The 277606-nt window shown below is 38.6% G+C and overlaps 2 protein-coding genes and 2 pseudogenes across 3 annotated transcripts; 3 read left to right on the top strand and 1 right to left on the bottom strand.

Moving 5' to 3' along the window:
* Nucleotides 1-90227: 90227 nt before the first annotated feature.
* SYN2 (synapsin II) lies at nucleotides 90228-275627 on the bottom strand. The gene is made up of 13 exons (XM_037050762.1): nucleotides 275143-275627; nucleotides 133803-133860; nucleotides 132280-132371; nucleotides 129832-129988; nucleotides 124937-125026; nucleotides 115039-115101; nucleotides 114488-114630; nucleotides 110945-111019; nucleotides 110368-110470; nucleotides 108903-109052; nucleotides 98215-98275; nucleotides 93964-94207; nucleotides 90228-91137 (listed from the first exon to the last, which is right to left on the bottom strand). The coding sequence occupies exons 1-13, from the start codon at nucleotides 275544-275546 to the stop codon at nucleotides 91002-91004; spliced, it is 1776 nt and encodes a 591-aa protein (XP_036906657.1). The 5' UTR covers nucleotides 275547-275627; the 3' UTR covers nucleotides 90228-91001.
* On the top strand, nucleotides 117410-124923 carry TIMP4 (TIMP metallopeptidase inhibitor 4). 2 transcript variants are annotated; one of them, XM_037050781.1, is made up of 5 exons: nucleotides 117410-117645; nucleotides 118709-118737; nucleotides 119237-119351; nucleotides 121687-121811; nucleotides 122457-124923. In XM_037050781.1, the coding sequence occupies exons 1-5, from the start codon at nucleotides 117507-117509 to the stop codon at nucleotides 122652-122654; spliced, it is 606 nt and encodes a 201-aa protein (XP_036906676.1). In that variant the 5' UTR covers nucleotides 117410-117506; the 3' UTR covers nucleotides 122655-124923. The 2 variants fall into 2 exon arrangements, with proteins under 2 accessions (XP_036906676.1, XP_036906668.1); XM_037050773.1 differs by having other exon boundaries at nucleotides 118709-118806.
* LOC118990905 (golgin subfamily A member 7-like) lies at nucleotides 196742-197863 on the top strand (annotated as a pseudogene).
* Nucleotides 245062-245428, top strand: LOC118990267 (small integral membrane protein 15-like; annotated as a pseudogene).
* Nucleotides 275628-277606: the final 1979 nt, after the last annotated feature.

Raw genomic sequence — 277606 nt, 5'->3', positions numbered from 1 at the left:
ATTCCGTTAAAATCTTAATTTGTTGGGGATGCCTAGTTCTTTTCCTTCTAGTGAAGAAGGTACTCGTACTCAGTTGTAGTTTGAAGTAAAGTTTTGTGAGGATCAATATCACTTAAGAGAAGATTCAAAGCTTAAATCAATAAATTCATGTCTTTCCAGTTGTCGCCTAAAATAAGAGGTTAAGAGCCACAACTCTACAGGGACTTCAGAGATCATTTTATGAACCATGGAAAGCCCTGTTTCTTTGCCTGCCATTTAGATAGTCAGGTTGACATTGTTCAACATTTGACACTCAGGCATAAGAAGTGCTGCATGTATCCTACTTCTTGATTATTCCAGAGTTGCAATCTGCTTTGTTTTTAAGAACAACTTTATTGAGATATAATTTACAAAATCTAAAATTTAAATATTATACATGTACAATTCAATGATTTTTAGTTTGTTGGCAGAATTGTGCCAGCATCACCATCATCTAATTTTAGAAAATTTTCATCAGTCCAAAAGAAACCTTCTACCCATTAGCAGTCATTCCTCCTAATGCTAGGCAACCACTAATCTATTTCTGTCTGTATAAGATTTGCCTATTTTAGACATTTAATATAAATGGAGTCACACACAGTCTTTTGTGACTGGTTTCTTTCACTTAGCATAATGTTTTTGAGGCTCACCCATGTTGTAGTATGTATCAGTATTTCATTTACTTTTACGATCAAGTAATATTCCATTGTATGAATATATCAGATTTTATTTATTCATCACTTGATGAATATTTGGGGGTTATTTCCATTTTTTGGCTGTTAAGAATAATGTTGCTATAAACATTCATGTACAAAGGTTTGTGTGGACATATTTTACATTTCTCTTAGGTATATACCTCAGAACAGAATTTCTGTGTCACATAGTAATTCTATATTTAATTCTTATGTTTAATTTTTAAAGAACTGCCAGCTTGTTTTCCAAACAACTGCACTATTTTTACATTCCCATCAGCCATTCATGAAGGTTCCAGTTTTTCCACATCCCTGTCATCTGTCTTTTTTATTTTAGTTAACTTAGTGGGTGTGAAGTAGTATCTCCTTGTGGTTTTGATTTACATTTTCCTAATGACTAGTTATACAAGCATCATTCCATGTGTTTATTGGCCATTTGTGTATCCTCCCCATGGAGTCATTTGAAGCTGAATAGTTTTTAAATTTTGGTGAAATCCAATTTATTTTTTAAAAGATGTTATTTATTTATTTCTATAGAGGAGAAGGGAGGGAGAGAAAGAATCAATGTGCACTTGCCTCTCTTGCGCCCCCTACTGGGGAACCTGGACTGCAACCCAGGCATGTGCCCCAGACTGGAAATTGAACAGGCAGGAGATTTGCAGGCCTACACTCAATCCATTGAGCTGCACCAGACAGGGCTATTTTTTTCTTTTGACATTGTATCAATACCGTATCGAAAACAATGAAATTTACCCCTAAATTTTCTAATAAGACTTTTATAGATTTAGCTCTTACATTTAGGTTTGTGATCCATTTTGAGTGAAATTCTTTTATTGTGTGAGGTAGGGGCTTATCTGCTTTCATCAGGTAGGTTCTAATTCAACAACAATGATTAAAGAGAATCCACTGCAGTGAACTCATAACTGGTGCAACATTTTAGAGTTGATTTGAATACTTTCTAAATTCCCTTCTAGATACAAAAATCTTGTAATTTTTAAAAAGTGATCTATAGTTAATGAAGCCTAAACATGTAAGAAGTTAAGCAACATAAATAGTATAAATCTGTATTTTCAACTTCTGGTCTTGATTCATTGGTAACTTATTAAACTCAATTTAGTGGGTCAAAACTAGTATGTTTTTATGTCAAATAAAACAGAACAGAACAGAAACTATCAGAAAGCACCTCTCAAATTAAGTATTGCCTCATAACTTTTGTGTTATTCATGTTTGTGCATTTGTGTTTACCAAGAGTTGGTATAAAATGTGTTTCTCACTGTGAGCCACATCCTAAAAAGTTGCAAAAACACTATATAAACTACAGTTGCAGAGTTCTTTCATTCATTGCACAAACATTTATTAAGTGCTTATTTTATGCCAGGCCCTCTGCTAAGCATTGGGGATAAAATGATAAACAGCACATGGTCTCCAACTTGCAACAGTGCACATATGCATTTGGATCCATTCGTAGTTTCTGGAGACAAAAGACTGTGCCTGGGTTCATTTTCCCCAACCAGAAGGACTCCTTCCAAATACTGATGTTTGGTCTCGTGGCACTTATTTTTTGCAATTAATATTTAATTGTTAATCTCATTTGAGATTTGCCAGTGTATTTGCTTTTCTTCCAACTAGGGGAACTTTGTTCCCAGGTTCATAATTGCAAATGTTGATTATATTGGGTAAGAAGTTTAGAACTAGTAATGGGAGTTGGTCATAACTAAATTGATCCCTGTTTTACTCCAACTATACTTATAGTATCCCCACATCTGGTATTTTTAAATTCTGGTACATTACTTTTTAAGGGAAAAATTTTAAATCATATCAAAAATTTTATTTTCTAAGCCTTCAACCAAACAGGGTTGGTATTAATAAGGATATGTAACTGTTTTGTAGATGAATTTAGAAAATGAATGTGCTGTGTTTCTAGTCATCCAATCGAGTCACTTATTTGCAGCAGCTGTGTACAATCATGGCTCTGGCATTTGCTCCTCCTCTTTATCTGAGATAGCATTTATTAGTCTATAGACACCATAAATTCTCAGGGGATTTATAAGATCTTAATTTAAAACTTTAAAAAGTGCAACCAGTTCAACATGCTGGACAGGTTAAACACATGTTGTGTTCCCACACATGATTTTTAAATCTAGGTATGAAATTTTACCTGCAACTTTAAATATTATTAAGGTCCTTTTCTCTCTTCCTCTCCCTATCCTGTTCCCTCTTATCTTACCCCTCACCAAATGACGCGCCTATTTGTTATAAAGTCTTAAGTACTAAAGTGAAGCTTGTAACTCATTTTTTCTGGCTTCAAATAACTTGATCTTTTCACTCTACCTCTCTGCTTAACTCAGCATTCTATTTCTGTTTTGAGTGGTTGCCTACAAATAAAAGGTTTTTTTCTGAAACATTTAAATAAAAATTAGTACTTATTATATACAAATCATTATATTATAATAATACAGTCACATATTGATTCAAAAAAAACATGGAAATATACCCAAATTAGTATTTCATTTTCTATTAATATGCCAACTTGAGCTTTCTTTTAGATAATTTGGAAAACTTGAGACATAACTTTAAGACTATTTCTTCAATAATGCACTTTTCTTTAATATTGAATGAAATAGCTTCCTGTTTTTGAAAATATTTTATCTTTTATAATCTGTGAACACCATAATGATATTTAATTTCAAGAAATTTCATTTGTTAGGTTCAGTAGTTTTGAGTTAGACTATTCAAGTTTTAAGGTTTTAATGGTTTGAAAACATCTTTTAAAGTTTCAAAAATACTTCTGACTTTCAGGGGATAAAAAAGAGAACATTTTCTCTCGCTTCAACAATATTTCTCTACTTTTTTCCCCTAAAAATTGACCAGTTTTGTGTATCAGACCTCTAAGTAACAAGCAGTAGGAAGTAGAGTGAGCAGAAGGTGGGAGGACGAGCACTCCTGGTCACCTCGGGGCAGTTTGCACAACAGGAAAACTGTCCTACTTTCTATTTGTCTTTTCCTTTCAAGAGTTTTGGTAGAATTAAGTACTAGTAGAATGGAAAGAGTGCTGACCTTTATCTCTGCTCATTGTGACCTTGAGCAGGAAACTCACTCTCTCTGAGGCTTAGCTTCCTCATCTACAAAATGAAAATATATTTTCATAATCTTATTGATGAGATAACATGGGGAAATGCCAAATCTTAGTAGGAACCCGATAAATGTTGTTTATTAAATGGGTGAAAGCATTGAGAATTTTTTTTTCTGATAGTCATTCACTAACAGAGCAAAGCCCAGTTTGGCTGCTAAGTGAAAAGGTTTTTTAAATATATGCATCATATTTAGCCATCAATCTACACGGCCACTCTACTATCTGTCTTGCATGTAAAAACATTCACTACTATAATGGATAGATTTTGAAATAGCTATGGACCACAGATTCCCATATGAGAATGGTTTTCTCAAGATGCCCATATAAGTTTATAGGTCCTAGGCTTTTCTGCATAAATCTGAACCACAAAAATTTTTGTGATTGAAAACATTAGACCAATATAGATGTAGATAAAATACTATGACACTCCTTCCCACCCACCCTACCTACATTTCCACCCACCCCACCTACATTTCCACCCACCCCCATCATACTCGTAACCCAGTTTCAGTTTATGGTCAATTTTGTTTCTTCTATACCCTCACCAATTTCCCTCTCTTCTGTATGATTCTTTTTTTCAATTCTTTTTTAAAAGATTTTATTTATTTATTTATCTTTAGAGGGAAGGAGAGAGGGAGAGAAACATCAATGCATGGTTGCCTTTTGTGTGTCTCCCTGCTGGGAGTTGGCCTGCAGGGAACTGGCCTGCAACCCAGGCATGTGCCCTGACTGGGAATTGAACCGCAATCCTCTGGTTCGCAGGCCTGTGCTCAATTCTTCTGTATGATTCTAAAGCAAATCCCCAAACACATTTCATCACAAAATGTTCAAACTGTTTTAAAATGTTGTTCTTAAGTCTTGTATTTAAAAGTTGGTTTGATTTCTTTTGGCAGAATTGGAATTTAACAGAAAAGTTTCTCAACTGAAATGTTTTCAACCCTTAAGATCTTTCATGGGTGAGCTGTAAAATATGTTCATGGCTGGGAGAACCATTGTCTGTAGTTACAGAGTTTCAGAGGATGTAAGGATATAAATATGTTCAGGCTGAGAAATGGGCAAGGAACTTGGACCTGTGGAAAGGTGGTTATGGTAGTCTCAGTTGCTAAAAACAACCCCCCCAAATACCACCAAAACCAAAACAACTCTTGTGTGAGTGTGCTGAGAACAGATTTCACTCTAAGCTTTGGGATAGATGGGAGCCTGAGTTGGCAGAGCCCTGGGGGCTGGTCACCCTCAGCCACCAGAAATTCTCTTCTTTTATTGTCTTTTACCCTCTGTTTGGGCTGGATAAATGACTATCATGTACAAAAGGTTGGGGAGCATCGAAAGACCCTAAACTTCCCTTCTGGAAAACCTCACTGGGAGTAATCTTTTCCCTCTGTGCTTCTGCTTCTTTCTCTTCACTTAGTGTAGTCTTCTGGTCTAACACTAGTTACAATTAGATATAGGCTGTTGATGAAGTGTCGCTCTTCCCTTACTAAGATTAAGTGCCTTGTCAGCAGAAGCCATGGTTTAACGATTTTTTTAAACCCAGGACATACTGCACTACCATGCCTGATACCAAATAAATGGGCAATCAATGTTTGTTGAATGATTGATTGCTGAGTGTTTGACTTGCAAAACCAAGCTACTATTAAGTAAATAATTCAAGTGTCACCTCATCATGAAGTCTTCCATCACTATCATTCTTTAGTCTCTTAACAGTTTTATTTTTCTTCATATCATGAATCACTACCTGAAATTACTTTTTAAACTTATTTATTGTTTGGCTCCCTATGCTAGAATGTAAACTCCATGAACGCAGTGATTTTTTAAAGACTTTATTTTAGAGCAGCTTTATGTTCATAGGAAAATTAAAAGGAAGGAACAGGGATTTCCCAATACCTCCTAAGACAGGGATTTTTAAAATCCACTCTTGTGTCCCTAGCTTGTGTTGTACCTAACATATGGCAAGTGACAGGCTCTGAGCAAGTTTTCATTATCAAAATAATAGGAACGTTAACATTTAGTCACCTTTTAAAGTTGTATTTTTAACATTCATGGCTACAAAATTGGTTAATATTTATTTATGTAAGCCCCAGGCTCAGATACTGAATTGAGTATTACTTGAGTAATCAGAGGCCTTTCTGTTTTTATGAACGTAATTTTATTGTGAACATTGGGACCCATGTGTCCACTTTGCTTTTGATGCATGGAACAACTATTATTGATACACAATTTTTGCTTTCAGCTGAGTCTGAGGACTGGGAAGTTTAAGCCTACAGCTCAAGAGCTCAGCTTCCTAATAGAGTGATTTTCAGATGTCCTGTTCCTACTATGATTTTTCAATAACATAATTTCCCTTATCCTCTCTTATAGGAGAGGTTTTGGGGCATCTAGGTGCCCATTTCTTAAATGCCTAAAGGATATGAACTAAGCTACTGACAGACTTCTTGCTGCTGTGGCCATCACAACAGCTTTTTTTTTTTTAATTCTTGTTCAAGTACAGTTGTCTCCATTTTCACCCTAACACACTCCCCTGCCCCACCCTTGAACCTACCCCCTTAGGCTTTCTCCATGCATCCTTTATATACGTTCTTTGATGGCCTTTCCCCTATTGTCTCTCCCCTCGCCTCTCTGGTAACTGTCAGTTTGTTCTTTATTTCAATGTCTCTGGTTGTATTTTGCTTGCTTGTTTGTTTTGTTGATTAGGTTCCACTTATAAGTGAGATCATATGATATTTCTCTTTCACTGCCTGGCTTATTTCACTTAGCATAATGCTTTCTAGCTCTTTCTGTGCCATTGAGAAGGGTAGGAACTCCTTTCTGCAGCGTGGAATTCCATTGTGTAGATGTACAATAGTTTTTAAAAAATTACTCTATTGTTGTTCAGTTACAGTTGTCTGCATTTTCTCTCCACCACTCCCTGCCACCCCAGTCAAATCCACCTCCTTCCCCTGCTTCCACCCTTCCCCTTGGTTTTCTCCATGTATCCTTTATAGTAGTTTCTGAAAACTCTTCTCCCCACTGTGCCCTCCCCACTTCCGTCTGGCTGTTGTTAGATTGTTCTTATTTTCAATGACTTTGGTTATATTTTGTTTGCTTTTTTCTTTTGTTGGTTATGTTACAGTTAAAGGTGAGATCATACATATTTATCCCTTACCGCCTGGCTTATTTCACTTAGCATAATGCTCTCCAGTTCCATCCATGCTGTTGCAAAGGGTAGGAGCTCCTTCTTTTCCTCTGCTGTGCAGAATTCCATTGTGTAAATGTACCATAGTTTTTTGATCCACTCATTTACTGAAGGACACTTAGTTTGCTTCTAGCTAGCACTTGGCTACTGTAAATTGTGCTGTTATGAACATTGGGGTGCATAGGTTCTTTTGAATTGGTATTTCAGTGCTCTTTTTTTAGGGTATAATCCCAGCAGTGGAATTGCTGGGTCAAAAGGCAGTTCCATCTAGAAGTGCCAAACAGTATGAGGTTAAATTCAATACTGTTTTCCACAGTGGCTGCACCAGTCTGCATTCCCACCAATAGTGCACTAGGGTTCCCTTTTCTCTGCATCTTTTCCAACACTTGTTTGTGGATTTGTTTATGATGGCCATACTGACTGGTGTGAAGTGATACCTCATTGTGGTTTTAATTTGCATCTCTGTGATGGCTAGTTATGCTGAACATTTTTTCATATGTCTTTGGGTATGTCCTCCTTAGAGAATTGTCTGTTGAAGTCTTTTGCCCATTTTTTAATTGGGTTGTTTGTCTTCCTGGAGTGGAATCCTGTGAGTTCTTTTTTTTTTAAATATAATTTTTTTATTTAATTGTTGTTCAAGTACAGGTTTCTGTCTTATATTCCCAACCCTGCCTGCCCCCCACCCCATGCTCTCCGCCTCCCTCCCCTGTGAGTTCTTTATGAATTTTGGAGATCAAGCCCTTGTCCAAGGTATCATTGGCAAATATTTTTTCCCATATAGTTGGTTCTCTTTTCATTTTAATGCTGTTTTCTTTAGCCATGCAGAAGCTTTTTATTTTGATGAGATCCCATTTGTTTATTCTTTCCTTTATGTCCCTTGCTCTAGAAGACGTATCAGTGAAGATGCTGCATGGAATGTCTGAGATTTTCCTGCCCATGTTTTCCTCTAGGACTTTTATGGTGTCATGACTTATATTTAAGTGTTTTATACACTTTGAATTTATTTTTCTGAAAGGTGTAAGTTGGTGATCGAGTTTCATTTTTTTTTTGCATGTAGCTATCCAGATCTCCCAACACCATTTATTGAAGAGGATATTTTTGCTCCACTTTATGCTTCTTTCCTCTTTGTCAAATATTAATTGACTATGTAGACTTGCATTTATTTCTGGGCTCTCTGTTCTGTTCCATTGGTCTATGTGTCTGTTTTTATGCCAGTACCAGGCTGTTTTGATTACAGTGGCCTTGGAATACAGTTTGATATCAAATATTGTGACCTCTCCTGCTTTGTTCATCTTTCTTAAAATTGCTACAGCTATTCAGGGTTGTTTATAGTTCTATATAAATTTCTGAAATTTTTGTTCTATATCTGTGAAATATGTCATTGGTACAACAGCCTTCTTTCCAGTCTTCAGCTTCTTAGCCCTGGAACTGACACCTAAAGGGGAATTTTTCATACATCTAGAACATGGAATTTGGAGTCTATTTCTGGAGTGACACTTTGTAATAAGGTGACTTTTTCCTTCTGTTTTGCATTTCTACTGCATTTTAAATATTTGAGTAACTGGTAGGTTGGTTATGAATTGCATTTATATGTTTAGAAACTTTTGTGCTGTAGTGGTAGGAAGTGGGAGAAGAAGGTGGTGAGATGTGTGTGCTTTATTGAAGAGTAATACTTTGTTTATTGACATCATAGCTTATTAGCATCTCTTCCTACCACCATAAAATGGATATTTTTCCTCCCCAAAGTATTTTTAAGATTTTAATCTCTCATAACTATTCATTTGTTCTCTCAGTAAAATTTCAGTAATTCAATTTCTAAATATCTTTACCCAGTATGCAGAATTAAAAAAATACTTTATTCCTCAAATCAATCAGTGTGACATATCACATCAATAAAACCAGAGCTAAAAATCATATGATAATCTCAATAGATGCTAAGAAGCCATTTGACAAAATTTAACACCCTTTTATGATAAAACCTCTCAACAAAGTGGGTATAGAAGGAACATAACTCAACATAATAAAGGCCATATATGACAAACCCACAGCTAACACCATACTCAATGGTGAAAAACTGAAAGCTTTTTCTTTATGACTGGGAATAAGACAAGGATCCTCACTCTCATCACTTTTGTTCAACATAGCATTGGAAGTCCTAGGTACAGCAATCAGAGAAGAAAAAGAAATAAAAGGAATCCATATTGGGAAGGAAGAACTAAGGCTGTCACTATTTGCAGATGACATGATACATATATAGAAAACCCTAATGACACCATCAAAAACTGTTAGAACTAATAAATGAGTTCAGTAAAATTGCAGGATACAAAATCAATATAGAGAAATCCGTTGCATTTCTATACTCTAATAACAAATGACCAGAAGGAAAAAAATAAGAAAACAATGCCATTTACAGTTACATCAATAAAGAATAAAACACCTAGGACAAAATTTCATCAAGATGGTGAAAGATTTGTACTCTGAAAAGTATAAAATATTGAAGAGGGAAATTGAAAAGAACACAAATAAATGGAAAGATATACCATATCTGTGAACTGCAAAGATTGTTAATATGTATGTACTACCCAAAGCATTATACAGATTCAACACAATCCCAATCAAAATATCAATGTCATTCTTCTCAGTACTAGAACAAATAATCCTAAAGTGTATTTGTAATCACAGAAGACCTTGAATAGCTAAAGCATCTTGAGGAAAAAAACAAAGTGGAAGGTATCAGGCTTCCTGATTTCAAACTATACTACAAAGCTACAATAATCAAAACAGTATATTACTGGCATAAAAATAGACACATAGATCAATGGAACAGAAGTGAGAGCCCAGAAGTTAATCCATGCTTATATGGTCAATTAATATACAACAAAGGAGGCAAGAATATAAAATGGGGAAATTACCATCTCTTCAATAAGTGGTGTTGGGAAAACTGGACAGATACACAGATACACAAATAAAACTGGACCATTTTCTTACACCATATACAAAAATAAACTCAAATAGTTTAAAGACTTAAATGTAAGACTTGAAACTATAAAACTCCTGGAAGAAAACCTAGGCAGTAAACTCTTTGACATTGGTCTTAGCAATATCTTCTTGGACATGTCTCTTTGGGCAAAGACAACAACAAAAAAGTGAAACTACATTAAACTAAAAATTTTCTGCACAGTGAAGGAAACCATCAACAAAATTAAAAGAGAACCTCCTAAATGAGAGAGTATATTTGCAAATGATATATATATATCTGAAAGAGAGTTATATCCAAAAATATAGATGACTCATACAGTTCAATAACAACAGCAACAATGACAACAACCCCTAACAACCTGTTTAACAAATAAAGCATCTGAACAGACATTTTCCCAAAGAAGATATCCAAACAGCCAACAGGTACATGAAAAGTTGCTCATCACTAATCATCAGGGGGACTGCAAATCAAAACCACAATGAGATACCACCTCACACTTGTCAGAATGGTGATTATAAAGAAGTCAACAAATAACAAAAGTTGGTGAGAATGTGAAGAAAAAGGTACACTTGTACACCAGTGGTGGACTTGTACGTTGGTGTAGCCATTATGAAAAACAGTATAGTGATACTTCAAGAAATTAAAAATGGAACTGCCATATGACCCAGCAATTCCACTTCTGAGTTTTAACCAAAGAAAACAAAAATACTAATTCAAAAATATATATGCACCATCGCATTCATTGCAGCATTATTCACAATTGCCAAAATATGGAAGCAACCTAGGTTCCCATATATATGTGTAATGGAATATTACTCTTCAATAAAAAAGAATAAAATATTGCCATTTGCAACAACATGAATGGACCAAGAGGATATTATACTAAGTAAAATAAATCAGACAAAGTCAAATATCATATAATTTCACTTATTTGTGGAATCTAGAGAAACAAACAAAACAAAACAGAAACAGACCTATAAATACAGAGGACAAAGTGATCATTGCAAGAGTGGAGGGAGGAATGAGTGAAAAATTAATTAATTTTTTAAAAATTAAAAAGAAGAGAGAAGCTTCTGGAAGATAGATAATGCAAAATCAAGAGCATGGCTCTCTAGAGTGATTACTGTTCAAACAGCCTCATAATTCTCATAAGCTTCTTGTAAAACGTCAAGCCACTTATATACCAGTGTTCATAGTGGCATTATTAATAGTAGCCAAAAAGTGAAAACCATCCACATGTTCACCAATGGATGAATGAATTAACAGGTATATCTATACAATGGAATATTATTCAGCACTAAAAAGGAATGAAATGCTGTTATACACTATGACATGTATAAACTTCAAAAACATTATGCCATGTGAAAGAAGTCAGTCACAAAGGGCCTCATGTATCATTCTATTTATATGAAATATAATAGAATAGGCAAATCCATAGTGACAGAAATAGATTAGTGGTTTCCAGGAGGTGGGGGAGGAGAAAATAAGGAAGTTTCTTTAGGGGGTCATGAACATGGTGATGGTTTCACAATTTTGTTAAATACGAAAGCCCACTGAATTATACATTTAAAAAGGTTAATTTTATGGCATATGACTTAAAACACATTTTTTTAAAATGCTAGTGTGAAAAAGGATTATTTATATATTCCCCTTAACTGAATAAATACTATTATGTTTTTGCTTTTCCCTTCTCCACCTACCTATCTTGTTTTGCCATCCTGTTATTCCAGAACTGCAGCAACTATAAATTGTTGTACAGGTGATAACTCTGCCCCAAGGGGCCAGTCAGGTGGACAAAGACCGTCTGAAATCCTAGCCAGGAACTCATTCTACCTGCAAGAACAGGTGTCTTTTCCTAATTTACACAAAAGTGCTTCACAGATTAGCAATGGCCTTAATCATTTTGATAGGCTTTTGGGGTGAGGAAGGTTGATAAATTCATGTACTTAGTCTACATCTTGGATTAAAAACCAAGCACTTTATTTTACTGTGATGTATAATGAATTTACTATCACAGATTATTTTTCAAATCCTTTGGTCCTATCTTTGAAAGTCGAATTGAAAATTATTGCATTAATCTTAAAAAGCACATTTCCAGTTTAAATATGTATTATACAGTACCTTTAAATTTTCCTCTTTTGTTTAAAAAGGATTCAGTATATTGTTCAACTTTACATTATGATCCTCCAATTCGGTTTTTATATTCAATATCACTAAAGTACAACTACCAAGGGGATTTCCTGATACTCACTTGTTCTAACAATGCACCTTTTCTGACAGCATTCTTGTATAGATTTCAAAAGAGCTCAAATAATAGTATTTTCTATACTAAATTTATTCAGTGAGTCAACACACATTTACTGAATTAATATTATATTTAAAATAACAATCTATTAAAAAAATAACAATCTATTCCAAACAGAAAGAACCCCTAAATCCTGATATTTTACATTGAAAGTGCATATATGCTTGATACATAGTAGGTACTCAACAGATATTTGCAAATGAACAAATGATTATGAGCAATTAAGAGAAACCTGTACTTGAACAAGAATTAAATAAAAATTATATTTAAAAAAAAGAGCAGTTTAGGTTTATTTGTGCTACCTAAATATTAGACACTGGCAAATAAGCACAGAATTTAACGTCCTTAAGTATACCCCTAGGGAATGAAAGGAAACTAACTGATGTAAAAAAAGTGATATAACTAGTGACTGTTTCTAAGACAAATCCCAGAATTCTGGCAAATTAACAATTGCGTGTTTTAGCGTGAAGTATTGGCGGTGTATTAATAATAATGCCCAATTCATATCAGCATTCCCAATCTTGGTTCCTTCTTTCCTTCCTCGTTTCTGGGGCACTTCTTATGCACATTAAAATTTGAGAATCACTGCTATAATGAAAAGGTCAGAAGTAGCAAACTGGAAATGTTTGTTAGAACTCAAAATATAAGGCCAGATTTTTAATATTCTTTTCTGCTACATGAATTAGAATCCAAGTCCCAGTCAAGACAGAGAAGAATCGCCTTCTCAAGTATTTAAGAACCATCATTTAGAATGCTATTCTTGCCCTGGCTGGTGTAGCTCAGCGGATTGAGCCCAGGCCTTTGAACCAAAGGATCGCAGTTTGAGTCCCAGTCAGGGCACATGCCTGGTTTGCAGGCCAGTTCCCAGCAGGGGACACACGAGAGGCAACCATACATTGATATTTCTCTCCCTCTCTCCTTCCCTTCCCCTCTAAAGATAAATAAAATGCTATTCTTACCAAAAAATCTATTCTTTCTCAAAAAAAGGAAAGTTCAATTCCAGTTACTCTCAGTAACAAATGTGAGGAATGGAAATGGTAAACTACTCAGTATTTAGGGAAAGCAGTTGGTATTCAGTGAACACCAAGTAATTTATTGACTTGGCGAGGATCACTTGAACTTTAGAATATGCTTAACTCTTACTTATCTAGGAATAGATTTAACATTTTCTAAACTGTTTGCAACATCATTGAGCTAAATTCTAGGCTATTTAGTATGCCTGAGACAGCAGTGGAATTAAGCTAAAAGCTGGATGAAGCACATCATATTTGCTACATACTGTGTTAGGCTGAAAGACAAAAACCCAGTTTTTAAGGATCTCACAGTCCTGTAGAGGAGGCAGGCAAGTTTTTTTAAAAAGCAGAACATAATGCAATAAGTGCTATGAAAGTGTCATCACACATGGGGGTACGTAAAATGGAGAGAAATCTAACCCAGGTCCGGGGGTGGTCAATGAGAAGGCTTCCCAAAGAGGTAGTATTGAGCTTAATTTTGAAGGATAAGTAGAATGTAGCCATATGAAATATTTAGGAGGTAAGATCCAAGGCCTTTAAAACAAACAAAGAAACCAACCCATTTGCACTACAGAGTATGAGTCTAAGATGATGCTCAGTTTTCGGGTATGAGTAGTTGATGGGTTCAGTTTGAGACAGTTGAGTGTTAGGTGTTTGTGGAAGGTAACCAAGTGAAGATGTCCACAGACAGTTGGCTATCTACTCCTATAGACAGGGTTCTTGGAAAGGGGTCTGTGATGGAAATACAATGCGGAGTTGTCATTGTTTTCCTAGCAACTGAACCCACTGGTATGAATGAGATTGCCAGGGAGAACAAGAAGGTAAGGAGGCTGAGGAGAAGTCTTTGGGGAAGGTGAGATTTTAAGAGGTAGGTAGAATCTGAGAAGAAACAGCTAGAGAAATAGAAAAATGAAAATGGCCTGGTATAATGAAGGCCAAAGAAAGAGAGCAGACAATTCTCTCAGATGATGTAGACAAGTCAAATAAGATTAGCCTGGTAAACATTGGTGAAAGAGGAAATGAAGGCAGAAGCCATGGCAGTCAGAAACATTTGTTTAGCACCTACTGTGAGCATTGTGCTATTTAATCTTCACTACAGCCCTCCGAGGTCAGGAAGTACAATAATATTATTGTTACTGTCATCCTCATTTTACAGACGAGTAAATTGAAACATAGAAAGACCTTGACTATAGTCATGCAACAAGTTTGCAACAGATCCAAGATAACTCAGCTCTACCTAACTCCAGAGTCCAGTCTCCTAGCCATTTCTGGTTACCAACTGTGGTGAGTAAGTGGAGCTAATAAATGCCAAGGGCTCTTAGAGATGTTTGCCAGTGAAGGAAAGAGTGTAGGTTGTACACACTGAGTCTAACTAAGGTGGGGGGCTTTGCTTTTATTTTTTAAGATAAGAGAGGTTTGCACACAATTTTAGGCTAAGGAGAAAGAGCCAGAGAAAAGAAAGCGGAACCTCAAGAACAAAAGGGCCAATGCATTTCTAGCTATACTTCTATTTCTGTGGCTGGATCCAAATAGATCTAGAAAGGAGTTGTCAGTTTAAAAAACGAAGCTATTCGGTACTGCGTAAGTATGTTTTATGAAAGAATTCACCTGCAATAAATGTCCATCCAGTCTTTTTCACTTAGGAATCTATTAATATAATTACTGAAGTAGGCTGACTTTCTTTTTTAACTACAATTTGCAGCTGTACTTGCCATATCAAACTAAGCCATATCTGTCTGGGTTTAAGGTGTATATTAACAGTCAGGGACAGGCTTCCTTAACACTTTTTCCTTCTTATTTCACATTGTAAAATTGAATTGAAAATTTCTTTCTTTCCTTCTATCAGTCGTTGTGTTCCAATGGGTGCCCAGAGTTCTTTCTTTCACAACAGAAAACATGGTGCCTATTGCACAGCTCTCAGCTGATCTCACAGGGGTACTAGAAGTGGTTACTTGCAGTTCTCCCAAGTCTTATTTCTTCTAGTAGTTACACTAGAAAAGGCAATATTATCCCATTTTTTTTGTATTCAAGTACTTACAATGAAAACCATAACCAGAGTTTTTTGTAGATATCTCTCCATAAGATAATAGTTTTGTAGCTCTGGTAGAATAATGGATTCTAAATTACAGTGTATCTACGTCATGATTTTAGACGTTCAACGGTCATATTTAGGACCTAATGTGCCAAAGCACCAATGCCAGGGCTGTGGGGAAAATGCTAAATACAATGTATATATATTCTTTAGGAGCTTCCAATTTTTTTTTAAAGAAGAGATTAGGTAGTTACAGAAATGACTAGAATTCAGAGTAGTAAAAAGGACCAACATAAATGATGATAGGATGTTAGGTCATTTTAATTTCTTCCATTGAAAAATAATTGCACCAGTAATGTATGAATTTACTTTTGTTGTAAGGAATGCAGAAACATCTAGAATAAATTCTAAAAGTTCCCCCTTACTGTCCTCCCACTTCCACTTCCACTTTTCTTCCCAGATTGAGGCATTAATTGTTAGTCTCTTTTCTGTTTATTGTCATCAAGTACATATATACTTTAGCATACAAACTTTTATAGTTTGTAGCATAAATTTGTAGCATAAATAGTTTTATAGTTTGTAGCATAAATAAGCTTTTTTAGCATAAATTATTTGAAATACATAGTTCTGTGAATTTTTCACTTCGTAAGGTCTTTTCATGTCAGAACACATAGATTTATTCTTTTAAAAGTCAGTATACTATTACTATAAAATAAAATTTTAAATATATTGTACAAAAGAGAGTGGAACAAAACGATTAGGTTCTAAAACTTTTCATTGGCAAAATACTAATGATTGTATTAAATTACTGGCATGCTTAATTACTTGTTGGCAAAGACTAAGCCTCATATAAATTTTCTCTTACCTTTTAATCTTTTTAAAACATAGATTTTATGTATTTTTGATCTCTGACATTAATAAATGTCACTTGCTTAAAATCAAGTGTTCTTAAAAGAAGTACTTAAGCAGAAAATACTGGAATACCACCTAACAAGCATATATAATTTGTGCTGGGATCACACAAAGAAGAAATATAACTAAAATTTTTAAAAATCTTAAACATCTACCTGGCTGGTGTAGCTCAGTGGATTGAGCGTGGGCCTGAGAACCACACGATCGTGGTTCGGTTCCCAGTCAGGGCACATGCCTGGGTTGCAGGCCAGTTCCCCGCAGGGGCCAGTTCCCAGCAGGGGATGCATGAGAAGCAACCACACATTGCTGTTTCTCTTCCTCTCTCCTTCCCTTCCCCTCTAAAGATAAATAAATAAAATATTTTTTAAAAAAATCTTAAACATCTAAATATAACAGGAATTCTTTTCTTTAAAGATTTTATTTATTTACCTTTAGAGGGGAAGGGAAGGAGAGAAACATCAGTGTATGGTTGCCTCTCCTGAGTTCCCTGCTAGGAACTGGCCTGCAACCCAGGCACATGCCCTGATTGGGAATCGAACCGCGATCCTGTGGTTTGCAGGCCCGCGCTCAATCCACTGAGCTACACCAGCCAGGGCTAAAGATAACTGGGATTCTTAATGAGAGTTCTCTTTAAAAATTTCAGTTCTTCTCTCATCATTGTTGAATTAATAACTAAACATTTTTAAAAACACAAATGACTACATTTTGTTTAAATATATTTGTAAATGCAGCGGTAAAAAAAATAAGTTTATGCTTTAACAGTGGTTATCTCTGGATGGTGCGATATATTCAAGATTATTCTTATTCTTTATCTTTTTGTGAACTCTCCAATTTTAAAAATAATGCATACATATTAGGTTTTTTTAATTAAAAGAATGAAGTAATAAGATGCATTAAAAATGTACCAAATGACCGTGTCTCTACATTTAAGAATAGGAACTGTATCTCTTTTATCACTGTATTTCCCCACATTACTTTTACTCAAGTAGTAGTTAATACACATTTTTAAAATTTATAAAAACAAAAAATAGCATTGGATAATTACTGTAATGCATAAAATGATAACCTTGGGTCAAATAAACTTTAAAATAGACTTGTAATGTGCAAATAAACACAAAATCCAAAGTAGCTAATTCTAGTAGTATTAGGCCAGAACACAAAACAAATTTTTGTTGACTAACAAGTTAAATCTCTTTTGTTAAACAATCATATCCTTTATTTGTAATGTAGTAAAATTCAGTTTTTAAAAAAAGCTTATTCTTGTCATTTCCAAAAAAAGAGAGGGGAAAGGAGAGAGGAAGCTGTGCTTACTGGGAAAGTTGCAACATTCAGTTCGTAAGTACTTTTTGCTTTAGATATTTTTTTCAACTACTTCTCTTACATAAGAGCCCTGTAATATCTCCATAGGGAGAAATAACACTGGGCCACATTATGTCTTTTAATTTTTCCTCCAGATAGTGTTTACAAATCAACATGTAGGAGTGACTCCATATTCAAAGTAATTAGCCAACTTTGGTGTCCATTTGCCATTGAGGACAATTGGTAATTTTAACAATCAATGAGAGTTTATTTTAGGAGAAAACTTACTTAAATTTGCAGGAAATAACCTTTTTGTTCCAAAACAGCTGTCATTGAACACCATTATATCTACAACAATTAAAATTATCTTTGGTGACTTTTAGCATTTGGCATTGCTCCATTATTGTTCAGTTAAATATTTTTCAAGTTTACTAGGACTTTTGCCCACTGTGTGCTTACGGCCCTTTATTGTCAATATGTATCTTAGAATTCACCTTTGTGACATTACTTTTTTGTATTGTGGGAGAGAATGTAATGTCTGAAGCAAATTGCCTGAGAAATCAAGTAATATTTACTAGGAAATTGCACTATATATCCACAAATTACTTACAAAAATACAACTACAATTTATTCCATTATATTTGGCAACAGATATCCCCTCCTTTCTTTTTCTAGATCCTTGCGAAAAAGAAAATCCAAGTTTAAAAAATTAGCTAATGTTTAGTGGGCAAAAAGAGAAAAGACTAACATGTGCTGTCATTTTGACAAATTTAATTGAAAATTGTGACAAAAATTTCTAGGTTTAAGTCACCCAGCCCATCAGTTCAGGGAATTGATTGCCAAACACAAAATCGAACAAGGAAAACATACTATTCTGCATGCCAGTGAAAGTCATACGCAAGTTTCTTCTGCACCCATCCAAAATGAATGCTGTCTTAGAAAGAAATAATGAAGCTGAGATCTGGTAATACATCACCCATTTTAAATCTTAAATAAGACTTCATGTTTGTTTGTTTAATTTTGAAAGGAAGTAAATGTTTGTCTTCAGAAATTATTAAATATTAAAATATAGCAGTTTAGGGACCCTAAATATAGCATATGATAAAAAGGTAATACTTTTATAATATCTCAGCCCTTGATTACTATTACGTGTGACTCTATTTTGGGGGAAAGAATTTATTTGCCATGATTTTATACAAACCAAAAAGGTACTGAAAAGTTTGTAAAAAATTATTACCATTTTTTAAACCTAGAATACTGAAACAATTGAACATTTTTCATACTCAAATACTTTTCTGAACACTTGCAAGCCCACAAATAACCTTTCAGACATTAAAAAAAAAGAGACTGGACCCCTGACTTTCGTGGCTCAGTGGATTGAGTGCCTGCCTGTGAACAGAAATGTGTAACTCATCAATGTTTCTCTTGTACATCAATATTTCTCTCCCTCCCTTCCCTTCTTTCTAGAAAGAAAAAAAAGACTAAATTTTTTTTACTGGAAGGAATTTAGAAGGACTATTAAGGTGAAATTTAAGTAATAATAGGCAAAAATAGGCAAAATAGGCAAACATTTTAAGCAATTTAAGCTTTGTGCTATGTATTTAGGGCATTGTCGATATGCGCAAATTGTCTTTAAGCTGACTCCCTTTGATGCACTTCTCTCTGTTGTCACAACAGATATTTTTATTTCTGAATCCCACCTACCCCCCTCAATTTTACATAATTAAATCCGAGACTATTTTTGAGGAGAAAGAGTAGTAAAATTGTTTTCCCATCTCAGGAAGTTGAAAATAGAGGACTTGCAATATCTTATTTAAAAAGCAGGTTCAGAACTTTCATAGAATTAAAAATTGACTAAAAACTTGAAGACAATGCTCCAAATCCTACAAAGGTCTTATCTCTGGGGCATGGAATGTTGGCGATACTTCTTTTGTTGATATTTTCTGAGTTTTTCAGAAAATTCATGTATTACTTTTATAATTAGCAAAATAGTAAAACATGGGGAAAGGTATCTCATCGATTGTGAAAACATGAGTAAAATATATAACATTGAAATTTTTCAAAGAATTAAACAAATTACTTTTGTAAAATAAGCCAGGCCTCCCAGTTCTTTCTCTCATTTGTGGACCATAACGTATATTTTGGATCAAAATAATGGAACATTCTAGACAATGTGAAATCTAGAAAGAAACGGCACTTGTATCTTGATGGAGCACCAAAAAAATATAGTTACTGATAGTCTTCCTAAATTAGGAAAAAGAACTAAAGTTCACTATTCCATTTACTACTACACACAAAAGTGAAAGTTTTACTCTTGGCACAAATATGATAGAATTCATAGGGTAGTAATGGTATTTTTCAGAGTTTTATTATATAATCAGTTTTAAGTAAAGGAGTAGATATTGTAGAATATAACAGTGCTTTAACTGAAAACTTAATGATTTTGAATTAAACTATAGCAATCTACTTTGCAAGTTTTGAGAATTATTTGATATTTTCCTAAAAACTATTACTCATACAAAGAACATTGTGAACTTGTTTACCTAAACTGATGTACTTTGTAGGATGAATTTAGCTTTAGCGGTGTGTTCTATGAGAAGAATAACATTTACATAATGGTATTTCTTAATAAAAGTGATCTTTTCAGTAGGAAAATGTTAAGCAATGTATGTGGGAAACTGCAGAATCTGGAGTTACAAGCAGATGAGGCAAGTGATGTTTGGTATAAAAAAAGAATTAAATCACAACTATAAATTTTTCTGGCAAAAGTAGAAATTAATATATGGAATAAAGTATTAGCACAACTTTTTGGAAGCAGTTATTAGTATGACTTCAAAATAATCAGAAGTGTAAAAGAATTCCAACAGAGGAGAGGCATGAAATAAAGAGGGAAGTTGAGAAAGAAGAATGAGTGTGTGACCAGACATGTGACTTTGCCATTATTTCTCTTATTTTGCAGAAAACCTCAGACTAAAGAGGAGAGAGGATTGAGGAAAAGACACACTAAAATCTAGCTCCCTAGACTAGATATTTTGCTCATATCTTATTCCTTTTCAAAAAATTGTATTCATTTTTGGGGGTGTATTTCATGGTAGAAAATCTCTCAAATATTCTGTCATTCAACAAAAATTGAAAAGCAATTAAAGTATGTGAAACTATTCTTGGGCATAGATAAGAAAGACCAAAGATAAATCTTCATCTTTGTATTTTAAATTTCAACAGAAGTATTGTAAGTTTCTTTAAAGTCTGATGCTTCAGCTGTATTCCTCTCCATTTTCCATTCTTTTTTTCTTCTGCCACATTTTTTTATTGTTACGTGGGGGAAGGGGAAAGGGTTTTCCATTCCTTTTTGCAGTAATCTTAGCAAATTCTTAAGGAACCTAAATTGCTAAAACCAGTTCCAGGCTAGGAAAATGATTTGTATTTCTTTCTTTATTGAGCCCTTTTTATTGATCTTTCAGTTTCTCCATTTATCACAATTTGAAGCTCTTCTTGAATTTGCTGTCTTCCACTTAAAGGTTTGGTAATACAATCTATTATTTTATGCTAGGTTCTAGAAATACAACACCAAACAATTCAGAAAAGTTTCTGACTCACTGTATACCAAATTCTTTCCAAAAAAGTTTGTAAAGTTTCTAATGAACTCTGCAGTGGTATCAGAAAGAATTTCTGCTTTCTAATTTGGAAAACAAGAACATTAGCTGTTATTTGTTTCTTAGTAATTTTCCACATGCCAGTCATCCTATCTTGGAACTCCTCAGTTTTAGACTAAACCCCTCTACTGCTGTATGACTTTTCCCATGTGACCCTTTAAATAAATTCTAAGATTTTTCCCATAATTAATTAATCTCAGAAATCAAAATGAAACATGTCACCAGAGTCTTATTTAAAGCCAAGAAATTTATTGGCTATTATCCAGCCTTCTTTCTAAATTAAACAACCCCAAACACTACTCTCACCACCCTTACTTCTTGACATTAGGCATTCTTCTCTCCAGATAACTGGGGCACATGTAGTAGAGTTTTGATATGTACACATTGTAACCAGGACCACATTTATATTTTATTTCAATGATATATAAGGATATTTTTCTCTAAAACTTCCAAATCCATGTACTTTAAAAAAGATACATGCAATAGAAATTAATTTCCACATCTTCAGTAGTAAAGTGCTATAATATCATTTTTCATTTTTTAAACAATCCAAAATACAGCACCTCAAAATCTTTTCTCAAAATGTGAAGTTTTAGGCCTGGTAACAATTTAATGTACAACTAATTCTTCATGGTGTGTGTGTGTGTGTGTGTGTGTGAGAAAGAGAGAGAGAGAGATTGATTGATTGATTTAATTCCCAAGCCAAGCTCGAGACTGTCCATTTTGCGGGGAAAAAAGTCTCTGTTTTGTTGAGGTAGATAAAAATTACGTAAAACTAAAAATGAAGTTGAGAACCTTTGTTCTTCCTTCCCTCCCTCCCTTCATACCTCCCAGGAAGACTTTTTCCTTCTCTCCTTTCTTCCTCCCTCCTTCTCTGTCTCATGTCTTCACTTCATTCCTTTCTTTATTTTTAATAGTCTCATCTTAAGCCAAAAGCAAAGGATTTTTTTGCAGCAGGGTAGGCAGAATACCATCACATCCAATCCTCAGTTAAATTGCATCTGGTCCTTAGGGATTCGCTGATTGGGCTGTTCTGACCATGGCATCTCCAAGCCCGGCTGTGCTCCTGACTATCACAGGAAGATGGGGGCCTCTGTATAGTGCTCTGCCATCCCTGATACACACCTCAGACCCTGTGATACTGAGTTCTTAGATTTCCTTCTCCCTCTCCCTTTTAGTCCCTCCTCTGTCTTTCAAATTTGTCTTTTTCTCTGTCTGTCTGCATACCTCCCTCTGTCTGTCTGCTGTCCTCCCTCTTTTCCTTTCACTTATTCACATTTTCTCCTTTTTTTTCTAGTAAAAACCTCTAAATTATCGTGTAAAACTTTTTCTTGAATTCAAGATGTATCTACACTGAAAATATATTTGTTTATCTGAATTTTGAATGTAACTGGGCATTCAGTATCTTGGGCAACAGCATGATTGACCTTTTATATGTATGTAATATTCATAAGCTGGGTGTTTTTAATTTGGGGACTAATTGTATTCCTTGCTGCTTCTGTATTTAGAGTTCCCTGTGCAGTTTCCCACTGAGATTTTATTGTTCCTGAGGATGGCTGTCAAATGAAGGTGAGTGACAGTGGAAAAACTATAATTAAAATTAGTTAATTTTGCTATTTACTTGTTCTGGCATGAGGTTCTTTGAAGGAAGCAAATTTCTCATTTATTTCCCTACTAATTCTGAATTTAAACTAATCTACTGGCATTATGTTTTTCTCCTTAGGTATATATTTTTTTTCACTTCCTTCCAATTCCATCAAAAACATAGATGGTTATGGAGGGAAATGTACCTAAATATTCCATTCCCTATCACCTCCCTATGAAAGAGGCACTTACTTAATAAATATTGTACAAGGCAGCATTTTGGAACTCTCTATACAGCAGTCTGCCTTACCATTGCACTGGGTATATTTTTTCTTAATCTCTCTCAGTTTAAAATAAAATATCTAAAAGAAAATGTAACTATAGTAGTAATAATAGCTAACATTTATTGAGCACTTACCACTTGTCAGGTACCGTTCAGACGTTTTACATAAAATAGCTTAAATCATTTAAATCTCACAAACCAGTGAGGTAGATACTATTTTTTCCCACTTTAGACAGGAGGAAACTGCTGTAAAGGGAAGTTAGGTAATACCCAATTTCTTCTGTTATTAACAGTTTACATTAATGTAGCTTTGTCACAATTAATGGACCAATACTGATATATATTATTAAAGTATATACTTCATATTTCCTTAATTTCTACCTAATGACCTTTTCTTGTTCCAGGAGCACATCCAAGATACCATATTACATTTAGTCATCATGTCTCTTTAGGCTCCTCTTGGCTGTAAGTTTCTCAAAGTTTCTTTGTTTTTGATGACCTTGATAGTTTTGAAGAGTACTAGCTGAGTATTTTTAGAGTTTCCCTCAATTGGTATCTAGCTTACATTTTTATCACATTTAGACTAGGGTTATGGGTTTGGGAAAGGAGGAGCACAGAAGGAAAGTGTTGTTCTCATTGTACCGTGTCAGCCTGATCACCTGTCTGAGGCAGTATTTCTCAGGTCTCTAAGACCCGCCTCTTTCTATACTGTACTTTGAGAAATTCACTCTTCCCAGCCCACACTTATGGAGTGGAGAGTTATAATTGAGCTATTATTTTATTAACAACTTTATTGAGATATAATTTATATACCATGTAGATCATCTATTTAAAGTGTACACTTGAATTGTTCTCAGTATATTCACAGAGTTGTGCAAACATCACCACAATTATTTTTTTAAGATTTTATTTATTTATCTTTAGAGGGGAAGGGAAAGAGAAAAGGAGAGAAACATCAATGTATGGTTGCTTCTCGTGAGTCCCCTGCTGGGAACTGGCCTGCAACCCAGGCATGTGCCCTGACTGGGAATGGAACCATGATCCTTTGGTTCGCAGGCCCGCGCTCAATCCACTGAGCTACAGCAGCCAGGGCTCACCACAACTATTTAAAAAATATTTTTTATCTCCTTAAAAAGAAATACCATACCCATTAACAGTTGTTCTCTGTTTTCCCTCATTTCCCCTTCCCTTAGTCATGGCAACCTAATTCACTTTCTGTCTCCATAGATTCACCTATTCTGAACCATGTACATGGAACCATGGTGTTTTCTGACTTCTTTCACTTAGCCATGATGTTTTTGAGGCACATCCATATTGTAGTACATACCGGTACTTCATTGCCCTTTATTGCTGAATAATATTCTATTTATTGACATATGGATACACCACATTTTGTTTACCCATCTATCAGGTGATGGACATTTGAATTGCTTTCCTTTTTTGGTTCCTATGAAGAATGTTGGTATGAACATCTGTACACAAGTTTTTGTGTGAACATATGTTTTCATTTCTCCTGGCTAAAAACCTAGGAGTAAAGTTGATGAGTATAAATAAGCTTTTTTTTTAATTTTAGGGAGAGGAGAAGGAAGGAAGAAAGAGAGGAAGAGAAACATCGATATAAGAGACAAACATCGATTGGTTGCCTCTTGTAGGCATGCCAACAGGGGAATGAACCTGCAACCTAGGCATGTGCTCTTACAGGCAATAAGATCAGCAACCTTTCACTTTACAGGATCACTCCCAACCAACTGAGCCACACTGGCCAGGACTAAATGAGTTATTTTTAAAATAAGAAATACATGGCTGACAAGGATGTAATCATCCCTGCTTTCAGTTATGCACATGGGATAGGAAAACCTAGGTAATTGCCCTGGAAAGTCTTTACTCAAGGCCCCACCTCAGATCTGTTGGCGGCTACCCAGATTGCAAGCATGTTGACTAAGATGAAAGAAAACAGCTTCATAAAAAAGCCTATGTACACATCCCATTCTATAAACCTATAGCAAATAACATAGATTACATGCAGTGGAAAAAAACTACAGATCCCATAGATCACTAGCTTCTGTTAAAACTGTATTATGAAAAAGCTCTTCCCATCATAGGTCTGGAGGTTTTTCATGGTGCGTGGAGCATAAGCTGTGTGCCTTACTCTAAATCCTCTTTTTGAAACAATCGAAGGCTGTCAGTATCACTACTGAGACTAAGTATTATTTCTCAGGAAAACAGGAACTAAGGAGGGAGCTGTAGCTACTACTTTCTAGTACAAAGGATGTATGTATCATTTTAAGGAAGCATTTGGTAGACGGAAAAAATACATGATTGCACAGCTTTAGGCAGACACTTCTACCCTGGAGAAAGGCGGAAGGGGGGAGGGACAGAAAAAACAATGAATCTAAAGTCTAGACTCCCACTCCTTCCCATCAACCATTCATGGTAGGAACTGGTTGAGGTAATCAGCAAGTTTTAAAGAATTAAAAGATATTTCATCATTTTTTATTATTGGTGGAAGTTAAACCCAAGTATGGACTTTCTAATGATATCATTTAAGTTTTTCCCTTAAAAATAAATATTCTATCAATGCTTCTATATAAATACCCAACCATATGCAATATTTCTTTGAAATATGGCCACCAAGATTAAGCTGGACACTTGTAGCCCTAATCCTTTAGCAGAGAATAAGAAAGGTGGAAATAAGCATCTGTTTTCAATGGATAATAAAACACCAGAAGACAGTGGTCCGCACAAACTCTTCTCTTCCCTTTGTTCCTCGTTCCCTCCCTAATGATCTAATATAGCATCACAGACAAACTGAAGTAAAATGACTGTTGGCTGATTTTAACTGATTTACTTCTGTATCTACTTGTAGAATGTTGCTGACTTCTGATAGAAAAGACACTTATTAAGCAATCTATGAGAATTCAAGTCATAGTTTGCTCACTGTATGTAATGTATGCATTAGAAAAGGGTGTTAAACAAAACAGTGTGTGACAGAAAATTGCTTCTTTAAAGAATGAAAGCATGGCCGTACACATAAAGTGAAGTCATTAAAAGTGTTAGTGGTGGTGTAAACTAGCACATAGTTTGAAATAAGGGATCTCTGGCTGCTATTCAAGTGACAAAGTCTGAGAAATAGCCAGAAGAAAAATTTAACTCAGGCAGAGGACACTCTTTTCCTGAGGGCATTTCTAACCAGACAAGATGTATCTTACTTCTTCCTGGAATGATGTAGATCAGAGCTGGTGTGAGGGGAATGTGCCTCTCAGGTGTGTGGAGATACTGATCATTTTAGCCCTAAGGGAAGCTGGGCAGGGCTTAGGGTCCACAGAGACTTAGGCTGGTCATCTCTGTGCATGTGTGATTTACCCCTATAAATGCCATTTTCTATGAGCTCCACGATATGAAAAAGGTTGAGAAGCTCATGCTTAGATGAGGTTTGCTAGAGGTTGACACAGATGATTCTTCAGTAAGAATTAATGACATAATAAATTCTCTATCATCCCTTCTCATGAAGATAAAGGATGATACAATAATTATGAGACATTTTTTATCTAGATTTAGAATTTGATTTTTTAGATCAAAATATGGCCATCTCTAATTAGGGAATTGGAATTGAAGTGTTCATCATTCCTCAGCATTAGAGGACTCAGCCTCAAGTAGCTCTAGTTACTAATTTAATGTGTTTTTTGGTATCTTGATTCTGACAACTGGTATTCCACCCGATTCCCCTCTGCGTGAATTCCTGCCTTGGAGTTTTGCCTAAGATCCCAGATGCCCTAGAACTTAGGCCTTGTCTTGTTCTTACAAGTCTTTCCTCCACAGGAAAGAAAATTTCTACTCCTGAAATCAAGCCCAGGAAATTCCAGGAAGGAAAAAAATTACACCTATAGATAAACAGGCATGTTCAGGAAGATTTTGAATAGTTCGGCATAACTAAAATGAGTGGAAAAACTTGAGAAGAATGACCAATAAAATAATGATAAGACATATCATGAAAGACCTGATATGTTGTGTTAATGTTGGGATCTGTATATGTGTCCCTAACCTCTTGGGGACATATTGTGAATTTGTTCATATTATGTATGGCATATGTAAATATAATATGTATTTTAAAATCTACCTTTTAATAACATATGTTCACTAACAGACATTTGGAAAAGTTAAAGAAAAAGATAGCTATCGCCTATCATCCCATTACTCAGATAGTATTGCTGATGATATTTTGATGTATTTCTCTCCGAATTTATTTTATGTGTAAAATATCATTATTTAACATAAGTAGAAGGGTCTGTTTCTTTCACTTAATATTACATCTTGCACTTTTCCCACACTACTAAAATTTTTCCAAAACACAATTTTAATAATTTAATATTATAATATTTCATCATAAGTGTTATAATTTAGGTATTCTTCTAGTACTTACATTAGGTTGTTTTCATTTTTTCTTTTTACAAGTAACAGAATTTATGTTCTCATACTACATTCTTATTTTCTTCTCTAATTATTTTCCTTGGGATGGTTTCCTGTGAGTAGAACATTTAGGTCAAAGGGCAGAAACCTCACCTTTTTTTTTTCAAATTGTATTCCATCAAGGTTGTACTATACTCAAGTTTTTAAAAATATGTCAAAGTATCTCATTATACTCTGCTCAATGCTTAGAATAAAATTACTTTTCATTTTTGTGAATTTGAAAAGCAAATAATGATATCTTTTAACTTAAATGTGTTTGGTAAGTAATGAGGTGAACATTGTTTTAAATGGCCTTTTGTTTTTTTCTCAAATGACTTATTAATACCATTTTTAATTTTCCTATTAAAATTTAAGTGTGAGACTATTAATATGAATGCCCAAGTGACCTTTTATGTATGGGCAGAAGTTAGGTACATATAAATAGACTATATTATAGTTGTTAAAAAAAGACAAAAATCACTCTATATAAACCTAATTTAAGATAACTTGGAAGTTAATAAATTTCTTCATATTTCTTCACACCTATTGATATTAAAGGTAAACTAGAAGTGAACAGATAACCTTTAAGATAATGCTGCTCACTAAACTAAATAGAATTGTCTACTCTAATATGTTGCTATTACAGTTACTCCTTCCTTCAAGAGTTAAAAACAATCAAATGTATTTTGTTTAAAAAACCCTACCTTTCTTCTTCTGGGCTTCAGGCTGCTTTGTGAGAATAAGTATATAGACATGGCAATGATGACCACAAGAGATTTTTTAAAGAAGACCAGGTGAAAACATTCAAATAAGAGCTTGAGGGCACAATTTGTCATAGGAAACTTCAGTATGCCTAGAATCTTCTGTACTAACCCAACACATTCACAGCAGAGAGAATATATACAATATGGACTTGGAAAGTCCTTTAACTGGCAGTGGAAATGTAAGATCACAAAATAATTTCATTTTCCCAAATTAAGTCAAATGTACAAAATAAAGTAAAAAGAGCAAATAACATACAACTGATGCTGAAATTATGCCAGATTCTCCATCCCTTTCCACAAATGTCAAAAAATATCATCAAATATAACACCAATTTTATCAAATTAGGAAATAGACTCTCAACTTTCTCAAGAGAGAAATGTAATGGGGATTATAAATAGACAGAAAAAAATTCTAGAAAACCTCATGGAGGTTTGGTGGTATAAAGATTGGGAATACCGATGACAAAAGGTAGAGAACTTATAACTTTCTCCAGCCTCAGATAATTAATTTATGAACCTAATTTAGAAAAATTCACAGAATTTGCCTCTTTTCCCTTTAGTCAGGTGAAGAGTAAAAGAGGGTCTTGTTTTGTTTTTAAGCAGCAAGTAAAGTCTCTGGATGGTACATGGGAGGGAGGAATGTTAGGACACACCAAATTAAGAGCTGAAACACCTAATGCTTTCACACTAAATACACCACCTTGATGACCTGAGACACGGAAACATTGACACTCAAGAGAACTTCATTGCCCCAACTATTGACCTGTGAACTAACACCTTGCACAGTCAAAACTCCCTAAACAACCTTTGGCTCCCCCCAAACTTAACTTCTAACAGCTTGCTGTTGACCAGAAACATAAATAGTCAATTAACATGTTTTATATGCTACATGTATATAATACGTATTGTGTGTTCTCACAATAAAGTAAGCTAGAGAAAAGAATATTACTAAGAAAAGCATAAGGAAAAAATATATTTTATGCATTCATGACATACTTTTTCCTTAATTTTTCAATATTTCTAGGTTACATGGTTTACCTGCCAGTTTTTTCGAATTGTTGCAAATCTCTAAAATTTTTTCCAACATATTCATTGAAAAAATTCATGTATAAGTAGACCCATACAGTTCAAACCTGTGTTGTTCAAGGGTCAGCTGTATTTGTCTGTTAAGACAGACCCTCTCCCAGCAACTCAACAAAATGACCTCTTTAAGCAGGGCTCCTTAAATAAAGTTGCCATAAACCTCATCACCAAGTCCCATTACTTCATCACTCCAAGTCCCAACCCTCTCAGGCCCCTTCCTGCTCTTGAAAGCAGGTAAAGGATAGAACAAAACCACTACTCATTAACGTGAGCTTTTAAACTCATGTTCTGAGTGGAGGCTTCACATATTACCTAGATAAGCAAGGTTGCAGTCAAAGAGAATTTGCCTATTTTAGGAGAAAAGAGACGAGGATAGAATTGCCGTGCCAAGGATGAGTAGGCAAAAAAAGCTGAAATGAGACCCAAGCAAAAATTTGTTGGTCTCCTTTCCAAAGCCTCTCCCCCCAAAATAAATGCAGTGAAGAATCCAAACCAGAAGATAACTTACCCTGAAAAGAGAAGAAATGTTTAGGTACTGTATTCTTCACACTCTTGAGGAAATTAAGGAGAGTTAAGATATTAATAGATAACAAAATGACAAAAGATGGTTAAAAGGAGCTGGAAACACCAAGGAAAGGTACTGAGGAAAAAATAATACAGTCCCAAAACAAAGAAATGTGTTCGAAATAAGAAGGCACAGAATGAACCTGCGGAAAACCAAGTCAAAGACAAAGACAGATGTCTCTAAAATGATTAGTTCAATTTGCATATCAAAAGATTTCAGGAAAAATAATAGAAAATAATTAACACCAAGAATAATATTGGTGAAGCTGCTGAAGATAAAGAAAAATTCCTATAGGCTTCTTGACAAAGTAGTCAAACCACTGACACAAGGAAAAGAAATTAGGCTGGCTTCAGACTTATTTTCAGGAAATCTATCTGAAATCAGTGAAGCAATATCTAAATGTTTTGAGTGATAAGGGATTTGGCTGAAAAATTCTATATACAGTGTCATCCAGCAACAGATTCGTGCAGGCAACATACAGGCAATAAATAGTCCGAGAAAGGCATGGATTCTAGAGACAATCCATTTCTGAAAAGTCTACTTAATGACAAAATTTAATTCACCAAAAGCTGAAATAAAAAAAAATACTATGTATGAGTCCCAGAGTATACCTATTTTCACCTTTACTAGAGAGTTCCAAACTGCTGTTCAGAGTGATCCTCTGGATCTACAATGTATCAAGTATAGACAGTGTATGCTCTTCTATCTGTTCGCCAGTACTCAGTATTGTAAGATTTTAAACTGTTTATGATCTGGAATGGGGGAGTTCCAGCCAAGATGGAGGCATAGGTAAAAGCTCTTCACTTCCTTGCACAACCAAAAGGAGGAAAACAACCAATCTAAAATCAATAAACAACCAGAAGTGCCAGAAAATCAAACTGCATGGAACTCTGATAACTGAGGAATTAAAGAAAAAATCAAACAGAACAACCAGACCGGTAAGGCAGCTTGAGGACTATAGGGGCAGGGCTGGCTGTGGCAAGGCAGCGGACTGTGCGGGAGGGGCTGACTTAAGGGGAAACTGAGATTCAGAGGTGGCTGTGCACTATGGCAGTTGCCTGCAGTTGGAGAAACTCCAAGTCTCACACAAGAGTGTGTTGAAAAGTGTGCTAGAGAGGAGCAGGCGAGCTGCATTGCTCCCTCTCTGGCCCCTCCCCCACAGGCAGCTCCACTGTACAAGTAGGAGGTTTGTGGTGCCCTAGTGAATACCTAAGGCCCTGCCCCTTACAACTTAATAGGGGACCCGAAAAAAAATAGGGCCAAAATGAAAGAACAGGGCAAAACCTCAGAAAGAGAGCTAAGTGATGAGGATATAGCCAACCTATCTGATGGAGAATTTAAAGCCCTGGTGATCAAAATGCTCACAGAACTGATTGAGTTTGGTCAAAAAATGAAAGAGCAAATAAAAGATACCCAAAATGAAATAAAGCAAAATATTCAGGGAACCAACAGTGGCAGGAAGGAAACCAGGACTCGAAGCAAGATTTGGAGCAAAAGTAAGAAATAAACATCCAACCAGAACAGAATGAAGAAATAAGAATCCAAAAAAATGAAGAGAGGCTGAGGAATCTCTGGGACAATGTGAAGCGTTCCAACACCCAAATTATAGGGGTGCCAGAGGGAGAAGAACAAGAGCAAGAAGTGGAAAATATACATGAACAAATAATGAAGGAAAACTTCCCCAATCTGGCAAAGGAAATAAACTTCCAGGAAGTCCAGGAAGCCCAGAGAGTCCCAAAGAATTTGGACCCAAAGAGGAACACACCAAGGCACATCATCATTAAGTAACCCACGATAAAGACAAAGAGAGAATCTTAAAAGCAGCAAGAGGAAAGGAAAGAGTTACCTACAAAGGAGTGCCCATAAGGCTATCAGCTAATTTCTCAAAAAGAAACTTACAGGCAAGAAGGGACTGGAAAGAAGTATTTGAAGTCGCAAAAGGCAAGGACCTACATTTAAGATTACTCTATCCAGCAAAGCTATCATTTAAACTGGGAGGGCAGATAAAGTGCTTCCTAGATAAGGTCAAGTTAAAGGAGGAGTTCATCATCACCAAGCCCTTGTTATATGAAATGTTAAAGGGACTTATCTAAGAAAAGGAAAGTCAAAAATTTGAACAGTAAAATGAGAACAAACTCACAACTATCGACAAATGAACCTAAAAAAATAAAGAAAAACAATGAAAACAAAAACTAAGCAAACAACCAGAACAGGAATAGATACATAGAAATGAAGATTACAAGGAGGGTCAGTGGGGAGGGAGAAGGGAGGAATGGCGGGGGGCGGGGGGAAGGTACAGGGAAGAAGACGCATAATTGGTAGGCATCAAATAATAGAGATAAAAAATGGTATAGGAAACAGAGAACTCAAGAACTTATATGTACAACCCATGGACATGAACTAAGGGAGGGGATGCTGGAGGGCTGGGGGTGCAGAATGAAGGGGGGATAGAGGGGGGTAAATTGGAGAAACTGTAATAGCATAATCAATAAAATATAATTTAAAAGATAAAATAAAATAGTTTCTGATCTGGTGTGCACAAAATGGCATCTGATTACTGTTTTATTTTGCATTTTTCTGATATGACACTCCAGATTGCTCTCCAAAGTGAATGAGCCAACTTTCACTCCCATTAGCAATATATTAGCATTTATTTTGTTCCACATCATTGCCCATGCTTGACATGTGGGAAGCAAAGATGGTCATCAGTTGGTCTAAAAACCCCCTGAAAATTTGATATAACCTCTTTTAACAATTTGTGTAAATACTTCTGGCTCCTCTTTATAAATATATGAACAAATGTTCATTTTAAGTAGAGTGGATGTTACAATACATATCTTGAACTCTTTTTTTATTCAACAATATATTGTAGAAAGTTCCATAATCCTCTTCCCCTCTACCCCTCACCAACAACAAAATCTGTGAAGGAATTGTGTATAAAAGAAGAAAAATATTATTTTCTTCCTTTATCATATAATTTAACTAAAACTCAAGTTTTAATAAAGTGTCAAGTTGAAAATCCTAAAAATAAATTGTTTTTTCTTCCCCTTTATTTAGTTACTAAGTGAACCATTCCATAGATCTTTCTTTTCCTACACTATGTCACTGCTTGAGAAAATAAACTTTGCCTGAAAAGTGAATACACACAGAGTGAATATTTATTTAAAAATCTTAATTCAGCCAAATTGCTTAATTTTAAGTTGGTTATGGAATAATAAAATATTGGTTTTTGATACCTAAATATTATTTTATTAGGTAAATCCCTCTGAGATAAATCAAACTGCACACTAGGCAGACTATACTTTATGGGCACTCTCCAGTTTTATTACTGCATAGAGTCAACCACAGTTTCCCTATTTCATCATTGTAACTTGGGTTTGTGCGTATCTATCAAAAACACATTTTCTCCTGCTGAGGCTGTTAATGATAACATAGAAAGAAAATCTAGGAAATGAGCACCCAATGTGATACCTGGCACATACTAGGTGTTGGAACATTAGTTGTTGAATATGTGAGAATTAAGTTCTTTTTTTCTGGTTGAATTTACTATTAAATCTGTCCCCATACCCCATGCTGTATTTGAATTGTCATTTTAAATGGTGACATATAGATCATTGGTATCATATTCATATGACGATCTTTCTTACTAGTATCATATTGGTATGATGCTAGTAATCATACCAATGATGATCTTTATTGGTATCATATTCATATGATGATCTTGCAAAGATATGTGGGTCAGTGCAGATGAGGTACAAATTTACATAATATACAAAAAACATGATGTAAGTAGCTTGTCATGATACCCTTCCCTGAGCAACTACATCATATTTCCCCCCCACAGTAATACTTTAGGATCCTCATTTCCCCTTTTGAAAAAAATTATATTTTATTATTTATGTTATTACAGTTGTCCCAATCCCCCCTTTATCCCCCTCTCCCTAGCCCCCAACTCACTCAGGCAATCCCCACACCATTGTCTCTGTCCACGGGTCATGTATATATGTTCCTTGGCTACTCTATTCCCTATGCTGAACTTTACATCCCCAAGACTATTCTATAACTACCAATTTGTACTTCTTAATCTCTTCACCTTTTCCCACCCATCTGGCAACCATCAAAACATTATCTTTCATTCTACTTCTGTCTATTCTACTTCTATTTTGTTTTTTAGATTCAATTGTTGATAGATATGTACTTATTGCCATTTTATTCATATTATTGATCTTCTTAAAGAAGACCTTTTAACATTTCATATATTAGTTTGGTGGTGATGAACTCCTTTACTTTTTCTTGTCTGGGAAACTCTTTATATGTCCTTTGATTCTGAATAATACTTTGCTGGGTAGAGTAATCTTGGTTGTAGGTACTTGCTTTTCATCATTTTGAATATTTCCTTTTTTAACTATTGTTCAAGTACAGTTTTCTGTCTTTTACTCCCATCCCAGCCCACCCCCACAGTGCTCCCCACCTCCCTCCCATTTCCACCCCCCTTAGTTGTTGTCCATGTGTCCTTTATACTAGTTCCTGTAAATCCTTCCCCCTTTTTCCCTGAAATTCTCTCCCCTCTCCCCTCTGGTCACTGTCCCTCTGTTCTCTATTTCAGTGTCTTTGGTTATATTTTGCTTGCTTGTTTGTTTTGTTGTTTAGCTTCCTATTAAAGGTGAGATCATATGGTATCTGTCTTTCAACACCTGACTTATTTCACTCAGCATAATGTTTTCCATTTCCATCCATGCCATTGCAAATGGTAGGAGCTCCTTCTTTCTTTCTGCTGCATAGAATTCCATTGTGTATATGTACCATAATTTTTTGATCCATTCATTTACTGACGGGCACCTAGGTTGCTTCCAGCTCTTGGCTATTGTAAATTGTGCTACTATGAATACTGGGATGCATAGGCTCTTTTGGATTGGTGTTTTAGGGTTCTTAGGATATAATCCCAGCAGTGGAATTGCTGGGTCAAAAGGCAGGTCTATTTTTAGTTTCCTGAGAAAATTCCATACTGTTTTCCACAGTGGTTGTACCGGTCTGCAATCCCACCAACAATGGATTAGGGTCCCCTCTTCTCCACAACCTCTCCAACACTTGTTGTTTGTTGCTTTGTTTATTATGGCCATTCTGACCAGTGTAAAGTGGCACCATTAAAGTCCTAGAGGAGAACACTGGCAAAAAAAATCTCAGATAATTCACACAGCAACTTTTTTAATGATATGTCCCCCAGAGCAAGGGACATAAAGGAAAGAATAAACAAATGGGATCTCATCAAAATTAAAAGCTTTCACACAGCTAAATAAAACAGTATTAAAACAAAAAGAGAACCAACTGTATGGGAAAATATATTTGCCAATGATACCTCAGACAAGGTTTTAATCTCCAAAATATACAAGGAATTTACACAACCGCACTCTAAGACAAGCAACCCAATTAAAAAGTGGGCAAAGGACTTGACCAGACTTTTCTCCAAGAAGGACATACAGAAGATCCAGAGACCCATGGAAAAATGCTCAATATCACTAGCTATCAGAGAGATGCAAATTAAAACCACAATGAGATATCATTTTGAATATTTCTTGCCAATCCTTTCTAGCCTGCAAAGTTTTCTGTGAGAAATCAGCTAGAATTCTAATGAGAGCCCCCTTGTAAGTAACTAACTGCTTTTTTCTTGCTGCTTTTAAGAGTATCTCTTTGTATTTAATCTTTGACATTTTAATTATGATGAGTCTTGATATGGGCCTCCTTGGATTCATCTTTTTGGGACTCTCTGTGCTTTCTAGACTTGTCTGTCTGTTTCCTTCACCAAGTTACAGAAGTTTTCTATCATTACTTTTTTAAATAGGCTTCCCATTTCTTGCTCTTTCTCTTCTCCTCCATGATGTGAATATTGGTATGTTTTATGTTGTCCCGGAGGCTTCTTACACTATCCTCATTTTTTTATTCTTTTTTCTTCTTGCTGTTCTTTTTTAAAAATTTATTTTATTGTTCAATAAATAATTGTTGTCTACATTCCCCCCCACGACTTCCCCAACCCCAGCCAAACCTATCTCTCTTCCTTGCTTTCACCCTCCCCCTTGGTTTTGTCCATGTGTCCTTTATAGTAGTTCCTGAAAACCCTTCCCCCCATTATTCCCTCCCACTTCCCCTCTGGTTACTGTCAGATTGTTCTTAATTTCAATGTCTCTGGTTATATTTTGCTTGCTTTTTTAAAATTATGTTTCAGTTAAAGGTAAGATCATATGGCATTTGTCCTTTGCTGCCTGGCTTATTTCACTTAGCATAATGCTCTCCAGTTCCATCCATGCTGTTGCAAAGGGCAGGAGCTCCTTCTTTCTCTCTGCTGCATAGTATTCCATTGTGCAAATGTACCATTGTTTTTTGATCCACTCATTTACTGATGGGCACTTAGGTTGCTTCCAATACTGGGCTATTGTAAATTGTGCTGCTATGAACATGGGGTGCATAGGTTCTTTTGGATTGGTGTTTCAGGACTCTTAGGATATATTCCCAGCAATGGAATTTCTGGGTCAAAAGGCAGTTCCATTTTTAGTTTTCTGAGGGAATTCTACATTGTTTTCTACAGTGGCTGCACCATTCTGCATTCCAACCAACAGTGCACTAGGGTTCCCGTTTCTCTGCATCCTCTCCAACACTTGTTTGTTAATTTGTCTATGATGGCCATACTGACTGGTATGAAGTGATACCTCATTGTGGTTTTAATTTGCATCTCTGTGATGGCTAGGTATGCTGAACATCTTTTCATATGTCTCTGGGCCTTCCGTATGTCTTCCTTAGAGAATTGTCTGTTGAAGTCTTTTGCCCATTTTTTAATTGGGTTGTTTGTCTTCCTGGAGTGGAATCCTGTGAGCGCTTTATGTATTTTGGAGATCAAACCCTTGTCCAAGGTATCATTGGCAAATATGTTTTCCCATATAGTTGGTTCTTTTTCATTTTAATGCTGTTTTTGCTAGCCATGCAGAAGCCTTTTATATTGATGAGATCCCATTTGTTTATTCTTTCCTTTATGTCCCTTGCTCTAGGGGACATATCAGTGAAGATGCTGCATGGAATGTCTGAGATTTTCCTGCCCATATTTTCCTCTAGGACTTTAATGGTGTCATGATTTACATTTAAGTGTTTTATCCACCTTGAATTTATTTTTGTGAATGGTGTAAGTTGCTGATCAAGTTTTATTATTTTTTTTTGCATGTAGCTGTCCAGATCTAAACAAAACCATTTGTTGAAGAGGCTATTTTCATTCCATTTTATACTTCTTCCCCCTTTGTCAAATATTAATTGACCATAGAGACTTGGGTTTATTTTTGGACTCTCTGTTCTGTTCCATTGGTCCATGTGTCTGTTTCTATGCCAGGACCAGGCTGTTTTGATTACAGTGGCCTTGTAATACAGTTTGGTATCAAGTATTGTGATCCCTCATGCTTTGTTCTTCTTTCTCAAAATTGCTGCAGCTATTCGGGGTCATTTATGGTTCCATATGAATTTCTAAAATGTTTGTTATATATCTGTGAAATATATCATTGGTACTTTTTTAAAAAAAGATTTTATTAATTTATCTTTAGAGGGGAAGGGAAGGAGAGAGGGAGAGAAATATCAATGTACAGTTGCTTCTCATGTGTCCCCCACTGGGAACTGGCCTGCAACCCAGGCATGTGCCCTGACTGGGAATCGAACTGCGATCGTGTAGTTTGCAGGCCCGCGCTCAATCCACGGAGCTATACCAGCCAGGTATCATTGGTACTTTAATAGGGATTGCATTGAATCTATAAGTTGCTTTGGGTAGTATGGAAACCATAATTATTAGTTCTTCTTTTCCATGCCCATGGTACATGCTTCCATTTGTTTGTGTCTTCCTTAATTTCTTTCTGCAGTGTCATGTAGTTTTCTCAGCATAGGTCTTTTATGTCCTTGGTTAAGTTTACTCCTAGGTACTTTATTTTTCTTGTTGCTATATCAAATGGGATTTTTTTCCTGATTTCTGTTTCTGATGTTTCATTGTTGGTGTACAAAAATGTCTTTGATTTTTGAGTATTGACTTTGTATGTGGCTGTTTTGCCAAATTCGCTTACTAGGTCGAGTAGCTTTTTGGTGGAGTCTATAGGATTTTCTATGTACACTATCATGTCATCTGCAAATAATTTCAGTTTTGCTTCCTCCTTTCCAATTTGGATGCCTTCTATTTCTTTTTCTTGTCTTATTGCTGTGGCTAGGACTTCCAATACTATGTTGAACAGGAGTGGTGAAAGTGGGCATCCTTGTCTTATTCCTGGCCTTAGTGAAAATGCTCAAAGTTTTTGCCCATTGAGTATGATGTTGGCTGTAGATCTGTCATATATGGCCTTTATTATGTTGAAGAATGCTCCCTCTATTCCCACTTTGCTAAGTGTTTTTATCATAAATGGGTGCTGTACCTTATGAAATGCTTTTTCCACATTTATTGATATGATCATGTGATTTTTGTCTTTCATTTTGTTTATGTGATGTATTACATTTATTGATTTGTGAATATTGTACCATCCTTGCATCCCTGGGATAAATCCCACTTGACCATGGTGTATGATTTTTTTAACATATTGCTGGATGTGGTTTCCCAATATTTTGTTGAGAATTTTAGCATCTATGTTCATCAGTGATATTGGCCTGAAATTTTCTTTCTTTGTTATGTCTTTCTCTGGTTTTGCAATTAGGGTGATGCTGGCTACATAAAAAGAGTTTGGGGGTCTTCCATCTTCTTTAATTTTTTGAAATAATTTTGGAAGGATACGGGTTAGCTCTTCCTTAAATGCTTTGTAGAATTCTCCTGTGAAACTGTCTGGTCCATGGGTTTTGTGTGTCGGAGGCTGTTTTATTACTGCTTCAATTTCATCAGCTATTATTGGTCTATTCAGGCTTTCTGCTTCTTCTTCATTCAGTTTTGGAAGATTATATTTTTTCTAGATATTTGTCCATTTCACCTAGGTTTTAAAATTTCTTGGCATATAGTTGTTTGTAGTAATTCCTTACAATCCTTTGTATTTCTGTGGTATCAGTTATAATTTCTCCTCTTCCATTTCTGATTGTGTTTATTTGGGTCTTCTCTTTTTTTCTTGATGACTCTGCTAATAGGATTGTTGATTTTGTTTATCTTTTCAAAGAACAAGCTCCTGGATTCATTGATCTTTAGAATTGTGCTTTTAGTCTCTATGTTGTTTAATTCTGCTCTGATGTTGGTTATTTCCTTCCTACTACTTGCTCTGGGCTGTCTTTGTTGTCCCCTGAGTTCTTGTAGGCATAGAGTTAGGTTGTTTATTTGAAATGTTTCTATCGTTTTAGGTAGGCCTGTATTGCTATGAACTGACCTCTCAGGACTGCCTTCACTGTGTCCCATAAGTTTTAGATTGTTGTCAGTTCATTTTCAGTTGTTTCCAGAAACTTTTTGATCTCACTCTTGACCCATTCATTGTTTAATATCATGGTATTCAATCTCCATGAATTTGAGTGTGTTTGAGTTTTTACCTTAAGATTGTTTCCTAGTTTCAGTCCCTTGTGGCTGGAGAAAGTGCTTGATATGATTTCAATTTTCTTGAATTCGTTGAGGCTTGTGTCCTATCATGTGGCCTATCTTTGAAACTGTTCCATGTGCATTTGAAAAGAATGTGTATTTTGATTCTTTGGGATGAAAGGCTCTACATATATCACTTAAGTCCATTTGATCTAGGGCATTGTTCAAAGCTCCAATATCTTTGTTGATATTTTGTTTGGAAGACTTATCCATTTAACAGTGGGGTGTTAAAATCCCTTACTATAATTGTGTTGCGGTCTATAACTTTCTTGAAGACCTCCAACATTTTCTTTATGTATTTGGGGGCTCCTATGTTGGGTGCATATATACTTACAATGTTTATGTCTTCTTGATGGATTCTTCCCTTGAGTATTATGAAGTGAACTTCTGGGTCTCTTTATATGGCTCTTTTTTTGAAATCTGTTTTGTCTGATATGAGTATGCTACCCCAGCTTTTTTTTCCTGTCCATTTGCTTGGAAAATTTATTTCCAGCCCCTCACTTTCAGTCTGTGTAGGTCTTTTGTCCTGAGGCGGGTTTCTTGTAGGCAGCATATGTGTGGATCATGATTTCTTATCCATTCAGCTATTCTATGTCTTTTGATTGGGGCATTTAATCCATTTACATTTAAGGTTATTATTGATAGATACTTATTTATTGCCATTCTTTTGTGCCTGTGTTCCTCTCTCTGTCACTGTGTTTCTTCCTGTTCTTAAAGCAGACCCTTTAGCATCTCTTGCAGAGCTGGTTTGGAGGAGGTATATTCTTTGAGGCTTCTTTTGTCCAGGAAGCTCTTTATTTGGCCTTCCATTTTAATTGAGAGCCTTGCTGGATAGAGTAGTCTCAGTCACAGGCCCTTGGTTTTCATTACTTGGAATATTTCTGCCATTCCCTTCTGGCTTGGAGCGTTTCTACTGAGAAGTCAGCTGCTAGTCTTATAGGAGCTCCCTTGTATGTTACTTCCTGTTTTTCCCTTGCTGCCTTTAAGATTCTCTCTTTGTCTTGGAATTTTATCATTTTAATTATGATGTGTCTTGAAGTGGGTCTCTTTGGGGTCCTCTTGATTGGTATTCTCTTTATTTCCTGGATTTGTGTGACTTTTTCTTTCATTAAATTAGGAAAGTTTTCCATCATTACTTTTCCAAACAGCTTTTCTATCCCTTGCTCTTCTCCTTATGGTATCCCTATTATACAAATATTATTACATTTCATGTTGTCCTGCATTTCCCTTAACCCCTTTCCATTCTTTCTGAGTCTCTTTCCCTTTTCTTGCTCTTTATGGGTGTTTTTTCCTACCTTGTCTTATAGCTCACTGATCCAATCCTCTGCTTCATCTAGCCTACTTTTGATTCCTTCTACTGCATTCTTCAATTCAGAGATTGTATTATTCATTTCCTCTTGGCCCTTGTTGATAGTTTATATTTCCTTTTTCATGTTGATATAGTTTGCAGTGAGTTCAGTATAGTTTCCCTGTAGTTTTTGTTAATTCTCTTTGAGCTCACTGAGCTTCCTTATAACCATTGCTTCAAACTCAATATCTGATAGTTGACTTGCCTCTATTTTAGTTAGCATTCTTTCTGAGACTTCCTCCTTTCCTTTCATTTGGGGATTGTTTCTTTGTCTTCCCACTGTTTGTGAGACTCTTCTTGTTAGCCTCTGCTTCTTAAATTGATATGTTTTGATTCCCTGGGTTTATGGTGTGAACTTCTATGGTAAAAGACCTGTGAAATTCAGTGTTGCAGTCTCCTTGATCTTCTGAGCTCACTTGTCTTGGGCTGTCATTTATGTTGGCTCTCTGTATATCTTTGGGTTTTTATTGTTGTTGGGTATTTCTTTGATGGGTCCTTCCTCCAGTTGGTTAACTGAAGGTCATTCCATCCACCATGTCTTGTATTCTGTTGTGCAAGTGTGGACAAGTTGTGTTGAAGCTGATTCTTCTGTCTGTTTGAGGTTTTGAGGCTTCTCTCTCACTATTGTTCAGTTGTTTGTTCTGGGTAATTTCTTCACCATTTAGTTATATTTCCAGATCAGTCCTGGGTGGAGGTTAGTGTGGCTTCCAATCCCTCATTCACCTTCTTCCATTGTTATGTGTTGGTGGTTCCTTTGTTGGTGGGTTTCCTCTTCCATCAGGTATACTGGTGTTCACAGCTCCCAACTACTCCTTTTCATGATCAGTTGGAGGGGGAAGGGAAAATGGGTTAAGACGGTGGGAATATTTTTATGGTATTTAAAGTACAAACCTGTAGAAAAGAGATAGGAGATCCTTTGGATATGTGTAATGTTAACTGTGATATTTCACCCAACTAGCCACTTTTTAGAAAGGGCAGAAAAAAGATGAGACTCTTCTTGGGGGTGTGGGAAGGATTGTGAGTTGAGTCTTGAAAGCAGTGAGCTTGTGGGAGGCCAGATTATGAGGTAAAGTGAGATAAAGGATAGAAAACAGGTGTGGTGTGCAAGAGAATAGAGTTAACCACAATGGCAATAAAGTTCCAGAAACAGTGAAGTGAGCTAAGGTCCGGGAGGGGTGCTGTGTAGTATTTAGAATTGTATGAAACAGCAATTATTTACAATAGTAATAGAGCAATGATCATATGACAGAATCTATGTGATCTGGATAACAAGAATAGGAAGTACAGGACCTAGAATAGTGTGCTATTGGAACACAAGTGAAGTAAAAGATGGAAAATTTTAAAAATACACTATGAAAGAGAGAACAAGGGAAACCAGTCAAACAGTGCAATTTAACAAACCAAGCAAAGACTAAACAGAAAGAAGAGAAATAAAAATATACAAATAAAATAAAAGATGTAAAATAATGAAAAAATAATATAAATATATAATAACTTGCAAACTCTCTGGAGTAACAAAGTGAGATTTGTCTCACTATCTCAGTTGTTGGGATGATCCATCTTTGGGTCTAACTCTGGTCCTTTCACAGCTCCAGATTTTATTATCTCACTTGTGGAAATTTTTAAAAAAGGGAGGAAGGAAGGAAGAAGGAATGAAAAAAAGAAAGAAGGAAAGAAAGGAAGAAGAAATTTAGAAAGGAAGAAGAAATTTAAAAAAGAAGAAGAAACCTCTTGCTGGCCTTAAACAAGACAAACCAGTTCTGCTGGTCTTCCTGGCTGCAGCAGGCTGGGGGGATTGGTTTCGATTTTCTCCTTCCTGGACTGCACTCCTTCTCGCAGTTGCCCAGCCTCCAGCTCAGATTCTCATTTCACTGCTGAGCCCCTAGTGCCCTTCTGCATCCAGCCTACACCTTCAGTCCACCAGTTGTGCTGTCCTTGAGGTGCACCAATTAGGGGCAACTCACACACCACTTTCTCGCTCTTTGCTGTCCTAGATGCTAGGGATTCTCAGAGTCTCTTCAGGGTAGTTCAGGCCCCTCACTGAATTAAGTCTTTCTGGGGATTGCTGACTCCCTAAACCCTGCTGCTCTCCTCTGCAGGGGGCATCTCCACCTTCCTCTTAGAGAGCTAGTCGGCTGTGCTGGGTGGGGGTGCCGCTGCGGCTGCCAAGGCGGATGTGGGGATGAGCCTCCTCTGCTGTTGCACCCAGGTCAGTGGGGTTGGGTGCAAGGTGCCTCTGGGCGGTCGGGTCAGGTGTGTACTGTCCCCAGGACTGTAGGCGTGAGCACTCAGACTCTACTGCTGGGGTGGGATTGGCAGCCACTGGATCACAGTTTTGGCCGTGTGCCATCCCTGGGGCTTCGGGTGTGAGCGCCGTGAGGCCTCTGCTGCTGCTGCTCTTGTTGCTGCTGCTGTAAGCCAGGGTGGCAGGGTCAGGTGCATTCCACCCGGGGCTGCAGGCCTGAGTCCTCAGCCTCTGCTACTGCAGCAGGAGCACAGTCGCAAGCAGTGGTGTTGGGTGCATGATGGCCTCCGCCACTGTGTGGCAACCAGGGCAAGGTGAGGGGTGGCTGGGATGGTGACACACCACTGGGGTTGTGGGTGTCATTGGGTGCCCTCCTCCACTGGGTCCAGGGGTAGGGGTGGAGTCACAGCCCTGGCAACAGAGGTGGGCCCATGACTAAGGCTGCACCGCGGGGCTGGGGGAGGCAGGGGTGGCTGCTGCTGGAGAACTCCCTAAACAACCACTGAGTGCCTCTTTTTTTTCTTTCTTTTCGAAAAATTCCTCCTATTCAAGCCTGCCACTCCAAACAAGCGCCTAGCCTCTCACATAGCCCAACTCTCCAAATAGACCAGGAACTATCTGGGTCAGGGCCCATCAAGGCCCAATTCTTCCCAACCTGTGTCCACAGTCTCTGTGGGTGCACACTGCCCCTGTGTGTTTGCCACTTCATCCTTATTCCCCACATATGACTTCAAACATCCAGGTCCCTCCTGGTGCTGCTCAAATCCTGTTTGGCCAGGGAGGGAGCCATTGACCTGGCTCTGTCCCAAGGATCCTGCAGGAGACCTGGTGGACGTTGGGCCTGGGCCTGCAGTTGCCCTGGTTCCCTTGCTGGTTCCAGGGACCTTATGGTCCTGAAGCATTCTCCTTAACATCTGATTTTTCAATGTCCTCTATAGTTTTGGCCTCTAATCTTCAGATATGCTGGGATACCAATGGCTGTTCACTCTGTCCCTCAGAAGATCAGCGAGGTGTTCCACCTATGTGCAGGGGGAAGTGGACTCTCCTTGCCACCATCTTAGAGTCTCTTCTTGCTGTTCTGATTGGTTGTTTGATCATCTATTCTGTTCTTTCATTTGGGCCATGTTTCTTTGTCTCCTCGTTTTGGCAGCCTCCCTGTGTTTGTTTCTATGTTTTAGGTAGAGCTGTTACATCTCCAAGGCTTGATAGAGTGGCCTAATGTAGTAGGTGTCCTGCAGGGTCCAGTGGCACAGCCTCCCTTATTACCCAAGCTGGGTACTCAAGGTGTGCCCTTCATGTGGGCTGAGTGTACCCTCTTCTTATAGTTGAGCCTTGGTTGCTGTTAGCATGTCCAAGGTCAGCCGCCACCTATGCTCTGTCAGGGGTCAAACAACATAAGCTACAAAGCAATCTGCAGATGGCTGCTACTTGTGCTGGGCATGGAGGTACCTAGGAGAGCCCAAGCTCTGTACCAAGGCTGGCTGCTGCTTAGTGCCTTAGCCTGGGACAACTTAGTGACAGGTATGAGGCTCATTGAAGCCAGGTACTGCTAGTTTGAGAGAACATAGGACAAGCTGAAGTATGGGCTAAGACAAGCTTTTTACATGGAAAAGCCACTGGAAACAGCTTGAGTAGACCTGAAAGTTAGGTGGGACAGGACCTCAGGGAATCACCAGGGTGGGGCAAACAGTGTGAGCCAGACTGATAGCATCTCAGATATAACACCCACCAGCCAGCTCTCTGTGTAGGGGGTGGGGGTGGTTCAGAAAAGGAACAGTGGCCTCTACCAGCAGTTCTGTCTGGAAGAAAGCTGCCCCCCAGCTCTCTCCCTGTTGCCAGGCAATTCAGTTCCTCTTCATATGTCTCTGATGCCTTTCAATCTGCTGTCCCATTGCTAGAACTCAGGAGTGAATATGAGTAATTATGTGTTTGGGCCCTTTAAGAGGAACTGCCTGGAACTCTAGAAGTTTGTCTTCCACAGTCTCAATTCCCCCTAGTTTTTACAGCTAGAAGTTCTGGGGACTTCTCTTCCTAGAACTGGATCCTGGGCTGAGAACCCTGGTCTGGAACTGGGATACCTTACTCCTGAGATACCCCTCTTAAATTTTATCCACCATATCTTAGTGTGGGACCAGCCCATTCCACTTCTCTGTCCCACCTACCAACTTCGATGTGGTTTCTTCTTTAATTCTGTAGTTGTAGGACTTCCATTCAGCTCAGTTTCTCATGGTTCTGAATGATGGTTGTTTCATAGTTTAGTTGTAATTTTGAGGTGGTTGTGCAAGGAGATAAGCCCTGTTTACCTATGCTGCCATAATGACCAGAAGTCTCTTTCCTCTTAATCACAAAACACTTATATGCACAAACTCACACTCAAAAGCCATTTCCACTTGAATTGGAAAGGAGTAAGTACAGACAGCCAGAATGCTAATTCTTTTTTTTTCTTTTTTAATTTTTATTTTCATTTAATTCTTGTTCAAGTACAATTTTCTGTCTTATATTCCCAGCCCAGAATGCTAATTCTAATCTTGGATTTTGCTTTTCTCATTCTGATTTAAATTTTTGTTTACATTCTAGTAAACAAAGGTGAATTAAATACATATTGTTTCCTCTGTTTCCTTTGAAACATCATCAAAATGACAGAATAGGAATTTAAAATGGCATGAACTCACTAGTACAAAGGGAATGGGAGAGCAGATAACAATGGATGGAAGATTCTGCAAATTTCTAAAAATAAAAAGTAAAATAACCAGTGGTCACTGACTTAGTATAATGGAGAAAGCTAAAACTTGAGTATACAGATGACAGAAGACAATAAAAAGAAACTCATTCTACAGAACCCTAGAAAGTTCAGGAATTGGAGGCATCAGATAAACCTTGGGATGGGGAGGATTGAAACCTGATTGAAAGTCTTTATCAAGAACATTTAGCCCTGGCTGGTGTAGCTCAGTGGATTCAGCATGGGCCTGCGAACCAGATGATCGCGGTTCGATTCCCAGTCAGGGCACATGCTGGGTTGCAGGCCAATTTCCAGCAGGGGCCAGTTCCCAGCAGGGGGTGCACGAGAAGCAACCATACATTGATGTTTCTCTTCCTCTCTCCTTCCCTTCCCCTCTAAAAATAAATAAAAAAATATTTTAAAAAAAAAGAACATTTAGTTCCCCACACCTACTCCATTATTTCACCTAGCTAAGTGGCTACTCCTCTTGTCATATACTCTTGTCATATACAAGAATGAAGATTTATTCTTTGAGGAAACTGAAAGAGAGAGAGAGATAGAGATTCTAGGCACAGTGACCATAAGCATAATGGAAGGTGTGGGTGAGCACTATATGAAAGCACCTCCTTTGCTTCCCAGCATCCAAGCTTAAATCTTCCTCTTTTCCCAAATCAGCCCTCCAACTCTCTCCTCCCACCACACTTCCCAAAATTTCCCCAAGAAGATGATTGGATGATTCTCCTCTGGAAAAACTACCTTAAGGGGGAAAAATCTACAGACACTGACATTTAGGGGCATCTCATGAAACAAATGGGCCCTACCAAATCACATCACAGTGAAGCCTACCAGTCAATAAATCCTGCCCCTTCTTCTCTCTTAAATGTAATTTGTCAAAGATCACTAAACATTTGAAGACAACTTGCAGAATGAAAAACACACAAATAATACTAATAAAACAGACAAATAAAGAATAAAGGGGAAAAAGAATTCAGAGAAAATAAAAAGAAGTTAATGTAGGGAGTAGAAAACAGGTTCAGTAATATTCTGAGAGACAAGTGTATATACTACAATCAGAAATAAGAAAGAGCTCTTGCAAATTAAAGTATTATAGCTAAAATTTAAAATAGCCAATATAAGAATTAGGAGACAAAGTTAAGAAACTGTTTCAAAAGTATAATTAAAGGACCAAGAGGTACAAAACAGGAGAGAAAAGATAAAATTAAAAGGTCATGCTAAAACTTTAAAAATAGAAATTCTAGAGAGAGTTGGGACAGTAATTAATTATAAACCACTGGAAAAATAATCCATGTGTAGTACATACCAAGGATCAAGAGATGATAGGTAGATAGATAGATAGATAGATAGATAGATAGATAGAAGATGGATGGATGGATGAATTGATGAAAAGAGAAGTGCTTACTGGTAAATGTAAAAAGAGTACAGGAGTTATATCATTTGCAACCATCAAAATAAAGGTTGGTTCAGGTAAGAATCATCGATGAATGCAAAATCCAGGGGGGATTTTCAGTGATGAAGAGGATATTATCATGGTCTTAAAGTATCTTCCCATAGATTGCTTATTGAAAATAAAAAAACTATCCAGTGGAGAAAACATTGAATAGCAGCTGGACTGGGTAACCAAATTTAACATCACTGATGAAAGTTAGATGAACTGTATATCTCCAGATGTAATACCCTGAAGAGCACACGTCATTTATGTTGTACTCTGACCAGGAATGCATAACTTGTATCCTACCATACAGCAACATCAGGAAACCAAAATGAGGAGCATTTTATTTAAAATAAAGGGAAGTAGGGCTTTATTCTTTTTTTTAAAGGATCATAAAAGACAAAGTCTGTGAAAATGTTCTAGATTAAAGGAGACTAAAGAGACATGACAACTAAATGCAATTCCTGATCCTAGAGTGGATCCTGTACTGGAGGGGAAAAAATAATATAAAAAACATTTTGGGCCCTAGCTGGTGTAGCTCAGTGGATTGAGCACGGGCCTGCGAACCACACCATCGCAGTTCGATTCCCAGTCAGGGCACATGCCTGGGTTGCAGGCCAGTTCCCAGCAGGGGATTCATCAGAGGCAACCATACATTGATATTTCTCTCCTTCTCTCCTTCCCTTCCCCTCTAAAGAAAAATAAATAAAATTAAAAAACAAAAAACAAAAAAAACATTTTGGATCAGCTGAAAAAATTGCTCCATTGGAATATGGATGGTAGACTAAAGTATTATATCAATGTTAAATTTATTAAAGTTGATAATGGAACTATAAATATACAAGATAATATCTTTATTCTTATGAAATATCTATTGGAGTATTTAGGGTAAAGCTCCATTACATACAGAATTAAGTTCAAACTAGTTCAGAAAACAATTTTAGTGTACATAATACATATACTCATGTGTATATTCATGTGCAAATGGAGCAAAATGTTAATAGGAGAATGAGGAAAATTACTTGATTACACTCATATAATCTTTAGGTTATTTACACATAAAAAGTTGTTTAAAAAATGCCTCATCTTTCCTTAGGAAGTTACTAGACAGCATACTCTAACAAAGGGGTGGAGTAAACCAGTTACAAAGAAGACAGTAACACTGGAGAAAGGGAAGGCAGTTCTCAGGAAATGGTAAAGATAAGGTTGGCAACTACGCAGGGGGCCAAAAAGAACAACTAATCCTACCTGGAGAGGGAGGATGGAGGAATTCCAGAAAGATGTCTCCTCAATCCCCCAGAATGCTAACAATAGATGACGTGATGTGTCTGACTATATTGAAGGGGATTTTACCGTTCTTTTGGAGATTTTGGGAAGAATCTCACAAAATCTTCCCCAAAAAGTGGTAGTAAAAAAAAAAAAAGCAATTACTAACTCTAGGAAAAATAAACTTGTACTAGAAAGGGAATGTAATATAATATACTACTTGGCTCACTCATGAATAATATTTACATGGTAACAATAATGTAAACACAGTATATTCATTTGTCAAAAAATTGTGATAAAACTATATTGAGAGAATGAAAGAAAGTAGGAAAGGGAAGAAATGAAAGTGGGTACGAGTGAGATAAGAGTGTTAAATTCACAGCTTCCTGAGCTGCAAGTTAAATAATGCTCAAGATGACTAATAAAGGAAAAGCCACATAAGCAAATCAATTAGAAATATGGAGGGAAATATGAGGGGGAAAAAAACCAGAGAAATAGTGGAAGGAAGAGGTGAGACTGAGAAGTGACTGAGAAGCAGAACTCAGAGATGATGGTGTGGGGATATGAATTGTAGTTTTGGGAACATTTGCTTGTTTGTTGGTAAGTAGCTTTATAATACTACTTGATTTACGTGCATATATGAATTGCATAAAGCAAAACATTTTAAGACCACAAATTCCTGCTTACTATAATGATTACAGTGTGTTCATTTTGTATGTCATTTTTTTTAAAGATTTTATTTATTTATATATCTTTAGAGGGGAAGAAGAGGGAGAGAAACATCAATGTATGGTTGCCTTTTGTGCGTCCCCTGCTGGTAGTTAGCCCGCAAGGAACTCGCCTGCAACCCAGGCATGTGCCCTGGCTGGGAATCGAACCACAATCGTCTGGTTCACAGGCCCGCGCTCAATCCACTGAGCTACGCCAGCCAGGTGTATGTCATTTTTTGATAGTACTAGGATCTAGGTAAAGCAAAGGGAGTGGCTAATTAGAAAGCTTTGATCACTATACTAATTATAAAATTAGTTTCTTATGTTAATATTTTAAAGCTGTGAGTGGTGTATATGTGTGTATGTGATGAAAGGGAGAGGAAAAGGAAGAGCAGATTTTGAATAATTCAGGTATTTGCCAAGCTATACTCATTAACTGCTTTATAATAAGCTCATGCTCAAGAAAGTAATTATGACCCAAGTAGAATTTGGTGCCTAAAAATAAGAAAAGGAAGCATGAAGAAAGGTGTGGTCATCCAATGGGAGGCTGTTGTCTATAATTTTGGGTACAGAACAGGATGGAAAGGGGAAAACATAGAAAAGATATTATTCACTATCTGATTTTTACTAATTTAAGTGCTAAGCCTTACAATGTGGTAGAGCCAAGGAATGATTTCACCCGCAGAACAGGTGTAACAGTGCAAGGCACAAGAGGATGTTTTACATGTTGCTTGGGTTTCATATTAAGATTTCCCTGGGGAATTGGGTATGCCAAGAAGAGTGTGGGTGGTACACAATCACTCAGTCTGGTTGGTGGAAATTTCAAGGCTAAGCAGAAATATGCTGAATTTTCTTTGGCAAAAAAAATGTGTAAGAATACCAGTGGTTTCTTAATCCAATTTTGCAAGTATGAACAATGACTGTGTATTATAAAAAGCTCTATTCAGTTTTTGATTTCTTCATAGTTCCAATAAGGCAAAGATCAAATTTTTAATGTAAGAAAAAAAGATACACCAGCAGACAATGAGTGACAAGATTCCAAAAACTTTAGAGGCATTTTCTTTGCTTTATAGTTTGTGGCACATCAAGCTATAAATTCTTGCAAATGGAAGTCAATATGAAAAACTGAGTTAAAATGTTATGGTTATGAAGTTTTTCACTCTCATGTCAATCTAAAATAAAATGAAGCACATGCTTGTTCAAAGGCTGATGATATCAGTGCTATTGATTAGAAATGCTTCTTGGTTATAGTGTAAATTAGCCCATCAAAATAAAAAAATTAAGATGTCCAGTGCCATGTAGACAAAACATACAAATGACATAACCCCAAACACAAAGACATCTCACAGAACTTTGCAGGCTGTGTCCAAATATATGGGCTGGTGGGGTCCATTGCTTTTTTCTCAGGCCTCAGGAAATGGGTTGTGCAGAGTGCATGGCTTTGTTTAAATCTGCCTTAAACAAGATTGACTTTTTTACTGAAATGAGTTATGATGGTAACTCTATACTTGAAGACTCATATGTACACATTTGGCACATTTGGTGGTTTAGCAGCACATCAAGGAAAAAATATTTGCACCCTGTTCCAAACCTGGGGCAGGAGTTAGTTAAATTTATTTTAGGGCTCACCTTGGTCTCAAGTGGACCATCTGGTAGCTGCATTTTAAAACATGAAAGAAAGCAACAAGTGTGACCTCATCATTTTTTTTTCTTCTGAGGACAGTGCAAGAATGAATCACCCAGGTGCCCAAGTGCCCATCAGTAGATGAGTGGGCAGATATGCCATGGTACATTTACACAGTGGAACTCTACTCAGCCATAAAAAAAGAAGGAAATCTTACCTTTTGTGACAGCATGGATAAACCCGGAGAGTATTATATACTAAGTGAAATAAGCCAGCCAGAGAAAGACAAACACCATATGATTTCACCTATATGTGCAATCTACTGAACAAAATAAACTAACAACAAAATAGAAATATATTTATAGATACAGAAAACAGACAGCTGTCAGAAGAGAAGAGGGGTTAGGAACTGGGTGAAAAAGGTGAGGCAATTAAGCAAAAAAACCCAAACAAACTCAGACACAGACAATAGTATAAGGATGACCAGAGGGAAAGGGAGGTGGGGGGAGGTGGAAGAGGGTAAGAGGGCAAGAGGGTAAGTGAGGATAAACGCTCACAGAAGGAAACTCAACTTCAGGTGGTGAACACACAATACAATACACAGATGATATATTGTAGACTTGTACACTTGAAACCTATGTAATTTTATTAGCCAATGTCACCCCAATTTTTTAAAAAAGAATGAATATACTCTCTAACCACACCATTCTCCTAGAAAATGTCTAGAGTGAGGACTTCCCATTCCATCAGAGGAGCATTACCCTAACCTCACCTAACCTCACCCCAGATTGGAGCTGAGGAGATGGGGGAGAGTTTAGTCAAATGATTAAAAAAATAAATGCTTCCCTTACAAATACTCTTAAGGTTATTAATATATTTTACATACATAGATATGGATCTACAGCCAAATACCAAAAACTGGCCTCCCATGGGTCTCACATAAAGTGATTAAAGACCAAAACCAAATCCTCCTATATGATAAAGAAACTCAGAAAATTAGGAAGCATTTTCGTTTATTTTCATCTTAGTTGAGTTTCTGAAGTTTTTAGTAAAAGGAACCATTCTTCTTGGCTCAGGACGGCTACCTTTTCAGACGTGATACATAACAATCTAGGACTGTCTTTCCAGAGCTACCTGTTTGGGTGCCCATCAAGTAACAGAATTGTAACGTGTGAGAGCAGGAAAGGACACTCCAAGGGAATTCGGTGTGATCCTTTTGTTTTACCCATGAAGGAAGGAAGATACAGGGATTGTGAGTAATTCATCCACAGTCCTGGAGCTAATGAGAGGCAGAGCCCAGGTGTCTCGTCACTCGGGGCTGTGTTCTCTGCTATACTCCACACATCACACTACTCATCTATGACAGGGACTATGCGTTCCTTTAGTTGTCCCCTTATTTCTACTTGCCTCTTAAACTCTGCATTCTCTGAGACACGTTTTTATCTTGCCTCTAATCTTTTCCTTGTTCTTCCCTTAAATTATCCTGTAACTTCTAACCTTAAAGTTTTTGAATCTTTGCTGAGATAGCATCTATAATAACTTTGAAAATGTTATGGCAAAATAGTGCAATGAAAAAATATTAGATGTTGGTTCAGGATACCTACATTGTAATCCTGAGTATGTCTTGAATTTTCTGTAACTTTGGTCAAGTCGCTTTGCCTTTCTTGAATGTAGTTTTCTGACCTATAATATAGAAATGTTGGTCTGGATGATTCTTAAGGTTTCTTCCATTCTTACAGTTGTGTGATTATTTTGCTTTTAAACAAAATTCTTCACCCACTGTAACAAATCTATATTCTTCATGTTCTGTCTCTGTCTTAGCTTCCCTTTTCCACCCTGCAAAATGGGAATTATCTCCATGTAGTTCTCTTTATTCACTGCTTACCACAGCACCGTACAGAGCTAATGGCTTAATAAGTATTTTTCAATGTGATGATGACAACAATTATACAATACAGTGCAAATGAAGACATTCTAATGCCTGACATTTAGAAAACCTTACAGAAACTTCTCTGTTGTTTCTGTTTTACTCTCCCTTTCAAAGACCAAGAACAAAACACTGGTTTGGGCAGAAGAAAATTAATTAAATCACTTCAGGATTCATCCCTAGCCAAAGGTGGTAGCAAAATAGTACAATGAAAATAATAGTAAATCTGAATTTAGGATACCTAGGTTGTAATAATCTTGAGTATATCTTTAATTTTCTAACACTTTGGGCAAGTTAATTAAGTTTAGAGGAATCTGAGAGCAGGCATCTTTCATTCCTGCCTCCTATTAGTCCATTAAAAGAATATTAGAATTCAAATAAATTTTTAAAAAGCTGAAACAGAGGTTAAATAAAGACTGTGGTATTTCTTTCTTGCTAAAGTATATTTAAAAGAAAAACATTTTTAGGAAACAATAGGAGGTAACTTGTTCATAAATAAGACTTAGTTATATTTATGGTCTGTAGGATTTGCCATAACATGTTTCCTAGAAAAGGAATTCCCTACTTTTGGAAAGGGTGCTTTGAGTCTAAAATGAAAGTTGAATAGCCAAAGGTAACTGCCCACAGCAAATATGAGTCATCATTCCAAGTGATAAGCAAAGGACAAAAATAAAATGACTGAGAGTAGGAAAAAAAGCAGAATTGCTGGGAGCTTCATTGGATTACATAGCATGTTAGCTCAGCTCCTCTTCTCATAGAATTGGATTAGCCTTTTGACGACTTTCTAGTTTCAAGTACCATAAAAGGGAGCTGGCTCTGCAGCTTCACTGGTTTATTGGTGATTACATCTTTTTTGCTCATTTGATTGCAGTTTGTGTTAGAAAGATGATTTATTTGTACTGGTCTTCCTTAGAAAACAAATGCTCATTTTCAACTTTCTCCTGCTTTGTACTGATACTAGGAACATGGGGGTGGCTTCAAATACGCAATGGGAGAGATTCTTGCTTTATTTGGCATGGCACTTAAGGAAAGAGCAATAAAAAGAAAAATGAAAGGAGGAATCTCTTAAGCCAAGTGCAATTAAAACAGTAAACATTATCTGATCTTTTATTCTCACAACTCCAGGTAAGTGAGAACAGAAAGTCTATTCATTAGGATACAGACTGACACTCAGATATTTGGTTGCCTTACTAGAGAATAAAAGATAAGCTGTCATTAAAAAGGTATACAGGGCCCTTGCCGGGTGGCTCAGTAGGTTGGAGCATGGTCCATGTTCCAAAAGGTTGTGTTCAATTCCTGGTCAGGGCACATATCTGGGTTGTGGGTTCAATCCCTGGTTGGGGCTCATACAGGAGGCAACAGATTGGTGTTCCTCTCTCTTTCTCTCTCTCTAAAATCAGTAAATACATCCTCAGGTGAGGATTTTTTTTAAAGGCAAGAGGGGCCCTGTCCGGGTAGCTCAGTTTGTTAGAGTGTCATCCTGATAGGTCAAGGTTGTAGATTCAATCTCCCATGAGGGCACATAGAGGAATCAACCAAAGAATACATAAGTAAGTGGAAACAAATTGATATTTCTCTTTCTTTTTCTTCCTCTCTCTTCTCTCCACTCCCTTCTCTCTCTTTCTAAAATTAGTTTTTTAAAAAATATAAGGGGAGCTACACATCTTTATATTATTGCATTTAGAATGACTAGCCAATCTCCTCACCAGTAAGGCCAGCTATGCTTGACTGGAGTACTTAAATGTCTTTCAGTAATTTAGAAAGATATATGCTCTTTGAAATGCTTTTCAGTGAAGAATATATTTTTAGGGATTCACCTTTATAATTCATGTGTATGCTGTCATACTAGAAACAAATAGTTTTAAAAAATCATATCAGCCCTTATTTTCCTCCCTCCCAGGAAAATAAGGAGCTGATCATTCCTTATTACCAAATACTCTCCACTCCTTTCTACCCTCCTGAGCAGTTTTCAACCACATACCACTGCTCACTAGCTTCTCCAACAAAACAGTGAGGAAACTTTTAGCAATGGAGCTCAAACAAAAAATTGCACCCTATACAAAAGCAGTAGGTTTTTGGAAAAAGGTTCCTTGAGGAAGAAGCCAAATCTTTACCAGGAACTTAAGAATTACGTTTCATCTGGCCATTCTTTTGGAGTCTCCGAAGGAGACTTTTTCAGAATTGGCTACCTGAATGAACAGTAATTTTGAGCCAGGCATGTCAGCAAGTACAGATTACATATAAACTACTCAAAAGTGGGGACTTTGTCATTTTAACTTTCTGACTATGGAGCTAAGCACCAAAACATTCCAAGTGTCTCCCTTGAAGGTGACACCATCAAGGAAAGTGGGCAGCTGTGCCCAGAGTGAGAAAGCAGGAAAGGAGGAAGAAGAGGCAGAGCTCAGTGTCCTTGACATGAGTGCCTCAAAGGCCTTGCATCTTTGAATCATGCACCTGAAGGCCTGTCTCTGATAGCTAAAATTTCACCATTTAAGAGATGGCCATCTGAATTCTCACTTACTACAGTGCAAATATTCCCTGGGAGATAAACACATATTAGCAAACTGTTATCTTTCCATACTGCTACAGGATGATTTCTGTAGGCTATTTTTAGCATGACAGTTGCCTGAGAGCAAATCTGGATAATGAGTGTGTAGGAGTGATGGTGGCACTAATGGGAAGCTGGAAGGAGATGGTGCATGAACCATGTAGAGAGAGTTGTTTAAAACAAGGGAACTGACCCAGGAATCTCTGGGTTGAGTAGCAAGTGCCTTTTGTCTGCCCAGGAGCTACATGAGGGCATTGGGCAGCCACAGCAAGGGGAAGAGGGAGAGGTAAGAGACTCCTGAATAAATTTTATTTTTATGGTTTGGTTTAGTTCTGGCCCTTGGCCACCTAGAGAGGGAAAGGGATGACAAGGATTTTGTCTTTGGTGACAGGCCAACCCTGGGAAGGAGAGGACTATAGAACTCGCAGAGGGTTTTGACCGCCATGGTGTGCATGTGCGTGTGCGTGTAAATTGGGATCAGGAATTTGATCGCAGAGCAGGGACTCCTGGTGTAAACAGCAGAATGATTTTGGTAAGTAGATGGATAAGTACAGTAAGTGCAACTAAGAATCGGAACAGAAGACTGGGTTTGGCAGGGGAGCGCATGGGCAGTTAGGAGCGCTGCAGCTGGGAAAAACTCTACTCCCTTCTGCTCTTTCCTCTTGCTCTTGTTGGCATAGTGTCCTCTTTGTCTTTTTCCCTTGTCATTGTGTCTATTTCTTTTTACTTGTTTAATTGTACTTAAAAAATTACATAAAATTTACATTCTTAACCATTTCTAAGTGTACAGTTCAGTAGTGTTACATATATCCACATTGGTGTGCAACTAATCTCCAGAATGTTTCATCTGGCAAAACTGAAACTGCACCCATTTTCCTTCTTCTCAGCCCTGGGCAGACACCATCCTGCTTTCTGTCTCTGTGAATTTGACTGCTACAGGGACCTTGTATAAGGGGAGTCCTACTGTACTTGTCCTTTTGTGACTGGCTCATTTTATTTAATGTCCATGTTGTAGCATGTGCAGTGTCTCATTCCTCTTTCAGGCTGAATAATGTTCCATTGTACCTAGAGACCACACTTGGTTTATCCATTTATCTATTTATGGCACTTGGGGGGCTTCCACCTCTTGGCTACTGCACACGCTTTCCATTTCTACTGGTTCCTTTCCATTTTTGCTAATTGTACACATCAGCAAACTGAAGTATATCTTAAATTATTTAATTAATAATTAAAATATCAGGAGAAAAGGAGAAGGCATAGCATATGGAAATCACTTTTACGGCTTGGTATCCAGTTAACTACATGACCTCGGGCATATTAGTTATTATTGCTGAGACTCTGTACATCTGTAAAATGAGGGGCTTAGCCCAGATGAATATCCTTCTAAGGAGTCTGATTTCTTATATTCTCTTCCTATAGTTAAAGTAGGAGGGTTAAACTATTATTGCAAATTAAGTAGATTATTCCTCACTTGTCTGAGAGTATTTTGAGTTTTTTCCCCTTTGAGCAAATGATGCTGAAAAGAGAAAAGCCCTCTAATTTTGAATTCTTTTTATGAGTCTGTTCAGATTTGCAATAAGTTTTATTGACATGTAATGAGTTTCATAAATTTCTTATAGATAATCTCTAAGGTTGTCTCTTTTAAAACTTAGTCTAAATAAAATGTTTTAATGCACAAATATGTACTCATCGATCACTTATGTATGTCCAGAATTATGTCTTAGAAAGAACATACGAGTATAAGACAATGGCACTTCTCCTAAGAAGCTCAAAACCTCATCAACCATGTTGTGGGTTTAGAGGCATTATTGATTTTGCAAATTTTCTTTCAATTTATCCTAAGTTATACTTGGATTTAATTACTATTTCTATAGTCAATTAATCCCATGACATGTGTCCAGTCTTTTTTATTTTTCATCCTCACCCGAGGATATTTTTTTCATTGTTTTTAGAGAGGAAGGGAGAGAGGATGAGAAATCAAGAAACACCATTCTGTTGCCTCTTGTATATGCCCCAACCCAGGATCCAACCCACAAGCTAGGTAAGTGCCCTAGGGGATGTAATGTCCGACCTTTCTGGGTACAGGACAGTGCTCTACCAACTGAGCCACACCTTTCTTTTTTTTGAAAAGTTTAACACAATTTATTTTATGCTTAAATAATTGACTAGGTCATCCAGTGTATGGTTTTTCATATATATGCCATTAGAGCTATTTGTTAATGAATGCAGGTTTTATGTGAATATAATAAACAAATTAAAGAATTTCTGTGAAAAAATTTTCCTCAGAATACTAATATTTTGATGTATGTGTGTCACCTTATTTTGATGAAATCTTTTCCAATTTTGTAACACTACAGTACACTGCAACAGAGAAGATTTCACCTGTAAACACAAAGTCCCTCATCTATTACTTGTTGCTATTGCCAATTTTCAATGAAATGACCTAAAAATAAAAAAAAGAATAACTTATACAGTAGTTGCTTTTGAGGGTGAAGGGTGTTCTCTGTTAGTGCCTAAAAGGGGGTAATCCTTGTCACTTTAAAGGTGGATGGTGTTCATAGGAGGCCCCAGTCAAAGGTGCTTAAAATGGATTGAACAGAAATCCCTAGCCGGTAAAACAGCAGTGTGCTGTCTTTCTTCCCAATTCAGAACAGTAGATATTTTTTGGTCTAGTGGACACTAACAGATATCTAATCACTTATAAGCTAAAGCTTGCATATGACATGATACAGAGAGTTCTGTATTTCACTCATGAAGGCAAAACATGAAGAAAAATTAGAAACAAAAATTTTTAAGTAATGAATAAATGTGTTGAGTGTTTGTAAGCAGTCACAAAGAATTAAAACTCCTCTTCTGGAAAGATAAAGATTATGTGAACTTCGTCAAAGTCTAATAAATATTGATAGATTTTAATGAAGGAATGCAAACTAGGGAGCTCTTGAAAATAGACTCTAAGCAATTAAATAAACCAAACTCAGCACTTAAGAAATATGCTTCTCTAAAGAAATAGTAAGAACTTGGTGAACTCATTAAGTTCCAAGGAGAGGCTGAGGCCATAAGTAGAGTTTTAAGCGAGAGTTTGAGAGATGAATATAACAGGCTTAATGGAGAAACATGCAGCTTAAAAAAAAGCCCCCTCCCATGTGGTTTGGTAGCTGCTATTACATGTGGCTACTTCAACACCTGCAGTCCCTCTGGAGAAAAAGAAACTCCTGTTAAAATTGTTGTTATGGGCTGAATTGTGTGTCCCTGAATTCCTATCTTAAAAGTCCTTACCCCCATTACTTCAGAATGTGAACTTATTTGATGACAGCATCTTTACAGAGGTGATTAGGTTAAAATGAGGTCATTAGGATAGGTCCTCATTCACTATTACTAGTGTCCTTATAAAAAGGGAAAATTGGGACACAGACATGTACATAGGGAGATGGTGTGAAGATACAGGGAGAAGATGACCATTTACAAGCTAAGGAGACAGACCTGGAACAAACCCTTCCCTCACAACCCTCATAAGAAACCAACCCTGTGGTTACTTTAATCTAAGACTTCCAGCCTTCTGAACTGAGACAATCAATTTTTGCGGTTTAAGCCACCTAGTCTGTGGTATATTTTGTTACGGCAGCCTGAGCTCACTCATACATTTTCAACACACACCTTTAATTTATGTATTTAACAAACACCTATATAGAGCTCATTATGTATAAGGAACTCTTCCAAGCACTTTACAATTATTAATTCTCATTATAACCTTATGAGGTAAGGACTACTATTGTTCCCATTTTACAGTTGAAGTAACCAAAACACGAAGAGAGTAAGTAACTTGTCCAAAGTCTCATACTTGCTAAGTAATGGAACTAGGATCTGAATGTGAGCAATCCATGTGCTGAAACCCCACTCTACATGGTCTCTTTTCATTTGTCTCCTGGGATTTAACCAGGAGAGTCAGGCTATATATAACCTGTCTGTACAGAAGTGAAGTGTGTGTGTGTATTTTAATCTAATACCACACCATCCCTCACTGCCAAACAGATAGAAATCACTTTTCATAATATTTGTCTAAATGTTTAAGCCTCACATTAAGGTGAACAATCCAGATTCCAACAAAACATTTGCTGGTCCTTCATGAGGGGCAGACTACTGGATTCCCTAGGCTTTAAATGAACAATTTTTATTTCTTACCTGGCAACATTCCACAGAGGTATGAGAGGAGTGATATGGTCTTCTCTGTTAGCCTGCAGATAATTTCTTCAATTATACAGAACTTCAAGAACTGCACTAAAGGTAGGGCTCTGAAGTCATGCTACACAACAGGGAGGCGAAGGGCTCTTCTGTCTGTGTCCTTGGTGGTCAGTGAACTGGCAGCTACCATGTGCAGATGTTTGACTTCAACGTGTGAAAAAAATATTTCTATAATATCAACCAGAAAAGCGAAGTTTAATTAATAAACATTCTAGTATATGAGCAACTAGGAAAAAAATGTCGCTGCAGGGAAAGAAGGAACTCTTTATCCCTGGCTAGAAAACACACAGGTTTTGGAGATTGGTGTTGTCTCGGTAGCATTTTTCATGAAGAGCATCAGAAGCTGGACCACAGTACAGTGGGGAAAGTTAATTCCTTTCTAATTATTAAATGGGAGGAAAGTACACATGTCCAACCTGCTGAACATGCACCATGCCACACACCTTCCCACACCCTGCCCTTGAGAGTTTCAGATTGAAAGACTTTGTTTGCAATTATTCATTGCTCAGAATCTTGAGTGGAGGAGCCAGTAGCACACCTCTTTACTTTCCAATTTCAGCTGACTCACCCGTAGCTTTTATGGAAATGACCGTGAGAGGTCAAGGTAGGGCATGAGAGACCAAGATGGTGCCAGCAAAAGTTTGGACTTTGATGAATCAACATACTTTGTGATTGAAAAGATAGGGTGAGGGAAGCACTTCTTGTTTTACATACATTTGGTAGACTTTTCACTTTGCTCAACAATTAACAATGGATCCCAGGTTATACAGTGAGCATCTCAACAGAAGGTTAGCCACAGAGCCTTTTACAATCATGACCAAGAAAACAAAGCCAAAGTATACTGAATAAAAAGGGGGCGGTGACCTGTGACCTTTTCTAACCAATTTTCTCTCACGTCCACTCAAAAGGTTGGCTTCCTTAAAATGATCCATGTGGTTTTCTATCTTGTTCTAGTAGGAAATGTTGACACTTTTTTTCTTCCAAGTTATCTCTGGTATTTCCAAACAGGCCACATTCCCAAAATTTCCGCTGCAGAGAAATCCTAAGCAAGCTTGTTGGCAAGCTCCTTAATCTGGGAGCCAGCTCTGCCCCAGGTGTTCTAATGTTGACATGCACCACAGGGAGCCAACTCAGAACATCTGAGAACAAAAGGAGAAAAACATTGTGAAACGTGATTGCTACCTGGGATATGCCAGATAGGAAGGAATCAAGTCCTTTGTAAGGAAGCAGGTCTCAGCCTGAATCTCAGTGCCCCAATAAAGAATGCCAGGAGGATGTTGTTGTTCAAGGGCTGGTGATACAGAAGGAGGGTCAAGAATACCTAAATGACTCTAGGGAAGCAGCAAGATGCTGAAATACTCACAGTGCCATAGGAATCAGTACCTACCAACCCATAGTAGGGATGTGGTTCAGCCTGCTGTGGTCCATTCACTTCAGGCAAATATAAGAGGCAAGGTAAGAGTCACTCACATCACACACGTGAGAAAACTTCATAATAAATTAGGGAACTGGGAAACACTTTAACAACTGAGAACTTTGTAGATCTGTGATATCTTTGGAGACATTGCTAGAGAATGGAGTTATAATAAGGGTTTGGCTTATTCTCTGGGTAATTAAACCCAAATGGAAAGCTTTAGAGAATTCTAGTTTCTTTGTGTGTCATTCTCAAGGTCAAAGGGAAACTTTGCAAACTAACCCCCACCCTAACCTATGTTCTTTATCACTTTCTTAAGGAGACACAATGACAACATAGCAGGTAGCTTTATGCTCCTTCAGGTCTTTCTAACTTGAATAACTACATTGCTAGTTTATCATTTCCAGCTAAGTCAGGCAATACCTGCTATACAGGATTTCTAAACAAAATTATTTACTGCAAGAAACTGTCAATTGCCTGTCTGTCTTAGAGACTCTAAAAAGATCGACAAAGGCCAGAGATATGAAAGGAAAATATTTGTGAAGCAGAATCAGAGTCCCTGCTCCCTCCACTGGCACCACTCTTATCTTTCTAAAGTAATTCTAAAACTCTTATTCAAATTGCAAGCTCACCTTGATGCCTTTCCATAACAAATGAATATTCATTTGTTATTCATTTAGCTAACAAATTTATTTTAGATGAATCCTAAGTATATGGAAGTGAACCAATTTGCATGTACTTTTTGATCAGAATAAGGGTTTCATCTTACCCCACATGAGGCTAAAATTCACACAAAGAAGCATATTATGTGAGATACTTTAGAAAGGGAACATGCACATTATCTGATAATTATTTTAGTACATTGGGTTAAAGTGGAGCTTATAAAAAGGTTTTATCAGGTTATTCTTTTAAAAAAACTGATATCAATGAAAGGGCTTAAATATTTTCTCACCCAACCAAACTTGTGTTGGTAAAATCATGCTGATAGATTGCATAACCAAATTAAGAAGTGGGAATACCAGAAACCTATTTGAGGTTAAAAGAGCAATGAAGTTAAAATAATTGTGGTCTCAAAAATATTGAGTCAAAAATGCTCTGGGTTTAGAGAGTGATTTGGAAGGAAAGTAAAAGGAATTTGGTGGTTAAGTGGTAGGGTAGTAAGATTTCGGAACCAAGAGTCAAGAGATCTAGCTTCAGATTCCAGTTTTTGTTGCCACATTCTGAGGAATTTACTTCTCCCCAGGCTTCATCTGTAGAAGGAGTTGCTTAGATTAGATAACCTCTAAGGTTTCTTCCTTGTCTACTAATCTGTGAAATAGGTGACATCAAGGTATCCTGGTTTGGATTAGTGATTTTTTTTTGTTTATACATGACTTAATTAAATTAAAAATTGTATTACATTAGCATGCTTGAGGTTTTTTCAATGGTTTTTCTAATCTCCTGAATTCGATTTGGTTAAACAGGCTATTTAAATAATTTAAGACTAGAAATTTCCAGTTAGATTTAATGGGTAGCATTGTCAACTATACTTCAATTAAGAAAAAAAGAATTAATGAGGTAGGGAGATTATCAGAGAAATGTAGCAAAATAGTAGGATGAAGACCCTAAATCATTTCTTTTGGACCATAAACCATGGTTTTAAAGAATCAATAAAACATAGAGGACAATCAAAATGAACATTTCTAACACCGAAGAAATAAAATAATATAACAAAAAGTCCTTGATACTTCACAAGCTATATGCAAGACATAAAAGTGGTTATCTGAATAAATTTTAGCCTATCATCTATAGTTAGAAACCTAGTTCTCATGACTTTAATTAGCAAACTTCAAAATCTCCTCTCAAAGAAGGAATTCTGTAGAAATATGGAAATCAAGGAACTGGAGCAGAAGAGGAGCAAGAGAGAGGTATTATTCTAACTATAGCATTCACATCATGGACCCCTGAAGGACAATCTAGCCAGGCTGCAGTTTGTGGAAGAACTCATTACTAGCTCTCTTAGAATGGTTTCCCTGGGAAATGGACTCTGAGATGGAGATTTGCCTGTAGGAGGTTCAAAGAGAATTCTCTCAGGAGCAACACCTGGAAGGAGTGAGGGAAACAGGATTGGGCAGAAGGAGAAGCTGAGCTATGATGAAGTTACAACACAGGCTTCAGACAGTCCCACAGGAAGTTCTAGAGCTGGCCCTTCGAAGTTGTCTGGAGTCAAGACAAGAAGCATGGGCCTCTGTACATTGACATAAACTGGTCAGTTTACTGGTCAGTGAGCTGTACCTAGGGAGGGAGCAAAGCAGCTCTCTTTGGCTGAGGGCAATGCCCAGAGAGAAATTCGTCTGTGTTTTCAAGCAGCCAATACAGTCAGCTGCTGGGGAAAGGGTACATCAGTCCTGATGAAGGGGTGGTGCATTTGGGGTCCTGCAGCACTGCACCCACTACTCTGCTTGATAGTATGGAAACTAACTCTTCACTGTGTAAAAAAACTAGTAACAAAACTTCAATAAACATGAGCTCAGCTCCCGAGTGAACTCACCTATTTGGAAATATCTTCCATAGACTAAAGTGAGTAAACAATGCCTTTGGGCATACAAAATAGGTCTCACCAAGTCTATGCACTAAAGCTAATGAATGAACTTGATTCATAGGAGAGTCTCTGCACAAGAAACCTGGCAATATATTGTCTATGTTCATATTCAATGAGAAACAGCAAGATAAATATATCAAAAATCTCTCCATACAGAAAGCTGCGCCCACTAACAATGTGTCTGTGAGAGAGGAATCAAAGAAAATGACACAAGGGAGAAAAAAATCTTAAAGGGTACAGGGGTCAGGAAACATTTAGTGCCATAGAGAAAAAAATGTGTCCTAACATCTCACTATGCCTAAGAGCATCATTGCATTATAGCCCATCACTGTGATAGATATTTATGATTAAGTCTTCAAGAAAATGATATTCTATACATTTAGGTTATAAGAGAAAAACAAGTTTCGGAATGATTTCCATTCAGAATAGTTAATTGTTGAACAGCTTGAGCACTTAAGCATAGCTCTCCAGATTCTACCCCATTCTCTGAAAGGTCTGTATATAGCCAAGTTTTTATTCTATGCATGGACATGGAAATTAAAGGTTAATAGGCATGGCTTCAGCCAAGGCTTTAGTAGGTAGATAGATGTTCATGCCATACCACAGATCTGTGGCAGTGGCTCTATATCCTATTTCTTTCCTTCCTTAATCAGGTCCCCTAGGGAGTACACTTGATAAGTGAGAAGCTTAGGTACAGATTTCTTCAGGTGAACTAAGCAATTCACTTGCAAGGAGTTTGGAGCATGCTCTTTGCCTCACCAGTCATCTCACCCTTGCTAACCTAGCTTAGAAAAACCTTTCTACAAGCAGGTAGAATTCTGCCCTGGTTAAATCATTGATTCAGTCTCTTTGCTGCTGAGAGAAAAGGGGATATAAAGAAGACACAGTAAAAGCAGATCTCTGTCTGGCTTTCAGAAGCTATGATGACTATGGGAGTGGGCAGTTGTTGCCTTTCAACCGACTCATCTGAGGAGAAAGTATTCCTGAAAATTTACCTAACTGGAAAGTCAATAGAAATAACTTTTGCATGTGTGTGAAATGCTGAATCATTCTGATGCATGTAGCCAGACATTTATGCAATTTCTCTTTTATCACCGGAAGATCTTTAATAATTGTGGGCACTCCTCTTATTTCAATAGCTTCAGAGATTGTTGACACCTTAGATTAAGCCACTGGATACATGCCACCTTTTCCATTCATAAAGTGAAAGAACTAGGCATGTGCTGAAAACCTGAAAGCCATTAAAGAACTGGACTTCAATTTTTTTCTTACCTTGAAGTCTTTTTAACATTCCTTTAAGAACTTTATACCATGAAAACAATTAGGAATCCTCTAATCTTTTTACTACTACTACTACTACTACTACTACTACTACTACTATTATTATTGTAGTAAGAACACTTAACATGAATTTACCAGCTTGGCAAATTTTAAAGCAGATAATACAGTATTGTTGACTATAGGTACAATGTTGTATAGCAAGCAAATCTCTAGAACTTATTCATTTTATTTAACTGAAACTTTATGGCCATTAATTAGTAACTCTCCATTTTCCCCTACCCTCAGCCCCTGGCAACCCCCATTACACTTTGGTTCTATGGATTAAACTATTTTAATCCTCACCTGAGAATATGTTTATTAACTTTAGAAAGAGAGGAAGAGAGAGAAAAACCAATGTGAGAAACATAAATTGGTTGCCTCCTGTACATGCCCTGACTGGGGATCAAAACTGCAACCTAGGTATGTGTCCTGACAAGGGATCGAACCCACAAACTTTTGGTGCATGGATGATGCTCCAACCAATCGAGCCACCTGGTCAGGGGAATTAGACTATTTTAGATACTTCCTGGAAGTGGAATCATGCAGAATCTGCCTTTCTGTGAATGGCTTAGTTCACTTAGCATAATGCTCTTAAGGTTCATTTATGTTGTCACATACTGCAGAGCTTCCTTCATTTAAAAAAAATTCCTCACCTGAGGATATGTTTATTATTTTTAGATATAGAGGTAGGGAGGGAGAAAGAAGGGGAGAAAGAGAGGGAGAAAAACATGGATCGGTTGCCTCCCATGTGCACCCTGAACCAGGGATCGAACCCACAACCTTTTGGTGTACAGGATGATACCCCAACCAACTGAGCCACCCAGTCAGGGAAGAACTTCTTTCATTATTAAGGCTAAACAATATTCCATTGTATGCATACATGGTCTGTCCAGAAAAAGTCCAGCTATTGTTAATATAACAAGAACAGTTTGCACCACATCGATGTAACCTGGCAGCCAAGGAGAGTGGACTGAAATGCACATGCATGAACAATGGCAACATCACTGTACTAGTCAGTGGGGGAAGTAGATACCATTGAGTGAGCATATGTACTGCGTGGCCATCACCTTCAAAATAGCTGAGTAAGTAGAGCAACAAATCTGTATCAAATTTTGTGTTAAGTTTGAACATTCCTCCACAAAACTATTCAGATGATTCAGAAGGCCACAACTATGGGGAACAGGTAATTGGCAGCTTTATCACAACATACCTGCTCACATGTCACATCTTGTGCACAGTTTTTTGATGAAACATCAAATCACACAGGTGACTCAGATCCCCTGCAGCCCAGATTTGGCACTCTGTGACTTTTGTCTTTTTCCCGAAACTAACATCAGCTTTGAAAGGGAAGAGATTTCAGCCCTGGCTGGTGAGGTTCAGTGGATTGAGCACCGGCCTGCAAACCAAAAGTTGCCAGTTTGACTCCCAGTCAGGGCACATGCCTGGGTTGCAGGCCAGGTCCCCAGTCAAGGCTATGTGAGAGGCAACCGATCGATGTATTTCTCGCACATTGATGTAGGCCATTGATGAGATTCAGGAAAATATGACAGGGCAGCTGATGGTGACTGGGAGAACTGTGTGAGATACCAAGGTGCCTACTTTGAAGGGGACTGAGGTGTCATTGTTCTATGAACAATGCTCCTTGTTCTTTCTATCTTCTCCAGTAAATGTCTATTTTTCATATTACATGGCTGGATACCTTGTGGACAGACCTTATATGCCACATTTTCTTTATCCGCTCATCTGTCAAAGGACATTTAATTTGTTTCCATATTATGGCTATTGTGAAATGAAGAGTGCTGTAATGAACACAGAAGTGGTAATATCTCTTTGAGATCCTGGAAGTCTTCTAATCTTAAATGCATGAAAATTGTATTCATTTTCTGTCTCTCTCCTTCCCTCATCATTCTTTGACCTCAATCAAGTTTCCTGGATTAGATGGCATTTCTGACATACTCATAGTTTGTTATGTTTTCACAGTGTGAAAAGCATAACACATTACTCTATACCCTGGCAATCTCTAACTAAATCTACCCCAGTTCTACAAAAGTTTTGCTTATATTGAATCTTCAACACAGCAGAGTGGGGCCAGTTGGTGCAAAACATGAGCAATCTCTTCAGTACCACTCGGTTGAAGGTGAAGCTGATTTGTCTGGCCAGAACCCTGTACAGCTTGATCCAGAAGATGAAGCTTCCTGGCCAGGATGGCAAAACCACTGTGTACCATAAAGATGACATGTATATCCAGGAGATGTCAAAACTGAAGATGTGTGCACTTTGTGTGAGCAGCTGTTCCTAGAGCTACATCCTCAAGGCTGGGGGCAAGATCCTCACCTTGGACCATGTGGCCCTGAATTCCCATGAGGGCTGTGGTACCGTCCCACCTTCTCTGGTCCTTACAAGGGAGGAGAGGTATACAGGCATTTAGGCAATGCCCCAGGAACCCCTCACAGCTACACCAAACCCTGCCTATGCTCCAAGAGCCAGAAGTTGGGGCAGACAAGAGGCTGAGGGGCCAGCTCAAGCTACAAACTAACTCCAGATCCTACCTTGTTACTTAAAAGATTTTGAGTGCTGAAAAAAAATCATTTGTATTTCTATATACTGAAGAAGAACAATTGGAAACAAAATTTTAAAGTACATTGATAACATCAACAAACATCAATTACTTAGGGAAAATTTTGAGAAAAAATGTGAAAGACCTATACACTGGAAACTACAAACATGGCTGAGATAAATGAAAAGAGAAACCATGTTCATGAATTAAAAGACTCAATTCTTCTTAAGTATAGATTCAACATAACCCAAATCAAAGTCTTCGCAGGTTTTCTAGAGAAAATAAATTGATAAACTGAATCTAAAAATTATATGGAAACATAAAATACCTGGATTGGCCAAAACAAATTTGAAATTATATTACCTGACTTTGAGACTTAGTATAAGATTATACTAATCAAGACAGTGTGGTATTAGCATATGGAGTGACCTACATTTCAATGAAACAAGACTTTCAAGGGGATTGATTTTCAACAAAAAGTTCAAGGTAATTCATGGGGAACAGTCTTTTCAACAAATGGTTCTAGAATAACTGAATATCTATATGAAAAAAAAATGGGCCCAGCCTTCACCTCACAAAGCTAGCTCAAAATGGATCATAGTCAGATACATAAAATCAAAAATTGTAAAGTCTAGAAAAAACTCAGGAGAAAAATCTTCACAGCCTTATATATGCAAAGGATTCTTATATAAAAATGCAAAAAAAAAGGAAAAGAAAACTTTAAGTGTAAGAGAAAAATTAGTATAAATTTGATTTCATCAAAATTATAATCTTCTGTTCTTAAAAGAATACCACTAAAAAAATAAAAAGATAAGTCAAAGACTGAAAAACATATTCATTATACACACACACACACATATACATATATATATCTGACAAGAGATTTGTATCCAGAAAATGTAATAAATTCTTACATATTAAGAAGACAAAGAAATTCTTTTTAAGTGGAAAAAAGATTTGAATATTGTCAGAAGGAAGGGGGAGAAGGGATAATGTTAGATAATAGGGCGAGAGCCATTAAGGAACATGTATAAAGGACACATGGAGACTTCCAGCCAAGATGGAGGCATAGGTGGAAACACTGTACCTCCTTGCAAAACCAAATTTAAGGACAAAAAAGATTTAGAAACAAAAACACAACCAGAAGAGACAGAAAATTGAACTGTACCAAAGTCTGATAATAATGAAGCATCCATTCAGACCTGTAAGAGGGGTGGAGTCGGCAGCTGGTGGAGAGGTGTCGAGGCAGGATAAAGCAGTCATTGGCAGACTGGGGTGCACAGAGGAAACGAGCAGACCCAGTGAGGCACACAAAGTGGCTAGCAGACCGCGGGCACACATTTGCATGCAGATAAACCAGGCAAAAAATGGGCAGTGAGACAGACTGCGCAACCCAGGGCCCCAGCGACAGAAAATAAAGCCTAAAAGCACCAGTTGAAAAAACTTGTGGGGGTTGAGGTGCTGGAAGAAACTCCCAGCCTCATAGGAGAATTCACTGGAGAGACCCACAGGGTCCTAGAACATACACAAACCCATCCACCAGGGAACCAGCACCAGAAGGGCCCAATTTGCTTGTGGGAAGTGGCAGAGGGGACTGAAATCCAAGACAGAGCAGAGCAAGCGCTATTGTTCCCTCTCGGACCCTGTCCCCATATACAGCATCACAACTCAGCGACCTGGCTTATCTTGCCCTGGTGAACACCTAAGGCTCCGCCCCTCACTACATAACAGGCACACCGAAACAATAAAAATGGTCCAAATGAAAGAATAGATCAAAACTCTAGAACAAATACAACTAAGCAACTAAGAGATAGCCAAACTATCAAATATACAGTTCAAAACACTGGTGATCAGGATACTCACAGAATTGGTTGATTTTAGTCACAAATTAGAGGAATATATGAAGGCTAAACTGATTGAAATGAAGGGAAATGCACAGGAAACCAATAGTGATGGAAAGGAAACTGGGATTCAAATCAAGGGAGTGGACCAGAAGGAAGAAAGAAACATCCAATCAGAAAAGAATGAAGAAACAAGAATTCAAAATAATGAGGAGAGGCTTAAGAACCTCCAGGACATCTTTACACGTTCCAACATCCAAATTATAGGGGTACCAGAAGGGGAAGAGGAAGAGCAACAAGTGGAAAAGTTATTTGAACCATAACAAAGGAGAACTTCCCCCATCTGGCAAAGGAAATGGACTTCCAGGAAATCCAGGAAGCTCAGAGAGTCCCAAAGAAGTTGGACCCAAGAAGGAACACACCAAGGCACATCATAATTACATTACCCAAGATTAAAATGGAGGAGAGAATTCTAGAAGCAGTAAGAGATAAGGGGACAGTCACCTACAAAAGAGTGCCCATCAGACTGTCAGCAGATTTCTCAAAAGAGACCTTCCAGGCAAGAAGGAGCTGGAAAGAAGTATTCCAAGTCATGAAATGCAAGGACCTACATCCAAGATTGCTTTATCCAGCAAAGCTTTCATTTAGAATGGAAGGGCAGATAAAGCACTTCTCAGATAAGGTCAAGTTCAAGGAGTTCATCATTACCAAGCCCTTATTAAATGAAATGTTAAAGGGACTTATCTAAGAAAGAGAAGATGAAAAATATGAACAGTGAAAAGACAGCAGACTCACAGTTATTAACAACCACACCTAAAACAAAAGCAAACTAAGCAGACAGCTAGATCAGGAGTGGAGCCACAGAAATGGAGATCACATGGAGGGGTAGCAACAGGGGAGTGGGAGGAGGAGAGGGGGGAAGAAGGTACAGGGAATAAGTAGCATAAACAGTGGGGAGAAAATAGACAGGGGGAGGGCAAGAGTAGTGTGGGAAATGTAGAAGCTAAAGAACTTGTGACACATGGACATGAGCTAAAGGGGGGATTGTGGGGGGAGGGGTGTGCAGGGTGGAGGGGAATGAAGGAGGGGAAATGGGACAACTGTAATGGCATAATCAATAAAATATATTTTACAAAAAGAAAAAAAGAACACATGGACAAAGCCAAAGGGGATAGTTTTGAGAATGAGAGGCAGGGATGGATGCAGGGGACGTGCGTGGTGGGATGCAAATGAAGACAGCTATACTTCAACAACAATAAAAAATAAAAGACCTGAAAAAATTGAATAGATACTTCATAAAAGAGGATATGCAAATGACCAATAAGCACATGAAAAGATACTTAACATCATTATTCATTAGGAAAATGCAATTTAAAACCACAATAAGATACCACTATATACTCTCTAGAATGGCTAACATTAAAAAGACACTATCAAGTTTGAACAAGGATAGGAACACCCAGGACTGCTATATATTGTTGGTGAGAGTGTAATACAGTTCAACTACTTTGGAAAACTATCTGGCAGTCTTTTAAAAAGTTAATGTATCTTACCATCTGACACAGAAATTTCACTTCTAGATACTCCTCAAGAAAAATAAAAACATATGTCCACACAAAGACTTGTCAATGGATGTTTATAGCACTTTCACTTGTAATAACCAAAAAGTGTAAACAACTCAAATGTCCATTAACAGATGAATAGATAAATCAGTTGTGGTAATATAATGGACTGCCATTCAGCAATAGAAAGGAATGAATTACTGGTATACAAACATGGATGATTCTCAAAATATTATGCTGAGAAAAAGAAGCCAGACACAAAAAGAGAACCAGTTAATTCCATTTGAATGAACTTCTAAAACAGGTAAAACTAATCTTTAGTGACAAAAATCAGATCAGTGGTTGCCCAGGGGTGGGTGGAGAGTTACAAGACTTGACTGCAAAGGACACCAGGGAACTGTTCTACATCCTGTTGGGGAGGGTGGTTACATGGATGTATGTATTTGTGAAAACTTATTAAACTGTGTACCTTGTAAAAATGAGTAGATTTCATTTTGTGTAAATTGAACCCCAATAAAGTTTTTTTTAAGTTTTTAAAAAGCAGACTATAGTAACATTCAATTAATCATCATATTGATTTAATGCAACATGATTTTTTACTACATGCTAAGAAAATGCAAAGTTGAAATAGACATGGCCTTGCCCACAAATACCTTAAAAATAGGTAGGTATATAGATAATTATTATATAAAACAAATTGTGATCACATCCTTTTACAATTTAATAGTATTATAAAAGGACAAGACTTGAGTGCTACTCTTCCAAACGCTTAAAAAGAATAATGTGGATTCAGCTGGTGTTGGCATGGCTGGGTGCAGACATTCACCATAAAACCTACATATAACCATGTCCAATAAAGCATTAAACATGTTAGCTCAGATATTATTAATTGTAAATTTGTAACAATATGCAAAGTATAATTATGAAATTCTTATTGAATAAAAATATTATAGTTTAGGAATTTGGAGCTATAACTAATAATTCATGAAGAACCACTGAACATTTTATACTACTTTTTCCTTTATCATTTTCTTGTACGGAGATATTGTCCATACAAGACAATACATTGTCCATACAATTGCATGATGGAATACAAGACAAAGTCCATACAATTCCACGATGGAATAAGTGGACTTTGGAGTCAAACCTAATAGCAACAATAATAGCTAAACTTTATGAGGTTTACCTGGTGCCTGACTGTGTGCTTACTGAATCTTCACAATTAATTAATTTGTGCAGTAGGAACTATTATTATTATTACCCACTTAGAGATTAGGAAACTGAGATTAGAAAGATTAAGTAATTTTGCCCAATTATACACATCTCGTAATTGACAAAGCCAAAAGTTGAATTCAAGTCTATTGATCCTGGACCCCAAATACCCAACCACTTTATTTTTTACTCCTTCGAACTCCAATTTGGTACTTATTACCTACAAGTCTTCTGGCAAGTAACAAGGTCTTTGAGCTTCAATTTATCTGTAGGGCAAGTACAATTTATGGAGGGCTATCGTAAAAAATTAAATGGGAGGTTTCAGCCAAGATGGAGGTGTAGGTAGATACACTTCTCTTCCTTGCACAACCAAAGAGAAGGATAACAACCAATTTAAAAACAAAAAGCAATCAGAACTGCCAGAAAAGTCAAACTGTATGAAGTTCAACAACCATGGAGTTAAAGAAACATTCATCTAGACTGGTAGGAGGGGTGAAGATATGAAGCCAAGGTGGCAAGACTCATGACAAGGTGGCTGCTGGTGGACTGGGATAGCTCACATTCGCCTGTGGATAAGCCAGGAGGAATAACTGGGGAATGAGACAGACAACACAACCCAAGGTTTCAGAACAGAAAACTAAAGACTCAATACCTCTGGTGGTTAGATTCTGTGGGGGTTGCACTGGTGGGAGAAACTCCCAGTCTCACAGGAGAGTCCATTGGAGGGGTCCACAGGACCTTATAATGTACACAAGCCCACCCACCTGGGAATCAGCATTTGAAAGGGCACAATATACTTGTGGGAAATGAGGGAAGTGACTGAAAGTGGGACGAGAACCAAGCAAGCAGCATTACTCCCTCTCAGACCCCTCCCCAACACACAGCGTCACAAACCCAGCCAAGTGGGTTGTCCCATTCTGGCAAATACTTAAGGCTTCATCCCTTACTACATAACAGGCATGCAGAGACAAAAAAAAAAAATGGCCCAAATGAAAGAACAGATCAGAGCTCCAGGAAAAATAAAACTAAGTGACAAAGGAATAGCCAACCTATCAGATGTAGGGTTCAAAACACTGGTAATCAGGATGCTCACAGAAATGGTTGGGTATGGTCACAAAATACAAGAAAAAGTGAAGGCTATAAAAAGTGAAATAAAGGGAAATGTACAGGGAACCAACAGTGACAGGAAGGAAACTGGTACTCAGATCAGTGGTTTGGACCGGAAGGAAGAAATAAACATTCAACTAGAACAGAATGAAGAAACAAGAATTCAAAAAAAATGAGGAGAGACTTAGGAACCTCTGGGACAACCTTAAACATTCCAACATCTGAATCATAGGGCTGCCAGAAGGAGAAGAGGAAGAGCAAGAAATTGAAAACTTATTTGAAAAAAAATTATGGAGAACTTCCCTAATCTGGCAAAGGAAATAAACAGACTTCCAGAAAGTCCAGGAAGCTCAGAGAGTTCCGAAGAAGCTGGACTCAGGAAGCACACACCAAGACACAACATAATTAAATTACCCAAAATTAAAGATAAGGAGAGAATCTTAAAAGCAGCAAGAGAAAAGGAGTTCCCATTAGACTATCAACTGATAGTCTTAGTTACCTACAAAGGAGTTCCCGTAAGACTATCAGCTGATTTCTCAAAAGAAACCTTGCAGGTAAGAAGGGGCTGGAAAGAAGTATTTGAAGTCATGAAAGGCAAGAACCTACATCCAAGATTACTCTATCCAGCAAAGCTTTCATTTAGAAGGGAAGGGCAGATAAATTTCTTCCCAGATAAGGTCAAGTTAAAGGAGTTCATCATTATTAAGCCCTTACTATATGAAATATTAAAGGGACTTATCTGAAAAAAAAGAAGATCAAAACTATGAACAGTAAAACGACAACAAACTCACAACTATCAACAACTGAACCTAAAAAATACAAGAACAAACTAAGCAAACAACTACAGCAGGGACAGAATCACAGAAATGGAGATCACGTGGAGGGTTTTAGCAGGGAAGCGGGAAAATGAGGGAAAGGTACAGGGAATAAGTAGCATAAATGGTAGGTAGAAAATAGACAGGGGCAGGATAAGAACAGTATAGGAAATGGAGAAGCCAAAGAACTTTTATGTACAACCCATGGACATGAACTAAGAAGGGGCAATGCGAGTGGGAGGGGGTGTACATGGCAGAGGGGAATAATGGGGGGGGGAGTGGGACAACTGTAATAGCATAATCAGTAAAATATATTGAAAATGTATGTACACAATATATGTACAGATTATGACAATTTCTGTATTTTACCATTTTAAGAACATATCTATTGTTTCCTGTTTTATTATTTTTATCAGAAATGGGCATTTATTTACTTATTGACTGTTCTATATTAGGTGAAAGTTTATTAGGTGAAAGTTCTATATTAGGTGTTTATTAGGTGAAAGTTTACAAACATTACTTATATTAATGGTAACGGTGGAGCTGGAATGTATAGCCCTTTCTCCAAGCTGCAGGGTGAGAACTACTGATAGTGTGGTGGGACTGTGACTCTTTGCAAGACCAGGCTCTTGCTGTCTGCAGTCTCAGCCGTCACATCTCCCTGTGTTTGTGGGCCAGTTTGGTGATCCACTGGGTGTCAGAATTCCTTCTGGTAGCCTAATGGAATGGATCAAATGAGGATGACCTCAAAGAATTTGTACGTGGAATCTTCACCAACTCAGTAAGAATTCAGGACTCTCAGAGCTCCACGGTGGCGTCAGCTCACTCCTTGGCAACAGAGTAGGTCGCACCCTTAGGGACAGGGCAGGGCATTTGTGGCCACCACTGGGCACATGAATTTGATATCTGACATCAAATGTATTCCAGCCTGTGTGCTTTGGCCAGGTGGGATGGGGTGGGTTTAAGGGGGCCCTATGGAGTGCAGAGAACTGGCAGTACTGCCAGCAGAGCACCCTGAGAAGCAAGCATATCACATCAGACTGCTTCTTCCTGCAGAGCTCCTGAATGTACTTGTAAGTGCCCGTCTCGGCTTACCTGATGGCTGCAGCCAGATGAAAAGGAAGAGACTTTCTCCCACCTCTATCAGGAATGGGTTTTTAATTTTGTGAAATGCTTAGCTCTATTAGTATGATAACTTATAGATACAGACAACAGCGTGGAGATGGCCAGGAGGAAGGGTTCATGGGGGATGATGGGTGGAAGCAGGCAAAGTCGGGGAATGTGGGACATCTGTAGTTGTGTCAACAACAAAATAAAAAAAAAAACCAAGACTAGAAAAATAACTTCTTTATTTGACTTACTTATCATGACTTGTAATTCCTAACAATGAAGTATTCTTGCATCCTGGAATGGGTATCGATCATGACATTTGTTTACTATGCTGTTGAGTTCTACGTCCAAATATTCTAGTTAAGATTTTTGCATTAATATTCATAAATGAGATTGGTCTGCGGCTTTTTAATGGTAATTTTACCTTTTTTTGGTAAATTATATCTTCCCAGAACACCAAGTCTCAACCTCTTTCCCTTTCATTCTCTCACAAACATACAATGGATTTCCAGAGGCTACAATGTGTGTGACGACAAAATGAGTGCAGACACCAGTGAGAATCTCTGTGATGCCCAATATTAGAGAGACCTGCAAAACATAAACAGGCCACTCTTCCTAGCAAATTTTAAAGAGGAAAATATGATTATTTTCATAAAAGCATTCTTTATATTAATATGTAATGGGTTTATTATTTAAAATCAATATATAATTTTGTTTTTTAAATTATCTTTGTTTTGATTGTCACTTTCCCCCTGCCATTTCTTTCTTTCTCTCTCTCTTTCTTTTCTTGATGATGTAAAGGTATATTTTTAAATGCAAAGAGGGTAACGATGTAATTCCCTCCACAGTGTTAAATCCAATCAATGGTCATTTCTCATTTGAATTTGACACTTCTCCATGATGTACTTCATGTGGTTCCAGGATCCCATACCCCTTGCCATTTCTTACTTTGTATTTTTGTACTTTCTCTCCCATTTAAAACTTTAGATTGGCTGTTCAACGATTTTTGTTAACTTTTTCAATAAACCATCTTTTGATATGTTAGTGTAGGGGTCTTTTGAACCATTTTTAAATTGTTTGAATACAGTTGTCTCAAATTCCCCACCCCACCCTAGTGTAGGTTTTTAAACCTACACTCATTAATTCCTGCTTTTGTTTTTTACCAATATCTTTATTCTGCTTTTTTTCAATTGTTATTTTCTTACATTTTATTTCTATATTTAATGTATTTTAATATTTATCAATATAGGTATTCTATTAATTTTCTTTGAGTTTCACTTACCTATATCCCTGAGAGTCTGACATGCCTGTTTTCAATAAGAATTTTCTAGAAATTCTGCCATATCATTTGACATTTCTCCTTCATCCTTGACTATGTATTTTAAATATCATAAATAACATGGGCTTTTTTCTTTGTACTCTCTATGCCCTTTATGAAATATGATAAAGTTTGAAACAATGGAATTTTAAAACATGAAGTTTTACTGTTTACCTGTTTGTACTTTGCAAGCCCCAGGCACAGCTCCATGCCAGGTTTGTGACAGGTGAGTTTGGCCTAGATGCCCTCTGAAATTCCTTTGCTTGAAATTCTAAGATTCAATTGTTCTAAAAATATATGCAAATTCATTTTTTGTACATTGGATTTTAAAGTTCTTTTTTTTTTACATGGATGTTTCTCTCCTCAGAAGGATTTCAGTTTTCAAAGGGAAAGCAAATGTCCTCATTTTGATCTCACACCTAGACTGACTGCAGCCCAACAGAAAACTTCAAGGATGTGAGTTTAGAATAAAGTGGAAGAAGTTGAATACAATTTTGGCCATTGCCAACCAAAGCCCTCTGTTAGGACCAACACCCAGTGTCACTGCATCCCACTAAAGGCACTTCACATTATGTTCTGCTGGGGTCAGAAATCACACACAGTATTTATCCCAGCAAGGAGCATTGTGCAGCAATGAGTCCAAATGACTCCTAGTCATACACTGGCAACATGAAACCACCTAGCACCTCATTATTACTCATTAAATAACAGACCCTTTGTGTCTGGAAGAATGCTACCAGGTCAGGATACTTCAGAACAAGCAAAGTGGTGGATTGGTAACTTTTAGGTTGATATATTTACTTCAGAACAAGCAAAGTGGTGGATTGGTAACTTTTAGGTTGATATGTTTGTTTCACGGTTCTGTCTGATTACCTGAATTCCAACTTTGGAGAGTTTGCCAGGTGTTTTCTCAGAAACCATTTTCTTTTATGCTCTCTGACTTGCATGCTCCAAGCTGGCACCTGGTCCACCTGTGGGCTGATACACATCTGCCCAAATCCAACTTTGGTCTGCTCTTTTTTTTTTAGATTTTATTTATTTATATTTAGAGGGGAAGGAAAGGAGAGAGGGAGAGAAACACCAATGTATGGTTGCCTCTCTTGCGTCCCTGGCTGGGAACTGGCCTGCAGCCCAGGCATGTGCCATGACTGGGAATTGAACCACGATCCTCTGGTTCACAGGCCTGCATTCAATCCACTGAGCTACACCAGCCAGGGCATTTTTTTTTTGGTTGTTTTTTTTACAAGTTGGTTTCCAGCAGCTACACCCTTACTCACAGTAGAGTGTAGACTCCTATACTCACTCTACTGTGAGTAATTACTCCTGAATAATGTATTAAATACAATATGTTTTAAAATGAATCACTTCCTGTCATATGGAGTTGTGCCTTTGCTTTCCTCGCTACCTTCTCTCTCAAAGCCCTGGGCCCTTTGGGGGTTTGCTGGAAGGCGGTAACACCTAACTCCGGGGTGGGGATGGGAACTATGGCTTAGCCCTGCCTGTGGTTACACCAACAAGCTCTGGACAGCCAGCAGTGGGAAGTTGAGCTTCCCACTCATGTTTATCCATGATAATCTGTCATATAGCACTTTTCGTCACTTCATTTGAATGTGGAACATGGCACAAGGAATCCGTTCCTCCACGATACCATTTAAATGCTTATCTGTTTATAAGAAGCTTCCTTTTCATGCAATAAAAATAAATAAATGCATTTTGTGATCCTGGAAGATCCCATCTATTGAAGTTGGATTTCCTTATAGAAGAGAAAGACCTGGGAGGCATGTTATTGACAAAATGGGACTATAAAACACATTTTTAATATTCTCTACCTTTATTTAAATCTTTGTAACCTTTCATTAGCTTGATCCTACCCCTTGGAGTAAATGTTTTAATTAAAATCATATTTTAAAGAGCTAGCATCCCTGAGGCCTGAAGCAATTGTAAGGAATAAAGATATTGCCAAAGAGCCAAATCCCATTTTCCAAGGTACACTCTATAGAATTCCTCCTGCCTGTTTTCACCAGAGCTGCAGGCAGTAGGCTCTGATCGAGAGGTTGACCTCAAGCCCCTCCCCTCGTCTTTCTCTGAGTACTTTAGCATGCATGGCACAGGTTACTATCTGTTGAAGCTTCCTGACCTGCATATCCCAGGTGGATTTTGATTTAAGGAGCTTCAACTTCTTCATTTTGGTAACGGTTATAATATAACTTTAGCTCAGATTCAGCTAAGCAGTAAGTCTAGAACCTTATATTTAAAGACAGGCTGGGTGAACAATCATCAGAGGTGTTGTAGACTGGATAGTAGAGTTACCCTAGATCAGCAATTGATAGTTTTTTAGATTCAGCATTTCAAAGAAGAGACAGAGTTCACTGTGGGGTAAAGGAAAAATAGAGCGATCAATGCAGTATTGTGCCTGGTCTGCTGTTCTCCTTTAATCAGAAAAAACTTACTCTAGCCCTGGGTGGTGTGGCTCAGTGGACTGAGCACTCCCAAAGGGTCGCAGGTTTGATTCCCGCTCAAGGCACATGCCTGGGTTGCAGGCCAGGTCCCCAGTAGGGGCCATGAGAGAAGCAACCACACATTGATGTTTCTCTCCCTCTCTTTCTCCCTCCCTTCCCTTCTCTTAAATAAATAGATAAATAAATAAAATCTTTAAGAAAAGAAAAAAACTTTAAACTTTTTATACATTAAGATTTCATGTAAAATATTTTTGAAAAAGTATGTTCTATTACAAAAACTAAAGTTTGAAAACTGGAAAGAAAATAATATTTATGATTTATAGATTTTCTAGAGAATACACAAATCTCTTTGTCTTTTCAGATTTACTCTTTATGAAAGAAGGAACTCCTACCCTTCTCGACAGCATGGATCAAAATAGAGAGTATTATGCTAAGTGAAATAGGTCAGACAGAGAAAGACAAATACCATGTGATCTCACCTATAAGTGGAACCTGATGAACAAGTGAGCAAAATAGAACCAGAGACATGGAAACAAGGAAGAGACTGAGAGGGACCAGAAGGGAGTGGAGAGGGGGGCAAGGGAGGAAAAAAGGGGAAGGGCCTAATTAAAGAAAAATATAAATGATCTATGGACATGGACAACAGAGTGGTGGATTGACTGTGGGAGTGGGGGTGGGGTGGGCCAGGAAAAATTGGGACAACTATAATAGAGCAACAGTAAAAAACAAAACAAAAAAATTTTAGTCTTTATGTATTTAAGAACTCACAGTCTTTTTTTCTCTTTTTTATTGTTGTTCAAGTACAGTTAGTTGTCTCTATTTTCTCCCTACCACTCCCCACCACTGCAGCCATTCCCACCTCCCACCCTTGATCCTACCCCCTTTTGGCTTTGTCCATGTGTCTTTTATACATGTTCCTTGATGACACTTCCCCCTCCCCCCTGCTCTATTATCCCCTCCCACCTAGCTTCTGGTTACTGTCAGTTTGTTTTTTATTTCAGTGTTTCTGCTTATATTTTGCTTGCTTGTTTGTTTTGTTGATTAGGTTCCACTTATAGGTGAGATCATATGGTATTTGTCCTTCACCACCTGGCTTATTTCACTTAGCATAATGCTCTCCAGCTCCATTCATGCTGTCACAAAGGGCGGTAGCTCTTTCTTTCTTTTTGCTGTGTAATATTCCGTCATGAAATGTACCATAGTTTTTGATCCACTCGTTTATTGATGGGCACTTAACATTGCTTCCGGCACTTGGCTATTGTAAACTATGCTGCTAAGAACTCACAATCTATAGTGGGTCTCCAGGTTCTTTAGGGAATGCCTCAGCAATAGCCATTATTTTACAAAGGTAATTTTTATGTTTTTTCCTAAATTCTAGCTAAATTGCCAACAGCAGAATCTGACTCAATAGATTAGGCTCAATACAATATTTATCTTTTTGCCTTGTGCTCAAGCTATTCAGCCCCTAAGAAGTTACAATAATAAATTATTGTCCTTTGACTTCATTAAGTCAGATGACATTGGGTTCCAAAAAGGCTGTGTCATCCATATAACTAATAGGATACATGTTCCTTGTAACTGTGTTGTTAGAGATGACTTCATGGGTGAACATGAATGAGGACTTGAAGGGTGAGGAGTATTTGCATAAGCAGAAGAGAAAGAGAGAGCATATCTTTAACTTCACGAGCAGAGGTGAATAGGCAGAAAAGCACAAGTTAAAACTGGGGAAGAGCAAGTAGATCATTAGCTTGGAGTACAGGATTTGTATAGCAGGAAGCTAAGACTATATACTGGGGTTGGTTTGCAGAGAGCCTTGATGATCAGTTACAGTATGGCCTTTATGCTCCAGTCAGTGGGGAGCTACCCTAGGTGTGTGAGTTAGGGGTGTGCTTTAGTGCAAGTGACACTTTGGGCTTTATCTGGCCTAAGTCTTCAGAATGAATGGGAAAAGCCAGTCTGGATGGAAGCAGCTGGAACATTACAAAGATACAAATTTAGGGGTCTTAAACAAAGGCAGTATTTACTTTTAAAAATAGCATCAAAGGGTCCAAAGTGGTGACCCAGTTAATAAGAAGTTAGAAATCCAGGACTTTTAAGAATGCTGTCATTTTCATTCTTGTTACATTTTAGTACCTGCAAAGTTCAGTAGATCTTATAAAGAGCATTTCTGGGTTCTGCTACTGCTTCATAGGGAGAGGTCCTTTAATGGTTGCCCTTTGTAAAGTTTTATTGGAAGAGGATCTATAATCATATTTTCATTCAAAAATCAAGAATATTTTCCCATTTCTATGTCACTAGACAGATGCTTGAAATAAAGGTTTATTTTTAAGTAGGATGCTTGAAAGAATTTTATCCAATATTGAAAGCAATCTCATTTTTTAAAATAATATTGTCAGTCATTTCACAGGCCATGGCTTTTCTGAGAGAAACTAAACTCTAGCATTTAAAAAGGGTAGTCAAGGAGAATGTAAAAAAACTAATGTAACGATTTTCAAGTCAAGGAGCCACCATTTCCTCTTCCTAGTACAGGCTTCATGCCTCTTTCCATACTACACTTATTCACATGATTAGTCTCTTTTAATTTCCAAATCATCTTCCTGTAATATTGTAATAGCTAGTTCAAAGTTAGCTTTCTTAGGACTCTCACCTACTAGGCAAAAATCAACAGAAGACCTATTCTAAATACCATTTTTTCAGCATGTATCAGTCAGGTATGCTGTAGAAACAAACAACCCAAAGTACCAATTGCTTATAACATGAACATGCATTTATTACTCAAATTAGATGCTGGCACCTGCAAACCAGCTGGGGTCTGTTCCACTTGTTTGTCCATTCTGAGACTGGTCTGATCATTTTTGTGGTGGTGGTGGAAGAATCAAATGAGTTGGCTTCATGGAGTAAATTCTGTTTGTTTTCATGCTATTGGCCAAAGGAAGTCCCATAACCAAGCCCGATGTCAGGGGGACAGGTAGGCAAATCACTTGGCACTGGGTGGGGATGTATCATCCACGTGAAGAAAGGAGGAAAGTGAATAATTGGGAGAGCAAAGTATTCACAGTTCTCCCTGTTGATAACATTCCTTCCACCAAATTTTAGGGTTATCTAGAATTAGTCTATTTACCACATGTAAAACAAACAAACAAACACAAGGAAGAAAGAGACAAAAGAGAAAGCCCCTCCTTGAATGGTGACAGAGAAAAGGATCCTGTTGGGAATGTACTCAGTCCCAATCCATGGACTTAGCCTAGTGGTAAAATTCTGGCACCAGATGTCTAAATTGGACATGAAGCCTTGATAAATCTCTGAGCTACTCCTTTGTCTTGAGACCAGCCATGAACCTATTTCTTTACCTTAGAACAACAAAACAGATCTAACAGAACAAACTTGGAGAAGAAACTGAAATCTTTAAATCACTCAATAGGAGAGAAACTTAATAGACATTTCCTAAGGACAAATCATGTTTCACTCACACCTACTCAGCCTACTTGGAAGTTACAACTCTAAAAATAGGGACAAAGTCCAGCTCAGGAGGCTACTCTTAATGAAGTCTTTGTATCTGTAATTCTTTGATCCCACCCTACATTGAGCTTCCTGGGAGTCTAGGGTTCCTTTTGCCTTAGTTGGTATGTTTCTTGTAGTCTGACCTGAGCATCTCTGCCCTAGCTCGCAAAAGGCCAATATTTCTATTTTAAAGCTTTAACATCTCCATGTCCCTGAGAATCTTTCCTTCCACAAAGACTTCATCTCTAACTCTGTCTCACAAAATTTGGGCTCTTCTTGAGATATCTCTTATTTTTACAATAATAATTTTATTATATAGTCACTTATTCATGTAGAAAATAGATAGTATTATTATATGAAAGCCTTTGGAGGTCAGCAACAGTAAAGGTCTGGAGATCAGAACAGTAAGTAACTACTCCTCAAAGAATCCTTTTACTAATCTACCACTTAATTGGATCCTCATGTACTTGGCTATTTTAACTATTTGTAATGATCTGTTTAATATCTATCTTCCCCATTAAGCTGTAAGCGTCATAATGGCAGAGCCTTTACCTGTTTTGTTCATTACTATGTTCCCAGGACCTAGCAGAATACCAGTCTTTAATATCTAAAGACTTAAATTTTTTATCAATAAAATCAGGGAATAAACTATATCATCTTCAAAGTCCTTACCAGATGGAATTAATTTGTATCATTATTTGTGAAGTGTACTGATGTCTGCAACTTACTATGAAATGCATTAAAAACTAGATGGATTGTTGAATGCATAAAGGGATGGACAGATATGGGATAAAGCAGTAATACTGCAATGTTATTTACAGAATATAGGTAGTGAGTATAAAAACATTCACTGTATAGTTACTTCAAATTTCTGTGCATAAATGTTCACAGTAAAATGTTGGGGGAAATGTGGGGTTCAGAATAACTCAACACATGGGCTTTGGTAGAAAGAAAGCTAAAGAAAATAATTCAACATAAAAATCATTAACAAGAGTTCAAGAGTATGAACAGAACAAAGGGACAAAAGAAACACATACAGTTTAATGAAATAATGGGAGCCTGCAAAAAAACTATGTAAGTAGTAGAGATAATAAGTGTATTGTAAGAGTTTAGAGGAGAGAAAACAACCATGGGGGACTACTAAGGTAGGCAGAATGTGCTTCATGGGTAGGTGGTGATATTTCAGCTGGGCTTTGAATGCTATGCATGATCTGGGTGGGTAATGAGGATAAGAAAAGGAATTTTTAAGGGGCTGAGGAGAGCTGAAAATAAAGTGAGACCATGTGTGGAGCAAGAATGCAAAAGCAAGGATAGTGATTTTACATCAGCTTAGCTGTAATTAAACGGGGAGAGAAAGCTGAAAAACAATGATGATAAATAAAATATTAGGATCTTCCTTATATGTGTGAGGTACCTGCACATAGTACTTTCCATGCATTATTTCACTTAATCCTAACAACCACCACATAAGGTATTACTATTACGGCTATCACTAGTCAGGAAACTGAGGTTTCGAGAAGTTTAGTCATTTGCCCAAGGTCACACAGCTAACAAGTGGTAGAACCAGTAATAAAACCAGGTCTGCCTGACCCCAAAGCCCAAATACCTAACCAATAGACATACCCCCTTCCTGATAAATTGAGGCTAGATTCTAGGGAGCCTTAAATTCCAAGATAAGGAGTTTGGGCTTTACTCTCCAAGCTTGGAGATCCACTGAAAGATTTTGATCATCAGAGGTTTTAAAAGAGATAGGCAAGAGGTCGAGGCCAGGAAGTCTAGTTAGGAGGCTGTCACAATAAAAGGCATGAATAAAGGCCCTAATCCAAAATAATAGCTATGGGGACAAAATAAAGGAATAGTCTTTAAGAAGAAATAATGTACTCAAAATAACCTCTTGTTAATAATATTATATTGAAGTATGTGGAGAAATTTACTATTTAGGTGTTAAATATCAAAATCGAAAGTGTCTTTAGATCCCACGAGTTATTGTGTTAGCTCAGTGTAACTCCAAAGGCAAATGAGCAGCCTGCATGTCATTCAAGTCCACTCCCCAACTCACTCAGGTCTCAAGGCTAGTTTGAGGGTCTTCAGAGTATTGAGTGGGTGAACCATCTACAGGGATCCTTTGGGCCTATTCTTGGCAATTTTCCACCAAAAGTAATGATTATCCACGAGATCCAGAGTGGATCCAATAAATCCAAATTTGTGTAATCCCATCAGTAACCTGATAGAACTATTCTCCCTTCTCCTAGGAACTAGATCTAGACCAACCAGGGTTTGTTAGGTGGTCACTGAACTTAACTGGATCCACTGGGATGGCTGTGGCTTTCTGCTGTGGACTGCCTGGAGAGGTTAGCTGAAAGGTAGAAATTCTTATCAAAAGAGGTATACTCCTATGAGAATGTGGAGGCAAATGAAAATTATGAGAGGGATATTTGTTTACAGATATCCCTGGGGAATATTTATTTACATGGGGTATAGGGTTCCTGAAACAGCTCTCTGGTGTTCTCTTCTCCCCCCTCTCTCAGGTTATTTCCCTGAGGGTGACAGGCTGAGGAAGTATGGACCATGAAACAGAAGAAAACTCCTGACTATACAGACCAGTGGACAGGCATGTGTGTGTGTGTGACTATACCAATACCTAAGTGAGAGAGAAAGCAAGCTCTCAGAGTGATAGGGTGTTGAGTAAGAGGCGGGAACAAATAATTGCATTATTTCCCCCACATTTGCAATCAACAAGGTTTGAAATGTAAGGATTTGTAGGAGGAAGAATACCATTCCAGTGTGATCCCAAAGCTCAGACACTTGGAAGTCACCTATAATGAGGGATAACCTCCTGGGGCTATTGTGAGATTCTAACAAAATGATAGATGAATGAGGGCTTTATAAACTATATAGAGCCTTTAAATTCCAAGGTGCAAAACTGAAATATTGAGTTGGCCAAAAAGTCCATTATGTTTTTCATGTAAAATAAAAAACATATTTTCCATTTTCACCAATAATTTTATTGATTTGGATATATTCAGTGTGTCAGCAATCTCCAGCTATTGGCTTCTAGTGGGTAGAGGCCAGGGGTGCTGCTAAACATCTTCCAGTGCAATCTTTCCACAGGAAAGAATTATTTGGCCAAAACGTAAGTAGTACCAAGAAACTTCACAAACCACTTTTGACACATTTGATCAGTCACAGTACCTTCTCCATATATTGCACAGATTTTTTTTTTTGCATTTCAGTTGTTTTTACCTTTCTTGAAATAATGAAGCATAATATGCCGAAAGTGTTGTGTATCTTCTTCCATCTTCAATATTAAAATGGCTGCACAAAAATTCACCAATTTTGATGTTTTTTAAAAAAAATGCACACTAATATGACAGCTGTCACAATGCAATCTAACAAAATTGTTTCAAATGAAGATAAAGACAACTAAGCACTACTAGAGCTATCATACAGAAAAAACATAACAGACTTTTTGGCCAACCCAATACTACACAAATGTAAGGGATACTGATTATAATTATTTGAAGAGGAAAATATTATTCTAAATATAGTCTGTGACTTGAGAATTAGACAGTAATAAGGTTACTTTTAACAACAACAGAATTTGCCTGCTGAAACGCATCTTCTCTCTTTCAAAATCAATAATCTTGATGGGATTTGACATTTATTTCAAAGAGAAACTATTCAGAACATATGAGACTCCTTTTCTGGAACTAATTTCTTTTAGAATCAGTTTACAAGCCACACAAAATTATCTCATTAATTTACAGTCACATTGTGTTTTGAACCTTACATATTATTTAGCCTAATCATTAAAGTTAACTCCAAAAGAGTTTTAAATGTTTTTATTTTAAATAAAAATTCACTCCTGAAAGCAATGATTTTTAATTGTTTTGTGTGTGTGTTAAGGACCTGCAAAAATGCGCAATATACAGAAGAGTTTACACGGGAATCTCTCGATTTCCAGGTAAAGAACTCTTGATCTCCCAAGAATTATAGAATTCAAATTTGAGAGCTACAGATCTGAAGGCAGCTTTTTTTGAGAGCTACAAATCTGAAGTTACTTTCTGAGCATAAGCAGCAGGCTTGTGGGAGTAAATATTTAGCCTCCTGAAGGAATTGTTTGAAGGAAACCACACCACTGTAGGAATTATCATATGGTATGAGTGTTTAGAAATTAGTCCATCAGAGTTATATGGGGTTTATTGTCATTTCTAAAACTACAGAGATTTGAGGTGGGGGGAGCAGTGTGTGTGTGATGCTTAGGCAGCAGTATTCGTTTCCTGAGGTATGTACCCTCAACTCAATTCAACCAACTCAACCTAGAAGAGTCATAGCCCCAGGAAAAGGCATCAATTAATTGGGCTGAAATTGCCCAAGGCCCACCTGCTTACAGATAAAGAAAGGTGTGCTTGGCAGTCCTTCAGCTGCTCGTGGAAGAGTCCCAGCCAAGTGGGCTTTGGGGCTTACTCTGGTGTTCTTTTTATGAGACAGAGAGGATTTCTTATGACCCTCTCACATGCCAACCAAAGTTAGCTACTGAGATGAATTAACTCATTTAAATCTTAAAAAAACTCCTCAGAAATGTAGTATTGTTCTCATTTTATAGATGAGAAAATTGAGACCCAGAAAAGCGAAATGATTTCTAATCTGTCAATTAGGTAATAATTAGCAAAGCCAGGATTTAAACTGATGTGATTTCAGAGCCCAGGCTCTTTCTACTGCCCAACACTGTCTCCTCCCATTTCTTCCCCAGCCTATGTGAAATGCCTCTATAACCTGTCTCTCCTTGGAGGGCTCCTAGAAATGAAACTCATTCATTTACCTCACAAAGGACAGTGTCCCTGAATGGCCCATTAGACACCTAGGACTGAAACTCATTTGCTTCTATTACTGACTTTCTTCGTGAGGTGACAAGCTCCTTAAATTGCATGGGCCTTGGTTTTCTCATCTGTAAATTGAGAGGATAAAAGTAGATGAAACCTTCATCCCATTCCCCTCAGATGGCATGTCTCCCTGTCCTGTGCGTTTCTGAGTTCGCCCCTAGAGTGCCTCCTTCTCTGACCAGCCCAGCTTGACACCAACAGCTTGTATTGTTCATTGTCCATTTTACATTTACTTAGCTCTTTTTCATTCTTCTTCCATATCTTATCTGAATTCCTAGAATATTTTTATTTAACTTCTATACAGCATTCCAATTTATGAATCAATTTATGTTTTCATTCCTCCACGAGAGATAATTGGTTGTCCATTTCTCACAAATGGTGCTGAGACTAATATTCTTTTACTTGCCTCCTTGAGTACATGCGCAAGAGATTCTCTAGAGTGAATGTCTGGAAATGGAATTGCTGAGTCATAGGGTTTAAGCATCAGATATTGCCAAACTGTTTCCTGAAGTGGGGGTACCAACATATGTTCCCACGTGCAATGTGTAAGAGTTCCATTTCCCATATCCTCACCAGTACTTTTCAAGCTTGATTTTTTTTTCCAAACTACATTTTAACTGCATTTGTCTTTGGGGCTTACCACTTCCCTCTTAATATCTGTTCATATGCCACCTCCCACTTGAGCTGTAAAACTTTACGAGGGTAAAATCCTTGCTTAACTCATTTTTATGTTTTCACAAAATTTATTGAGCTTAGTCAATACACAGTGAAGAGTTGTGAATAAATGATGAGCAGAATTAATTCATCTTGATCCGAGGAGATGAGAAGTTTCATGAGGGCAGGGATGAGGTGTTCTGTCTCTATTAATCTGGGATGAAAATGTGGGTCAGGAATCCCCATCAGCTGCAGAGATGGTTGCGCAGTGGTCACAATTGGCCTGTGGACCACAGGTTTTGGACAGGTCTATAATGGACAGCCACCAACCTTTAGAGATCCCAGCTTCAGATCAATTTTTTATCATGGTATTCATCAAATATTTAATGATTGTTTTAAGTGGCAAATTTCCCAGTCTCTGGGGCCATCTTTATTATATATCAAGAAGGCTGTTTCTGAATGGAACTCCCCGACTCCTGGCCTCACCCCCTTACTAAGGTTTGGATAGAATCCATGTATTCTTGAAATAGGATGCTGCACGATCTATGGTAAATTCCTCCCTCTTTTGTCACCCCAGCAGTTCCAGGCTGACTCATTTTCTAAATAAGTGACCTGTGGTTTTTAGTCTGACATCAAATGTGGAAGAATGAGTAATTTTTTAAGCATCAGAACTATATGTGATCACAATAAGATATACGGTGTGTGTTACTCATAGTCCTAGAATAAGGGGTCAACACTGGTACCAAGTGCTCTGATCTCTTCCCACCACTTCTTTCCCTGGAGTCAAGAGATAGATATAAGGTGAAGGAAATGAGTATAGGTATAAAAAAGATTTGTGTGTATCTCTTATTTTGTTACCACACGATGTACAATTTAATAAAATTACACCTTGTTTCCTCTGCTAGATTAAATAAAAATAATATAGCAAAGTAGTCAAAGCCATGGGTCTTGCTGCTACACTTCTTGGGTTCAAATTCCAACTCCACCACAAAGCAATTGGGTGACCTTGAGCAAGTCATTGAATCCTGATGTGCCTCTATTTTTTCATTTGTAAAATAATAATAGTACTATAATACAAGTTTGTTGTAAGGAATGACTTGGTATATGTTAAGTGCTTAGAATTCTGCCTGGAACTTTAGGCACTATGGAAATGTTAATATTTCCTTGAATTCATCACAGTGTTTATACTTATATTAAATGTTCGATTAATGCTTTTTAATGAAATACATGCATTCTATTAAAATCTATTTAGAATCGGGGGCTAGAAGTGACTACAATTGGTAGACTCTTGTTACCAATAGAAACAGAAGGAGCTATAAAGATCAATTCCTTTTCCCTGGAGCATAGGTAGTATTCCTTACCCCTGCCCTCTTGTTTGGTTTTTGAGTAGTTGATTCCCTAGTTTTGTGTGTTGTGGTTGGAGGTAAGCAGCCATTCCCTGAGGTGACACTTAATGGGAGGTTCTGCTTCCTGCGCTTTAAGTACAAGAAAAAAAGATCTAGATCCTTGAACCCTGAAAACATGGGCTGTTAGAAAGGAGACCCTGGCACTGGAGAAATTCATTCTTCGACCTCTTAGCATCTACTGTGAGGGAAGGTTAGCAAAATAGTGGCATTGTAAGGACAGCTAGCAAGAAAATGGCATTTGGATGAGTGTTTTGTTGAGTTGGTAGAATGAATGTTGTGTAGGAACTTATTCACCATAAAATGATAATATACTGATTTTTTATCAGTGCAGATGTGACATTTATCCTCATAGCATTTGTAGTTTGGGAGAACATACTCTTTGAATACCAGAGACATGAAGAAGCCAGAGTGAAATCCCCCAGAGCCCACCGTCCAACACAGGCCTCTTCAGGATGCCTGGGGCTCGTGGGATTTCATTTACCAGGGAAGGTCAGTCCAGCCTCATTGGCACCACCATGTGGGCTTCAGCTGAGGAGCTTGATGTCCCAGACAAGTAGGTCTAACTTGGCTGCTATGGGAGCGAGGGTGCTATGCTTACTAGAAAGTTGCTATATTCAGTAAAATTGGTAGAAATGCTGAGTTACTGGAGGAAGTACAGCTGTCCTGAAGGAAACGGATTCACTGGGGAAGTATCAGGAAGTCCAGCATAAGTGGCATCTAAAGGGCAGCCATACTTTCATCCACTGGGAAATACTTGTATACCCACAATCACACACACATAAACACATCCACACACATAATGACAAACAGCTTCACCCTCCTAGACTTTCCCCTTCCCTGCATTCACAAATACACACATGGCTAACATACATTCTCTCAGTCAAAATGGGAGCTTGGGGGAGACCCCGTGGCTGAATCAAATGCTGGTTAATGCTGTTGCTTTTATTACACAAAGGTCTGAACATTTATTTTGAGATGAACACAGAACTTGGTATACTGCTGTTACAGTTTCATGCATTCTCTACCGTGCAGCTTCAGAGCTCAAGACCACTGCAGCACGCACATAAGAGCCACACTCCAGAGGAGGGAAAAGGGGAAAACTGCAGATCCATGTTCTCTTCAGTATTGGTAGACTAAAGGTGCTTCACCATGATAGCAGTTGAGGAATCTCATGTGCTGGGCAAGGTGTGTTTTCAACAGCTAAACAGGTGTGACTGACAAGGGATCCAGGTGTGTATACTACTGAGAGTATTTTGGGGTAAGTATATACTCCTCAAATAGGCAGCACTGACTGAAGCAGGGGCATGCTTAGCACTGCATCTGAACTAGGTTAAACTACCAGGAGTCCTCAATGAGGAAAATCCAGGTTTCACAAGGAAGAATAAGACATGATGGCGCTGTTACAATAAGGCCACTAAACTCGGAGCAAACAATGACCTCGGAGGAAACTCTCATAACTACAGGAAAGCAGCTCTATCCTCTCTTATTTCAGGAGCTCCTTGCTGGTTAGGCTCTTGCCCTGCGACCATCACATGGTCCTTTCTGAGCTGCACATCACTTAGCACAATGGAGCAGAGGAAGGGGCCACACGAGTCAAAGTCATGGGACATCACCACCAAACGTGGCTGACTGTTGTTGGCAAATGTCTCAGATGCCTTTCCCAGTTGGGCCGGGTGCCCACGTGTGTCTGGAGAGCTAATCTGAAAAGAGGCTGGCAAAGGACTTCCTCAAGCTCCTGATGGTCTCTGCTTTGGCTTCATCCTCATTGGCTGAAGACCGGAAGAAGGAGGACTCAGAGAAGCTGAAGGCATTTGTCAGGGACTGCGACTTGCTTGAAGATAAAAACCAGAGAGAATGTGAGAGGGTGGTGTTCCCAGAAAGGTAAGAAAGGACGATGACATGAGGATACACAACTGGAACCCCACTCCCACCCAAGGGAGACCGCGTTGACAGAAAGCCAGCAGTGGCTGTGCTACCAGGACCCTAGGAAGCTCCTGTGCTATTTTCTTCACCTTCAGTGCTGCTAAAACAGAAAAGGATGGGGGCAGTGAGGGAGAGAGGAAGGAGAAAAAGGAGAGAAGAAAAGGGAAAGAGGAAGAGGGGGTTACTCAAAGGATGTTTCTTTTATTTAATGCTCAAGGGCCAGCAGGCTGTTTCAGAGGCCCCGGCTTGGTGAGTACTAATCTAGGACTCACCCTTCCCCTCTGATGAAATGTAGCAACTAGGGGACTGTGGATTCTTGCATTCTCTTTTCCATGAACTGTCAAGTAGTGGAGACAGCATCAGAAGATTTGGGCCAAAGTCTTGATTCTGCCAGTCGTTTATTCTTGACCTTAGGCAAGCCATGTGCTTCTCTGGTATTTGGTTTCTTACTTGCATTAATGTAGAGGTTTAGTAAAATTATGCAGAGCTTTTTATATTCTGCTTTTTTCTTTGATTCTAAAAGAACCTTTTAGCTTGGTATGGACTCTAATGCTCAATTTACCTTTTATTAAAATGGACATAATCACCCTGTGCAGCCTTCCTCAGAGAAGCCCTAATATGAGGTCTGCATGGCTTTGGGTGTCCAGGGGCAAGAGACACAGACGGCCCTCCACATCCACGGATTCAACCAACCACAGATCAAACATATTTCAAAAACAATCCTAAAAAGTTCTAAGAACCAAACTTGAATTTGCCATAAGCTGAGCACTATGCTGAAGCCATGTGAATGAAGATATGTAAGCATGCCCTACTGTAGCCTATATGCAAATATAGATTACATGCAAAAAGTATGCCATTTTATATAAACAACTTGAATATCTGAGGAGTTGAGTATCTGCAGGGGGTCCTGAAACCAATCCCGGCCATAGATACTGAGGGACAACTCAGGCAGTGTTCTAATGAAAAAAAAAAAAAACAAACCAACAAACCTGTACCACACACATTTTAGGAACTGATTTATCCCTAGAGATCAGTGATTCAAAGAGAAAAACTGTGAAGGCAAGAAGGTGGAGGGGAGGCTCAGCCCAGCACTACAGAGGACATGAGGTAGGGTATCTCCACTGGTCTGTCTTTTCTCCCTTGACCATGTCTCTTTCCTGCTGGTTTCTGGTTCCAGAACTCTTCTCCCTGTGTCTTAAAACTCCCAAGCCTCCCCTAAATTCAGGGTGAAGCTCCAGAAATGTCATTCTACAGAAGTGTGAGCAGTTTTTCTCTTCTTGCAGTGACTGTGAACTGCCTTTCATTAGGGCTGGGGAAGAGTCCCAACAAGCTGGCCTCTGTGAGGCATGGACTCCTCTGCTCGCACAGGCTGAGGGTACCAGGTATAAGACTCCTTCACCAAAAGGCTGGCTGTATTCAACCACTTCAGCCCAGTGGCAGTGACAACCTCAAGATCTGCCCTCAAACTGGGGCCAAAGTTGGCTAATGAGAAGGTAGGAGAGATTAAAAAGTCAGCATACAGAGAAAAACTGGGGTGAGGAGAGGTTATCGGGTATGTGAGATATGAAATGTGCCAGTGGCCAGAGCTGGGGAATTGGTGATACTCTCCTGTCACGAAGGACTGGAAGACCCAGAGAAAGCGTCATCTGGACCACCTGAGTCCTAATCCTGGCTATGCCACTAATTAGCAGAGGGGCTTTACAAAAGAAAATTAATTGAATCTCTCTGAGCCGTGTTTTCCCATCTATGCAACTGCTAAGCAATCTCTAAGTGGCTGACTTGAACTCCAAAATTCTAAGCTCCCTTCTCTCTCTCTCTAAAGATTCCCATCACTTTACCCTGAGAAGCACTGATGGATCTCTATTGTTCCCCCAAGGCTATAGCTGTCTGTGCTGATAGTGAGGACAGAGAACTGTTTGGAGAAATCGAAAAGAGGCATCGCCAGTTCTGGGGGAGAGGGTGGGACCAACCACCACCCACATCCAGGTGCAGTTCCTCTCAAGCACAGCTGTACTATTTTCCAGGGGTCCTCGGTTCTTCCTCTGAAGCAGGACAGTGTAGTGGGGGCTTCTGGAGTTACTCTCGGGAAAGAGGCATAGAGCTCCTCAGGGTCTCTATCTGGGCCCTTTTCTGATGACTGCACCAGAAACTGACCTCCTTCAGACAAAGCTGAAGGTAAAAAGTTGAAATGGATTTAACTACTTCCCCTTTTCCTTCTGGGCAGCCCTGCTGATTGCACACCCTAAACTGTGAGTCAGAGGCAGCAAAGAGGATTTAACAAAAATTTTTAGAGAGAGGGACACACACACAGAAAGAAAGAAAGAAAGAAAGAAAGAAAGAAAGAAAGAAAGAAAGAAAGAAAGAAAGAAAATGAAAAAAAAGAGTAGGAGATGGGATTTAAAAAAAAACACCCTAAGCTAATACAAGAATAGGAAAATGGGTAGTAACTGCCTTATTGCCACTCCCCAGGAAGAAAAGGGAGGGTCTGAGCTACTAGCTAGACCTTAGACTTTCACTTCCCTTTTTCCTATCCTTCCCAATCAACTCTAAACAGGCACCCAGCCACCCCCCCAAAAAAACCCCAAAACCAAACCCCCAAAAAAACCCACAAAAATATCTGTGGAGGAGGAGGGAGAGGCCAGATTGAAGGTGCTTTCTAGCACCCCTGGAGCCCCAAGCCTGCAAGGAAGGGCAGGAAGAGGGGAGGGCAAGGAGCTGCTGAGTTGTCTCTTACTTGAGCTGTGGGTGAGGCTGGGGCTTCTGTGGTGCAGCAGCCAGGGGTGGCTGGGCCTCTGCCAGGGAGCTGCTGCTGGAGGGTGCATCTCCGTGGGTGGTGGGGCCGCCCAGCAGCTGAGGAGTCGAGGAGGAGGAGGAAGAGGAGGAAGAGGAGGAAGGTGGCACTGATGGTCCATGGGGGAGCCGACGTGGAGGCAGCACCTTGGCTGGGGGTTGCTTTCCTTGGGGTTGCCCAGGACCCCCTAGGTTCAGTACAAGAAAAACTTCATAATTTAACCATATCAAAGGGTTTCCTTGTTAGAATCTAGGTCTCAAAGGGTGTGGTTAGTTAATTACTGAAAGGATTAGCTCTATTACAAGGAGCCACCTGAGGCTCTGAAGGGCTCCAGAGCTAGTCCCTGGTTACCCTCATACATTGCCACCACTTGGTTCTCCTCAGAGACACAGCACCTCAGTCACAGCAGAAGTTGGGGGGACAGGGAAGAAACCATGGGATGAGTGGCTTCAACCAGAGGTGAGCTCTCTACGGAAGACCTCCCAGACCGGAGAGACCTCACCCCTCTTCCCCAGAGGTTCCTTAGGTAATGCCAACTTGCCCCATACTATACTAGGAGGTCTCAAGTTCCACACAGCAGACACAGTACAGGGCAGTGGAAAGAGCACTGGTCTGGGAATCAGAAAACCCAAGACATAGTCTAGCAGTGACTCCTTCAGCAAATCAGCAAACTTCTCTGTGCTTCTGTGTTTCCAATCATAAAACTGTTAAAAAGAAAAAAGAAAAAGGCCGGCCTAGTTTGGGAAAGATCGTAGTGTTTCAAAGAGGATACTAGATGAGAACATTCTCCAAAACATTCTGTGCGTTATGGTCATCGATGATCACTGACTTACATTGTTTTTATGAAACTGGCCTTCATCCTGCTCTGAGCCTCCATGTATTGATTTCCACACCTCACCCTACCAGGGCTTCATTTTAGCATTAGCTCATTCCCATGACTATGATAAATCTTTTGTTTCTAGGCACTCTTTTGCCTCTTACTATCATCCTTAGGGGCTCCAGTACCTTTCAGATAAATGTGGTAAAATTCTCCAGAAATCCAAGCCCCATTTTTTCCTGGAGATGTTGTGGGTACCACCTGACAAAGAAGACTCCCGTCTGTCCCCTAAGGGGGCCATGATACCATTCTCCCAGCATGAGATAGAAAACCATCTGGTGGCCTGGAAAGAAAAAGGGCCACCCTTTCTCTGCAGACAGATAAGCAGTAAGTGTGGTACTAACAGCTCTGATTTTGCTGAAGTGGATTACTATACTCAGAATTCAACAGATGCCCCCATCAGCACAACGGACTAGTGGAAATGATGCATAATTTCCCTGGAAGAAAATTTCTCAGTCTTAATCTTAGAGTCCACATCCATGGGCCTACTGGAAGGAGAGGGCTTATAGAAACTTAACAGAAGCTAAAAGTTGTGTTGTAACTTAGTTTTCTAGAATGACCAGAACATCTATACCCTCTGCAGAGTCAGAATTCTATGTCTATACACTGTGCACCTGTGAATGTCAGCCTGTTTCCAGACAACATGACATGAACTCCACTTTATCCTCAATGATCAATTAATACAAGAATTAATTACACATAAGTGAATAAATAAATGAAATTTTGCATGTTTAAGAAGTTCCAGGTTCAAATTAGATAACTAGCAAAGATGACAGACTAGCAGATTATTTCATATTAACCAGTTTTTGCCTCTTCCAAAGTTTGGTATCATTTGTATTAGCATTTTCTTGTAAAGTACTACACATTGATAGCTTAGCATCTTGTACCAGAAACCTGAGAGCTTTCCCACTTGTACAAATATGCTTGAAAAGCCAGAAAGTTTACAACTTAACACTGAAGACAGATATAACTTTTCCTTTATTGCACATTAAGCTGTACAAGAGAGTCACAAAAGAGAGGTACTTCAATCACACTTCCAGCACTGGCTGAGGTTCTCCCAGCTGGATCAGTACAAAAAAAGGAGACAACATCAGAAAAGAAATGGGTACAAAATACCTGAATGGCAATCCTATACTGTGATGTAGATGTTCCCCAGGCCAGAATTGTCCCTTAGCATGCTGCCTGAGGGCACATGACAGTCAGGTTAAGCTGTCTACTTGTGTTTGGCAGTTTCTCCCCATCCTGAGAGACATGATTGATACCACCCTAGAGCCTGACTGAATTCAAATGGCAACTTTGTATTTGTGGTTCACAAATGTCACATGAAAAGCACCTGGATGTTCATACTGAGAACATGCAGAGAAGCAACACCACCATCAGCTCACCACTTGGACAAAAATATAAATAAATGTATTCCTCCATTCTGAGAAATGTTGCTTTATTCTTTTCTATCATTTGATCAGACTGGGAGGCATGTAAGGACCTGATTCTTATGCAACCCACCTGGAAGTGTGTAGATGCATATATGTATCTATTTACAGCAAATTGACTACCATTATCACCTAGGAAGGGATCACAGACAAGAACATTCATTCACACTTAGTGCATTTCCCTCAGAATTAGCCTCAGAATTTACCAGCAACCAAAGGAGAAACCAGGGCAGTGCCCCTTAACACATAAATCATGTTACATACTGTCAACACTAGTTATTCCTCAAACCTAGTAATCCCGAATGGTGACATGTCAGTATAGAAGTGAGAGGGAATGTAAAAGTAGAGCCAGAAGCACTCCTTCTAAAAAGCAAACTGCTGGCACGAACTTCCACAAACCGTGGTGCTAGAGGAGGCCACTTGGTGCCCGTTCCCAGCCTGGCCAGGAGATGGCAAGATGAGGCACTAGACCGGAAGCCTGGTTTAATTAACTGCCTCATGGCCGCCGAGGAACTGTGTGTCGGAGGAAAGAGAACAAACTGGTGAGGGTTCTTCAAGAGCCACAGCTGTGCAACCTTTGCCCCAAACACACACACGGTAATATCTGACACAGTTCTTCCCAGGAAAGATAAAGCTCTTTATTCTTTGGACTCTGGAGGGCTCTCGTAACAGCTAAAATTTAAAGCAGGAGTCCACCTCAGAGTTCTGTAGGCAGTGTACTCACTCAAGTGAATTGGGACATTTAAAATTTGGTCTCGTGTTACGATGCCTCAGGAGAGGCCAAGAGTAGAACGGCCGAGTCCTTCCCAGACTTTCAGTAGCTCCCTGCAGTCTACGTCCAAAATTGCTAAAGAATCATCTCTGTACATAGGTCAAGCTTTGGGGAATACAAAGCAGCCTCAGTTCTACAGAAGCACACACATGGCCAATTCAGAAACAGCAACAAAGAAGAAACAACTTAGGCGACAGATCAACACAGAAAATACAAGTTCACTTTGATATTGCACATCAGCGGCCCCATTTTTTTTGTCTAATCTCATAGCTAATTAGTTAAGAATTAAAACAAAGGGTATACTGGGATGTAAAATACAAAACACATTCCTGAAAATAGCTTGTTCTTTACATTTCATATCATCACTAAAAACACACAGGCATAGCCAGCCTACTCACATATACTGAAACTGCACCAAATTTTAGCAAATGGAGAAAAAGGTGGATGGCTTCAGATTCAACAGATGAAGCTATGAAAATTAGACCTTGAAAATCTCTTAAACTTCTATCTAGTTATTCTAGTCATGCAGAAAGAAAGCAAAAAGCACAGTTCATTGAAGATCCCAAGCACATTCATGGAGATTAAGCAGAGGTTCAGGGGTGGTTTACTCTAATCCTGTGTGGGGTTGGGGGGATAAGGAGAGAAGCTGGGTTTTACTTTTGTGGTCTTTGTTTCTCCCCTGTCCACCCCCTGGTCCTATTTCACCCCACCTTTTATGTAATACTTTAAAAAATACTATCAAACCACCCAGAAGATAGAGTCACACTGCACTTGGGAGAGGCACAATTCTTTTGTACACTGTGGACAAACAGCCCTGGAATCACAAGTTATACAGAGAAACATAAGTGAGCATTACAAGCACGAACAGGAACAGGTAAACAACCAGACAGAGGAGCTGACACTGCATAGGAAAAACATAGTCCAATCAGCATTGAAAGAACGCAGAAACTGCACCAGTGGGAGGGTCTGTTGTTCCCCTCCCCGCTGTCCTTGCTTATTTGTTTTTGGCTTAAATTTTCTGCTTTGAAAAATTAACTACCAATCACTTTAAGAAGCTTGGACTTGCTTTGGCCCTACTGCAATGCCATTACAGTCGAGAATATACTGTAAACAACCTTGGGGGGCTGGCCGCTGAGGTGGGGTCTTGCTTGAGTCCGGATCCTTAAGTGTTCCACTCTGCAAGACAAAAATGCAAAAGAGATAAAAACAAAACTCCAAGCAGATTCTAAAGAGAAGCCCTGTGGCTCTGTAGTATGGCTGCAGTGGGATCCAGTGGGATCTGGCCTAGAGGTTGCTGCTGTTCCAGAAATGCCTCAAAATTTTTTTCAGCCTCTGGCTGTGGCTGGGTCACAGATGTAGGTAACCCGGGTCTTAAATCAATCTAATACACAGTGTCTGAGACCACTTCAACCCCCATTTTCACTTCACTCCCTTTTAGACTTATAAGAAGCTTTGAGTCTTCCATCAGCATCTGGTTTCTTCTATGTGAACTGCCTGATGTCCAGCTCCCCCTCATATTCACTGGCCCGGTTTCCCGAAGAAAAGGGAAGGATCAACACCAAACTCTAAAGAGCAGGCTGGTCTTTTAGTGACTCCAGGGACTAGAGTGGTGGAGAGGCTGGAAGAAGGGTGGGAGGGGCTCAGCATCAGGTGACTAGCCTGGACTTGGCTCACTTCTTGTGTGGAGTTAACTGCTGGGTGGGATCAGCTCTGGAGCTGACTCAGGGATCAGAGCCACTCTTTGGGCTGGCTAGAACTCCCACAGGGAGAGAATTGAAGGAGGGGACAGTTGTTTGTTTCCCAGAACCCTTCTTACCCAGAGGGAAGGAATATGATGTTAATGTTTGTAAAAGTACTCAAGGCCAAGCTGTTATCCCTCTCAAACAGCATCATTACATTTTACCCAACAACATGGCTCCACTCCCATGCTTCCTCTCCTCCCAGCTGTGATTCTGATTATGCCCTGACAGGATCAAAGATGCATGTGACTTTAGTTTGTCTAACACTTACATTAAAAAGGCAGTGAGCATTTGGAGCTTGAATTCAGCACAGGGGAAATGCCTTATAAAGCCTAAGGGCTGCCAAGTGTGCCGATGGTGATGTCAAAGAGGGAGCTTTTGAGGCAAGGCTGTGAAATGGGCTGAGAGTATGTCTTCAGCACTTTCCCTCTTCCTCTTTCAGTGCTCCTCAACCCTTGTGACATGCCCACCCCCAGCCCTACTGCCACATTGAAACTGTTTCTCCTCCTGTTCCCCATTTCCCATAGAGCTCTGATTCTGGCCATTCATCTTCTGTCCTGCCTATTGAGGTCCATTTTCAGCTCTACTACCAAGAGAGCATAAGTGTTGCTCTTTCTAGTACCATGGTCTTTTAATAACAGCATTGCCTAAAACTGTTTTACGAAGAGGATTTCCGATAGAAGGAGTCAGGGAACCTTTGAAATGTCAACGTCACCACATCAGAGGGTCTGCTTTATATTTACAGCTCCAGTCTCTCACACATCACAGCAAGAACACCAACACTTCTTTCTCTTTCTTCTGGGCACTTTCATGGGATCTACAAGGCTTGGTCTGAGTCCTGGCACTGAAATAAATACCCATACTGAACAGGGCATCTAGAGAACCACTCCATCCAGTCAGCTATCAAGACCTATCACTGTTTTCCTCTTGGCATCTAAGGTTCACCATCTTTTCTTGACCAAAGCTCATCAGGCCTATACCACTTCTTTAGCTTAGAACACTAGAATAGTCTTCTCATTCTCTAGTCTCTTCTCTCTCCAACATATCCTCTTGATGGCTACTTATCATCCTTCTAAACTCCTGTCCTAAATTCGTCAATTTAACAGTCTAAATAATTAATAGCTAACACTATATATGTGCTTCGTAACATGGTAGACACTTCTGTGCTGTATTTATCTTAAACTTCACAACAGTCCTATCAGGTGGATACTATTATCAAAATTCTTAATTTTCAATAAGGAAACTGAGGCATACTTAAGTCAGGTAATTTGTCAAGGGTCATACAGTGGTGGCTAATGAAACCAGGAAGTGAGCCCTGAAAGTCTAATGCTCACCCTTTCTTCTCATTGCTTACAGAATAACATCCACATTGTTCAGGCAAACATCAGGAACTTATTTCACCATGCTTGGAATTAACCTTTGTGGCCTTCTCTCCCCCTCATGTCCTAAATATACCTGCTCCTACCAGGCCTGACACCTAACTGTTTATTCTCTAGTCTAGGCCATTTCATAGTTTATGGTAAATACCCTCCACAAATACATTATCTCCTTTTCTACCAGTCCAATCCAACACACCCTTAGATCTATGTGAAGTTCTACACCATGCATAAAATCCCCCCTTCTGACTGCCCCTTTTGATTGTCATCTTCTCTCTGAAATCCAGCAATAGCACTAAGGAGACTCATACTACTGAGGAGGGCATTTGCAGTGCTGTCTTGTTATCCTAAAGACTAGGATGATGCTTCTAAGAAGAATGTCATATCCTTGAGGGCATGGACTATGTGTCTTCATCTTCTCATGAATTCCTATTAAATCTCCTATCAAATTGTTTTCCAAAGAAAAATTGAGATATTTGGCTTGATATGGGAGTTATTTACTAAAATGTTAAAGTAGAATTGGAAATATTTTGGAATATTCCAGACTATCATCATTTTACCAACACTGCCAGGCACAGGGACAAGCATGTAAGAGGTCTTGAGTAAATGCTTGTTATATACACGAACACACAACAACAACTACAATGAAAATCCCAAATGGAGCAGCATATAAGTCTTTTAAGAGAAAAATGTTGTTATATCCTATATGTTCAACCATATTTTATTTGGTCTCAACTCTAGTGAGCAGCTCTGAAAATGCTCAGGTTAAAGAATTAAATTTGAGTCCTGCTTCAGGTACCTGTATCAGGCACAGAAGGAAGGTAAAGTCCAAGTAACCCTCAAAGAAGCTGTTATTGCTTCCATCAAGACTGTCTAACCCAGCCAAGTTTGGGACACTTCAGGCACAGCAGTTCTTTCCCATTGTAATCTTTATTTTAACCTGGCTGCCAACTGGATGAGAAGTCAGCGGCCAGGATAGAGTGTTTAAAAATGAGAACACAGGAGACGAGGTTGCCTTTTTTACCTGGTTTTTGGGTTAGGCAAACCGTGGGTAAAATCTAAACCTGTCAATTACTAGCTTTGTGACCTTGGGCAAGTCATTTTGCTCCTCTGCACCTGCCTTTCTTCAAAAGGTTTTTGAGATATAAAGTGAGATTGATTCTCTATCTATCTAGACATCTATAATTACCTGGTCCCAGTAGGTTCTAAATAAAATACTTACACCAGATGATAGGATGGTAATACTGACGAGGCCTCTTCCTTGGAAGCTCCACTGTTTCCTAGGTCTCACTCCAATAATGGAATATCCCCTGCAATGTGCTCCCATTCTTGGGCGTCAAAGAACTTTATTCTGTTGTAATGTTATAGACTCCTCTAGGTAACTTGACAAGCCATTGCCCAAGAGGGATATTCAGATAAAGGACAGCAAAATACACATACTTTGTGGAACCACTAGACTGGCTCTTGCCAGTCCCCTCCCCCAGGGCTCTTTGCTCTGCGCCACTGATGGCTGCCAATGAATCACCTTGTACATTGGTGGAAAACATTTTAAGATGTTCTCCTCCCAAAGAATTGTTATTTTCAGAGACAGTTATGAGAAATCATAGAGTACAAGGGCAGCACCAAGGCCAATGGATAGTAGTTCGAGAAGGGTAGACTTTCACTTATTGGGAAAACTTTCTATAGTAAAAATAGTGCAACTGTCTTGGGAAATGGGCATATTCGTGTAGAAGCCACAGAATTACTTGACAAAGATACTGCTGAGAATATTTTTTCATTATGAGATAGAGTAGAAGAACACCACAGTTCCTTCGAACCCTGAGAATCTATGATTCCAGGAAACCCTTTAAAATCCCTTATGTAAAGCTGCAATGGGAGAAGTTCAGACACTTATAGGGTGAACTGACCATGGTAGGAATAACACTGTGAAGCCTGGCCTCAGCTCTTCCCAGGCACAGAAGTATACAAATATGATACTCAAAAATGAACTGAGACTAAAAGTTCCCTTCTAAAAGCTTCAAGGGAAGCCCCCAGAGGTAGTCCTTTGGGCTAGAGCCTGGGAATATGCCTTGGCTACCCCTGTCTGGCGCCTAGGGAGCTTCTCCTTTCCTCAGCTCCACTGAGGTTATGGACTGAAGACTTCCCAGGGGCAACAGGAGGTGAAAGGAGAGTCCCCTAGGGCTATCGCTTGCCAGGCCCAGACACTAGAGGCTCCGCCCACAAGCCATCCATCTGCTGGGGCTGAGGGCTTCATTCCCCATGGGATCTGGCTACCATGAGATCTGTCTCCAGTAACCAAGAGCTGTGTGGGATGCCAAATTCCACAGCAGTCTGGCCACTCTGGCGTCACTGCCAAAGTTTGGCCTATAGCCAGCCCATAGCAGAAACTCATGGCCAGACTGAGCTGCAGTTTCCCTCAGGAAGTTGGGCTGACTTAGACAGGTGAGAACATGAAGTCCAACACTTGTGCCCAGCTGCACACAAAAAAGAAGGGGCAATAACAGCATAAAAAAACTCCAATAACCCTGGGCTCAGTGGGTATCAGTTTGTAATGCTGCTGCCAGAGATATGATGCAACTGGAGGTAGACCAATGTCTCAAAAAGGGGAGATCACAGGTCCATGGCTCTTTTGGCTGATAAGACTCAAAAAAGAGCACTGCGACCAGTTCTGGGTACCTACCTCTTTTAAGGGGGTTTGGGTAGAATAAAATGGATACATGGAGCAAACAGGATGGAGAAATGTGGAAATGACATCTTCTCTGTTATGACTTTGGTGTTACTTAATCTCTGAGTCTCAGTTTCCCAAATAGGCTGATGAGAAAAATTAAATGAGGTAAGTATGAAAGCACTTAGGACTGACTTAGACAAATGTACAAGGTCTAAATAAGATCAAAGGTTGGCTTGGGTAGTAGTGAGCCTTCTGGTATTAAGAGGTATTTAAGCAGGACCTGGACAATCTCTGGTTGAAGATGCTATGTAATTAATTGCAGGCAGATGACTTCTATAGGCTCTTCTGGCTCTGGGCTTCCACTAATTCTTTCATGAATTTTTCAGTTCTTTAGGTGTTTGGGAAATGAGACAGGCCCTTAATAGCTGCAGAGTCTTGGGCCCAGAAAGATCCCAGGTCTGCTGGGGGCTGAGCAGGCATAGGCTTTGAGGTGCTTGGCAAGGAGAATATGCTGCTGCACTCCATCAAAAGGTGAATGAGCTGGTATCCTACTAAGCTGAATCTACGGGGCTTTAGTGATGAGAGAAGCCAGGAAGAATACATGAGAAAGCTGGTGAAACTCAAAGACTCCTTCAGGTTGGCAGATTTGGCACTTTGTTGTCAGGACAGCAAGGGTTTTCCTTACACAGGGTCAAAAGGCCCAGCTCTATCCATTCTTACTATTCCCTGTGCTCTGGTAGAAGCATCAAAAGGGTACAGTATTGTAGAGCTGGAAACCGGAAGATCCAGCATTCCTGCTAGTAAGCTGTATGACCTTGGACAAATCATTTGCATTACCTCTGCTGATCAGTAAAACAGAGATAGAAATACTGGCCTGAAGCATCTCACCTATGGTGAGTGGCTCAAAATAATGGCTGTGCTTTGTAAACTGTAAAGTACCAGGCAAAGTAATGATATAAAGTGAGTATCATCACTATTATTTAAATAATAATATCAATCCAAAGGAATGAATCTCTAGTGGTAGGATTTCATGCATCAGTGGAGAGGATATTGTTGGGTGGCTTCCTGTCACCTGGTACATAGTAGTTCAGTATGTATCACCAATTGCTTCCAGCAAGGTCTCTGAAGATACAGAAAAGTCATTTCAGAAACAGTAAATATTAGTCTCAGAAGAGACTGAAAATGAAATCATTAGTCTGATAGAGAAACCCGTGATGAAGACTTGTAGGTTTTTGTCAAAGGCACCTTTAATTTGTCATCCTGTGGCAGAAAAGCTGGGAGATGAGAGCTCCTATCTGAGGTCCCAGCAGGATGGAAAGCTGAGGAAGGAAAGACATTAAGTGACTCAACTCTTGAGAGCTGTTGGCCTGAGTCCAGCGGCCCCCACCAAGGAGGAAGGCCTTGCTCAGCATATCTGAGACAGGAAATTAGGAAAGGGTCTCAGGGTCTGGCCCCAGGAAAGAGGCCAGGCCAAGCTCCTTGCTTGGACACACCACAGAACTATTCTGATCAACTCCCCCAGGCCCTGTTCCCCTGGTCTCGGACCCTAGGGGGAATGAGGCAGCAGGAAGGAATGCGGTCAAGAGGTTGTAGGTTCAGTCAGAGCAAGGGGAACAGCATGTTTTCAGGCACCTTAAGATCTTTCTGAGATCACCTCTGCAGTCACCAATGCCCATCTTCCTTCCTCTGAAAGGAAGGTTGACCTCCTCCTCTTTCTTCTGTGAGGGAAATTGCTGTTCTGAGGGCAGAGCTCATCTCTCAGTTTGGGCTCTCCCATAATCAGTGATTTCCTACAGATACAAGAAATGTCCCATGTGGGCAGTCCACAAGACCTATGGGAGCACTGAAAGCCAAGTCACCCAAGGTCAGAATGTCAGCTTCAAGTGATTAAATATGTCCTTAAAATGTTACAACAGCTCCAAAATAGATGGTTTCTCTTAATAGTCTGTTAAGGGATCTAGCCACTAGTGACGTTATCTGAACCTGCCTCAAATCTGCTCACATTTTCAGTTTATACTCACTGGGGAACAAACTCTCTAAAACCAGTCCTGCTGTGGGAAGCAGGAAGGCCCTTCATCTGTCCTCAACTTACTTCTTCTAAGCTAAGTGAAGCTCTCTTAGTCCCATGTTTGGGATCTGAATTGTGTCCCCTCCCTAATTGGGTGGCCCTTTAGACTACAATAAAACCACCTTCTCAGTCTTGGTCTTTTTACACTCAAGAAACCTTATCTTTTCAAGCTTTTCTGGCTGGAAAGATGTGACTGAAAACATTTTCAGTATCTCTTCAGACAAGAGAGCTAGTGAAAAGGACTGGTAGAATATACCAGTAGAATGTATCAGAGACCATAGGTTATGAGGCCTCACACTTCAATTCTGAACTCTCATTGCTGCTATTCCAAAGTCTGTGGATAGCACATAGCCTGTATCACAGCATCTCAGATCTGAAAGGAGACTAAAAGTTACCTGTTCCAACAGCCCTAGCCCCTAGTCCACCCTTTTACAATATCCCTGACAAGTGGCTCATCCTGCCCCTGCTTGAACATCAAGGATGTGGCAGTCATACACTATTTCCCAGAGCAGCAATTTCCTCTCTCAGTGTTATAGAGTTTACTCCTACTTTCCAGTAGGTAGGTTTGCGTTTTGGTACCAGTTCTCTCCTATGACAGCTATCAAAGAGCTAAAGATATTAAATCATGGACTCCTTAAGACTATTGCTATTCAACTGCAGCTCTTTCAACTCTTATAAAAGACATTTGCCAAATGCCTCAACTTCCTGGTTTTCTCTCCTTTGAGTACATTCCAGTTAGAGTTAGAATTTGTCCTTGGTATCTATGACCCTCAGACTGAAAACACTGCAGGTGTGGTCCGATTGGCTCAGGATAGGGGAAGGAGCTTGTCTTCCTCCTGGGCACCACATATGTATTAATGCTTCCAAGGGCTGGGTCTTAGAATCACTCCTCATGGGTTTAACACACACACCAAATAGAAAGCTCATTGGTGTCAAAAGTCCCTGCATTAAGCTACCCAGGCCTTTGGACCTAGAAATTTTGCAGGAAAATAAAGAGTGGGAGCAGTGTAATGCAAAATGGGAGAAGAGCTACATGAAGGAGAGTACTAGGATGCCACCTCTATGGGCATGACCTGAAAACCCTGTCCACCTGAAGTTCTCTCTCTGGTTCCTGGGAGCATCAGGAGAACCCCACACCTCTCCAGGGCCTCAGGATGTAAGGCCTAGCTCAGATCCTGACCACAGGCCCCAAGGGTCAGTGAATGTGAGGGCAGATGGAGAGCAGGGCCTACAGGGAGGAGGTCCTGTAGGCATATGGACTGGAAGCTTTGGCCATCACTGGCCACCAGGTGTCACTACCACCTTAAGAACTGTCTCCCTAAAACTAGCAGTCCAGCCAGGCTGAAGCTAAGCTGTCACCAGCTAGATAAGGCTTTGCCACTTACCTCCCTGCTTTCAGAGACACAGCCAGTGCCTCTTACACACCTGCCCCTATTCCTTCAAACTGGGCATAGCAGCTAGCCTGGACCCACTCCTATGACTTTAGTTTTTATGAGTAATCCATCCTAGGCTATGGGGCTGGCTGACAACACGGTAAGATGTGCCTTCCACTCACCTCTCCCTCACCTCCCCCCCAGCGTCCTTTAGGTACTCTTCTAGAATTAAAGAAATGAAAGCTCAGAAACTGCAGGCAAGGATAGAGAGAGAGAAAGGTAGACAAATGGCTAGTTATGTCTGTCGTATCTTGATCTAGAATACTGAGCAACAAGCAGCTATTAGGGCTTGTGACTCAGGCCAGATACTCTTCCAGCCTAAGCTGCCAGAGCCACAGAACCAAGAGGCCAGCAAGGGGGCTTGGCTGTGTGGGATGACACAGGAGTTTGTGACAGCACCTAAGGGCTCCGTTTGTCATGCAAAGTCCCTGTTGGGGCTCAGGCAATGGCCTTTTGTTTACATCCCTTTCATTTGCATACTACCAAAATAATTCTTAGAACCTTAACACCAACTCCAATATGCTGCTAGGGCTGTTAAACACATTTATTCCAACTGGAAACTCATTCAATAAATATGCATTGCAATGTCATATCAAGGGAAGGGGGAGATGAGTGTGGGTAGGGGAGGTTTTCATCACAGTCATTTGAATAGAATCACTATCACATGGTGATAATAAAAAGCAGACTGACTTAGTTTCATTATTGTTTAACTTTACTACAAATCACTGACTGCACCTGGACAGACCACTTCTACCCTCCCCCTCACCTTAGTATATCCACGATGTATCCAATGGCTACTAGGTGCTAGCTACTCTGCCAGGCCCTAGAGATACAGCTATAAACAAGTCTCTGCTCTTAAGGAGCTTACATTCTAGTGAAAGACAAAGAAACAGATGACTATGATCCTAGCTGATGGCAAGTGTTATGAAGAAAATTAAAAAAGGGAGGATAGTAGTCACTGACCAGGTGGCAACTTTGAATTGGATGTTTAAGGAAATTTCAGTTATACTGTCATGAAGGGCCCAGCCATGCAAAAACAAGGGAAGAGCATTTCAGGGAGAAGACACAGCTAACACAAAGGTCCTTACCAGTATGGAAAGGGCACAATGAGCAAGGGCTGGGATGGTATGAGGGTAAAGAGGCAGGTAGGGGCCTATATGCACTGCTTGGGAAAAATCATGTGGGTAAAGATGCAGGTAAGTTGGAAGATGTGTTGTGGGAATACGAAGGCAATATAGTCTCACAGCTTCATGGCCTGGAGCCATCCATGATGACTGAAATGTGAGCAATGGAAAGGTGCTACTATGAGGGAGAAATGGGAGGTGGAAATATGACCAGTACAGTCATGACTTCAAGCTCAAGTCTCAGTGTTTTATCAAGTGTGGCACATCATTGGGCGTCACCTGACTTTTGGGTGGCCTGGAGTCAAGGCACGAGGTTCAGGAAGAAACTAACAGAGGATAAAAGAAGACACCATCAACAAATGGTGACAACCTCTGTGAATGACTCTTGGATAGAAAATGTATCTCATTCATCGCTATCACCCTAAGTCTATTAACTAATTTTAAGCATAAACTTTAGGCAAGCCCTGGGCTAGTCAGCAGAAACACAGATGAATGAGGCAGGGCCTTAGCCCACAAGGGCCTGAAAGCATTTGAGAAACACTTGCTGAATAACTTAATTATGTATGTAATAAAGAATTTGGCTTTGCCCCAGGAGAGATTTGGACTTTGTCCCCCATTCCTGAGAGATAACCTATAAACTCTTAGAATTTCTTGAGTGATGGGAGAGTCTTTGATATTCATAGTGGGGGCCCCTCAGACAACACCTGATCATCTATGACAATGAGATAATTCCCGGCCACATGTATTAGTCTGACCTCCAGGAAGGGGGCAGTTAGAGACTGAGTTCAACCAGGTGATTGTTAAGTCAGTGCCTATGAAATGAAACCCCAATAAAAACCCTGAACACCAAAGCTCAGGTGACCTTCCCTGGCTGGCACTATCTTACCTCTCTAATCATTTGACATAAAATTTTGAAAGATTCTGAGAGATTTTCATTTACAAATGATAAAACTTCAATCTTACCTCAAAAGGGTAGTAATTTCCCCTTGAAGTCACCCAACTAGGGGAAGAGCTACTCTAGGACTCAGTTCTTGGACTGAGAGTTCTTACCACTTCATTATACAAAAGTTCAGTGGAGCGAAGAGTTTGGGGATATTTTTGAAAAGTGACATATCTCCTAGATGAGACTAAAGACCCTCGGGCCCAGGGTGCTTGCCTCTCTTTGGTCCATTCTAGAGCCACAGGGCCTTAGGCTCCATAAAAACTTCAAGGTGGATTTTCTACTAGACCTGAAGAAAGGAGGGAAGGGAAAGAAAGGAAGAAGAAAAGGACTCCATATATCCCACCCAGGCCTGTAGGTATCTGACATCTGTTCCATCCTAGAACCACCACAGTTTAGATCAGTGGGCTTTGGAATGGTTCTTCATTCTCCTGTGTCTCTTTCTAGCTGTTTACCTGTGGCTGCTGGGTGGTTAAGGGTCTCTGAGGAGACAGGACAGGGGTCCTGGACAGGAGCTGGTTCATCTTGCTGATGACTAGTTCGGTGATGAGTTGTTTGTCTTCTACCTGGTGTTCCCCAATCAGTGGCATACTGCAGTCCATGACCTGGTGGAAGACATGGCTCAGTTACGAAAGGGTCTGGAGACATGAAAGGCTTGGTATAGTCTTTCAGCATAAGAATGATTTAAGCCAGCAGAGAGAGGCTGGGGATGAAATTGGTGTTCTTCTCTTCAGCTGAAAGCATGTTCCTTTGCAAAAGGGGGACCTTCGTCCTCTTTTTCTTCAAACCTTTGTTGTTGGCCTTCCCCCAACCTTCACCTAGGCCAGTACCCGGTGAGGTCAAAAGATTGATTACTGAAGATAGTGGAGAGAGCTGGAGATCAGGATAAAGTATAGACCCAGGTCTCAGACGTTTGCAGGGAGAACCAGAAATACCCGAAGGCCATTCCCTTAACTGTCTGGTTAGGAGCAGGCAGTTTTCATCTGACTTTTTACCCACACAATCTGTGTCTCCACACATACTCTAACCATTAAATAACTAGATCTCTGCCTTTGCTCATGACCTGGGATGACTTCCCTTTTTGCCCCAATTCTGATTCTTTCTATACCTCAAGGTCCAGATCAATGTTTTCCCACTTTAGGAAGTACCTGCCTGCCCGGGATCACAGATTCTGTATTCCAACTCTCATTTATGGATGACAAAACTGAGGCCCACACAGAGAGGGGAGGTGTGACCAGAACACTACATGTCAAGCACACCAGAGGAGATTCTGATGCCCACTTTGGACTCCTCACACTAATCCTCTGAAATACCACCAACTCCTGGTAAGGAGCCTTTCCCACTCACAGGAAGACTGGGCAGAAATGTATGCAAAGGATTCATACTGCCACTGACTTTCCCTTTAATACAAAAAAAGAAAGTCAGCAAAGTTGTGTTTGAGTACAGTTTTCTCCGAGGGTCACTGAAATTCTACAAATCTATATCCAGGAGACCTGAGTACTAGCCTAGGTTGGGACAATAATTCACTCTGTGGCCTTGGGCTCAAGTTCAGGGCATGAGACCTCAGTTTTCTCACCTGCAAAGTATGTAGATCAGATTAAATGATTCTTTCTGAGACTAAGAATGGTAAAAACACTAGTCTTCCCAGAGGAATAACATCTGGCAAGGATCCCAGGAACCCAGATCAGATAACTCTTACTCCTAGGGTGGGTTAGCCTAGCTAGTTGGAAACAAGAGATCCCCACTGGTGGAGGTGTTTCGCTATGTACATTCACTGGTCATGTCCTGGGAGCCTTTCCATGACCCAGAAGAATCTAACCCAAATGTAGTATGGACCGCCCACATAGTTAGCAAGCCAAGAACTTGTCCTCCAGCCTTGGGAGTTGTCTCTTATGGAGACATTCCTTGGGCCAGACTTACCTCAAAAATGTAGTCTTTTCCATCTTTGCCATGTACAGCTTTGACTGCGCAGATGTCCAGGCCACCAAACATCTCAGAGCAGGTGTCTACCCACAGCTTGTACCTGGAGGAGATGGGAAGGTATCCTGAAGATGGGGCAATAGCTCACATCGAGTCTACTTCCTGGTCACACTCTCCTTGCTGCCTTGGCCCCTACTATCACCCCTCCCCTGTGTGCCCTCCTTCTATTCCCATAAGCACATCTTTAGTGCCCTCCAGCTTTGCTCTCCAGATCCTACTTGTCTTTCTAGGCACAGAGCAGGTCTTAGCAACTCTAGGTGGCCTTTCCTCAGCTACTGCAGCCCACAATAACTACTCCTTTCTTAAAACTTCTGTGGTATGTTTAGTCTTTATCTCCATAATTTAGCACATAACCCAGTCCTACCTGATCGTGCTAACTGACTGCTTGGGCCTTGGTGTTGTTATCTCTCCTGTCTGATTAGAGGCTTCCTTTGGGCAGGACTCAATTCTTACGCTTCTATATCTATGGAAGGCTCACCCTGGCTGGCCTAGGAACTGGACTCCTTTTTTCACTCACCTGTCTGACATGGCAATCTGCTCCAGCATTGCAGAACCAGTGTTAGTCTTCCAGTTCCCTGAGATGGATGTCCTCCTACAACAAGGTCCCACCAAGATAGGAAAGGTGGTAAGCCACACCAGCAAGAGGAAGGCATGAAACTTTCCAGAATTTTAGCTCAAAATTGCTTTGCTCATCTGCTTCGCCCACAAAGAACCCAGGGTCCTGCCTGCTGAGCCTAGCGCCTGGTTGCCTCTGCCAAACCCAGCCTAAAATGCTCTCCTCCTCTCTGCAAGAGTCCAACCCACTGCTCTGGCTCCATGGAGCTGTTCTGATCTTTCAACCAGATAAGTGCTTACTCTCCTAAGAACCCCAATAGGACTTTGCCTGTATCTCATTTATAATCCTACATCTACCTTTTACTTTAGTTATTTCATGTCTTCTGTCCACAAGCCTGTAAACCACTTGAGGGTATGTGTTGTTTTATATTCCCAGCAGCCTATCCACTTAGTTTCTGGGCTGACTTTGTACAATAGTCCCCATGATCTATGGTTTTCATTTTCCATGGTTTCTGTTACCTGTGGTCAACTAAAGTCTGAAAATATTGAATGAAAAATTCCAGAAATAAACATATCTTAAGTTTTAAATTGTGCACTGTTCTGAGTAGCATGATAAAATCTAGTGCTCTGTCCCACTCAGGATGTAGATCACCTCTTTGTCCAAGTATCCACACTGCATACGCTCCCCTACCCATTATTCACTTAATAGCTGTCTTGGTTATCAGGTCCACTGTTGTGGTATCAGAGTGCTTTTGTTCAAGGAACTCTTATTTTACTTACTAATGTCTCATTCACCTCACTTCATCTTATCGCACAGGCATTTTATTATCTTACATCATCATAAGAAGGGTAGGTACATATAATATTTTAAGAGAGAGACATCATATTCACATAATTTTTATTAGAGTATATTATTACAATTGCTCTATTTTGTTATACTTATTGTTAATATTTTACTGTGCCTAATTTATAAATTAGACTTTACTATAAATATGTAGGTACAGGAAAAACATAGTTTATATACAGGTTGATACTATTCAAGGTTTCTGACACCCACAGATAAGGGGGAACTACTGTATATACAAACTGAATTCTATTGATCCTGGGAACACCCTCAGAGTTCTTGAGACTATATCCCAATGGCTTCTATTCTTGCTCACTTATTTATTCAACAATTGGTTTCTGAGGGCCTATAGCATTAGCAATGTGACCCTGGACAAGACAGTTAACCTCTTCAGGTTTAAGTTGCTTCACCCATCAAATGGAGCCGATGGAATCAAATTACCAACCTATAACCTCCACTATAACCTCTGCACCCTCCACCCATGAACATGTGTTAGAGTCAACTAGTCTTGGGTTACATAGGAGGCAGATAACCCGGTTTCTGGTTTTGCATTTGTTCTTGACTGGGTGACCTTGAGTGACCTTCACCTGACTGAGCCTCCCTTATCCCTTTGTAAACACAGGTTGCTCAGAATTTTCAATAAGCTGTAAAATAGCAAAAGTATGTCTTTTTTAATTATTAATCTTCACCGAGACACAAGGAAGAAGGTGGAGATGCCCTCGGGGACAGAAAAGCCCTGCTCCCACCAGTGACAGAATCCTTATCACTCGCTACTGACTGGAAATTGATGTGCTAGTCTCCTTTCAGCAGTTTCCTGGAGCACCCTCCCTAGATATCTGATTTCAGATGCTGGGAAACCTAGTACAGCTAGTTTTTCAGAGCCCTGAGGTGTAGTGAGTTGACTGATGTGGTAATACATTACTGACTGCTTTCCAAGGTTCTTTCATTGCAAGCCCCCTTGTGTGAGCAGGCTGGTATTCTTGCCCTCACTTTATAGTTGGGGATTCTCTTATGCTTTATTTCAATCGCTTTTGGAAACCCTAGGCCTTAAAAATGTGGCATGTCCCCCTTTTAAGGATCAAAACACTCCTGCTTCATTGTCGTAAACCTTGTGTTTATTTAGGGTATTTTAATATTCAAGGATAGGAAATTTGCTTTCCTAGGTGCCTGAACATATTTATTTATTTTTTTCTGATTATTTTAGATAGTTTTTATAACGGTCTTTTAAATTATCTTGTCTTATATTGTGAATAATTTTAAAGCAACCCTAAATTCCTTTCTGAAGCAGAAAGACTATAAATTATAAACTTTTAAAAAGTAGGAATCTAACAATAAAGGTAAAAAAAATTATATGCCTCAATTCTCTGTAAGAATTGTTCCCTGAATACTTACTGGGTGCTTACTACACGCCTATTACTGCACAAAGCAGTGGGCCTACAGAGATGATGCTATCATGTCTCCTCAGAAGAAAGGGAAACAGATCATATGTATGAAAAGGATTAAACTATAGATATGAGAAGTGAGTACAGGGAAAGGGCTCCTTACTAACTCCAGGGGTGGGGAGTAGGACTAAAAAGGAAAGAAGGAAGAAACATGGAAAGGATGGGTAAAGAAAAGGAAAGCTGCTCAACCTTGAAGTCTGCTGAAGTCCTGAGTGGCAAAGATCAAATTCATGTATTATAATGTTCTATTTGTTGTTAATACACATGCACAACCTAAATTTTTTCTAAAAGTAGGTCAGTATTTCCAAAACTGGAATTATAACCATTGCATTCTTATGTATATTACAGAAGATTGGGAAGTCTTGAAATCTTTTCTTTTTCTTAATTCTTTATTTTTTAATTTTAATTTTTTAAGTTTTTATCTACATTCTAACAGAGGAAACCTTTAACTTTCCATTCTGGCAAATGAACACAATTATATGGAGAAATAATCTATTCTTATAACCACTAGGCATTTAATGCTCTGTAGTATTTTTAAAGCTATATATTTTCATCAGGAGTGTTTTAACTTTTTCTGTGCTCTGGCAGTCTGGTGAAGCATATGGATTCCTTTCCTTTCAATGTATAAAATATATAAGATGTGTAAATGTATACAGTAAAGAACACAAGATAACAAGAAACTCAATTATTTAAAATAATTATCAAATAAAGTTAATAAAATATTAAACAAATCTATGATTAATAAAAATGTTTCTTTATAAATAACAAATGTGTTCACAGGGATAAATGTACTGGCAGGTCTAATAATTACCATGATCCTTTAGTAGTGGTAACAGTACTTGGTATTCAGAGACATCTGCCACAACTGTATAAGAATACACAAATTTCTGTGATTATCTTTAGTGACACAGTCATTCATGCTGCTGCTGCTACTACCATCTGTTGCCTTTGGTCAGAACTGAGGAGAACACCATATTTCACTTAAAGACTAATAAAAATAAATATTAATTTTATTTCTCATTTTAGTTCATGGACCCCTCCTCTGACTGGAAAGGATCCCAGGCTAAGACTCCCTGATTTGAATGGCACCCTCATTCTGTTCTCTCTGTGGGCCAGATGAAATTAAACTGAGAGCTGGTTGCTACCTGGAGGCTCAAGGATTCTCCATTGGGCTGGGGAGAAAGTGAAGAGTACCTGCTGGGAACCCACCCCCACTCACATGTAAGCCTTGTAGTTGTTGCCTATCTTCTGGACCCGGATGTCATACTTAGCGTCAATGAATGGCTCTGCTGTGGCATAGGTTTGGGTGAGGGCCACCACACTAGCAATGTCCTGGAAATCGTAGTGGTTTTCCACTTTGACCTAATGTTGGGGAAAGGTAGAGAGGGAGGAAAGGAGACATACATATACACACACTGAGAGTCACAAAAACCCGGGGACTCCACACCCGTCAAGATGTTTCCCATCCATATGCAAGCCTGGGTATCACATCTCCCTAGGAAACTCCTCCCCTCTAGCTTCCCTTCCTAGACTCTGGAGCCATGCTTACTGCAAAAGGCCCAGAGAACCAAGCAGGTGGCCTGCACTCTGCTTGTTGAAAAAGGCCTTTTTGGATAACACTCATGTCTTCAGAGAGGCCAAATCCCCTTCTCCTTAGAAAGAATTTCTCAACAATGGGGTGGGGGCAGGGAGAAGAAAAGTCCACAACCAGACTCTGAAAATTGCCCTTCTTGGCCTCAATCCCAAAGCACATCAGGCCCCCAGCCTTACCTTGCCCATGCCTGAGTGAGCATGGCCAATCTTCACCACCACGGGGAACGTGGGCAGGGTCAGCTGAAAGCAGAAAAGAAACAAAAGAATTGGTCAGAGTGTGTCTGTCTCTCTGTAGAATGTTACAAATATTTTTCTTGGGAACACCCTTGGAAGAGCCCTTTAAAGAACTAGCCCAATCTATGTGCTTTATAAATTAAAACTCTGAGGCCTGTAGAGTGACGGTGACTTGCCCAAGGTCAGAGCATGCTAGTGGCAGATCTAGAAGGGAACTCCGTTCTCCTACTTGGTACTTTCTACATCTTTAAAACTCATTGTTTCGACCTTTTTTTGCATTAGACAAATCCTGGACAGGACTGGACCTTAGCCAAAAATAATTTGAAAAAATGCATCTTTGAAAGGGTCAATTTTACTGTATGTAAATTATACCCTAGTAAACCATAATTACAAAAGGAATACATCTTTGGAATTGTAATGACCCTTTTGTCACAAACCTTAGTATCTCCCCCCCTCAAACATCCAGTTTTCATATATTGAACCTGTCTTTTCTCCCGCCATCAGTCTCTTCATTGCTCACCAATACCTCAAGCTCAATCAACAAACAGCTTAGTATGCTAAAGCCTATTTCTGTCCAGCTTAGGGTTTGGAATAGAGCTAACATAAAAATTCAACATGTTTATCATTTGAAAAAGATCCTTAAAAGAGTAAAGTCTGCCTTGAGGTAGCTGTATTTTAATAGATGAATAATTAAAAACTTAAAGGAATTACCTTCCAAAAATAGGAATGTAAGTTGTTACAAAATAGTGAAAGAAGTAATTTGGTACAGTGGAAGAAGGAACATGAGGCTAGACGTCAGGAGACTTGCATTCTAGTCCTTTCTGCCACTGACTTTCTACAAGTCACTTTACCTTACTGAGCTTCAGTCCATTTGCTGATGAAGAAACTGGATTGGATGCTTTTTGAGATTCCATCCAATAACACACCAGACTCTGTATTAGACTCTTCATACACTCACACTTTGTATGAAGAACCAATTTGGACACCAAATCTCATCTTCCTCAGTGAGACTCAGCTCTCTTTCAAACATCTGTCCTTCTTTTCAAACATCACGGACACATTAAAATGAAAAGATGACTTTTGAAGGAAATAATGTTGACTGAAGAAAAGTCAGATTCCCATGGAAATCCTGTAGACCAGGTACTGGGAGTGTCTAACCTGAAGATTTCAGTATTCCTGGCTAAGGCAAGCTGAGGTTGGCTCAGAGCTTCAAGGGGCCTTGGAAATCATGTAGTTCAACCCTATTTTACGAAGAAAAAGGTGAGGCCTAGGCAGGTAAAGGAAGCAAAGCTGCCTAGCGTAGAATCAGAACCCAGACTCCTACTTTCCAGTCTAGCACTATGTTCTGGCAGAGTGGGCAAGGCCCCAGACTCACTACACTAGTCCAGTGCTCTGCTTCTTCGTTTTCTAAGTTGTGTGACCTTGTTATAAACAAGGTGGGGCAAAAGTAGGTTTACAGTTGTTCACATGGAAAATAATACAAGAGTAAATTGTGCTTCATGTACTCACAACTGTAAACACATTTTTGCCCCATTCTTTATAAGACATAATCTCTCAAGTGAGTAGCAACATGAGTCGGTATAGCCTAGGATCTGAAGAGGGTCTTGAGGTCCCAGGTTTGTTCTAGGGATACTCTGTGTTTTGAGTCTGCACCCAAAGTACTGTCCTCAGCCATTTGCAGTCTGAGGCTCTGGGTATGCAAAAGGGTTTCCAAAGCTGCTTTCTGACATCTCTCCCTACTTCCCCCTACCCTCCAGCCAACGGAGCCAAGACACACACAAACACACACATACCCCAACTTTCTCTTTTTCCATTACTGTTTACTGTTGCTTTGGAGCCTTCTAAATAGGGCATTGAAAACACTTCCTGCAGCTGAAAGAAGTCCTGAGTAGCTTGTCTCATTCCCAGTGTGCAGCTCAGCAAGGGGTTCGTCCTTCTCTGTCACTGTCTCTTTTGCCTGTTGTAATTCTGTCTGCCTATGACTGCCTGTCTCATACTCTGTTTGTGCCTCTCCTCACTCTTGTTCCTTCTGCCTGAATCACAGTCCCTTGGTCTTTCTGCCTCTTGCATTTGTCTTTATTGCGCTTTTTGCCATGACACCACCCCTCTCCCAGTGCCTTCCCTCCACTTCTGGAAGGCTTATAATTGCTCGGGCAGGGAAACAGAAGCTAAGGGCCTCTCCTGGCTTCCTTCTTCATCTTATTGAGGCTGCCAGTCAGAAGGGCGGCCAGTCCCGGTCCCGCAGCCTCAAGTGGCCTACAGCCAAAGAAGGGCGGAGCCCATGGGGCGGGATTGGTCCTAGGTCCACCTCATTAAGCCTAGGGCGAGGGGCGCGAGCCGTTCTGAAGGAGCCCTGGAGGGGCTGTTTGGTCCACCAAACCCCAAAGGCTTAGTTGGGGCTCTGCAGTGTCATGCCCCGGAGCCCCCAGACTGTGCCGAGCTGGGCGCTGTTGCTGCGGCTGCTGGCATTGCTGCGGCCGCCGGGACTGGGCGAGGCGTGCAGCTGTGCCCCCGCGCACCCCCAGCAGCACGTCTGCCACTCCGCGCTTGGTGAGTCGGAAGGCCCCGGGAGGTCCACAGCAGGGAGTGGTTGTGTGTGATCGGTACGTGACTGAGCTGTAGACCAGTGATCTGGAGGGAAAAGGAGGAGCTCAAATTTCGCCCCAGTTGCCTCCTGTTGGGGCTGATGGGTCGGGCAAGACCAACACCATAGCAACCTTGCAAGCTCAGTAAGTAGAGTCCATGGCGACCCCCTCTCCCCGTCCCGCCTATTGCAATTGTTTCATTGAACACATCACTAGAACTATCCTGTGATTATTCTAAATTACTGGATGGGGGAGGGGGAAACCAGGGGCCAGAAAGTTGGATTTTCACTACAAACGTCCATCTTTTGCCCCTTCTCTTCCCTCTGCTTGGAATGTCCTTCCCCCCATCCTTAAATTCCTGGCAAGTTCCTACTTATTCTTCAAAGTCTTAGCTATCTCCTTTTCTCTGAAGGCTTCCTGACTCCTTGGTGCTGCCACACAGCATCTCCTACATCTTTTTTGCTCCCACTGTGCTGTGCCGTTAGACTGAGTTCTGCAGGATTGGGTACCCTGTCTTAATCATGTTTATGGACCTAGTACCTAGTGTTAGGCCAGGCACAGAGGAAAAGCTTCATAAATTGTTTTTGATTAATGCCCAAATGGCAAAAGATGAACCACCTCTGTGCAGGGTCATATCATTTATTAATTCAATAAACATTTACTAATATCAATGTTAGGCAGACTCTGATTTAGACATTGGGCTATGCCAGTAGATGACCCCACTGACTGCCCTCAAAGAGCTCCTCCTCCCTCCTCTATCCTGATGCCCACCTCCACCCCCTGGCACTCAGAAAACTGATTGCCTCTGGAAAACTAGACTCTCAAAACTAGCAGATAAAGTACAGAGATCGTAGCACCTAACAGGCCTCACTGCACAAGAGGAGTTTCCAAGTCCCCACTTTTTTACATCATCTTCCTCACAACCCGAATTCCCCTACAAAATTCTCCAGGGGCCCCAGGTCATCCAGATCCCAGATGGATTGCTCCCACAAGTTGCTGAAAGCTCCTTCTTTTCACTTCCTGTGCAGTGATCTGGGCTAAAATCTCCAGTGAGAAGGTAATTCCTGCCAGTGCAGACCCTGCTGACACTAAAAAAATGATCCGGTATGAAATCAAACAGATAAAGGTACATGGGGACAGGACAGGGTTTTTATCCCCTGGGATTTTGGGAGGAGTGGGGTCTGTGTTCTGGGAAGGGTGGGGCTGGAGGTCAGGCAACCTGGCTCTGATCCTGGGTGTAGATGCTGAAGTAGAAGTGGATGACATGTTGTAAGCAGGGCCCACAGAATTTGAGTGACAGTGCAGGATAGGCCCTCAGAGTCCCTTTAGTCCTAGGCATGGGGCTGCTGGAGGTACTTCCCCTCTCACTGGAATAAATCAAGGTTCAGATTTTTTTTTTAAAGAGAGAAATGATCCAGTTGAGCCATCTGTATGCATCAAATCCTGAACTAGATGTTTGCTTGATTTTTTTTTGATTGAAGAATGAGAAGTTTTTCCTGTTAAGATATAAATTTCACTCACTGACCCAATACTGCTATTTTGTAATTGCTTTTCAGATGTTTAAAGGGTTTGAGAAAGTCAAGGATGTTCAGTATATCTATACACCTTTTGATTCCTCCCTCTGTGGCGTGAAACTAGAAGCAAACAGCCAGAAGCAGTATATCTTGACTGGTAAGTTAAAGAGCAGCAAGAGGCCCCAATAGGCTCTGTCCTAGGGACAGCAGCCAAGGAAGAGCCAGGGCTGTCCTTGACTCATTCTGAGCAAGTGACATATTCTGAGCATAAAACAGAGCTGTGTTACTAAGAGGCAACCTCTGAGTTGGGAGAGGCTTGGTAACTTCCCTTTCAATGCAAGAGTTCTCATTACAGTGATCTTGGCCACTGCTTCACTATTTTAAGGATGGGTTGCTCTCCCAGCCTAGGGCAGCTGGTTCCATTCAGATTTTATTTATTTATTTTTAGAGAGAGGGGAAGGGAGGGTGAAAGGGAGAGAAACATCAATGTGCAAAGAAATACATTAATTAGTTGCCTCTCGCACACCCCCAACCAGGATCTGACCTGCAATACAGGCATATGCCCTGACTGGGAATCGAACCGGTGACTTTTCAGCTTGCAGGCCAGCACTCAATACATTGAGCCACACCAGCCAGGGTTCAAACAATTATAGTTGGTATAAGGATTCTGGTATTTTGAGCCCAAATCTGGCCCTCTAAAACTGCTCCTTGTGGATTCAGCTCTGCCCTCGGCTCTATAATGATCCCTTAGAGGCCTGAGGATGACAGATGTGAGCACTCTAGCTCCAGGTCTGCGGGCCATGGTTCTCAGCCCCTCCTATTCTGGTCACCTTCTCCAATGGAATATAGCCTGTCCATATCCCCTCCCTGGCACAGGACAATAAACTGGATACAACGCTACAGGAGAGGTCTTAGTTTCACAGAGTAAAGGAGAATTGTGTGTGTGCAACCCCACCTCCCCCAGCACACACATTGTAATACTGCAACCTATGATGGCATTAGCTTTAGACAGCCACTCTTGACTCATAGTGAGCCTGTATAGCTAACTCACACCCCAGGGCCCTATTCTGGGGTATAGTAAAGCAAAGCCTTAACAGGAGCTTTGTGTCTAACATGGTCTCTCTCCATGCACTTGGTACGTCTCCTCCATGCTGAGCAGGTTGAGATATAACAAAGAACCACATAAGACTATGACTCCGTAAGTGAAGAATCTGTGTGCATCAAATGCTATATTATTTAATACTATATTATTTTGTAATTCAGGAAGAAGGTATCTTGTACTACAAACAGTTAGGGAAGCTTCATTGTAAAAGTGGGCTCTAAATTAAAGCCCTTTGTGACCTAAACACTGCTGGCCTCTCCAGCTTTGTCTCTTACTATTTGTCACTGACAGTTTCCAGCCCCTCATTTGTGGTTATAGAAGGTATTTGGCTGGACTGTGCACCTCCACCTTTACGCAGAACAGTCCCAATGTCCAGAAGTCTTTCCCCCAACTTGTCTGACAGGTAAACTCCTGGCTATCCTTTCAAGGCCCAACAGGAGCATCATCTCCTCTTAGACACCTTCCTTGCCCCCACCCCTTCCACAGACGGAGATAATTGTGCTTATCTTTGTCCTTATACTGCATCTTGTATATAATTACACAACAGTGTAATTTTTGCCTACTTTTCTGTCTGACCTAGTTGTTTTTAAGCTCCTTGAGGACAAAGAGCCTGTCACTTATTTCTGTATTCCTGGTACCAGGTCTAGTAGTTGCTCAGTAAGTAAATGATGAGTGACTTAAGTTCTAAGAGGTGTGGGCTAGCATAGTCAGGGATGACTTTGAGGATGACGTGGTACTGAAAAGGGTCATTGGAAGATAGGAAAGAGTTTGAAAAGTAAAGAAGAGGAACATTTGTATTAAGAGGAGGAGAGACCAAGATAGGTATCAATGGGGCAAAAGATTGGCCTATGCAGATACTGGGAAGAATTGAAAAGGGGAAGGGACCAATTATTTATTGAGCATCTTCTATTGGCCCACTACTGTGCTGAGAGTTTTACAAATATTTTCTCACTTAATCCTGACAATAACCTTATTATTCTCATCTTTCAGTTGAGAAGTTACATGACTTTCTTAAGGTCACACAGCAGGAAAATGATAGAAAAGAAGAGGGTTCCACCAAGAGTCTCACTTTAAAGCTCATGTATTCTCTAGTACCATGATTAAGGAAAAGTCCTTATCCCACAACTCTCCTTTGTACAAACATAATCTTTGATGTACAGATTATAGAGGTCTTTCTGGCCCCTTCATTGAGCCCCATGTCACCACTGCCACAATGTGAGAGAGAGAGAGAGAGAGAGGGGAGGAGAGGAGAGGAGAGGAGAGAGAGAGAGAGAAAAGAAAAGAAAAGAACTACATTGAAGAGGCTGCAATTCTGGGCTTTTCAAGGTCCCAGGGTTTATGGAGCTTCACATATTCCTCATGCTAGGTTCTCCTCCATCTCCCCTTGAAGGTCAGGTCCTCAATGATGGAAAAGTCTTCATCCACCTTTGCAACTATATTGAGCCCTGGGAGAACCTGTCCTTTTTGCAAAGAGAAAGTCTGAATCATCACTATCACCTGAATTGTGGATGCCAAGTAAGAAAATGTCCATTTCCAAGGTCTTCTGTGGGTGGGAATGGGTCTTAAGAGTTGCAGCCTCACCCTTTATGTACTCTTTCCTTCATGCATGCACTATTCACCTAGCATAGTACACTTGAGATCTGCCATGGATCAGGCACTATATGAAATTAGAGATAGAGAAGCAATGTGGTTCACAGTCCCTGATCTCAAACTACATAATATTTTGGTAGGGAAGGTGGCCATCATCTTAAGGCAAAATGAAATAGTATAGCTACCTTTGAAACATAGTCTACTCTTTGCCAGCCCCTCTAATGGTCAATTTATTTAAAATATTTTATGTAGTCTTCATAACAAATGTATGAAGAATTAAGATTCCTATTTTAAGGTGAAGAAATTAACGCTCTATGAAGTAAAGTAACTTGCTCAAGGTCAGTGGTAGAGTAAGAACCTTCAGGTTGGTCTGACCCCAGAAATGCCATTAGAGAGGCAGTATTGCATGTGGGGAGCACAGGGGAAGGAGAACTTGGAGAATTTTGGAAACTAGGAAAGACTTCATAAGGCAGGGGCGTTTGGGCTAGGCTGTAAGGATATGTAGAGTCTGAAAGGAAATAAGAAAAAAGATACCCTACTCACTTTGATGTTTGATGGCTATGACTGTAGATCACCACCTGCTACACAGTGTCCTGCACCATTGCGGCCCCCAACGAGTGCCTCTGGACAGACTGGCTGTTGGAACGAAAACTCTATGGGTACCAGGCCCAGCATTATGTTTGCATGAAGCATGTTGATGGCACCTGCAGCTGGTACGAGGGGCACTTGCCCCTCAGGAAGGAGTTTATTGACATCATCCAGCCCTAGTAGAGAACAGTGACAGCCACAATCCTTCAGGAGTCCTGAAGACCAAGCCAGTTCTCCTTCCCTGCAGAGCTCGGGCTATCACCACCTGCCTCATTGCTGCCAGCCGATGGGAAGTACCAAGTGGACAGTCTGGCTAGTATTAGAACAGGGCTAAGGCATGTTCAGCTTACATCTGGACCCCAGCCCAGAACCTGTCAAAGTCTAGGGAAAGTAGCATGACTTTTCTATCATACCCTCAGCCCTTCTCCCCTGCCTCCCAAACCTTTTCAGTCTAGCCAGTACCTATTACTGAAAGTTTTAATTCTGGCTTAGAATCAAAATAGTTTGGGCCAGAACTATTCCCTTTTCTCTCTAGGAAAATGTGTTTTCTCTTACCTTAATTGATCTGATAGGGAAGAAATGTTGAATGTTATGTATATGAGATGGTATAGCCTTCTGATGTACAATACCAGAAGACAGGTTAACAGTATCATAAACAGACTGCTTTAGAAGAATGAAAAGAACACTATACTATGGCTGTATATCCTCAACTCCCATCTCAACTCATCCTGATCCTCTCATACACTTCCATCTGTTTAGGAAAGTGACCTGCAGGGGCATACAGTCATTCAATATGAGACCTACAATGGCCTAATCTCCCTCTGCATGCTGTTATCTCCTCTACACCATTCCTGGCAGAGGATCTGGCCCAGTTAGCACACCTCTTCTGATAAGAATAGACTTAGGTTTTGTCTCTGCAGGTCAACTATCCTTAATGCCTCCAACTGATGTCCATAGGGCTTCTTTTCTGTTTCTTTAGAAAAGTCCTCTACTAGATTACTGATGTCTTAATTCGTACTTGAAAACTTTCTTTTTAAGCCAAAAAAAAATCCTTTCTCTTGTAGAGTTAAAATTCCCCTTTAGGTCTTCATACCTCAGAGAGATCTTAAGAGGTCTTTTTTTGAGAGCAAATTTCAGGATAGCGGATAGGACAGGAATACACAAGAGACCTTGAGGGAAAATGATGGTAGATGGAGAATGTATTTTTGCAATTTTTTTCTTTTCTTTCCCTCCCTCCTTCTCTCCCTCCCTTCCTTCTTTCCTTCCTTCCTTCTTTTAGTGGTCAGCCTTGCTAGATATTACAGCAGGAAAAATCCAGCTTCACTCCCCACCCTCCCTTTCCTTAGTCCCCTTAGCACTGTGTCTTGGATTCCCTGAGAACTCCAAGCACAGACCCCTTAGGGTTCCAAAGCCTCTGCAAGGCTTCCTTGCTTGTCCTAAAAGGAAAAGTCCTGATGTTGATCTCAAGGACTTATTAAGGACAAGGGCTAAAGTTCCAGAGCCTCTCACTGGGGAAGCTCTGAAAAGATGAAGAAGGTAGTTCTTTTCAAGGCCCAAGGTTGTTGTTATTAATCGTCTATGTGTTGCCTGCTGATAAGGAGGGCCATGGACAATATGCCAGAAGAAAGCTCTTGATTCACAGAAATGGTACAAATGGAGATCCCTTTTGGAGAAAGGAGTGAGAGGGGAACACACACGATCTCTGTCCCAGGGTACACCTGGAATGCTATGGCAGAGAGTCTTCATTGGTGCGTTAAGCACCATCAGCAACTCACCAGGCAGGCCTGGGACAGAAAGGAAGAAGGGAGAGTGAAGTTGAGGTCTCCATGGAGGAAAACCCACAGCAATTGCCTCCATACCAACCAACCATGCCAACTCTCTGCTTCTGATATCCTTGGATGGCCTCAGAGAAGGCATAATGTTAACCTAGTCTTCTCACAATCTTGATGAAAGCCAAGGGAATGGAAGGTCCTGGTAGTAGTAACACCTGACACCTGAAGGATGCTTCACACTTTTCCAAAAGGCTATTACTTTAAAAAAATCTCACTTAAATTGTTTACCAAATTAAACAACCTGGTTAGAAATAATTATGCCCATTTTACTTTCCAGTTGGGAAAGTGACAAAGTGGGTTGATGTAACTAGTCCAATGACGTGGCAGAGTCAGGGTTAGAACCCAAAGCAGTAGATCTTTTGATTAATGCTCCATAGGTTTGCTACTTTTTCAGTTTGATAAAATGCCCTGTTTCTGCTCTTCTCTATTCTATCTCCAGATTTTGGAAACAAGGGGTCATCAGCTAAAATCCAGCCACTCTGGCCACACATTGCAGGTCTGCAGTTCAACTGCAACGGAGTGTCTCTGAGATTGAGATACTGGAGCCCTCTTCAGAGCCCCAGTGTTAGCATATGATTAAGTTCAGAGTGGAAACAGTAAAGGGACTGAAGTCCCCACTTGATCACATACCATTTCTTTGTGGTTGGGGTAGTATGTCTGCTCAATGAGTGGAAACTTTTCTCCTCCCAATGTCTTATAGATGGCCACCAGCTGGGCAAACTGTGAAAGAGAGGCAAACATTTCAGCTTATCTAGACAACTTATAGAACAAACTAAACAACAGTCTTTCAAAAAATATTTATTGAACATTTGCTTTGCTGAGGGTTTTTTGTAAAGTCCTCTGAGTATATAAAAGATGTGTACAATTCCTATTCTCAAGGAATGTATTCTGTAATTAGGGAAAGGAGAGAGTAAACTAACATTATTCATTCAGTGCCTACTCTATTTTAATGATATTTCATTGAACCTCATATTAAATTGAGAAACTACATACTTTATCATCTTCGTCTTACATATGGGACTCAAAGAGGGTACAACTGCGTAAAGTCAGAGAGCCGTAAAGCTGTGAAGCTGAGATTAAAATTAGGGTCTTTAATTCCAAACACCTGCATCTCTAGAAATGGCAAGTGATGAATTGAAGCTGGATAGATAACATGGGCCAAATCTTGGAAATTCAAATGCCAGGCAAAGAAATGGTAGCTTTTCTCTATAGGTGGTATGAAGTCATCAGAATTTGAGCAGGGCGTGTCGTGAATGAAGCTGTTCTTTAGGAAGATTTTGATAGTCATGTATATAGGACAGACCCAGCATTTCTGGGACTTACTACTCATCTAAGAACTGAACTCAGCTGGGTCCTTTACCTATGAGAAACCAGAATAGCTCCATGAGGAAAAGGTGAGGTATACATACTTACAGCATCAGGACTGGAAGGCCTCTGGCAGACCTCTAGCTCCCTCTGCCCAACCCCCAACTTAATCAGTGAAGCAACTGAGGCCCAGACAAGTCCCTTACCCAAGGTCACACAGTATTTGAGCCAGATTCAGAGCCAGACCCCTTTATTCCCAATTCATAATTCTTTTTATTCCTTCAAATAACTGCCTTTCAGGCTCTGCAAAAACCATGCTCTTGCCCCAGGAAACACACAGTACTTTCCTACTCAATTCATTCACACCCACACCCCGCCCCCCATATACACACCCATCCCAGTGCATTGGCAGCAGGGGTAATTCAGCATCCTTCCTGTAGTGCTTCTGGGTAACTTCACAGTCTAAGCAACAGATTTTTGGAAACAGCTAGAAGGAAAAGCTGCCTTCTATTTTTCAGAGAAAGGAGAGCTAAAACATTTTCAAAAGCTCAGATCCTATTCTTTATAAGGGTTATTGGCACATGAGCCAGTGGGGAAGAGGGGGCTAGAGTAGTAAAAGCTCAGAACTGGGTTATTAGAAAACTGAAGACTTCTGATTCTTGTTCTCCCTCTAGCTTGGTAGGTATACTTTGGCAAATGATTTTTCCTCTCCAGGCCTCATTTTCTTCATGTATAAAATGAGGGCATTGATTAGTTCCTCAAACTTTTTACCACAAACAACATCTTTTGTTATATATCCTCCTGTACTCCATCATCAAACTGTAGTTTAAGCGATCACCTGTTATGGTCCTTTTGTGAGCAAAGAATTTTTTTACTGCGTTTGAAATGCTAGAAAACACTGAAATTTCTGGATCGCTTCCCTTAGTAACACAGAGTTGGTGACTCTAGATTTCTGAAAGTATAATTCATGGAATCTCAAGCCCCTAAGATTTTATTATTGAAAGAGACTTTAGAGAGCTCTGAACCAAACATCTCATTCTACAAATGAGGAGACAGGCTAGAGAAGAGAAGGGAAGGGAAGCCTGGGCTCCCAGAACACGCCTAGAATTGAGGCTGTCAGGTCTCTTCTTGCCTGGTGCATTCTTTGTTGTACCCTGCTGTCCTCATCATTCTATGGCTCTTCGACTTGTTTTCATTATCAAGACCAACCCCTCATACCTTTCCTGCCTCCTCTGATTCTATCTACCACCTCATCTGATCCTTAAGTCCTGCCTGCCCACCTCAGCCTGGCTGGACTCCTGCTCTGCCTGAGTTTCCAAGGCTCTTCAGCATTCCTAACCAGCTCTGCTTAACGACCCCTGTCCTGCTATAGCCCACGCCCTGGCATGGTATCATGTGAGTCTCTATCTTCCCTACATGTGGGAGACTTACACAGGCACCACACTGATGCCAGGACAGCCCACGGCAAACTCCCAGAGTCCTGGAACAGCCAAGACTAAAACAGTAGCCAGTTCCCAAGCACTAGTTGGGTCCCTGGGAGCTCACCCCATCCTCCTCAACCTTATCTCTAACAGTCCCTGTCTGTTCAAGGTACTGGGTTTGGCACCTAACTCCTGCCTCCTTGGAAACTTAGATTAAATCACAAGCACATAGTCACCAATTAAACAAATGTAATATCTGATAAGGGTTATTTCCTCTATGTATAGGCAAAAGAATGGATTTGGGAGCTGGGGGTGGTGGTTTGGCAACAAAGAGCAAGATAATGTTCTTTATAACCACTCATCCAATGAATCAAGAAAGACTTCTTGGAAGAAATGGGATTTCAAGATCATCCTGAATTTAATCATTTATCCTTACCCCTCCTGGAAATAAAACATTTAATTCAACCCTAGTGCGTCTGTCTCTAAAAAACCTAGAAAGAGTGACAGGGATTTCAGATATATTTGCAGCAGTATAGTGTGGAGATGTTCTTGCTTTCTCTGGAATGCTCCTTTCAACGATAGGTCCACTTCTCCTTCCAAAATCCCAGTGTGCTCTTTGACCAATTTATGAGATACAGATGTGCTCAGAGACACAGTGACATAAGGTAGAGCACTGTCCAACCAACTGAGGCCTTTCCTCACACCAAGCTAAGATATTTAGAAAATATCATCTAAATGATATTTTAGTCATCATCTTAGAGGAACCCCTCCTCTCATAGTCACCAAATTTGTCCACTCCTATTAACAGACAGAGAGCAATACAAGTATATAAAATGCCATTAGTTTGGCAGCTGCTTAGTAAAAAGGAAGGGAGAACTTGGTGTCTAGCCAGGGAGCCCTGCTGTTCTGATGCAATGCCAAAGGCAATGTGCTGAGTGAGAATGTGAATGGGTGAGAATGTGAACCCTCACCAGATCCCAGATCCCAGGAGTGGCAAAGTCCTAGGCACAGGCTCTCTGATCCTCTCCTCCCTGCCTCTGGCACAGTTTTTTAAAGCATAAAGCAGGGAACCAGTTTCTACAAGAGGTCCCAAATTCTAGGGGACTCTAACAGCCAGAATGGCAAACTGGTGGCAGGTAATATTATTCCTAGTTTACAGACAAAGAAAGCATGGTAGAGGGGGTTTAGTCAGAAGGCTGATAAGTGAAATCACCCAGAAAAAGCTGACAATAGCAGAATTGCCCTGTGTGGCTATAAGGGAGCCAAATTCTAACAGGTATTAAAAAGACTGGGGGAAGCACGAGGGCATTATGTGTAGTAGGGATGTCACATGACAGGAGAAAGAGGAGGTCCCTAGAATGAGGCTTGGTGAAGGCCTCATAATGTGTTCTTCTGCGAGTAATAACACACTCAAATCACAACACTTTTAGCTTGTTTCTGTAAAACTAGGATTCCAGATGCCTTAGGCCACATAGAGGTAAAGGCTGAACAAGGTGAACCCAACCTTCCTTCTTAACCACAGCAATTCCCAGGTCTTTTGACACTTTCTCTCATACTGTTGATTCCTCCTGGCTTTCAAGGGAATGGGTAAACTTTGAGTTCAGGTGTGAAAAAAAGATCAAGAGCAGAGGCAATAGGTCTATTTCATTAAAAAACAAAAACAAAAATAACAACAACAAAAACCACCCTACCATCTTCAGGTCCCTGAGTGGTGGAGAAGCTTGAGGTCCAGAAACTTCAAAATCAGCCACTGGTGCCATGACTCGTGGCAAGCCAGTATGTGATAGCTGAAATTTGATTTTTGGAAAACAAGAGGAGGAGGATGTGATTAGGGGCAGGCGTTTCCTTCTGAGAGGGCCAGCCTGCAGCAGCAGAGCTATTGGACCTGGGTGGTTTCAGCTGTCAGAGGGGAGGCCAGAGCGCCTCAACAGCCATCAAAGGTCACTCTCGCTCTTAGCCTCACTCTTTTTCTCTGCTCAGAAGTTTCCACTGCCTCCTAGATTTCCAGACAAGCCAAGGAAGAGAACAGCAGCTTCTTCCTCACACAGTAACTTAATTTATGTGAGTGACAGTGCAATCTAGAGAAATCCTGGCTGTGTAACTTTGGTAAGTTAACATTTACTGAGTCTCATGTCTCTCTAAAAAGTGGTAATAATGATAATAATATCATCCTGGTAAGGTCAGTGTGAAGATTAAACAAAATAAAATAGGAAAATCTCAGATGTTGGTGCAATATAGTAAATGGTTTCATACTCCTTACTTTCCTTTTAAATTTTCATATATCTACCATGAAGGGTGGAGACTTGATCTCTAAAGGCACTTATAGCTCATACAAGTGTCTGATTCATACTTGTGTGGATAAATCTGAATGTGAGGTTGTTAAAACACTCGGTAAGACTGTCACTAACATCCCTCTGAGATGGACTATCTCCTTGGTCCCCACTGGCCTCAAAGCTTTCCAATAGATAGACCATTCAAAGGCAAGAAACAAGTATTTTTATTGTTGCATCCTATTGCTGAGGGCAGAGCCTACAGACTTGTAAGGGCTTCTACACAGAATTTTGGTGTGACTTTGCTGTGAACCCAAAGGCCCAGTGTGCAGCAAAGGTGCCCCAGCCTGTGATGATACCGTTCTCTTGTGAGAGCCTGCCCTTCCTATGTCCCAGCTGATGCTCCTTCCCACAACCTCTCAGCTAGTGCCTACCTGCATCTTGTTTACCAGTGGTCCCTCCTGGTGGACTGGGAGATACACAACCTGGATCCTCCCCTTTTACCTGGGAGGAAGGAGACCTCACTTACCACCCACGGCTTGTCACAGAAGTTGTAAATGGATTCAAGTGAGTTGATGCTGGGGAGGCCTGCATACTGCATGCCAATGATCAAGTGGCGGAAGTCCTCATTCTCTGCCATGCCAAATGCATGCTGCCGGATGAGCACAAAGTCTGGTCGGAAGGACCTGGTAAGAACGTAGAGGCAAGTTTGCCATTAAACAGCACCTCAAGTCATGTCACCTTATCTCCCATTTCCAAAGCCCAAAGTAGAGAAGAGTTCTTAAGGGCCACCTGATCCAAGCCTCTTACTTTATTATTCCTCTTCTTTATGGACTAGGAATGAGACATTACGGCATATCTCAAAGGAGATTTGAGAAACATATTTCTGAAATTCCTATTCCTCTGGGTTAAACATGGCCTTTTTCTAAGATGCAAATATCTTCAGGAAGGAAGAAACAGATCCTCACACCTTAAGTGAACAAGATTTTCCCTGTCACTATGGGTCAGTGTGAAAGCTGAAGCTCCTTAAATCTGCTCCTTAAAATAGGCAATGCCCTCATCATGCCCCCAGGAGAGCAAGAGTTCAGGCTGGCTGAGACCAGATGCCAGACTTCCCAATGTTGTTCTTCCAAAGCGGACACTAGGGAGAGGTACAAATATTTTTTTTGCAGGATTGAGGTTGAGCAACAGCTTCAGGAAGCACTAAGAGTACAGAATGTCCCCATGCCTGGGAAGGCTCCCTGCATTTCACCTCTAGCCAGCAAAACTCTTAGCCACAGCTGATCCACAGTAACAGGGCCCCTGTCTTCATACCCTTACTCCTAAGGAACCTTATCTTCTTCGAGATTGAATTCTGTGGCAGCATCCATACTCAAGGCTCTAGGATTCAGCAGTTTCACACCATAGCAATGACCTACCTGGTTCTCTGCTCAGGCATCCAACGAACCCCTACCTACAGCTCCAGCCCCAAACAGGCTCAGAGATCAGTCTTTCAAAGTGAGATTGGTAGGATCCTTCCTCAGTCTCTCAGAAGATTTAGCATCAAGTGCTGGAGATGCTCTGACTTTCAAGTCCCAATTCTGAGAAACTGGCTCCAGCTGTATGCCTAAGACCAAACCTCATATCCCGGTTATAGGAATGGAGCTCTAGACTTGTGGCTAGTTCTTGAGTTCCTAGCACCTGGAAGGGCCTGCCTTATTCTTGCCAGATCCCTCCCAGCACTCTGTTACCACCTGGTTTGTACATGCATCCCCATAATCTACCTTCAGCTGGAGAAACCCACTGTCTCTCTTGCAGGATGAACATCTCCTTTTCTGCCCTCCTCCTTAGTCTCTAGGATAGATGAACTCAGGATGGACAAGCTCACATTTTCTGTTGTTAGGTTCTAGATACCTAAGTTTTGCCTTTCCTGTCACTGTCCCAGTTCTTATTAGATACTGGAGGCCTCAATGTCAAAGTACTACAGATTGAGATAGGGAAGAGAGTAAAATGAAGACTCTTCCTGGAGCAAGACTCTGATATCTGAAAACCTGAAGCCATACCAAGCCCCTGGTAAGAAGAATACTGTGGAAATCATTTCCTCCAATCTAGAATTCTCATCACCTCCCTCATGGAACTCTTGTATTACGTTTGATCATGTATGTATGTGCCCAGCATACTACCTAGCATATAAGTGCTCTGTAATTGAAAATTTTCTTGCACCCACAATGTCACTTCTGACTCTAGGTTTTCCTGTCAGAGTTATGAGTTCCCAGGGTGGGGAGTACAGAAAGAACACAAGATGAGGAGTTAAAATAATTCACATAGAATACAGGGTTCTGCTACCCACTCACTTTGTGAATTTAAGCAAATCAATGTAAAATAGGAAGTTGAATTAGATAAGAGGTTTACAAACTTTTTTTTAAGGTTGTACAACTTCTTTTATTTTTTAAATAAGATTTTATTTATTTATTTTTAGGGAGAATGAAAGGGAGGAAGAAAAAGAGGTGAGAAACATTGATTGGCTGCCCTTCACATGCCTCCAACTAGGGACCCAACCTGCAACCCAGGCGTGCACCCTGAACACACCAAACTGGCAACCCCTCTGTCTGCAGGACAACACTGAACCCACTGAGCCATACAAGCCAGGTCCGAACATTTTTTAAAGCAATTAAATCCTGATTTCCAGGAAAATATATGCAGAGATAAAAGCACAGAGCTGCACTGGTTGAACTGGGGCTAGAGTTCCAGGACCCCTCCGACAGAAATTTAGTTACCTCTAAGTAAACTCAGTCCATGAAGCTTTCACTACCATTGGAACAAGAGCTCCCTGAGGGAGTAGCTGGTTTTTTCTGCCTCCTTATATACACCATCAAGTTCTGCACACTATACATAGCACTATTATCCCACTTCAACACTTGATTTTGAAACTGCCTCTGCAAGCCAGAGATGATAACTTGGAGACAGTAACAGTAACCCTGAGGACAGAAGACCTTACCGTACAACCTTTGTGCCATTCCGGAGTACCTGCATATCCACGGCATAGGTCCCATCTGCATGGGCCACCAGGTTGAGATCTGAAAATTCTGCCTGGAAAATAATGGTGAGGATTAGGAAGGTAATTTCATGTTATATAATTTGACTATGGTAAAAAAGTAAAAAAAAATTATACTAAGGGATAAGTCAACAGTGCTGACTTTGCCTAGTCCTCCACATAGCAGCAGCAACAGCAGCAACATCCCTACTACCAAACTTTTTATTTATAGTTTTCAAAGCCTTTTTCCAAACTGATCTCATTTAACTCATAGTAACTCTATGAGGCAGAAGAAACAGAGATAAGGAGCAGTTGAGTTACTTTTCTAGACAAAACAAAACAAAACAAAAACATATTGTTGGCAGTGACAGAAGCAAAACGCAGGTCTTCAGACTCCCAGCCCACCAGCATCCTTTGTGCTGCCTCTCTGAGAACAACATGCCCTTTACCAGTTTCGACATAAAAGTACTAGGCTTTAGATTCGGCAACTGGGTTTTTGTTCTGCTTTCCCCTCAACTAGCTGCACAAGACATTAGGCAAGTTACTCATATTCTCTGGAGGGAATGGTCCTCCCATGTATAAAATGGGGAAAAATGTATCAATCCTGTCTACCTAACAACTTATTTTAAGAAGTAAATGCAGCCCTGACTGGTAGCTCAGTTAGTTAGAGCCTTGCCCCAATATGCCAAGGTTACGAGTTTGATCCCTGGTTAGGGCACATACAAGAGTCAACCAGTGAATGTGCAAATAAGTGAAACAACAAATTGGTATTTCTCCTACTCTTTCACGCCAATTTTTAAAAATTTTAAGAAAAGAACTGAATGTAATAATGGTTAGGAAAGTACTCTGTAGATCACAGCATACTGTGCAAGGAATGATAACTTCTGTTATTACCTAGAAAATACATGCATTGTTTAAACTGGGTATTTCCCCCTACCCAAATGGATCTAATTTCTATTTATCAAGAAGCAAAGAATAGAGGAAGGTAAAAAATGACCTTTTCAGGAATTCATTGCATTAAAACAAGGAGGTGTTCTTTTCTAAGTTCCCTCTGAAGTGTAGCCTCAATCCCAGAGTAGTCACCACTCAAGGCAGCATACAGGAATGGCAAACGTGTCCTCACCCAGCGATACCATGCCGCCAACAACATGGAACTGTGGCCAGAGTCCTGGGAAGACATTCCTCTAAGGTCTTCCTCAGCCTGAGAACCCCACATTGAATGAGGGCCCTAAGAGCCATACTACTTGCCTCTCTATGGACACCAGAACCAAGATAGAAAGTCAGCGAACTTGAAAGATACAGCCTTCAGGACTATGTCTCATAAAGAGAAAAACCCTGGGGAAAGGGTGGGGTGGAAGAAATAGCCTGGAACCCGGAGAGACACACTGTACTCCGTGCAGCAGAACTACATGGTTCACTCTGGGATGCCGAGGGGGATCAGTGAGGACTGATGATGCAAACGCAGCTCTGGGCTTCAGGCTGATTACCTGTTCCACTTTGATATCATAATCTCCAAGGACTTTTTTGCCCCGAAAGCACTTGGCCCTGGAAAAAGAAAAAAAAAACCACCCATGTATCAGTTTTGTATAAGTGTTTGAGGTCAGAAATTCACTGTTATAAAGTTGAGCCTAGAGCAGACAGAACCCCAGAATGACAGTCAAGACAGGCGTGTTAGGGTTAGAACCTGACTTTTCAGTTGGACAACGACTGGGAAACTCAAGCAAACCACTTCCTCTCCTTTTATGCTCAACTTATTCACCTACAAAATAAACCAAAGTACCTTTTTACTCTCAGGTTTTGTAATTTTGTAACATCTCTGGTCCTTTGGCTACCAAAGAAGTCTAAAAGTAGGAATTTCCCTAATATTATTCCTGGTGAAGACAAGGTCAGTCTTCTATAGTTTCCTTATCTTCCCCTATCTGCCATTTCACTCTGATTTTCTAGTTAGTTTCCACCTTTGGAATTTTACTTTTAAAGAAACCATTATCATTTTGCCTTTTCATACCCATACTTCCAAAAAGAGTGGGAGGATACCAGGAAAAAAAGGGGAGGATCATGAGGAAAGCTACAATAATTGAACATAAGAAAATGAGTGAAGCTGTTATACAGTACTTATTATCTTCCCATTTTTGTTATGGGTCTGGAGGAACTTCACATTAATGGCTTTATAGCCTCACGTAAGCAGACTGTGTTACGCTTGTATTTATATCCATTTCTACTTTGTCCTGAATCTACCCTCCCTGCCAAAAGATTTTATTACCTGCCCACTTAGGCTAGTTCTCCATTTGTAAAAAGGGCCTTTCCACACTGTACCCGTCAGCTAGGTTGGGCTTGCTTTTCCAATGTTTGAAATATCAAGTTAGCATATTTCACTGACCATTTGCTAAAGGTCCCTCTCCAAATTAAAGGAATAAATTAACATATTGGGCATCATGTTCTAAGAATTGTGTATTAGTTATCTTCAGAAACATCTCATTTAATCTTCTTAACAACTCATGAGACAGGGGAAAAGGTATTCATTTTTGAGATGAGGAAACCAAGATTCAGAGGAGGAAAATAGCATATACAAGGTCACAAGGTAAGTTAGTGACAGAGCATGTATTCACACCCAAGTCTGAGCCCATGACCTTGGCATTGCATGGTACTATCTCCCTCTGTTGATTCATTCTCTCCATCTTTACTCCCACCATTACAGAAACTGACTTGTTATGAGTGCTGTATTGCATGTTTTTTTCCCCATTTCCTTCTTCCGCTCAAAAGGGACTTGATGTTGTAAGCATAGTTCTACTACAAATACTTCCTATCCTGGTTCCTGTGAACTACCCAGAATGCCGCTAGGCTATTTCCTTTCATCTTTGGGTTCTGGAACAGTCTGTTTTAGGAAGTTGTCATTTGTCCTATCCAAGTCCCTGGCCACCCTCAAATTGTTCCTCAGAGGCACTCAGCCATCCTGGAGTTGAATCACTGAAGTCCATCCCCCCACCTCTGCCCTAATTCCTTACTAAGCTTCATCGGTTTCCTTCTAGGACCCTGTTCAACACTGATAGCTCAGTAAGCCCCTTGGGCAAGAGGCCTCTCACATATCCTGTCCCTCTGGCTACTGTTCCATCTTATTTATGGGTTTAAATAATAGTCTACTCATGGCAGAGTAATACAGATCTTGATACAGATGATAGTACAGATCTTGGACTCTGTATATGACTACAAAAAGGAGGAACAGAGTAAATGACTCATGGGTTCCTTTCTCGTGTTGGTTAGGTGTGCTACCTTGTTACCAGCAATGCTTTTCGGATGCTTCCTTCCATTTTCCATTTCAAAATAGCTCTCCTCTATGCGGTAAGTTCAGAAACATTAACAGTAGCTTTTCATTATGTACAATGCCTTGCATTTTCAAAGTACATTCCTAGCTTTATTTGTTCCTTACAACTCTGCAGTAGCCAGGTCAGATAGCATCATCCATTTAACTGATGGGGAAACTGAAACCCAAGAGCAGTTAAATAACATACTCAAATCACAGAACAATTCATAAGAGTTAAGCTTAGAAGTAAGAGTTTATATCTGGGTGCTGCCAAGTTTTTAAATTCACTCACTTATTTTGTGGGTTTTAAACACTAATATTGAAGTATATTTATAGATTCTGGCTTGGTTTAGCTGCCACTTCCTGCACCTGCCCATTTACCAAGCTGGCTAATGATACTGTTTTCAAGCCTTCTCCCCACCCCCACCTCTCCAATTATCTTAATGCCTTTTCCTTAAGGTAATTTGTCCTGTTAGAAATCAGTCTGTATTTCCTGGCTCCAGGTCACTGACCTCTCTTGGCTGAGCCACAATCTTATAAAAAAGGATCCAAGATGGCAGGCAGATGGGGCACAGAGCCTTCTGTAGAGAATAAGCATGTTCTCCCAGCTCCTGGCCCTTGGATGTTTTAGTTCCAGGTATTTTCATAAAAAATTGTGTAGCTTACAAGCAAGCAACAAAAGTGCTGCCTGATACTAAGAGCACTGTTAGGAGGCAGTGTGCTAGAATCCACAAGGGTCCTAGAATTAATTTGGTGGGAATCCTAGCTGTGCCCTTCCCTGTGTGACCTTAGACAAAGGCTTAAAATTTTTAGAAGTATGTCATATATTAAACCAATCAAAAAGCACATTAAAGGATAAAATGAAAAATAAGTTTCTCTTTTCTCTCTCATCAAATATACTCCCCATTATCAGTGCAAGCATATCATTCCATTATGGAAAAAATGTGTGCATAATCTGTATATATATATATATATATATATGCGCTTCAAATATGCATCATGCTACATAAACTCTCCTTTTTTGAACTTTGATTTTTACTGAATTTAAAAATACATCTTAGTGATATGTTTTCAGCACATACTGATGGACCTCTTTCTTAATAGTTGTACAAAATTCCATTTGAAGGTCATACAATAATTTAATCAATATTTTTGGGTGAGCATTTGGATCTCTAGTTTTGGGGTTGTTTTGCTATTACAAACAGTGTTACAATGGCTTACATTTAAGAATATATCCATGAAATAAGTAATGTATTTTTTCCAGCTGTACTGAAATATAATTGACAAATAAAATTGTATATAGTTAAAGTATACCCCATGATGATTTGATATACATGTTCTTTGTGAATCTGATTACTACAATCAGGTTAATTAATACACCCATCACCTCACATAATTATTTTTGTGTGTGGTAGAAATGTTTAAGTTCTACTCAGCAAATTTCAACTATACATACAGTACCATTAACTACAATCACTATGTTGTACATTAGAAGGACAAATAACTCATTGCAGACTTTCTAGTGCAAGGAATAGACACAGTTATAGTTTTTCCTGATACTTCCACACTGCCACCCACCAAAGAAAAAGATTATAGCACCCTCCCTGGTGTTTGAGAAAGTTATTTCACATCCCTTAGCCCCCCACCCCCACCCCCCACATTCAGTGCCTTGCATAAACTGGGGACAAAAAAAGATACTCATTAGGGATTTTCTGACTGGCAGTCTTGTCAAACCAATTCAAACTCACCCCCTTGTGCTCAGTCCTAAACAGAACCCAAGATGTACATCCTTGAAGTACAGACTAAAAATACCTAAGGGTGCCTGTGTTGTCAATTTCCCCCTATTGTAACATTTTCTTAACAAGCCTAGCAGCTGAGGATGTATGTGAGTTTAATGGCTTGGAGCTTCCTTGATGGATCATCTCCCCTTATAGCTAAAATGAATAGAGGATTCTAGATTTAACTCTTCTTACTCAAGGCACTGAACACCCTCATCAGTTCCCATCTTCCTGTCAAATAGGGCTTGTGAGGCTAAGGAGCATGATTTCAGAGACTTCTCCCTTGAGGCCACCTCCAAATTTAGCCTAAACTAGGCAAGCCCAGCTTAAATACCCACCTTTTATGCATTTTATGCATAGGATAACGGAGAAAGGTCTATAAATAAGAGCCAGGGTGCTGAGTTCAGGCTTAGTCCCACCACTGTTCAGCTCTGTGATTTTGGGCAAGTCACTGCCTGCCTCTCTGAGCCTCAGTTTCCTGATACATAAAATAGAGCTAATAATAATAGCAAATATTTGCTATGTACTAACCACTATTCTAAGTATTTTACCCTCAATTTATAATACTTGACTCACAAGTTTTAGTGAAGATTTAATGAGGCCAGATGAGAATAACTGACATTAAAGTGTTGGAAACTTGAAATGCTATGCAAATATTAATTACTATTAGGAAAATGCAACAAACATTTATATACCAGGTATTATAGCTCTTTTCATGTCACCACAGCCAACATAGCTTCTGCCTCTTCTGAACTTTCATCCTACTTATTGTCTGCTCATATTTGGCTCATAGCATCATTATCCAATACCACCTTCTAAATTCGGTTGTCTAATAATCTGTGACACCCCTCTCCTACCCCTAGCCTCAGACCACCAGACTGTGATTACATAATGCTTCAGAGCAAGGACCATTCATAAGTAAGCCATGGATTTTCCAAACAATTTGGACTTTAAATATTGGTTATGTCCTATTGTCATATTATATGCCCTGAGCTAAGGCCTGTGCAAATATAATCATTGTATCTGTAAATTTCCAACTCCTTCACCGAGCTGTGTACTTAGTAAGTTCACAATCAGTGCTTGCTTATTGTCTGGAGATGTTAGGAGTGATGGTTTTAGCTGGACAAAGGTAGAAAATCAGAAGAGGCCCTGTCAGGACTCAGTGGACTGAGCCTATCTCTGCAAGCCCAGAGATCTTCTCCTCTGTTCTTGTCCACATCCCAGGGTATCTATCATGCTCGATCTTCTCTATCCTTTTATACATGAAAATTTGTTCTTAATCTCCATCCATCCAACTGGAACTAAAGGATGTAAAAAGAGCCTGGAGTGTATATTCTCCCTAGGTGACTGAAGCTTGCACCAAGGATCAAAACCTCAAGCTAGAAGATGAAAGCACCAACAATGCATTCGCAGGCTCCAGATGACACTTAGGGAGGAGAAGGCTTTCTTAGGACTGTGGAACCTACAGCATAATAAATATAATACTTAGCACTGGTCTGGACATTTATCTTTAACATGGTGCTTCGTCTCTGGCTCACACTGTCTTAACTCAGGCCTTGGTCTTTTACCCAAGCATCTTCAGGTATCAAAGAAGTCAGGAAATAGTAGAGGATACCTATCTTCTATCCTATAACCAAAGGGTAAAATCAGGGCTGCTGGTCTTGAAGAGAATTTGTGAGCCTCTGCTGCCACCCACTGGCAAGATGTGGATGTACTGGAGACATGGCTGCAGTCCCAGCTGAATAGCCAGACTCGCCTGGCCCAGGGTCATTCTTCCAGGTGCTTATTTGCTGCTTTAAAAAACCATGCCTGAAAATCAATGGTTTCTTCTAAAAAGCATGTGTCCACACACCCCAAGCTTAGATAGTTGGCCTTCTGCAATCTGTAGAAAAAGGGCTGTGGTTTGTCAGTAAATTCAGCAACAATTTACTGAGCACCCAGTGGTAGGTGCTAGAAATGTAAAAGGGCATTAGCAGTTGCCAAGTGCACAAAGCACAGCCTAGAAATGGAGGCCAATATCCATATGGGTAATTGCTAAGGTCCCTGTTAACTCTTAGGATTTATAACTAGTATTCACATTCTCATCTTTCAACCTTTTCCTTAAAAATATTTATAATACAACTAAAACAACAACACAGGTTTCATATAGCTCAGAAAGACGTACAGTGAAAAGTAAGTTTCCTCTGCCTTCATGAAGTTTACATGTTAGTGGATAGCAGAAGCATAAATAATTATCTTAATACAGAGTATATAAGCTGTAGCAGGGGTACAAATAAGGGACTGTGAGAACCCCAAGGAGGGAGTTCTCACTGCCTGGAGAAGTCTGGGAAGACTGAGTTTTAAAGAAGGAGTAGAAATATGCCAAATAATAAGGAGGAAGCAGAAATAAAATGTGTGTGCAAAGGCACAGAGGCAGTTAAGAGCACAGAACGAGGCAGCAAACCAGCTGACTGCAGGGGAGAGCACTATAGGGTGAGCAGTGAGAGCTAAGTCACCTGAGAAACAGAAGAGACTGACAGGCAAAGAGCTTCAAATATCAGGCTGAGTAGCTGGGACTTAATGGTTAGCTTCCAAAAAATTTTTAGGAACATCTTATTATGAAAAAAGTCTACCCTGGGTAGCTATTAATATTTTGCCAATCTTTCTCATCTATCATCCTCAACTATTGTTGCTGAGACTATTGTTTGAGTGTTTCAAGGCAAATCCCAGATAACATGTCATTTCTCCTGTAAAATTTTAAGTGTTACCTCTAACTCATAATGGCAAATGTTTTTATTTAGGCAAAACACATGCAACAAAATTTTCCATTTTTAAGCATATAATTTAGTGGCATTAAGTACATTCATAATGTTGTGCAACCATTATCACCATTCCCAAAACTTTTCCATCATCTCAAACAGAAACTCTAGCCTTAAGCAATCACTGCCCATTCTTCTCTCCCTTCAGTTGCTGGTAACCTCCAATCTACTATCTTTCAATGAATTTGCCAATCCTACACATTTATCTTTCACAAACATTCAGCCCATAAAAACACCCTTGATAAAAACCTGTTGCTTGTAAAAAAGTAAAAGACAAAACAAGATCCCTGACAGAAAACACGTACCCACCTGAGACTTGAAGTAACAAGGAGTCACAATACATATAACAGTATCACACAAGAATACACAATACTGTATGGTCATTAAATGCAAAGAACAAATAGCAATTTATACTTTACACACCCTGAATCAAAAGGAAGAAACAGTACCTTTCCTACCATGTTACAGAGAAATGAGTTATTCAAGCCAATTCAGAAACTGCATTTTAGTAAATTACTTTTTAATAATAATTGTTTAATAATTAATAATTTTAACATCTTTATTGAGTCTGTACAGGCATACCTCATTTTACTGCACTTTGCAGATAGTTGTATTTTTATCAACATTAAAGAAAGACCTTCCATCAGCAAAATGAAAGCTTAGGTGATGGTTGGCATTATTTATCAATAAAGTATTTTAAAATTAAAGTATATATGTTGTTTTCATAGACATATTGCTATTGCACATTTAATAGTATAGAGTAAACATAACATTCATATGCACAGGAAAACTTAAAAATTTGTGTGACTTGCTTTATTGTAATACTCATTTTATTGTGGTGGCCTGAAACCAAACCCACAATATTTCTGAGATACGCCTGTATTCACGTTTTCCCAACTGTCTCCAAAAATACTATCAAAAATTTTTAAGCAGAGAGGTGGCATGATCAGATATGCCTAAAATCTGAGAGACCATTTTGTCTGTAATATGGAAGAGACTGGTGTAAAGCAAACTACAGTTCAAGATCATTTAGAGGTTGGTGCAGAAACTAGATTTTAGGACTTACTGTTTTACAGTTAAATGGCAAACCAATAGATACTAGACAGCACTCCCTAGCAATTCAATTGATCATTTGATCAGTTAGACCTAGAATTTAGAATCTATCTGGGAAATGACAGTGTTATTTAAAAATAGGATTTACTGAAGTGATAGAAAGTGGTATAGGATTCTCACTATAGATGTTCTGAAACAGTGACATAAATTAGAACTGAAATAGGACCTTACATTGGTAAAGGAGTTATTATCTTAAATTTGGACCTGTTATATAATTCATAAACTATAAAACTTTCTTTCAATACATGGAGAAGAAATGTCTGTTATGACTAGTTGGTTTAGGAATAAGAAAAAATAGAAATTGGACACTTTTCTGGATAAATGCAACATTCTGTAGCTGGTCCTTCATTTTATTAACTCAGTGATTAAGTTATTAAATCAAATGCTCTGCAACTAAGGCACTTCTTAGAAAACAAGGTGCATGGTGTCTTAGTTAACATTCGTATGAAGGATCTGGAAGAGAATGCATGGGGAAATTGCCAAGATTGCAGATGGCATTCGGCTCTTCCAGGGATTAAAATGCCAAACTGATTAGGGATAAACTGAAAGATGATGTGGACGTGGGCAGAAAAGTGGCAGAGGAGTTTTAATGTGACTAAGTGTAAGAAAACATATTCAGGGGAAATGATCTTATCAGAGCATAATGAGTGTTCAACTACAATCTAGTAAAGGAATCTAAAATGGCAGGAAGTTGTTTTCTTAAGACATCAGTCCTGCAGGATATCAGACAAAACTCGAAAAGATCAAGAAAGTGGAAGGTAAAAAAATGTTAGTTATCATTGGAAAGTTTATTGAAAACCCAACATAAGAGGTTTCTTACATTCTGACCAAGTACAAGCCTCAGTACTTTCATACTGTATTTGTGATACAGAGTATCAGGTCTACTTATCTACACACAAATGACATGATAAAAGTAGGAATGGCCCAAGGAAAATGAAACAGAACAAAATAAAAACACTTTGATTTAGGAAAGGTTGAAATAATGAGTCTTTTTTAGTCTGTAAAGGTAAAGATCCAACGGGGACAGAAGGGTGTGAAGGAGGGGAAGGGAACCTATGTGACTATATGCTTCATTCTTCCCAGATAACCAAATCAATCTTACTACATTTCACACCATACATGAATGTCATCTCAGTGTTAGTAGTTTTTAGGAAAATCAGGCTCAGATAAATTAAGTGACTTGTGTAACGGTAGGAGTTAGTAGGTAGCAGAACTAGCTCATAAAATTAAAACTCAGTGCTTCTGATGATCAAGTTTAGAGACTGTATATACTTCTTTAGATGGAACTATGCTCTATTCATTTTTGTATTCCCAATACCTGTCCTACTTTTTGGCACATAGTATATGTTCAGGAAATGTTTGTAGGGTTATTGAATTGAAAACAGCTAAACATTTGGAGTTTAATGCTAGACAGGGCAACCATGCACAATCTGATAGAGTCCTGGGCTTACAGATGTCTCGTGATACCAACTTAGTCCTCCAGAGTTTATAAAATTCCCTCAAGTGTTCCACAGGAAAGCTTCAACAGCCTTAGGTGGCAGATGAGACCCCTTAAGAAAAACAGCAATCTTAAAGCCCTGAAAATGACTAATCTCTGATTAGTCACCCCAGCTGTGACTTCAGTTGGGAACAGCAGATCACTTTTTCTGAGCAGATTTTCTGAAGGTCTCTATTTTAGGGAATAATTAAATGATGTACTAGCACAAGATTATCAAATACAGGGAAAAAAATCCTGTATCTCAGAAGAACACATGATGGGAAGATTGGGTGCATTTGTCTATAATTATAGTGGAGCTACAGAACAGAATGCTTTGGAGTCATGGAACAGATTCTCTTTCCATGACTGGCTTATAAAATTAAATCAGACTGATTTGATATTGGAGCAAAGCAGGTTAGTTATAAAGTTTACTTTGGAGAAACATCAAGCAAATAAAATTTTCAAAAGATATGGATTTATTTTATGCCCAATAAATAGGGTTCCTTGTATTGAAAAATATCCAAGTTTAACTCTAGTGCAGAGTCACAAATCACAGCCATAATCACCACTAAGCTCAAAGCTGCACACTTCTATCCAGCAGTCTAATACAAAAAAAAGTCCTCTATAATCTGGGCCTGCCATTTATTTTAAACTTATCTTCCACTATTTCCCTTACAAGATTGTTGCAGAGTCTTTATGCGAATTAGAAAAAGGCACCCCTTCCTCTAGGTGGACAATCCTGGCCCAGGGTAGTTGGCTTGGCAAGCAGAATGTGGAGCTATGGTTCATCTCCCACTTGTCTCCTTAGTCCATGCTCTTGTGCTATGAACAACCTGAAAAAGCATATGTAGAAACCTGTGCCTACTACCATTCAGACACTGAATGGTAATACTAGATCAATCTTCTGGTCAGACACTGTTTTCCAATTACCTCTTGTCAAACTAATGCCTCTGTCCATTGGCCCACTTAGAAACCACCCTTTTTTCACAGCAGCCAAGATATGGAAACAATATACACGATGGAATACTATGCAGCAGAAAGAAAGAAGGAGCTCCTACCCTTTGCAATAGCTTGGATGGTTCTGGAAAGCATTATGCTAAGTGAAATAAGCCAGGTGGTGAAAGACAAGTACCATATGATCTCACCTATAAGTGGAACCTAATCAACAAAACAAACAAGCAAGCAAAATATAACCAGAGACATTGAAATGAAGAACAAACTGACAGTGACCAGAAGGGATGTGGGAGGAGATAATGGCGGGGGAAGGGGGAAAGGTTGTCAAGGAACACGTGTAAAGCACATATGGACAAAGCCAAAGGGGGGTAGGATTGAGGGTGGGAGGTGGAATGGCTGGGGTTGGTGGGGAGTGGTAGGGTAAAAATGAAGACAACTGTCCTTGAACAACAATAAAAAAATAAAAAGTAAAAAATAAAAGTTTAAAAAGATATGGAAACAATCAAATGTCTGTTGATGGACAAATAAAGAAAATGTGACATATACATAGAATAAAATATTCAGCCTTAAAAAAAAAAGAAGGGAATCCCACCATCTGCAACAACATGGATGAATCTGGAGCCCATTATGCTAAGTGAAATAAGCCAGACTCAGGAAGATAAATACTGCAAGATCTCATTTTTATGTAAATCTAAAATAGAGTAGAATAGCGGTTGCCTAGGACTGAGGGAGAGATAAATGACAAGTATTGGTCAAAGAATCCAAAGTTTCAGTTATGCAAGATGAGTGAGTTTTGGAGATCCAATGTACAGCATGGTGACAACCGATAATAATACTGTATTATATACTTGAAATTTGCCAAGAGTTCTCAGCATACACACACACACACACACACACACAAGGGTAATCTCATAGGCTTTTTATGCATCTATCGGGATCATGTTCTCATATGGTGGAGAGACAGAAGAGCTCTGGTCTTTCTTCCTCTTCTCATAAGGACACCAATTACATCATGGAATCCCAACCCTCACCATCTCATCTAAACCTAATTACCTCCCAAAGGGCCCCACCTCTAAATACCACCACATTTGGAATCAGAGCTTCAACATATGAATTGGGGGACTGCAGCCACAAACATTCAGCCCATAAAAACACCCTTGATAAAAACCTGTTGCTTGTAAAAAAGTAAAAGACAAAAAGATCCCTGACAGAAAACACCTACCCACCTGAGATTTGAGGTAACAAGGAGTCACAATACATAAAACACTATCACACAAGAATACACAATATTGTATGGTCATTAAATGCAAAGAACAAAAAATAGCAATTTATACTTTACACACCCTGAATCAAAAGGAAGAAATAGTACCTTCCCTACCATGTTACTGAGAAACGAGTTATTCAAGCCAACTCAGAAACTGCATTTTAATCAATTACTGAGTGGTACAGCACAGTGGAAAGAGTATGGATTTTAAAGCCAGCCTAACCTGAATTTACATCTCAGTCCTCAACTTACTACTTGAACTTGGGCTCTTTACTTCTCTGTATTTTCATCTATAAGGTAATGATAATACCTGTTTCTAAAGTTTGTTTAGATTTAAATGACCATGTCTTTAATGTATCCTTCAAACATGCTAAACTTTACATCTCTTTTGGGCTTTTGCACTTGCTACCGATACATCTTTCCCCCTAGATCTTTGCACTATTCAAGTCTCAGCTCACACATTACTTCTTCAATGACTTTTTTTTTCTGACTACCGAAGCTTACTCTAAACCTACCTTTGTCCCACCCTGTATAAATAGCTAAGCATCATGGAAGCATAAGAAAGTTTTATTTATTTTTGTCACCTTACTGATTCATTGATTCTCTCTGTGATACTTCATCACCCAGGGCATGGTTCACATAGCAAATTGCAGGAAGATAAAAAAAGAGTTCTTACCTCATTTTGTTCTCATTAGCAAAGGAGACTTGACCCTCTTTTCCTGGTCCAAGTGCAAACTGTCATAGCTGGTATTATCAGCCTACTCACCACCATGGTTCTTCAGAAACATCCTTGTACCTCAAGGCAACAGCACTTTGGATTTCCAAATCCAAACCCAGGTGGTACATTCCATTCTACAGTTTTCCAACTGGCACTAATTCAGGGGGAGATGTTACTCAGCAGAATAGGCACTAAGGTCTGAATTTTGGCAGGCTGGAAGAAGAAAGAACTGGCACTTTCCATAGCCTCCTAGTTATGCCCAAGTTTAGCAACATGGAAGCACACATGTTCTGAATGGAAAAATGGACATTAGACACTATCCTCTCATTTTTATAGGTGAGGAAACTGAGGCTTAAAAAGGAAAGTTATCCAACATCTAATGGTGGGAACCCTGTGGGAAATGCTGATCTCTTCTGAATCCAACGTTCTTTCTATTACACAAAGTTTAGTCTGGAAGGGATCTGGACAGAAGGTCATGCTTTAGTATAGAAGCACAACATAAGTGGTGCTATTTTGACTCCCTTCTGCTCAGTGAGTTTGTCCATCCTTCAAGGCAGTTACCTCTAATGCTCCACTGAAATGCTCTTCATATTCAATGAGCCAAAAGGAATGGTTTTAAAAACCAACGCAAACTGATTTGCCTGAAAACCCAGTTCATTTTATCCTTAGTGTTTGGATATATTCCTATGAAAAGGAGTCTATCATTCAGTGCTGTTATAATAAAATGTATTGCATAAAAATTTAAAAATATTCTCATCATTTATTCTTTTAAAAAGATTCTTCAGGTTAGGTACCTAATTTTGTCCACAGTATGCAAAGCACTGGTTGGTGGGGTTGGGGCAGGAAAGTAAAGACTATAGACTTTGTCCTAGCTCTGGCACAAAGAATAAAAATAAAAGTGCTATCAGAAATATAGTAGATTAATAATTCTAGAGCCCAAATACCAGAACTATATTAACTACAGTTAAGCTAATAACTAATATTTGCTAAGTACTTAATAAGCAATGGTTGCTGTGCTGATATTACACATCTTATTTCATTTAATCCTCAAACCAATCAAGTAAGGGAGATATAACACTAGCTGCTAATCTTACAGATAAGATAGATAATATAGATAAAATAATCTTATAGCAAAGGCACAGAGAGATTAACTTGCTTAAGGTCATATAACTACTGAGTGGTTTCAAGACCATGCAAACTGACTCCATTAACAAGATCTTATTAACAACTTCACAACACTTCTAAATATCAAATTATTAAAAAAAGAATTTTAAAAGATGATTCATTTTTAAAAATGTCACAAGGCATTAATAATTTCTAAAACACTCATTTTTATGCATGCTTTATTTTAGATTAGGTAGAATTTTGTACTAAAAACAACTGAGAGTAACAATTTCTGTTACTATTTTAAAATGGCTTCCTAGGAAGTATGACTTCTTTGAAGTAAGAAACATCCAAATCTGTAGAAAATTTTCATAAGAGTTTATTTGAGCCATACTGACGACACTCCTTGGGAACAAAATCTCAAGTGCTCTAAAGAATGACAGTTTTGCAGTTTCATTTATGTATTTGGAATGAAAGAAGGAGCATTAAGGTAGACTATGTAAAGGTGGGAGGAAATCAAGGTACAGGATAGTTATCGAGATTATGTGCTCCCTTAAGGGTGGTTATGCCTTCCTTGAGAGGTCTGAAAAAGAATATTATTTCTGGCATTTCAAGGGTATGCTATCCTAGATGCACAAAAATAATAAACAGGGCTTGCTTAAAACCCTTTTCCTGGGGGATAAACGGTAATGGGAAAAATACAATTAAAATAAGACGATCATAAATAAATAAATACTCAATAAATACCTTTTACTAAAGCAGTTATAGGCCTGGGGTGTGACTACCCACCATGATCTGCCCATTTAGGAATTTATGATCAGATCACCCCATAAGGTTTCTTTTGGTCACCAAACTTATACATAAGTCCTTTTTTATCCATAACTTTTGTAATAAAAATGGATACTTATACAAAACAGTACAGGAAACCAACACCTGTAGATACAATTTGGTAACTTAATAGTCGGCCATTATAAATATTAATCCTCTCCTTCTTTCTCACACCTGTTTTTATAGAAAAATCTTTTCTTTACCAGACTTCTAAATATTCTCAAACTCTTGAAATTAAAGTTTTAAGTTTCTTTTTAGTTAAGACATATATACTTTAAATTCCTTTATTTCTCTTATCACACCTTACAGGATAAAACACCTCTTTAAAATCCCTTGTGTTCAAGGCTGACAGTGACCAGAAGGGAGGGAATTTCAGGGGAAATAGGGGAGGGATTTAGAGGAACATATATAAAGGATACATGGACAACAACTGAGAAGGGTGGAAATGGGAGGGGGGAGCACGGGGGGTGGGAAGGGATGGGAGTAATAGATAAAATACTGTACTTAAAAAATAATTAAATAAATTTAAAAAAATTAAAAACAAAATCCCTTGCGTTCAATGGAGATTTGTTGTTTGATGCATATAGAGATTCAGTTTGGCAAGACTGAGTTCTGGAGACTGGTTGCACAATACTGTGACTATCTTAGCACTATTCAATTGTACACTTAAAAATGGTTAAGATGGTTAAATGGTTAAACAGTTAAATTTTTATGTGTATTTATGTTATGTGTACTTTACCACAATTAAAAATAAAAAATTCATTGTACTCTTTTAGAGTTAGGATACTTAAAACTTCAAAGATAATGATTTAGAACAGATCAGGTCTCAAACATTGTACATATATGATTTTTCTGTTTGTGCTATTGTATAGAGAAAGGAATGATAAGTTCTGATTATAGGGTGAATGGGAGAAATTTTGAGTAGCTTTAGAATTCATGTGGATTAAGGAGGTTTGACCACATGGTTTCTGAAGGCATTTTCTGGCTCTGGCAGTATCCAAAATAAACAGTAAGGTTTCAACATGTGGATGTGGTATGGAAAGGGTATTTCAAATAGAGAGTGACTCAAACAAAAGTACTGCAGCAAGAAAGTATAATTTACAAAGCCATGCTAAGTGGTAGTGCAGTTACGATATAATATAGGGTATGCATATGGCAGAGAGGAAGTGACAGGGCAGTGGGGATGAGGCTAAAAAGGTATGATGGAGCTAGTTCTTGCTTCCTGGTTTGCTAGTAACCAGGAGAGGGCCTCTGAAGACCTTTGTAGCCAGTAATTTGGAATTTAGGGGGGAATAAAACATAAATCTTGACAGTACTCCTGAAAAGAGATTTCTACTTAAATGTTTTTTCTCAGATTCTAGATTCTGTACCTTGATGATTTTCATAAAGCAAAAATCCTGAGGTCAACAGTAGCTTTTCCCTTTATGTCAACAATTCTGATACATGACTATGTTTCTTGAATGGCTCAAAGACTTAGTACTCTTGTCTATCATTCATATGAAGGAAATTGTTTTTAAAAACTAATTTTAGAGACAGAGAGAGAGAAACACCAATATGTTGTTCCATTTATTTATGTATTCATTCATTGCTTCTTGTACGTGTCCTGACTGGGGATCAAACCTGCAACCCTGGTGTCTCAGGATGAGGCTCTAACCAACCAGCTACCCGGCCAGGGCCATATTTAGTAAAGTTAAAACTAGGTCATCAAATCCCACCTCCCAACCCAATGCAAGCAAGAATCTATCCTACAATATTCATAACAAGGCGTCATCAGAAAAATTACTATTTTTCAGGGGTGTGTGTGTATTTCCAGTCTCAGACAGCTGGTTTTTAAACTGTACTGAAATTTGCTGTCTTGAAGTTTATTGTTTGGGTGGGTTTGTGGTTTTTTTTATTTAACTTTTTAAAATTATAGTTTATATCCAATATTATTTTGTATTACTTTCAGATACAAAGCATATTGATTAGACCATCATGTAGTTTATAGTGTTCCCCTGATATTTCCATTACCCACCTGGCACCATACATAGTGATTAGAATTTCACTGACTCCATTTCCTATGCTGTACTTTACATCCCCATAATTATTTTGTAACTACCAATCTGCACTTCTCAATCCCTTCACCTTTTCCCCCCAGTTTCCCAATCCCAACCCCCTCCTGGCAACCACCAGTCTGTTCTCTGTATCTATGAGTGTTTCTGTTTTGTTTGCTCATTTATATTGTTCTTTAGATTCCATATGTAAATGAAATCAGATGGCATGTCTTTCTCTGACTGGTTTATTTCACTGAGCTTAATACCCTATAGGTTTATTCATGCTGTTGAAAATGGAGAGATTCCATTCTATTTTTATGGTCAGGTAATATTCCATTGTATATATGTACCACAACTTTTTAATTCACTCATCTATTGATGGGCACTTGAGTTGCTTCCATATCTTGGGTAGTCTCAGTAATGCTGCAATGAACATAAAGGTGCATATGTTCTTTGAATTAGTATTTTGTTTACCCTCACTCTTGAATAAAGAATTAACTAGGTGAAAAATTATAGACTGAGTGGATTTGCTTCCCCCTCCTGGCCTTTAAGGACATTATTCCTTTGTTTATTTTGCCATTGTTTTTAGTTTAATTGTGGTTTCTTGTAGGGTATCTCCTTTATTACTGGATGCTCATAAGAACTACATTTTGTCTTTACTGTTATTCAGTTTCACTATGATGTGTCTAGAAGTGGCTTTATGTTAATTCCCCATTTAGAACCATATGCTTCTTAATTGAGGTCTTTCATCAGTTTTTGAAAATTTTCAACCATTACCCTGAATATTGCCTCTTCACCATTCTATCCTCATGTCTACTAACCTTGTCCTCATATTTTCCCTCTCTTTGTGAAGCATCATGGGTAATTTCTGCCTTACCCTCCATTCACCAATTTTCTCTTTAGCAATCTCTAATCTTCCAGTTAATGGCAGTGGCCATTACCTGGTCTATTATGGTTTTAATTCCAATGTTCTGTGTTTTTATTTCTAGAAATTTTATTTGTCCTATCTGCCTTGTATTATTCACGATATCTGGTTCTATCCTCTGATTTTTAATTTTCTTCATCCTTAATCATTAGATCTTTTATCATGTTAAGAGGATTTGTGTTTTCTTTGGCTAGGCACCTGGGCATACTTTTTATGTTAATTAATCACAGGTAGTACACATCCAAACTCCAAACCCAACTAAGGATAGACCTATAGTTTTAGATTCTCAAAAAGAGACTCCCCCTCTCCCTGAGCCCCATCTACAAGATAGCCTGAGATACCCAACTTTCTTGTGTCCGTGTATTATGAGATTTTTTTTCTATCCATCATTTCACTGAATGTCCCAGTTTCACGTACAGGTCTTAGCTTTAATGCCTGTCTTGTGAAGACTCAAATCTTCATCTCCTTTTCCTGTGTGGGTATTAAAATTCAAGCCCCAAAGTTACCAAAACAGATACCCCAAGAGGCTTGATATGACATCATTCTATAGACTTACTAGAGAGGAGTCTGTCTTCATTTTCAGCCTCTGGAAAGTTCCTTACTTTGCTGTAAGCTCAGTTATGTATCTTACAGAATGTTTTTATTTTTTTATTCAGAGCCACTGGGAGTTTAGATGGTGAAAGATTTATAAGTTAGAGTTCAAATTACTGCTAGAAACAGAAGTGAGATTGTTGTCTTTTTCTGGGCTTCAGATAAGAAGCTCAAAAGTATATTGTAATTTAGCAAATATTCACTGGTTACTTTCTGTGATGATTAAATTTTATGTGTAAACTTGGCTAGTCTGTGGTGCCCTGTTTTCAGTCAAACACTTAGTCTACATGTTGCTGTGAAGGTATTTTGTAGATGTGACTAATATCAGTAATTAGTTGACTTTAAGTAAAAGAGATTACTCTTGACAATCTGTGTAAGCCTTAAAACTGACATTTCCCAAAGAAGATGGAATTATGCCTTAGGACTAACAGGAATCCTGCTTGAGTAAATCTCCAATCTGCTGGCCTGCCCTACAGATTTCAAACTCAAGTCTGCAATAACAGCTCTCTCCCAAGTCCATAGCCTGTGGCCTGCCCTGCAGATTTCAGATTTGCCATCTTCTGCAATCATGTAAGCCAATTCCTTAAAATATATCTTATTGGTTCTGTTTCTCTGGAGAACCCTAACTGATACTGCTCACTGTCAATGAGAACCTGTAAAGGACAAAAAGATGAGTAGGGTTCAATCTCTTTTCTTGTCCTCACAGAATTAATGTGTAATCTAGTGGTAGACAGTTACAGAAAAATGTAGACTCGAGGCACTCTAATAATATAAAAAGTTATCTGTTTATCTATCCCACAAATATTTATTAAGCATCTACTATTAGTGAGATGCTAGATGCTAGAAATAGAAAATAAAAGGCACAGAACACTGTCTAGTGTGTCACTCAGGTACAAATAGGTAAAATATAGGGTATAAGTGCAAAGACAGAGATAGATTCTATTATGGGGGTAATGGTAACTTGACTCAGTGTGGAGCCAAGGGCCTTGGATCAGGGCCGTTTTGATAGAAGTGATGTCTAAGCCCATTCTAAATTTAAATAGGAACTAGCCAGGCAAAAGTGAAGTAAAACTTAGGACAGGGAATTCTGGGCAAATGAACAGCATAAGTAAACGCATGGAAGTGAGAAGCAACATAGCATGCACATAAAATAGGCAGGGAATGATGGGAGATGAGGCTAAACACTTAGAATTCTACAATAGAGGAAGATCGTGTAAGGCTGAAAATTGAGAAAGCCTTCTTGAAAAGGTAGCATTTAAAAGCTTGGAAAGATGGGTAATATTTTGATAGGTAAAGATGAGGAGGAAGGAGACAAAACGCAGTATTCTCAGAGAAAACATAGAATACATGAATGGGACACTGGGCAGAAAGAATACAGACAGACTATGACCAGACCATAGAGAGCTTTGAATGACTGATGGCTCTCAGAGTAGAGACTTAGATATATTACCTCAGGTAGAGGCTAGAGGCCTGTGAAAAACAGAAGATAACGAGGAAATTGCGGTTATAAATACCTACCACCTCCAAGGGCTTGGAAGGCCCTGAAAGACACACCTGGCCATGGCATTCAGCTGCCTCTGAAAGACACAGCCAGACTAGCCAAGGGACAGGAAACATCTGTGCCACCATGACCTGCCTGAATCCGCTCTCTCGCTATCCATCTTGGCACTACAAACACTGGGAAAAGAACAAAGGCTAAAACAAGCCCCAGCCTGGGTTCTAGAGAAAAACAATAACAAGAGGGGGCCAAACTGATTTAATAGAAGGGAAGAAGAGGTGGACCCTGTCAGATCTCACCAAGGAGAATAAAATAAAAGACTCATTGTTACTGTTTTCTCCTCTTGTGAAATGAGGCTCTAAACAGCAAATTGTGGTTAACAGAACACTGGCCTGGAAAGGAAACCTAGGTTCTAGTCCAGATCCTGTCACTAGCTTGCTGTATAGATTAGGCAAGTTGTTTTACTTCTCTAGGTCTTGGTTAACCCATTTTTATTGTGAGGGAGTTGAACCAGACTAGTGTGGTTCTCAGACCATGTTCTGTGGAGTCCTCAGATTATCTCTTGGAACCCCTAATCCTATTTTAATGAATGCAGCTCCATTTTTACCAGTTTTATACATAGGGTTCTGCCTAAAGCTTTGTTTGAAAAAAGAATTCAGCTATTTAAAAATGTGAAGCCCCCTGGACTTGAATCCCTATGATCCCTTCTAGTTTCAGGGGGTCTATAACTTTGCAGTTTCATGATAAATTGCTATTAGGGAATTGGGTCTGGGGTTGCATAACACACTCATGGTGGAGGGAAGGTCCAGAGAGAGCAAAAGCAGGTATAAAGGCGGGAAGAGGAAATGAACCTGGAAAGACATCAGGTATCAAAAAAGTCAGCAGTTAAAGAGCCAAGACTAATAGACTCCAAAGTCTTTCCTGACATATGTAAAATCAGACAACATTTCGCATAGTGAGTAAAGAAAGGGTTTCTGGAAAGAACTGTGAAAATACGCCTAAAATTCTATTTGTTTTCCTGCAAATAATTAAAACCACAAATAATAAGGGTTGCTTATATGTGCCACAGCATAGCTCTGTAACAAAAACTGTTGTTGGAGAAAAAAAATCACTATTTTGGAGGAAAAAAGAGCTGGCTAAGTTTACAGAAGAGGCTTTTTTATTTGTTCAGTTATTATAAATTTATCAAGTTTCTGCTAGGGACCAGATACTGCTAGAATTACAGAAATGAATAAAACACTATCTTTGTTCTCAAGGAGCACGAAACTTAGCAGAAGACAGACTCACCAGTAAAATGAGATGGGAAGCTCATGTTCAAAAGAGCTGAATGTTCACAGAAAAGGAAACATACAGTTCAAGGTACTCCAGCTGATTTCGAAAAATAGCTAGAAGAAGATATTTTTTTTACCTGAGCAAAGGATACCTGATAGTTACACAGAAAAGAAGCTTGCTTCTCCAGGGATGAAAGAAGGGGAAAATAAAAAGATCTAAAGAAAATAGAGAGGACAGAACTGAAAGTTAGAAAGCCAGAGCTAAAGGGTGGGGCAAAAGGAGATTGTGAGGCACTGCGTTGTTCAATAGAGTAACATCAGCCACATATAGCCACTGGGCACCTGAAATGTGGCTAGTGCAAATTCACATACACTGTGAGGCAAAATATACATCCAGTTTCAAAGATTTAGTATGAAAGAATGTAAATCTCAAAGAAACGTAAATCTCTCTTTAATAACTTGTTTCATATTGACTATATTTTGAAATAAGAGTATTTTGGACATATTGTGCCAAATAAAATATATCATTAGTTTTACCTATTTTCTTTTACCTTTTTTTAATACTGTGGCTACTAGATAATTGAAAATTTCACCTAAGGTTCACATTTGCAATTTGCATTACATTTTTATCAGAGAGTGCTGAATTAAACTTTTGCCAAGCCCAATGAATAAAATGACAGTATATCTCTATAACCGAAATCCTTAGGCTAAAATATGGACCCTTAAACTTCACCACACTCTGCCAAAATACACTTTAAAAATATTTTATTTGTTTATTTTTAGAGAGAGGGTAAGGGAGAGAGAAAGCGAAAAAGAGAAGCATTAATGTGTGGCTGCCTCTCACAGGCTCCCAAATGGGGACCTGACCCACAACCCAGACATGTGCCCTGACTGGGAATCAAACCAGCAACTCTTTGGTTCACAGGCTAGCACTCAATCCACTGAGCCACACCAGCCAGTGCCCAAAACATACTTTATATAGGGCCAATAGCATGCTGACTACTTAACAGTTTTTCATCAGTTGAGGTCTATGACAGAGGGAGGAGAATGGAAAAAGCCATTCAATTTTGCACCTAAACTACAAAAGTCTGTTTCATCACAAACACATGAGACTTTGACCAAGGTTTTTTCATCTCTCTATGCTTGTTTCCTCATATGTAAAATGGAAAGATTTCTTTCTACCTGTGGTTGCATTTTAATTTGTTTTCCAAAGTTTCTCATATTTCCCTTGACCCTTACTACAAAGCACGTTGAAGATGATTACTCCCATTTCAAGAGTAAACTAAGACCAAAAAAAAAAAGTTCATTAGCTCATGAACATAAAACTGAGCCTTTGAAACTGGATCTTTTCACTGTAAAGTCATTACTCTTTCCATTACTCCATGCTACTGCTTCCTGCTCTTACTTTTCACTTAGCTCTTCATTCATATATATCTCCCTCTCCCTAACCAAACTAAGTTCTTGGATGCAATATCCATGTCATATTTATCTCTGTAACCACCATATCATCTAACACTCTCCATAGAGTAGAAGCTCAGAATTTAAGACTAAATAAAATGTGACACTGATGGCCAAGACAGGAAGACGTAGGAATTCCCGGTTTCCAGCTTACTGTAGAAGACTGACTTCAGAAGGGCAAAAGGTAGAAAATATACAAACACAGGGTACAGGATTTAAAATTTGACAACTCTAAGTGAAACCCCAAGGCAGAAGTTTTAGCAGTTCATATAACAGATTCTGGCATTACCCACTCATATCATCCAGAGTGCTATTGGTTCCAGTTCCCCGATTTATTTGGGAGGGTGGGCTGGGTTACAGTTAGAGAGGGTTACAGTTACCTAGTTTTGGGTCTCTTGGGCCTTTATAAACAATGAATGATGAGATCTTATATGAGTCAACACTGAGTGGTACAAAATCCACAGCAGTACATCTAAAGTAATTTCCAGCATTTTCTTGTAGCTTTTAAGACCAGATTTAAACAAAATGAAATATTCCTTTTCCTTAAGATTATACATTAGTAAGATGCAATTTAGAAACTAAATCAGTTTATCTCGACATTGAATCAAAGCACCCAGCAAAGTTGTCATTCAATATATATGAGGGGAGACCCCCCAAAATGGAATTTACTTATAAAAAATCATGGTTTTATTTTTACATGTTTAAACTTCATTCACCTTCAAAGAATTCTCCATTTGATGCAATACACCTGTTGAGGCTTTTTTTTTCTCTGATCAAAAGAGTTTCTGAACTTGACGATTTTTATGCTTTTAGTGCTTCTGCTGTTTTTTGTTTCACCTTGTCCATATCAGTAAAACTTTTCCCTTTGAGGACTTTTTTCATCCAGGAAAACAAAAAAAAATGTCACTAGGGGCAAGATAGGGTGAATAGGGAAGGTGGGGTAAGGGGGTCATGTCATTTTTTGGTCAGAAACTGCTGAATACTCAGTACAGTGTGAGTAGGTGCCCTGATAAATCACCCATTATGAAATGGGCAAATGCACTTTCTGAAACAGAGTTCAAAAAATATTCACTGAAACCAAACTCAGCCTCTCACAACAATGTCAGCCAGTGCACTGATACAGATGGGTTCCTAGAACACTCACCTAGTGGGGGAAGCCTGTTTTACAGGCTTGAATTTGTTGAAGTTTGTTTAGTTGTACTATCATGTGGTCTATCTTTGAAAATGTTCCATGTGCATTTGAAAGAACATATATTTTGTTTCTTTGGGGTGAAAGGCTCTGAATATATCTGTTAAGTCCATTTGATCTAGAGTGTCGTTCAGTACCACAATATGCTTATTGATTCTTTGTCTGGAAGATCTATCCATTGCTGACAGTGGGGTGTTAAAACCTGTACTATGTTTTGTGTTGTTGTTGATACCTTTCTTGAAATTCTCCAAGAGTTTTCTTATATATTTGGGTGATCCTATGTTGGGCACATATATATTTACAAAGTTCATATATTTTTGATGGATTATACATTTGAGTATTATGAAGTGTCCTTCTCTGTCTCTTTTTATGGCCTTTGTTTCAAAATCTATATTGTCTGAAACGAGTATTGCTACCCCAGCTTTGTTTGCCCGTCTACCTGCTTGAAATATTTTTTCCCAGCCATTCACTTTCAGTCTATGTAGGTCTTTTGTTCTGAGGTGGGTCTCTTGTAGACAGCATATATGTGGGTTATGTTTTGTTATCCATTCAGCTACCCTATATCTTTTGATTGGAGCATTTAATTGATTTAACATTTAAGGCTGCTATTGATAGGTACTTAGTCATTGCCATTTTTTCTCTTTGTACCTATATTCTTCTCTCACTCTTCATCTTCTTAAAGCAGCCTCTTTAGCATGTCTTGCAATGCTGGTTTGGTGGTGTATTCCTTTAGCCTTCTTTTGTCTGAGAAACTCTTTATTTCACCTTCCATTTTAAATGAGAGCCTTGCTGGGTACAGTAATCTTAGTTGTAGGCTTTTGCTTTCCATTACTTGGAATATTTTTGCCATTCTCTTCTGGCTTGTAGTGTTGTTGAGAAGTCAGCTGCTAGCCTTATTGGAGCTCCCTTGTATGTTACATCCTGTTTTTCTCTTGCTGCCTTAAAGAGTCCTTCTTTGTCTTTGAATTTTGCCATTTTATTGATGATGTCTCTTAGAGTGGGCCTCTTTGGGTTCAACTTGATTGGGACCCTCTGTGCTTCCTGGATTTGTGTGACTTTTTCTCATCAAGTTAGGGGAGTTTCTTGACATTACTTTTTCAAACAGGTTTTCTCCTCTTCTCCCTCTGGTATCCCTATGATATGGATCATTATATTTCATCTTGTCCTGTAGTTCTCTTAACCCTTCTTCATTCTTTTTGAGTCTTTTTATTTTGTTTTGTTTCTTTGCCTAGGAATTATTTATTTATTTATTTTTTAGAGAGAGGGGAAGGGAGGGAGGAAGAGAGGGAGGGAAACATCAATGTGTGGTTGCCTCTCACATGGCCCCCACTGGGGACCCGGCCTGCAACCCAGGCATGTGCCCTGACCGGGAACTGAACCAGCGACCCCCTGGTTAGCAGTCTGTGCTCAATCCACTCAGCTACACCAGCCAGGGCCCTGGGAATTTTTTTTACATTGTCCTCCAGTTCACTGATTCAATCCTCTGCTTCAATTCTCTGCTTTTAATTCTTTCCATTTTGTTCTTCAATTCAGGCATTGGATTTTTCATTTCCTCCTGGCTGTTTTTGATAGTTTTTATGCCCTTTTACTTTTTAAGTGCTTTTTAATTGTTGTTCTTTTATAGTTATCTCAGTTTTTCCCACTTGATCTCTCCTGCCCCACCAATCGCCCTGCTCCCACAATCAATTCCCACCCTGTTGTCCATGTCCATGGCTCATTTATACTTATTCTTTAATGAAGTCCTTCCCACATCTTTCCTCCCTTATTCCCCTCCTCCTGTCCCTCAGTTTGCAGTAGTTCCTTGAAGCTTCCCTGACTTTGAAATTCTTACTGAACTCCTTGAATGTCCTTAGAACCATTATTTTGAATTCGATGCCTATCAGTTTGGTTGCTTCAGTTTCATTTAGTAGTCTTTCTGAGAATCCTCCTCTCCTTTGATTGGGGGTTGTTTCTTTGTATTCCCATTTTAGGTGACTCTTCTTGTTTGTTTCTCTGTGTTAGATTCATCTGCTTTGACTCCCTGTCTTCATGGTGTCATCTTTTGTGGTAGGAGACCTGTGGGACTCAGTGGTACAGTCTCCTTGATCACCTGAGCTTGATGCTCTTGCACTACCCTTCATGCCTTTTATGTAGGCTTCCTGATTGTCACTGGGTTTTGGTTGTTGTTGAGTCATTCTTTGGTGGGTTCTTTTCTCTGGCTGACTGACTGAGAGTCACCCCACCCTCCACATCTTGTATACTGTTATACAGGTGCTGCCAGAACAAACACCTAACAGCCCAGGAAACAGACTCAGACCCACAAAAATACCCACCCCTCAATTAAACTATCAACAGCAAATAAGCTAATATTAATAAAGGTGTAGAGAAATTAAGACTATTATAAGAAAGGAAAAATTAATATGAGATAATTAACTGAAAGAAAAGATATTTTCTGAGGGTAGAGGGAGGGGCAATAATTAGAATAGGAAATAGAGACAAGAGAAAGCAGGAAAGAAAGTAAAAGTTACTTCATAACAAAAAAGGGAGGAGGAAAGGTGGAATAGAGTAAGAGAGGGAAAGCAGATATTATTAGGTTAAAAATGAAATTGAAAGAAAAAATATATGTATGTATCTAGTGAGAAAAAATAGACCACAACAAAAATATATACAGTATCTCGCACAAGTTCTGCCCCTTCTTTATTACAAAATCATACATGTGTAATTCTATAACATAACAATATCACCCTCAAGCACACTATATGATATTTTAGGTGAAATATCAAATTAAAACTATAAATTATTACACCCATATCATTACCCTACCAACCACACTCAAGCAGGTGTTACTTCTGCTGGACCCTGTATATACAAAATAATATTGCAGAAAAAGCTCCACCACAGAAATATCAGCAATCAATGAGCTAAGATTTTTATAGATGGGATGAGAATAAGAAGGCAGAAGGAAGGACAGAAGAGCTTAAGAGATGTCTAGAGGAAAGACAAGTTATTTTGAGAGAATCGAGGGTAAAAGAATACTAAGTGTGTGGGATGAAAACCTGGCGAAGACAGGGAAAAATTAACAGTTAAAACAACATAAAAAGGAAAGGCCAGGAAGAAGGCAAAGTGGAGTAGGAGAAGGTAACAGTGAAATTTGGGATTTAAAATACAAATGAGTCACTATCTAGAAATAAGATTGAAGAACTGTAACAACAACCACCTTACCCAAAACCTACGAGCAAAGACTGATAAAGATGAAGAAAGAATAGGGGTATTTTAAGAACAGGAGAAGGAATGTGAGATGACTAATGACAATCACAAATGGTTTTGAGAGGCTGGAGGGGGTATCTGTAGTAAGAGTGCAGAACAGATACAAGTCGTAGCCAGAGAGAAAATAGAATTTAAGACAAAAATGCGAAGCGGGAGGAAGGAGGTAGTATGGAGTAAGAGAAGGGAAGGGCAATACATGAGATTAGAAATAAGCTATACAATAAAACCTGGTGCCATATTATGCCTAAACTTGAAGGATATGAAATGAATCTTTAACAGCTATGCAGGGAAGAAGATAGTGTCTCCTTGTACCTGTCTCTATTTTCTCTGCTCTGCTGGGTTTAGTAAATCAGGGCCCAAGGAGCTGTGTAGCATGTAGTGTTCAGCAAGTAGTGTCAGGTGAAGGGCCCTATCAGCACTTTTTCTTCTTTCCCCTGAAGAAACATATGCAGCTTGAAACTCCTGAGCCTGAACTGACCAGTCCACAGAGCCTGTAATCCTGCAAGTGGGGTTGGGCTCCCCTGTCTGTGAAAGACTCTGGCTGACTGCAGCAAATCTCAGGCATTCAGCTCCTGTCTTCCAGACCCAAGCCTGCCACTCTCTTGCAGAAGATCATCCCGAATTCTCCACTCTAAGCTACCTTCTACTTGTGTGCCATGCTGGGTCAGGTTGTCCTGTTCTTTCAGTATATTCCCTGAGTTTTTGGTTAGCAAAGCCATTGTGCCCCACCCACGCACACAGGTTTGTGTGTAGGACATTGTTGATTAGAATTTAACCCCAGAGGGAAGCAGAGGTCATTGCAATTTTAATGTCACCCAAGAATTTTTAATAGATCAAATATATTGACTAGAAGTTATATAAAGTCAATGCAGTTAGTTGGGTTACATGGTTACATGTGGTTTCTTCCAGTTAATGACTACTGAGTCATTCAGCATATACGAGGGTGGGTCCCTTATAAAACAGGCTTGTTATATCAACTATTTTCTCAAATCACAGTGGTTTAAAACCAACTTCAAGGAAAAAACTAAAAAATAGTCAAATTCATGGAAACTGAATGACATGTTATTAGACAATGAACTGGCAAACAACAAGATCAAGGAAGAAATAAAAAAAATTATTGAAAACAAATGGATATGAACACACAAAAGCCCAAAACCAATGGATACAGCTAAGGCAATCCTGAGAGGGAAGTTCATAGCAATACAGGCCCAGCTAAAATAATAGAAAAGCCTCAAATAAACAACCTAACCCCAAATCTACAAGAACTGGAGGAACAACAAAAAAACAAAGCCCACAGCAAGTAGAAGGAAGGAAATAATCAAGATCAGAGCATGATTAAATAACACAGAGCCTAAAAGAACAATTCAAAGGACCAATAATAAATCTAGCAGATGATTCTTTGGAAAGATAAACAAAATTGACAAGACTTGAACCACACTCATTAAGAAAAAAAGAGAGAACCCAAATAAATAAAATCAGAAATGAAAGAGAAGAAATTGCAACAGATACAACAGAAATGCAAAGGATTGTAAGAAATTACTATGAACTACTATATGCCAAGAAATTTGACAATGTGGGCTAAATTTCTAGAAGCATATAATCTTCCAAAACTGAATCAACAAGAAGCAGAAGGCCTGAATAGACTGACAATAACTAGTGAAATCGAAGCAGTAATCAAACAAATCTTGGCACTCGAAAGCCCTGTGCTGGACAGATTCACAAGAATATTTTACCAAATATTTAAGGAGGAATTAACACTTATCTTTCTCAAACTATTCCAAAAAATCCAAGAAGAGGGAAGACTCCCAAACTCTTTTTATTAGGCCAGCATCATCCATGAACTTGGAAGACTACAGAACACTGAAGAAAGAAATTAAGGAAGACACAAATAAATGGCAACACAGAGCAAGTTCATGCACTGGAAGAATTAACATCATTAAAATGTTCACACTACCCTAAATAATTTACAGATTCAATGTCATCCATATTAAAATACCAATGATATATTTCACAGATATTGAGCATTTCAAAAATTTATATGGAACCATAAATAACCCTAAATAGCTGCAGCAATTTTGAGAAAGAAGAACAAAGTAGGAGGGATTACAATACCTGATATCAAACTATATTACAAGGCTACTGTAATCAAAACAGTCTGGTACTGGCATAAAAACAGACATAGATCAATGGAATAGAATAGACAGCCCACAAATAAACCCCTGTCTCTGTGGCCAATTAATATTTGACAAAGGGGGCAGGAGCATAAAATGTAATAAAAACAGCCTTTTCAACAAATGGTGATGGGTGATCTGGACATGCAAAAAAATGAAACTAGACCACCAATTTACACCACATACCAAAATAAACTCAAGACAGAGAAGATATAAATATAAGTTGTGCCACCATGAAAGTCCTAGAGGAGAACATAGGCAGAAAAATTTCAGATAGACTACTCAACAATATTTTCACCAATATGTACCCTTGGGCAAGGGATACACAGGAAAAAATAAACAAATGGGACTACATCAAATTGAAAAGCTTTTGTACGGCTTAAAGAAAATGTCAGCAAAATGAAAAAGGAACCAACAGTATGGGAAAACATATTTGCCAATGATATCTCAGACAAGGGTTTGATCCCCAAAATATATAAAGAAGTCACATTACTCCACACCAAGATAACAAATAATCCAATTAAAAAATGGGAAAGAACCTGAACACACACTTCTCCAAGGAGGATATACAGAGGAGTCAGAGACATATGAAGGAATGGTCAACATCACTAGCCACCAGAGAGATGCAAATTAAAACCACAATGAGATACCACCTCATGCTGGTCAGAATGCCCATCATTAACAAATCAACAAACAACAAGTGCTAGTGAGGTTATGGAGAAAAGGGAACCCTAGTGCACTGTTGGTAGGAATATAAACTGGTTCAGCCACTGTGGAAAACAGCATACGTTTCCTCAAAAAACTAAAAATGGAACTGCATTTTGATCCAGTGATTCCACTGCTGGGATTATACCCTAAGAATCCTGAAACACTAATTCAAAAGAACCTATGATCCTCTGCGTTCATAGCAGCATTATTTACAATAGCCAAGTGCTAGAAACAGCCTAAGTGCCCATCAGTAAATGAGTAGATCAAAAATGTGTGGTACATTTACACAATGGACTACTATGCCACAGAAAGAAGGAACTCCTACCCTTAGCAAAAACAAGGATGGAACTGAAGAGTATTATGCTGGAAATAATCCAGGCGGTGAAAGGCAAATACCATATGATCTCACCTAAGAGTGGAACCTAATGAACAAAAACAAATGAGAAAAATATAACCAGAGACATGGAACTAAAGAACAAACTGAGAGTAACCAGAGGGATGGAGGTAGGGCGATAAAAAATGAAACAAGGGGAAGGGCCAAGTCAAAGAACATGTATAAAGGAACCATGGACATGAACAACAGGTGCAGACTGACTGTAGGAGCAGAGGAGAGCAATAGGGGAAAAACTGGGACAACTGTAGGAACAATAAATAAATAAATAAATAAATAAATAAATAAATAAATAAAATCCAAGAGAAGGAGGAAAAAAAGAATGACCTCAATTCTAGAGTTTTATAGCAACATTTGTTATCAGCAAGGGGGAACTCTCTCTAAAATATCGGGACCTCTTCTGAGAATATTTATCATAAAGGAGGACAGCTGTTATTTAATGCCTCCTCCACTCTTGCTCCACAAAACATGGGGCTCACTTTGGAATCCAAGGTCTCAGAAGACTAGAAAAGGGTTAGGTGGATAGTGACTGCTAAAAGTCAAACCTAATGCAGTGGATATTCTGGCCACTCTGAGGAAAGAGCTTTCCAGCAAAAATGTATTTGCCAACAGAACACTGACCAATCACAAATCTAGGATGAGGCCACAGCCACTATTTAATTTTCTTTCCCTTTGCATTCCTAGCTATAGTTTCCCATTTCCCTCTCTTAACTGTGACCCCATTCTCTTCCCCTCTTTTCCCAATCTTCTCTAACCATGCTCCCCATTTCCCAGCTGGTGACTGGAAATATAGCATCCTCACGAAAATCCCTAGTTTCAAGCCCAGAAATCTGATTAAGGAAAAGTTTTTCATTTCCTTTCTGCCCAGTTCAGAAAGATCCACAGTTTTTGATGTCTGGGGCTATCAATTCAATATTGCTACTCTTTGATTTATCTAGCCACCTCTCAAAAAAAAAAAATGCTGACACTGCACACCACAAATCAGCTAAGAAACTTAGTCTCTTTTTCTGGATTATCATTAACCCCTGATCTTGACTCAATGACTTATTTGGAGCCTTGACACTCTTGGCTGAGAAATGTGTAGTTAAAAAGACAGGCACTCCCATCAAAGTGAAGTAACTATTTCAATTTAATCCTTTAAAAATTACTGCATATCTATTTTATGCTAAGGAGGTACTATACTAGGAGATGGGCACATAGAGATGAGCAAGTCTAGACCCCATTCTGAGGAAGCCAACAATTACCCAACTTATCAAAAGTTCTCAGAATGCCCACTATGCATGATTCACTGTATATAACCACTAGGGGAAAAAAAGAGTAGTATTCTGGGGAGCAAAATAATCCATCCAAAATATAATTTCTCACCCTAATCAGAAATTAGGGAGACAAACACCAAATATCTCAGCCAGAAGTCCTCAGGATTTAAGTTCTTATGTAAACTGGAACTCCAGGTTTCTAGTATACCTCTTCCCAGTCACTTGTTGTTTTAGTAGGACCTTAGAACATCTTTAAGTTACTAAATATGCAGATGAATAATGGATTAAGGAGGTCTTTAACACTGGGGATTCCTGAACCCTGGAAAATTTCACTTGACATATGGCACAAAAATTTATTTTTTACAGAAGATATTCTTGGAATCCTTTTTATAGGAAAAGTAGAAAAATAATCAGAGGTATGAAGGTTGAAACTGTTCTTATGCCACTACTGAGAACTGGCTGTGGGCTCCCTTTCCCTCAGAGTTGGTCTTACTTCCAGGGTGAGATTCTAAAGTAGGCAGTTGTCCATACAGCAGGATTCAAGGGGTGAAATAAGTCAATGCCTTCTGACACTCAACCACTAATCTCTTTAGGTCCTAAAGATCAGGCACTCCTGGGTCCCAATTATGGCTCTACCATTTATCCATTGTTTGACATTGTACAAGTCACTTACCTGACTGAGTCTACTCTAGAATAAAAGTCTCTTGCCTTCCAATCAACTGTCCTTTCCGCAAAAATGCCTTTGTTCAGATAAAAATTAGGTGATTCTTTGTAAAGATAAAGGCGAAGTTTCTCCAGGCACTAAGACTTTTGTCCAATAGAAATAGGTTCAGTAATTAGGGATGAAATTTGGGACTGATACACAAATTCTGGGAGGCATATATAGAAGAGAGACTCTGGATGACAACACAGAGTAATAGACTGTCATGGGATTTAGGGTTAATAGAAAGTTGTCATGGCACCTTGGAACTTGATGAGTAAAGTCCTATTACATTCATCTTTTCCAGCATTTGCCTTTATCTCACAGTGCTCAGTTTATGAGGCTTAGGAGAGGATGATTCAAGAGGAACAACTAGGTTTTGGCTCCTTTCCCTCCCTTAACAATGTGGCTTTTCCCCCTCCCTTAACATTTTATTATGAAAAATCTCAAACACACAGCAAAACTGAGAGTTAAAAGAATGTAGAGAACCCACCACCTAGATTCTACCATCAACATTATACCATACTTGCTTTGTGACATAGCTATCCTACTTAATCCATCTTTTTAAAATCAATGTCAAAATAAATTGCAAACATCAGTACACTTTCCTCTAAAGGGTTTAGCATGCATATCATTAAGTTTAATACTGATTCTTTTTTTTATAATATTTTTATTTATTCATTTTCAGAGAGAGGGGAAGGAAAGGAGAAAGAGTGGGAGAGAAACATCAATGTGTGGTTGCCTCTCGTGGGTCCCCTGCTGGGAACTGGCCTGCAACCCAGGCATGTGCCCTGACTGGGAATCGAACCAGCAACCCTTTGCTTCACAGGCCCGTGGCTCAATCCACTGAGCTACACCAGCCAGGGCAATACTGATTCATTTTTTTTTTCTTTTAACAGCAGAAATTTATTCTCTCATACTTCTGGAGGCTAGGCATCCAAAATCAAAGTGGTAGCAGGGTTGTGCTCCCTTCACATGCTCTAGGGAAAGATCCTTGTCTACTCCCAGCTTCTGGTAGATCTTGGCATTCCTTGGCTTATAGATGCATCACTACAATCTCCTCACATGGCAGTCTTCCCTCTGTGTGGCTTTCTCTTCTCTACTTGTAAGGATAGAGCCACTGAATTAGAGCCCACCCTAATCCAGCAATGAAGTTACTGGATTAGTAATGCTGGAGACTTGAAGTTCATGATCACATGTTAGCAGGTTACTTCTGAGCCCTATCTCCTTGGCTCATAAACAGCTGTCTTCTCTATGCATCTTCACATTGTTTTCTTTCTCTGTCTTGTTTTTTTCTCTTTTATAATGTTCCAAATTAAGTGTATTTGCTCAGTTCTGACAAGAGCTCCTATGTAACCCAAACCCCTATACGCATATAGAACATTACTATCACCCAAGAAAACTTCCTCATACCCCTTTCCCACCAATCTCCACTCCCAGAGGCCATTGTTGATAATTTTTTTCCATAATAAATTAGTTTTGCCTCTTCTAGAATGTCATATAAATGAAATCATACAGTAAGGCTTTTTTTTCTACTTGGCATAATATTTTAAAAATTATTTGTGATGCTCTAAGCATCAGTAATTTGTTCCTTTTTATTGCTGAATAGTATTCCAGTAAATGAATACAAGAGTTTGTTTCTGTAGTCTCCACTGATGGGCAACTAGGATATTTCCAGTTGAGAGCTATTATGAATAAAGTTGTCATCAACATTCTTATATGAGTCTTTTTTTGTAAATGCATGTTGGCTTCATTTTTGTTTTACTGTGTACTGACCCTAACCACAGAACAGGCTTCTCAAGTTCATATGAAAACTATTTGATCTAAGTTTCACTGACTAGAGAAAAAATATTAAAGAATTAAAATTTAATCAAAAGAGTGCTGAACCTCTAGTGAGAAAAGCTTAGCTTTAACTGAAATTGTGTGAACCCTCAATAAGTCATTAAACTCTCTGAGAGCTTATGTCCTTATCTGTAAAATAAAATATTTCTGGCAACTTGGTAATAAAAGACTAATATTAGCTGTAAAAGCACTTTACAAATTGTAAAGTGAAAACAAAAAAACATATGTCAGAATATCTTTTTCACACTGGGGCTAATGTGTACTGCTAGTTAGGTGAAGTAGTAGGAGGCAATGAGTAACATTTTTTTCTAACCTCACCCCAAGAACATGCTTACTGATTTTTAGAGATAGGGGAAGGGAGGAGGAGAGAGAGAGAAACATCAACCCCTTGTACATACCCCAAATGGCACTGAACCCGCAACTGAGGCATGTGTCCTGACCAGGATTGAACCTGTGACCTTTCAGTTTATGGGCAATATTCCAACGGAGCCACACCAGCCAGGGCATGAGTGGTATTTTTTTTTTAAAGAGAAAGAAGTATTTCACAAAAGATATGATCTTAAATATAGCTAACTAAAAAATCCACACACAAAAAGTTAGAGCTAATAAATAAACTCAGCAAAGTTGAAGGATATAAGATCAACCTGCAAAATCAATTATATCTCTATACACTAATAACAAACAATCTGAAAAGAAAGTTAAGAAAGCAATTCCATTTATAATAGCATCAAAAAATCAAAATACTTAGGAATAAATTTAAATAAGAAGGAGCAAGACTTGTATACTGAAAACTATAAAAACTTTGCTGAAAAAAATTAAAGACAAAGTAAATGGAAAAACAGAGTATTGTTTAGGTGGCCACACTTCCCAAAGTATTCTATAGATTCAATGCAATCCCTACCCCAAACCTAATGTCTTTCTTCAGAAATGAAAAGGCTGATCCAAATATTTATTTGGAATTTCAAGGGACTGTGAATAGCTAAAATAATATTGAAAAAGAAAAACAAAGTGGGTGGGCTCACAATCCAACTTACTACAAAACCACAGTAATTAAGACAACTGTAGTAATGGCATAAAAAAGACATGTAGATCAATGGAATAGAATGGAAAGTCCAAAAATAAATCCATACATCTATAGTTAATTGATTTTAGACAATGGTGCCAAACCAATTCAGTGGAGGATATCTGTTCACATGTAAAAGAGTGAAGCTGTACCCTTACCTCATACTATATACAAAAATTAACTTTAAATGGGTCACAGCATTAAATGTAAAATAAAAATTATGAAACTGCTAAAGAAATAGGGATAAATTTTCATGACCTTGGATTAGGCAATGGTTTCTAAAATATAGACCAAAAGCATAAGTAACTAAAGAAAAAACAAATTAAACTTCATTAAGAATTTGTGTGCACCAAAGACATAAAAACACCGCAACAGAATGGTAGAAAATATTTGTAATATATATCTAATAAGGGTCAAGTATCCAGAATATATAAAAAAACTCTTATGAGACTTCCGGCCAAGGTGGAGGCATAGGTAGACATGCTTTACCTCTTTGCACAACCACAAGAAAGATCACAACTAACCTCAAAACAAAATACAACCAGAACTGCCAGAAAATCAAACTGCATGGAAGTTCAACAACCAAAGATTTATTTATTTTTTAAAATTTATTGTTGTTGTTTAAATACAGTTGTCTCCATTTTCCCCCCAGCAGTAACCCCGGCCACATCCTTCCCCACCTCCCACCCTCGATCCTACCCTCTTTGGCTATGTCCATGTTCCATGTTCCTATATATATGTTCCTTGATGACTTGTACCCTATTTTCCTCCATTATCTCTCTCCCCTCTCCTCTCTGGTTATTGTCAGTTTGTTCTTTATTTCAATGTCTCTGGTTATATTTTGCTTGCTTGCTTGTTTTGTTGATTCAGTTCCACTTATAGGTGAGATCATGTGGTATTTGTCTTTAACCACCTGGCTTATTTCACTTATCACAATGCTCTCCAGATCCATCCATGCTGTTACAAAGTGTAGGAGCTCCTTCTTTCAAGAAGAAATATTCATTCATACGGGTAGCAGGGGCAGAAATGGCGAGTTGGGGTGGAGAAGACACAGGACAAGGCAGTGGCAGTGAGGCAGGGGAAGCCAGCAGAATGGGCGGTCTCAGATTCACATGTGGCAGATAAAAACCAGGAGGGACACCTGGGGAATGAACCATCCCAGCACCAGGCAAGACCATGAAGCTCAGGATCCCAGCATTGGGAATAATAAAGCCTCATAATTTCTGACTACAAAAACCAGTGGCAGTTGGGATTGCAGAAGAAACTGCCAGTCTCTCAGTCAGGAGAGTCCATTTAAAGAACCCACACTGCCCTAGAATGTACACAAATCTACCCACTCTGGGATTGAGCACTGGGGTAGCTGCTAGCAAGGCACCAGTAGCATATAGGAAGTGGGGGAAGTGACTGGAAATTTTTGGTGGTGAGAACCAAGCAAGTGGAATTGTTCCCTCTCCAATCAGTTTGCCACATATAGTGCCACAAAGCAGCAAGGCAGGTTGCACCACTCTGGTGAATACCTAATGCTCTGCCCCTTACAACATAACAGGTGTGCCGAGACAAGGCAAAGCAGCCCTATCTAACACACAGAAAGAAACACAAGGAGGCTGCCAAATTGAGGGGACAAAGAAATATGGCCCAAGTGAAAGAACAGATCATAACTCCAGAAAAAGAACTAAGTGACATGGAGATAAGCAACCTATCGGATGCAGAGTTCAAAACATGGGTGATAATGCTTACAGATCTCATTGAGTACAGAAAACCCATAAAGGAAGAAATGAAGGCTACACTAAGTGAAATAAAAAAAAATCCACAGGAAACCAATAGTGAAGGGAAGGAAGCTGGGGTTCAAATCAACAATTTGGAACATAAGGAAGAAATAAACAGTTAACCTGTACAGAATGAAGAAACAAGAATTCAAAAAAATGAGGATAGTATAAAGAGCCTCTGGGATATCTCCAAACATGACAACATCCAAATCATGGGGGTGCCAGAAGGAGGAGAGAGAAAGAAATGGAAAACTTACTTGAAAAAATAATGAAAGAAAACTTCCCTAATTTGGTGAAGGAAATAGACACACAAGTCCAGGAAACACAAAGAATCCCAAACAAGCTGGACTCAAAGAGGGCAACACCAAGACACATCATAATTAAAATGCCAAAGATATCTTTAAGATTTTCTTAAAGTAATTAAGAATCTTAAAAGCAGTAAGAGAAGATAAGAGAGTTACCTACAAAGCAGTTCCCGTAAGACTATCAGCTGATTTCTCAAAAGAAACTTTGCAGTCTAGAAGGTACTGGCAAGTATTCAAAGTGATGAAAAGCAAGGACATACAGCCTAGAGTACTCTAGCCAACAAAGCTATCATTTAGAGTGGGAGGACAAAAGTCTCCTTTATCTGCCTATATCTTATGCCTTATCTGCCTATATCTATAGTATGGATATACTACATTGTGTATATCCTAAAGGAATGTATATCCATTCCTTTAGGATGTACATATGTATGTACCTATGTATGTACATCCTAAAGGATATACACAATGTAGTATATCCATACATATGTACATCCTAAAGGAATGGATATACATACATATGTACATACATATGTACATCCTAAAGGAATGGATATACATTCCTTTAGGATATACACAATGTAGTATATCCATACTATGAAATATTATTCAGCCATAAAAAGGAATGAAGTATTGATGCATGCTACAACATGGATGAACGTTATAAACATGCTAAGTGAAAAAAGTAAGACACAAAAGACCATTTTACATTATTTCACTTATGTTAAATATCCAGAATAAGCAAATCAAATAAAACAGAAAGCAGATTTGTAGTTGCTAGGGCTGGGGTATGAGGAAATAGGGGCAAATGCTTAATGGATATAGGATTTCCTTTTGGGGTAATAAAAACGTTATGAAATTACATAGTGGTGATGGTTGCACACATTGTGAATACTAAATGCCACAAAATTGTACACTTTAGAATGGTTAAAATGGTGAACTTTATATTAAGTGTATTTTACCCTAAGTTTTTAGATTGTATTGATTTATTTTTATAGAGGGAGAAGGGAGATACAAAGAGAGGGAAAGAAATATCAATGTGTGGTTGCCTCTGGTGTGTCCCCCAACTGGGGACCTGGCCCAACTGGGAATCAAACCAGGGATCCTTTGGTTTGCAGGCCCGCACTCAATCCACTGAGTCACACCATCCAGGGCCACCATAATTTTTTTTTAAAGAGGAGGCATGAATGTGTCCTATCTTTCTGAAGCATCACTTTTAAAGGTTTTTTTCCCTTCTTTTACCAAAGACTTTTACCTTAAACAATTACAAATATTATGTTTGTAGAATGAAAAGTTCACATATATTTAGAAATCAAAACAGAAGACTTCAAAATATTTCAAATTAAGGCCACCAGCTATTTGGGTTAAATATGTACTATCTTATAGGAATACTTTAGTGGGAAAAATACTGCATGAGGATATCAATGTGGAGAACTAGAATGCCAATGTGGGCCACAATCATTCTTTAACAGTGGAGGAGAGAAGGGTAAAATACTTATTTAGGATGCAAGACTAAGATCACCACCACACAGCTTAGAACTTGCACAAAGCCTTTGCACGTAAAAGTCTTGTCACTCAGAACTGATACTGATTACGCCTTGGACAGTTCTACTCATTTAAGGCCCAACTTAAATCTTATCTATTCTACAAAGCCTTCCCTGTTCATTACAGCCCATGATGATCATTCCTCTCTGAACCACCACAGAACTTACTGTTTGTACCACAGGCATATACCATATACTAACTAGATATGACTTAACTCGTAAAATATTTTTAAAAGTACATTGCAAAATATCCTTGGAGGAACCTAAGGCATAATGAAATAGCTTTCACTTGGAGGCAAAAGAAATGGGTTCATGTTTTAGTCTGCTATTCATTAGTGGTGTGCTATGACCCTGGCTAAACACATCTCTACCAGCTTTAGAGTCCTCATCTTCAAAAATCTATATGTAATTAATAAAGACTACAGGGGTTCCTGTGATAACTAAAAGGGATTTTTAATTTATTTTTTAATATGTTTTATTGATTATACCATTACAGTTGTTCTATTCCCCCTGTTCATTCCCCTCCACCCACACACTCCCTCCCCCACCATTCTCCCCCCCTTAGTTTATAACCACGTGTCTCTAGTTCTTTAGATTCTATATTTCCCCCACTATTCTCGCCCTCCCCCCTATCTATTTTCTACCTACCACTTTTGCTATTTTCTGTGCCTTCTCCCCCCTTCTCCCCCTCCCACCCCCCTGTTTCTAACCCTCCATGTGTTCTTCATTTCTATGGTTCCACTCCTGATCTAGCTGTCCTCTTGGCTTGCTTTTGTTTTAGGTGTGGTTGTTAATAACTGTGTGTTTGCTGTCCTTTCACTGTTAATATTTTTCATCTTTTTTCTTAGATAAATCCCTTTAGCATTTCATATAATAAGGGCTTGGTGATGATGAACTCCTTGAACTTGACCTTATCTGAGAAGCACTTTATCTGTCCTTCCATTCTAAATGAAAGTTTTGCTGGATAAAGCAATCTTGGCTGTAGGTCTTTGGATTTCATGACTTGGAATACTTCTTTCCAGCCCCTTCTTGCCTGTAAGGGCTCTTTTGAGAAATCTGCTGACAGTCTGATGGGTACTCCTTTGTAGGTGACTGTCCCCTTACCCCTTGATGCTTCTAGGATTCTCTCCTTCATTTTGGTCTTGGCTAATGTAATTATGATGTGCCTTGGTGTGTTCCTTCTTGGGTCCAACTTCTTTGGGACTCTCTGAGCTTCCTGGATTTCCTGGAAGTCTATTTCCTTTGCCAGACTCGGGAAGTTCTCTTTTATTATTTGTTCAAATACGTTTTCCACTCGTGGCTGTTTCTTTCCCCCTTCTGGTACCCCTATAATCCGGATGTTGGAACATTTAAGGATGTCCTGGAGGTTCCTAAGCCTCTCCTCATTTTTTTGAATTCTTATTTCTTCATTCCTTTCTGGTGGATGTTTTGTTCTTCCTTCTGGTCCATTCCATTGATTTGAGTCCCAGTTTCCTTTCCATCACTATTGGTTTCCTGTGCATCTCCCTTCATTTCAATTAGTTTAGCCTTCATATGTTCCTCTAATTTGTGACTATAATCTACCAGTTCTGTGAGCATCCTGATAAATAGTGTCTTGAACTGTGCATCTGAGAGGCTGGCTGTTTCTTTTTCGCTTAGAGTTATTGGCTCTGGGACTTTGAGTTTTTCTCGCACCATCTTTTGGGCTGTTAGTGTCTGTTCCGTAGCAGGATCAGAGCCCTAAAGTGTTCACTAGAACAGGGCAACTAAGTCGCTGGGTTGTGATGTTGTATGTGGGGCGGGGTCAAAGAGGGACAATGGCTTCTCGTCTGCCTGCCGCCGCGGCCCCCAGTGGCGCCGCAGCCACCACTGTTCCACTGCACGCGAGTGTGCCACCGCCGTCAGCCCTCCACCACTGGGTTCGCCCCCTGGGGCCTGTGTGGTCCGTCTCACTGTGGGAGAATGTGCAACCCCGGTCAGTCTGCCCCACGCCCCGACTGGTTCCGGGCTGCCTGCATGCCTAGGTCGGGGGATCTGTCCTGCCCGACCCAGCTCCGCTGCTGGCTCCGCCTCTCTTACCCTCCCCGTTGAACGGTTCGTAGTTGTCGGACTTCTGTATGATTCCATTTTCTGGTCTTTGGGTGTGTCCTAGTTCTCCAAACCTTTGTTGTATTCAAACTTGGTTGTGGGAGAAGGCACAGTGTTTCCACCTATGCCTCCATCTTGGCGTAAGTCCTAAAAGGGAATTTTTTACATTTTGCACACTGCCAAATACTCTGCAAATATGAGACATTCTCAGCACTTATATTTTAATGAGTTAACAGTCCTGTAACTTCACTATAAAATTTTTGAAAGCACAGCCTATATGCCTGTGTCCTCCACAGCTGCAAGCTGCGTCTGAGCACAGGGTAGGCACCTCCAAGTACTGAAATAAATTTAAACCAAACTTAAAAAGCCCATGTCACAATTCAGTTGACATAGGCAGTTAAAAATACTCCGTAATAATAATTAAAATGAATAATTAAAATGAACTGACTTTGAGGTTGCCAGGAATGCCTCAAAGACAAAAAAAATTGATCCAAGAAGTAGAACAAATGAGGCAGGGGTGGCACACAGTCAGCCTGCAGCATGGTGTATTTTACTGTCCTAGTATACAGGTACTGTGCTTTCAGATCCCAAGAAGGCTGGACCTCTCTCCTCATATAGACTCTAAGCACCTCTAGAAAGTCTTTCCTTAACTTACACCACTCTCATGTTTTTCAGCATTAAACATTGTTTCTCCTCTTAGATTCTAAGGAAACAAATTGTATCAACAATAGCCCAAAGGTCTTATCTAGGAGTTTTTCAATGTCTCTTAGGTAGATGGTTCCGAAAAACAGCTCCTAAACTGATTTTATCTTAAAAACCAATCAAACAAACTTTTTAAAAAAACAATCACTAAATAATTTATGACAGATGCAGGTCCCCTCCTTGGAACACACATTTCAATAGTACAGATGCTAGAAAGATGACAATTAGTTCACATTGGAGTCTGAGGACTTAACAGCTTTTACTACTGAAGGGAAAAGGGGAAATACTTAAAAGATGGACTATATATACAAAGAAAAATGAAACTAAAGTTGGAAAAAGCTATCTTGTGATATTCTTTAAACAACAAAAAACCCCAGCATATTTGCTTTAAGTCAAAGCCCTCTTCCCACTACTATTCTCAAACTTAAGTCTAGTAAACGTTAAAGCTATGGCCATCTTCAGAAAAAAACAGGCTTATGGATCACAGTAGCTAGGTGATTTTTATCAGTTTGTTAAGAACTGTACTATAGTGAGAAAAGCACAGAAGTGAAAAATAACACATCTGGTATTTTCATCTGAGCTCTCCATCTTGAGCAAGTTTATCTTTCACCAACTCACTATCTTGAGCAAGTTTCTTCAATCCCATAGAGACTCAGATTCTCTGTCAGTAATATGGTAATTCAACCAGATGATGTCTAACACTACTTCTAATAAAAATGTTCTATAATGCTCCCAAAAGTTGGTCTTAGTTTCCTAGATAAGAAAAATACCAGCTTCCCCCAAACTGTGTTTTATGAAATTTATAGGGTATTCTACAGCAGGGCTTCTACAGTTGAATGGTTTTAGGAAATGCTAGGTTAAAACCCATACTGCACGGAAAGATCAGAAATGATAAATAAGTCATATTACTCCTCCCTACATGGTATTCTTTTAAATACAGTACCATATTCCAGAAGCCTCTCTGTGAATCATCTCAGATGGGAATGATCTCTCTGGATGACCCTTAGTAACTGAGCTAAGCAGAGAATTACATTACCCTGCCTGATTACAGTGACATCATTGCACAGAAAGGCTCTCTGATAAGATAAGTATCTGCTAATCTATTTTTGAGCAGATAGTCCATAATAGCTGAACAAATGTTATTAAAATGCAAGGACACCCATCACTCAAAACTACAGGTTGAAAGCTACTCAAGTAGGAAGGAAAATATTAATATTAGATAGTCCCAGGGTAATAGACTTTCAATTCCAAAGATAAATTGTGTTAAATAAAATCTATAGTTCGCCTCGATTTAGATACCAGGAGGAAATGACTAGTTCCTTTTACATCTCACTTTATGTTTTCCTTTAGTTGAATACTTTTGCTGAGTATCTGGAATCAAAATAAGGCACATGGTTATGTGAAACAGTATGTTTGAATAGTTGAACACTGGAATATAAAAGGTTAACTAATCCAAGTTGTCCTTATCCCTAAAACACACACACAGAGAGCCCTCTAGCTAGCAGTAAGATTTTAAATCTCATACATAACTTCAAACATTAATTTTTAGTCACTAATGATGTGCCAGGCATTAACCTGTCCTCAAGACTTTAGGATCTAGTAAATACAAATGTGGTAGATAGAATTCTAAGATTTCCCACCCTAACCCCAAGATGGTTGAGTATGATGAATTTTACACCCATAGTTAGGTTATTATAATGCACAGTTAACTTTAATATAAGATAGTCTAGGTGGGCCTAATCTAATCACACAAACCGTATAAAAGCAAAGAGGTTTCTCCAGCTGATGGCAAAGAGAAAGTGAGAGATTTGAAGCACAAGAAAGACTCAACCTGCCATTGCTGAGTTGAAGACTGAGAAGGCCACATGTTGAGGAACATGGGAAGCCTCTAGTTGAGAGTGGCTCCTGGCTGACAGCTAGCAAAAAAACAGAGACCTTAGTCCTATAACTGTACAAGATTGAATTCTGCCAACAAGAATAACATTGAAAGATTTTGTCCTTGCATCTCCAGCCAACACCTTGGTTCTGACCTTATGATACTCTAGGAGAATCCAGCCTCATTATGTCAGACTAATGACCTACAGAACTGTGAGCTAATAAATGTGTGTTGTTATGCAGCAATAGAAAACTAACACCACATATTATGTTAAGAGAAATAAGTCAAAGTCAAATACCATATAATTTCACTTATATGTGGAATCTGAAGAGCAAAGTACATGAACAAACAAAATAGAAACAGACTCAGAGATACAAAGAACAAACTGATGGTTTCCAGAGGGGAGGGGGCTGGGTCAGAAAGGTGAAGGGATTAAAAACTACAAACTGGTAGTCACAAAGTAGTCATGAGGAGGTAAAAACTACAACATAAGGAATATAGTCAATAATATTGCAATAACTATGTATAGTGCTAGGTGATTACTTGAAATTTCAGCAGAAACACTTTGTAAAACATGATTGCCTAACTACTATGCTGTACACCTGAAACTAATACAAAATAATACTGAATGTAAACTGTAATTGAAAAATAAATTTAAAAAATAAAATAAAAATTTATTTATTAAAAAATAAAAATAATACCACAAACCACATCCATAGGAATTGCATGAGTTCATAGTTCTATTAAGGTGGCAAGGTGGGTCTGGGATAACACAGAGCCCTACTTGAAAGTGGGCTAGAAGTCTTTCCTATATTATACTAGAATTCATGTGTTTTCCAGAAATCCTGAGAAAAAAGTCCCATGTGAAGCTATGGGAATTCTGCAGTAAAAGGTCCTTGAGGATATTATGTTTCACTAACAGCTCCTGATGCTTTCCTTATACCTAAAGTACCAGAGTTGCCCCAGAGCAAGGTTGTTTGCTGATTAAGTTTTCTTTCCTGAGGTGCTACCCAGGACAAAACCCCCTAGAAGGCTTCTCTTCTTCCCTTTCCCCTTCTATTCTGCCATTTAAATATTTGTTAGATGTCCAGTTTGTGCTAAATATTGTGTAAAGATAAAAGACTGCTGTGACTCAGAGGAGATGGAGGTTATACTTCTGGCTATGTGGGGTGGGGTATATTTGGAAAGGCCAAAATTTTCCTTTCCAGGCTTTTGGATATGCAGAGGTCTAATCTTAGGGGTCAAGAGTGCTGAAGAAAGCGTTCTGCCCCAGAATTCCAGTGACTAGATGCAAAGCTCTTATTTAATACTGCAGCTGCTGCATGAGCTGTCATTCTAATTTAAACTGTATGAAGATGAAATCAGACTGCTCATACAATTCAATTATGTTATCAAAGACACAAGCAATTCCCTCTCAATTCATGGAAGGATCTGCAAATTTTGAAAATAGATGACTTTCACAGGGATAATCAAGGCTTCAGAAACAGTGATTACATGTATTGTGCTCACTTAGTGCTAATAATGCTCAAAATCAAGAAAATATTTCAAACAAGAATCTTGTAAAGCCCATCTTATCTGTATCACCACCATCTCTTCCTTCTTAGTTGTTTTAGGTTTTGTTTGGTTTCAGAAAATGCTTCACATGTGCTTAAGAAGAATGTATATTTTCTAGCTGTTGGGTGAGGAATCTATATATGCACCTCTTAGATCATGTACATTAATTATGTTGTTCAAATGTTCTATAATTTTACTGCTTTTTTGATTCTTCACCTTCAAAAACTAAGAAAGATGTATTGAAATGTCCTAATGAATATATTGCATTTATAAATTTTTCTTGTGGTTCTTCAATTTTGATTATATATTTTGAGGCTATTTTAGAACAACTGAATATTCTAAGTGAGTTGACCTTATTGTCTTAAAATATATTTTGTCTGATATTAATATGGCTGTCCTAGCATTCTTTTTTCTTTCTAAACAGCTTTGTTGAGGTATTACTGCCACTCCAGCACTCTTATATTTAGTGTTTGTCTTATATATCTTTATTGGTATTTTTACTTTCATGATCTTATGCTTTGGGTGTTTCTTGTAAAAAGCATATATTTAAATTATTTTAAAATCCTGCTTGCCCTGGCTGGCGTAGCTCAGTGGATTGAGCGCGGGCCTGCGAACCAGACGATCGAGGTTCGATTCCCAGTCAGGGCACATGCCTGGGTTGCAGGCTGGTTCCTTGCAGGCTAACTACCAGCAGGGGACGCACAAAAGGCAACCATACATTGATGTTTCTCTCCCTCTCTCCTTCCCCGCTAAAGATAAATAAATAAATAAAATTTAAAAAAAAAAGATTAAAAAAAAAAATCCTGCTTAACAATCTCTCCTAACTGGTAGATTTTGGCCATCCACATTTATTGGGATTACTGAGCCCTGAACATCTTTCTTACTCTTTTCTTCTTTAATTTGTTAATTTTCTCAGTTCTATGCTAATTTAGAAGTTATATAATACTATTTCTTTTCTTTTTGGTGGTTATTCTTGTGTGTGTTTGCGTTTGTTTTAATTTATTCTTAAAAATATATTTTGATTATGCTATTATAGTTGTCCCATTCTCCCCACCACCACCTTCTTCCCCTCTGCCCTGCACACCCCCTCCCACCACCATTCTTTCACCTTAGTTCACATCCATGGGTCTTACATGTAAGTTTTTTGGCTTCTAAATTTCCCATACTATTCTTAACCTCCCCCTGTCTTATTTTATATCTACTGTTTATGCTTCACATTCCCTGTACCTATTCCCCCATTCTTTCCCCTCCCTATTCCAGCTGATAACCCTCCATGTGATCTCCATTTCTTTGAATCTGTTCCTGTTCTAGTTGTTTGCTTAGTCAGTTTTTCTTTTTTTTCTTTTTTTAGGTTTGATTGTTGATAGTGTTGAGTTTGTTGTCATTTTGCTGTTCATGGTTTCGATTTTTTTCATAGATAAGTCCCTTTAATATTTCATATAATAAGGGCTTGGTGATGATGAACTCCTTTAACTTGAATTTCTCTGGGAAGCACTTTATCTGCCCCTCCATTCTAAGTGATAGTTTTGCTGAATAGAGTAATCTAGGTTGTAGATCATTGCCTTTCATGATTTTGAATACCCTTTCTAGCCCCTTCTTGCCTGCAATGTTTTTTTTTTTTTCAAGAGAAATCAGCTGATAGTCTTATGGGAACTCCTTTGTAGGTAATTGTCTCCTTTTCTCTTGCTTCTTTCAAGATTCTCTCATTATCTTTAATCTTGGATAATTTAATTATGACGTGCCTTGGTGTGTTTCTCCTTGGATCCAACTTGTTTGGGACTCTGAGCTTCCTGGACTTCCTGGAAGTTTATTTCCTTTGCCAGATTAGGGAAGTTCTCCATTATTTTTCTCAAATAAGTTTTCAATTTCTTGCTCTTCCTCTTATCCTTCTGGCACCCCTATGATTCAGATGTTGGAATGTTTAAAGTTGTCCCAGAAGTTCCTAAGCCTCTCCTCACTTTTTCAAATTCTTGTATCTTCATTCTGTTCTGGTTGAATGTTTATTTCTTCCTTCTGCTCTAAATCATTGATTTGAGTGCCAGTTTCCTTCCCTTCACTGTTGGTTCCCTGCATATGTTTCTTGACTTCACTTTGCTTCACCTTCACTTTTTTTTTCTCTACTTGGTGATGATACTCAACCATTTCTGTGAGCATCTGGATTACTGTGTTTTGAACTCTGCATCTGATAGGGTGGCTATCTCTTCATCACTTAGTTGTACTTTCTTCTGGAGCTTCGATCTGTTCTTTGATTTGGGCCATATTTTTTGTCTTGGCACTCCTGTTATAAGAGGTGGAGCCTTAGGTGTTTGCCAGAGTGGGGCAAACCATGTTGTTGCCTCCTGGCACTGCATGTGCGAGAGCTGTCCAAGAGGAAACAGTGCGGATTGTTCTGCTCTCCACAGGGCTTACAATCACTTCCTCTGATACCCACAGGCAAATTGGGCCCTTCTGGTGCTGATTCCTGGGTGGGTGGTTTTGTATATGTTCTAGGACCCTGTGGGTCTCTCCAGTGGAACTCTCCTGTGAGGCTGGGAGTTTCTCCTGCCACCTCAACCCCCACAGATTTTTTTCAGTCAGAGGTTTTGAGGCTTTATTTCCCTGTATTGGAACCCTGGGTTGCAAGGTCTGTATTGCTCCCCGGTTGTTCCTCCTGGTTCATGCAAATGGACCACCCGCTCTGCCAGCTGCCACCTCACCTGGTCCTTCAGCTGCCACCTTGCCATGAGTCCTCTTCACCCCGGCTTCCCATCCCCACCCCTCCTATTGGTCTGGATGAATTTTTCTTCTTTAACTCCTTGGTTGTCAGATTTTCATACAGTTTGACTTTCTGGCAGTTCTGGTTATTTTGTTTTTAAATTTGCTGTTGTCCTTCATTTGGTTGTGTGAAGAAGCAAACTGTATCAACCTATGCCTCCATCTTGGCCGGAAGTCCCTGGTTATTCTTGAAATTATATTAATACATTTAAAGTTAACTGATAGCATAATCCTCATCCCAAACAATGTAAGCACCTTGGAAGAGTGCTTCTCGATCTTTAGTGTGCACAATAATTACCTGGGGAGTGTGTTAACATGTAGATTCTAATTCAGTAAGTGTGAAATGAGCCTGACATTCTGTATTTCTAAGCTCCCAAGTGATGCCATACTACTGAGAAGTAAGGCCTTAGAATTAGTTCATAGACATAGGATTTGTTCCACTTTTGAGCTAATATGAATAATGTTGCTATGAGCATTTTTAACATACAAATTGTAGTATAGATATGTATTTTCAGTTCCCTTGTGTTTATAATGAAAAATGAAATTTTGAGGTCACATTGTAATTCCATTAGTCTTCTGAAAAACTAAGAGACTTTTCCAAAGTGGCTCCAAGATTTTACATTCCCAACAGCAGTGTATGAGGTTTACCATTTTTCCACTTCCTCACCAACTCTTATTTTCCATCTTTTTTATTATAACAATACTAGAGAGTGTAATGATATCCCACTGTGGTTTTGATTTGCACTTCCCTGGTAAATGATGCTGAGCATCTTTTCACCTGCTTGTTGGACATCATATGTTCTTTAGAGAAATGTCTTTATATCCTTGGACCATTTTTTCATGGTCTGTCTCTTCAGTTTTGAATTGTAAGTCTTCTTTATATACAGGGGGGCACCCCCAAAACAGAATTTATTTCTAAAAAATTGTGTATTTATTCTTACATTTAAACTTCAGTTACCTTCAAAATACCCCCCATTTGATGCAATAAACTTTATCAAGAATTTTTTCTACATTGCTGAAAACAGTTTTTGAACGTTTAAATTTTGATGCCTTTTAGTGCTTCTGCCATTTTTGTTTCACCTCTTCCACACTGGCAAAACATTTCCCTTTGAGGACTTTTTTCATTAGGGAAACAAAAAGTCACTCGGGCAAGATTGAGTAAATAGGGAGCATGGGGCACAGAGATCACACTGTTTTTCGTCAAAAACTGAACACTGAGTATGGTGTGAGCAAGTGTGCTTGTAAATTTCCCATCATGAAATGGGCAAACACGTTGAAAGAATCTTAAAAATTTACTGAAGCCGAACACAGGCTCTCAGTTGGTACAGTTGGGATCCTAGAACACTCACCTAGCAGGGGAAGCCTGTACTACAAGAGACCTGCCCTCCACAAAATAATTCCATTTGACAGGGGTGGGGGGGGTGTCACCCCTCATATTGTTTAGCAGACACTTATCATATAATGATTTGCAAGTATTTTTCCCTATTCTGTAGGTTGTCCTTTTACGTTATTAATAGTTCCTACTTTATTAATGTTTGTGTAGCACAAACATTTTAATCTTAATGAAATTTAATTTATCAATTTTTTTCTTTTATTGCTTGTGTTTATCATTTCTAAGAAACTATTGTATAATCCAAGGTAACAGACTAATGTCTACGGTTTCTTCTAAGCATCTTACAATTTTAGCTCTTATATTTAAATCTATTATCCATTTTGAGTTAATTTTTGATACAGTGTGAGGTAGAGGTACAACCTGATTCATTTGCATGTGGATATTCTTTTGCTGTGGCACCATTTATTGAAAAGACTCTTTTTCCCCCTTTTAACTGTTTTAGCATCCTTGCTGAAAATCAATTGACCAAAGATGTATGAGTTTATTTCCGGACAACCAATTCTATGTCATTGATCTACATGTCTCTATTATGTCGGTAACACATTGTTTTGATTACAGTAGCTTTGTAATCAAGCTTTGTAGAATAGGTTGAAATCTGGAAATATGAGTCTTCTCACTGTCCTTTTTAAAGTGATTTTGGCTATTGTGGGTTTGTTGAATTTCCATATGATTTTAAAATCACTTAATTCCTGGAGAGCAGGGGAAAGACCTGATAGAATTTGGACACTGGACTGCCCTGAATCTGTTTGGAGAATAATGCCATCTTAATAGATTCTAATCCATGAATACAGAATGTATTTCCATTTATTTAGATCTTCTTTAATTTCTTTAAACAATGTTTTGTAATTATCAATGTACAAGTCTTGCACTCACTAAATTTATTCTAAAATATTTCATTCCTTTTGATGCTATTATATATAGAATTATTCTTTTCATTCATTTTCAGATTATTCTTTGCTCATGTATAAAAATACAAATAAATATTTCCTTTCCAACATGGATGCCTTTATTTCTTTTTCTTGCCTAATTACCCTGCCTAGAATCTCCAGTTAAAAGTTGGTGGTGAGAGTGGTGATCTTTGTCATGTTCCTGATCTTGGAGGGGAAACTTCTAGTCTTTCACCATTACTGTGACATTAATTATTAAGGTTGTTTTAATAGATGCCCTCTGTCAAGCTGAGGAAGTTCCACTTGATTCCAAGGTTGTCAAGTGTTTTTATCATGAAAAAGTGTTGACTTTTGTCAAATTTTTGTTCTGTGTCAAATGCTTTTTCTGTGACCGACTTTTGTATATTGAACCAATCTTACATTCCTGGAATATATGCCATTTGGCTCATGATATATAATACTTTTTATATAGTGCTGAATTCAATTTTCTATTATTTTGTTGAGGGTGTTCATAAGGAATATTGGTCCGCAGGAGTTTTTTGTAATGTGTTATTTGGTTTTGGTATCAGCATAACACTGGCCTCATAGAATGAGACTTAAAATGCTTCATTTTATTCCATTATTTTGAAAGAGTTTGTAAAGAATCAGTGTTAACTTTTTAAATGTCTGCTATAAGTCAGCAGTAAAGCCACCGCCTGGTACTGAACATTGTTGGTGGAATTTTAAAAAATTATTAATTCAATTTCTTTAATTTTATGAGTCTCTATAGATCTTCCATTTCTTCTAAATTATTTTAATACTCTGTGTCTTTCTCAGAATGTGCCCATTTTAACTAGGTTATCTAATTTATTGGCAGACAAGAATTCACAGTGTCTCCCTAGAGTCCTTTTCATTTCTTGATTTTAGATTTTGGAGTCTTATTTTTTTCCCCAGTCTAGCTAAGATTTGTCAATTTTGTTAATCTTTTTGAAGACTCAACTTTGGCTTTACTGATTTCTCTCTACTGTTTTCTATTCTCCATTTCATTTCTTTCCACTCTAATCTTTATTTTCCTCTTTCTGCTTACTTTAGATACAGTACGTCCTTTTTTCTTACTCTTTTAAAGTCAAGGATTAAGTTATTGATTTTTAAAATAACTCTTTAAAAAAAACTATAGGCATCTACAGCTACAAATTTCCCCCTAAGCATTGCTTTAACCACATCTAATATATTTTGTTATTCTTGCTTTTGTTTCATTTATCTTTTTAAACATGTTTTATTAATTATGCTATTACAGTTGTCCCAATTTTTCCTTTACCCCCCCTCCACCCTGTACCCTTATTCCCTCCAGCAATCTCTTGCCCTTAGATGATGTCCATGGGTCATGCATGTAAGTTCCTTGGCTCCACTTCCTATACCATTCTTCACATTCCCGTCTACTTTGTACCTACCAATATGTACTTCTAAATCCCTGTGCCTTTTGCCCCTTTCTCCCCCTTCACCCTCCCAGCTGATAACTGTCCAAATGATCTCCATACCTATGTTTCTATTTCTGCTCTGTTTGTTTACTTAGTTTGTTTTTTAGATTCAATTATTGGTAGTTGCAAATACTATTTTAATATTCATAGTTTTGATTTTCTTCTTTAGTGTAACTCCCTTTAGCATTTCATATAATAATGACTTGGTGATGATGAACTCCTTTAGCTTTACCTTGTCTGGGAAGCACTTTATCTGCTCTTCCATTCTAAGTGATAGCTTTGCTGGATAGAGTAATCTAGGTTGTATGTCCTTGCTTTTCATTATTTTGACTACTTCTTGCCAGTCCCTTGTAGCCTACAAGGTTTCTTTTGAAAAATCAGCTGATACTCTTACAGGAACTCCATAATAGGTAACAATCTGCTTTTCTCTTGCTACTTTTCAGAATCTCTCTTTATGTTTAGCCTTTAATGTTTTAATTATGATGTATCTTGGTGTGGTCTTCTTTGTATCCATCTTGTTTGGATTCTCTGTGTTTCCTGGACTTGTATGTCTATTTCCTTCACCAAATTAGGGAAGTTTTCTTTCATTATTTTTGTAAATAAGTTTTTGATTTCTTGCTCATTCTTTTCTTCCAGTACCCCTATGATTTGAATGTTGGTACCTTTGAAGTTATCCAAAGGGCTCCTTACCCTATCCTTGGTTTTTTGGTGATTCTTTTTTCCTCTTACTGTTCAGTTGAATGTTTTTCAATTCCTTATGTTCCAAATTGTTGGTTTGATTCTAGGCTTCATCCACTCCACTGTTGGTCCCCTGTAAATTTTCCTTCATTTCACTTAGTGTAACCTTCATTTCTGCCTTGGTCTTCTTTATGCTATTGAAGTACCCAATGAGTTTCTTGAGCATCCTAATAATAATCAGTGTTTTGAATTCTGCATCTGATAGATTGCTTATCTCCATTTTATTTAGTTCTTTTTCTGGAGTTTTATTCTGTTTTTTCACTTGGGCCATATTTCTTTGTCTCCTCATTTTGGCAGCCCTCCTGTATTTGTTACTATGTATTAAGAGGAGCTGCTTTGACTTTCTCTCTTAGGAGCATGGTCTATTGTATAAAAGAGCACCAGTAAGTTGGAGGAGGTGGAGCCACCTGTGTGAACTAGGTTGATGGAGTCTCCAATATTGTATCACCACTCTGGGTCTGTGTACAGGAGGGCTCAGAAAGAGGACAATGTCACCCTGGTCTTTGGATCTCGAGTTGTGTTCAGGAGGAAGCTGTCTCCTGACACTCACTCTGTTGCCAGTCACTTCAATTTCTCCCTGTATGCCACTGGTGCCCTTCCAGCTGCTGCCCCAGTGCTAAAGCCCAGGAGTGAATCTATGTTAAGTTCTAAGTCTGCTGCAGGCCCTTTAGGGAGACTCCTGAGAATCCCACAGTTTCTTCTGCTACCAGAACCCTCACTGGTTTTAAGAGTAAGAAGTTATAAGAACTTATCTTCCTGACACTGGAATCCTAGGCTGGGTAGTCTGTTGTGGGGCTGAGATCCCTTGCTTCTGAGGTATCCCTCCCAATTTTTATCTACCACATGTGGTTGTGGGGCTGCCTGTTCCATGTCTCTGTTCCTCCTACCTGTCTGTACGAATATGACTTCTTTAATTCCATGGTTGTTGGACTTCCACACAACTTGATTTTCTGAAGATCCTGGGTGATATTTGCTTTATAGTCTAGTTGTAATTTTTGCTGTGGTTGTGCCAGGCAAGCTGTGTTTACTTACACCTCCATCTTGACCAGAAATCTGTGTTCTTGTTTTAATTAATCTCAAAGTGTTTTCTAATTTTCCTTGTGATGTCTCCTTTAATTAACTCATTGTTAAGAATGTATTATTCTAGAGATACAGCTGGAAGAGCCAGAGGCTGCCCTGGCTTCAGTTCACCAAGAACCCTGCCCACCTCTCTTCTGTCCTGTGCTGCTAGCCCGTTGGACTGCAGGGCTACTCCCCAGGGTCTGTCCTCTGATCGTACAGCATTCCTAGTTGCCAAGCATGTTGCATTTTAAATCTCTGTAATGGACTCTGTTTTGTTACTCCTTCCTTGCAGTGCCTAAAAAGCTAAGAAACTCACGTCTGGGTGGAGGTGCTGTTTAACCTCTACATACCTGTGAATGTCTTAAATTTTCTTCTACTATAGAGTTCTAATTTTACTGCATTTGAAGAACATACTTTATGTGATTTAAATCCTGTAAAATTTACTGAGACTTGCTTTATAGATTAACATATAGTCTATCTCAGAGATTTCCAACCTTTTTCACCCTATAGGACACAAAACTAATTACTAAAATTCTACAGCAAACCAAAAAATATAGTTTTTGCTGCTCTGACAAAAAATAGTAATGATTTTTATTCACTTACACCAGATGGCTATTGTTGTATTGGCTATCATTTTTTTTACACAACATGTAGGGGAAAAGAGGTCAGTGCCCCTGACTAAATGGTCAGGTATTGCACGTTTTAAAAATTCTTGTGGCATACCATTGTGCGATAGCAGAATGGTTGAAAATCACTGCTCTAACTTAAAAAATTTCCCATATACATTTGGGAGGAATAAACATTCTACTATTGTTGGGTGAAGGGTTCTAGAGATATCTGTTCAGTCTAGTTGATATTGTTGTTCAAGTACTTTATGTCCTTATTGATCTACTTAGATTATATATTATTAAAATGAAGTATAGTAATCTCCAACTATTACTGAATTATCAATTTCTCCCTTCAACTTTGTCAGTTATTGTTCCATTGTATTTTAAGGCTATATATGTATATGCATATGTAATAAAAATTGTTACATCTTATTGAAAGATTGACATTTTATCAATATATAATAGTCTTTGTCTCTAATAAGAATTTTTGCCTACGGTCTATTTTGTCTCATATTAGTACAACAACTCTCGGTTACTACTTGCATGGTATATATTTTCATGCTTTTACTTTTAACCTATTTGTGATTTTAAATCTAAACTGTATCTCTCATAGATAGCAAATAGTTGGATATTTTTATTTTTCAATCCTCACTCAAGGATGTATTTATTAATTTTTAAGTGAGAGGGAGGAGGGACAGAGAGAGAGAGGAACTTTGATGTGAAAGAGAGACATCAATCAGTTGCCTCCCATACATGCCTGATTGGGATCAAAACTGCAACCTACATATATGTGTGCTGACCAGGGATTGAACCTGCAACCTTTCATTGTATGGGATGACATTCTAGGCAACCTGAATTATCTGACAAAGGCTGGATCATATTTTTAAAATCTATTTTGCTAGTCTTCTTTCTGATTAGATATTTACTTTACTAACACATGAAATTTTTTTTCAACCAGTTTACATTCAGTATTATTTTGTATTAGTTTCAGGTTTATAGCATAGTGGTTAAACAATTACAAACTTTACAAAGTATTCCCCCGATATTTCAACTACCTACTTGGCACCATACATAGTTACTACAATATTATTGACTATATTCCCTATGCTGTACTTTACATCCTGGGACTATTTTGTAACTACCAAATTGCACTTCTCAATTCCTTCACCTTTTTCATCCAGTCTCTCAACTTCCTCACCCTACCCCCCAGCAACCAACAGTCTGTTCTCTGTATCTATAAGTCTATCCCTGTTTTGTTTGTTCATTTATATTATTCTTTAGATTCCACATATAAATGAAATCATATGGTATTTCACTTTCTCTAATTTATTTTGTTTAGCATAATACCCTCTAGGTCTATTCATGCAGTCACAAATGGTTAAGATTTTATTCTTTATTATGGCCAGATAATATTATATGGTATATATATGTACCACAGCTTTTTCTTCCATTTCTCTATTGATGGGCACTTGGGTTGCTTCCATTTCTTGGCTACTGTAAATAATGCTGCAATGAACACAGGGGTGAACATGTTCTTTTGAATTAGTGTTTTGGGTTTCTTAGGATATACACTCAAAAGCAGAATAACTGAGTCATCAGGCAGTACCATTTTAAATTTTTTGAGGAACCTCCACACTGTTTTCCATAGTGGCTGTACCAATCTACACTCCCATCAAGAGTGCACCAGCATTCCCTTTTCTCCACATCACTGCCAACATTTATTATTTGATTTATTGATAATACCCATTCTGACAGGTGTGAGGTGATTATCTCATTGTGGCTTTAATTTTCATTTCTTTGATGTTAATCTATTAACACACAATGCAATTACTGTTAAGATAGGATATATATTTGCCATTTTGTTACCTGCTTTTTTCATATCTTATGTATTTTTGTCCATTTATTACTCCATTACTTTCTTTGTCTATGCTAAATATGTATTTTCTACTGTACCATTTTAATACCCTTATTATTTTTTACTTTAAAAATATAAATTTTTAAAAATGGCCTGTCCATAAAGTATCCAGCCACATACTGTGAAAGCCAGGCATTTACTGAAGAAGATACAAGATACAAGAAACATTGTACATAGGACAAAGATGCCTGAGTTCCCTTCAAAGTAGGCATGCTGGGACCTTGCACAGTTCTCCCAATCACCATCAGCTGCCATGTCATATTTTGCTGAATCTCATCAATGATCTGAAATCGCTTCCCTTTCAAAGGTGATTTTAGTTTATGGAAAAGCCAAAAGTCACAGGGTACCAAATCTGGGCTGTAGGGTGGCTGAGTCACCTAGGTGATTTGATGTTTCACAAAAAAACTCTGCATGAGACATGGTGCGTGCCTGGGCACATTGTCGTGATGAAGTTGCCAACCACCAGTTGCCCATAACTCTGGCCTTCTGAATTATCCAAAGTTTTCATGAAGTATGTTCAAGCTTAACACAAAATTTGATACAGATTTATTGCTCTACTTGCTCAATCATTTTGAATGCAATGGCCACACAGTGCACATGCTCACTCAATGGCATCTACCAACCCCAATGACTAGTACAGTGAAACTGCCAATGTTCACACATGTGCATTCCAGTCCACTCTCCTTGGCTGCCAGTTTACATTGATGTCACGCAAACTGTTCTTGTTATATTAACAATGATTGGACTTTTTCTGCATTGTGTGTATGTGTGTGAGTTAGTAGTTGCCCAGCAGGTTACAACTAACCTTCTAACTTGTAACAATCTTGTTTATATTAATACCAACTCGATTATACTAATATATAGAAACTGCTCCTATGTAGCTCTATTCTCTCTTCTCATTCCTTTGTGTTCTTACTACCAAACTATCTTTTTATACATTATGTGTCCATCAACAAAGATTTATAACTATTGCCAACAACGAATTCTCTCATTTTTTGTTTATTTGGGAATGTCTTAATTTTTCCTTCATTTTTAAAGGGCAATGTTGCTGGATACAGAATTCTTGGTTGACAGTCATTTTTTTCTTCAGCATTTTGAATGTGCAATCCCATTGCCTTCTGGCCTCCACATTTCTGATAAAAATAAGCTGTTGATCTTTGTGCACTACTATGTGTGTGTGACCATATGCGCTGACATGTTTTCTATCATTTTATTGATATTCTCTATTTGGTAATATATCATCCTCTTATTTTCCTTTAATTCCTCACACATGGTTTCCCTTAGTTATTTGAACATGTTTAAAATAGGTAACTAAAGTGTCTGTCTATTAAATGTCCCACAACCAGAGTTTTTCAGGGACAGTTTCTATTGAGGATTTTTGCCCCTGTGTATGGGTCATACTTTTTATTTGCATGTCTTGCAATTTTTATTTGAAAAGCAGACATTTTAAATAACATAATGTGGCAATCTAAAAATTATAATCCTTCATGTCCCCAAGCTTTGCTGTGGTTTTTTGTTGTTTATGCTACTGATGTTTGTTTAGTGACTTTCATGAACAAAGTCTGTATTCTTTACCATATGCGTACAGCAAAGTCTCTGCTCAGTTAGCTTACTGAGCTCCTAATGATTGGATGAAGGTTTCCTTAAATGCCTGGAACCAATAAATCTACTAGTCTTTGCTAAGGGATCTGTGTATATTGGGACAGGATTTCAATACTCAGACAGTTTAAAGCTCTGTTCTAGCCTACCCATCCTGCTTGTACTGAGCCTCATATCAGTCAGAAGTGAGAGATGAGGGTCTTCTCAGGTCTTTTCTGCACATGCCCATAGCCTTGCACAGGTGCCTGGCCTTCTAGATTCCCTGAAATGTGCTAAATTTTTCTCAAGTTGTTTATGGACATCTCATTCCCCAATTTCTCCTTTAGAGTTCCTACCACCTCAGGCGGCCATAATGTTAACCAATTGCCATTTATCAATTTTTATGAGTCATTTCTATATCATTCTCTGATGTATTTTTACACACTTGTCATGTTCATATCCAAAATATCCTCAAACTCCAAATATCTTTCATATTCTAGTTCAAATATCAACTCCTATGTTAGGTCATCTTCACTACATCTATCTGTGGGCCAAATCAATCCCTTCCACATCTTATAACTCTTTACATACACCTATTACAGCTGATATTTAATGTACTCAGTCTTCTTTATTAAACTGTCAATCTTTGAGGACAGGTACTTTATTTACCTTTGTATATCTAAAATCTAACACAGAGAAGGCATGGAGGATATGTTTTTTGAATTGATTTTTGGTGAAGAAGTTATCACACAACTGGTAGTAAGAACCAACCTCATTAAACCACTGAGTCCTTAGACATAGACAGAAGCAGATAACCACAAAAGAATTTTAAAATACAACTCTTATAGTAAAAGGCCTTATAATTAACAGAATAAATAGGAAACCATGTGCTTTCTTTTTATTTAACAGTAAGAAAATGTCATTTGGAATCATATTAGTGAGAATGTCCTGAAACTCTGGACTGGTTCTCCATACACCTGGATTCTCTTCCAAGCCAACCTGTGACCTGCCATAGTATTCTGAAGGACCCAATTAGAATCTATCCTTTAATATGAAAGTGATTAATTTTACCTTTAACTGATACATGGCCTATTAAATTTAAATTTTTAAGAGATCTCTGTCCTTGCTGTATGGAGATATAATTACAGAAAGGTAAGGCTGAAAGCAGAAAGACCAGTTAGGAAACTGCTTCAAGAATCTAGGTAAAAATTGATAGTAACCCACACCAGAAAGAAATAGGATTTGAGAAATTATGGAAATAGTACAGATTTAATGTGATGTTAGACTAACTGTAAAGAATGAGAAAAAGGCAGTGAAAAGTGATCCTAAAGTTCTAGCTTGATGGGTTGGATGTTGGTACTATTTATTAAGATGGAAAAAAAAGTGTTGAGGAAAAAGCTGGCTTGAAGGGGAAAAAATTCAAGAGTTCAACTTTGGATATATATAGGGTGAGGCAAAGATAGGTTTATAGTTATTTATATGAAAAATAATACAATAAGCCCTGGCCATTGTGGCTCAGTTGGTTGGAGTGCCGTCCCATACACCAAACGGTTGTGGGTTCAATCCCTAGTGGGTACATACCTAGGTTGCAGGTCCAATCCCAGGTTGGGATAAATACGGAAGGCAACCAAATCATGTTTCTCTCTCACACTGATGGTTATTTTTCCCTCCCTCTCTCCCTCCCTTACTCTCACTCTAAAATCAATAAACATATTTTAAATGTTTTAAAGAAAATAATACAATTAATAAATAATAATACAAGAATAAACTGTGTTTCATGTAATTGCAACTGTAAACCTACTTTTGTCCCATCCTATATGTAAGACATGTAAGTAGAGATGACATGCAGATAACTGAAATTCACAGGAGGGTTTTACTGGAAGTAAAAAATTATAAGTTATAAGATCAAGATGGTATGAAATCATCTAAATAAAGAATTTACAGAAGGGGGGTCAGGGCAGGGAATATAAAACATAAAACTGTACTTGAATAAGAATTAAATAAAAATAAATAAATTTTTTAAAAAAAGAAAGGAGAGATTATGGCTCAGTTCTTAAACATGAAGAACCCCAACATTTAGGGATTAGGTAGAAGGAAAATAACTATAAAAGGGTACTAAAAAGGAGTAGCCACAAAAAAAAAAAATAGAACAGCCATGAGGAAAGCCATGAGTCTGGACCAAATATGTGTTGGTACCGTGCACTGGGCACCTAAACACAGTTGGACTTCTTAATTTTCTTCCATGAGAAAAAGAGCAAGTTATTAGGCGATGAAGTATAACACAGGATGTCTCAACAAAGAAAATCCCTGAGCCATGTAGTGAATTGGAGCAATGAATTCTCTATGCCTCAATGAATGAAATAACTGAGCCCCTCTGAAAGGGTTTTATGTGGAAACAACTGTTGCATATAAAGAAGATTTTTCTCCAATTAGTGACAAGATCCTCAAGTATAGGAAATCATGGACTGGTGGCAATGACTATAGAGAAACCTGGACCAGAATCATGATTGCTGAATTCTGAAAATCAGGACTTTGGTTAAGCATATAAATTTGATGAATGCCTTTTATTCCAGTTTATGTCTATAAAAGTGTATACATTTAATTTAATTTTGCTATGAAATATGATCAGTAATAATACACACTAAATATTTCCTTAAGAAAAAGTGAAAAAAACTTAAAAATAAAAAATCAGCCACTGAAGTAGGGGAAAGAAAGAAGAAATAGTTAGCTGTTCTGAATGCTGCTGATGGAGAAGGTTCAATGAGGATAGAGTAATGCCCACTGAATTTGTTGAAAAGAGCCATTTCCGTGCAGTTGAGGAGATAATGCAGAAGTCTGACTGTACTAAGTTGAATAATGGAATGTAAGAAAGAAAAGTCATCCTATGCAGAAAATCATTTCTTGAAATGTTTTTGTCCCTTACCTTCACTGACACTCTCCTGGTCTTCCAACCTGTGTGGATCCTTTTTTTCTAGTCATCTTTGTTAGGTTATCCTCTACTCACCTTTAAATGTTGGAATTCTTCAGAAATTAGGTCATTTAACACTGTGCTTTCTCTCTTTAACATATGAACTTTAGTCACCACATGTAGCTATACCTTTTGCTCAGATTTCTCCTCTGAGCTCTAGACTTGTATATTCTATTGCCAATTCAACATATCAAACATCATTAAACTTAATGTTCTCTTTCCACAACTGTTTTCCTCCCAGTGTTCCAGATTCTCTATAAATTACATCATCTTCTCAGTTGTTCAAGATAGATACCTGGAAGTCATGCTTCACTTTTTTTTCCTCCTGTTCTGTACCACAACCAATCCAATAGCGAATCATGTCCATTCTTCTTATAAATATGTCTCATTTGTAGACTGTCTATGGGCCAAGCATCCAAAGGCTCCTTATCTGCATTGTCTTTCTCATTAAGGTTCAAAAGTACCCAGTAGGGTAGACATCATCCCCATCTGGAAACTGAAGCTCAGAGAGGGTAAGCAACACAAAAAGTAAATGGCAGAAAGGGAGGTATTTAACACTAAATATGCCTGCCTCCACAGTGACTCTGACCAAACCTCTTTGAGGCCAAGTCTCCTCATGAGTACAATAAAACAGACCTAGTATTTCCTATTTAGGCTATTGTGAAAATTTAAAAATAAACTATAAGGTACATATCCCTAGTACAAGGTATAAATATATCCCTAGCACAAGACATAAATTCAATAAATGTTAAGTCCCTTAAACTCAAATAATTTGAGGAGACAAAATGAACCAAAACAAAACAATAATATTATAAGATGGTAGAAAACTAAGTAATAAATTATATAGTATAAGCTTCTTTAATAGAATTTCAGAGAAAGAAGAAAGGGCAGTTGGACTTTCACCACTTCTATTCAATATAGTATTAGAAGTTCTAGCCACAGTGATCAGACAAGAAAAGGAAATAAAAGGCATCCAAATCGAAAAGGAGGAAACAAAACTGGAACTGTTTGCAGATGACATGATAGTGTACATGGAAAATCCTATAGCCTCAACCAAAAAACTGCTTGAACTAATAAATGAATTTGGCAAAACAGCGGGATACAAAGTCAATATCCAGAAATCAAAGGCATGTTTGTATACCAACAATGAAACAGCAGAAGCAGAAATCAAGAAAAAAATCCCATTCGATATAGCAAAAGCAAAAATAAAATATCTGGGAATAAACCTAACCAAGGAGGTAAAAGACCTGTATGCAGAAAACTACACAACACTGAAGAAAGAAATCAAGGAAGACACAAATGGAAACATATACTGTGTTCATGGATTGGAAGAATTAACATCATCAAAATGTCCATACTACCCAAAGCAATTTACAGATTCAATGCAATACCTATTACAGTACCAATGGCATATTTCACAGACATAGAACAAACACTTCAAAAATTTGTATGGAACCATAAAAGACCCTGAATAGCAGCCGCAATTTTGAGAAAGAAGAACAAAGTAGGAGGGATCACAATACCTGATATCAAACTGTATTACAAGGCCACTGTAATCAAAACAGCCTGGTACTGGCATAAAAACAGGCACATAGACTAATGGAATCTCAAACAGAGAGCCCAGAAATAAACCCAACTCTCTACAGTCAATTAATATTTGACAAAGGGGGCAATAACATAAAATGGAGTAAAGATAGCCTTTTCAACAAATGGTGTTGGAAGAATTGGATAGCTACATGCAAAAAAATGAAACTCAAGCACCAACTTACACCATACACCAAAATAAATTCAAGGTGGATAAAAGACTTAAATATAAGCCGTGAAACCATTAAAGCCCTAGAGGAGAACATTGGCAGGAAAATATCAGATATTCCACGCAGCAATATTTTTATTGATACGTCCCCTTGAGCAAGGGACATAAAGGAAAGAATAAACAAATGGGATCTCATCAAAATTAAAAGCTTCTGCATGGCTAAGGAAAAGAGTATCGAGATAAAAAGAGAAGCAACAGCTTGGGAAAACATATTTGCCAATGATACCTCAGACAAAGGTTTAATCTCCAAAATATACAAAGAACTCACTCAACTCCACTCAAAGAAGACAAGCAACCCAATTAAAAAGTGGGCAAAGGACTTAAACAGACATTTCTCCAAGAAGGACATACAGAGGATCCAGAGACACATGAAAAGATGCTCGATATCACTAGCTATCAGAGAGATGCAAATTAAAACCACAATGAGATACCACTTTACACCAGTCAGAATGGCTATCATAAACAAAGAAACAAACAAGTGCTGGAGAGGTTGTGGGGAAAAGGGGACCCTAGTTCACTGTTGGTGGGATCGCAGACTGGTACAACCACTATGGAAAACAGTATGGAATTTTCTAAGAAAACTAAAAATGAATGTACCTTTTGACCCAGCAATTCCACTATTAGGAGTATATCCTAAGAACGCTGAACACCAACTCAACCCAAAACAGAACACCAACCCAACCCCAAACAGAACACCAACCCAAAAGAACCTATGCACCCCAATGTTCATAGCAGCACAATTCACGATAGCCAAGAGTTGGACGCAACCTAGATGTCCATCGGTAAATGACTGGATCAAAAAGCTATGGTACATTTACACAATGGAATTCTATGCTGCAGAAAGGAAGAAGGAGCTCCTACCTTTTGCAACATCATGGATGGAACTGGAAAGCATTATGCTGAGTGAAATAAGCCAGGCAGTGAAAGACAAATACCATATGATCTCACCGTTAACAGGAATCTAAACAACAAAACAAATAAGCAAGCAAATATGACCAATGACACTCAAATACGGAACAGGCTGACAGGGTCCAGAGGGGAAAGGGAAGAGAATCATAGGGGAAAAGGGGATGGACTCACATGAACAAGTAAATATAAAGGACACATGGACAATAACTAAGCGGGGGTGGGGGGGGTGGGGTGGGGGGGCGGAAATGGGAGGGAGGTGGGGAGTACTGGGCGGGGGGTGGGCAGGGCTGGGAATTTAAGACAGAAAACTGTATTTGAACAAGAATTAAATAAAAAAAGAAAAAGAAAAAAAAAGAAGAAAGGGCAGTTGGTAAATGGGGATAGGAGTGGGATTTTGAAAATATTTAATAAGGGTATCTACAAAGATGGGCCAGGCACTCAGAAAAAGATACTGATGTGGAAAGGAGGATAACATGCTCAAGGCCAGTGATTTTAACAACCTGACTTCAGTGACAGGTGCTTATTTTTTTCCCCACATTAAAATATTTTTTACTATGAAGCTTCCTTGTTATGGTTTAAGTTCCCAATAGAACAAAGGAAAATTTGAGCCCATCATTAAGACCACACATCCTGGCAGGCAAAGCCATCAATTAAAATGTCTACCCACCTTCCCAAAGAAGAGAAACAAGCCCCAGACTCTGACCTACAGGAAATAAAAATAACTCAGATGCTGGGGTGTGCTTTGAGAATAATTATCACACTCTCAAGTTGGTCTAATGACATCAGTCACCTTTTCCTAGCTTGCAGCTCTCGGTTGCAACTGCTAAGACTGACAAATGTCACCATTTCTATGTGCGAGATGTCCTTTGATAAAAACCCATGGAGACCATCAATACTAATTGCTCACTATGTCTGGGGTTTGAATGAGGTTTTTATTCTCCAGGACCTGTTCAATAAACCACTTTGGCTTCTAGGACAAAGAAATGTGATACATAATGTGCTCCATCTTTCAGAATAGCTTCTAGACAGTGGCATCATAGAATATTAGATATGGAAAAAAACTTAAGGATTATTTTAATCTACTTCAGTAATGAGGACACAGAAGTCCAAAAGGGGGAATTGATAAGTTCAAGGTCAAAGGGATTGTGCAGGAGAGGAAGAGATATGAGGATGACCAATAGGCCCTGGAGAATCACTAGAGCCTCTGGTAAGAACAGTAATGAAAAGAGAGGGAAAAGAAAAAAATATTATAGAGCTACTCTCAGTGCTCTAATGGCTCTCTTGGTACTGATCAAGAAACCTAAAAGATTATTCGAAATTCACCTCAAAGTTTGGTCCAACATTCCCTTTTTCCATACGCTAAATGTTCCATGTGGTCAACCAATAAACATTTACTGCGCACCAACTGTGTAAAACATTTTGAAACATCGTAGGGGGTACAACACAATAATAAATAGAATGTAGTTCCTTCCCCCAAAAGCCTACAGACTGGCTGAGGATATAAGAAATAATACATGAGGGTGCACTACAACAGCAACTGAAGGGAGGAGGAGGTGGAGTAGCCAGTCTTGTCCTTGCCATTGGCCACAGCAGATGCCTGTGTTCAGGAAGACAAGACTACATTCAGCAAGACTACAGCAATGGCACATGCTGGCAGTTCCAGACCAAGTTCCTGTGAAGCTGGAGAATCAGCTTGAAAGGCAGAAGTTTGAAGAAACAGTTCAAACTCTAAGTAACCTTTATGCAGAAATGCAGAAGTGCAGAAGCACAGGGGTCAATCATATCTTGAAGGTTGTTTAGCTTGTTTAACAGCATGTACCATTTTCTTATGCATGGAAACTCATTATGAAAAGGCTCTGAAGAAAGTCTCCAAACACATTCAAGAGAAAATGAGAAGACATATGCTCCCCAAGGCCTTCTCCTGACAGATCCCATTGAAAGAGGGCTTGAGCTATTAACATTTATAAAGACAGAGGCATGAAGAGTGAAGATAAACTATGCAATAACAGATTCCAGCTCCAGATCTATCTACCCAGTGGCCAATCACAGAATGTCCCCTGCCTCTTCTCCAGAGCATCATTCCTTTTAACTGCTGCCAGAGCTACAGTGCCACTTACTCTATTCATCAAGTCTGTTACCATAACATCTATCACTCAAAATATATACTTTCATCTGCATTTTTATGTTTGCTATTCTCTCTGCCTGGAATAATCAATCTCCTATTCACCCCCACTGGAGTCTCTTGTTTATCTGGAGAAGTTTTACTCAATTTTTAAAACCACTCAGATATGATTCCTCCAGATGGAATTATTTACTTGTTCCTCTGTGTTCCCCACACTTCTCTCTCTCTGCAAGCCTCTCACTATGATTAATTGCTCTCATATCTGTAGTTCCTACTAAAACGAGCTCTTAGAAAGCAGTGATTGTGTCTTAGCTATCTCTTAAAGAAAGAGCACACAGTTTTTTCTGTATTTGGATCTAGATCCTAATTTATTTAGAAATTGTGTTTCAAAACAGTGAGGAAGGCTCCATTCAATAATAAGGAAGTTCATTTTTTTCATTATTTCCTCATAGGTGACCCAAGAAGTTCAAATTACAAGAAGCCTCTGACATGATATTAGACATATAAAAATGGTCTATTTGAAGGGAAAAACCCACCTTTAAAAGGAGATTTTCTTTGGCAAAAAAAATTGCTAATCTATAGTAATTTGTCTTAATTACCCATTAAGGTGACATCTCCCTTATTGATAGTTAATACTCACTGTGTGTAATTATTTTGTGACTTGGCCAAAGGAGTTCTGAAGCTCTAATCCAGAAGTTTTTTTTATCAGAAGGCTCAATGTTCCTTCTGCTATACCACACCTGACTCACAACCTCCAAGTAAGACTTTAAAGTAAATACTTGTATAGGCTGCTGCCTTATATTTATTTGACAGTCAAAACCTTTATGCCAATCAACAGCAGAAAAAGATGTTGAGAAAGGGGCAAGATATAGAGGCTAGACCACTGTTAAGGTTGCAGTAAGTCTTAAGGTTTTCTTACTTTTACAGAAGTGAATGCCTAGCATAAATAATACCCATAACCCAATGTAAATACAAAAACAAATAATTTCCCCAAAATTAAGTACAAAGTAAGAGCCCTATGACAAATCAAAAGACCTGGCTTCAAGTACCAGCTCTTCTGCTTGCCCTGGAAGTGATCTCAAATAAGTCACCTTCCCTGTCTAGTCACTTTTCCTTATTATCTTTTAAAATAAGGATAATATCACTTGAGCTATGAGTATCAAGAGAGACCTTGAATATGCAACTCTCTGACAGAAATAAAGTCCTTCCACTACAAGAAGACAGAAAAAGGAAAGGCATTTATTAAGAATTTATTGCCCTGGCTGGTGTGGCTCAGTGGATCAAGTGCCAGCCTGGGAACCAAAAGGTCACCAGTGGGACACACGACTGGGTTGTGGGCCAGGTCCCCAGTTGGGGATGTGCAAGAAGCAACTTGTCGATGTTTCACTCTCTCTCTTTCTCCTTCCCTTACCCTGTCTAAAAATAAATAAAATCTTTTTAAAAAGAATTTGTGTGCCAAATGCTATGCTGCATACACACACATATGCGCACACACACACACACACACACACACACACTAATCTGTCCAGAAGGTATCCAGCCACGTAATATGAAAAACAGAAACATTTACTAAAGATACAAAATTCAAGAAATATTGTACATAGGACAATGATGTCAAAGTAGGCACGTTGGGACCTTATACAGTTCTCCCAATCACCATCAGCTGCCCCATTGTGTTTTCCTGAATCTCAACAACTGTCTGAAATCTCTTCCCTTCCAAAGATGATTTTAGTTTAGGGAAAAGCTAGAAGCTGCAGGGCACCAAATCTGGGCTGTAGGTGAGTCTGAGTCACCTGGGTGACTTATTGTTTCACAAAAAAATTGCATGAGACATGATGCATGAGTGAGTGTGTTATTGTAATGAAGCTGCCCTTCACCAGTTGCCCATAGCTGCAGCCTTCTGAATCATCCAAACAGTTTCCATGGAAGAACGTTCAAGTTTATCACAAAATTTGATGAAGACTCATTGCTCTACTTACTCAGTCATTTTGACTGTGATGGCCACATAATACACATGCTCACTCAATGGCATCTCCTCCCCCACTGACTAGTACAGTGAAATCATCATTGTTCACACATGCACATTCCAGTCCACTCTCCTTGGCTGCCAGGCTTTATTGATGTCACACAAACCATTCTCATCATATTAACAATGGTTAGACTTTCTCCAGATAGACCTCATATATTTAATTTTCACAATGATCTGAAATAGGATAGGCATCATTTCTGATAAAGCCATGAATGTTCAGAAATATTAGATATATTGCCAAGGCATAAAATCAATTTTTTAAAAAATTTATAAACCTTCTGGAAAGGATTCATCATTCTAGATGTCATTAAGAACATTAGTTATTCATGGGAAAGGAGTCAAAATAGCAACATTAGCAGGAGTTTAGAAGTTCATTCAAACCCTCATGAAGAATTTGAGGAATTCAAGATTTCACTGGAAGAAGTAACTGTGAATGTGGTAGATACAGCAAGAGAACCAGAATTAGAAGTGGACCCTGAATATGTGAATGAATGCTACAATCTCATGATAAAACTTTAATAGTTGAAAAATTACTTCTTATGGAAAAAGTGGTTTCAAATGGAATCTACTCCTGGTGAAGATGATGTGAAGAATGCTGAAATGAAAACAAAAAATTTAGAATATTAATAAAATTAGTGATAAAGCAGCGAAGTTGTTTAAGAGGACTGACTCCAATTTTGAAAGACGTTCTACTGGGGGTAGAATGCTAACGAACTGCACTGCATGCTGCAGAGAAATCATTTGTGAAGAGAGAAGAGTCAATCAATGCAGCAAACTTGTCTTATTTTAAGAGACTGCCACAGCCACCCCAACCTTCAGCAACCACAACCCTGAACAGTCATCAGACATGAACATCAAAGCAAGACCTTCCACCAGCAAAAAGATCACAACTTGCTGAAGGCTCAAATAAGGGCTAGCATTTTTTTTAGCAATAAAGTATGTATTTTTCCTTTTTATAGAATTTATTGAGGCGACAGGTTAACAAAATTACACAACTTTCAAGTATGGAATTCTGCAACATATCATCTACACACTGTATTGTGTGTTCACCACACCTAAGTCGGGTCTCTCTCCATCACCATTTATCCCACTTATACCCTGCTTTATCTCCTCTCACCCCTCTCCCCACACCCCAGCAATCACCACACTGTTGTCCACATCCATGAGTTTTTCTTTTCTTCTTTGCTCAATCCCCTCCTGGCAGAAAGCAGAAAACTGTCAGCCTGCTTTCTATGAGTCTGTCTCCATTCTGTTAGTTTGATTTTGTTCATTAGATTCCACACATGAGAGAGATCAAATGGTACTTGTCTCTCTCTGGCTTATTTCACTTGGCATTATAATCTCCAGATCTGACTGGTAGGGCTCAGTGGCTTGAGTGCCAGCCTATGAACTGAAAAGTCCCTGGTTCGATTCCCAATCAGGGCACATGTCTGGGTTGTGGGCCAGGTCCCCAGTTGGGGGCATGCAAGAGGCAACAGGTTGGTGTTTCTCTCATACATTGGTGTTTCTCTCTCTCTCTTCCCCTCTCTCTAAAAAATAAGTAAAATAAAAAAAAAACACTCGAAGTCCACTCATGCTATTGTAAATGGCACAATGTCCTTTTTTTACACCTGAGTAGTATTCCATTGTGCAACCATACCACAGCTTTTTTATCCACTCATCTACTGCTGGACACTTGGACTGCTCATTCCAAATCCTGGCTATACTGTAAATAATACTGCAGTGAACATAAGGGTATATATATTCCTTTGAATTTGTGGTTTGGGTTTCTTCAGATAATCTCCCAGATGTGGAAACAAGGGTCATAAGGCAGTTCCATTTTTTAATTTTTTTTAGGTACCTTCATACTGTTTTCTACCCTGGTTGTACCAATCTGCATTCCTACCAACTGTACATGAGGTTTCCCTTTCTTCCACATCTTGCTAACACTCATTGTTTGTTGAGTTATTGATGATAGCCATTCTGACTGGTGTGAGATGATATCTCATTGTGGTTTTAATTTGCATTTCTCTGATAACTGGTGATATTGAGCATCTTTTCGTGTGTCTCTTGGCCATCTATATGTCCTCTTTAAAAAAGTATCTACTCAGGTCCTTTGTCCATTTTATAACTACATTGTTTTTTTTGGGGGGGTGTTGAATTGTATAAGTTCTTTATAAATTCTAGATACTAACTCCTCATCAGATGTATTGACAAATATGTTCACCCATTCAGTGGGTTGTCTTTTCATTTAAAAAAATTTTAACTATTGATTTGAGAGAGAGAAAAAAAAACACCAATTTTTTTGTTCCTCTTATTCATGCATTCATTGGTTGATTCTTGTATGTGTCCTGACCAGGAATCAAACCCACAACCTTGGTATATTGGGACAATGCTCTAATCAACTGAGCTATTCAGCCAGGGTTTCATCACGTTGACGTTTTCTTTTCTGTGCCAACCCTTTTTGGTTTCATGTGGTCCCATTTGTTTTTTTCTTTTGTTTCCCTTGCATGAAAAGACATACCAGAAAAATAATGCTACAAGAAATGTTTGACATTTTGCTGCCTATGTTTTCTTTGAGGATTTTTAAGGTTTCAAGTCTAACATTTAAGTCATTACCAAACTATATTATTGTGTACAGTGTAAGAAGGTGATCTAGTTTCAATTTTGCACATATCTATCCAATTTTCCAACACCATTTATTGAACATACTATTTTTACCCATTGTATATTTTTGCTTCCTTTGTCAAATATCAATTGACCATAAAGGCATGGGTTTATTTCTGAGCTCTCTATTTTGTTCCATTGATTTATAACTTGATTGTTATACCACTACCATGCTGTATTGATTAACATGGCTTTATGCTATAATTTGATATCAGGTAGCATGATTCCTCCAACTTTGTATTTCTTTCTCAAGATCACTGTTGCTATTCAGGCTCTTTTGTGGTTTCATATAAATTTTTGAAATATTTGTTCTAGTTCTGTGAAATATGCCATAGATATCTTGATAGAAATTGTGTTGAATCATTTGATTGCTTTGGGTAGTATGAACATTTTAATGGTGATAATTCTTCCTCTCCATGAAGTTGGAATATGCTTCCACTTACTTGTATCTTCTTCTATCTTTCTTTAGTATCATATGATTTTCCATATCATATGATTTTAGTACAGGTCTTTTATATCCTTGGTTAAATTTATTCCTGGGTACTTTATGCTTTTTGAATTAATTGTAAATGAGATTGTTTTCTTAATGTCCCTTTCTGATAGTTCACTATTGTTGTATAAAATGCAAATAATTTCTAAATATTTATTTTGTATCCTGCTACTTTACTGAATTTATTTATCACTTCTAGTGGAATTTTTGGTGGAATATTTAGGGTTCTCTACATACAGTGTCACATCATCTGCAAATAATGACAGTTCTACTTTTTCCTTACCAATTCAGGTGCCTTTTATTTCTTCTTATCTAATTACTGTGGCTAAGACTTCTAGTACTATGTTAAATAAGAGTAGCGAATGTGGCTACTCCTGTTTTGTACCCAATCTGGAGGGGAACATTTGTAGTTTTTGCCCATTGAGTATGATGTTGGCTATGGTTTTGTCATATACAACCTTTACTGTGTTGAGGTATGTTCCCTTAATTCCTACTTTGCTGAGAGATTTTTATCATAAATGGGTACTGAATTTTTATCAAATGCTTTTTCTGCATCTATTGATATATTGCTATATTGTGTATATTACATATGTTGATTTGCGAATATTGTACCAATCTTGCATCCTCAGAATAAATCCCACTTGATTGTAGTGTATAATATTTTTAATAGTTATTTATTTTTAGATTTTATTTATTTTTTAGAGAGAACGGAAGGGAAGGGGGAAGAAAGGGAGAGAAACATCAATGTGGTTGCCTCTCACATGCGCCCTACTGGGGACCTGGCTAGCAACCTAGGCATGTGTCCTGACTAGGAATTGAACCAGCAACCCTTTGGTTCATAGGCCAGCACTCAATCCACTGCACCACACCAGCCAGCGTTGGTGTATGACATTTTTAATGCATTGCTGGATCCAGTTTGCTAATATTTTGCTGAGGATGTAGGCACCTATGTTCATTGAGGATATGGACCATTAATTTTCTTTCTTCATAGTATGTTTATCTGGTTTGGAATTAAAATAATGCTGGTCTCCTAAAATAAGTTTAGGAATCTTCCTTCCTCTTGAATTTTTTGGAATAGTGTGAGCCCCTGATCCAGCCCCTGAATATAATGGCCTGGTCCTAAATAAGAAAGAATATTCAAAGAAGTCTTACTCTAGTCCTATCTTGTCCCTCCTATTCTCCAACAATGGTAACTCCCCCAGTTAATCATGTTTATTAATTTTTCATTTATCTTTCCAATATTTCTTTTTGAAAATATAAATAAATACATATTCATGCCTTTCTCATTTCTTAAATAAAAGCATACTACATTGTACCTTGCTTTTTTCACTTATATCTGGGAATTAAGTCTTCATTCCTTTTTATGGTTGTATATTATAACATTGGGTATATGCATCATAATAATGGACATCTGGGTTTTTTACCATTCTGTCAGTATAACAAATTATATGAACTTGAACCTTAATGCCTAAGAGGCAGAAATAAAACCCTAGGCCTGAACAGGCAGACATTGGAGCTGAGACTCCTGTGTATAGCCAATGTAACAGTAATAACAACAACAACAACAACAACAACTAATCTGAATACTAAAGCAAGAGAGGTATAATAACTAGACAACAATAACATAAATGGAAGATAGTAATTAGATTAAAACTGTGGAACTGTTCTAGAGGAGGATAAGTAAATCAATTGAATTCAGACTTTAAGTCAACTGCAAGTTTATAGTTTTAAGAGTATTAATGCCCTGACCAGTATCACTAAGTTGGCTGGGCATCATTCCACAAAGCGGAAGCTTACTGGTTAGATTTCAGATCAAGGCCCATGCTGGGTTGAGGCTTAGGTCCTCAGTCAGGGTGTCTATGAGAGGCAACAGATGGATGTTTCTCTCTCACATCAATATTTCTCTCCCTCTCTTTCTCCCTCCATTCCCCTCTCTCTAAAAGTAATACATGAAACCTTTTTTTGTTGTTTTTTTTTAAAGAACATTAACTAAAGGATTGCAAACAAAACACAGAACTCCAAAACTAATGATTAGGGGAAAACAGTGAGAAAAAAGTTGCAATCCGGTAGGAGGTAGGAAAAACACAAAATAAATCGAGGACTAGTAAAAGTAGGGTAACAAGCATAATACAAATAGTAGAAATTAATCCAACATATCAGTAATTACAATAAAGGTAAAATTTCAAGTTAAGACAAAAATCGTCAGATCAATTTTTTAATCTATGTTATGTGGCTTTTTACAAGAGACATACCTAAAATATATAAATATGCCAAGGCTGAATATCAAGATACAAAAGATATATTAAACTAAATATCACACAAATCTATCCAAGAAAAAAAGAAATAAAGGCAAAAAGCACTGATGAGGAAATAAACAGGCTCATTTTATATATAATTAATAGTAGCAAGCTAGCAAAAAAAATATAAGTACTTGGAAATATGTTTGGCTCTAATTCATAGCTTCCACATATATAAAGTAAGTTGACAGAATTGCAAGGAGAAACTGACAAATCTGCAATTGAAGTGGTAGACTTTTAACAGACATAACTAATTGATAAATCAAGAAGAAAATTATTAAGTTCATAAATATTTATATGATAATTAGCAAGCTTGATCTAAGAAATGGTTCAATTAGTAACAATTAAAAAGTATATATATCTATACACAATGGAATTCTATGCAGCAGAAAGAAAGAAGGAGCTCCTACCTTTTGCAACAGCATGGATGGAACTGGAAAGCATTATGCTGAGTGAAATAAGCCAGGTGTTGAAGGACAAATACCATATGATCTCACCTTTAACAGGAAGCTAAACAACAAAACAAGCAAGCAAAATATAACCAAAGACACTGAAATAGAGAACAGGGGGACAGCGACCAGAAGGGAGAGGGAAGGGAATTTCAGGGGAAATAGGGGAGGGATTTAGAGGAACAAATATAAAGGATACATGGACAACAACTAAGAAGGGTGGAAATGGGAGGGAGTGGGGAACAGGGCAGGTGGGATGGGATGGGAGTAATAGAAAACTGTACTTGAAAAATAATTTAATAAATTAATATATATATGTATATATATATTCTTCTTAAGCACACATGGAGCCATTTATAAAAATTGATTTATCTAAGGCTTTAAGGCCTCAACAAATGTCAAAGATTCCATCTCTGGCTCCAATGCACTAAGTTAGAAATCTGTAACAAAAATATTTTGTAATATTCTATTGTTTAGTTAAAGACAACAGCATGAGCATAAACATTTAACTGGCAACTCCAGGTATCCAACTATAATAAATGTAAAGGGTTGCTTATTTTTGGTTTTCTTTTTCAAGTATAAACACACAAGGACAAAGAGAACAGAAGAAGAAACAACAGCCATAAAAGTGTGGACACTGAAAAACAGGAATGATAACCAACAGCAGACTAAAGGCAACTGAATCCTAAACCAACAGACAAAAAACCAGAGAAGTGGCCTAGTTTTTACCAGAGAACCCCTCAAAAGCCCAGGTCTTTGGAAGCGGCATTACAGGTAAAGTCGAGCATATAAACAGAGAGTTAACACGCAATTAGGCCCTGGCTGGGTAGTTCAGTTGGTTAGAGCATTGTCCCTATACCCCACGGTTGTGGGTTTGATCCCCAGTCAGGGCATATAAAAGAATCAACAAATGAATGCATAAATAAATGGAACAACAAGATGGTTTCTCTCTCTTCCTTCCTCTCTCTCTCTCAAATCAATAAAATAAAATAAAAAATAAGCAATCAGGCCTGCATATCCTCTGCTACTACACTTAGTTCAGTAACAAATTCCCCTGACTGTCCTTAATCTAGGCAGACAATTAGAGTTTGTTCTCTGGAAAGGTTAAAAATAGGTTCTTTTGGCCTAGGACCACTAAGCACATCTGAAAGGAAGGACAGTTAACTAAAAATAGAATGGATTAAGGAACAGTTTACTTTCTAACTATTGAAAAACCCCAGCCCATGCTACACAAAAATTTCAGAATTCTGGAAGCCATGATTATATTCTCCCAGGAAGAGGAGAGAGCTTTGTAAGATGCTCAAAGAAAAAAAAATTAAGATATTGACATAATGATCAGGTCTAGCTGGGTCACCCTACAGAGAGGCCCATAGTGTATAAGCTTGACCCAAACCCTTTATCAGCCTTTAGTGACATTATCTTTAGATTTGAGTAGAGAATTGAGAATAATATACATGTTAGTACATACTACAAAATGAAACAGATCAAACCTATGAACAGATCCAAAAAACAACCCATAGAAAGAGACTATATGGGGAAGTGAAAGCTTTAAAGGCTATCATTTATATCCTCAAGAAGATAATAGACCCATGACAGAAAAACAGGATGAAAATGGAATAATCGAGAAAAACAAAGAACTCTTGAAAGTTAAAATATACATACTAGGAGCCCAGAAATAAAACTTCACATTTATGATCCATTTATTTTTGACAAGGGTTCCAAGCCAAGTCAATAGAGAAAGAAGAGAATTTTCAACAAACAGTTCTGGGATAGCTGTATATCCACATACAAAAGAATGAATTTCAACTACTACTCCATACTGTATGCAGAAATTAACTCAAAATGAGTCAAAGGCCTAAATGTAAGATCTATTATCTACAAAACTCTTAGAAGAAAATCACCATAAATCAGTGTGACCTTAGATTAGACAATAGTTTATTAGATATCTCAAACACACAAAGGTAAAAATAAACTTCGTTAAAGCTAAAAACTTTGTGCTTCAAAAGACACTATTTATAAAGTTAAAAAACTTTATAGTTTTTTATACTTACAACCCACAAAAGGGAAGAAAGTATTTGCAAATCATGTATATGAAAAGGGTACAGGATCCAAAATAAATAAAGACCTCTTACAACTCAATAATAAAAAGACAAGAAAAAAACAGCCAAAAGGTCTGAACAGACATTTCTCCAAAGAATATATACATATAGCCAATATCATACAAAAAAGTTGCTCAATATCATTAACCATCAGGGAAATGCAAATCAAAAGCACAATAAGGTACCAATTCACACCACTAGGATCACTATAATCAAAGACAGACTACAAGTGTTGACAAGGATATGAAGAAATTAGAACCCACATACTTAGCTAGTAGGACTATAAAATGGCATAATTGTCATAGATACAGTTTGGCGATTTCCCAAGTGATCAATACAGAGTTACCATATGACCCAGCAATTCTACTCTTAGATAATATACCCAAAAGAAATAAAAAATATATTCACAAAAATTTATGCATGTTCATCGCAGCATTATTTGTAATAGCCAAAACCCAGTGTCCACCAACAGTTGAAATAAATGTCTGTCAACTTTTGAAAATAATTTGGCAGTTCCTCAAAAGATATATTTACCATATGAGCTAGAAATCCTATTCTAAGATATATACCCAAGAGAATTTAAAACATATGTTCACACAACCTGTAGAATGTCCATACCAGCATTATTCATAATAGCCAAAATTGGAAACAACCCAGTGGCCATCAACTATGATAAATGGGTAAACAAAATGTAGTATATGCATACAATGGAATGTTATTCATCAGTAAAAAACAGAATGAAGTTCCTATACATGTTAGAACATGATGAACCTTGAAAACATAATGTTAGTGAAAAAAGCCAGTCACAAGAAAACACATATAATTTTGTTTATATGAAATATCCATCACAGGCAAATCTAGAGACAGAAGGCAGATTAGTGGATGCCTATGGCTGAGAAAGTGAGAGGAGACAGGGTGACTGTTAATGAGTACAGAGTTTTTATTTGAGGTGATAAAAATCTTCTAAAAACTCAAGAGAAAAAAAAAACAGAAAAGAAAATTAGGATGATTAGAAGGTTCAAATCCAAATAACAGTGCTTCCAGAAAGAGAAGCCAGAAAAATGTGTTGAGCCCTGAGTGGTGTGGGCTCAGTGAGTTGGATGTCATCCACAAAATGAAAGGTCACCAGTTTGATTTCCAGTCAGGGCACATGCTTCAGTTGCAGTTTAGAGCCTGCAAGAGGCAATCAGTTAATGTTTCTCTCACACATCAATGTTTCTCTCCCTCTCTTTCTCTCCCAATTTCTCTGAAAATAAATAAAGAAAATCTTTAATAAAAGAAAAGAGGAGCCCTGGCTGGTGTAGCTCAGTGGATTGAGTGCAGGCCTGCGAACCAAACAATCCGGGTTCGACTCCCAGTCAGGGCACATGCCTGTGTTGCAGGCCAGTTCCCAGCAGGGGACGCATGAGAGGCAACATTGATATTTCTCTCCCTCTCTCTTTCCCTTCCCCTCTAAAGATAAATAAATAAAATCTTTAAAAAAAAAAAAAAGAAAAAGAAAAGAGGAAAAGGAAGGAAGGGAGGAAGAGAAGGAGGGAAGAAGGAAGGGAGGGAGGTAAAAAATGTGTTGAAAATCAACAATGATAACAGACAACAAGCACTAGTGAGGACAAAATCTTTTGCACTATTGGTGGGAATGCAGACTGATGCAGCCACTGTGGAAAGAAGTATGGCAACAACTCAAAAAATTACAAATGGATCTGCCTTTGGACTCAGTGATCCCACTTCTGGGATTGTACCTGAAAGAATCCAAAACACTAATTCAAAAGAACATAAACACCATTATGTTTATTGCAATATCATTTACAATTGCCAAGATATGGAAGCAGCCCAAGCACCATCAATAGATGAATGGATAAAAAAATATGGGACTTTTACACAATGGAATATTACTTGGGTGTAAAAAAGAGGAAAATTTTACCCTTTGTGACAGTATGGATGGACCTGAGAAACATTATACTAAGTAAAATAAGCCAGGCAAAGAAAGACGAATACCATATGATTTCACTCATATGTGGAATTTAATGAACAAACTGAACTAACAAGGAAAATGGGGACAGACTCATAGATGGAGAGCAGGATGACAGCTAGTGGTAGAAGGAGGTTGGGGTGGAGGGACTGAATAAAAAGGAAAAAGGACTCATGAACATATATAACAGTGTTGTGATTGCTGGGGGAGTAGGGGTATATAAGGGGACTAAATGGTAATGGAAAACACACAATAAAAATTAATTTTTTTAAAAAAGAAAATCAACAATGAAAGAATTCAAGAAAATGTTTCAGAATTAAAGACTTCTTTCCAGACTGACATGGCTCTAAAGAGTGCGGCACAATAAATGAAAATAGATTCTCACCAAGGTCCATCATTATAAATTTCAGATCAGAAAACCAAAAAGAAAAATTCTAAAAGCTTCCAGGGAAGAAGCTGAGAACAAACCACATACAAAAGACCACAAGTTAAAGTGGCTTTGAACTTCCAAGGAACAATACTGGAATCCAGAATATAACTGAGCAATATCTCCAATATTCTAAGAAAAAATGACTTCCGAACTAAAACTCTAAAGCCAGCAAACTATCAAGTGTTAAAAATATTTTCAGACGTGGAAGGTAGAACTTTAAATGTGTCCACTAAGAAAGAGATTTACATACCAAATAAAGTTTAAAAAAAATTTTAAGTTATGTTTTATTGATTATGCTATTACAGTTGTCCCGATAGTTCTCTTTGCCCCTCCCCCACCCAGCACCCCCCACTCCCTCAGGCAGTCCCTCCATTGTTCATATCCATGGGTCAGGTGTATAAGCTCTTTGACTACTCCATTTCCTATACTGTACTGTACATCCCCATGGCTATTCTGTAACTACCTATTTGAATTTCCATGACTTTGAATATTTCTTGCCAATCCCTCTAGCCTGCAAAGTTTCTTTTGAGAAATCAGGTGGCAGTCTTTGGGGAACTCTCCTATAGGTAACTAACTTCTTTTCTCATCCTGCTTTTAAGATTCTCTCTTTACCTTCAACCTTTGGCATTTTAATTATGTTGTGTCTTGGAGTGGGCCTCTTCACATCCATCTTGTTTGGGACTCTGTATTCCCTGGATCTGATGTGTCTATTTCCTTCACCAAATTAGGGAAGTGTTCTTTCATTATTTTTTCAAATAGATTTCCAATTTCTTGCTCATGCTCTTCTCCTTTTGGTACACCCCTATGATGTGAATGTTGGACCTTTTGAAGTTGTTTCTGAGGCTGCTTACCCTATCCTCATTTTGGTGGGGCCAGGGGGTGGGTCTCTTTTCTTCTTGTTGTTCTAAATGGTTGGTTTTTGCTTCCTTATGTTCCAAATCATTGATTTGATTCTCAGCTTAATCTACTTTACTGTTATTTTCCTGTAAATTGTCCTTTATTTCAATTAGTGTGCCCTTTGTTTCTGGCTGGATCTTTTTTTATGCTACTGAGGTCCTCACTAAGTTCCTTGAGCATCCTTATTACCAATATTTTGAACTCTGCATCTGATAGATTGCTTATCTCCATTTTGTTTAATTTTCTGGAGTTTTGATCTGTTCTTTCATTAGGGCCTTATTTCTTTGATTCCTTATTTTGGCCTCCTTATGTTTGTTTCTATGTATTAGGGCGATCTACTTTGATTCGATGACCTAATGTAGTAGGTGTCCTGCAGGGTCCAGTGGCACAGCCTCCCCTATCACACAAGCTGGGTACTTGAGGTGTACCCTTTGAGTGGGCTGAGTACACAGTCCTCTTGCAGTTGAGCCTTGGTTGCTATTGGCAGATCAATTGGAGGGATTTATGCAGGCTAGTCAGCTGCCATGTGTGGCTGTCACCACTGACCACCAACCTCCACCTGCCATGGAGGATCAGCTGTGCAGGAGCTGGTGGTGGTGATATGGTCTGTAGCTGTCCACTGGGTACACTGACCCTGGGTTTTCCCAGGAGGTGCAGTCAAGGTCAGTCCCTACCTGTGTTTTGCCCAGGGCCACGCTTCCTGAGCTATAAAGCAACCTAAGATGGCTGCTACTTGTGCTGGGCTTGCCTTTCCCAGACGAAGCCAAGCTGTGAATCTAAGCTGGCTACTGCTACTGCCAGGCCTGGGGCTCATGAGGCCAGCTTTTGCTTGTTTTAGACAATTTAGGATGTTGTGAAGCATGAGCCAAGACCAGCCACTCATATGGAAAAGTGGCTTGGATGGGTCCATAAGTTGGGTGGGGCTGAATCTGTGAGGATCTCCAAGGCCAGGTTGGTGGAGCCTCAGATGTGGCACCAGCTTGCCAGCTCTATGGCTCTGTTGGGGAAGGGCTCAGAAAAGGGGCAAATGGCCTCTATCCATCATGATGCCAGATACCCCAGTTTCTCCCTGTATGCTACTGCTGCCTTTCAGGCTACTGCCTCCATGCTGAGCTCAGAGGGATTAAGTCTGAGTAGGTGAGTCCATGTGTGGGTTCTTTAAGAGGAACTGCTTGGGACTCCAGAAGTTTTTTCCACTGACTCAATCCCCACTGGTTTTTGCAGCCAGAAGTTGTGGGGTCTTATCTTTTGGACTAGAACCCTGGGCACGAGGGCCTGGTGTAATGATGGGACTCCTTGCTCCCAAGACATTCCTCCTAAATTTTTGTCTACCACACATGGGTGAGGGACCAGCCCATTCTGCATCTGCACCCCTCCTACCAATCTGGATGGATGTGTTTTCTTTAATTCCATAATTTTCAGACTTCCATTCAACTCAATTTCTGAAGGTTCTGAGTGATGGTCATTCTACATTTTAGTTGTAATTTTGACATGATTGTGTAAAGAGGCAAGCCATGTCTGCCTGTTGCCTTCTTGACTGGCAGAGTCTCTGAACTAAAATTTTTAATTCACTTTTTTTCAATCCTCACCTGAGGACATGCTTATTAATTTTAGAAAGAGGGAAACTAAAGAAGAGAGGGTGAGAAACATCAATGTAAGAGTGACACATCTATCAGCTGCCTCTCATATGTGCCCTGATAGGGGATGAACCTACATTCCATTTGGTTAACGAGATGATGCTCCAACCAAGCAAGTCACACTGTCCAGGCCCTAATTCGCATTTTAACTTGAAATTTTTAAAGAATGCTTAAGAGGTGAAAACATGAAGACATATTGAGAAGTTTTTCTGGAAAAGGAACAAGGAAACTGGGTGGTAGCTACATGGAGTATGAGAGTCAAGGAAGGTTTTTCATGTTAAACTTAAAATGAGTTTAGAGTTTATAATATGCTGGTGAGAATGATTCAGTAAAGAGGGAGAACCTGATGCTATTTGGAATGCCCCATCAATTGTCAATTAGCTCTGAGGTTTCATTTATAGCAGCATAAAGCTTCAAAAAGAGCTAAGTAGATAACCTTCTACCTTTGACAATTTTCTGAACACCATCATCACCAATTGCAATTAGGTCCTGAGGTTGGACCTATGTGACTACATATAAACCTTGCCTCAAACAGCTTTAAAGACCCTAAAGTGAATCTATCCAGGAGGTAACACTACTGACAATGCTTAAAGAGCTAAATGAAGAGGCAATGTTTGCAGAAGTACTATCTGGGAGAAAATATTCTCTCAGTAGTCTAGGCTCAAGCTATGAATGTGATTGTGATTCTTCATACTTAGATAACACATCAGTAGGTCCAAACAAATCTGGTCATCTTCAACCTAGTAGTTAAGGCATATAAGCTCTCAAATGTTAGTTCTGGAAAGGACTGCAGCAATCACCTTGTGGAAATTCCTCAGTGTGAAGATGAAGAATCTAAAGACCTGACCGGTATAGTGATTTTTTAAGTTAAAATATCAAAACTTCTGTGTAGAATGTTGTAATCAGATTTTTAAAAACAATTTTACTGTTTCAAAAATAAAAATCAGACACAGCCAGAACCAGAAAGAACTCCAAATTCAATCCTCTTATATTTGCTTCTACTCTAGCCTTTCATTGGTAACACATTTGTACATTTGCTATCTCCTCCCAGAATGCCTGACAATCTTATATTACTATATCAGTGTATACTACAGAAGTTATAGTAAGTCAGTTGATAAGTGAGCCCAATAAAACACTACAGATTTTGGCACAAGGGTAGCCACTTATTTGCCCAGGCCCTACATAAAGTCCTAAGATATTGGTATATGCACACAGCTTACAATGCTTGCAGCAAAGAAAAGTCTATGTTTTTTCAACAATCCTTAGTGTTATGTAAAATAAATTCACCTTCTTCTCTTTTAGTAAAAATGACAGTCTGATCCAAACTTGAAAATATAAACAGCAAAGACTTCATATACAGAAACAAGCACCTGGAAAAATGTTCAATTAAAAAAATGTATTAAGATTCTAACAAGTATTCAGCCCTTTGTAAAATGCTCTGCAAAATGTTAAGGGATTAAGGACAACTTCTGCTGTCAGAGAGCTTTCACATAGTGGTAAAAGACTGATACAAATATTTGCTTTATGACCTTACAAATTATATAGTTCTTTCATTTTGCAAGTGGAGAAATTGAGTCTTAAAAAACAAATAGCGAGTTACTGTCCCAGCCTACATGAGAACCCAAGTCGGATGACTCCCTAATTACTGTTCTTAACACACTGGGTTTACCCATGAGTAATAACCATGAGTAACCAATAGCACCCATGAGCAAGTTTAATCTTTAAATCCTCTCCCAAGGGATTTAAGAGTGCCACCAACACTCTACAATAGAGAAAAATAAAAATATAAATTACTGATGGTGTTAAGGCAAGAAAAATAGCAGCAGCAGAAAATGACGAAGCTTAAGGAAGAACAGTACAGTCATATGCCATAAGATCCTATATACAGTTGTTAGTGATAAACAATAAATTTGGCACTCAGTTTCTATACAAAAAGCAATGAGAAAAAAAAGCAACCATATCTGTAGGCTCATTAAATAAAAACAAACCATTTAGTTGGGAGTAGCTGAACTACACCTCATAAGAACTAGAGTGGATTTCTCCTACATATTCTCCTATATGACATATGGATATCCCAAATAATACACACACACATATATATCCTAAAAGATTCTTTTTTAAATTTTAATTTTCAATTATAGTTTACATTCACCATTATTTTGTATTACTTTCAGATGTAAAGCATAGTGGTTAGACAATCACAAACTTTACAAAGTTTATTTCAAATATCTCAAATACCCCCAGTATTTCAAATATCCACCTGGCACCATGCATAGTTATTACAATTTCATTGGCTTTATTTCCTATGCTGTACTTTACATACCTGAGACTATTTTGTTGCTAACGATTTGTAGTTAGTTCCTTCACCTATTTTATCCAGCCCCCCAATTCCCTTACCCTCTGGCAACTGTCAGTCTGTTTTGTTTATTCATTTATTTTGCTTTTTAGATTTCACACATAAATGAAATCATACAATATTTATCTTGTGCTCTCAAACATATTTCACTTAGCACAATACTCTCTAGGTCCATCCATGCTGTCACAAAAGGGAAATTTTTCATTCTTTTTTTTATGGCAGAATAATATTTCATTGTATTATGTGCAATGGGTAATAAATATAATACTTAAATAAAGCTGCCTATATTAATCTTATAATGTTAAACCCAGCTTGTTACTCTACTTGATCTCTGAAAACTAAAATTTGAATGTTAAAAGTTTTTTTTTCTCCATATCCTGTACTAGAATCAGCAATTTCAGTTCCTGTGTGAACCTAAGGAACAGCCTGACCTCAAGGCTCATAGACACAGAAATTTAATCTAATGGCCAACTCAAGGACACTGACTATGAAATTTATACCTGGAACAGCAAGGACACTGCTTTCACTCCACAGCCCCTATCCCTGATTTCTTTGTTCTGCTTTCCCCCTCCCCTCACTGAGGGGAGATGTTAAGATAGGTTTTGCCCTCACTGAGATGTTAAGATAGGCTCTCTGCCCTCACTGAGATGTTAAAATAGCTCTGGGTATATCTCATAATGGTTTCACTTCTCTTCCTGTCAGAATCAAGATGGGGTTTTTCTAGGACCTTCACAGTGAAAAACCAACAAAGATTCCATCTTGATTCTGCTCCAGGTAAACAGATCTCAGCTTTGGCTTTCTGGATTTTCCTGTCTCTCCATATTTTGGGGTACCAATCTCAATTCTCTGATTTAAAAAAAAACCCTCCTACTGATTTTTTGCTTTCCAAGAAAGTTACTGTTTTTCCTTTTGGTCAGCTATTCACTGTGTAAAGTAGAAGTGAAGACTTCTAAATTCTTTACATGTCAGAGCTGATACCTGCTGCTTGCATTTTCATCCTTATAGTTCAATCAACTGTTCTCTTGAGGAATGTATCACTTGGATGTCTCTTGGGCAATTTATCACTTAGGGTGCAAGTAAATTGGTTACTTTATATATACCTCAGTGGTAGAATCCAGCTTTTGGTCCAATACTAAGAATCTCTCATAAAAATTGGTGAAATCTGGGGCTCAAGTGCTAGCAATAGAGGATAGTTTTCCAAGATGAGAAAGTAGTTGGAATCAGGATGAAAATGAAATGAGAAGGGACTCAGGACATGGTGCAAGGTGGGATGATAGGGATGACAAAGGCGAATGCTCTGTCAGCATTCACATGACACTCCATAGAATATTTTGACGAGGTCATGAAGAGCAAAATTATCAAATAAATCTCCAGCACTCATGCTCCCTTCTGGGTTTTTCTCTGCCCATCCCCCTGTCCTTATTTCAGCACTGCCTTCGTATTCCCTTCCCCAACACTTTTATTTTGACTTAGTTACTGGGTCCACACTGATATGTTAAAGCTTAATTGTTATCAGTAGGGCTGAACTAGAATAAATGGAAATAATAGAGGCAAATTGTGCATAATTGTAAGGAACAGTTTGCTTCAGGAGAGAGTTTCCTGCTGCTGGCATATTAAACAAAAGAGGGAACAATCACTTGTCAGGAAAAGATGGAAATTACTGTTATCTTAAGCCACACAAACATAGAAAGGTTAATGACTGGATAAATGACGCTCATCCTGGGAAAAAAATTCAGTCTTTATTCCTTTCTTTAGTTCTTTACTAGATGCACACAGCATCACAGCATAACAGCGTATCTTAATGTCTTTGATAATGGTGCTGAGACTCATTCAGGAATCATTTGTTAGAAACAAAATGCATTTATGCTGTCAAGATCTCCAACTTACATCAGAATTCTGTTTCAAAAACATACAAATGGTCTACCAAATAAACCTCCAAATGGCCAACTGATCTCTATCTATCCTTAATAGACACTAGATAAAAATACCAGCAAGTGAAGAAATAAAGTGAAAATAGGTAAGAATCAAATTCTAGGTAGATGCACTTAAAAAATGAAGAGATTCTGATTCAGAAAGGTCGGGTAGGACTTAGGAAATGTGCTCTTGGCCAGGGATGTATGCTTTTAAAAGTAAACATCTAGGCGATTTTGACGTTAAGTCAAAATACCATATTTGAGAAGCCATTCTCTAAAATGCTCAAAATAAAGAATATGATCCAAGTATATTTATGTAATTATTTTTAGCTATAACACTTTTAAAATTATAGAACCAACCTTAAAACAATACAAAAATACTGAAAGTCAACTGCAATTGAAAAATAAAAATAAAGTCACAGAACAAACTCAAATATGCTTAGTTTAAGTATTTTCATTAATTTTTTTCATGAGATCTTCCCTGACTGTCTCACAGTAGAAATAAAAAAGAGTGGAAAAATCAAACACAGAGAGAACTGAAGAGGTCAGCTCCCTGTAAAGTAAAAGTACAAATAAAGTTATCAAGGATGGCAGCATAAATAAAAGTGGGACTTGCTGCCTCCTATAACCACTCCAAAATTACAACTAAACTACAGAACAACCATCATTCACAACCACCTGAAATCTGGCTAAATGGAAGTCCTACAACTAGGGAATTAAAGAAGGAGGCATATGGAAGGGCAGAGACAAGGAATGAGCTTGTCCCACACCCACATATGGCAGATAATTATCTCAGATATGGAGATCTCCCACAAGAAGGAAGGGTCCCAGACCTACACCAGGCCACCCAGCCCAGGGTTCCAGTGCCAGGAAGAGAAGTACCCATGTCTGCCTGTTAAAACCAGTGGAGATTGAAGCTAAGGGATACAGAGGGCTTCTGGAGTCCCAGACTATTCCTTTTAAAAGACCCATGCACAGACCTAATTAGGACTCCAAACTCAAGGGGTGGAATCACTGGGCACCAGAACCCCACAGAAGTAAGTCTTACTCTGTGGGGTAGGCCCTGTCAGATGATCCTCTATGGTTGTCGGTGGTCAAAGCCAGCCCATGTAGCAACCTGGCCTAGGGGTAAATCCCTCCCATTTATTTGCCTAGAACAATCAGGGCTAAACTACAGGAGTGTATATGTACATGGGAGAGTATATGTGATGAGTGTAACTGGAGGGCCTAGCTTGGGTGATCGGGAGGCCATGCCACTGGGCTCTATAGAACACCTACTATATTAGGCCATTCTACCAAGCCTAGGAGATGGTAGCAGCTCTACCTAATACATAGAAACACACACGGAAAGGCTAAAAGGCTGACAAAATGAGGAGATGATGAAACATATCTCAGATGAGAAACACAAACCCTCCAGAAAAAGAACTAAACAAAATGGAGACGAGCAATCTACTAGATGCAGATTTCATAACACTGGTTGTAAGGATGCTCAATGAACTTAGTGAGAACCTCAACAACACAAAAAAAAGTCAGAAATAAAAGACACCCTAACTGAAATGAAGAATAATTTATAGGGAACCAACAGTAGAGTAGATGAAGCCAAGAATCAAATCAGCAATTTAGAATATAAGGAAGCAAAAAACACCCCATCAGAACAGAAAAAAAAAATCAGGATAGTGTAGGACCCTTGGGACAATTTTGAGTATAACAACATTCACATCATGGGGGTGCCAAAGGACAAGAGAGAGTACAAGAAACTGAAAACATATTTGGAAAAAATGGCAGAAAACTTCCCTAACTTGCTGAGAGAAGTAGACATACAAGTCCTTGAAGCACAGAGTTCCAAACAAGATGAACTTAAAGAGGCCCACTCCAAGACACATCATAATTAAAATGCCAAAGATTAAAGACATAAGAGAATCTTAAAAGCAGCAAGAGAAAAGCAATTAGCTACCTACAAGGGAGCCCCCTTAAGACTGTCAGCTGATATCTAAAAAGAAACTTTGCAAGACACAAGGGATTGGCATGAAATACTCAAAGTGATGAAAAGCAAGGTCTTACAACCAAGATTATTCTTACCAAGCAAAGCTGTCATTTAGAATCGAAGGACAGATAAAGAGTTTCTCAGACAGGAAAAAACTAAAGGAGTTCATCACCACAAAACCAGTATGATATGAAATGTTAAAGGGTCTTCTTTAAGAAGAGAGGGAAAAGATAAAAAAATATGAACAATAAAATGACAGTACATACATACTGTCACAAATTGAACCTAAAAAACAAAACAAATGAGTAAGAAAAACAGAAATAGACCCATAGATAGAGAACATTTTGATGGTTCCCAGATGGGGAGGGCATTGATAAAGTAGGTGAAAAAGATGAAGGGATTAATAAGTGCAACTTGGTTTTTACAAATTAGTTATGGGGATGTAAAGTACAGCTTAGGGAATATAGTCAATAATATTCTAATAACTACATTCTCACACTACAGATAAGTGTGAAATTTAGCAGGATAATCACTCAGTAGGTTATACAATGTGTAATCACTGGGTAACGTATATCTGAAACTAATAATGTTTGTCAACTGTAATTAAAAAATGACTTTAAAATTAATTAATTTAAAAGTTGATCAAGGAAAAAGAGCTGCAAAACTTATTTTCCAGGGCACTTAAGATATTGCTCCCTGGCATATGTCCTCAGTTTGGCTCTAATAAACTCTTAGCAAAAAAATTTTAATATATAAATAAATGACCAACAGATAAAATGCTAAGAAAAATAAATCAAAATCAAAATTAAAAACTACACACTATTAAAATCTAAACCTATAAATACTGGTATTTGTCTTTCTCTGACCTGCTTATTTCACTTAGCATAATACTCTCTAGGTCCATCCATGTTGTAGCAAAAGGTAAGAGTTCCTCCTTTTTACTGCCATTTAGTATTCCATTCTATAAGTGTACCACAGCATTTCTATCCACTCATCTACCAATGGACACCTGGGCTGTTCCAGATCTTGGCTATTGTAAATGACATTTATTAACACACAGGTGCATATATTCTTGTGATTTGGTGTTTGGGGATTCTTGGAATATATTCTAAGAAGTGGGATTGCTGGGTCAAAGGCAAGTCCATTTTTACTTTTTAAGGAAGCTCCATACTGTATGATCTCACTTACATGTAGAATCTAATGAACAAAATAAATGAATGAACACACTAGAAACAGATACACGAGGCACAGATACATGGAAAAGAATGACAGCTGTCAGAAGGGAGTGGGGAGAGGGGACTGAAAGGAAGGTGAAGGTATTAGCAAAAATATATATATAAATGATCCATGGACACAGACTACAGTGTGGTGATAGCCTGAGGGAGGAGAGGAGTGGGGACTGGGTAGAGGTGGATAAGTGGGAAATAGTGGGGACAACTGTAATAGCATAAACAATAGAAAAATTTAAAAGACTATAAATATAAACCCAACTTTCTAAAATCAAACTGCAGGTAACAATAGGGAACTAGACTTAAGGTGGTAGGCATGCAGTAAAGTACATAGATGTCAAATTATAATCTTGTACATCTGAAAATTATATAATTAACCAATGTTGCCCATAAAATTTTAAAAATAAAATAAAACTGCAGCCAATGAAACCTACAGACATGTCTAATCCAAATTTATTTACTGTTCATAGCTAAAGTCAATACCACATAAAATACTGAAAATAAAATACCTTCTTGTACCTTGTATTTCTATATGTTTAAGATTGTTCTGGTACTGCTCAGCTGCTAGACTATATTTAAAACTCATTTCAAATATCTTTATTCATGTTTCAGAAAAATAATTCCCCTTAAAATAGGAGACTTAAATATTATCCTATTTTCAAATCTGATGTTATCTTCTTAGAACTATCATTTTTTTCTGTTAGAATGAGTAATATAGTTGATATTTTTAAGGTAGATCAGTGGATGAATAGAATTTAACATACACATTCCCAAATAATATTTAATATACACAAAGCACATAACTTTTCAGAAGAGTTATTAACTAAAGCATAGAATTACAGACATTGAATTTAGAAAGAAATTAGTGTATAACCTATACTTCCACTTGCCAACAGCAGCCAATGAGAAAAGCAGAAGTCTGCACTTTGGAACCAGATCAAGTTTGGGCTTGAATATTTACTCTGCAACACATTACCAAGAGTAAGTTATTTAACGTCCCTGAGACTCAGTTAAACAGGGATAGTAATTCTGAATATTAAGATAACATCTTTGAAATGCCCTAGACCAGAGCCTGACATAGAGTAGTTAAAAGGAAAAAAACTTTAAAAATATATAAAACTCCTTTCTTTCTCCTCTCTGTCCACTAAGCCTCTTGTTCATTAGTTTGGATGACAGAAAAATATTCTTTTCTCTAACCTTTATGTTGTAAATAAAGATACAAGAATAACAGAACCAAAGATACAGAAGGCTGCACCAAAAAAATATATAATGCTTAACAAGTTCGATGAGTTGGTGTAAGGCAAACACCTATGTACCCAACATCTAGGTTAAGAAACAGAATTTTGCCTTCCACTCCAGCAGGTCACCAAGTACCCTAACCCAACTGTAACTTCCTCCCTTCCTTCAAAAGTAACCTTCGTCCCGATGCTCATAATAACCACTTCCTTATATTTACACCAAAGTGTACATTCTTAGACACTATGGTTTAGAACTACCCATTTAAAAAAAAAACACCGTATGTGTCTTCTAAATTTCCACCTTTATCTGTTTCTTGTCCTTATGATTGATCTGTTATGGAATCTAGAGGATTTAATTCATAGGCAGAATTCCATAAGGAAGATCAGCATGTTCCTCAGCCCTTTGTGTTTCCTACAAATTGACAGCTGGATTCAGGGGATTGATTAGACTAATGTTAGATCCTTTTATATTCTTTATCAGGAACTCAAAATGGTTACTTATTTCTCTTTTTGTGATGTTAACAGCTGTTGATGTCCAATGCCTAGGTATTTTAATTCACTAAAAGTTTCAGTGGATCCAATATGGCAGAGGAGTAAGTACAAGCTACATTAACCTCCTCCTAGGACGAATCTGGATTTACAGCTAAATTGTAGAAATCATCCAGAATAACCAACTGAACAATAGCTAGAGAGAGGCCTTATAACCAAGGACAGAGGAAAACACTTCACCACAACAAGACTGGTATGGAAGGCAGAGGAGATGCAAGAGGGCTGGCTGAGCTCATTTGAGTCTTGTTACCTTCCTTTCACTGTTGGTTCCCTGTATATTTTTGTTTATTTCACTTTGGATAGTCTTCATTTCATCCTTCATTTTATGACTGAACTCAATTATTTCTGTGAGTATCCTGATTACCAGTGTTTTGAACTCTGTATATAATACGTTGCCTATTCTCCTCATTGCTTAGTTCTTTTTCTGGAGTTTTCATTTGTTCTTTCATTTCTTTGTCTCAGCGCACCTGTTAGATTGTAAGGGGCAGAGCCTTAGGTATTCTCCGGGGTAGGGCAACCCTCTTTGCTACATTGTGGCACTGTACGTGGGAGAGGAGTCATGGAGGGAACAATGCCACTTGGACTGCTCTTGTCCCATTTTCCATCACTTCTCTTGCTTCCCATAAGCATATTATGCCTTCTCAGGTGCTGATTCTAAGGTGGGTGGGTTTGTATACATTCCAGGACTTCATAGGCCTCTTCAATGGACTCTCCTGAGACACTAGGAATTTCTCCTGCTACTACAACCTCCACAGCTTCTTACATTCAGAGGGTTTGTTGTTGTTGTTGTTGTACTTTTTATTTTTTTTAATTTTTATTTAACTCTTGTTCAAGTACAGTTTTCTGTCTTGTATTCCCAACCTTGCCCCTCCAGTGCTCCCCACCTCCCTCCCACCTCCGCCCCTCACCTTAGTTATTGTCCATGTGTCCTTTATACTTATTCATGTGAGTCCTTCCCCTTTTCCCCTGTGATTCTCTCCCCTCTCCCCTTTGGACCCTGTCAGCATGTTCTGTGTCTTTGGTTACATTTTGCTTGCTTGTTTGTTTTGTTGTTTAGATTCCTGTTAAAGGTGATATCATATGGTATTTGTCTTTCACAGCCTGGCTTATTTCAGAGGTTTTGAGTCTTTAGTTTCTTCCGCTGGAACTCTGGGTTGTACAGTCTATCTTGCTTCCCAGTTGTTCCTCCTGGCTTATCCACATGCAGAAGTGGGACCACCCTGTCAGCCAGCTCCTGTGTAGCCCACAGTCTGCCTCCTTGCCACACATCCTCTCTGGCCCCAGCCACCCATCTCCACCCTTCCTAGCAGTGTGGATGAATGTTTCCACACTGCTAGGATGAATGCTTTAACTCCTTGGTTGTCGGATTTCCATGCAGTTTGATTTTCTGGAACTTCTGGTTGTTTTTTGTTTTTAAATTGCCTGTTATCTTTCTTTTGGTTGTGCAAGGAAGCAAAGCATTTCTACCTACACCCCCATCTTGGCCAGAACTCTAAATATCTGTTTAAATATAATACTATATGCTTCCCTTCTCCTACTCTATTATGCCTTCTTCCCTCGTTTTTTACTTACAATATAAATTTTTCTTTCTCTCTTTCCCTTGTCTCTATTCCCTATTCTTATTATTGCTCCTCCTTCAATCCTCTCAAAATAATTTTTCTTTCAGTATCTCATATTCATTTTTCCTTCCTTATAATAGTGTTAATCTCTTTATACTCTTATTTGTGTAAAGAGATTAATACTGGCTCATTTACTGTCAATAATGTGATTTCGGGTATGGGTTAGTTACGTGGGTGTGGGTTTGTTTCCTGAGCTGTTTCACTTTGTTCTTACAGCACCTATACAACAGCATACAAAACGTGGTGGGCAGAGTGATTCTCAGTCACTGGAGGAATGGGCCCACCAATAACGACCCAACAACAACTGAAATCCAATTATAACTGGAGAATTAATAAATGGCATAAAGCACATTCCAAGAGCATCAAGTTCAGGAGACCAAGGAGATTGCACCACTTAATACCACAGCTCTCCTACCACAGGAAGTCACACTATGAAGACAGGGAGTCAAAGCAGATCAAATTCAGAAGCAGAAAAAAATAAGAAGAGTCACCCAAAATGGGGTAACAAAGAAGCAACCCCCCAATCAAAAGTATAGGAAGAGCCCTGGCTGGTGTGGCTCAGTGGATGGATCAATGGTGTCTGCAAACCAAAGGTCACCAGTTCGGTTCCCAGTCAGGGCACATGCCTGGGTTGTGGGCCAGGTCCCCAGTAGGAGGGCATGTGAAAGGCAAAAGTATAGGAAGAAACACCAGAAAGAGTGCTAAATGAAACGGAAGCAAGAAAACTATCAGATATTGAGTTCAAAATAATGGTTATAAGGATGCTCAATGACCCCAGTGAGAACTACAAAGAACTCCAGGGAAGCTACAAGGAACTTACTATAAACTATACCAGCATGAAAAAGGACATAGAAGCTATCAATAAGAGTCAGAAGGAAATGAAGAATACAGTATTTGAGATGAAGAACATAGTAGAAAGAATTAAAATCAGGTTAGATGAAGCAAAGAACTGAGTCAGTGAGCTGGAAGATATGGTAGAGAAAATTCCCAAATGGAGCGACAAAATGAAAAAAAAAGACTCAAAAAAATGAAGAGTGTTTAAGGGAGCTGTAGGAAAACCTGAAATGTAATAATATCCATGTCACAGCAATACCAGAAGGGGAAACGAGGATAAAGGGATAGAAAACCTGTTTGAAAAAGTAATGACAAAAAAACTCCAAAAACCTAACATCATGAGAGAAAAAGTCACACAAGTCCAAGAATCACAAAGCATCCCAATTAAGATGAACCGAAAGACACCCACTCTAAGACACATCATAATTAAAATTGCAATTTTAAAAGCAATAAGGGAAAACAGCTAGTAACATACAAGCAAGCTCCAATAGGGCTCTCCTCAACAGAAACACTACAAACCAGAAGAGAATAGCAAGAAATATTCCAAGTAATGAAAAGCAAAGATCTGCATCCAAGATTACTCTACCCAGCAAGCCTGTCATTTAAAATGGAAGGTGAAATAAAAAATTTCCCAAATTAAAAAAAAACAGGCTTAAAGAATACATCTCTACCAAATCAGCGAGATGTGCTAAAGAGACTATTTTAAGAAAATGAAGAAAAAGAGAGGGATAAATAGGAACACAGGTACAAGGGGGAAAATGGCAATAAATAAGTACTTACCAATAACCTTAAATGTAAATGGATTAAATGCTTCATTCAGAAGACATAGGGTATCTGAATGGATAAAAAAATAGGACCTACATATATGCTGTCTGCAAGAGACCCACCTCAGAACAAAAGATCTACACAGACTGAAAGTGAAGAGATGGAAAAAAAAATATTCCAAGCAAACAGACATGAAAAAAAAAAAACCTGGGGTAGTAATACTTGTATCAAACAAAACAGATTTCAAGACAAAGGCCATAAAAAGAAATAGAGAAGGACACTACAGATAGACACTACATATACTTAAAGGAATAACCCATCAAGAAGTATAACCCTTATAAACATATATGCACCCAACATATAAGGAAAATCTTGGAGGACTTCAAAAAAGATATTGACAGCAACACACTCATAGTAAAAGATTTTAACACCCCACTGTCAACAATGGACAGATCTTCCAAGCAAAGAATCAACAAGGATACTGTGGCATTGAACAACACTCAAGATCAAATGGACTTAATTAATGTATACGGAGCCTTTTACCCTTGTGAAAGTGGACCCTATAACCTTGCCAGAGGTGCAGACCAATGTAGCAACTCCTCTCTCAGCACAATACCCTCTATTTGTGTTCCTCTAATAAAGAATATTCTTCACTGAAAGATACCAAGAGAACCTAAAGAAATTGACACTATAGATCCCCTTGCCACATTCCTGTGAGGTCATCTTCAAGTCCTGCTAATACAGAAAGCTATCATTTTTTTCTGCTAAAAATACCATATAGGCTTTATTACTCCTTTTATCCTCAGAATCTGAGCTGCTTTTATTGAGAAGACACTTACACAATCAAAAGTAGAATCCTTGTCCACATTTTTCTAATGACTTGGCTATATTCCTTTTCACAAGGCACCTGCCCTTTCGCTATTCTCCTTCCTTCTGAATCTGTTTTCTCTATATTTAAAATGAAGAAGTTAGATGATCGCAGGGTCTACAAATCTACAGAACTATTCCAAGTTGGAGCCATCACTGTCAAAGAATCTATACTTAATGAAGGGAGTAATTTAGGATCTGCTGATCAAATATTCTTGCAAATAATTATAATCATTAACAGCCTAAGAAGAACTGCTAAAATTGGTTTATGTTATGCAGGTCTAGTGCCTGCTTGGAATTCTCCAGGGTACTAACTCTATCTCCGCCTGGTTTCTACTCTGAAAGTAAGCTGGTTTCCAAATCTATCAATCACCCAGACAGAGGTGTGGCACAAACATGCATTGCCCAATGGATATACAAGTGAACAAAAGAGAAGAATGTCATAAAAGAAAACATCATAGGACTGCAAAACAAATTATTTAAACCATGGTTTTTCATTCAACATGAATTAGCCACTTCACAGGAAGTATACCATTTCCTATACACCCCCAAGCTATCTATAGCACTCTGATACCAGACTAGAACCTAGGGTCCCTCAACCTTCAATCCAATGTTCTTTCCACAATTCCCCTCTGCTTCACTTTTGAACCTCAATGTAAAATTTCCAAAAGTTACACTATACCAAAAGAATTCGGACTATCTTACTTACATTATACCTGGCATAATGGCCTGGCATGTCCTAAGTGTTCAATAAATGTTTGATAATGAATGATAAATAGAAGACCATAAGCATTTCTAAACTTCAAGTGCTTCCAAGTTTCACTGTCTCCTCTGCAAATTCCTAAGACCCTAATAATCCTATCATACACAGTCAGAACTCAAGGACTGAAACACAAGCTTCTAGGGCTTAGGTCTGCATGTGACTGCAAAGTTGATAAACAAGTTGATGTGATGAATAAAAGTAGAGACTACTATGTTTACTGCTGCAATTTCAATATAGTGATTATAAACAGGAATATAAAATCGGACAAACTTGGTTTGAAATCCAACTATTACTTACTTACTACATGACTTGGGCATATTACTTCCCTTTCCTAAGCCAAATTTGTTTTATTTATAAAATGAAAGAAATACAGTATGTACCCTCATAAGACTGATGAGAGAATTATGTAAAATACTATATTAAAACAACTTATTAGGTAGGCACCCCTTATATTGTCTTATTTACTGTATAACTGGCACAATGTCTGGCATATAACTAGTGCTCCATGTTATCATCTTTACAATGAATCACTAGATTCTATAACTAAGTTAAAGACTTTATATATGAAAAATAGTCTCAAAAGAATTCAAATAATTTGTAGTTAAAAAAATAATGAGGGTTTCCAGTCAAGATAGCAGAGGAGGGTAGATGCAGTACTCCTATCCTCCCACACCCACGTCAAAATTACAACCAAACGACAGAATACCATCATTCAACACTGCCTTTAGTCTAGCTAAACAGAAGTCCTACAACTAAGGATATAAAGAAGCTAAGTCAAGCCTAGTAGAAAGGGTGGAAATTCAAATGGGCTGGTCCCACACTCACATGCAATGGGAGGGATATCTCAGACACAAAGGTCTCCCCTGAGGAGCTAGGGACCCCAGTCCATGCATGGTACCAGTGTCAGAAAGAGAAGTCACGATAACTTCTGGCTGTGAAAACCAGCAAAGAATGTGGCTGAGACAGAGGGCTTCTGGAGCCCCAGTCATTCATTCCTCTTAAAGTGTACATGCACAGACTTCTCAGAATCACTCACTCAGAGCTACAGCACTAAGGCAGCAGCTTGAAAGGTACCAGAAACATACAGGGAGGAACTTAATGGTCTAGCTTAAGGGCAAGGTTTAAGGGGCAGCTGTTTCCCACAGTGAAGTGCTGGCAAAGACCATTGTTCCTTTTCTAGGCCTTCTTCACACTGAGCCAGCAGGCAGGAGCCATATCTGAGTCTCCATTAACCTGGCTAACACTGTTCACCCCACCCTGGTAATACTCTGAAAACCTGCTTCACCCAACTTACAGGTCCACCCAAGGCCTTTCTGGCAGGGGTGGGAGAGTCACAGAAAATACTGAGTCAACAAGAGACAAATAACGGGCATTTTGCCTTTAAAACAGCAGCACTTGGAGGATAGAATACTCCATGCATGTACATGATAGAAGGTCTCACAAGCAACAAGTATGAAGGCAACTGAAATACTCTCACACCAGTGTTACTTGCTAATTTATTGAACCACCTTCAAATCTGAAGTTAGAGTAAAAAGCATGTTAATAGCTCTCTTCAAATTACAGAGAATATTCACATACTGCCTCCTTAACATTTACAACAACCAAAAGAGAAAGGCATCATAAAGAACATTCTCGCCAGTCTTACAAATAAAAGCAATCTGTCTTAAGAAATCTGCCAGATGATTCTGATGAACATCAAAGTTTGAGAACCACTGCCCCTGTCCGTCACTCTCATCCTATCTTCTTTTTTCTCTTTATTCAACTTAGATTCTATAACCTAGTATTTCAATAACCTAAATTTCCTTTCTCTTTCATTCTGTCCACCTCATAAAACCTCAAAAACCTTTGATAAGCTTAAGTATCCATCTTCTCCAAATATGTCCCCAAGTTGCTGAGGAATATCATTAAAAAAAGAAAGAAAAACAGGGAGATTGGCACCTCAACAGGCCGTCAGTGGTCAATAAATCATGTGTTTGGTCAAAAGACAACGGTAATTTAAAATCTTATTCTTTCCTTTCAGATAGCACTCTTTCTCCTCTTTCCTTTCTCATTCTCAGTAGATGACCTAGCCTCCTACTTAGCAAAAAAAAAAAATAGAATCCACCAGATGGATACATCCTCAACTTCCCACCATCTAATATATATACACAATTTTCTGTATCTTCACCCATATTCTCATCCATCCCTTCTGTTAAAATGATAAATCAGGTGGCCCTCCTCTTACCTAAAACCTGTGAGCTGGACCTGATTTCCTCTTTCTCTTAAAGAAAACTCACATTATCAATTATTCTCTCTCCATATTATTGACCTTTTCCTTAATTATAGCATATTACTGGTATCTTAGTATATGTAATAAAACACCATACCATCATGGGGAAAAATGGGTATAAAGCCTTTCTATCCTCTTATGGAACAGTTATACAACATACTTTCCTAAAGTTCAAACCCATATGCCCAATTGCCCATAGCCATCCTCTACTTAGATGTCTCACAAGCACTTCAAACACAACATGTCTAAAATAACTCTCAATTTCTCCTAAAGATCTGCCCCTTCGGGATCCTCCAGTGTTCTTCATCTCAGAAAACAGACCCCCATCTACCCAGGGTCCCAATCAGAAACCTAACTGGCATACTCTTCTCTCTCCCTCTCGTTCACTTCCTATCTAATCAATCATCAAGTCCTGACAATCTTACCTGTTAAAAATTTCTTTTATTATTCTACCTGTCTCCATCTCCACTGCCACTATCTTTGTCCAAGTCACCATCATATCTTAGCTGGGTTTCCACAACAGCTTTTTTAAAAAAAAATTTTATTGGCCCTGGCTGACATGGCTCAGTGGATTGAGTGCCAGCCTGTGAACCAAAGGTTCGCTGGTTCCATTCCCAGGCAGACCACATGCCTGGGTTGCAGGCCAGGTCCCCAGTTAGGGGTGCGTAAGAGGCAACCACACATTGGTGTTTCTCTCCCTCTTTTTCTCCTTCTGTTCCTCTTTCTCTAAAAATAAATAAATAAAATATTTTTAAAAACATTTAAAAATTTTTGTTGAATTTATTGGGTTGACACTGGTTAACAAAATTATATCAGTTTCAAGTGTACAATTCTAAAATACATCATCCATATATTGTATTGTGTTCACCATCCAAAGTCAAATTTCCTTCCTGTAATCACTATACTATTGTCTGTGTTTGTGGGTCTGTTTGTTGTTTTGTTTTGTTTTGCTTAATCCCTGCACTTGTTGCATCCGGCCCCACCCCCAGCTCCCCTCACTGAGTGAAATAAACCAATGAGAGAAAGACAAATACTACATTATTTCACTTACATGTAGATTCTAATAAATAAAATAAACAAAATAGAAACAGACTCACAGATATGCAATAGCCTTTTAAAAATATTTTATTATTATATTATAGTTGTCCCCAATTTTTCCACCTTTGCTCTCCTCTGCCCAGCCCACCTTCCCCTCCCACAGTCAATCCCCACACTGTTGTCCACGTCTATGGGTCATTCATACATATTCTTTGATTAATCCCTTCCCCTTATTTCTACCATTATCTCCCTCTCCCTTCCCCTCTCGTTGCTGTCAGTCTGTTCCATGTTTCCATGCCTCTGGTTCTATTTTGCTCATTAGTTTATTTTGTTCATTAGATTCATCTTATATGTGAGATCATATAGTATCTGCCTTTCACCAACTGGCTTATTTCACTTAGCATTATATTCTCCAATTCCATCCATGCTGTCACAAATGGTAGGAGTTCCTTCTGTCTGTTGCGTAGTATTCCATTGTGTAAACGTACTACAGCTTTTTGATCCACTCATTTACTGGCCTTCTTAATGGTTTCCCAGCAAACACATTTCTCCTCCTCCAATCCAGTCTCCACTAGATTGCAGCCACAGCAGTCATTTCCAAATAAACCTCTAATCATGGCTCTCTTCCATCAAAACTGTCATAACTTCCAATTTCTATTAAAATAAAATACAAAATCTTTAGCAGAGCCTAGAAGCCTGTACATGACCTAGCCTCTACTTAGTCTCATTTCACATCACTTTCCTACTCTACATTCCAGTCACACAGGGCAGTATTTTTCAAACTATGCTCTTCCCTTTTCAGGAGCTAAACAGATGTTCTTTCTCCTGGAATGTTGTTCTAATTTGCCTTGCCAACTCCTATTTATCCTTCAGGTCTCAATTTAAATGCAATATCCTCTGTGAAACCTTTTCCAACCCCTCAGGTTTGGTCAAGCCAATTTTAATTCCTCCCCCTCACACATACAGTTTACCAGATATTAATTTATTTATTCATTCAGCAAATATTTATTGAGCACCTAAACTATACTAGTTGCTGTGCTATGAACAGAGATTGTAACTGTGAACAATACCAATGGTCTCTCTCTGACTAAACTTATGTCCTAGTGGAAAATATGATCATTAAACAAATGATTATTTAATTACAGTTGTAATAAATACTATTAAGGAGAAGGACAGCATGCCTTCACAACGAATGAATGTCTGGTAAATGGGGGAAGGAAGGAATTCAAATCCAGGTCTTCTGACTGGATTTGGCATCCCAAAGTGCTTTTCTCCCTTACTACACTTTGCTGCAAATTCAAGCTTCTTTTTTATTTCTAAGCATAACTAATTTTAACTGTTTTCTACTTAACTCCAACAGATTCAAATTCTGCACAGTTCCCTCCCATGCCTCTCAGAGACAGTACTAAGCTCCTCACCACTCAACATGGCAGTACTCCACAGGGTCCAAAATCAAATCACTATGAACACTATTCTGGGAGGGGACAGGGACTTTGGAGAGTAAATGACATAAAAAATGGTTACAATACAGTGCAGGGCTATGTGGAGAGAACCATGGGAACACAAAAGATGGAAAGATTTTGTCTGGAGCCATAAGCTAAGTGAAAGTACTCTGTAAAATGTAAAACATCACTCAAATGATTGTTATTAGTTATGGCAATATTGTGCTGGTCTCTAAGCAATGGAATCCTTCAAGGACAAAGAAAAACACCAATATCTATTCAAATAGAAAATCAGTACAGCCATTTACTTATTTAACTCCATCCCCCCTCCAAAAAAACCCTAAATATATTTCTCCTCATTCACTCTTAGTATCTCACTATAACTCATTTTACACTTTACAAACAAAATTCTATTTGTTTTGCTCTTTACATAATCCTAATGCATCAGAAAAAATGTTAAAAATGTGACATTTTAAATTTATTATAATCACATCTCAGTCATTAAGTTGTCACTGAAGTTATAAAAAACATGAAAATAATAAAGGCAGTAAACTCCATTTAAATTCATTTTTTAGTGCAGATTTTGTTACACTATAGGTACAGCCACCTGGTGGTGGTATGGTGGAATGACACCGGATTGAAAGATGACATGGCCATTCATTCATTCATTCAGTTACAGTTTACATTCAATATTATTTTGCATTCTTTTGGACTGGTGTACAGCATATTGGCTAGACAATCATATACTTTACAAAGTGTTACTACTGGTATTTCCAGAATCCAACTGGCACCATACATAATTATTACTATATTATTGACTGTATTTCCTATGCTGTACTTTACATCCTATGATCATTTTATAACTACAAATCTGTACTTTTCAATCCCTTCACCTTTTTCACCCAGTCCTCACCCCTTCCCCTCCAGCAATGTCAGCTTGATATTATCTCTTTCATCTCTAAAGTCTTATCATTTCTATAAATCTAATGCCACAGAACACAATATAGAAAATCTGTATTAATGGTATTTTTCTTATTCCCCAATAGCAGGAATATTCTATAATTCACAACAAGGTAGACTTATAGTTAAAAGGAATGCCAGTTGCTCATTTAGAAATCTCAGTGGCTTCATACACTTCTATAAAACTGGGTAATGATGACCCAAGATAAAAGAGAATTATTTTGATGGGTTCTAATGTTTAAGCAAATGTCTTCATCAGATTCCAAATGTCTCATACCTATTTTCTTAAAGATTTGGCCAAATGTTCACAGCTGGTAAGTGACAGTGCTATGATTTTGTAAATTGAGACACCAGTGTACCAGTTGATTGATTGATTTTGAGACACCAGTGTACCAGTTTAACTTCAGGAAAACATAATGACAATTTAGCACCAAGAAGATCTAAGCCACCAATCTAAATTATTCTGACTTTTTAAAATCCTGCTAATTTCAAATAGGTATAAAGATAGAAGTAGCCCTGGCTGGTGTGGCTCAGTGGACTGAGCTCTAGCCTGCGAACCAAAAGGTCGCTGGGTGGATTCCCAGTCAGGGCACATGCCTGGGTTGCAGGCCAGGTCCCTGGGAGGGAGTGCATGAGAGGTAATCACACATTGATGTTTCTCTCCCTCTCTTTCTCCCTCCCTTCTCCTCTCTCTAAAGATAAATAAATAAAATCTTTTTTTTTAAAAAAAGATAGAAGTAAATATACTTCTTAATAAGCCCAGTGTACTCATTTTAAATATAGTAAATGAAGGCTTAGAAAAGCTTGTTTAGACTTACTTTTTCAGTAAGGAGTATTATATTTATAAATGTAAACTAGGCAAAAATATAATTTACTAATTTGCATATTTGAAAAGTCCTGGTTTTGAGTTCAAAGAACATAGCTGCTCATCACCTCTGTTTTGGATTCACTCTCAGGCATAATTTCTCCTGAGAACCCCAATCTTACATCCTCCCAGCTTCATGTCCAGTATAAAAAAGAGTATGTATCTTCTCTAAAAAACTGGTCAAAAGTCCAAGTCATACATCCAAACTGAGTTTAGTGCCCCTTCCTAACTCAACCTGCATGATCAGAAGAATGTAATCATCTAAATAGCAAGGCATGAATCACATGCCCATCCCTGAAGACAAGGATGAAGTGGGCTCTGTCCATATAGCACAAGGCCTGAGTTCTGGGAAGAAGGTGGCTCTCCAGAGAAGTATCTGGGCACTGGTACCAAAAGAAGGGGAAATGAACTTTGGAGCGGGCAGGGCAAAACCAACAAAATCCACTATAATCATATATCCAAGGAAGAGTCACATCTGGGGCCAGAACTCACATTGTAACTTTCAGTTAGATGTTCTTTCCCTTACACTATGTTATCATACTATACTATTCTTCCGGGAGGAAGAAACTATAAAACAGGATCTCAATCAACACTAAGCCTTGAATTAATTGAAGTTTAGAATGTCTTGCTTTGTTTCCTAAAAGATATTTTCATGAAAAGACAGATTCACAAAACTTCCAGAAAATAATTCTGCACCATGTGGAGAGTTTCGTCATCACTTTTGAAGATTATCTTCATCTTATTATCTGCTTCCCATCAATATCTGACAGGACCAACTATATAAAATAGAGGGTAACCTACAAGGTTGAATAGTAAAGAGAATCAAAGATTCCCAGACTAGACCTCCACCTTACTACTTGTGAATATTTTTTTTAAGTCTACCACCAAATTCAATTGAATTTGGAAGGCCTATTGGGCTACCAGTTTTCCTAGAAAAATACAAACATCCTAGAAAGAAAAACATCTTTAATTTACTCAACCAACATTTCATAAATGTGAAGCAAATGGCTAAGCATTTTAGGTATCAGAATGAGAAAAAAACCTTCATTTTTTAAGAATATATTTTATTAATTATGCTATTATAGTTGTCCCACTTTCCCCTGTTCACTCCCCTCCACCCTGCACACCCTCTCCCACCCACATTCCCCTCCTTTAGTTCATGTCCATGTGTCATACTTACAAGTTCTTTAGCTTCTACATTTCCCATACTGTTCTTACCCTCCCCCTGTCCATCTTCTACATACCGTCTATTCTACTTATTCTCTGTACCTTTTCCCCCTCTCTCCTCCTCCTCCTCCCCTGTTGCTAACCCTCCCTGTGATCTCCATTTCTGTGGTTCTGTTCCTGTTCTAGTTGTTTGCTTAGTTTGTTTTTATTTTAGGTGTGGTTGTAATGATCGTGAGTTTGCTGTCATTTTATTGTACCTGTTTTTAATCTTCTTTTTCTTAGATAAGTCCTTTTAACATTTCATAATAATAAGGGCTTGATGATGATGAACTCCTTAAACTTGACCTTATCTGAGAAGCCCTTTATCTGCCCTTCCATTCTAAATGAAAGCTTTGCCTGATATAGGTCCTTGCCTTTCATGACTTCGAATACTTCTTTCTAGCCCCTTCTTGCCTGCAAGGTCCCTTTTGAGAAATCAGCTGACAGTCTGATGGGTACTCCTTTGCAGGTAACTGCCTCCTTATCTCTTGCTGCTTCTAGGTTCCGTCCTTCATTTTAATCTTGGGTAGTGTAATTATGATGTACCATGGTGTGCTCCACCTTGGGTCCAACTTCTTTGGGATTCTCTGAGTTTCCTGGACTTCCTGGAAGTCTATTTCCTTTACCCAAATGAGGAAGTTCTCCTTTATTATTTGTTCAAATAACTTTTCCACCTGTTGCTCTTCCTCTTCTCCTTCTGGTACCCCTATAATTCAGATGTTGGAATGTTTAAAGATGTCCTGGAGGTTCCTAAGCCTCTCCTCATTTTTTTGAATTCTTGTTTCTTCATTCTTTTTTGTTCTGTTGTTCCTTTCTTCCTTCTGGTCCACTCCATTGATTTGAGTCCCAGTTTCCTTCCCATCACTATTGGTTCCCTGTACATTTTCCTTTATTTTACTTAGAGTAGCATTCATTTTTTCATCTAATTTGCAGCCAAATTCAACCAGTTCTGTGAGCATCCTGATCACCAGTGCTTTGGACTGTGCATCTGATAGGTTGGCTATCTCTTCATCACTTAGTTGTATTTTTTCTGGAGCTTTGATCTGTTCTTTCATTTGGGCCTTTTTTTTTTTTGTCTCAGCATACCTGTTACATGGTGAGGGACGGAGCCTTAGGTGTTCACCAGGACAGGGTGACACACGTAGCTGGGTTGTGATGCTGTATGTGGGACCGGGGTCAGAGAGGGAGGAATGCCACTTGCTCTGCTCTCTGTCAGACTTCAGCCACTTCCCTGGCTTCCCACAAGCAAATTGGGCCATTCTGGTGCTGATTCCCATGTGGGTGGGTTTGTGTACATTCTAGGACCCTGTGGGTCTTTCCAACAAACTCTCCTGTGAGGCTGGGAGTTTCTCTCAGCACCTCAACCCCCAAAGGTTTTTTCAATTGGTATTTTGAGGCTTTATTTCCCTGTGCCGCAGCCCTGGGTTGTGTGGTCTGTCTCACTCCCCAATTCGTCTGATTTATCTGCATGCGATTGTGGGACTGCCTTGTCTGCCAGCCTCCTTGAGCGCTGCGCCCCTCTACAATCTGTCCCTCCACAATCTGTCCCCTCGCTATGTCTACCTGCAGCCGCCTTGCGCACCTGGGGTCCACCAACCAGCCACTGCATTTTTTGCTGGGACCCTACTCTACCCTGTCATCTGACTCCACCCCTCCTATCTGTCTAGATGAATGTTTCTTCTTTAACTCCTTGGTTGTCGGACTTCCATACAGTTCAATTTTCTGTCAGTACTGGTTGTTTTTTTGTTTCTAAATTGTTGTTGTCCTTATTTTGGTTGTACAAGGAGGCGTGGTGTGTCTACCTATGCCTCCATCTTGGCCAGAAGTAGCAGATTCCTGTTTTATAATTTTATCTTAGCTTCTCCATTGTATTTAAGATGGTATCTGGTACATATCAGTAGGTTTTGTTAAATAATTAAACTTCAGAAATTTTGCAAATAATACCTAGTATTTGTATTTTATTTTAGACTTCATTAAATTCTTTCACATTTATTATCTTACTTAATTCTCCCCCACATTATGATATTCCCATTAAAAGATAAAGAAATTGAATCTTAAAGACCTGGTATAATTTGCCCAAATTTTGAGACAGAACTGGAGCCCAAATTTTGGGGTTTGTAGAAAATGTCAACTTGCCTGAGGTTTTCTTAAAAATCCCAATTTTGCATGAGGGATTTATAAATATTTGTAAATATTGTTAACACCATGGAAATATTCTGGAATTGCAATGAAGAGGCAATAATAAAAGATGTTGTGAATGTTTTAGACTCAAATGCATTTGAAGAAGGGAGATATAGTGGGTTGAATAGTGTTCCCCCCAGATTTGTGTCTGCCTAGCACCTCAGAATGTGTCCATTTTTAGAAGTAGGGTCTTTATAGATGTGATTAATTAAGGATCTTGAAATGAAATGATCCTGTATTTAGAGTAGACTCTAAATCCAGTGACTAATGTCTTTGTGAGAACAAGAGAGGGAGGACACAAACAGGGAAGACAAGGCTGTGAGAAGATGGAGGCAGAACCGGGAACTATGTAGCTTTAGGCTGGGGAAAAGCAAGGATTGCTGATAGCCACTAGAAGCTGGAAGAAGGAAGGAACTAATGGACCACTACAGCCTTTTAGGGAACACCTTGATTTCAGACTTCTAGCCTCTCAAACTGTGAGAGCATGAATTTTACAAGTTTTAAGAGTTTTGGTAATTTCTCAAGGTAGTCTTAGGAAACTAATACAGAAAGGAAGAAAAATTATTTGCTCAAAGGTCTCTTATATACCACATTTATTCTAAATACATTAGAGGTTATCTGTCCATATTTTACCAGTCAGAAAAAGAAGGCTTAGAAAGGTAAAATAGAAAGCTCATGTTTTAAGAATATTTTGTCATTCTGTTTTTAGCTGCCTTATTTCTTCTGTTGATTACCTGAGGAATTTATTTTGTGACCCCCGCCCCCCCGCCAAGTGACTGGGCACTGAATTGTGATGGTTCATCCCTACTAGAATGGTTAAAGATGTGAAAGGTGGATTAATTAAAAGAGGGCTTGAAGTCTCATATGATTCTTCTTCTGGGATTGACTTTCAGCATTTGACTTCACCAACATCTTTACCTATTCCTCACCTCCTACATATTCACATCTCTTTCATGACACTTGCCTAAATTTCTCTTTACCTAATATTCTTTCTCTCTCTTCATCTTTCTATCTCATCTAAAAATCCATAGCAGTTTATCTGGTTCAGTTTTATTGCATTTATCACAGTCCATCTTTTATATGTGATTTCTGCCCATTTCTTGTTTGCCCAAGTGTATTGTAAGCTTCTTGAGGATGAAGCTCTTTTGTTTATTTTTGTATCTTCTATATTGCCTACTAGGAATCCTTATTTATAATATCTGCTAATTAATTACTAGTTGAATTTGTTTTCCCCTCTTGCCTCTTCCCTAGTTTCTATGTTCTAAGGCCAACCTTTGGGAGGCAAAGTTCATCGTTGGTTTCTTCCTGTCTTCCTTCTCAGTGACATCATTATCCTTTGTGGTCTACCCCTCTCTGGGCCTTGTTGTCCATGACTCTCAATTCTATTCTGAAGTGATTGCTGTGCTCTATTCCAAATCATTTTATAAAAGATCTATCATAGCTCTTTCACATATTTTATAATGATGTTACATGTCTGCCTCCCCACCTGCAAACTCATCAAAATGAAGGGTTTTTGGAATTCCAATCAAGATGGAGGCAAAGGTAGATGCACTGTGTCCCCTTGCACAACCAAAATAAGGACAACAACAATTTAGAAACAAAAAACAACCAGTACCAATAGAAAATTGAACTGTATGGAAGTCCAACAACCAAAGAGTTAAAGAAGAAACATTCATCTAGATGGATAGGAGGGGCAGAGGTGGGCAGCCAGGGGGAAAGGGGTCATGAAAAGTGATAGCTGGCAGCCCCTGGGCGTGCAGGGCAGCAGCTGGTAGACCCAGCAAGGGGGCAGATTGTGGAAGGGCGCAGCGCTCAAGGAGGCTGGCAGACAAGGCAGTCCCACAATCGCATGCAGATAAATCAGACGAATTGGGGAGTGAGACAGACCACACAACCCAGGGCTGCAGCACAGGGAAATAAAGCCTCAAAATACCAATTGAAAAAACCTTTGGGGGTTGAGGTGCTGAGAGAAACTCCCAGCCTCACAGGAGAGTTTGTTGGAAAGACCCACAGGGTCCTAGAATGTACACAAACCCACCCACATGGGAATCAGCACCAGAATGGCCCAATTTGCTTGTGGGAAGCCAGGGAAGTGGCTGAAGTCTGACAGAGAGCAGAGCAAGTGGCATTCCTCCCTCTCTGACCCCGGTCCCACATACAGCATCACAACCCAGCTACGTGTGTCACCCTGTCCTGGTGAACACCTAAGGCTCCGTCCCTCACCATGTAACAGGTATGCTGAGACAAAAAAAAAAAAGGCCCAAATGAAAGAACAGATCAAAGCTCCAGAAAAAATACAACTAAGTGATGAAGAGATAGCCAACCTATCAGATGCACAGTCCAAAGCACTGGTGATCAGGATGCTCACAGAACTGGTTGAATTTGGCTGCAAATTAGATGAAAAAATGAATGCTACTCTAAGTAAAATAAAGGAAAATGTACAGGGAACCAATAGTGATGGGAAGGAAACTGGGACTCAAATCAATGGAGTGGACCAGAAGGAAGAAAGGAACAACAGAACAAAAAAGAATGAAGAAACAAGAATTCAAAAAAATGAGGAGAGGCTTAGGAACCTCCAGGACATCTTTAAACATTCCAACATCTGAATTATAGGGGTACCAGAAGGAGAAGAGGAAGAGCAACAGGTGGAAAAGTTATTTGAACAAATAATAAAGGAGAACTTCCTCATTTGGGTAAAGGAAATAGACTTCCAGGAAGTCCAGGAAACTCAGAGAATCCCAAAGAAGTTGGACCCAAGGTGGAGCACACCATGGTACATCATAATTACACTACCCAAGATTAAAATGAAGGACGGAACCTAGAAGCAGCAAGAGATAAGGAGGCAGTTACCTGCAAAGGAGTACCCATCAGACTGTCAGCTGATTTCTCAAAAGGGACCTTGCAGGCAAGAAGGGGCTAGAAAGAAGTATTCGAAGTCATGAAAGGCAAGGACCTATATCAGGCAAAGCTTTCATTTAGAATGGAAGGGCAGATAAAGGGCTTCTCAGATAAGGTCAAGTTTAAGGAGTTCATCATCATCAAGCCCTTATTATTATGAAATGTTAAAAGGACTTATCTAAGAAAAAGAAGATTAAAAACAGGTACAATAAAATGACAGCAAACTCACGATCATTACAACCACACCTAAAATAAAAACAAACTAAGCAAACAACTAGAACAGGAACAGAACCACAGAAATGGAGATCACAGGGAGGGTTAGCAACAGGGGAGGAGGAGGAGGAGAGAGGGGGAAAAGGTACAGAGAATAAGTAGAATAGACGGTATGTAGAAGATGGACAGGGGGAGGGTAAGAACAGTATGGGAAATGTAGAAGCTAAAGAACTTGTAAGTATGACACATGGACATGAACTAAAGGAGGGGAATGTGGGTGGGAGAGGGTGTGCAGGGTGGAGGGGAGTGAACAGGGGAAAGTGGGACAACTGTAATAGCATAATCAATAAAATATATTTTTGAAAAGATTATAAAATAGTTTACCACTTAATTATGTGGAAATTACTATATACGTTTGCTAGAGAAGACCATGATCAATGCTACCTTAAAGGAAGAAGAAATTGAGCCAAGTCTTATAGGAAGGTTTTAGCTAGAGAAGAAAGGAATGAATGCTGGGGAGAAAGATAAGAACTTAAGACCAGATATAACAAATTTCAAAGCTAGATAGTATGTTTAGACTTGATGCAGAGCATCAGCTACTGGAGGTACCTGAATGGAAATTGCCCTAATGAAAGCAGGATTTGAGGGGGAAAAATCCTGGCAGTATTTACAATCTAAATTGGCAGAAAAGAGACTAAAGGCAAAGATACCAACTAAAAGGCTGTGGCCCTAATCCAGAACATGGTTTGGGTTTTTTTCCTCACTGGTTGCTAAAATCGTGACTGGCAGCAAGAATTATGATTTCTGTAAAGCCACTTACTTCTTAGGCAATAATTCAGAGTCTTTCCCAGGGTTTTTTCCTGTGCTAACCTTCCTAATCCAATCACTGGACTATAAAGAAACTTCTATTTCAGATTTTTTATAATCTCAGAGCAGAAAAAAAGTACAGAGGACACACAGGCAATCCAATCCAATGTAAAAATCTTCAATATGAATTGGGGGAGTCATCCACTGGAAGTCACATATCTGTTTTAACACTTCAGCCTAAAAAATGCCCATTTCACCAAAGCCACCATCCCTGAAAACAACCAAAGTCAAATATATCAGCTTCTTGATGGAACAGTTGGTTAGCTGCAGTCCTGGGAAGCTCTTCATAAGGGAAAATTAGAGTTTGCCATTGCTAGAGTGGCAAGAGGAATAACATGATCCTGCAGCTTTTGACGGAGATTCATGCCATACCCAGTAGTGTCTGGCTGCAGGGAGGCAGGTCTGAGTCAGTCTGTCAGGCAATGAAATCCTCACTCCATCTGCTCTGAGGGAGTTGTCTGCCAAGTTTGATGCCTGGACACATGAGCTTCCACTCCCACACCCACCACTTTCTCCTCTGAGAAACAGAAACAAAATCTGTTTCTAAGTTTCATCTTTTTTCCTCTTTCAAAAGCCCAGCTCTAAGAAACTACCTGTCAGTTATAGGTTATAGGAAAGAATAGAGAAGCACGTATTCCCCAGATAACTCCAAATGGGCAAGATGACTATAACACAACATTCAATGAGCAAAAGCTGCCTGGCTTTTCCATTGTTATCACATTAGTTCCTTGCTGGTACTTCATTTTCTTCCTTTACTCCTCCATCTTTCTTTTTTTTATTTTCTTTTTTTTGAATGAAATACTGAATATATTAAAATATGATATATACAGAAGTTATAAAGCTTACTAATGAAAAGAACATTCATGGACCTACCATTCACTTTAAGAAGTAGAACTTACACTGGTGAGAACTTACCATTAAAGCTCTCTACCACACCTTCCTGCCTCACCTTGCCTTCCATCAGAAGTAATCATGTACTACATAATGTCAGTGATGGTCCACATCTACAATGATAGTCCTATAAGATTATAATGGAGCTAATAAATGCCTGTCGCCTAGTAGCTATCATAAAATCATAGCACAATGCATTACTCACATGTTTATGATGATGATAGTGTAAACAAACCTACTGTGCTGCCAGTTACATAAAAGTATATAGCATATAATATTAACTACAATATATATATAATACTTGGTAATGATAATAAATGACTATGGTACTGGTTTATGTGTTTACTATAGTATGCTTTTTATCATTAATTTAGAGTGTACTCTTTCTTCTTATAAAAAAAGTTCCAGCAGCCTCATGCATCTTGTGCTTCCCATACCTCTTAATTGCATCACTTTCTCTTGTGCTTGATTTAATCTCATGTTGTTTGGTACTACATGCTATACAGGCTTGTAGCCTAGGAGCAATAGGCTATACCATCTAGATCTGTGTAAGGACACTCTATAATGTTTGCACAACATCAAAACCACTTAACAATGCATTTCTTGGAATGTATCCCTGCTTTTAAGTGGTGCATAACCATAATTACAATGCAGAATTTTGTCACCATTCTTCTCTCCTTTTCTAGTTCTAACAGAACTAGATTAATTTGCTAATACAAAGACCTTCTACCTACTTTTCCACTTCAAAATCAGCTTTCACTGCCTTTTCTGTCTGGAACTACACAGCTGTCAGCTCTTCTCTCATCAAATTCCAATCATCTTTAGGAAGCTGAATCTGCATAAAATCATTTTATTATCATTATTAAGTATTACGCACTGTATGTGACTACATGTGCTCTACTTTTATATAGCTGGCAGCTGAACAACCAAAAAAAAAAAGAATAACTTTGCCTCTCTGTTTTCTCATCTGCAACATTGGGACACCACTACCTAGTATACATTTAAAGATTAAGTGACCTTCACCTAGCACAAAGGTAGAAGTTTAAATTAAGATAATGTGTGTAACGACTTTTAGTATGGTAGTACAGAGTAGTTACTGATGAAACTACTCTGATGAAATGAGTCATCTTCCAATTCTCTCTGCATAATCTCAGCAGATGTTAAACATACTTTGCTCCAGCTATAAACCAAAAGCTATCAAACCAAATCTAGCAATATATAAAATGTATTATATACCATGAATGAGAAAGTTGGTTCAGGATACTGAAAATCAGTCAATGTAATATAGCATGTTAATAGAATAAAGGACAAAAACCACATGATCATCTCAATAGATACAGAAAAAGTGTTAGACAAAAATCCAACACCCTTTCATCATAAGAACATTCGGCAATCTGGAAATCAAAGGGAATTCCCTCACCTGATAAAGGGCATATATGAATAAAAACACAGTTAACATTACACTAATAGTGAAAGACTGAAGCTTTTCCCCAAAGATCATGAATATGGCAAAGATGTCTGCTCTCTCTTTTACTCAAGATTGCATGAGTTTCTAAACAGTGCAATTAGGCAAGAAAAATAAAAGGCACCCAGACTGGAAAAGAAGTAAAACTACATTTAAAGATGACATAATCTAGTATGTAAAAATTCTAAGGAATACAAAATGTACTACTAGAGCTAATAAATGAACTCAGCAAGGTTGCAGGATACACAATCAACATATGAAAATCAGTTGTATTCCCAAAAATTCCCATAAACAGATCATTTAAAATTAAGAAAACAATTTCATTTATAGTAACATCAAAAAGAAAATAAATGTTTCAAAGGAAGTATAAGACTTATACAAGGAAAACTACAAAACACTGAAAGAATTAAAGAAGATCAAAATAAATGGAAAGACTATTATGTTTATGGACTGGAAGACTTAATAAATACCAATAACCTTCAAATTAGTCTATAGATTCAATGCAATCCCTAAGAAATTTCTAGCTGTCATTTTTGCAGAAACTGACAAACAATCTAAAATCCATAAGAAAATTCAAGGGACCCAGAATAGCTAAAAATCTTAGAAAACAACAAAGTTGGAAGAGTGACACTTTCCAATTTCAAAACTTACTACAAAGCCGCAATAATAAATATAGTCTGATATTTACTGGTATAAAGATGAACAAAGGATCATTGAAATCCACTAAATCAATGGAATAAAACTGAACATCCAAAAAAGACCCATAATTCTATGCTTTGAACTGATTTCCAAAAACGCTGTCAAGACAGTTCAATGGAAAACAGTGCTCGGAAAAATAGATATTCACATGTTTAAGAATGAAGTTGTACTTCTACCTTATACAAAATGTAAAAACTAATACAAAGTAGATCAAAGACCTAAATGAAAGCAATAAAACTATAAAACTCTTAGAAGAAAACATAGGTTTAAAACTTGGTGACCTTGAAATAGGCAATGGTTTCCTAAATATATACCAAAAGCACAAGCAATAAAAGAAAAATAAATAACTGTACTTCATCAAGATGAAAAAACTTTGTACTTTAAAAATATTATCAATAAAAATAAATAAGTAAAAAGTACAATCAAAAGTGAGAAGACCAGGCTCCGGCCTGGCATATACAGAATCCAAACCTTCTATCAGAAATATATGGTAGAGCCCCAGCCAGTGTAGTTCAGTGGATTGAGCACGGGCCTGCGAACCAGAGTATTGCAGTTCGATTCCCAGTCAGGGCACATGAGTGGGTTATGGGACAGTTCCCAGCGGGGGACACACGAGAGGCAACCATACACTGATGTTTCTCTCCCTCTCTCCTTCCCTTCCCCTCTAAAGATAAATAAATAAAATCTTTTAAAAATAGAAATATATGGTAGAGCCCTGGCTGGTGTGGCTCAGTGGATTGAGTGCAGACCTGAGAACCAGAAGATTGTGGTTCAATTCCCAGTCAGAGCACATGTGTGGGTTGCAGCCAGTTCTCAGCAGGGGACACACGAGATACAACCATACATTGATATTTCTCTCCCTCTCTCCTTCCCTTCCCCTCTAAAGATAAATAAATAAAAAATCTTTTAGAAAAAGAAATATATGGTAGAGCTAAAGAAGACAATCAACCAAAGTCATCCATCTGAAATTATAATTGACTCGCCATTAATCTCAAGACAAAGTTAGAGATCACAAATCAAGCATAAGCCCCCTTTCCTAAGACCACTACAAAGATGTTTGATATAAAGGCTTAGGCTGAATCTGTTGTGGAACGGACTGCAAAGGACCCATATGGCTTCCTTACAACAGTTATTTTGGCCCTTACTCCATTGTTTCTAGAGAATACTGTACTGTTCTGGAAGTTGGCCAAGATGATTGAGGTTGGGGGAAAGGAGCAAAAGAAGAAATAAAAATATCAATAAAATGTTGCAAAAGCTAAACAACTAAAAAAGACTGAAGCAATGAACAGGTTCTGCAACGAGAAGAAAATCATTTGAAAAATTTTGCAGCTTTGGAAGGACTCTCTAAGGTTTCTTTTCTGTATTTATGACAGAATTTAGTAAAGTCTGAGCATATTGGAAGAATCATGTTAGTTCTGACCTCTACTATAGCAACTTTTAGGCTTCACTATAGAAGTCTGACAGCCAGTTGTTATAAATAATTGGCATTTATTATGCTACAAATTCTTTATAACCAACTTGGTTATTTGCCATTTTGCAACTTATGCCCTGAAATGTAAACATCCTGTGAAGAAAAAAAAAGACTTTAGATTATGAACTCTATTCAAAGAATGACTTTAGATTATGAACTCTATTCAAACTAATAGAGTCAATTTAATTCTAGTCAAATTAAAATGGGGTTCTGTTCTGGACAAAGGAAACTAAAAATGTAAAAATTAGAATTGTCCTGAGGTAAAAAGTATGCTTTAGCTTAAAAGAAATATAGTATATTAATTACATCTTTTAACATTATTGCTTATTGCTTAAAATAGAATCATTTCTGGCTTTCTCAAAGCAAAATATTAATCAATGAGTCCTATTTTCTCATTTTAGCCCTTGAGATAGTGGTAATTAACAGAAATTCTGCCTCTTTAAAATTTAATTTTATAAACAATTTTATTTTCTTGAATATGTAGAATACCATCTACTGGATATAACAATTTTTATATTTATGAACACTTCTATTTATCAATAAAATGGTGCAGCCACATTGGAAAACAGTTTGGCAGTTCCTCAAAAAGTTAAACAAAGTATTACTATAGAACCCAGCAATTCCACTCCTCAGTATATACCTAAGAGAACTGAAAACATTGTGTTTACATAACAACTTATACACAAATGTTCATAACAGCATTATTCATAATAGTACCTAAATGGGAACAATCCAAGTCAAATGTCCACCAACTAATGAATGGATAAATAAAAGGTGGTACATCCATACCATGGAATATTATATAAAATGGAATAAAGGACAAAATTCTGTAAAAAGAGAACTAAGTTTTAATATATTCTACAATGTGGATAAAACTTGAAAACATTATGCTAAGTGAAAGAAGTTGAACATAGAAGAAGAAAGGGCCACATATTGTATAATTCCGTTTACATGAAATGTCTAGAATAGGCAAATCCACAGAGACAAAAAGTAGGTAAGTGGTTGCCTGTGGCTAGGGAAAGGGGGCATGGAGAATGACTGCTAATGGGTATAAGGTTTCTTTCTCCAGTGATGAAGATGTTCTGAAATTAAATAGCTAGTGGTGATGCTTATGCAACCCTGTGAATATACAAACACCAATGAAATTGCACACTTTAAAAAGGTGAATTTTATGGTACAGAAATCATACCTTTTTTTTTTTTAAAAAGCCCCGGCTACATTTCATATCAACCTCGCTCCCTACTATGATTCACTCCTGGAGATTATCTAAAATCACCATTGGTCACAGCATGTTTCATTCCCAAAGTGAAATAAGGACTAGAATTTCTTATAACTCCTCACTCTATACTTCATGAAGGTTACTCTTCTGATCAAGGGTTGATTCTCAAAACCTGTTTCCTAACCTTGCTGCCTAAAGTCCTCTCCCTAAACATTTTCCCATTGAGCAACAAAATTGCTGTGACTCTAATAGCACAATTATGCTGTTTTCAGAGTCATAAAAGGGAAAAAACATGGATTTTGAATTCAGACAGAAAAATTTCAAATCTTCGTTTTCACTTTCTAGCTGCATGTAACTTTGGGGAAGTTGCTTAATCATCAGCTCATATGTAAAATGGCAATAACATTCTTGGGGGAGTGTAAGAATTCAATAAGATAATGTATATAAAGCGCCTGGTCATAGTAACTTTTCTGTTAATGTCAGTTCACTCTTTCTCACTGTTTTGCAAAATGGATGAAGTTGATATTGCCCCCAACTGGGCAGGTATTGTGCCCCAATTTGAAACCTGTCCTCCACCAGGATAGGACCTGTGAGATCTAGAGACATCTTAAGGGCACAAATAGGTGAGACATCCATTTTAATTGGGAACCTGATTCCCAGCCTACTGCAATTCACAGGCTCATTATGTCAGGCTCTGAGCTTCTCTAGGCATGGAGAAAGGTATTTGACAGGAAAATGAAAAGTCACACTGCTCCAATTACTGCAAATGAAATGCATTACAAATAAACATATGTTTCCAGGGAAAGAATGAAGAGATCTTTTAGGGAGAAAAGCTGGGAAGCCTGAGCCACGAGGCTGACTCTAATTTTTTACACAAGAGATAAAATTACAATCTCGCCATTTCCACCACTGATGATGAGTTTAAATGGCAATGACACCACTTGAGTTTATTAGGGTATGGAAACTTGCTGCCCATCAGCAAAGCCACCCTCAAGCCCCTTCCCTTTTGTTTTACACAAGCATTTACATGTACACCCAAACCCTGAGCCAATTAAGAAGAAATTAGCCCTGGCAGGTGTGGCTCAGCGGTTTGAGTGCTGGCCTGCAAACCAAAGGGTCACTGGTTTCATTCCCACTTGGGGCACATGCCTTGGTTGCAGGCCAGGTTCCCAGGAGAGGGTATACTATAGGCAACCACATATCAATATTTCTCTCCCACTTTTTCTCCCTTCCTTCTCCTTCCTCTAAAAAATTAATAAACAAATTTTAAAAAAATTAAAAAAGAGGAAGAAATTAATGTAGACCTCAGGTCACCAAGTCTCTCCCTAATCAAAACATTTCTGAGTGTGTGAGCACCACAATTGCCATAGCTGGTAGATGAGGAGACCTGAGTCTAGAGGAACAAAATAGTTATTAAGCAGTACTAATCCAAATGATATTTCCAATTCTTCATTAGTCTTCATCATTATCACATTCAAGTCCCTTTACAAAGTAGCCGAGTGACTGACCCTCCCACCCTCATCTCCTAGCACTCCAAAATTTTCCCCTCTCCATCATACAAAACATATACACCAAGAATACATTTTTTCTAAAACAGCAATATCATTCATGTCTTCCTGTCTCATTCCTTTACCTGAAATGCCTTATTCCTAAACTCCTAATTCACCTAGTGAACTTCTACTCTCCAAGTCCAGCTCAGTTGCCTCCTCTTTGTTTAATCCTTCCCCAACCCCCTGCCCTAGACAAAATTAATTATACCCTCTCTGTTCCCTCATGGTGGTCAAAGAATAGCATGAAGGCCTGGTATGGATTTTTTAATGTGTTAGGGATGAAATTTCTCTCATTTAGGTTTACCACTCATAATATTTCAGTTTTCACAAAGTGATACTTTCAATTAGTAAAGACTGTCTAGTGGATTTCAATATAATCCTTTGCTTTAACTCAGAAAGAAGCTCAATAGATATACGACAAATCAGAGTTGCTCTGATTGTCATAATATACAGAGAATGCAAAATATGTCCAACTTGGATCTGCCCACAGTTGGCCCTGAGGATGGCACATGGAACCACTATTCCCAGTCCAACTCCTCCTTTTTATAAATTAGAAAACATGAGTCAAGAAAAGAGACACGTGGTTTTCAAAAGCATACAGTAACTTAGTATTACAGCCAGGACCTAGGTCTCCTACTTTGGGTGGGGGAGGGAGAAGCTGTATGAAAACTGATGAGAGAAAGAATTAAAAGGGTTAGCCAGCCTTAAAAATTCTATGGGAGCTTCTTCTGTCAGCCTGTCAGCTGGAGTAGAGGATGTGCCAATATAATATCTACCTTGAGACAGAACTGTGAAAAATTAATGAATGACCAGCTGTTAAGAGATTCAGTGGGGAGACAAGGCAGGGCACAAGATCTAGGGAGGTGCCTGGTTGGGAGGCTGCTCTTTGCAAAGCCAGCAAAGTATTGGGTCTGAGAAGGGGGGCATCTATATGATAGGCTTTCACTTTTGGAGTCATCAAGAAGAGCCCCCACCTAAGGAAGGGAGGGAGAACACATCACTGACAAACTGCAGTTTCCACATGATGCGTCTGGTTTGGATTCGATCAGATCTAGGTTAGATTCTGGATGGCAATTACAAGCTGCCTGACTAACCTGTGAATCTGTTTTCTAGCCTATAAAAATCAATGCAATAACAGTGATCTCACACTTTATATGAGTATTATCTTGATTAAATGAGACAATATAAGTAAAAGCATACCTGGTAAGTAGCAGACATTTGATAACCAGTAGTTCCTTTCTCCCCTGTCCAAGTTTCTTATAACATAAAAGCCTTTGATATTTAAAATGCTGCAATACTGAATAACTATATAACTCATTATGGACCAAATGTGTCCCCCCCAAAATTCGTATGTTGAAGCCCTAATCCCCAAAGTGATGATATTTAGAGGATGGACCTTTGAGAGGTAATTAGGTTTAGATAAGGTCACAAGGGCGGAGCTTCCATGATGGGTTTGGTACCTTTATTAAGAGCTGAAGAAATCAGGGCTCTCTCCACTGTATGAGGATACAGCAAGAAAGCAGCCTCTTCAAGCCAGGAGAAGACTTTCACCAGAAAGTGATCATGCATCCTGATCTTGGACTACCAGGTTTCAGAACTGCGAGAAACACATTTCTGTTGGTTAAGCCACCCAGCCGACAGTATTTGTTATAGCAGCCTGAGCTGACTAAGACACAAATATTGCTAAGGAACTCTTACACATTGTTGGTGGGAGTGTAAACTGATAAATTCTGGAAAACTCTATAAAACTCTTTGGTAGTAACTACTCAATCTCAACATACACTGACTGAAACCCAGCAAATTCCATTCCTGGATAGGAAAACAAGTGTTAATATTCATCAAAAGATATACAAGAATTGTGCATAGCAGCATTAGTCTTAGTAGTCCCCAAATGGGAATAATTAAGTATCTATTAACAGCAAAATAGATAAATTGTGATATAATAATACAATGGAATACAAATGAGCAATAAAATGGAATGAACTAATGTTCTTCACACAAGAAAACTGATGACTCTCATAAACATCATGTCAAACAAAAGAAGCTAGACTCAAAAAAGTTGATATTGCATGATTCTATTGCAATAAAGCTCAAAACTCAGGCAAAAGTAATATGTGGTGAAAAAAGTAAAAATATTGGTTACCTACTGAAGGATGTGAAGTAATGACTGAAGGGGTATTATAAAAGTTTAGCAGGTGCTGGCTATGTTGTATATTTCTGCACTTTTACATTTCAATTTTTTTTAAGTTTACAGGAAAAACAAACCTCTGGGAGAGAGAATAAACTGAATGGCATAAGGGCCCAGAGCCCCTTTAACCTAGGACTATACTCTCTGACATCCTTGTACCCATTCTTTCATCTCCACTGCCATGGTCCTATTTATTACAAGCCTTCAGTATCTCATAGATGAATGAGATAACAGTTAAAACATGCTCCTAAATTGGACTCCAGGCCTGCACAAGTTCTTCCTCCTCCCTATTTTCTACACTGTCTCCAGATAAACCTTCCTAAGTAAGGCACTGAGTGAGTCACCCCTGCTCCAAACCTTCACTACTCACCACTGACTACAGGATAAAGAAAAATTCTCCTTATCAGATCCCAATTTCCTGCTCCAAGATCAGATCATGATTCTTCCTATCTTAACTCAGTTTCAATCATTAGTTATAGCCTGTATATATGACTCGTAGTGGTTTGTCTACCTCTTTTTGCTGTGTTTCATTCTGCTCTAGGAAGAACACTTGGACAAAAAGAATCTATTCATTCCCCAAAGCTATCTACCCCCACCCTCTACCCTTCCTCACTATTTCCTTGTGGGGAAAATAACACTTCAGACATTTCTCCCTGGCCAGTGTGGCTCAGTTGGTTGGAGTGTTATCCCATACACAGGAAGGTTGTGGCTTCAATTCCCAGTCAGGCCACATGCCTAGGTTGTGGGTTTGGTCCCTGGTCTGGGTGCTTATGAGAGGTGACTGATTCACATTTTTCTCTTGAATCAATGTTTCTCCCCCTCTGTCTTTCCCTCCCATTTCCTCTCTCTGGAATCAGTAAACATGTGTTCAGGTAAGGATAAAAAAATTTTCAATTTCATCTTCAAATGATAAAGACTGGCGGCAAAACATGAAGAATAAATCTAGCTCCTAGCAAAAAATAAAAGTAATTTTATCCTTCTATCCCTTGGTTTCCTACATGATAGTGATGACAACAATGCCTTTTTTAAAATTCTCACAGCACTTTAGAGTTTACAAAGAACTTTCATAACCTACTGATTTCAACAAAGTCTCACAATAACCTGGAAAGTAAATATTCTCATCCACATTTACATACAAGGATACCAAGGCTCAGAGAATCTCAAAGATTAGTTTCCAGCTCTCACATTCCTGGGATTCTTTGTAATACATGAGGTTTATTTTTGATAAATTCCTAATAATCTTCTGAGCATCTCTCTCATCCCATCTCCACTCCTCCACCACCAGGTTCTATGTTCCATCCCTAAAAGTATCACTCTCATGCAGTGATTATAATCTCCAATATGTTGCCTGAGACTACCATATTCATCCTCCTATTGTATTAATAAATTCCTAGAGACTTCCAAGACTAACAAGTCTTTTAAGAATCAAACAATGAATATTAAATGGTGAAATTTTAGGCAATATATGATGACGTAAGAATGATAGTTGAAGATTATTTAGTACCCTTATTCCTTCAACAATTTTTTGAGACTTACTATCAGCCAAGCTGCTAAATGCTGAGACAAAGAATAAAACATGGCCCTTTCCCTAAAGGCACTCACAGCCTAGTACAGACCCCACAGTTGTCAGCCCAACACACAGTACTAACTCTAGCTCCAAGAATCCGATTCTTAACTCCACAATTACAGAAGTTTTTTGCCAAGTTAGAGCAAATTCCCAAGAAGACATTCTATTCACTGTCATCTATTCTTGTCTACTGACAATGAACATCTCATTCAAAATCAAACCACCAAGTAAGCAAATCTACAAGAAAATTTCCAAAAGACAATTTTTTCCCACATATATTTATAAACAAACATTAGGGAAAACATTCAACCTCAGTGTATGCATAGAAATATATATTAAAATAGTCAAATATGGCTTTTATACCTATTATATTAACACTTAAAAAGATACTAATACTGTTTGCTGGAAAGTGAGGTAAAAATGGATGATAAACTTCAAACTGGGAAAATCTTTTGTAGGAAGCAGTATAGCAATATTTATCAAAAGCTACATATATCATCATATCTTTAATCAAGTAGTTCCTTTCCTGAAAATTGAGAATGCCTCTAGTTTTACTATGCAATAATGGTCAAAAATTATAAGTCAACATAGTTCTCTAATAGAAATAATTGAAGAAATCACAGTATAACACATATGAAAAATATAAGTATTAAGACTGCAACAATATGTAAAAATTATCTAAAGGTGGAAAAACAACCATAACTAGAAATTATAACTAGAAAACAACCATAATTATGCAAAAATGTTTGCATATCGACAAATATTGAAAGAGAATATACAAAATTGTGAAAGCAGCTTCTATATTGCTATGGTAAAATCATGAGAAAAACATGTTCTATTCAAAACTTCCTTTAATCATGTTGATATAGCAATAAATCACACTTTGTTACATAGCTTATTTAATTGCCTGTCTTTCCAACTAAACTATAAGCTCTGTGAAGACCAGGCAATGTCTCTTGTTCCCAGGATTCTAGCACCAATTACTCTTGAACAATTCATGAAAGAATGAATGAAACACATGGGAAACTTCAAAATAAATACAAAACCCCAAGAAGGGGAGGGGAAGTAAACCATTTAAAAACAAAAAGGCTGACCTCTATGTGCCTGTTTCTAAGTTCTAACTGCGGGGGGAAAAACAAATCAACACATTAAAACGTCTCCAGAAAGTCCTTCTTCCCAGAAGACCACTGCCCAGATCTTAGCTCCTCAACAATCTGGAGAAAAGCACAGGATCGTGGGAAACAGGCATAGCAGGATTTATAGGAACACATGGAGTCAGAAGGACAGGACCTTCACGTCCTTTTTTTACCCCCAAACCCACTACCCTTTGACTCCCAGAACCTTCCATATAACTATAGCTAGAACTAAGTATAGGGTGTAGGGAGAAAGGCTGGCTATATGGGAAAAAAGAGGGCAGAAAAAAATAGTTCAGCAGGAAACATATCTTTAGTAGGAATTTAAGTCTGACACAACCCAGAGCTCTGGCTAAGAAATAAATGTCTAGGTACAAGGGAAAATAAGAAGCTTTTAAAGGAATTGAGCTCTGGAGTGAAAATCTCCTCTCCTGACAACTTAAAATCAGTCTGAAATACCAGAAGCACTGGAAGGACTCTAAATCATGGAAGTATGATAAGCATTAACAAAAACACACAGAGAAAAGAGACAACCTTTAAGTTATTTTTCAACCAACCTACGCAGCACCTGTCACAGGCCATACAGACTCTCGTCAGCTTAAGCAATTTTTAATCCATCTTTGGTACTTTTAGGCAAAAGCATCATAACTGACTAATGCAGAGCTTGGAAAAAAGTTTAGCTACATGGAGATAAAGGGCCCTGAGTAAGGATAAAAGGGTAGAGAGAAAAGAATCTAGGTTTTAGATGCAGTTCTACCTATTTTGTGTTGTAACTTTAAGCAAATCACAATCTTGCTGACCTTGGTTTTCCTGGTTTCCTGTTTCCTAATCAAAACAGAAAATTATACCAACTTAACTGTCAAGCTTAAGGTGACAATTAAATGAGTCAAAGTATATAATAAATTATAAAGTTTTACTTAAATATATGACCTTATAATACAACCACAAATGCTACAATTTCCTTCCAGGGTCAAAATTAAGTTGAGTGTATTTTTCAACCAAATCTAACTGCATGTAAGTCATCTGGAGGGTGAAGGAAAATCAGTCACATCCCACTTTGCTAAAGCAACTAGTAGTTTATGCATTCAAGGAGTAGACTTTTCACATGGGCAAGTGGCAATAAAGAATAATTCTACTTTTTCCTCATTCTTAGTGCTGAAATTCCACTATTCATTATTTAGGGTTAGAAAAGTTTTTCCATTTTCTACCTCCTATGAAGACAGAAAAACCTGAAAGGGGACTACCAATAACCATTAAAAATTCATAGTTGAGCTAAGATTAATTCAGCCTGCTGAAAACTAAAATCTAAGAAATACGATGCCAACAACAATTTGGCCTACAATTCTCAAGAAACTCCTAATTTCAACTTTTCATTCATTGTCTTCAACCACCAAAATTCCCCCAAATGTCTAAATTTCAGCATGTAAAAATCTCCCAGACTGTTTCTCGCACTAAAATATAAGACCTCATGTCCCAATTTTGATTTAGAAAATATGTTCACTTCTGGAATAAGTCTTCAGTCATAGGACATATGTCCATAGACACAGAATAAGAGAAGTATCAGCAGTAAGAGAAGGCACAGAAAAGTAAAAATACAAAATTCACCACCTCTACAACTCTGACTAAAATTAGCAATCCTGATAATAGGGAAAAGCTAGTATTCCCAGTATTTTCCCTAGTATTCTAGGGAAGATACTAGAGAATATACAAATACTACTGTATTCCCCAGAATACTACTATTCCTGGAATACTAGTTTCTCCCTAAAATTCTTACTCCTAAAAATTAGAAAAACTGCCATGGCAATACTTAAGAGGAAATTAAGTAGGGAATTCTCTCTTCAACACATATATATTTAAATCTGTTGTGTGTGTTTTGCTTTGCTATCTGACCTCACAACAATCCTATGAAGAAAGTAAGGCAGGTATTATTACTCCAATTTTAGGGATGAGGAAATCAAGATTCAGAGAAGGACAGCAATTTGCTATTGCCAGAATTAAACCCAGATCATCTGACTCCAAAACTCCTATGTTTTCCAGAACAGCATGATGCTTCTTGAGTTCATTTAGCTCCATTCTCTCCAGAGAAGATAAATATCAGTCCCAACCAACCTCCCTAAAAACCACCTTTTACAGCACTGTTCCCTGATTTTTTGTGTCAGCAGCTATTGACACAAGGTAATACTAAAGGGAACTCATTAAGCCAAATACCTTAGAAATCAAAAAAGTTTGTTAAATGGCTGAAAGAACTAATATTCTCAACCACTTAATACAAGTTTCCAACTAGATTAGCTAACTACCAAGCTCTATGGCACTTGCAACTCCATCTAGGAAATCCATAGAAAAACATAATCTGCAAAGGCAAAGACTTGAGTTCTAGTCCTAACTCTTGCCACTCCCTGTCTATATGAGCTTTAGTAAACATCTTACCTCCCTGCATTTTAATTCCTTCACGTGTAAAATGAGAATAACATTAATTGCTGCCCCACAGATACTACTGTATGGAGGATTAAACAAGACAATAGATGTTCGCAGTATAAAGTTTATACAAATAAGCCATTACAAAAACATCTTCCCCCAAGACTGTTTCAAAACATTAGTAATCAGTGTTTTCTAAACTATGCACAAGAAGAAACTATTCCACCCAAAATAAAGAAATATTCTTCTAGCTTGCCCTATTTTAGTGTCATGGACACCTGTCTACAAATTATTTTACTTGACTTGTAGCTCCTATAAAAAGTCATATAGTAAACTGTTGTCTTAAAGCTGCTATGAATATTTGCTTGTCATAGTGAAACATTTATTGACCATTTTTCATGTGCCATTCACCCTGTTAGACATTTGCAGAATTTATTTCAATTTATTGTCATACGAACTCTTTGAAATATTTTATCTCATTTTTACAAAGAATCTGGGGTTAAAAGAAAACAAGAAATTGCCCAAGGTCAAACATGCATTGGTGTCACTGAGGAAACACCAAGGTGTTTAGTGGCAATGAGAAATTGGGAACACTGTTATCCCGTGATTATAGAGCCATGGTGGTTGACAGAGTTGGGCCTGGACTATCTGGATTCAAATCCTGGATTCTCTACGAGCATCGGTTTCCTCGTTTGTAAAATTAAATTAATGAGAATAATCTATCTTATAACAGTATATGAGTTAATACATCTACTTAGAATAGTGCCTATCACATTGGGTATTATCATTTCTCCCAATCTGCTTGTTCATACTTCTTTTTTTTAAAAGTATATTTTAGATTATGCAATTACAATAGATCCATTCCTTTTTTCTCCCCTTTATCCCCCTCTGCCTAGTACCCCTATTCCCTCCAGCATTCCCTCCCCCAATTTCATGAGTCATACATGTAACTTTTATTGCTTCTCCATACCCTATGATTCTCAACCTACCCCTGTCTATTTTGTACCTACCAATTATGCTCCTTATTCCCTGCATCTTTCCCCCCATTTTTCCCTCTCCCCACCTCCCCACTGATAACCCTCCATGTGATCTCCATTTCTGTGATTCAATTCCTGTTCTACCTGTTTTAGTCTGGCTTTTGTGTGTATGTGTGTTTTAGAGGTTCAGCTATGAATAGTTCTGAGTTTGTTGTCATTTTACTGTTCATAGTTTTGATCTTTTTTTTCTTAGATAAGTCCCTTTAACATTTCATATAAAAAGGGCTTGGTGATAATGAACCATTGAACTTGACCTTATCTGGGAAGTACTTGGTCTGTCCTTCCATTCTAAATTATAGCTTTGCTGGATAGAGCAATCTTGGATGTAGGTCCTTGCCTTTAATGACTTGGAATACTTTCCAGCCCCTTCTTGCCTGCAAGGTTTCTTTTGAGAAATCAGCTGATAGTGCTATGGGAACTCCTTTGTAGGTAACTGTCTCTCTCTTACTACTTTTAAGATTCTCTCCTTCTCTTTCATCTTGGCTAATGTAATTATGATGTGCCTTGGTGTGTGCTTCCTTGGGTCCAACTTCTTTGGGACTCTCTGAGCTTCCTGCACTTCCTGGAAATCTATTTCCTTTGCCAGATTGGGGAAGTTCTCCTTCATTGTGTTTTCAAATAAGTTTTCAATTTCTTGCTCTTCCTCTTCTTCTTCGGGCATCCCTATGATTTGGATGTTGGAACTTTTAAAGTTGTCCCAGAGGTTCTCAGCCTCTCCTCATTTTTTTGAATTCTTGTTTCTTCGTTCTGTTCTGGTTGAATATTTATTCCTTCCTTCTGCTACAAATCATTGATTTGAGTTCCAGTTTTCTTCCCTTCACTGTTGGTTCCCTGTATATTTTATTTTATTTCACTTTGTATAGACTTTACTTCTTCCTTTATTTTGAGTCCATACTCATTCATTTCTGTGAGCATCCTAAGTGCCAGTGTTTTGAACTCTGCACCTGATATATACTAGATTGGTTATCTCCTCATTGATTAGTTCTTTTGCTGGAGTTTTGGTCTGTTCTTTCATTTGTACCATATTTCTTTGTCTTGGCACACCTGTTACATTGTAAGAGGCAAAGCCTTAGGTATTTGCCAGGTTGGGACAATCCACTTTGTTGTGTTATAGCACTGTATGTGGGGGACGGGTCAGAGAGGGAACAATGCCACTGGCTCGGTTCGCACCCCACTTTCAAGAGACTGGCAGTTTCTCCCTCCACCAAAACCCCCACAGGTTTTTAGAGCCAGATGTTCTGAGACCTTATGTTGCCCACAATGGAACCCTAAGTTACATGGTCTGTTCCACTCCCCAGATGTTCCTCCAGTTTTATCCGGGCAGGAATGTAGGACCACCAATTCCACCAGTCACCACAGCTGCCACCTTGCCATGGATCCTCTCCACCCCAGCTCCCCATCTCTGCCCCTCGCACCAGTCTGGATGAATGTTTTTTCTTTAACTCCTTGGGTGTCAGACTTCCATACAGTTCAATTTTCTGACAGTTCTCATTTTTTGTTTTTAAATTTGCTGTTGTCCTTCTTTTGGTTGTACGAGGAGGCAAAGCATATTTACCTATCCCTCCATCTTGGCCAGAACTCCTCAAACTTCTTTTCCCTGCCTTGAATCCTTTACACTAAACTAGACTAAATCTCCTCTATGTGTCTTACTCATTACTGTTGTTATGCTTTTGCCTTCTCTTCCTTTTTAAAAAAAAATTCTCACCCCAGGATATGTTCACTGATATTAGAGAGAAACAGGGGAAGGATGGGCATAGAGAGCGAAGGAGGGAGGGAGAAGGAGAATGAGAGGAGAGGGAGAGAGGGAGACCGGGAAAGGAAAGAAACATCAATGTGAGAGAGAAACATCGATTGGTTGCTTCTCATAGGTGCCCTGACAAAGGGATCAAAATTGCAACCTTTTGATGTGTACCTGTTCAGGTATGTGCCCTGACCAGATCAAACCCACAACCTTTTTTGTGTATGGGATGATGCTCCAACCAATTAAGCCACCCAACCAGAGCAAATATGTACATTTTAAACACTTGTATGCCTACTCTAAGAGAATTGGGTTGGAGGGTGAGAAGCAGGGGTGAGAGGGTAATAGCTGTTCTCCAGAAAAAGGAAGCAAAGGTATTTTTACACATCAGAAAAGGGTGAATTAGAGTGAGGCAGAGCAGGTGCATCTTCAGCTTCATGGAAGGGAGGATTTGGAACATTCTAATCTAGTAATAATAATTAATACTTTTATAGCACTTTACAGTTTATAGAAAATATTTTAATATATATATACCAGTTATTACTGACTAATCACTTTGGTTAATGCAACAATTATATGTTAATATTTACAGGGAGTTGAAGAGTTGCTTTGCTCATTATTTGCATTTTCATAATTCTTTTCATAAATCATTGATTGGTCTAACCAATATCATAATTACTGAAAGTAATCTGTCATACCAAATGCTGGGGATACTGAAATTTAAGTATAGTCATTTTTGTGATGAGATCTTATCAGTTGAAGGTAGAAAAATGAGAAGACATAAATAAAACCTGACTATAATACAATGAGTTCATTGTTATGAGAGATAAGCAAGTTTAGTATGGTTTCTAACATGAATTTAAGGAAGGATTAAGGAAGGATTAAGTCTAGTTCTGACTTTAGAAAAGATGAAGTCATCCTAAATCATCCAGGCAAAGACATGCAGGAGGAAAAAATGCTTTCAGTTAGTAGGAGTCGTATAAAGATGTCAAGGCAATGGCACGTTCAGTTAAATCGTAGTATCTATAGTTTATCATAGCTATATCAAAGTGGGTAAGGAATAAAAGAAAGGTAAGACTGAAGAAGTAAGCAGAGACAGATCATGAAGAGATTACTTTCAACATTTTTCAGTCATGACGCTGTTTTAATTATCCAAAACTATACTTTGGATAACCTAAAGAAAATTTTCTTCACTAAAGAAAAAGGAACAAGAAGCTTGGGTGGCCCGAGATTGAAGTTTCACACTAAAAGAAAAGTTCTCTAAATAGGACAAGAAAGCAGAATTAACTTCAAGAAAATATGGGCTCCTTCAGAGCCAAGCATCAACATAGGTTAGGGAAGAAAACTTGATCATCAGTTTTATTCCATTTCTTTTGCTCTGTTCAATGCCGCCATGGACCAGATAATACTTTCTAGTATTAGGAGCTGCTATGGCTCTCATTCAGAGCTAAATCTCAAAAGATTTATGAAGTGGACTGGTTGAAAATTTATGATTAAGTTAATGTGTATTTCATAGAGTATAAGAGCAAAAATATTCTAAAGCTTATTATATTTGTAGTGAATAAGCAAGACTTCCATCATAGTAAAATACACCTCTAATCCTTCTAGAGGATTAGAAGGATAAAAATACACCTCTAGAATACTTCTTCTTGTCCATTTTTCCTATTATGCCTTTTCACATTCTTTGGATCCCTTTCCTCAACTCAATTTGGCAAAGTTTTACTGACCTCGAATTATGTATCAGACATTCTGCTGGATGCTAAGGATACAAAAAAAAATGAAGAAAACACTAAGCTTGTCCTCAAAGGACTCACTATCACATAAACAGCTATCACTGTGTTGAGTCCAGTGATAAAGATATCTACTGGATTAAAAAGGGCATAGAAGAGGCATAGATGCCTAATATAATCTAGAGGGTAAGAGAAGGATTTCTGGGAAAGAAAATATTCAACTCAGTTTCAAAAGATGAACATGACTTTAGTCAAGAAAAGGAAGAGGAGATGAGGCAATTGCGGTAGGAATATAAACAAAGGCAAAAAGGAGGAATGCCATAATATGTGTACAAAACTGCCAATAGGTCAGTTGTGCTAAAAATTAAAGTTTGGGGATGAAAATGTTAGGAAGTTGGAGAGGTAAGCAGGGGTGAGATCACAGAAGAGCCATGAACTTTACCTATAGGACAGGGAAAGACACTAAAAAGCTTTAAGCAAAGGAATGAAAAGGTCAAATTTGCATTTTTAAATAGTTCATTCAAGCTATTAAGTGGAAATCATGACGAGACCTGCAGAAATTCTAGATGAAAGCTAATAAGAAATTGAAATAGATGACCACTGCTATCCCCAATCAAGATAAAGAATATGAGAACAGAAATAGGAAGGAAAGATAAGGAATTAAATATTGAAACAAATGACATTGAATTACCTTTAACCACACAGATGGAAATGTCCATCAGGCAATGAACATATCTGAAGATCAGGACAAAGTTCTAAGCTAAAGATTTGGGAACCAATTACATTTAGTAGGTAATAGACATTTTGAGAGTGAACGGACCAGGCAGAGTGTATAGAGTGAAAAAAGAAGCGGGTAGGAAATGGGACTCTGAGGAATACCTACATTTAATGAGGCAGGCAAAGAAAAGAACAAGAAAAATGAGAAGGAACTTTAAAAGAACAGGTATAAAGCAAACGAAGAATGCAGAAGCCAAAGGACTTCCAGAGAGAAGATAAACAGTGTAAAACCCATCAGTGAAGGTATAAATTGACACTTTCCTTTGGATTTAGCAATTAGGTAAGATAGCAAAAAAGAATTTCAGTATTGTGGGGAAGGCAGAAGCCCAATTTCAGCTCAGGAGAGCAAATATCAGATAAGAAAGTAGAGATGAAACTAAGGTTTCTTTTTCACGTCTGGAAGAATGATTAAAAGGTGAAGGAGGAGTTTTTGCTTCTTTCTTTCTTTACAATGATGGAGCAACCAGCAGAAAATGAGGTTATAAGCAGAAGAAAAAAGGAATAAAATTTTGAGCAAAATCATGGAGAAAGCAGGAGGGGTAGTTCTTAAACAATATTCAGTACCCTCACCCTCTGAATATAGAACAAAGAAAATGAGTGTTGAGGTAAAAGAGAAGCAGAAGAGCATTCCAAAGGCAACTGTGTGATAATAGCACAGAATCCAGGAAGTAAAGTATGTATTCAAGAGAAGGGTAATCCAATGTATAGAAAAAGTTTGAAAGTATAGAAAAAGTCCAGAAGATAAGCTGGAGCCAGATTGTGAATATGTCTAATGAACAACAGTGTGATAGAAAAGACTATTTACAAAGTAAATTTATAAGATCTACGAATGCTTTTGTTTTGTTTAGGAATACTCTGAAAACAATGTGAAAGATGGATTGGATAGAGGAAAAGAACACAGAAACTACTTTTTAAAGCCATTCTACATATTTCTCTCCTTTCATTTCCCTCTATAATCATCCTTCCTTATTTAGTTACAAGCAGAAACTGAAGCAGAGCTGTTTTAGAATTCATTTATCTATTAAATATCATAAAGATTTATGTGGTCATGTCTCTAATTGTTAGCTATAGCTGAGTCAAATTGGTAATGCTTCTCTCTTCTAAAAAACATAGAAACAAACAAACCTTTTGCAACAGCATGGATAGACCTGGAGAGTATTACGCTAAGTGAAATAAGCCAGTCAGAGAAAAACAAATACCATATGATTTTACTTATATGTGAAGTCTAATCAACAAAATAAACTAACAAACCAAACAGAAACAGACTCACACAGAGAACAGTCAGACAGCTGTCACAGGGGAGGAAAGTTGGGAAGTAAGTGGAAAAGGTGAAGGACTTAAGAAAAAAAAACCTTACAGACACAGACAACAGCATGGTAATTACCCAAGGGAAAGGGGGGGTGGGAGGAGGTAGAAGGTCTAGAGGTGATAAATGGTGACAGGAGACTTAACTTTGGGTGGTGAACACATAATACAATATACAGATGATGTATTACAAAACTGTACACTTGAAATCTATGTAATTTTATTAACCAATGTCACTCCAATAAAGTCAATAAAAGTTAAAAATAAATAAATAAAATTTTAAAAAGAAAAAATCATTCTCTAATTTTCTGTTGACAAAATTATCGGGGTTTTTCGTATGAATCTATCACTCTGGGTTCAGGTCTTGACACTTCAGTTTAATAGCTATATAATCTTGGGCAAGTGACTACTTTTATGAGTCTGTTTATTCATCTTTAAAATGGATATTCTATCTATAACTCAGGATCATTGTGAAGATAAAATGAAACAATGGGTATGAATATGCTATGTAAACCATAAAGCACAGTGCACATGACAAGGATCAAAATATAAATGCTGCTTAGTCAACATGTATGAGGTCTATACAGAAAAAGTCCAACCATTGTTAATATAACGAGAAAAGCTTCCATGACTATGATATAACCTGGTAGCCAAGGAGAGTGGACTGGAATGCATATGCATGAACAATGATGACTTCACTGTACTAGTAAGTGGGGGCAGTAGACACTGTTGAGTGAGCATGTGTACTGTATGGCTATCCCATTCAAAATGACTGAGCAAGCAGCAGGAGTATCCAATCTTCTGGCATCTTTGGGCCACACTGGAAGAAGAGTTGCCTTGGGCCACACGTTAAATGCATTGTGACACATAAACACAAAGAAATCTCATAATGTTTTGAGTAAATTTATGATTTTATGTTGTGCCGCATTCATAGCTATCCTGAGCTGCATGCAGCCCATGGGCCACAGGTTTGACACCCCTAGTAGAGTAATGAATCTACATTAACTTTTGCATTAAGCTTGAACACTCTTCCACAGAAACTATTCAGATGATTCAGAGGCCACAGCTATGGGCAACTAGTGATTGGCAGCTTTAACATAATAATGGGCACACTCATGCATCACATCTCCTATACAGTTTTTTGGTGAAACATCAAATCACCCAGGTGACTCAGCCCGCTACAGCCCAGATTTGGCATCCTGCAACTTTTCCCAAAACTAAAATCATCATTGAAATGAGATTTCAGACTGTCAGTGAGATTCAGGAAAATACAAGAGGACAGATAATGGCAACTGGCAGAACTGTACGCATCCCCAAGGTGCCGACTTTGAAGGGGACTGAAGTGCCACTGTCCTGTGTACAATGTTTCTTGCATCTTGTATCTTCTTCAACAAATGTCTCTATTTTTCATAGTATATGGTTGGATATTTTCTGGACAGACCTGATATATACAGGAGATAGATAGATAGGTAGATAGATAGATACAGATAGACAGACAGACAGACAGATAGATTTCTTAGATCTGTCAGGGAGAAATTCAACCACAAGTCTCCAGTTTCCAACATGAGGAGGAAACACACAGAGAAGGCACTACAGGATTGACCCCCCCTTTTTTCCCCAAGATACCACATAGTAGGAATAATCTAAGAAGGAGGGAGGTACTGAATGGAGAGTACTAGAAGATGAGTTTTTCACCCAAGGGCATGTACACTCATTTATTGGCCTATGCTTGCAAAGATTTACAAGCATTGCCATAAAGAATAAAATACAGAGCTAAAATTTTTGAAAGAATGGTACAGAAACTGTAACATGGAAATAATGTAGTGCTACAAAGTTAGAGAATCTGTTTCAGGTTTCTCGTTTGCCAGATATTAGAGAATTAAAAACCAAAGAGGCAAAGTAGCTTACCTAAGAATACACAGTGGCACATCTTTAAGGGTACAAATATTTCTAATCACATCTTCATTCCTCGGGACAGCCCACCTCTGTGTTCCCATAGCACCCTATGTATACTAATTATCACACTATATTAAAATCCTGTTTAAATGTCTGTCCTCTCCCCTAGTGGACTGGAAGATCCCAGTAGACAAGGTCTATACCCTACTTATTCTTATATCCCCAGCACTACCTGGCTTGTACATGCTCAATTGCACTGAATCATATCCCAGTTTAAAATGTTTTGTAAATTTAAGGGGGAAGTATGCAATCTGGAAAATTTCCTATTTAGGCCTCCATTGTATTTTGCTTAGCAAGATATTGATAAGACTAATGTTGTTACTACAGACCTGAACTTGGATACAATAAGCAATCTTAGGTAGACATGGATACTGAGGTAAAAATGGGTCCCTGAAAGGAAGGTCACCATTGTAGAACAACCCCATTAGCTTTAGAATATTGTTGGATTTTGATGACTAGCTTTACTAGTCATCAAAAGAGTCTACTTCAACCATCTTACAACAATCTTTGTTGAAACATCAATAACACAAATAAGACTGTGAAATTGCTAGTGTAGAGACAGTATGATATGCTCATGTGGTTCTTTTTAAGCACTTACTAACAACTTTACAATGAATCTTTAAAAGAAGCAGATACAAACAGTATTAAGGAGAAAAAGGATTAAATTTAGGGGATCTACTCGGAGTGACTTAAAAGTAGAAAGAAACTTGAGCTGGAGTCGGAAGATGTGAGTTCTAGTCTCCATTCCCTCACTAACTTCTTATTTGACCTTGGTCAATATCGTTCCATTTCTCTGGGCTAGATGATGATTCAGGTCCCTTTGAGTTCAAATTCTGTAAGATCAAAAGTCCCTGTCAGTCCTTAGATAGTCAGGAATGAAGAAAAATAAAAGTTAGGAAGGTAGAACAATGGTAAAACAGAGGAGTAGTGTTACATGGTAAACAGGAGAAGAAGGCCTAGTATAGAAACTGAAGTTTTATATTCTAATTCTGGTTCTATCATCAACTAGTTGGACAAGTCACTCTCCCTCTTTAGGTCAAGATTTCCCTCATTTATAAAGTGACCCAGATGATATTCCAACTCCAATAACCTAGAATTCTAAGCTATAGGTTACTGCTGCTATGAACAATGAAATTCTATGAAACTGGTACATAGAACATATAAATAAAATATTTAGCAGAGAGAAGCCTCAAAGCTCACTTGAGTTTTCCTCCCCCATGTTCCAATTAAACTATTTTTCTAGAGCCAATCACAAGCCCTGCTCCAGACCCCTGCAGTTTGAATTTCCCTATTCTTAATGAAATGCCAAAAGAAATGCCAGAAAATAATAGAAACAGGTGCTGCCTAGAAAATACATCAATCCAGTCTCTCATCATCTTTCATTTTTTGTCACTGTACTTTCCTTATACTACCCACCAGCTGGACTAAGCCATACCTATCTCTTTTGATTCAAATTCTTCAGGCTCAGTTCAAATCTCACTGCTTCCATTAAGCACTCCCTTCCCACTCTAACCCACATCATCCACCTCTCACTTTTTTAAGTTTCTATAGTACTACATTGCTGTGACTGAGATTAAATGATATTTATAATATATGCAATATAGTAAAATATCTGGAATATAATAGTTTGATAAATGATAGCAGTTATTGTTGCCACACCTTTAGCACTTAAATCACACACCCTTTTGCTCAATGCCTCTTTAATGTGCATGTGAATCACCTTGAGACCTTACTCAAATACAAATTATTACTCAATAGGCACAGGTGAAACCCGGTGATCTATAGTTAAAAAACCTCTTGGTTAATGCCAATTCTGTTGGCAAATTATGAATACATGGGCTAGTTTTTAGTAAGCTTTTAAAACATATTTATCTTATTTACCCAGGTAGACAGAAGATGTTACAAAACAGAGTATCTCATTTTTCTTAGCATATATACCCTAAACAAGAAGGTGCTCAATAAACATCTGTGAGTTTGTTATATCTTCAATTTCCAGATCATCTAGGTAAGTTTTGGAATGCCTGTGCAATACTAATTTTCAAATCAAACACTGAGACATGCCAGGATGAAAGAACTCACTTGGGCACTAGGATTGGAATCACTGGAAAAAAGTCAGGGGAGAATCTGAGAAAAAACTTACCTCTTCACCAGTGAGAATATAATACCCAATATATACAGATGGATGCTTGATCCTTGTTTAAGCACAGAGATCATTTATTAAAGTGCAGTCTTAACTGCACTTCAAATTTATGTATGAGCTTCAAAAGGATATATATCTATATATCCTGATATCTACAGTACACACACAAAAATCTTGAAAATACATATACATATAGAGGTGAAGACACGACTAATAAATACTAGTAAGGGATATAATGAGCTCGATTTCATTTTTTAGTAAAACAGATACCTTTTCCCAATGATCCTTTAGTGTACAATTAATCTAAAGATCTCAGGCAACCAATAAAAACACAATTTCAAGCAAAATACAGAGAGAGAAACACCCTCCAATTTCCCCGTTATCTTGAACAGCGGTAAGGTCCCTGAATTCCAAGTCCCACAAATATACCAATAAAAATTCAAAGAATTCCTTTGTGAATTAAGGCTGCTCTGTGAGGCTGCCTACTTTAGTCACTTCTTTTGAACCTCCGGTTATTTAAATGCTTGTTAAAACCTTTACTTTAGCATTCTATAATTCAGATGGAACCAGTATTCTTAAATTCTACTGAGAGGCTACACTCTGACTTCCTATTAAAGCACCAAGAAAATAATATTGGGCATAAAATTACACCTGCTCACTGAATACTATGTAGGTAGTTTAAACTGTGAGACTAATTTACTAAAATCAACCTTTAGAGCAAAAAGCACCTTTAAGTCACTCCGTTTATCATAAGCAGGCACCTGCTCCTTAACTCAAAGAGCTTTCAATAAAACCATTCATCAATATTTAACCAAGATGTCTTTTAACAAATTCAAACATGTTAGAAAACAAACTGCAACTCTGAGGATTGCTATTAGGCACAGAAGCACAGAACTGAGGTCAAGCATGAGACCAAAACTGGAATTATGAGTTTTAATAAATCAATGTTACTACTTCAGAGAAAATCAAAATACAGTTGGGAATCAGCTTATAGAAAAGTGAATTCCAGTGTATTCCATTACTTCCCTTAGAAATCTAGTCTTCAGGCCAAGGTAATTCTCTGGTTCATGCCATGCAGTCTAGAGAATTATAGTGAAAGTTTCTAATCTCAAACCACTTGAAGCTGTTAGAACTACATATAAATTATAAACATCCAAGGTGGAGGAAGAGTAAATGGAAGATTCACTAATCTCCTCCCAAGACCAATCAGGAAGTACAACAAAATTGTAGAGAAAGCATCCTGAATAACCAACTGAACACTAGTTGGAGAGAAGCCTTATAACCAAGGACAGACGGGAGAAACCACTTCACCACAACAAGACTGGTAGGGAGTTCAGAGGAGGCACAGGGGGCTGGCTGAGATCTCACACCAATGGCTTAAGTTCGAGGAATATTTCAACAGCTGGTGGGTTCCCCCTGAGAAGTGTGGGGTCTAGAACCCCAGCTGGGCTCCCCAGCCTACAGAACAAGAGCTGGAAAGGAACCCAGATAACATCCATCTGTAAAATGCAGCAGGGTTTCAGTCTGCCAGGGAGAGACAGCTAGAGATGAAGGGAGCCTCTTAAAGGGTGAATGCACAAAATTTCACTGGTGGCCACTTACCCTGAGCTCCAACATAGGGAGGGTAGAGTAGACTAGAGACACTTGAGGAGACACTGGGATGGTAGCTCTAGGGAGAGAACTGAAGGAACAGCTGCCAGAATCTCTGTACGGAGTCATTCCCCACAGTACAGGAGCTATCACTCTCAGGCAGAGCACTCCCCTCCAAGTGGCATCAGCCTGAGGAGAAGCAATAGCCCCACCCAGGGGAATTACTCTGTCACACCAAGTTGTGCTAAAGCTGATTACAGCTTGAATAGTTTAACAACTATGGTGGAAAGTACAAAAAGAAGCCAAAATGGGAAGGTAAGGAACAGACCCCAAATGAAAGAGCAAGAAGAACTATATGCAATGGAGGCAAGCAATTTATCAGATACGGAGTTTAGAGTAATGATTACAAGGATAATCAACAGCATGAAAAAAGACAAAAAAGGACCAGTCAGAAATAAAGAATGCAATATCTGAAATAAATAATACACTGGAAGAATAAACAGTGGGTTATGTAAAGGAGAGGACTGAATCAGGGATTTGGAAGACAAGGTAGAAAAAAACACCCAAGGATGGCAGCCAAAAGACAAAAGAATTTTTTTAAAAAATGAGAAGTGCTTAAGAAACATTTTGGACAACATAAAGCGTAACAACATCTGCATCATGGGAATACCAGAAGCAGAAGAGAGTAAGCAAGGGATCAAGAACCTATTTGAATAAATAATAACACAAAAATTCCTTAACCTGGTAAAGGAAAAAGACACACAAGTCCATGAAGCTCAGAATCCCAAACAAGTTGGACCCAAAGAGACCTACACCAAGACACATCATAATTAAAATGACAAGACTTAAAAACAAGGAGAGAATCCAAAAGCCACAAGAGAAAAACAGGTAGCTACCTACAAGGGAGCACCAATTAGAATAGCATCTAATCACTCAACAGAAGTATTTCAGGCCAGAAGAGAATGGCGTGAAATATTCAAGGTGATTAAAAAGCAAGGGCCTACAACCAAGACTGCTTTACCCAGCAAGGCTATCATTTAAATTGAAGGAGAAATAAAGAGCTTCCCAGACAAGAAAAAACTAAAGGAATTTATTAACAACAAACCACTACTGCAGCAAATGTTAAAGGGCTTGCTTTAAGAAGAAAAAAAAAAGAAAAATGTCTAACAATAAAATGGTACTACATACATATGTACCAATAATCTCCTTGAATGTAAATGGCTTAAATGCTCTAACCAAAAGACGGGGTAGCTGAATGGATAAGAAAACAAGATCCATATATATATTGCCTCCAAGAGATCCACCTAAGATGGAAAGATACACACAGACTAAAAGTAAAGGGATGGAAAAAGATATTTCATGAAAATGAAAAAGAAAAACAAGCTTGGATAGCAGTACTAATATCTGACAAAACAGACTTTAAAAAACCAAGGCTACAGTAAGAGACGAAGAAGGACACTACATAATGATAAAGGGAACAATCCAACATGAGGATATAACCCTAGTAAACATTTGCATACCTAACATAAGAGCTCCTAAATATATGAAGCAAATCTTGACGGACTTACAGGGAGAGATGGACAGAAATATAGTCATAGTTAAAATCAGGGGATTTTAACAACCCATTGACTTCAATGGACAGATCTTCCAAACAGAAAATCAACAAGGAAAAGGCAGCCTTATATGACAAATTACAGAAGATAGATTTAACAGTTATCTTCAGAGAATTTCATCCCAAAGCAAAATACACACACTTTTCAAATGCACATGGAACATCTTCTAGAATAGAACACATATTAGGACACAAAACAAGTCTCTATAAATTTAAGAAGACTGAAACCATATAGAGGATCTTCTCTGACCACAATGCTATGAAACTAGAAATCAATCACATGAATGAAGAACACTGAAAAACATGCAAAGACATGGAAGCTAAATAACATGTTATTAAACAATGAATGGATCAATAATGAGATCAAGGAATAAATCTAAGATACCTTAAAAAAATGAAAATGAGGACACAACAATCCAAAATCTGTGGGACACTGGGAAAGCAATCCTAAGGAAATTCATAGCATTACAGGCCTTTCTCAAAAAAAACAAAACAAAGAAAGAAAGAAAAAGCTCAAATAAACAATCTAAGTTTACATTTAAAAGAATTTGAAAAAAAACAATAAACAAATCCCAAAGTGAGTAGAAGAAAGGAAACAATAAAGATCAGAGCAGAAATAAATAAAATACTGTCTAAAAAAATGATACAAAAGATCAATGAATCCAAGAGCTGGTTCTTTGAAAAGATAAACAAGATTGACAAACCTTTAACCAGACTCATCAAGAAAAAATGAGAAAGGGCCCAAATAAATAAAATCAGAAATGAAAGAGGAGGAAATAACAACTGACAACAAAGAAAGAAAAAAGACTGTAAGAAAATATTATGAACAACTACACGCCAACAAACTGGACAACCTGGACGAAATGGACAAATTCCTAGAAACACAATCTTCCCAAACTAAATCAGGAAGAATCAGAGAATCTGAACAGGCAGATTACACCCAGTGAAATTGAAGCAGTAATCAAAAAAACTCCCAACAAACAAAAGCCCTGGACCAGATGGCTTCACAGGGAATTTTACCAAACACTCCAAGAAGAACTAACACCTTTCCTTCTCAAACTATTTCATAAAATTCAAGTGGAGGGAAGACTCCCAAACTCATTTTATAAGGCCAGCATCATCCTAATTCCAAAACCAGATAAAGACACTACAAAGAAAGAAAATTATAGGCCAATATCCCTGATGAACACAGATGCAAAAATCTTCAACAAGATATTAGCAAACCAAATACAGCAATGCATCAAAAAGATCATACACTATGATCAAGTGGGATTTATTCCAAGAAGGCATGGTTGGTACAACATTTGCAAATCAATACATGTGATTCACCACATAAACAAAATGAATAATAAAAACTACATAATCATATCAATAGATGCAGAAAAAAGAATCTGAAAAAATCCAGCACCCATTTATGAAAAGAACTCTCAACGAAGTAGGAATAGAGGGAACATACCTAAACATAATAAAGGCCATATATGACAAACTCACTGCCAGCATCACACTCAACAAGCAAAAACTACAAGCATGCCCCTTAAGATCAGGAACAAGACAGGAATGTCTGCTTTTACCTCTCTTATTCAACATACTGCTGGAAGTCCTAGCTATAGCAATCAGACAAGAAGAAGAAATAAAAGACATCCAAATTGGAAAGGAAGTAAGTAGTAAAACTGTCATTATTTGCAGATGACATGATTTGTACATAGAGAACCCCAAAGATTCCACCAAGAAACTACCAGAACTGACATGAATTCAGCAAAGCAGGATACAAAATTAATATTCAGCAATCAGTTGCATTTTTATATGCCAATAACAAACTAACCGAAAGGGAAATTAAGAAAACAATCCCATTCACAATTGCTTAAAAAAGAATAAAATACCTGGAATAAACCTAACCAAGGATACAAAAGACCTATACACAGAAAATTATGAGACACCAAAGAAAAAATTGAAGAAGATAACAAATAAGTGGAAGTACATCCTGTGTTCACAGATAGGAAAAATTAACATAATTAAAATGTCCATACTACCCAAAGCAATCTATAGATTCAACGTAATTCCTATCAAGATTCCAATGATGTATCTCACAGAATAGAACAAATATTTCAAGAATTTATATGCAACCACAAAATGTCCCGTATAGCAATAGCAATCCTGACAAAAAGGACACAGCTGGAGAAATCACACTACCTAATATCAAACTATACTATAAGGCCACAGTAATCAAAACAGCATGCTATTGGCATAAAAACAGACATATAGCTCAATGGAACAGAATTGAGAGCCCAGAAATGAACCCACACCTTTATAGTAAACTAATATTTGACGGAGGAATCAAGCACATACAATGAGCTAAACATAATTTATTCAATAAATGGTATTGAGGAAATTGGAAAGATACATGCAGAAACATGAAACCAGATCACCTTCCTACACTACACACAAGAATAAAGTAAAAATGGATCAAAGACTTAAACGTTAGACCTAAAACCGTAAAAATCTTAGAAGAAAACAGAGGCAGCGAAATCTTAGACAGCACTCATAGCAATTTTTTATCAGATATATCTCTCCAGGCAAAAGAAACAAAAGAAAAAATAAACAAAGGGGACTACATCAAACTAAAAAGTTTTTGCACAGAAAAGGAAATCATCAACAAAATAAAGACAACCCACAGAATGGGAGAATATATTTGTCAGTACATCTGATAAGGTGTTAATATCCAAAATTCATAAAGAATTTATAAAACTCAACACCAAAAAAGCAAACAACCCAATTAAAAAATAAGCAAAGGATCTGAATAGACACTTCTCCAAAGAGGACATACAGATATCCAGTAGACATATGAAAAGATGTTTAATGTCACCAATCATCAGAGAAATGCAAATGAAAACCACAATGACAGATACCACCTCATATCTGTCAGAATGGCTATCATCAATAAATCAACAAACAGCAAACGCTGGCAAGGATGTAAAGAAAGGGAAACCTCTTTGCATTGTGGGTGGGAATGCAGATTCATGCAGCCATTGTGGAAAGCAGTATCAACATACCTCAAAAAATTAAAAACGCATCTGCCTTTTGACCCAGCAATCCCATTTCTGGGAATAAAGGAGCCCAAAATAGTAACTCAAAAGAACATAAGCATCCCTATGTTCACTACAGTGTTATTTACAACCACCAAGATATGGAAGCAGCCAAAGTGTTCATTAATAGATGAATGAATAATTATAACACATTTATACAATGGAATACTTCTCAGCCTTAAAAAAAAGAAGAAAATTTCACCCTTTGTGGCAGTATGGATGGCCCTGGAGAACATTACACTGAGTGAAATAAGCCAGACAAAGAAAGACAAATACCATGTGATTTCACTTATACGTGGAATCTAATGAATAAACAAAATAGAGGTAGACTCATAGATGGAGAGCAGATGACAGCTAGTGGGAGGGGGGAGATTACGGGATGGAGGGATTGAGTAAAAAGAAACTTTTTAAAAGAAGAACTAAGTACAAACCTACAGCAGCCTCATCAAACACATACAAATGAGTATCTTCCTACCTACCAGTACCTAACTGGTAATAAGACCCCAAACAAATGCCTTCAACTGGATGAATTGGAATAGTGTGCAGGAGGATCAGATTCTTGCATAAAAAAATGAAACACCAATGTCATTCCCATTTCTCCCTTTCTTTATCTGGCCTTTATTCAAAACTCATCTTTCGTGATGCTTTCTTTCTCTAATAACTCCAGCCCTCACTAATCACTTCATTTACTAAATGAATAACTAATTCTAGATTCCTTTTTTGTTAACTGTTTTTGTTAAATGTTTCCACTTTGTCTCCCAAATTTAACTATGAATACTCTGTAAGGTCCCTATACTACCTAGCCCCTAGAGGGAGCCTGTTATTAATATTACTAATAACATAATAATAATGAGGGAATAGCAAGCCAGTGCAGCGGCAACAGTGGAATAAAAAGAGCCTAAATTCAAATCCTGGTACTATATATCATTTACTGACCACGAACACATTACTTAATTTTGCTAAGCCTCGGTTGGTGATGAGAATTTAATGAGATGTACTATATCAGAGCACCTAGTACAGGGTTTGGTATATAACGTATGCTAAATAAAGCTTAGTTACCTTCCCTTACCACTAATAAGCACTTGTTGATTTAAAGGGAGTTGGAGCAATTCCTGTAGGGGGCTGTCAATGGCACCATCATTTAAACTCTTATACTTTCCCCTTTACATTCCTGCTTGTGCTTTTGTGATTTCCTAAGAAAGGTTCCTTCATACTTTCTGCTCCACAGTCTTGAGAAAAAGCCAAAGCTACTCAGAATGGTCACATTAGGAGCCAGCAGGAGGGCATCTCTGTATCTACATCTCACTTCCACCACACCCACCCTAGCACTCCCTCCCTCCGGGTCTCCCAGTGAGAAAAACAGTGAAGCAGCCAAAAGAGATGGAGATAAACAGCTCTGTGGTCCCTCTGTACCTCCCTCTTGGGAAAAAACACTCAGGTCCAGTCTCCTACCTCAATTCCTGTGAGAAAGAAAAACAAACAAACAAAAACAACCCTTCCTATATTCCAGAAAAAAGGCAACCCAGATTTCTGGCCTCTTCATTTCTTCAAGTCCTTCTTTCGCCAGTCAGTTCCACCTTCAGCATCCACTCCAACCATCATCCCCTAAGTCAACTTACTGCTACATAAAATGGAACTTCTTTTAATTGATTTGCCTTAAGTGTATCTCATTCCTGCTTTTAGCAACTAGCGGTACCATTTTCCCCCAGCCTTCCGATTCTAAGTTGGAATATCCCTTAATAATACAAATAATAATAATAATTCTTGAAGTTCCCTGTCTACTGTATTAGAGCAGATCTCTTTTGACGTGTGGCCCTCTAATGATCCAAAATATTTTACGTCGGTCGTCATCTTTCCAGCGGGAAAAAACCACCGTCACTTCCACTCCCCACATACATACTAAAATTTTTAAAAATCCATAAATCCCCTCCCCGCTGCACAAAATACAAGAATTTCAAGAACAATTCTTAAACAGACTTCGGCAGTGCTGCACGGCAACAAGCCCACGTAAACTTGGGCTTCCACATCTGTGATTTGATCAACCTTGATGTTAATATTGATATCAACCCCCATCGGACAGTTGAAAATACTCCTTTGACCTTCTCTCCGCAAAGTACCCATTTCCTTTCCAAATTCACTCAAGCTTCATAGAGTAGAACCTTTTTTAAATTGGCTTTAAATGTCCCTTCAACGATCCGGGACCATTTTTACCTTATCTTTTGTGTCTAGGCTGACCCCTCCGTCCGCCCCTCAAAAACAAACTATTAAGTCTTAAGACTCTTCCCTGTTGCATAAAGTAGCTCCTTCTTTTGGCGGATTTGAGACAACTGAGGGAATCTCTCACCTCAGGGTTTACCTTTCAGGGAGACCAAGGCCGACTCCTACCCTACAAACATCCCTTCTTCCCTGCTCAGCCCCGACCCGCGCCGTCTCCTCGCGGGGGGACCACTCAGACCCTCGTTTTTATTGATCTAAACTGTCTCCCTGGCTCCCTGGTGCTATCTCCTCCGCGGCCCCCAGTAGCCCGGGCAGACACTGGGAGTTCCTAGCGGCGGCGGGGACGGGGCACCTACCAGTCGGTGTGCGGCTCGTCGACGACCAGCAGCACCTTGGCTTTCCTGGCGGCGGTGGGCGCCGCTGCAGGCGCGTCCACCAAGCCGGCCGAGGCGGCCGTCTGCTTCACGGCTTGGGACAGCGAGCTGAAGAAGCTGCTGCCCACCGACGGCGCTGAGGCCGCCTGCGGCACAGGATGCGGCGCGGGCGCAGGGGCCGACGGCGGCCTCCGTTCGGGGCCCGGCGAGGCGGTCGGGGGCGCGGACGAGACAGGGGGCGCCGACGACGCCGAGGCCACGCCCGGGCCCGGGGGCGGCGGCGGCGGCTGCTGGGGCTCCGGCCGCTGCAGGTCGGTCATGTAGCCATTGGGCAGGTTGGCGATGAAGCTGCTGTCTGACAGCCGGCGCCGCAGGAAGTTCATCATCTGGCTTGAGGGGATGGGGGCGCGCGGGGCGGCAGGCCCGGCCGGCGCGGAGGGCAAGACTGAGGCGGCAGATGTGGGGCTGAGGGGGCCGAGGGGGGCTGACTCTCAAACGCGGGAGCGCGAACCTACCAGACCGCCGCGGCAGACTGGGCCGGGCGATCCAGGCGGCGCGAAGCTCAGCGCGGTGGAGCAGGCGGGGGCGGGGCCAAAGATCGCCCCTCCCCTCACCGCAGAGCTGACGCCGCCCCCGACTCCCTGCTTGCGTACCCGGTACTGCCGCGGGCCTCCCAGGTCTTCAGGCTTGAAGGCTGAGGAGAGCTAGGTCACCTGCAGCTTGAGCCGGGCTCTATGGGCGGGGCGTGGGAGGCAATTCTGCTCTCCAAGAATAAGGGAAAGGGAAGCGAAAGCCTGTACCGTAACCTTTTGGTTGGTGAGAAAAGAAACATGTTCCACTTGAGGTGGAGGGGAAGAAAACTGTCCCCACTCTCTTTGGAGGGAAAAGAGGAGTTAGTCTCCTTGCCCTGAGGTGAGAAGGAAGCCATCCTCCACACGCACTGTAACAAGAAAGAAAAGAACTACCTTTCTTCCCAAACCTAAGAAAAAGGTGTCATCTCCCCAAACCCCGGATTAGGGGGAAAGGAATAATCTTTGTCCCGACTAACACACATGCAAAGCACTCACACACACACACACCCTATGGTGAGATGGAAAATAACTCTACCCCCCTTTCTTAATGGTAGGGGAGGAAGTCATTTCCCTAACGCCGCACCCCAAGGTGATGAAGACAAGTCTTAGTAGGGAAGCAAAGGGTCACCGTCTCTCTATTTTGGGAAGAAAAGGATGAACAAATCCTCTCCACCTCTGCTTAGAAGGCTGTGTCGGTCTCACTTTTACGGCTGCACTTGAGAAGGCCTCACCTAAGAGCATGTACTTCTCTCCTCCTCCTCATCCACCAGAGAGAGAAAACCATGTGTAAAACTGGGAACTCACACACTAGGCACACGCGTGCACACACACACAAAGGACTCTCAAATGGTATATCTAAACCTCCACCACCCCTTCTTTGTCCACCTCCCTAACAGGCATTGGTGTATCTGACGTGGTAGTACCAAAAAGGTCATCTTCAAGATCTTTCTGTTTGTTTTTGTTTTTATTTTTTTCCCAGTTCACTCATTGCCAGACCTGCCTGGAACTCTATGAAGATTTCTCTGATTACCACTTTCCCACGTGTGCTCCCTGAATCTTGTGTGACCCCTGGACCTTTGTTTTCATCTTTAGTGAGATACACTTAGTCCCTGTGTTGTAGTGGAAAAAGACACAACAGTTACACTTTACTCTCTGACTACAGGTGACCTTGGGCACATTAGCCCTCTGAGTCTCTTTTTCTCAGCTGATAAAAGGAAATAACTTTTCAAAGTTGTTACATAGAATAAATGAGATCATACATGAAAAGCACCTGGCAAACAGCAAGTATTCTAGTGATGGTGGTTGGATTCTTAGTTGAACAAGTTCTCAGTATTTATTGGGCTGAATGAAATCAATGAGCAGCTTGCCACAAACATTGGCAGGAAGTTCTTACTTCTTACATCCTAGCTGACACTGTCAGGTTGGAGCCTAGAAATGCATAGTCCAGCTCTGAGCCAGAGACTTGGTGACATCCAAGAGGTCTCCAACCAACTATAATAACACACTGGTCTTCCCATCTACCATATGCCAGGCAGTGGTGAGAGCTAAATAAACTGATATGAATGGGAAGTGGGTCCTGTCTGTGGGAAGTTTACAATCTATGTGGGCTAAAGGAGAGAGTGGGGAGGATAGACACAGGAAAAATTAACAACAATAAGATGTGACAAATGCTATAATACAGTTGGGTAAGGTGGTTTTGGAGCACCAACAAGTAAAGAATTCATTGTGTTTGTGAGGGTTAGGGATGGCTTTTCAGAGGAGGTGACATATGAGATAGGTCTTGAGGCAGCTGCAAGAATTTACCAGTAGATAAGTGGGGAAAGCACTCAGGTAGAGAAAGCCTGGAGGAATGCTTATTGATGACTCCTCCAGGA

Source organism: Sturnira hondurensis, unplaced genomic scaffold (genome assembly GCF_014824575.4).
Source record: "Sturnira hondurensis isolate 20B ecotype Veracruz unplaced genomic scaffold, ASM1482457v3 Scaffold0000867, whole genome shotgun sequence".
Lineage (NCBI taxonomy): Eukaryota > Metazoa > Chordata > Mammalia > Chiroptera > Phyllostomidae > Sturnira > Sturnira hondurensis.
The sequence above is the reverse complement of the archived record's forward strand: the minus strand, read 5'-3'. Positions and strand labels throughout refer to the sequence as shown.

Bases quoted from the DNA above. Each gene is read 5' to 3' on its own strand.
- TIMP4 (XM_037050773.1), top strand. From the start codon at position 117,507: ATGCCCCGGAGCCCCCAGACTGTGCCGAGCTGGGCGCTGTTGCTGCGG. The intron at 118,807-119,236 runs GTACATGGGGAC...ATTGCTTTTCAG, and splicing joins ATGAAATCAAACAGATAAAG to ATGTTTAAAGGGTTTGAGAA. The intron at 119,352-121,686 runs GTAAGTTAAAGA...CTCCCCTTGAAG, and splicing joins GAAGCAGTATATCTTGACTG to GTCAGGTCCTCAATGATGGA.
- SYN2 (XM_037050762.1), bottom strand. From the start codon at position 275,546: ATGATGAACTTCCTGCGGCGCCGGCTGTCAGACAGCAGCTTCATCGCC. The intron at 115,102-124,936 runs GTATGTGATCAA...TTCTGCTTTCAG, and splicing joins ACCCCAACCACAAAGAAATG to CTGACCCTGCCCACGTTCCC. The intron at 110,471-110,944 runs GTGAGTGAAAAA...CATCTCCTCCAG, and splicing joins CAGATTGCCATGTCAGACAG to GTACAAGCTGTGGGTAGACA.